Here is a 288,358-nt window from a genome sequence, read left to right on the forward strand (position 1 = left end):
TCCAGCCAGGATGCATGGAGGTTCCTTGACTGAGCTGGCCTGGGAGCCAGGGATGGTGGTTCTTAAGGCTCTGTAAGGCTTCCAGCCGCTAGAGATATTATTGTTGGTCTTCCGCGTTTAGTGAGAGACGTTCCTGAAGACGCAAAGGAATCCAGTCTTGTACACAGCTGCGATTAGACTACCTATATACATTTATTTACAACTATAATACAGACTAGCAAAATGCCCCGCACACAATTCACCATCCAACCTCCAACAAGTAGCAGAGTACTACTGTACATTTATACATGTCCTCTAGGTAAGTGACCAATCAGGTTTAGTGCTGAGTCATGGTCACATCACTCTGGCTGATGCAATCTGGCTGTCTTCCAGATGCCCCTGTCAGCCAGATCATCTAATGTCAATTAGATCCTTTGCTGTCAACTGTGGTCTGTCGCCTGCACATACACTGACGATTATTTACATAAATCCCTGTTCAGCTTCTACATGCAGGCTACATATGTTTTTGTGACTGGCTTTATAAACTTATAAACTTACAGAACTTCATCATGTGCATCTGCCAAGATAGTCTTTTGTACATCCTTTCCATTATTGTTCACAGTGTAAAACAAAAGCCTTCAGTGAGCAATAACATAAGAATGCCACGACCTGGATAGACCAGGCTAGCCTGATCTCATCAAATTTGGAAAGCTAAGTAGAGTTAACTGTACTTGCCTTTTGTAACTTTTAGCTGAATTTTACACTGTCACTTTTAGCAGTACAGATTTCTTGTGAACTCCAGAAAAGTGATTCTGGCTAGCCTCCAGCTTTCCTTCCTCTTCTGAATGGCAGGTTATTGAAACTTGTACGTCAAGCTGGCTTTTGATGATTGTGTGACATGGACTGAATTACTCACCTCCATTGGACCCTTGTCCAATGTTCCCTCTAATTTTGCCCCCTTACTAAATTGAGACATTCTCATCTTGAATGGAATATAGCTGCTGTGATTTTAAAATGGGCACGGGGCAGATCCAGATGGCTGCTGAGCGGCACTTCCTGTGTTAATGAGCAGCCATTCACACACCTAGCTTAGAGAGGGAACACTGGCCCCATCCTTTCCCATCTTAATATGCAGCTTCTGTGGGCTTTCTTTCAGCAGTCTTCACAATTGTGAGAATTTATCAACAGACTTTGCATTTTATCCCAGCCATTCCTGCGATTGTTCACCCCCCCACACACCATTTGTGATTTCTGATTTTCTGAATCTGTGCTCTGTGTAGCTTTAGTATTAAAATATCACTTATGTGGAACTGATTGTATAAAACTGTTCACAGCACAAGTGATGGCTATCAGAATGTTATCAGGGTGGAAATAAAAAAATCTACCATCATTGATGGGCTGGTATAGGAAAATCTGAAATGTGGCATTATTGTGAGGATGAGGACAGGGCTTGGGGAAGTTTGAGACCTACCACATGTTTGTACAGCCCTTGCTCCTACCAGCTGTTTAAATCTGCCAGGGGAGGGCTGGAGGACCAGGTCTGGGAGACAGTAAATGCTTCTATAAGAGATGGTGTGGTTGCTTGTGCCTTGAAATGGGCAGTGGTGTGTCCACTCCTAAAGAAACTTATTCTGGACCCGGGAGAGTTGAATAACTACTGTCTATTCTCAAATATACCATTTTCGAGCAAGGTGATTGAATAAGTGGTAGCTGGTCACCTTCAGAGATTCCTGAATGAAGTGAATTGTTCTGGTTTCAGGACTGGATATAGGACTGGTTATGGCACTCGGCCACACTAGTGCATGACCTCTGCTAGGTGACTGACTAGGGAATGAGATCCTGTTAATTCTTCTGGACCTCTGGGCAGCTTTTGATATCTCCAATATCCTTCTGGATTACCTCTTGGAACTTGGTCTGGGAGACACTGTTCTGTGTGATTCCAGTCCTATGTTGAAGGTAGGTTTCAGAGTGTGCTGCTGAAGAAATGTTGCTCTTTCTCTTGTCTTTTGGCTTATGGCAGGAGTGTCAAACATGGGGCTCACAGGATGGATCTGCCCCCCACAGGGTTCCTATCTGGTCCCTGAGCAAATAGCTTTTGTCTGCTTCCTTCTCCCTCTCTCTTGCTTCCTTTTGCATCACAGCTTGCTTTGCCAGGCTCTCTCAATCATCCAGGAACTACAGAGCAAGGCCTCTCTTCCCTCCATTGGTTGAGGCTGCTCCCTTTGGGGATGAAGAGGGAGGGAAATTGCAAGAGCTTGCTTTGCCAAACTCTCTTAATCACACAGCAAAGCTACTAACCCAAGCCTTCCTTCCCTCTATTGGCTGAGGCTCATCCCCCTCCTCATCCCCTGGGGAGGAAGAGAGGGGGAGGGAGGGAAAGAGCAAGAACATACTTTGCCCAGTTTCCTTAATTGCAAGATACAAAGCACCTTTAAGACCAATAAAGTTTTATTCAAGGTTTGAGCTTTTGTGTGCCTTGCTAGAGAGAGAGAGAGAGAGAGAGAGAGTTTTGTTGGGCTTGTTATGCCAGGTTTTTCCTGGGTGCAGTTGGGTTCCCCTCCTCTTTTTCATTGTATGCATGCTCTTATGATCCAGTCTTTGTCAGTAGGAAAACAATGTGAACTATTTAGATGAGGAATAACAACAAGCCAGTGAGGTGTATTAGGCTGAGAGTGTGTGTTCAGACCAAGTTCACCCAGCACATTTGCTTTGGAGACTGGGGATTTTGAACTTAGACTTCCCAGATAATAGGTTGACACTGACCACTATACATTGCTGTCTCTCTGTTCTTGCACTGTCACACAGGAGCTGTAGTTATTTCTCTGGGGCACACTGTTGTTTTGTAGACAAACACATAGCCCTCTGTCTGTGTTATGCTTCCTTCACATGTTCTTGATCAGTACATGAAGCAACTTATGTACAAAAGCTCATAATGCCCAGCCATTTCATGTTTTCCCTTGGGTCTTAAGTTCAAAGCATTGACCATGAGATTTCTGTAACGATTATCAATAAATCAAAAGTAGGTTTGCATCTTACTGATACACACCTGAGCAACACCTGAACAGCATACTCAAGATTGCTACAGCACAGACATTTTGATGCAATAATTCAGAGACAGTAAGTAAACAAAAAAATGCAAGACTTCTAATCTTTTAATCATGTTTTATTTAAGTTTAACAAAATCTTGAATTGTGTTTGGCTGTAGCCTTTATAAAGTTTATATCTCTGCTATCTGGCATTACATTTTATGACACACATGATGCTGCCCAACAAGATCTCATTTATGTCAGATCTGGCCCTCATAAAAGATGAGTTCAGCAGCACTGGCTTATGGAGTTCCCCAAGGTTCCAACTTGTCCCTCATACTTTTCAACATCTATGTAAAGCTGTTGGAAAAGGTATCATCCAGAGATTTGGGTTGAGCTGCCACTAATATGCACACAAGACTTGGCTCTATCTCACACTACCAGCAGATCCCAGGGATGCTGTCAAAACCATAAACAGGTGCCTGGAAGCAGTTTTGAAATGGATGGGGCTAACCAGCAGAAATTTAATCCTAACAAAATGGAGGTGCTGCTGGTGGGGGGAAGGTTTGACCGGTGAAATGGGTTATCCCCTGATCTGGATGGGAGTGCCCTCCCCTTAAAAGAGCAAGTTCTGAACTTCGAGGTGCTCCTGTATCCCATTCATCTGAGGCTAGATGGGTTGTGACATGAGGAATGGCCTTCTCTGTGTTAGCACCAAAATTTTGAAGCCTCCCCCCAGGAGATTCATCTGCCTTCCTCTGTCTGTGTCTTTTGCCAGCAGGTGAAGACTTTTCTGTTTCATCTGGTATACCCATAACAACATTTTTTGCTGTCCTTCTAGTGTTGCTTGTTTATGTGTTTCAATTTAATTTTCTATTTTAACAGCATTTTTATTGTTTAAATTTTTAAAATGTTTTTATGTTCACTGCTTTGTGGATACTAATTGAGTGGAAAGGTGGCCTACAAATTTTAAATAAATAACATAAATTATTAACTAAAGTGACATTTAAAAAAAAAGAAAATGAAAGGACAATCAGTTTCTAAGAAATCAGATTTTGTTTATTGATCTTTGGAACACAAAGATCCTAAGTTCTCCACCATTGTCTATATTGCTTATGAACATATGAGGCTGCCTTATACAGAATCAGACCTTCGGTACTTCAAAGTCAGTATTGTCTACTCAGACTGGCAGCAGCTCTCCAGGGTCTCAAGATGAGGGGTTTTTTGGGGGTTTTTTTATTGGATAAAAGGCATTATAAAGCCATAAGAGTTTCTACCAGTTCCTGTTTCCCACTGCGACTCCCCCAGGAGCAGTATTTCTTAGATCAGTGGACTGTAGTAGAGGAGGAACAGGAAAATGCCATTCTGCCATTTGGAAATTTAATCTGGATTCTGTGAGCGAGAGCCTCCTGTTTTCGCTTATATACGGACATCGTGATCACCCGTTGGGTTGCCAGGGTGCCTGGAGTTATCACACACATCTGCTCCTAAGATGTGGGTTTTACCTGTCATTTTCTGAGATACTTATGTGGATACTAAAGGTCTCAGCCTCACAGCAGCACTATCTTTGAATGGGTGCAAGCTAGGAGTGAAGAGGAGCTACCTGCTGCTTCGTGCATGCACAATATCGGCCATTGCAGTGAAAGAAGTTGCGCCGCCACAAGCTATCCAGTCAAGCGGTTTCCTGCCTTTTCCATGAAAGCCATGTTTCAAGGCTGACATCACCAGCAACCATTTTCCTGTACAGCCAGACTCCATGACGGAGAAATGAGAGGCTCACGTATCCAACAGCTGCTTCAAACATCTGCATAAGGCAATCATGCTTATCTTAGGCGTGTATCTTGCCAGACTGCCCAAGCTTTTGTCAAACAGAATTCTAGACAAAGGATGGTGCCAGCCAGAAGAGGAAGACCTGTCTTAATCCAGAGCCAGAGCTATTGTGTAAATCGGATGTCACCTTAGATATCAATTTGGCTCTCTATTGTCACTTTTAGATAAGTTTGTACAGCTTGTTTTAATCCTTTCCACCCATGACTCGCCCATGCCTTGCCCAAACTGTCACTTTGGAGCCTCCCCTTTTCTGAGGTAATGCACCATGTGATGCAGTATCATGTCCCATCTGACCCCGTGTCATAATCCTCTGGACCTCCTACCCCCTAAGGGTTCAAGGTAGACTTTATAACCTCTGACCCAACACCCCACAAGTGTGCATCTGACAGTACCTCTACCCTGCTGTTTAGATACGCCCCCAATACTTGATTGGTTGAGGGCCCTCTCCCCCATCTCCCTTTTTCATCACCATTGAAGCCTTCCTCGAAGACTACGATAATTATTGCCCTGTTTGTCCATCCCTGTGTTTACCCCTGTGCATTTTCATGCTGTTTTCTAAGGCCTGTATGTGTGTCATATGATTATACTCTTTTATGTTTGCCTTTATTTCATAATAAAACACCTCGATTATTAGACAATATCGTTATTGGGTGACTTCCAAAGGAGGAATCTTCTGTATACACATATTCTGATCTCGCTAAAGTCTAATTGCCCACCCTCTAGTTCCCCAAACCTAATTTTAGGTGAATTCAGGTAACACCCAACCAGTTATCTGTAACTAATCATTAGATGGTGTGTTTCTTATTGGTTTATTCTCACTGGAGGTTCATCCTTCTAATCTTTAGGCCTTTGTTCTAGGCTATGGATGTACCAGTCTGAACTCTGTGGAGGAGACCTAAAATGCTTACAGGGCACACTGAGCAACCAGGGTCAGTTCATGTGAAGGATTCTTGCAGCAGAGCACATTTCCCCAGTACTTGCTAAAGTGGCCTGTTGAGCTTATCAGCTTGCATTCATGTACTGTTATGCAAGGCAGACAACAGCCCTACATTTAGGGCCTCTAGCAGAAGCCTTTTGACAGCAGGTAACTATTGATTGGTTTGCTATTGTAGCAAGTTGTAGACCAAGTGTCCTTAAAGATTGTCTAATTTATAGGACAAGTGAGCACCGTGGAGATCTATGAAGTGCGTAATGCATGGGCAAACACCACCAACTGCACTCCACAGTGAGGTTAATTAGCAAGAACAGATGTGCACAGAGGTACGTTGACGTTTTCAGATGTTCATCAATAAGAAGAAGCTCATTCAGGTCCATGAGCTCTGCTGCCCTAGGTTCATTCAGATTAACTTTGAACAGTAAAGCCTTGAGCTGTTCTCACTCGTAGCTACTACAGCAGCATGCACACAAATCAAATAACGTTGCTACAAAGATGCCTGGCTATTTCAAGGAAGCTGCAGAACAAAAGCAGCCCTTACTTTCTGTTCAGCGTACCTGATTGCAATATCACTTTTCCGCTTGCGTGCTGATCTGAAGGGAGAGTCGTTTTGCTCATTTGAGAATGTGATGGGTAAAGAATCAAGAACTGGAGAAGAGATGTGGCCGTGGATGGGTAGAAGGCCTCCTGGAGGGCCAATTCAGAACAGTCCCTCTCTGGCTCAGCCTGCACTGCCAAATGGTCAATGTACCATGTATTTCATTCCGCCTCATTCCTTCTTTTGAAATTGGTCAGAGGTAATAGTCGAGTGATAGCCATATTCTAAGTCTACTCACACCTTTTTATGCAAACAGCGGTGCACTGAAGTGAATTCCTTTGAGTGTTTCAAGGTAAAATGTACAGCCGAGCACATAGACTCTTGGAGGCTCATTTTATGGAAGAGTCCCAGGCCTTGGTTTTCACTTGGTCCATCTTAGCTCAATGCTGATATCACTTGCAAGTAAATAGCTGGCAGACATATTTTGAAGAAGCAGACCAATGCCAAGCTTTGCTGTTTTTCTATATTTGCAGAGATTTACCAGATGCATGGCTCTGACCTAGTTCTGCAGTCATCTTGGCTGAGTTCTTGTCATAAGCAGCCAGTCAGCTTTGACCTGGATAACCCAGGCTAGCCTGATCTTATCAGGTCTTGGAAGCTAAGCAGGGTCAACTCTGGCAAGTATTTGCATGGGAGACCTCCTTGGAATACCAGAGCCTAGAGGGCAGGGGCAGGCTTTATTCAGCCACCTCCCTGAATATCCTCCAGGCCCTCAGTAGGGGGTCAGTCACAGAGGTCACCAAGTGCACTAGGGTTGCCAGGTCTTACCTGGCTCCCGGCGGGGGAAGTATCACACATGGCACAATGATGTCACCACACACTCATAAAAAGACAAAAATTATACACACACCCAATTATAAACAGTCTATTCTGTGTCTGCTTCCTATGCTCTTGTTTGTGCCTCAGGATCTTAAGGACAAGCATGGGGAATGGGATTTATAACTCTGAAGGGAACAGCTAAAGGAATTGTACCAGCAAGGTAGGCCAGTGAGGAAAGTTTGCTTATTCTGTGTGTACCCAGTGTTACTGAGAAGCGCTGCCTGATATAAACGGAGTACCCCAGTGCAAATATAGGGAGAGGGTCTCCTATACTTGGTGAACAAAATGGAATCTGACCGAAAGACAGGCCAAGACAACACTCCATCTAGAATAGGTAGAGTGGATCCAGTAGAGTGTCTGGTTTGGTTGGCGCCTGCAGTCGTATCTCAGCACAATCTCACCCATTTCCCCTCCAGCGTCCCCACCCAAACGGGATGCATAATGACATGGGAACTGCGGGTAAGTAGTACTCTCACTCTGATCTTCTGGAAGTGCCAAATGTCTCTTCCTCCAGTCTCTACCTTGCTAAAATCCAATCTAATGCATAACTTGATTGATCCTACCTTCAAGTCTTTGGTCCCTTTCCGAGTGTCAGACAAAGCCCAGTAGCAAACTATGAATTTCCTCTAAACTTATCATCCTAGCAAAATGTGCGAGGCTTCCCAACATAGCGATTTAAGAGACATCAAAAGACCCTTTTGTAACTACTTACCCCCATCCTCATACCCCTATAAAGTGTGGGTCAGAACCCCACCTCAGTGTGCATTCTGTAGGGCGCCATTTGCAGTCTGTACCACCAGTTACTCCTGTAATTGGGTCTATAGGACGCGTTACGCTGGTCGTTCGCACTCCTCTCCGTGTATTTTTCCTTTGGACAGACGTCTCCTCTTCTGGATCAGGTGAATATCACCTGCTTCCCAATCCTTGAATTCCTCTATTGATAACCTCTATTTTTTCTTAGACTCTTGTGTGTATGTGTTTATGCAACGTGTGTGTGTGTGTGTGTGTGTGTGCATATACATCCTTTTGACATCTATTTTAAGTAAACACTATAAAAGATACAAACGTGTGGTCTATTCTTGGCTGAAAACCTTAACCGTATTATTGAAAGCAAAGATCTTCACTCCTAATTCGCTCTACCAAGTCTCTTAGCTAATTTCCCCATTAAAAATAAGAGACTTAAATGCATTGCCGGTAACACCAGGACACCCATCATGGATTTTTCCCTTTAATCCAAATGTGGGAGAATTGTTTCTGGGGACTCTACATTGCTCCATCCATTCTTATCTGCAGTTATCCCTGTTTTGATATATCCCCCAGCAACTCCCCTTGCTCTGCATTCAATACTTTCATGATAAGCTAACTGTGGGTGATGCCTGGTCTATAGCAGCCTCCATCTGCTCGAAGTGTAGGCAAGCAGGTCTTTCTGGGCTGAAAATTACTCCTCTGTGCACCAGGAAGCACATTTGCTGAACACCTGTACTCTTTTCAGGCTGTGATGTTGAAGCACCGACAGCTCTAACCCCATGCAGATTTTACTTAAAAGGACCCAGTCCTTGCAGATAAGCAACATTTTTGTTTGCAGGGGCAAGCCCAGGTGCGGTTGTTGATGTGATTCTCGGCTCCTGCGAAAAAGTCCAGAATGTGGCCTTGGAATCACTGTCTTTGCCTCTAGCTGGGACCAAGCAAGGACTGGCCCTTGCCCCATGACAAGACAGGTACAAATTAAGGTAGCTCCCCCCCCCCCGGCTTGAGAACTCAGGGCTGTGGGCAGTTGCCCCCCTCAGCAATGTAGAGTCCCCAGAAACAATTTACCCACCATTACTCAATAGCTAAGACTACCCAGGGCAAATCAAACTAAAGGTGGAGAGAAGGAGGAGATTCGATTTATACCCCGCCCTTCACTCGGAATCTCAGAGCAGCTTTCAATCTCCTTTCCTTCCTCTCCCCACAACAGACACCCTGTGAGGTAAGTGGGGCGGAGAGAGCTCTTCGAGAACTGCTCTTGAGCAGAACAGCTCTGAGAAAGCTTGTGAGTGACCCAAGGTCACTCCAGCAGTTGCATGTGGAAGAGTGGGGAATCAAACCCAGTTTTCCTAGATAAGAGTCCATGCACTTAAACTGGGAGAACCAGTTTGGTATAGTGGTTAAGTATTCGGACTCTTATCTGAGAGAACTAGGTTTGATTTCCCACTGCTCCACTTGCAGCTGTTGGAATGGCCTTGGGTTAGCCATAGCTATTGCAGGAGTTTTCCTTGAAAGGGCAGCTTTCTGTGAGAGCTCTCACAGCCCCACCCACCTCACAGGGTGTCTGTTGTCGGGGGGGAGAAGATACAGGAGATTGTAAACCGCTCTGAATCTCTGATTCAGAGAGAAGGACTGGGTATAAATCTGCAGTCATCTTCTTCTTAACTGCTACATCAAACTGGCTCTGGCAGTGATTGGTCTGGAGGACAGCTTTGCAAGGACATCAGATTATTGCTCTGCAGCTGTTTGACTTGCCTGTATATATGCAGAACACAAACTAAACTCTGCTGTCATTATTGTCTGCAAGGAACATGAAATCTTCAAACTTTGGGGAGGGGAAACAGCTTTGGTAATGAGCAGAAAGACATCTTCAATACCTTTCCTTTAGAAGGGTGGGAAGAGAAGCTGTTCTGTTGAGAGCAGGTGGTTGATTACTGTGTCATGCTCATGACTTTTGCCATCAGCCGATAAAGCTAATATCACACCGTAATCCACTAAAGCCTCTAATGGGCTTAGGCATAACAGGGGTTTACAGTCTCATTAACGCTCAGTCCTAGGTAGAAATATGAAATATCATCAGGGAAGTTCTTAATAAAAGAAAGTGGTGCTCGGCCCTGTGACTGCAGCTTGCTTGCTAACTTGTTGAAAGTCGGGGTGAACAAGGGAAAGGCTGCATTAGAACTATTAGAAGCACAGAGAAGTGTCAGCTGTACAAAGGAACAAATACAAACTATAGGGAAAAGCAGCAGAATAAACTAGCAGTTTTCTTAAAACACACACACAAAATCCACCACCACAATGGATTTCATAAATCCAGCTATGCATATGAGTTTAAGAGCCTAAAAGTTTGTATCTTGCTTGGTACCACAGAAAACTCCCATTCTTGGGACTTCTGGGCTACGTCGTCATGCTAGCAGGTGGATTCGTGAGCTCTCCTGCTTGTGACTCCCCCCTGATTGGGCAGGGGGAGGGGCGCCACATCGGGGGGGGGGGGTCTCTTAGGCATGGGGCTTTCACAGTGAGATGGGGGCACAACGGCAGTTGCTCTTGTTTCTTCTGTGCACTCTGAAGCTCTTCCCGTCACGATCGCTAATACAGCAGCAAGAAGTGTATGCTCAATTGCTTGCCTTTCTCTTCTTTAACAAGCTTCTGATCTATCACCCCTCTATCTCAAGCATGACATCTGCAATGCAAGTAAGTTCACTTTCAATTGCCAAGGGCTAATGGATCCTTTTTACATTTCAATGACTTAGTAGTTCAAAGGAAGGGAAAGAGATTGATATCTCTAATTTCCCTGTGAATGAGGCCGTGGAAAGTTAAAGAACATCTTTAAGTACTGGAAACATTTGAACTAATTGGAATATGGACATTTAAATCGACCCAGATCATAATTAGATATTTATTAAAGAGACTATTATTTGGCTGTAATATGGTCTGAACAAAATTAGATATCTGTTAGAGGGATTTTTCCTTGTTGTCTGATCTGAAATTCATATGTTAACATCTAAAACTTCAGTTGGAGGAGACTGAGAAGGATGGGCTATCTGGGACTCTGAGCTACTTTTAAATCAGGATTAATGGCCTGAGTTTGCTGACAGAGAAAAATGACTTTGCTAAGCGAAATTTCTTATAAAAAAGACATTTTAAGCAGTTTAAAATCTCTGAGGCAAGATCTTGGTTTATTGGCAGACTTGGTTAAGAAGCAAATGGCAGCTTTTTTCCTGAAAGCTAGTGAAACATCAAATCTACATGAGCAGAGCGCTAAAGAGAACCTGGTGATGTCTGTGGAATTGAAAGGGGAGACTGAGCTGCTGGGAAATCAACAAAAGGAAATTAAAATGGAATCTTGTGGCATATTTAAAAAGACCGGAAATGGAGATCGACTCAAGCTAGGTTGAGAGGAACAAAAGCTGTGGAATTTTTCTCATCTTCGAGAAGGATGACTGCATTAAGAAGTAAGAAGATGCATTTTAACCAGAAAATCATGATGTGGAAATCTTTCAGAAAGAAGAGCCTCCTGAACTAGATTTTTCTCAGTGGACAGCTGGACATGGACTTTGTAAGAAATTCTGATATGTGAAATTAGAAGGCTGAGACTTCTTTTCTTTTTGGGCTACAATAAACTGTCTTGTTTAAAACAATATGGGTTTAAAACTTAAAGGGTTAAAAAGTTTTTGAAAAGAATTTTATGTAAAAATAGTTATTTCAGATTAATTTTTAAGAAGGCAGATAACAAATTCCTGACAAATTGCTGAACTTCTTTTTAATAGATAATGATATTAGTTTCTATGTTTGTTATAAATATGGGTAATTTTACAAGTTAATATATAACTCAGGAGATAGACTTCTTTTCAGTAAGAAGGGTTTCCTGAAATTTTTATATCCTGTTGGATAGTTGGGTAGGTAACTCTCAATAAGAACAGGCATGCGACTTTTATTTTTGGGTCATAAAAAGTTGTTTTTCCTAGCCCAATAGGGACACAAGAGGTGGATTAATTGTTAAAAAGGCAGACAACACAGATGTTATGTAAACGGCTAGATTTGTTTTTTTAAATAATGTCTCCCAGGAGAAACTGTTTATATTGAGATAGACATAATACCAGGTTGTATTTCTTTTTAGTTTTTTTTTTAAGGATAAAGATATGAATTTTTCGTGTTTAGGTTAATGAGGATAGTGATAAATTAACAAATTAGTTTGTGTTTTTTAACAAGGTTAAACCAAAGTAGTTAGTTTCGTGCTGAGACTGCTCTGACTTGTTCATATTTATATGTGTTGAAGAAGAACTGTTTAGACTTTTATTGCAAATAATAGTTTAGTAAAAATGTTTGAGAATGGAAGATAGAGATGGCAAAATATATGGAGAATTTTATACTTGCAGGTAGAACGAATTGGATATTCTATTTGGAAGTAGATTTAAAATTGATATATTTGTATTTTTTTCTTCTTTCCCCCTGCCTTTTCCATTCTGTATATGCCCTCCCTCCGTTTTCTTTTCTTTTTTTGTATCTATGCTTATGCTTTTTCTTTTGTAGTTAAAACCAATAGAAATTATAAAACTTCAGAATGGAGTTACTGGTTAGGCCTTTGCTGGGTCTGCCTGGCCTTGGGGGCAGGCCTTCCCGGCTGTGGGTGTGGGGTGCCCTTCCCCCACAGGTGCCAGCCAGTTGTCAAACTGGGCTTGGCCAGTTGGACAGTGTGGCCCTTATGGTGCTTGGCCGGGTGTGGGGCAACAGGGTTTGGCAGGTTCCTTTATGGGGAGTTGGGTGCACCATCCCCTTATGGGGCAGTTCCGTTCACCGCTTTACCGTTTGGGGATGTGGCTTTGCCTCTGGGGGACCATTTGTTGCCCGCAACCAGGGAAAAAAATTTAAAGGGAGAGTATGTAGATATTTTCTCCCTCCTTTTTCGGGAGTTGGAGAAAAAGGACAAGGAGGATTTGGATGAAAAAGATAAAGAAAAATTGAAGAAGCACAAGGTGGAGCGGACCTGGGCTAATTGGCTACTTGGGGGGTTTATCTATGCAGGGGTTATTGCGCGAGTGCAGCCATGGAGGGCAGCTTCCCTTATAAATAATACATGGATATTATTTATAAGGGGTACTCGGCTTTTAGCGGGCCCGCCTGGCTTCAGTATGACAAAGAGTTCAGAATGAGGGTGGCCTTGTACCCTTCGCTGCAGTGGGACTGCATTCACCAGCAGCTGCGGCTGCAGGTTATGTCTCCAGCTCGACCAAATTTAGGTGACTGCTCTGACAGCGATCATTTAGTGGCTAAGTCTGGTTTAAGCTCTTCAGCTTCAGCAAATGCTTCCCGCAGCTCTGTGGGGCAGGTGGTTCAACCCCACCTGCTTTGTTGGGAGTTTGGTTTACAGGGGGTGTGTAATTGAAAGGCCTGCCAGTTTAAGCACCAATGCCCTATGTGTGGCGGGCCTCACTCATTCAATAACTGCCCGAAAGTTCGGGGGTCCAAGAGTAACAGGAAGCCAGGAAGTGGGGGAGGATCCTATCAGGCTGGTAAAGGGGCCCAGCCCGATAAAGGTGGGTCCTCTTGAACACTGTTAAAAGGTTTTAAGTTTGGGTTTAGGATCCCTTTTCAGGGGACCCGGATTCCATTCATGTCAGGGAATCTTAGTTCAGTTAAGGGGCAAGAGCAGGTTGTTAGAGATAAGATTGCCAAGGAGTTGGCTGAGGGTAGGATTTTGGGCCCCTTTTTCTACACGCCCCGGTGCGTAACCTTAGAGTTTCCCCCTTGGGGGTGGTACCTAAAAAGGCGCCTGGTGAATTTCGTTTGATTCACCATCTTTCCTTCCCCAAAGGGAAGTCGGTTAACAATGGGATTCCTGAGTACTTATGCTCTGTCAAGTATACCAGCTTCGACCTGGCCGTTGCTGTGGTACGACGCTGTGGGGAGGGGGCAGAGTTGGCAAAATGCAATATTAAATCTGCATTTCGTCTTTTACCAGTGCATCCTGCTGACTTTGAGCTCTTGGGCTATGCCTGAGGGCCAATTTTACATGGACAGAGCATTGCCAATGGGCTGCTCTGTATCGTGTTCAGCTTTTGAGTGTTTCAGCGCATTCTTGGAATGGGCTGTGCGCGAGAAAGTGGGTTTGCAGGACGTAGCTCATTATTTAGATGACTACTTTTTGTAGGTCCTGTGGGAACGGGGTGTTGTGCTCGGCTGCTGTCTGGCTTTGTGGAGCTGCAGGACTTGGTGTTCTTTTGGCTGAGGAGAAAACGGAGGGTCTGGCCCAAAAACTGGTCTTTTGGGGGATTGAGCTGGACACCCTGTTGCAGCTTTCTAGGATCCCTTCACAAAAGATACTAGATTTAAATAGCAGGATTCAGTCTTTCCTTAGTAAGCGGAAGGCTATCCTGCACGAGTCGCAGCAACTAGTTGGTCACTTTAACTTTGTTTGCAAAGTGGTTGCTCCTGGGCAGGCCTTCCTTTGTAGCTTATGTGATGCTATGGCAGGCCTCCGCTTGCCTCAGCATAGAACAAGGATTACCAGCAGCATGAAGGATGACTTGCGGGTTTGGTGGGAGTTTTTGAAGTCCTTTAATGGGGTTTCATTTTGGAGAGAAGACATGAGGCTTGAAGCCGAGCTCCAGGTCATGTCTGATGCTGCTGGGTCTTTGGGTTTTGGAGTCTGTTTCCGCAGACATTGGTGTGCTGAGGGTTGGCCAGACTCCTGGATACAGTTAGGTGTAAACTGAGATCTTATGTTTCTCGAGTTCTTCCCTAGACTAGTCGCGGTTTGGCTGTGGGGGACGGATATGACCAATCGCACAGTTCATTTTTGGTGCAATAATATGTCGGTAGTCCATGTTATTAATTTCTTTTCATCCAAATCGCGGCAGGTTATGAGGTTGGTGAGGGCCTTCACTCTGCGTTGCCTAAGGCTTAACATATTGTTTTTAGCCAAGCACGTTCCTGGGGTGAATAACGGGGTGACTGACGCTCTCTCCCAAAAATAGATGGAGAGGTTTCATCAGCTGGCCCCAGATGCTGATCGGGAGGCAGTGCCAATGCCCCAGGAACTATGGCTTATAGGATTGGCGCTGCTTTTACAGCTGCTGCCCTGGGGTATCCTTCCTCCTCCATTCAGTGTTTAGGCTGTTGGCGTCCTTTGGCTTACAAATCTTATATTCGACCTTTGTTCAGTCCCTAGGTTGGTTTGTTGGTTAAAATGGTATTGGCTATATTCTTGTTTGACTGTTTTTTCTTTCTAGATGCTGTTGTTCCTGGCCAGAGAAGCCGAGTTCTCGTCTGTGGCCACAGTCATGTGTTTTTGGCTGCACATCAGGCTCGGAGAACTTCAGTCGGCTCTCAGCTGGGACTCAGCCAACATGTTTGTATTGAGTGGTGGGGGCCTTCAGTGGCCGGGCCTGCTGCCTTTGTTATTTCAGGGGGGTTTAGGCCTACCTCCTCAGGTTTTAATTATTCACCTGGAAGGGAATGATCTCGGACTAATTAAAGGCAAGGCGTTAGTCTGGCAGGCCCGTGATGATTTTTGAGGTATCAAGGAGAGATGGCCGGAGACCACGATTGTTTGGTGCGCCATGATTCCTTGCCTTGTTTGGCGCAGTGCTTGGGACCCTGCTGCCATTGAAAGGGCCCGCTACAAAGCCAACAAGGAAATTAGGAAGGCTTTGGATGGAGGGTTGGGCCACTATTTGCCCCATCTGGATATCTCTACTGAGTTTCCTGATCTCTATAGAGGGGATGGGGTACATCTCTCAGAAAAGGGTAATATGCTTTTCTTGAGAGATTTACTGCAAGGGTTGCGGGTGGCTTTGGGCTTCTCAGTGGGTGCTAAGCCCTAAGTAGAGACTTGGCCTTAGTGGTGGCAGGTTTTACTGGGTTAGGGTACTTTACGGCTAGGAGAGGACCACAAAGCATCCCCCTTTTGGGGAATTTAGGGTCTGGCATAAGCAACCTTGGGGTTTGATGACCTGCATTGGGGGAAATGCAGACTGTCCTGGAGGCTCAACTAAAGGGTGCCTTCCATTGAGATGTGCGTCTGGTGGTTGGGCCCTCTGGGGCAGGCCTCCCTGCCGGGCTGGCCTGGCAGGAGCTGTGTCTCACAGCTCCGGCTGGGGGCTGGGTCTCTCGCCCGTTAATGGCAGAGGAGCGGTCTGTTGAGACCCCTAGCCCTGACCAGGCCGCACCTTTGGGTGCCCTTGCCGTTGTGATTATTATGATTAATAAAGTGGCCCTTAGTTATACCAAAACCTTGTGTCCGACTCTTCATTCTGATCTTGGGGGGCAAAACTCCCATTCCTAAACTCTCCTATGTATCTCAAGCACAGCCTCTTGGCATTTTTGGGAAGCTTAGTAGGTGAGGCTTGCATGACAGCCAAGGTAGATCTGTTTACCTGACTATTGTAGAATAGGTTCCTGTGAAGCATCCTGGTGCATTTGCTTAGTCCTCTTCAAGGATCTGCTGGCCTTTATAATGCCTGGGGAGACTGTGCAAGCAGCAGCCCCAGGAGCAGATATTACTGGTCTACTGTTAGGTAAAATTAGGTATACAAGGGCAAAATTCGGGAAGTGCCAACAATTATTAAGTGGAGTGCAAAATGTGTGACAGATCATGTTTTGCCTTCACATCAACAATCTAAGCAAAGTAAGAAAGAAACATTAAGGAGGGAAGGAAGTGAAATCAAAGGGAAGGATGGTCCATCTGGGGAAGCCAAGATAAACAGATAATAGTTAAGAGTCTGAATACAAAAATAAAGTTACAATAGATGAAAATGGCACAAAGATCAAGAGAAGCAAGCCCGACCTCCAGCAGTGAAGGTTCAAAGGGCATACTCTTTAGCAGGCCTTGAATTTAGCAGGAGCTCACAGGAGTGCAGCTCCTGAACCTTTCTGATGGTCCCCCTCCTCCTACCTACCTTGTCTACTGAATAGTAGGTGCAGCTGCATAACAATCCCTGGATGAGCTCCACCACCTATTTTTCTACAAAACGACCCCTGCTCTTTAGGCTGTAGAGTAGGTCCTCCATGTTGAGCCTGTAGCACGGGAGAAATCCTGGCATGGTACAGTGTGGGTTCATATTGGTGAAGGCCTTTCCTTCTGGAGAAAGTTATGGGTGGGTATCAGCTTAGTTATGGCTGGATACCAGTTCATGACTCTGCTGGTTGCCTCATTAGATGTCAGGTAAAAAATGTGAGATTACTTATTGAAAGTTGCCACTGTTTTCAGTCCTCAAACAATAATCACTGTTAAGTGCTCTGCCCTTGGACTACCATTCTTGAGGCTGTTTAGTTCAACTGACTTTGAAGGAGACAGAGCCCATTAAAGTGTAAGGACTCTGACTTAAAGTGCATTTGGGCTGCCGTTAAAATAATGGGCAACTTGATACAATCAGCCTTTTTTTTAAAAGGATGTTTTGGTTAGAACATCTGGGTTGCTTCCCTAGCGCTTTCATCTGGCTTCGAAGGAGACTGAGCCCATTAAAATATGAGTACTCTGGTTTAAAGTGCATGTGGGCTGCCCTGTTAAAATAATGTCAGCTCAATACAATCAGCCCTTTTTTTTAAAGGATGTTTTGGTCAGAACATCTGGGTTGCTTCCCTAGCTCTTTCAATGAATCAGCACATAACTTAGAAGTAATGGGGTATTTATCTGCAGTTCACTCCTCACCCACCATTTGCAGGGCACATCCAGTGAAGTAACAGCCTGCCTGTTATTAGGAAAAAGCACACTGCTGAATGTAAAAATACGGGAATGGAAAGAGCAATCAGTCCTGTGGCCATTATCCCAGCTGGCAGTTCCCAGTCAATCACCTGTAGAAATAGAGGCAAGAGGCTGTTACTAACCGGGACTTTGCTCCATTTGCAGCCAGCCAGCAGCTCAATTGTTTTACTCTAAGCTGCCTTTGTCTTATCCTTCCACAAAGCCTTAGTGCACACTGTACCATTTGGGGCAACAATAAAAAGCAATGGTGTAGGATTTGGACTGACACAGATTCCTGACTTCATGGGCATCCAAAACCAAGAACTGGAGAAAAATAAGCTTTGTATTTGGTTTCAGGCCATGCTTTACCTCTGCCCATCAGAACTTCACCAAGTTCTTATGTTCTTCTTCCTTTGTGTCATGCTTTGCACAGAGGAAATGCAGTCTACTGTACCTAGGAAGGGTTTAGGCAGAAGTGGGAAAGTCACCATCAGGGGATGGATTTCCTTCACACAATTAAGCCTCTCTGTATAGGGAATCAATTAACACGGCAAATGAGGATTAACAGGAAAGCTAAAAGGGAACCCAACTACAAATCTTCCTGTATCCTAATACTAGGGAGACAAGATACAAATATGCACACTGGATGGATTTAAATCAAGGTAATTTAAATAATCAATTCCATGAAAGTTTCCAATTTGTACTTCATAAACTAAAGTGCATACCATTTGGCTCATCGCTGTTTAAAACATGTTGATTTATTAACGCAAGTTTATGTTATTCAGGCCAACAGTGATGATGAAGAAGAAGAGATTAGATTTATACCCTGCCCTTCACTACTGGCCTTTCCCTTCCCCTCTCCACAATAGACACCCTGTGAGGTAGGTGGAGCTGAGAGAGCTCTAACAGAAACTACTCTTGAGAGGAACAGCTCTGTGAAAACTTGTGACTGACTCAAGATCACATCAGCAGTTGCATGTGAAGGAGTGGGGAATCAAACCCGGTTCTCCCAGATAAGAGTCAGCACACTTAACCACTACACCAAACTGGCTCTCATAGTGACTTATCACATGGTCCTTATACTGCTGTGTTCTATCTCAGGGGTGGCCAACGGTAGCTCTCCAGATGTTTTTTGCCTACAATTCCCATCAGCCCCAGCCATCGGCCAGGCTGACTGGGGCTGATGGGAGTTGTAGGCAAAAAACATCTGGAGAGTCACCGTTGGCCACCCCTTTTCTATCTGTTTAGGGGCAAAGGTAGAGATCATGAAATTAACCAATTTTGTTTCTCCTTCTCTGTATGTGTAGCAAGAACATTCAATAAAGCCACTTACTTAAGGACTCAGGGTTGGATCCAAAGGTGTCCTTGTGAAAGAGGAAGTACCTTCAACTTGCACAAGGATGTCTAGGGCTTCTTCAGATTTCACTTTTAAACTTCAGCCCCCCCAGTGCCAGATACCACATTCTTCCCAAAGATTCCCAAGATCCACATGAGCTTTTGTTTTTTTAATAGCCTGGGGAGGCTGTAGAAGGCAGATGGGAAACATCTGCTACATAAGCAAAGCTCTGCTTGTGGTTTTTTTGGGGGGTTTGAACTCTAAGGTCATTTAATTCCTAATCAAAGGCTGGTAGGTACTGAGGATTTTCCAATGAGACCAAAAATAAAAAGTTCAAATTGTATCCTTGATAGGTAGAGTCCAATATTTATAATTTTGAGAACAAAGCATATTGCAGAGCTCTGACAATCATAGTTTAGTTATGAGACCATGTCTTGTTGACTTAGGCTGTGATCCTAGTGAGATCTATAGAGCAACACCTGGGATGGCTTGCCAGGCCCTGCTCCACTAGTACAAGCTAATAGTAATACCAGCCTGGTGGTGGTGGGAAGTGCTATCATGTCACAGCCAACTTATGGTGACCCCTCATGGGGTTTTCAAGGCAAGAGATATTCAGGGGTGGTTTGCCATTGCTTGCCTCTGTGGCAAGAACCTGAACTTCCTTGGTGGTCTCTCATCTAACCAGGGCCAGCCCTAGATGTAATGAGATCTGGCTAGCCTGGACCATCCAGGCCTGGGCACCAGCCTGGTACATGACCGAATATGCCATTTAAACATTGACCTCAATGGGCAGATCCCTCCCCCCTCCACTGCCAAGTTCTTCTTCTACATACAAAAGCATCGCTGACTTCAAATATGTTCAGTAGAGGTTTGTGGAGTCAGCTGTGGGAAACAAAATTCAGGTTTTGTTGTAAAACATGTACATTAATTCACGTATAAAACCAATTTTTTTAAATTGAAAAATTGTCTTAAATAAAGTCAATTAAAAATCAGCTTATTTGTTCTGTATTTGTGTTGTGTCAAATAATTTCCTTGCTATTTGTCAGCAGAAAACAATAAATACATTTTCACTCATTTAAATGAATCTGGTGAATACTGAAGAGGTCTGTTTAAAATTGTCACTTGATTATGGCTTAAAACTTCTAATACGCTTATATCTAAATTTGTAATAAGTAAAAACTAATGTGGCTTATAGAAATTAGACTTTTTAGGGGAGAAAACCCCCATATACATTTGAAACAGATTCTGGTACTTACACTATAGGTTATACAAAGAAAAATCCAACAGTCTTCTGGTGGAACCAGGACTCAGTGCCTGGAACAATAGTATTTCTGCCTTCCCTCATGTTTTGTTTAAGCAAAGACACCATGCTCAGTCATTAAACTTCAGATCTATCTGCAAATTACTGCAACCGTAGAAAAATTACTGTTTTTCTAAAATACTCTCTCAGTCCAGGTTGGAAAAGTTATTCAATTAATATATACAATATATAATCTCACATATACACCACTTTCACGACATATAGTATTCTTGCAGGCTCAGATATGCACAGAAATTAATTGCTATCCACAAACTATACACCATCCATGTACAGGCACAGAGCTTTGATATTTGCAGAGTAAGAACAAGCCTTATAGCAATGTCAAAACAGAAACCAAACTTCTGAGCATGGATGTTTCACAGTTGTAGAATCAAGGGCACATAAAACACAAAATATGGGCTCAAACACGCAAGATACCTTTGCTTGGGTGCTGCTTGTAGCATTTTGTTCTGCTGTATCCTGTTTTGGGAAAGACATTTTAGGCAGATTTAGGGGTCAAAAATGTCTAATGACTGCTAAGCCTGCTCTTTGCCAATCAACTTCTTTGACAAGATGTCTCCCTTGGCAATGTGTTACATAACTGTGCTTATCACAATATAACCAAGGCTTTGCAAAAGCTATTCATCTTCCGTGTACAATATCCTGGAAAGGCCTTATCAAGCACCTTGGAGATATTACTTCCTTCTCAATTTATTGAAGTCATTTCACCCCTACAGAAGATGAGCAGAGATTGGCGGACAAGCACAGTGGCTGTGCATTGGCAATGTTGAGGTGGGGGGAGGGAGGAGGCAAGTGAGAAAAAGGAAGAGTCAGCAGGAGCTCTGCATACCACATACTACTGTCCATCGATGGATTGATCTGAACTGGCAAGCAAAGTGGCAAAGGTCTGAATGTTCCATACAAACTAAATTCATGGGAGGGAGGGACATCAGCAGCATAATTTCATTGTATTGATAATAGTCAATTACTCCTCAACCCAGGACACTTTGCACAAATGTCAGAGAACAAAGCACTGATTGAAACTCTCCGCTGTTCTAAAATGTTCCTAAAGGACCTGAATTTGAGCCTCTTAAAAGGGATTTTGACTGGGGAGTCAAATGTTAGGCAGCCCATTCATCACAATCCAATCAAAAAATTGATAGCTAATGTGTGTTTAGGCTGTAAGCCAATACACTGCTGTGAGCAGGAATGGGAATTAACAGCAGCATAGGAAGCAAATATCATATGAGAATAAAAATAGTAAAGTGATGGATATGATTACATTTCAGCATTTTGTCTTTCTAAATGTTGCTCTTTGTGGTGTTTGGTAGCAGGAATGCCTTCAAAAGGGTCTTTGGTGGACTCCCCATTCATTATGTTTAAAAGAATGGACGGATATACTTCTTCCGTGAAGATCTTAAATACTGGCACTCCTCAGGGATGTGTCTTGAGTCCACTTCTTTTCACTATTTACACGTCTGATTGTGTTTCTAGTAGTCTGAGTAACAAAATCATTAAGTATGCAGATGATACAACGTTAGTGGGGCTCATCTCTGAGAATGATGAGTCTGCGTATAGGAGGGAAGTTCACCAGCTGTCCCTCTGGAGTAAAGAAAATAATCTTATTTTTAATGTAAATAAGACGAAGGAAATTATAGTGGATTTTAGGAAGAGTGCTATCGCACCGATGGCAGCCTGTTCAACCTGAGGCGACTAAAGGCCCACTCCAAGACAATGGAAAAACTCATCCGAGAGCTACTGTTTGCTGCTGATGCTGCACTCGTCTCCCACTCGGTATCAGTTCTGCAGCATATGACGTCCTGCTTTGCAGAGGCTGCCAAGCTATTCGGCCTAGAAGTTAGTCTGAAGAAGACAGAAGTTCTCCACCAACCTGCACCCCAGGAAGATTATCACCCTCCCTGCATCACTGTGGGTGAATCAGTTCTGAAGACAGTCCAGCAGTTCAGCTACCTGGGGTGCATCATCTCCTCAGATGCTAAGATCGACAAGGAGATCGACAACAGGCTGGCAAAGGCAAACCGTGCCTTTGGCCGACTGCACAAAAGAGTGTGGAGCAACAAGCATCTGAAAAAAGGCTCAAAGATCAATGTTTACAAAGCAGTTGTGATGACAACCCTCATCTACGGCTCCGAATCGTGGGTCTTATACCGTCATCACCTGCGACTCCTTGAGCGCTTTCATCAGCGCTGCCTTCGCACCATCCTCAACATCCACTGGAGTGACTTTGTGACCAACACTGAAGTTCTCAAGCGGGCGGAGGTTACCAGCATCGAGGCACTGCTGTTGAAGACGCAGCTGCACTGGGCAGGGCATATTTCTAGGATGGAAAACCACCGCCTTCCCAAGATTGCCCTGTATGGCGAACTCTCCACCGGCCATCGAAATAGAGGGGCACCAAAGAAGAGGTACAAGGACTCCTTGAAGAAATCCCTTGGCACCTGTCGCATCAACCATCACCAGTGGTCTGACCTAGCCTCAGATCACAAAGCATGGAGGCACACCACCCACCAGGCTGTCTCTTCTTTTGAGAACGCACGCATAGCTGGTCTTGAGGACAAAAGGAGATTGAGGAAGAATCGCACTGCTACAGCACCAACCCTAAATCAGACTTTTCCCTGCAGCCACTGTGGCCGGACCTGCCTGTCCCACATTGGTCTTGTCAGCCACCAGCGAGCCTGCAGCAGACGTGGACTATTGCACCCTTCTTAAATCTTCGTTCGCGAAGCCAAGCCGAGAGTCTGGACATTCAGCCATTGTTTATTGATGGTGTTATGGTAGAACAGGTGACAGAATGGAAGTTTTTGGGAATTACTATGAAACAGGATCTAACATGGGGGGCAAATACTTTAGCTCTAGAGAAAAAGGCCCAGCAACGACTATACTATTTAAGACTCTTAAGATCACAACAACTGTCAGGGAGTCTGCTGGTTGCCTTTTATCGTAGTTCCATTGAGAGCATTTTATCTTATTGCCTCTGCGTGTGGTTTGGGAGCTGCACAGAAGCAGAGAGAAGGGTGCTCCAAAGAGTGATGGTAAGAGCACAGAAGATCTGTGGATGTTCTCTCCCCTCATTGGTGGATCTGTATAATATGGGATGTAAAAGGATGATACAAATGATCTTAAGGGACCCTTCACATCCGGGCCACTTGCTATTTGAGATCTTACCGTCAGGTAGGCGATATAGAGTGTTGAAGGCTAAGACAAATAGATTCAAGGGCAGCTTCTATCCAAGTGCCGTGGTTAGGCTAAATGCAGGGTTATGAATGGTTATTTGTTTTTAGATGCATTTAAATGGTCTATGTATATGTCCTTTTTTTGGGTGTTGATGTGTTGGTATGTTTGTGGAAGAGCACCTCATTTCGTTGCTCTCATTTTCTTTTTTGAGAACAATGACAATAAATTTATCTATCCATCTATCATGGTGAGGGGTCTGGAGACCAAGTCCTATGAAGAAAGGTTGAAGGAGCTGGGCATGTTTAGCCTGGAAAGGAGGCAGCTGAGAGGTGATATGATCACCATCTTCAAGTACTTGAAGGGCTGTCTTATAGAGGATGGTGCAGAATTGTTTTCTGTTGCCCCAGAAGGTAGGACCAGAACCAATGGGTTGAAATTAAATCAAAAGAGTTTCTGGCTCAACATTAGGAAGAACTTCCTGACAGTTAGTGCAGTTCCTCAGTGGAACAGGCTTCCTTGGGAGGTGGTGGGCTCTCCTTCCTTGGAGGTTTTTAAATAAAGACTAGATGGCCATCTGACAGCAATGCTGATTCTGTGAACTTAGGGGGAGGTATTTGTGAATTTCCTGCATTATGCAGGGGGTTAGACTAGATGACCCTAGGACCCTTCCTATTCTATGATTCTATGATTGAGATTTTGGTCCTTCCTGACAGAATTATTGAACAGGATAGGCCATACTCTGACCCAGTGGGCTTCTTGATATCCATTGAGTTTTACATGGTTTATTTTTGGAAAATAGTTTGTTGATTAGGGTGCAAGGAAGACATTGGATTACATTAAAATGTTTATATAACAGCCTTGTTTCCTTAAAATGTAAAAGCTCCTTTTGGACCCCAGAAATATGGCTTGTCAGATAGAACAGGTTAGGCTACTGGGCTGAGAGTGTTCTCACTTTGCTTTCTGCCTGTGTGTGTTTACATGCACATTTCATACATTCTGGCTGTGATCACACATGCTAAACAATGCAGTTTCAATCCACTTTCAGTGCACTTTCCAACTGGATTTTGCCAGTTCACACAGTAAAATCCAGTTGGAAAGTGCACTGAAAGTGGATTGAAACTGCATTATTTAGCATATGTGATTGCAGCCTCTGTATCTATTTCCAAGGTTCACCCAGCTCAATGTAATGGGGACAGCATTGAGGGTCCTCCCTCCCTGGACCTAGTTGGGGTTTTAAAAGAAAAGGTTCTTTGGTCTATGAAGTGGTGTGGTTGACACAATCACCTAACTCTAGAGGCTGCTGGCTGTTCTCTAAATCAAGACCATGCAAAAGCTCATCAGAGAGGGATGGGGTTAATTCCTAAAGCCCCTTAACTTTAGAGTCTTAGAACTGGAAGCCTGCTCAATGCACTTATTACTCATCTCAACAGCAGCTCTCAGAGTGGAAAAGATGCAAGACCTACAAGGGAAGGAACTAAAGGTGGGCTGCCCTCTCGGGGGGGGGGGGGTTCCGCTCTTCCAGAAGCCTCCAGAGAGAGGTTGAACTGTTACCAGGTGGGGATGCTCTATCCTTGGATTTTCTGCATGTGTTAAGCTAGATGGCCTAAGATCTCTCGCAGCTTTGATTTCTTAGTTCATGACACTTGGGAGAATCACAAGGCCCAGATGAATAACTAATCTACAAATGTTACTTCTAGACATAGCTAGGGTTGCTTGGAAAAGCAGTCTTTTAAAATGAAGGGTGGTTGTCTCTCCCCCCTCCCTTTCCATAGGGCCATAACATCACCTGAAATGTATTTACACTGTTCCTCTGATGGGCTGTTATTAGAGTATCTTACAGTTCAGCAGCATCCATATACAGCTAAGCCAATTTATCCAGCATTCTATGCTTCACAGGTGTTTTATTCCATGCCATTTTATTGCTTAGTTTCTTTTCCTCATAGAAATCTCTCAGCTTTTAGGAAATCTTACTCTTGACCAGTGTTCCCTCTAAGATGAGTTAGTGTGAGCTAGCTCACAGATTTTTAGCCTCCAGCTCACACATTTTTGTCTTAGCTCAGGAAAAGCACAATAATTTCAGTAGCTCACAATTTTAATGACAGCAGCTCACAACTTTAATACCAGTAGCTCGTAAAGCAGAATTTTTGTTCACAAGACTCTGCAGTTTAGAGGGAACATTGCTCTTGACCAAGCATTTCTCCATGTTCTAGAGCACTCTTACCTACCACGTCTTTCACGCTTACTGGAGTTCTTCCAGAGAGGATATGGAAGTTAGGACACACCAGTTTAAGTATAAAACTAGGAGACAGATTGTGCATCACCCAAATACTCTAGTCAACCTAAACATTGTACGTAAGTGTGTGACTTGTTTCTTAACAGCTCTCCATATGCTCCCCAGAGAGCACTACGATCTAGCTCACAAAATCTTCTGGAAGTACCTGGGCCAAAGGAGGCCAAACTAAAAATAACTAGAGAACAGGCCTTCTCTATAAAAGCACCCCAATGGTGGAACCAGCTGCCGGAAGAGGTGCAGGCCCTACGGGACCTTAGTCAATTCCGTAGGGTGTGCAAAACCGCCCTCTTCCGGCTAGCCTTTTAAGATGGAGCTTGAAATAAACATCACGCCATCACAAATACTAATAACTGAGATAACAGCGAGTAGAGATTATTCTAGACTGTTTTAGATGGTTTTAGATTATGGAAAATTTAACAGTAAATTGTAATTTTATTGAATTGTATAACTGTTTTATTGTTCAATGGCTTTGCCATACTTGTAAGCCGCCCTGAGCCTGCCTTGGCGAGGAGGGCGGGGTATAAATAAAATTTTATTATTATTATTATTATTAAAGTCTGAAAAGCCACTTCAAGAGAGGGCGATTGAGTGTGGCAGGGTTTGTAATCAGAACCCTAAACAGCTTCTCCACTTGGGTAGTTTCAGATGCAAGGTACATTTACCCATGCTTTTTATGGAGGAAGTGGAAGCCAATGGGGAAGGTTACAGTTCAGAGCTGAAAAAATCACTTGCATAACAGCTTATCACATAAAGGGCCATGAGGCTACCCTACTGTAAGTGCATGGATAAATTTTGACCTTATTTTTATTTGCCTTTTGTGAAATGATAAAATGGTGATAGCACATTATGGATTATGCACCATCTGATGCAATTCAGGCACATGCATGCACACCCTTCCCAAGCAATTAATGTCATGTGCCTGCCTAGACAGTCAATTCCCATTCCTGATACACAAGGGAAACTCTTTGCCTAGTACTTTCTTAGAACAAAATAGGAGTCAAGTTGCACCTTTAAGACCAACTTAGTTTTATTCAGGATGTAAGCTTTCGTATGCTCTCTAAGCACTCTTCATCAGACGAGGAATCCGGTACAGTGAGCAAAGCCACATGTAGCTGGTAGTCAGTGGCTCAGAATGCAAACTGACTACTTGGATCTAGTACTTTCTTAGTCCCTGCAGAGCAGAGGATGTAACAGAATACACTTGAACATTACTGGAGGAGGGAAGAGCTGCTAAATTGTGTTGAATTTATACAGAATGCATATGTTACTTTAAATGGAACCTTACAAATATCAAACGGAAAAGGGATGAAGTTAGAGAGGAAAAAAAAGATTTCCCAAAGTTTATTTGTTCTCATTGTCCAGTTGATGGCATTAGGGAATTGCTAAGAAACCATGAAGCCATCTAATGCCACAGAAGAGCCATAATTGAATCATTTTAGACCATCAAGTGAACACACTGGGCGGATGAAACGACAGGCAGTTTTCCTGGTGCCAACCGCCCACGCCATTCACCACTGGGATGCAATAAAAAAACAACCCTTACTGATATCAAGAGACATAGCTCTAATAATAGCCCATTACCTATAATGAAACCTCTAGCGTGTTATCTGTGCTTGTCGTCTACATTCACCGCACAAGAGAAGAACAGGGATGAACACTTGGATAATGAGTTTACAGAAGGACTGCCAGCCTGATCCTTTCCCTTTTGCAAAGACTCTTTTGCTTTCATTGCAGCAAAACTGATTGTATGATAGGATCCTCGCTCATGTGGAAAACTTGTTAGCTTAAGGAACGGACATAAGCATTGCTCTGATTAAGACAGCCAATAGGGCAGGCTCAGAGAATGCATCAGAAAAAGCTTCCTTCCAGGAGCAATGGCATTGTTCCTGTAGTGACAGGGCAGTAGTGCTTCCTGTCCTACTCTGACATATGGATTAGTGGGATTTTGATAGACTGTTTCTGTCATCCATTCTTCTATCAATGTGGTTGCATCTCTAATCCCAATCTGTGACAACTGTATGCCTCAGCTACAACAGAAGCTCCATCTGGGCCAAAATACGTGCAGTGGTGGGGTGGGGGGGGAGGTAATTCCATTTCCCCAATTTAAATTGCCCGTGTTTGTAGCCTGCTTTTCTCATACTGGTTTTGTGGTGGGAAACATGAAGGAACCAATACAGGAAGCCATATGCTTTTTATCATGCGGCAAATGGCAAGCTTGAGAGGACAACAATTTAAGACTGAGAAAACAGAAAATGACTATAAGCAGCCTCTCCCTGCAATCCTAACCAAAACTGCTACCCTAGATACTACTTGTACAAAGAAGATGGGAAAACATGAGCCTGGACTTGCATCTTATTTAATTTTGCCCCCCTTTGAGACTTGGACAAATTAAATACAGACATAGTCCACTGTTCTGTGGGTGTGGTAGATGCTGCATAAAAAGAAAAGAAAAGAAAGAATCTGGGCTAAGAGACAGAAGATGCTTGGGGAGGGACGGTGGCTCAGTGGTAGAGCATCTGCTTGGTAAGCAGAAGGTCCCAAGTTCAATCCCTGGCATCTCCAACTAAAATGGTCCAGGCAAATAGGTGTGAAAAACCTTAGCTTGAGACCCTGGAGAGCCGCTGCCAGTCTGAGTAGACAATACTGACTTTGATGGACCGAGGGTCTGATTCAGTATAAGGCAGCTTCATATGTTCATTGACATACTCAAATGCTCAAGATTAATCTGTGTCCAGTTCTCACAAGAGCCTAACTCAGAAGTCAGCAGATTGTGCCACAGCATTCAAGAATGGTTCAATGACCCCTCCTTCATGATGCACAGCTTGCCTCAGTCCAGACCCAAGTCCTCATGGTGTCTCTTCAGATCCCAAAATCCTACTCTGGTGAAGGACTAGAACTTGATTTTGTCCATCCTGCCAGACAGAGTGGGGGTGAGTGGAAGAGATCAGGGGTTACTCAAGAGCACAAGCAGCCATATGGCTGGGGTGGTCCTGCAGAACCTGAGATCATGATGTCCTGGAGCCCCTTGCAGTATTACAGAGAACTCTTCAACACACTTGATTCAACCTGGGAACTGGCCAGCACAAGGATTCAGGCTGGGTAACCCATGAATCGTGTCACTCCACGATTTCCCTGTCTACCCACATGGGAGAACTAGACCATTACAGAGATGGGAGAGCATGGGGCAAGCAGTCTTTGAAAACTTGAGGATGTGTGTGTTAACACACCCCACGGTCTCAAAACAAACAAGTAATTTAAAAAAAAAAATCCATACCCTGCCTTTCTTTGAGCCCAAGATGGCTCACATTATTCTCCTCTCTTCCATTTTATCTTCAGAATAACCTGTGAGGTAGGTTAGGCTAAGGGAGTGCGACTAGCCCAAGGTGACCCAAGGGTTTCCATGGCAAGAGCAGAGATTCAGACCTGGGTTTCCCAGATACTAGCCCAACACTCTTAACCACCATACCACACTGCATTTGGCAGGGGACTCCTACTTTCCACTCAAAGAATGCTCCCCACACTCTGTAATAAGCACACACTGAATACAGAAACATTGACAAATAATTCAAAAAGCAACATATTTCTGCATGGACTACATTTATTAGATTCTATGAAAATACAGTTTCCTTTCAAAGTTCACAATGATATTTTTTTAAAGACTGAGTTTTAAAAGGGGGTTGTTCACCAGGCTTGGACAGTGACTCCCAAGTGATGCTGGCATGAAGCGGCAGGGCCAAAGCCAGAGATTTTCTGCTCAGCCCTCAGGGAAACAGATGCCGCAGCCTACACACACTACTTTAAATGTATTTGGTTCATATTGGGTTTAGAGGTTATACAAATATTTCCCAGTTTAAATTGAAGTGACTTCTGCAGTGAAGGTTGCAAGGCTCTTGTTTATGCACTACAAAGAGCTTTTGCAGCGTGCACGTTTATGACGATATTACAGACCCATATTAGCATGAGTCTGTTTGAAAGATCTAAATCGGAAGCAGCCAAATCCATTTTATTGGAGACCTGGAGGAATTAGATAAAGAAAAATGAGTCCTTCCAACCTGTGCATATTAAGGAGAGAACTATCAGGCATCTGGCTGAAAGCAGCCTTCCAGACATGAAAAGGTAAAGCCAGGCAGAGCCAACTGCTATTAAACTCAAGGCAAGAAACACCCCCAGGCTGAAAAAAACCACTGTGTGCTGCCACCTACAGAAAAAGAGTCCCTGTGTGTGCATGCCAGAGGCAACAAGGCCAGCATGAAGCAAGGGACAAGTAACGGCTTTTATAGAGGACATACCTTAGCACTGAGCCTAGGTAGCAGGCATTTTGGAATAACCCCATCACCCAGACAATCATCATGTTGCTGGTACAGAGTGCAAGGAACTGAAATTTAAAAATGCCACTACAGAAAAGCAGGTGTTTAGACTATGCCTTAGTAAAGTGGGTTGACTGTAACCCAGATATGTCAAGCTGTGGGTTAAAGAGGTCTAAAAGGCTCACTGGGAACACAGGGGGTTAAGAGTAGCGAGCCACTCCCCTGCTAGAGCAATAGCATTTTTGTACTAGATGCAGCAGCCTAGAGATGTTACAAAAGCTTCTTCCAAACACTGGCCTACTCCATTTGGCAGCTGAGAGGCAAGAAATGCACACAGAAATGGACATTTATGGCAGAGGCCCCTTGCTTTGGAATCCCTAGATACAGCTCACTGACACCCATCACAAGCTCTGAGTCCTCCTTTCAGTACAACCGAGCCAGAAGAAACACTGTCCTGTTCTTGTCAAAGTGGGCAATCTGCACCTGACTGCCCACCCTCCCCTTTCTCTGCAACAGAATTTTCTTCTCCAGAAGATCACCTTCGGCATTCTTCTGAATCTAAGTGCTGCAAAATTTCTTCTGTAAGGCCTCTGAGCACTCCCACCTAAAACTTAGGCCTCAACTGAAGGGATAACAAGTTAGGAGCAGTACTGGGAAAGGATGGGAAAGATAACATCCACAAGAGGCATTTTTACTCGAAACAGTTCTTTCCCCTGTGGTAATTAGCTGCCCCCAGGGGATATTTCTGGGAACTCTTTATAGATCTCTTGGATGATCATTTTGTCCATCTGGCACTGTGGACTCTCTTCTTCTTCTGTCATTATGCGTTGCAGGACTCCTTGCAGGTCAGTGAACCGGTGCCTGTGTTGCAGGTATGGCGTGGACCGGATGATAGCATGCATCAGAGACAAGTACTCCATTCTTAACTGTGGAAGTAGAACATATTGTGCAAACATGCTTTAGAAATCATTTGTTATTTATTTCATTCAATTTATAACCTACCCTCCGCTGCAAAGCAGGGAACATTTCCAGCAACTGGTCACAAATGGTTTAAAATTTAAAATAATCTTAATAGTGCAGTTTCAGATGGCACAAAAAGACACATAGTTTAATATCCTTTTCCTGATCTGGTGGGGGGGGGGGGAGGAAAGAGCCAGGGCAGCTAAAAAACCGCTGCTATCCTCAACTATAGACCAGAAGAAGGCAGCACTGGATTTATATTCCGCCCTCCACCCTGAATCTCAGAGCGGCTCACACTCTCCTTTATCTTCCTCCCCCACAAAAGACACCCTGTGAGGTAGGTGGGGTGAGAGGGCTCTCATAGCAGCTGCCTTTTCAAGGACAAACTCTGAGAGAGCTATGGCTGACCCAAGGCCATTCCAGCAGGTCCAAGTGGAAGAATGGGGAATCAAACCCGGTTCTCCCAGATGAGAGTCCGTGCACTTAACCACTACACCAAACTGGCTCTCCAGTTTGATAGTAAAAAAATCCTCCTCCAGAAGGAGGAGGATGAGATAAACAGAAGCAGCCACTTGCCAGGAACAGGCACACGAGGGAGGGGGGGGGCGGGAACTCCACCTTAGGTAATTCAAACTACGAGAGATATGTTGGGAGATTGCTAAACAACCCTTGTTTGAAAAAGGTGGCCCAACAAAAAGCCTGTGAACAAATCCCCTCCCTCCTTCCAAGTAATTTTGAAAGCCCTTCAGCAAATCTACTGAACTGGTAGAAGAAACTTCAAATCAGATTCAACAGTATTCTGTCCTCAACCCAACATTAGTGTCATCCACAGGTCCAAATCCCTTCAAACTTTGATTGTTACACCAGCCGTGATCCTCTTATAAGGAGGAGGGTCTTAGCAGTATCCTGGCTAAACACTTCTAATGTGGGGCTGCCTTTCAAAAATCTGGGGAAATCTCAGTTTATAATAAAAGTGGTCAGTTTGGGTTATTAATTGGGACTTGCTACAAAGAGCATATCTCTAGCTTTCAGGTTGTTTCTTTGCATAATTAAGACCTCAGACATTCTGGCACCAGTGTGCTGGAAGGATACATTCCCTCATATGAACCTACCCCTGAGAGTGGTGCCAATAATAGGAAAATCTTCTCCATGTTTTCCCATCTTCTGAATTAGGCAGGTATCTCTCAAAGAGAGGGTCTTTTCTATATTTATGCCCCCATTAAAGAACTCTCTTGCAGATGACGTTTGTCCAGTATCATCTTTGTCATCCCTCCCCCTCCTACTTGTTTGTGCAAAAACAACCACCACCCCACAATCCTCTTTTCTTCTCACTCTGTGTTCATTTCAACACACATCTTGGTTTTAATTATTTTTGCTTGATAATTTAAAAATAATGCATACTTCTCTATTTTACTATAATGGTTTTTACAGTATTAATTACATTTTTACTATAATTGCGTGTTAACTTTAATGCTTGCTGGACAAGAAAGATAGCACACAAATTCTAAAAAACTGAGCTGTGGAAAGGATAGCAGAAACCAAATATTTAAAGTAGTAAATAAAATTGTGTCTGTACAATGATACAAGTTCGGATCTGATGTACTCCCAGGCACCTGTATTATGCAACAGCTACTGCTTCCGGACAGGGCTGTGTTTGAGCAAGGATTCTGAGGGGGCAGCAAAAGTCAAGGAATGCAGTAGAGATTCTCAGGAAGCTGAATTTCTACCCTCTTGTCTCAAAAGGCAACTTTCTAATCCTTATTTTTGTGGGCAACGGCTGGTGAAATCTCAGAAGAATTACCCCCTCCTATAGACACCTGTCAAGAAAACCTTGACACCTAACTCATCTTAAGTTATTTCCTATTTTCCAAATTTCAGATCTGATGACAAGGGTTTTCTCATAGTACCTTTTCTCCAGGGGAGAGATCCGCAATCTGTCGCACAATTATGTCTATCATTACCATCATGTCTGTGTGATAGAAGATATTTGCAGTATCCTTGCTAGCAAAAATGTCCTGGAGGAATTTCAGGACTGAGTGTGGAGGCTGAGGCTGGTGCTTGAAGATGCTCACGGGATCATCTGACCAAAAGGTGAAAGAGAGAGAAGGAAGGATGAGGTGTTTAATGTGCTTGCACACAAAAGCTTATGCCATGAATAAAACTTTGTTGGTCTTAAAAGTACCACTGGATTCAAACTTTGTTCTGCTGCTTCAGACCAACATGGCTGCCCACCTGAACTTGGCAATATACAGTGAGAGTACACTTTGAAAGTAGGAACTTTTGCACAAACACACATTTTTGCAGCACATGAATAGCAGCTTTCAGAGGAGCATTCCTGTGCATGAACATAAATAGTTCATACTGTACAGAGATGCCCAACAGAGGACTGTTCCATCCTGCTGTACAAAGCTGTTCCAGGGAGGAGATATTGGGACCACTGAAACATGCTGCACCTATGGCCAAGACATTAAACCATCTCTGCAGATTCACAGCTGAATCAATATTGAATAGAAGCCCTCTGTCTTTGGTTACTGAAGTCTAGTCACTGATGCAGCTACAAGTATTTCAGCTGGTGCAAGTTTTTTTGCCTTTCAGGTGCTATGATAGGAACAGCTACATCTACCAAAATTCTCATTTTTCATGTAACTGTTCAAGGAATGAGTAATACATCCTGCACAGGGACAGCCAGTCTTGGCTTCACACACATAGATAGGAACCCTCTTTGTATGTAAGTGGCAATACAGGTAACACCACACCACACTATTTCCCAGTCTGGCTAAACTTTAGGCCACAAATCACAGGAATTTCTGAACTAGCGAAAAAAGGAAAATTACTGTCTGTGTAAGACCGCATCGGGCAAAGCCCAATTGTGTGATCTGGCTCAAGGTTTTATATCCTGCTTGCCCCTTCCAGGTACAGAAAGAGGGCAAAGTGGTCTCTGGTCCATGTCATAATTTGCATTTGTTTGAGAACACTTGTACAAAACAAGTTGATATTTCACAGAATGGTAGATAGCTACTGCTCTCCGTTGAATATAAATTCTGTGGTACCTACTATGGAGGTATGTACTATATCTGTGTTTTTGCATTCAGAGAGCAGAAAAGTGGAAGTCCTTAGGCGGCATGGGTAGCACCCCACTCCTTTAAATGCCTCCCCACACCCCCTTACAAGAAATCAGTGCTGGCTTTATTTTGACATGTGGGCCATGCCAGAACAAAGCCAATGCTGATTTCTTGTAAGGGTCATGCCATGCTAACATCTAGTTTGCCCATTGAAGACATCCCCTGTTTAGTACGCCACTTCATTTCTGCTCTCTACAGGAGTAGACAGACAGATGTAATGCATACTCCATGGGGGTTTCCAGAGGAAAATAAACCCTCTTTCAGAGGGAAAGATGAGGAGAGCTGTAGAATGGCTTATGAGGAGAACCTTGCTTATGGCCTGCTATTAGAAAGTGTCATTCAAAGTGGGTATGAAAAACTCATTCTGGCATTGAAAAAGTTAAAGGTGTTGGAAAGAGGCCAAGCAGAGGAATACAAATGCTATAAAAGCAGTTCTTGATTGGCACTATGCTGTGGTCACAATCTTCAGTCCTGAAAAGGCCTTAAACCAGGAGTAAAGATCTGTAAGCATCAAACACAGGAAGGGTTATTTAATAACAGATCAACAAACTACAGCAGAAAGCGCAAGAACGAGCAGAACCCTCATGCTCCAAAAGGCATTAAAGCCAGCCTGGTGCTTTGTCAGGAAAAGCAAAGGCAGAGTGCACTGAAATTAGGCTGTCTGGGAACAGAGCTCTCCAGCTTTTTAATGAAGTGCTTTACGATAGCCTCAACAAATATTACAGACTTAACTCTCTGCTGAAGGCTTGCTGAAGTAATCCTCAGATGGACGACTTGAAGGGGTGCAGTGGAGAAAATAATAGGATTCCACCCTATGAAGGTAGTCTCGGGGCAAAGGGGGGGGGTGGTAATTGTACGCCATCTGCACCACTGGGGAAGGAAATCAGGTGTGGAGGTGTAACTACAAACACCCCTTGGACCCAAGAATACAAAATCCCATTGTAAAATGGACATGACAGGAATCAATATGGATTCAATGCCAGTGACAAGTCCACTCAACCAAGTGCTTACAAAGCTCCTAGAAAGGAGAAAGAGGAAAGCAAAATGTAGAACAGGAGTGGTATCCCCCTGTGAAGCAGACAGCAAAGGCCTGAAGCATGATATTTTTGAGAAAGGGGAAGGAAGGGTTATTAGGCTTTCACATCAGCTGTCGAATCCTTTATTCCCTAGCTGTGCAGATTTCTAAATCCCTTGGAAACAGATAGAGAGTTGTGCACTAATTATTTATTATACTTCATCCTGCTTCTCAATGAAGGATTTCCCACAGCAGCTTCTGAACATCCATTAAAATTGAGTTTACAGAAACACAGTTCTGAAGACTTCATTTCCTTTGCCATATGTTTTGGGAATCACGCTCTGAATGTTTCTGCATCTAATGCTACACCATCCTGCCTACAGTTCCCAGAATCATTCTGAAGGAATGGAAACCATGTGGACTGCCAGCAGCTGCAGTTGGACAGGTCAGTCTCTCTACCCAAAACTAAATGCTAACTTAGTGCTAGTCTGCCAATTATTGCCTCTTCATAGTATTTGCATGGAGTTCGCCTCAGAATTCTTCTGGCGTCAGCTCAGACGTCCCAGAAAAGTAATAAGGCCACAGACAGGTACTCACCTCCCCGGTTCAGAAGCAGCAGCAGCTTTTCTGTGAAGACTTTAACATTGGGGTGCTTGCTCAAAGTAACCATGATCACATTATGTTCAGGAACTAAGAAATAAGAACAAGGCTTTATTAGGAGCAACTGACTGTCTTGTAGCTAGTTTGGGAGAAACACAAAACAATTGCAAGGAAGCAAGAGACAGGGGTGGGTGGGAGAAGAGTCAGGAATGGAATACGGGGTTCTTATGAAGCACAAAATGTTGTACAGCAGCTGTACATAAGCACGACTGTGCTTTTATTATGTATTTTACTCTGGGTTGCTGTCCTTGTTCTTTTGTTTCTTTGTTGCTGTCCTTGTTCTTCATTACTTTACACAATTCAGCTTCCTGACAGTAAAAATCAATAGCACTCCTTTTGTTGATGTTGTTGTAAAAACAGTTTATTTTTCATTATATTGAGACAAGAAACTCCCCAAACTGCAAGCTAAATAATATCAGGTATTAAAGTAAACCCATATTCAATCCTAGGCAAGAATCATATGAAAGAATCATTTCAAACACACACAGTGTGATTTCTACAGTATGTACTGGCATATTATCGCTGGATCCGTGGTTTCACAATTGGAGGCTCATGGCTTGCTACTGGAATATTTGTCAGAATGATGCCTGAAGATTCACGTTGTGCCAAGTAATGTAAAGCTCCCCTCTTCCTAGGATGGCAAACTGCACCAGCACAGCTCAGATTTCAAGATGGTTCTGGGGAGTGTATAGAAAATTCAGCTCAGCTACCTCACAATAGCAAGTGAAGAGGAGCAGGGGGAGCCTCAACCAGTGCCCCACAATCGAAGCCCATTCAGCATTCCTGTCCGTCCTGCAATCAGTGCCATTGTGCTACACAGCACAGGAATGATTCTGATTGAAAGTGCACAAAGTATCAATAGGTGCAGCCCTACCTAGCCCTTTCAACAGTTTCTTCCCTATGGTGGAATACTGCTGTTCAAATCTGATTTCACTGCCTGGCTGTAATTGTATGCTTTGTTTTGAATGGCATCTTGGATAACTTGCAGTAAAGGTGGCTAGTGAATAATGTAAATTAAATAAAGACACCTAAACAAACAAGATATTTGTGGCATCTACCTGAGCAGGACTACAGGCTGGGCTTTTATAGCACCTTTTGTTTGGGCCCAGCTCATCTCTGTTTCACAGAATGCAAGTTTCTCATCACTATTTATGAACAGGGAGGAAGAGTTACATGGGGGGGGGGGCGTGTATCTGAATGCTGTATAATGCAGCTCTATATGGAGAAAGAATAAAATGTGTGGATGAAGGTAGGTAAAGTAACTGAACTTTAATTGCAATTCTTTGTTATTAGTAGAGTATGTAAAGAAGGTATTTTATTTAAGACGCATCAAACATTAAGGTCATATGTTTACTCTGCTTCCAGTATGTCCTCCACCACTACATACCACATGACATGTCTACTGTCAGTAGCTGCTATCTGGACAATTGGTACGAGACAGCAGAAAAACTACCATGTTTTCAAGGAGGACCCATTTGTATGTTGGGAAATTTCTGAAGCATCCTTGGTGTTGGAATGCAAGTTTTTTTTTTTTTTTTGGCATTTCAAATCATCTTACTTTATTTGTGAATTGCATGGTATCAATTTGTTTCCCTGCAACAAAGCAACCAGCAATTTCGGAATACACTTTCTTCAGTTTTATTGGTGTAATATGCCAACGATATAGCTTTAATGATTTGTCTCTCATCGTCTGGCAGACCAATTCCTTCATTTTCCTCCTAATACACCTTATATAAACCTCTCTCAGCAGGCGGTGTTCCTTGAAAAAAATAAGGCAAGCTCTATAGCCATTTTCTATATCTTTCTCCAATTCCTTTTTCTTCATGCCAAGAACTGGTGTCAAGATCTCTACTATCACCTCCTTTATATGGTCATACCTATCCTCTGGGGAATGCAAGTTATTTACATTTCAGTCATGGGATTAACAAAATGTTTTGCTAGTAAACAAGATATGACGTTATGTAGTTTGCATCCAATTATTAACTGTCTATAGTTAGCCTGGGAAGGAAGGAAATGGGTTTACCTTTAACCTTTCTATTGGTCAGTTAACACCTTGTGTCTAAGAATGCTTTGATCTTCTATGCAATCTTAACAGCTGTTCTTCCTGTCTCTGTGCTTTCTGGGAAGAAGAAAGCAACAAGAATCTCCATCTTAGAAATAGCCTTGTAGCTGTTAGGATGTATTTAGCAAAGGCAGAATGCATTCTTTTATTCTCTTTTATCCTAAGTATCTTTCCCTAATGTTTTTTCAGTAAACTTTATTCCTTTTTAAGCATCTGGCTCGTTTCCAATCTGTTTAGACATCACCTCTGACCTTTAAATGTATATCTCAACACCTGGGATGTCCCATGATGAGAAAGAGTGTGCACAAATATTAAATGGTTGTTTAAGCAGCACATTTTTGGAGGTTTTTTGCATGAGATTCAGACAGATATTATGATGACTAAAAAGAAATGGCGGGGGGGGGGGACCCGGGAATCCCGTAAGGAGACAGACAATTATTGAGAGTTCATGAACTGGGAGAAATTCCAGCTTCTCGATATACTTCAGGTGGGCAAAAATAATTCCCAGAGAGGCATTGCACATTGAGTGTAACTGTTTAAATTCTAAAGCCAGCCAGTGAAATGAAAATGAAGAAAGATAATGAAGGAAAGGGCAGAGAAAATTAACATAATCAGTTTATGTGATTAATTTTTGTGTGAAAGTAAAAAAAAAAATCAAATCACTGTTACTGGAATATTAATTATTTTCCTTAATTAACTAGCAAGATATATGTGCATAACTGCTTTACTCCACCTGTTCATGAAGCCAAATGGAATGTATGCCATTGCATATAAAAGTAGCAATCAGTGAAGACATTAACAGCATGGTACTGTCAGATCTTGCCAAGAAATTCAGGATTTACAAAAGCTATCCTGATACCATAAGAGCAGGGTTTCACAAACTTTTTTTCCCCGTGGCCCAGTTATTTTTACAGTTCTCCTTCGTGGCCCACTAAAATTCAGGGGTGGAGCCAGGAGACTTTGGGGGTGGAGCTCGGAGACAGGAATTATGTCATTTCCTGTGGTGTCACTCCAGGTCAAGGGTCAAGTGATGTCACTTCTGGGGCACACTGAACCAAAACTCCACCTCTTCCTGTGATGTCACTTCCAGGGCACTCCCCCAAACCCGCCTCTTCTTCTGAAGTAACTTTGTTTTAAAAAAAATCTCTCTGAAACTCAAGCTGAGCCAAAATGGGGGTAGAAAGTGGACGGTCTGCAACTTTTTCATACATTCCCAGGGTCCTCTCTTTCCACCTCCACACCTGCATGCACCTATCTGTTTGTGTGTTCGTCTCCAGCTTGCAAGCACTCCTAATGCACATGTTCAATTGCTTGCACCACCTACGCACCCCTTTCTCAACAGCACTGGCCAGTGTATGCAGTTGGGAGTGCTGTTGCCATTGCCATCAGGAATGCCAGCACTATGTACCACCCACACTGGGCCCTGGCACCTGCTCTACCTCAAAATATGCTGACACATTTAGTAAGCCCTTCCTTCAGCTGCTACTATTGGAACCCTATCTCAAACTACAACCAAGCTTGCTTGGTTTCAAGAAAATCTTTTGAAATTGCTGTGAAAGGTAGCAGAGAATTGTACTGCAATTAATGAATTAATTTCAAGTTATATGAAGTGCACACTCCCAGGGAAATCTCCTCAAAAGAACATACTGCAAGACACATGGAAGCTCATACCTTGAAGAACACTTCATGGGTCTAAAGTGCCAGTGGATTCCAGCTTTTCTCTCAAACACTGGAAGGGGGGAGAAAGAAGGAGAGGCAGCCCAGCTCCTCTCTGCAGAACACAGAGACGGGGAAGGAAGGAAGTCAAACGGAGCTCAGGCTTTGCAGCCTATGTCAGTCTTCAAGGCTAGCTTTTCTCTGCACAACAGAGAGATGGGGGAAGGAAGGAAGCCAGACGGAGCTCAGGCTTTGCAGCCTGTGTCAGACTTCAAGGCTAGCTTTTCTCTGCACAACAGAGAGATGCGGGAAGGAAGGAAGCAGAGCAGAGGTCATGTTTTGCTGGGGGTGGGGCTAGCTTTGGCTTTTCTTGTGACCCAGTAGTGATGCTTCCGTGGCCCAGTACCGGGTCGCAACCCTTAAATGAGAAACACTGCTATTGAGTGTTTTGACCTGCTTATGACTGCCCAGTTTAAAAAAACAAAACAAAAAACTGTTCACGATCAGTATCAGCAAATATATGTTCAGCTACATCCCAGAAGGCTCAGCCTGGTTGCAGCAAGGAAGGATCAAGTATTGCAAGAGAATGTGCTGCCCAGTTGAATACTTGTATAAATCATGACCCCCAAAGCATCTACAACTAATGAGATTGACAAGGCACAGCAAGGGATAAACCAATCACTGGAATAAGGAAGATGCCTAGTTAGCTGCAGAATTATACTGATAAAGGCCCACTGAAGTGCCCTCTCTCACTGTAAATTAGATGCTCTTGAAGAATTTAACCCACGGAGCCCAGGCACTCTAGCACAATGCCAGCATCCTGAAGTGGCCTATACAGCAGAAACCTTATCAGCTCTAAAGTACTTGCTGGCATCACAAATTAGAATCTTCCCCCACCTTTAAGTCTTTTACATTGGAGTATCGTGAACACACAAGTTCTCATAAACATATATGCAGGAACTTATTTTTAACCTAGTTCTCATATTTGGGCTAAGTTTCTTCACATTATGGAAGGAAAAAAAAAACTCCCTTCCTAAATGTGTCAGTTTCCTCCTATCAGGTGGTACAGGGGACAGAACCTCCCGAGAAATGTTATACCACTGTCTACATTCACTAAGGTGCCCCAGGAATCAAAGGGACAATGGAAGGAGCTTAAGTCTGCCTTAATACCCAGCTTCACTACTTCTTTTTCTCCTTCCAGCTTCAGCACATTTCAATTTCAAAGTATATCCTCTGCCTATCTCATAAGTCTGATGCATGCAGCTGATTCAAAAACTGGTATAAAAACAGCTGGCAATAAATATAGCTCACTTAGCCAGTGGCTGGCCTCAACAAAAGTTTTACAAGTTCTATAGAATGAGGACCAGACGGGCAAGTTTTCAAGAAAGGGAAGGTCAACAGCTGTGCAAAAACTAGGAGAGTTTGTGCAATCAAGTATATTCATGTGCAGAATTAAGAACCTCTTTATGTATATGCAAATTTATATTCCACCTCTCTGTATGCTAAAGACAGCTAACTTCAGTTCATACAACAGTACATAACTTTAAAAGTGACAGAGGGAATGGTCCCCCTCGAAAGAATTGCACTGCTTTCAAAATGGTACCAAGAAAGATGCCCTGTGAACCTCTTTCAAGAGGAGGGCAATAGCTGAGAATGCTTTCAGTCTGACTGAGGCACCTGTTGGGCAAAGATCAACAGCAGAAGCTGTTCTGAGGCTTTACACAAGGATAGGAAGGAAAAGGAAAGGAAAGGTCTCCTGTGTAAGCACCAGTCGTTTCCGACTCTGGGGAGACATTGCTTTCACAACATTTTCGCAGCAGACTCCCCCCCCCCACTCATTTTACTGAACTCAGAAGGATGGAAGGCTGAGTCAACCTTGAGCCGGCTACCTGAAAACCCAGCTTCCGCTGGGGATTGAACTCAGGTTGTGAGCAGAGCTTAGGACTGCAGTACTGCAGCTTTAACACTCTGCGCCACGGGGCATAGGCTGTCCTTCAAATATTTGGGTCCTTCCTCATGAAGGACTTTGGTGGAAAGTAAAAGCACCTTGAACTGAACGCAGAAACAAAAAGAAAGCCAATGAAGATGTTTTAAAATAGACATAACTTTTTCATAGCACCTCACACCAGCTAACAGCCACGGCACAACATTTCCCTTCTCAGTTTACCTTCAAGGCAGCCCCCACAGACCATGTTACAGCAATCCATCTTGGTCTATCTCAGCAGTCACTGAGTTATATATGTTGCAGGAGATGAAAAAGTATTTACTCCTGTAGCTAAAATCCCATGCACACTTACTTAAGTGCTGCTAAACCCAGTAAGATTTGTCATTTAGTAAATATGCACTGGATTAGGCAGTTTGCAACTTTACAGTGTGTCTGGGGTGGTGGTGGTGGAGCTTTTCAGCCCACTGCAAAGTTGTATATCATCTCAGCTGCGATTAGCCACCAGCTCTGACCTGGAATGTGAAGATTAAAAGCCAGAAGAACATTAACGAACAAGTCAGGCAGCTGTTCTGTGGTATCTGATGGCAAACCATCTTCAACAACATCCAACAGGAACTGGACAAACTGAGAATTCAGGTGCTCTGTGTGAAAGAAGGAAATTGTTAGAAATGGTATTCTTAAAAAGTGACTGATATCTGGCATCTGGAGCAAAAATGAGCTTTAAGTTCACAGCCACTAATTTGACAAAGCTGGACAGTATCCCATTTGCAATTCAAGCCAGACAACTAGCAAACCTAGTGAAGACATGAGCAGGCACACATGGCTGTAGCCAGGATTTCACATTTGGTGGGGCCCACAGCAGGGTTTGTTGTTTGGGAGGGCCAGGGGGCACCTGTTGGCAGCCCAGGGTTCTCGGCACTATAAGCTGCCTTGAGTTCCACAAGTTAACCCCCCCACTTCGCCTCAACAGTCACAGCAGCTCTGCTCCCCCCACCCTTTTCTTATGTGCCCATCTCTCAGAGAGACAGAGACTGCTTGATTTTCCTCCCTTCTCCTTTCCTCTGCAAGGTGTGCTAAAGAAGGGGAGAGGAAAAAAAAGCAAAAAGACCTGTAGCAATGCTACTACTTGTTCAAAGTGGCGGTGAGCAAAGGGGAGAGTTAGGGGCCCTCCAATGGAGGGGGCATATAGTTGGAAGGGGGGCTTGAAAGAATGGGCCAGGTCCTTCTCACGGCTAGTGGGATCCCTAAGACACAGACCGCAAGGTTGGTGATGGATCTGGGTCTCTGTGACCTGCACCTTTGCTAAGCAGCTGCAAAGTGCCAGGAAGAAATCACAATCTGCAGTGGAGAGTGAGCTCTGATCCCCCCCACCACCCCAAATCTGGTCCTTTTGCCCTTGCCAGGACCAGCTCTACATGTTTTTTGAGGGGGGGGAAATTAAAAAATGATGCCCCCTTATGAGCCCATTCTATCTTATGGGTCCATAGATAGAATGGACTCCATACCCAATTTGGCATCCCCCTCTGACAGCGCCCGGGGCAAGTACCACCTCTGCCCACCCTTAGATCCAGCTCTGGCCCTTGCCACTCTTCTCTCCCTCCAGCCAGAGTTCCAGGGAAATGTTTGCTGCACTAGGGTAAAAGGCAGCTGGGAGAGAAGCAGGTCGGACGAGCCAAAGCAATCTGTGCTCTTCCTTAGTCCTGATGCTGAGCTTTGGTCTGCCACTAATGCATTTTTGGATGTAAGCCACTAGAACTGTGCAGTTGACTTCCTCCTAGAATCTTATCTGTATGCTTGTAAACAGGTCTGTGAACAAGAGCCTCACAGGCAGGAACAGACCAAAGCTCCCTTCTAATCACTGTTTGTCTAGCTGAAATTAATTCTAATGATCAGCCACTAATTATTGCTTAATCTGTTAGGAAAGCTCTGAAACCCATACAAAATAAGACCACCTAAGAAAATAGCTAGGCTCACACTAAGGAAAAGAAACATGGTTTAAAAGCAAACAAGAAAAATCTTAGGAAGAGTGCCTCTTGGCTGCTCTCCCTTAAATTGTTACAGTATATTTTTTTTGTTTCTGATTTTTGTTGTTGTGGAATTTAAACTAGTCCAGACAATTCTACTGATCGATTGCATTTTTATCCTCCCTTTCTGCAAGGAAGTCAGGTGGCACACATGGTTTTCCATTCATTTATTGGCCCTCACATTTGGGAAGGGGGGCGGGGGAGAGAAGAGACTATTCCAAGGTGGCACCACATGGTTCACAGATGAGGAAGCATTTGAACCTGGGTCTCTCTAGGTGTAAACCCCAGTGCTATAGCAATACAATTTTTTTAAAAAATTACAATGTCTATACACAGTCTCATCTCTTTGCTTGGGACATTTTTGTTGTTAACTTATAAGCTGTTTAAGTTATAAACGCCTAAACATTCTCAATTCTTGGCTAAATAACTGCTGGTATCAAATATACATTAAATAGATTGCATTTTAGTCATATTAACAGAAACAAAATCTTCACCAAATACATAAAGATCATCTGAGACCAGCTACTTCCACAACTTCATTATAAAGTTTTTCTGCACCTTGTGAAAAGGGCCTCAAAACACTCAAATGAGATCTTTGGGTATCAATATAGTACAACAAATACAGCTGTGTACACTGCAAAAGTTCTGACTTGGATGGTCCAAGCTAGCCCAATCTTGTCATATCTTGGAAGCTAAGCAGGGTTAGCCCTGGTTATTATTCAGATAGGAAACCACCAAAGTAGTCCAGGGTTGCTACACAGAGGCAGGCAATGACAAACCACCCCTGTCTGTCTATTGCCTTGAAAACCCTGCAAGGTCTCCATAAGTTAGCTGGGACTTGAGGGCACCTCCTACCACCAACCCATATTGCAAAAATCTTCTCAGTTGCAGCTTGCTGGGTAGAACTTATTCTCACCATAATGATGATATGGCAGGGGCTCTCCCATAGAGAATATCATAGCCAGCACCAATGCAGAGTAGCACATCTTCTGATGATCTGAAAAAGAAATCCAGTGTTTTGGTCATCCTAACAACACTATGCACATTCTCCCCAAGGAAAACAGTTATCATCTGTTCAGTTTCACAGAGCTTACCTTCTTTCTCCTTTAAGTCTTTTTTTTGCTTCATTCAACACTATGATTGAAAGGTCAGGTTAATCTTATATAATACGTGCAAGTTCTGACTTTACTTATTATTGCTACGGTTGACATCCTGCATGCATCAGCTTTTGTTTGACAAAATGAAAAGTATTAACCACAAGGATTCCTCTGAACCACAGCAACTCTACACATAAACATACTTTTAAAAACTAATATGCTGCTAAACTGAATCAAGTGATGTGATGAGAAATCTCAAAGGTGTCATACAAAAGGGACCCATCCATGGTGTCTGTATGTATATGTCTATTACAACAGCATGGATTGCATTGTTGGGCTCCAGTTTCAGCTTCTCTCATATACGGCTTGGAAGCCAAACCCTAAAAAACTAGGCTTTGGTGAGACATGGAAGAAGTGCCATTGCAATTGCAACACCACCTCAGTTTCCCTCCTTTCTTCCTCCAAGTGTCTGAGGAGCTTTCACTCCTACACTACCCAACAGAAGTTTCAAAAAGTAACAAAACACACATGACGAGGCATTTTGCTAGCCTTCCGTAGAAGCATTTGCCTACACATCAGAAGCAACAATGTTTTTTCATCCTGGCAAGTAAACTCCCCAGGGCCAGATGACACTCTGTGAAGGCTGGCAGAATGTGGATCGATCTGTCCACCAGGCTATTTCCCAGTCAATAGGGGAGGTTTCAATAATTGTTCAAGTGCTCTGTTTTATATTTACTTTCTCTGTCCCATTCATATGCAGAGCTGCTTGCCCCAGGCAGTCACTCTACTTGCCTAAGAGTGGGAGGGAGGGAGAGATTGCAGACATTCTCTGCAGGTGCTCAAAAGTTCTGCATCTATTTTTGCCTCAGCCCTCCTTCCCCACATCTGTCTCTGCCCTCAGGCCTCCCCTTTTGACTCCTCCCATAGCCCCACAACAGGTACATGTGTACAAAAGTGTTTCTGTTTTAATCTAGGAAATACTGGAAGGTACAGGATCTCTGCTGTCTCCAGTTCTTACCACTCTCTGATCTCTCTCATCTCCACTCCCTCCTCACCAAATGTGCTTCTGGCCTTCAGAATCTCCTGTTGCTCATGACGGATCACTACTACCACCTTTGTAGCTGTGGGTTTTGTGAACGTTTTGGCTTTGTTTGCTCTTCATTACTATTAGTCTCGCCATTTTTATTGCTAGCCAAAGAATAGAAGTTCTGGGACAGGCTGTCAGATCTTCTGTAAGAGTCAAGTTGCACCTTTAAGACCAACTTAGTTTTATTCTGAACATAAGCTTTCGAGTACTCTCTAAGCACACTTCATCAGACGAGGAATCCGGTACAGTGAGCATAAACAGCCAGTATCCCTATTTTGAGTATGCCAATTGGCTGTTTATCTCATTGCATATACTTAACCCATTTCCATTATATTTTATTGTATTCTTTTTTTTCTATGGCAAACTAGAATGATGTTTACATGTTAAAACATAAGTTAGGTGGACAAGAACATCACTATCCAATGCATTCCTCTTTTAGCTGGATTGACATACTCAAACAGGAATACTGCCTGTTTATCCTATTACATATATGAACATATGAAGCTGCCTTATACTGAATCAGACCCTTGGTCCATCAAAGTCAGTATTGTCTTCTCAGACTGGCAGCGGCTCTCCAGGGCCTCAAGCGGAGGTTTTTCACACCTATTTGCCTGGACCCTTTTTTGAAGATGCCGGGGATTGAACCTGGGACCTTCTGCTTCCCAAGCAGATGCTCTACCACTGAGCCACTGTCCCTCCCCATATACAGAACCCATCTCCCACTAATTTTAATGTATTTTTCTCCTATGGCAAACTATATGTATGTTATCAAAGATTTCAGGTTTTCACGGCTAGTAACATCATTAGGGTTTGTAGAATCTTTCGGGATCAAGTGCCGTGTTCTACTGGAGAAAGTTTCCCTTCCAGACGTTTCATTCTCAGCTGCGGAGAACATCCTCAGTGGCATTGCAGCCGGAGCAGGCGCTCAGACCTTCTTGGCTGCTGTGCATTGAGTGGAGCCAGGGCTGCTGGAGAGCTGCTATTTCTAGGCTGGAGGGGGTGTGATGAAAGGGCAATTGGTTTTTGGATGTGCCCATTGTTTGGTGGGGCTTCCTGGAAGGGTAGTGATAAGGAAACTGGCTGTTGAATGTGACCATTGTTCTGTGTTAATTGCTGGGAGGGTTGGAAGGGGTTTGAAGATAAGGAAGATGGTTGTTGACTGTGCTGATTGTTCTGTGGAATTTGCTGGTTGTTCTGAGACTTTCTGCAATTTATAGTCTGTAGGGTGTTTTGCAGAGCTGGGTACCAAGATTGGTGGATGAAAATGCCTTCTTCCTTTCTGTTAAAATTGTGCTGGTGTTTGTAGATCTCAATAGCTTCTCTGTTCAGGCGGGTATGATAATGTGAGACCGTAGAAAGGACTTCAGTTCTTTCAAAGTGGATGACGTGGTCTCCTTCTTGAAGTGCATGTTCAGCTACAGCTGATTTTTCTGGCTGAAACAAGCGACAGTGTCTCTTGTGTTCGGTGAGACGGGTGTTGATACTGTGTTGGGTAGTGCCAATGTAGACTGCACCACAGGAGCAGGGTATTTTGTAGACTCCAGGGGTTGAAAGTGGATCTCTCATATCTTTGGCCAAGCGCAGCAGGTGGCGGATCTGTTGTGTGGGCTTGAAGACTGTGTCAACATTATGGCGTTTGAGAATTTTGCCAATGCGGTCGGTGACAGATTTTATGTAGGGCAGGAAGGCTGTACCCACATTTGTGTGTGGCTCGGGATTTGGTGTGAATGGTCTCCTGGGATGGAGGGCTCTTCTAATTTCTTGTTGGGAGTATCCATAGGCCAATGGATACTCCCAACTGTAGACAGTCCTTGGTTTCTAAACAAGACACCTGCTGAAGTGCCATGCCATCTCTCCTGGTGTCTGTACTCTCTAATTCTAGTAATATGGACACAAACTAGGAGTGACAGTGATGGTGACAGAAACACACACTTATTCTAAGAACAACTGCCATAGTTCAGTATTTCAATAGATCCTACAAATTATATAAGTTCACATGTTCTATAATTGGGATTTTACGTATGAACTACTTATATGTCTTGGAAGGACATCGCCTAACCTAACTTTATAATGTTCCTTAGGACAACATACTCAAAAGCAAGAACAGATGTTCTTTTACTATCACAATTTCACAGAATTCTTCAGCATGAGCAGAAAAGATCTGTTCCACAAATTATGGCACAAGATGACTTCTATGCATATAAGTAAATGGGGTTGTTCTGTTTCCAGCATGCCGATTTCATAGTTGGGGGGGGGGGGAGCTTTACAATTACTAAAGCAGGACTAAAATAATCTATACTTCCCTTAAACGCTTAAGATCATACATAAGATGCTGATGTTCTTGTGTCGCTGTTTTTGTAGAAAACGTCCCCTCCTCTGATAGATCAGTTTAGTTTCAAGTCACAAGTCACCAGAGATTTGGAAACATTCCAGGTGTGTATTTTTGCTGCCTTTCCAGTGCACATTTCTATCTCATGCATCAATCTGTCCCCACAGCCTGCTGGTATAGCACAATTTTCACTGGCAGTGTCTATACATGAACGCTTCACAGAATCACAGCCACTGCCTTTCCTGAATCTTAATTAGTTGGCATGTTCTAGCAGTGGTTTATATAAGAAATGCTGCATGACAGGGCATATGGTCACAAAGAAACATGCTTTGCACCAGATCGTTAAAGCACAGGCAGACTTACAAAGCTGGGATATTATATGCAGTGATGAATAACGCAATAAAAGTCAAATCATTACTGTACAGATAATGCTCAGGTTATAAATTTATGTGATGATTAACAGACAAGTACTTGGCCTTTGAAAATACAGATTTGTCAATTTCATCCCAACATTTTTTTATATCTCCTTTGGCTCTTACTACCGTCAAAATAGACAAACATTACAATATGTGCTGAGAATAAGGCTGAAGATCCATTATGGGGTGCAGAGGCCCCATGTTTCAGATGTGGCAGTGAGCACAGGGACAGAACAATACAAATGTTTAATAAGGATTTTGGTTCCATGTTGAAATTAATGACAAGAAAGAATGAATGGAACAGCAATGCCTTTTAAGAAAAAAGTTACAAGAGCAGGAATATGTAACTGCATGAAGCTTTCACTGTATGCAAACACCAAGTATCAAGACTGTGCAATCTCTATTCTTAACTCAAGGATGTCCTTGTAATATTCTGAGACCCCCCAGCTTTGCCTGTGGTACAGATGACAGAATCAGAGTGTCTGCTTACAAAAACAGCCTCAGGTAAGAAGCCACAATTACCTGAGAAGAGTTACAGAACAGACGGAGATTGTGATATACTACAGAATGATCTAAGGATGATGTAAACTACTGTTTGGGATTGCCTGGACTTTCTAAACTCTGACATGAACATGACTGCTGGGTGAACTTACCTTGTTTGAATCCCCTTCATTACACATGTGGTGAACTCCTGATCGGTTCACCTCACTGTTCCCTGGCAAAGTTGGTTGAGAGCAAGAAGCAGCACCAGCTGGTCTAAAAGCAGTAAAAGGCAGTGTGCTTCTTGCTTGACTAATGGGCACCCCTCGTCAGCCGAACAGACAAAGATCATTTCCAGATAGAAAGGGCTGCTGGGAAAGAAACGGACTGCCTCATGTTTCTCAGCCTCCAGGATCAGATTGTTACTGGTACTTAGAGGAAATAAGGCCATCATCATTAGGGAACTGCTGTTCCACAGGAGTTTGGCTAGGAACTTACTTATTTTGTTACACTTATCTCTCATCTTTCTTCCAGCACAGAATTCAGTTAAGTGCACACAAAGATTCCCTGGAGGTCTTCCACTGAGGCACTGATCAGACTCAGGCCTGCTCAGCTTCAGCAAAGTGGATGCATCATGTGGCCTCCAGCCATATTCCAGAGCCAGCTTCACAGACTACACTTTCGTTTGTCACTCCTGTACATTGCTATTAATGCAAGCCAAAGTCAAGCAAAAGACACCAAAATAAGCCAAACAGCTTGCAGGATTCAGTATTAAAACAAGTGATCCAACAATCATTGTTACAGATCTCCAGCTGTTTTCCTGGAGTTCTGAGTGTGCATGCATGAGTTTTTACAGGTCCTGTTTTTTTGGATTCCAGAAATGCTATCAGTGGTTTTCCCTGCCACCACATGGAAAATTTGAGGAATTATCAATGAGACTGCTATAGGCCAGTCAATACTTTATCCTTTGAATGTGGGACGCTTTACACAGGTTAGGCAACTGTAGAATTCTTTCCCCCCACCGTATCCCAACCAGGTCTTTCAGAAAGCATGAGCTAATCCAGAAGGTCTCCTGAAACTGAAATACACATGCACAATCAAGAAGATATTAGGAAAATCTACAAGGGAGAATAAAGAATACAGAAAATGAAAAGAAAACCCAGTTTCTTGTTAACTAGACACACAATAGTCAGACATCTCCTTCACTTGAAGATAAATCAGTCTTACTCCCTTCCTGAAGGCATTTAGGCTTCACAAAATACAATGGCTTGCTTCTTTCTGATCTGTATTTCTAGGGCTTTCGGGAGTAAGGAGTTTTCTTTTTGGACTAGTCAGAAAGTGGGGTGTCCATTCAAAACCTGAACCAAAAGGTGGCTTTCAGCTGGATCCTAGGGTGTTCTGCACAATCCTCAAGATGGTGTAATGTGAAAAACTTAACCGAAGGAGGAACTGGTGTCAGACCAGCGGAAGTTCTCCATTCCTTCTACCCCTGCCCCCACCACTTTAAGGCTGGACAGCTGACACTATAACAAATATCAGATGGCAAATCTGGTTGCTGATTCTCCCCATACTCCCCCCAAAACAAATTCTGGGATGCTTATGTGCTGTGCCTACGATCTCTTTGTAATGAATTTTTGTGGTCAGCTAAAAAAGAAAAAGAAAGAAAAGGACAGGCCTTTTTATTCACTACTACACAGGGGTCTTTGTCCATAATACTGGCAAGCTGCTGCAGAGGAAAGGGAAAAAGAAGGGCAAACAAATAATTAAGTCATATGTGGATTTTAGAATTTAAAGTTATGCAGTCTGTGAGCTAGTGTTAACCATTCAGAATGTATTAAATTAATTGATACCAAGCCATAAGATTTGACCTGTACACTTATTTTCTTCTTCTAAGCATTAGGAAGCACCTAGCAAATACCTCTAGGATGCAACCTTAGTGTTGTAAGCTTTGTTTAAAAAAAAAAAGGCTTATCAATAGTTCTAGGGGAAAACACATCAGCCAGATTCATTCAAGATATATTGCTGTAATTCACTAGGGGATTCTGCTGAAGTCTGACAACACACACACACCTGAATCCCATTTATGAAGGGCAGAGGTAACTGTATTTCCCTGTTTTGAGTTAGCTTGCTCTGAGATTAACCACAAACTAATGCTCCTGGCCCAAGAATGCAGTGAAGGAAGATCAGGACTCTCCACAGGCATAAGGCCCAAGAAATAGAGCTGAGAACAGAGCTGTGAGTATTTTTAACAGTAACTTGAGACAATCTTCATAAAAGGCTGGATTACAACAGAACTGTTCCAGTTAATTCCATCTAGCTGTGCCTTATTATAAGGTTCCCTAAAATACCATGTTATGAGATTTATAAGCCAGAAGCTTTTACAGGAAAGTGACTGTCCAGAGGCAATAAAACTGTAGCATCTAGCAGAAATTTGGACAACAGCCAAGGTGACAGCATCTACACAAGGGAAGAGCATTATTTCATCAAAAGCATCCAGAATCCATGCAGAGAATCTTAGCCGCCAGTCTTCCTTTAACATCAAGCATGATTCTTGCTGAACACTTGGCAACTGCTTTGACAAAATTCCCAGTTGCTTGAGAGTTGGCATGGACTGCTCTAGTCTCTGCCATCCACGAAAGGGATTAGATACTTTGCAGTCTATCAGAAGATAGATCAGCCTCGATTCCCAAGTTCCTAGCTACAAAATAAGCTTCAAGACTCAAGGTCATTTTTCATGTGAGATCCTGTTTACAGTTCTGTGACAGCAATGGGGTGGGGTGGGGTGGGGTGGGGGGGAAATGAACCCAAGCACAGAGTTGCAAAATGTCCTGTAGGAACAGAAAGCTAAAAAGGAAAATGGTGGCAATAGTCTCTTGTGAGCTGTTCTTTCAGACAAATTGTCTACTGATGAGAACCACTGTATGTGGCAGGTAGGTATATGTGGCAATTAAGGAAATAGCTGTATTCAAAGACTGGAGCCTAAATGAAGTGCTATCATCCAGAATTTAACAGCAAGGCAAAGATACATACCTGTAACTCCTGAACATTGCCACTAACATACCTGCACGGAAGATGATGGTTCAAACGGAAAAGGAATATGAATCAGAGACTGTAAGGCAGACATTTGTTGACTAAAGCAGATGTATCAAACAAAAAATAACAATTATCCCCACAATTGGATCTCAAGGCCCTACCCCACGGTAGCATTTTTTAAAAACTGTATTTTTATGGCTGTGAGTCTTTTGGAACCAAATTTTGGCTGAAGTGAGTAAACAAATTAGAGCAACTGCATAACAGTTAATGCCAGTTTTGGAAAAAAAAACACAGCTGCCCATCCCAAAGAGCCAAAGGCTGAAATGCTCCAGTTAAAGGGACATGATGGAGAAGCTAGGACCATCAAATCCAGAACCTGTTCTTCATATTATACATGATCTAGACTAGATCTCCAAGTTGCACAAGTACCACACAGTTCCTGTGGGATGGGTAGGGAGGATCAAGTCATCTGATCCTTCTCTGGCTACCTGTGTGACAGAAACTAAACATTTACAAAGCACAATCAAATGAATGCTGAATAGCTCAACAAGTGAAGAAAATAATTCCTCTGAGACAGTGCTGAATACAGCAGGAAAATATCTGCCTGAGTGACATGAATTAGTGATGGATGCAACCGTGTTTAGATAGCAGGACTAACCTTACAATGTAGGTAAGTTTCCTGCAAGGGGGAACAGTCAGAAATCCATCTTCAGTTATTGACATGTTAATGGGCAGAGAGAAATTGCCTAGAGACTTTTCCATGCCAAGAGAAAAATAGCTAGCACTTCAATGTGGGATAAAAGCTTGCAAGTATAGCTCATAAGTATAAGAAGTCTCAAGGTGCTTGTGTAAGACCACATCTGTGACCCACACATTACAGAAAAGAACGCACCACAGAGTGTAGCCAAGGGCTCAGATCCACATGCATCATGAGGAGTACAAACCTCCAAGAAAGGAGCTGATAAAGTCCAAGACTCAAAGGAAAGCCACTGGTGTTAAGCTTATTCAACAGGTCCTTTATGGTAAATAAATTTAGTACATTAGCTATCAATGTGTGTACAAACATACACACATATACACAGATGAACCACACTTCTGAGCATTTTCAAGGTTTCCACTTTCCTTTGCATGTGTGCAACTTCCAGCAGTATCTCCTATAGACATTAAATTCTGCTTCTGACACTGTGCATCATCATCATACTGAGAAATTTTTAGCAGCAGTCATACAGAAAAGTACTCAGAGTCAGACACAACAAAAAGATTGGTTCCCTCCCCAAAGAACCATTCTCTCTCTCTCTTTCACACACACACGCACACACACAAATTAAAGCGTGTTGGTTTATAACAAAGAAAACAGGGATGCGGTTAACATTGAGTGGGCCCCTGTTCAGTCATGCATGGGTACTGCACATATGCAAGACTACTGTGGAGAGGTTTCTGAGGCTCAAACATACCTGAGGGTGCTCTGTCCCCCTCCCCTACACTGTTTTCCACCTTTTCCAGCATGATAAAGAGGGAGCGAAGCTTCCTTCCCTCAGTTCCTCTTTGTGGGCAGCAGAGTAAGGTAAAGTAGTCGGGTTTAAATAAGAGCTCACAACCTAGCAGGAGGGAGGGATGTGTGACTCCAAAGATTACCACTCAAAGAACAACAGTTAATAGACAAGTGCAACTCTGTTTCATCATTGTGGTACCTGTGCAGACTCGGAAGAGTAGCAAGTTGACTTACTAGTCTTAGGAAGGTGGGTGTGAGCTCTCGGTTGAACAACATCTGCAGAACCACCCTTCCCAAACCGCATCTGTCATGGCATCTATGTTAATTGGATAGCATTTTACTAAGGTGCACGAGGATGATCATGTTGCAGCCTTGCAGATGGAGTCAATGGGAAGGCCACAGTGGAAGGCAGTTAAAGTAGGATGGGCTCATGCAGTTATAATAATAATATAATAATAATAATAAAATTTTATTTATATCCCGCCCTCCTCGCTGAGGTGGGCTCAGGGCGGCTAACAACATTTCATAAAATTATACAGAGTTTAAAATCACATTAACTTTAAAACATTCCAGTTAAACAAGTATTATACAGATTTCCAGGTGCTAATTCCATTTATAATGATAATAGCGAAAGTCACCCAAGAGCGGTCTCTCAGCCAGCAAAGGCCATCCTGAAAAGGGTGGTCTTGCAGGCCCTGCGGAACTGGTCAAGGCACCGCAGGGTTCGCACTTCTTCCGGGAGCTGGTTCCATAGGTGTGGAGCTGCGATGGAGAAGGCCCAAATTCCCTGGAACGCAGTCAGGCCGGCCATCCATTAGCAGATAGAGCTGGGTGTCGTTTGCATATTGGTGACACCGAAGCCCATACCTCCGGGCGATCTGGGCAAGGGGGCGCATATAGATATTAAATAGCATCGGGGAGAGAACTGCTCCCTGCAGCACCCCACAATCAAGTGTGTGCCTCTGGGACAGCTCACCCCCAATTGCCACCCTTTGTCCCCGACCCCTGAGGAAGGAGCAAAGCCATTGTAGGGCTAGCCCCCCAACCCCTATGTCGGCGAGTCGGCGAGTCAGTAGCCAATGGTTGACCGTGTCGAATGCGGCCGACAGATCTAATAACATCAGCACTGTCACATTGCTTCGGTCCAGATGCCTCTGGAGGTCATCTACCAAGGCGACCAGCACTGTCTCCGTCCCATGACCTGGACGAAAGCCGGACTGGCAAGGGACTAGGATGGAAGCATCATCCAAAAAACCCTGCAACTGCAACGCCACTGCCCTCTCAATAATTCTACCAAGAAACGGTAAATTAGAGACCGGTCGGTAATTTGCCAATTCAGCCGGGTCTGCTGTACTTTTTTTCAGGAGGGGACGGACCAAAGTCTCTTTCAAGGGTGTTCGAAAATGCCCCTCAGAGAGGGATCTATTTATGATGTCCCGTAAAGGACACCTAAGCTCCCTTTGGCAAGATTTAATCAGCCAAGAGGGGCAAGGGTCCAAATCACAAGTTGTTGGGCGTGAAGAAGAGAGAATTCCGTCGACTTCCTCCAGGCTGAGTGGGCTGAAGCGATCCAGAGTGAAATCGGAAGACAGGCACGGAGCCTCAAGTTCCTGTACTATATGCAACGTGATAGGCAGGTCCTGGCGGAGCGACGTGATTTTATCTGCAAAATATTTCGCAAAAGCCTCGCAGCCTATCTCTAATTCCCTCACGTTTGGTCTGCCTTGAGGCAGTGTAGTAAGACTTCCAATTATTCTAAACAAGTGAGCTGGGCGCGAATTTGCAGACGCAATCCTGGCCGCAAAGTAAGCTTTCTTTGCGGCCTTGACTGCCATCTCGTAAGACCTCATAAACGATCTATAGGATGTTCTCGTCACTTCGTCATGAGTATGCCGCCACTGCCTCTCTAGTTGTCTGAGCCCTTGTTTCAGCTGGCATAACTCTAAGGTGTACCATGGTGCCAGCCTCACACGAGGGTGTAGAGGACGTCGAGGTGCGATCTCATTGATTGCCCTGGACAGCCGGTTTTGCCAGGCCTCCACCAGGTCATCAAGGGAATCGCCAGGGGGCCAGGGATCCCGCAGGGCCATTTGGAACCGTTCCGGGTCCATTAGGCTCCGTGGGCGAGCCAAAATAGGCTCTCCGCCCATACAGGGTTGGGGCGGCATCTCCATACGGGCCTTGAGGGCTAGGTGATCTGACCATAGTACCGCTTCTACCGCAATATCGTTCACCAGAATCCCAGACGCAAAGATCAGGTCTAACGTGTGCCCAGCCTGATGCGTGGGTGTCGTGACAAATTGAGAGAGTCCCAGAGTCGCCATGGACGACACCAGATCCATCGCCTGATTGGAGGCCGCATCATCAGCATGGACGTTGAAGTCACCCAGGACCATAAGCCCTGGGTACTCCAACGGCCAGCCTGCCACCGCCTCCATCAGGGATGGTAAGGCGCTGGCTGATGCGTTAGGCGGACGGTACACCAGCCAGATCGCCAATCCCTCTCCGACATCCCACACTAGGCCAGCACATTCAATACTCTCGATCGTTGGGGCCGGGAGAGCCCGGAAGGAGTAACCCTCCTGTATGAATAACGCCACCCCTCCCCCCCGCCCGCTAGTCCGTGATTGATGAAAGACCAAGTAACCCGGGGGAGTCATCTGGGAGCGCGCCACTGTCTCCCCATCTCGCACCTAGGTCTCGGTCACGCAAGCCAGGTCCACGTCCTGCTGAAGCAGGAACTCCCTAAGGGTTGAGGTCTTGTTATTCACGGAGCTGGCATTGCATAACACCAATGACGGAGACGGGCACTTCCTCTTGGCCCCACTACCTGTCACTGTTGGGATGGGAAGTAGACTGGAAGGGGGCCGAGCACTATTTTGTCTCCGCCTCCTTCCGTTGCTCTTCTGTCTATTCCCACCGTCATATCTTCCCCTCCCCAGGAGCACTGGAATCCCCTGGCCCTGCATCCACACCTATGCCCGGTGTGATTTTTCTAATCCAGGACAGTCTCCCCCCTCCCATCCAGATTCTCAGTCTGCAACTTAGTTCTTGCCTCACCATCCGCTTTACCCCCTTGTTATCTGATTCACTATATAATATGTATTAATTTAAACCCACCCTACTACTCCCTCGAATTGATTAGTCAAATTAATTTATTAATTTCCATTTCTAGCACATTTATAAGTAGCCCCCCTTATAATTTCCTAATCAATCTGCTAAAAATAAATATATAAATATATCTAATTCAATATATAAATATATATCAACAATCCAAATTACTAATCAATCCGTTAAAATCTAATTAATTAATTAAAAATATATTCCAAATAGTGGTCAGATAAGATAAAAGACTAAAATGTTAAAACCAGGAGGTAGATAGCAGGTATGAGTCTTAAGATATTATTTTAAAGTGCAGTGTCTATAAATAATCACGGTTGTTCTCACAGGCTGTGCTCTCAAAGTGCAGTGCAGTTCTCAAAGTGCCATCCTCAAAGTGCTGTGCAGGTCATAAAGTGCAGTGCTGTTCAAGTAAGCATGACTTCCTTGGGGCCTGATAGTAATCACAGCTCAGGCGACCCGGGAGGGGGGGGGTGAGACCTCCCCTGTGTCCTCCCAGCTGTCTGAGTTAGCCTCTATAGCCTCAGCCAGGGAAATCAGTCCCAGTCGGGAAGTTCCCAGTTGCCGGTCCAGCCACGCCCCTACTAGCAGCCACAAGATGAAAGGAAAGGAGGGGGAAGATGGAAGTTGAGGTGCGGGACCAATTCACTCCTCCAGCTGCTCACCGCACTCACAGATCGTCAGCCCCGTCACGGCAGCCTCTGGACCCCTCTGCCCAGCATAATCCTCGTACAGGCACGTTCTCTCCACTCCAACACACCGCGCGGCTCACACTTCTTTCCCCGGCGTCACCCGGCTCTCTCACACGCAAGTCCGCGGCTACGCGGCCTCCCCTTCAGCGTCGGCCCGGCTGCATTCCCGATCACTCTACGGGCCGCGGAGACATCGGCGTGAGTTGATTCCTGGATAGTATTCTGTAGTATTGTTGTAGGTGTTGATGTTCACCCGTTCGCTCGATAGTTGTTCAATTTAGTGTTGTTTTTTAGCAGCTATAACTGTATCAGACGGGAGCCCTAGCACCTAGGCTTCTACCGCCGCCACCATCTTGACTTAATGAACCTGTTCCAAAGGACAGTGAACTCATGCTATTTTGTAGCACAGTCTTATAGAGGTAAGAGCCCCATGGCACAGAGTGATAAAACTGCAGTACTGCAGTCCATGCTCTGCTCACACCTGAGTTCAATCCCAGTGGAAGCTGGGTTCAGGTAGCCAGCTCATGGTTGACTCAGCCTTCCATCCTTCTGAGGTCGGTAAAATGAGTATCCAGCTTGCTGGGGGTAAAGTGTAAATGACTTGGGAAGACAATGGCAAACCACCCCGTAAAAAGTCTGCCATAAAAACGTGAAAACAAAGTGATCTGATAATGAGGCACACATCTTAAAGTTTAGGCTTGATGTCAAATGTAATCTGTCAGTTGTCAAGAAAGGGGAACATTTTGCATCCCAGCTTCTGTAGATATCACACCACCACTGTTACCACTAGATGCCCTGATTGCCATGGCTAACTCAAAGAGAAAGACCATGTAATGAAAACGGCAGAAACCACACTGGAAGCAGAGATCTGGAGGTCTGGGCTTATTCTTAGGTGGATAAGAACATAAGAGAAGCCATGTTGGATCAGGCCAACGGCCCATCCAGTCCAACACTCTGTGTCACACAGTGGCAAAAAATATTATATACACACACACACTGTGGCTAATAGCCACTGATGGACCTTTGCTCCATATTTTTATCTAAACCCCTCTTGAAGGTGGCTATACTTGTGGCCACCACCACCTCCTGTGGCAGTGAATTCCACATGTTAATCACCCTTTGGGTGAAGAAGTACTTCCTTTTATCCATTTTAACCTGTCTGCTCAGCAATTTCATCGAATGCCCACGAGTTCTTGTATTGTGAGAAAGGGAGAAAAGTACTTCTTTCTCTACTTTCTCCATGTACACATTTATCAGATTTAGCACTACAAACCACACACCTGGATGTAACAAAGTAAGGACATTGGAGACTGATAACATTCTAAACATTTTTAAATAGGAGAAATTTGTTCAGGCCTCTTATGTCTAGGATGGGTCTCATTCACTACCCTTTCTTTGACCAGAAAGTATCTGGAAAAGAACCCTGAGCGATGATCTTTTAAAGGCACTGTCCTTATTGTTTGTTGTTGCGGAGGAATATATCTGATAGGAGCTCTGGGGATGGGGCAGGAGGATTGGATGACAAAGGTAATTAGACTGGGTGACAGGTGAACTCTATCACATACCCTTTTGATATAGCACTGAATACCTGTTCATTTTGGGAGGCATTCTGCTAAGTTAGTTGGTGGGAATTTTGTTTCTTTTCTAACTGGCATGTCATTAGTTACCAAAAGCCCTGTCTGGCATATTGATAGGGCTTGGGCAATTAGGATCTGACCTTGCCACTGAGGGTAGGGAATCTCTTTTGAGTAAAGGGGTTGGTTAGTAGGTATACAGGAAGGCCTGTTGGAGTCTGAGAAGCTTGATGACCTTGTCCATTAAAAGCAAGATAGTATGGTCTGTAGATAAGTCTAGGCTTCAGGCTGGAAAGTGTTGAGGGGATCACCCTCAAGGTCTTTAGAGTCTTTCCCATTTTGTTGAGCACTTCATTGGTATTGGCACTGAAGAGATTTGCACCCTCAAAAGGTAGGTCCTAGATTCTGGCACACATTTCCTGGGGTAACATAATAAATCTCAGTTGGGAGTGATGACATAATGCAATAGTTATGGTGAAGCAGCAAGCTGCACAGTCAACTGAGTGCTTTGCTGAGGAAATCTGGTGTTTAGATAGCTTTGACACCTCTAGGGCCAAAAGTTTTGCCAATTTGTATGTATCATCTGCCAGTACAAAAGTTTTGCCAATTTGTATGTATCATCTGCCAGCAATGCCATCCCATAGAAAGAGATGGTAGTATGCCATTATACAGTGACAATTTGTAATCCTGAAGTCAAGGGCAGAGGAGGCAGAAAGACTACCCCATCTAGTTTGGGGTTCTTCTTATCAATCAAAGCAACATGCTATATTCCCTTATTCTTGCCCTGGATGTGGTGTACATCCAAGGAGTTAGTGGTGGGATGGTGGAATAGGAATGGACATCCTTTCTACTTGGTTCTGAACTGATGCTCAACACACCTGGTGGAATGTGACATTGATGCTGGGAGTAACCAAGGTCCAGAAGTGACCTCCAGCAGCCAATCCATTGTGGGAGAGGTGACTGGGCTCATGGTCTCTGGATGCATACCTTTGAATACAGGACCCATTGCCCTAAGAGTGCAGGCCACATCTGTTTCGAGAGATTGAGCCATCCAAACCAGCTATTAATCATAGACGAGCAAACCTTTGCTCATGGAGTATATAGACAGATCTGGCATGGCATCTTCGGGTTGAGGGTTCAGACGTGCAGTTGGGTTCTCTTTTCATAAGTAGGTTGGGTGCTTCCTCAGTGGATCTGGAGCTAATTCTGGATCACTGGGGTAGGCAACCTGCTTCTGCTTGGTCAGAGCTGAGGCGATCATATGGCTCTTAGCCCTAGTTGTAGTAGTCAAATTGGAGCTCTAGACACCCCAACTGAGATGATGCAAGACAAAAATAGAATTTTTTACCCACCCACTCACCATTGCTCTAGACAGGAACAGACTGTCTGGCTAACCCAATGACAACACATTTTATAGATATTTTATTGCTTTAGTTGCCAGTAAGTGAACATTCAGCAGTGGAATGAGAGAACAGACTACAGATAATGCCCACCAGGACAACATCACAGACTTCTGTTCCTGAGATAAGCTTTGCCCAAAGCTGGAGAACGCCAAGAGATTCCAACCAGCACTTGGCAGCAATAAACAAATTGCAGAATTAATTTAGTCAACTTCATGCATATTTTATATACTGAAGAGCAAAACCAATTCATTCTATTAAAGTGTTTCGTATGAGATCAAGTCAAACGCATGAAAATGAAATAGACAATAGCACATAGCATCCATCCACAATTTGAAAAGTATTTATACGGCAAAGCCCCTGTAACTTGATCAAATCACAGTCCAGAAGTACACACTACAAATTTTCAGCCAGAAAGACATGCCAAACTCAAAAGACAACCAGTAGATCACCACCTTACAAATTATGGGTTAAAACCAAAGCCTTGTGAAAGGCATCAACTGGTTCTCTTCAACAATCATTAGGTTAGGGATTGTAGAATCTTTCGGGCTCAAGTGCCGTGTTCTACTGGAGAAAGTTTTTCTTCCAGACGTTTCATTCTCGGCTGCAGAGAACATCCTCAGCCGAGAACGAAACGTCTGGAAGAAAAACTTTCTCCAGTAGAACACAGCACTTGAGCCCGAAAGATTCTACAATCCCTAATGATGTTACCAGCCGTGAAAACCTGAAATCTTTGATAATCATTAGGTTTATTTGCAGTGTCCAGCAGGATTAACTTTGTCTGCTTCACTTAAAACAATCTTGACAATGACTTGCTCCTACTCAGTTCCAAGTGTTCACTCTGCTCATCAACCTCAATTTCTTTTAACCACATCTCATCAGACTCTTGCATCAATGGCTGAGATCACTGTCAAAATACTGACCTCTGTTTTCACTCCTAACTTTGGATGCCAATCTCCAAACTTTTACAATACCTGGACATGAAAACTTTATAAGAGACGCATCTCTGAAGGTATGCCTTACCTTGTGTGTGAGTCTGCATGTCCCGGGCCAGCTCCATTGGCAAGACAGAATTCACCAGGGCAGATATGATAGCAGCATCCAAACTGCACATTGCTCCAAAGCACTTAAGCAGCAGAAGTCGTAATGGGACCCTGTGCTCCTAAAAATACAAAGTTCTTCAGTCATTGAACTACCAGCACAAAATATTTTCAGTAGGCTTTGCAGTATTAAGACCAAACAGTCAGTTTAAGAACTGGTCTTAGCATAGCAGGCGCAGCTGCGCTATTAGTAGTAGTTCCAAGTGAGCAAGCCAAGACTGGCATCAAGTTTCAGGATATCAGAAACAGAGATTGAACAGAGGACCAACTGTAACCTAGGTGCCATGTTTTACTATTGCTTTTTGTCAAAGTATCAACAGACAAAACATAAAAAGCTATTTTCTGTTCTCTGACATATTTTCTGTCATAATTTCCGCTGCCAAGTTGTTGGCCAAGGGCAATACCAGGTAGTTTGCATGATGTCACTACTCAACCTGCTTTCCAGAGCCTTTAATCAGATACTCTTTGAAGTTTTCTTAATTCATGACTATTTACAATTGTAAATGCTGAGAGGAGAACTGTTCTGAGGAAGTCTGATGGCAACTTATCTAGATCAACCTCCGCTTAATTCAGCTTAGATAGCAATGGCCTTCTATAACAGTATTCCATTCTTAGCTCATGCTCATTTGTTACCCAAACAAACAAAAATCTCTCCTCAAAATTCTGTTATTAGGTACCCTAGATCTTATAGCTATGTGATTCTTCACCCCCTTTGTAACACTGCACCTCTACCCTCTAAAATTTTGTTTTGCTGCGATCTGGTCTCCAGCTCAGGATCATTTTGCCTATCCCATGAGGTACCTATAGTCCTGCCTGATTTTTATCAAGCTGCAAGCATCATGTCTTCCCATTCCTCCAACCAAGCCATTAAAAGAAATAGCATGAAAGCAGCTCAGATCCCTTCAGGACAAAGCTGGGTGTTTTTTTCCAGTACTACATTAGCATATCATCACCCTCCCTTTATGTTTATCCACAAATCATGACACCAGAGTGCACAAGGATCAACACAAGGTTTGGGATGAAAGCAGGCTAGGATTTATTTCTTGAAAGAGAACATATTAATCCATGCCAACAAGGAATGAATTGGCTTTCAAGAACATCACTCTGAGGAAGCCTAATTTCTTAAGAGGAAGTATAACCCAGCCACATTAACACTGCCTTCTGGAGAACAGAAAATGCTTCTGCTTCCCATCAACATTCTGTCAGAGTCCAACTCCCACTTTTAGCTTCTCCGCTAATAAATAAGTAATCCTTTTCCTTGGCTAGCCTGATAATTTCTGGCTCACCCGAGTGGGCTCTCAAACACACTAACAGATCTCTTCATTCCATGCTTGGATTTTTAATAAAGAGATTGTTTAAATAGAAGGAGGCAATTAAGGCAGCTGCAGCACCAAACCTAAGGGAGAGAGGGAGACTAAAGGACTGCAGCTTATCTAGGCCAGACTGCTGCAGCTGCATGCCCTCAGAAAGGGATGGGACAGAGAAATATTTCTGTAGGTACCAAAGGCAAACTCCCACATGTTCCTCTGCATACTTTATTTCCTTCCTTTGTCCCATGAAAGTCTCTTTATAACCTAATTTTCAACCCAAAACTGTTTACCAATGCACAGATGTGCCTCAATTAAGAGAAGAGCAGGAACAGCCTGCTTATGTTCCCAAGGCATTCTCGGAAGTCCTTCCTTTAGATGACAGCAAAGCTGCTGTCTCTATTCCTCAGTGAAGCTTTCATTTCTTAAAAAAGGGCAGCTTGCTTTACCCTTCAAACTACTAGCTGGGACCCTGCTATTCCTTATTTCTTCCACTGAAAGCAGGTGTCTGTGACCTAGATAAGCATAATTTTCATGCACTCTCTCTTCCTGAGGCAGCAAATCCACACAACTCTGGAAATAAGCAGAACATTGCTTTGAATATGTTTACACAATAAATACTCTCAATTGTACTGAGCAGAGCCGTATTCCCTATTTATTTCTTTGTTCCTACACTCTTGGTCAACTGATCATATTGTTGAGTGCCGCTGTCTTCCATTGTCTACTGATTAAACTTGGTAGATAGTGTGTTGGAAATACTCCTAAAAAGAAATGGAGGGACTTTCCACTACTATTCTGCCTCTCACATTCATCCAGAAAAAAAAATTCCACAAGCTTGGGCAAGCAAGGATTATGCTACAGTGATTTAGGATGCAAATGTTCCCAATGTTCACTTTAAAAGTATATAGAGTGCAGTTTCATACCATCTGATAATATGTTACAAGGGACAAAACAGATTCAAATTCATTCTTCTTACACATCTTCTTGCAGACTTCAGGATCTGCATCTGTCTGAACATATAGATAAAAAAAAAATCAGCTTCCTGCTGTACGGAGAATTGTAGATTGTTCAAGAGTGCACAAAGTAGATGAAGCTACAGGTACATTCCAAACTCTATTATTCCCATTCTCTAAATATACGTCAAAAGTACTGAGGAAATGTCAACATCAGTACGCTACTCAGTTTTGATGAGCAAGTATATTGGCCAAAACAACAACACACACGTTTATGCAATCTTCAAGAAGTCCATAAAAGGTCAAACAGTTTTCAATGACAGCCTTCCAAAAAACCCCATGCATCTGAGGTACTTACAACCATCTCCCACACATGATAAAACATCAACAATGAGCATGAACCATAAAAAAGCAGATGTGCCACGAAATATTTCAAGTGTAGCATTAATTTCATTTGTTTTATAATTCTTATCCCTTGTTTCTTTTTAGAAGCACCACATGAAAGAAGCTAGGCTAAGAAATAACAATATGTTATGATTTCATTTATTTACAGTGCAAACTAACTGCTGCACAACAAACAGGAGTTTTACCATTTATTTCAATGGAAAACAGGCTATATCCTTATTTATACTAGTAAAGAGGTTTTCAAAATAGTTCTCTCTCTAAAACTTGAACCAAGTTGATAGAATGGTTCAGTTCATATGTGCTACAAAATCATGGTTTATTTTTAACAGTGTTTTGTTTGTGAAACCATGACTCAGCTCACAGAAGATCAATTCAAATTCTGGCTTGCGCTAGCTTCATTTGCTCCAGCTCTTGAACCCCTGCAAACATCCAGCTAATAACCTGGCCTACACTGTAGTGAGGTCAGTGCCAGGGAGCCATCCAGCATGTCCATGCTGATATATCACACAAAACTATAGCTAAAACTCTGACTGACAAACCAGCTTCAAACCACAGCTTCATATTGTGGCTTAAGTTACTTAGCCATGGCTAGTTTAATTAAATCAAGGTTTCATATCACATATACACCAAGCTTTATGTTCAGAATATCCAATTTATTATGGATAAATGTTTATATTGGGCAAAACTGATGCTGCTTTTTTGGGTCTAGTACAACAACTTATTTTTTCTGGGAGTGGCCACTGGGTTTCTGGCTTCTGCTCACAGCAACAGCAACAGGTAATTTTCTTGTCAATGAACATTTTCTCTTTAGCAACATAAATTTGGAAGAGGGCCTCCAAAATTTGGGAGTGTGCTTTAAGAGCATAAATAAATTAGCAGATAAAGTTATTTGATACATTTATGAAATTAAAGAAGATGCCTTCATTTATTCAAACTACATATACTTTAGTTTTTGTCAGCTGGCAAGAAGAATAAAATAAAATTTCAAAACAGAAGCTGCTAACTTTGCAGTATACAAGGGGATGTTTTATTAGCTGGACAGATACAGAGATCCAAAGAACTGGGCATTTAGTCTCTTCTGAAACTGTGGGTAGTTTGTGGTATGGCATAAGGATCTACTGTTCAGAAGAAAAAAGAAAAGAACTTCTTTAGACAGCCTCTTGGGTATGTCTAAAATAGCCATCTGGATCCCAGCCAAGAGTTAGAGCTCAGTGATACAACTCAGGAGCAGCATATTTTTAAAAAGAAAACACTAAGAAAACCTCAACATTAATATAATTAAGATGTGGATATTCAGTTAGAAGTTTAACGTATTAATTTAAACTCTTAATGATCTATCACATGCATTAACCTGCAATCTTTATGCACAATACTTGGAAGTAAGCCTAACTAAATGCAAGAATAAGGGAGGTTGATTGTTTAAGTCCCCCTTTCTGCTGCAATCCCAGATAGGGATGGGCACAGACTGGAAAAATGGAGGTTCGTGGGTTTCATGAACCATGAATCTCCACAGACTTATTAGTTTATGAACCAGTTCATAGATCATGAGGTGCATGATGTGGTGCGACCTGGAAGCCCACTTCTGAGTAGCACCACTGTGGTGGGTTGATGAGAGTGAGCTCAGGAGGTATTTAAATGTCTTTTGAGCCCACTTCTCGTTTGTGCTGCTGTAGTATGCAAGTGAGCTCAGGAGGCATTTAAATGCTCATTTGCATCATGCCACGAGATATGGGCTCGCAGCATGCCACAGCAGTGACAAATCTTTAAAGAGCTCCCTGGGTGCCAGCATGTCTGGTCTGCCCATGGACCACTCCCAAGCACCAAAAGATTGCCTATAATAAATCACAGTCCATGGACGGTCTGTCTAAACCCTGAATGAATGGATTGAGCAAAAGGACCATGAGCTGGCCTCTAGTCTGTGACAAAATGGTCTGTGTCCATCCATAGTTCTAGCCCTTCTTGGGACAAGCTGATCAAAATTGTTTCTGTGAAGTCGCACAGAATCCAAATGAAAGCTAAGAGAGCTAGGGCATCAAATTCTGATTTTTTAGTTTGAGCTTCCAGACTTCAAACTGCCCCCCCCCCTCCGCTCCAAAAGACGTTTACATGAATTAAAAAGAAGCTCCTCAACTCTTTCATGTTCCTTAATAAAGTCTGTGCATACAATTTGAGTGTTCTTCAATTATTCCACTGGGTGCAAAACACAGAGGAATTTCAGGTAAGAAAGAGGGAATCAGAAATTACATTGCATAAAGACCTTTCATCATGCTGTTGAAGCAATATCCTTGGCATATTGTGTAGTATTTTCCATATTGCTGACACATCTGCTGGAATTATGACTTTGCATCCTGGCTTCCCTCTACTCAATATGGCTTTGAATGGCTTTCAAAGTTCATTTGTAAAGCAAGCAACACTATGTAATTTCATATTTTAGCTTATATCCATAGCCCTAATGCTACAAAGTAGGTCTCCTGAGAGGGTCTGTGAACCAAGACTGAGTTATTACACCACATACATGGGGCAGTCTGCCACGATCCCACACCTCTCCTGGGACATATAACATATGGCTTTAGAAGCAGAAGCTCATGCACAGTATTTAATTCCCACCCCAATAAATTATATAAAACAACTTCAATAATAATAAAGCTGAGGAAAAGATCCAATTCTGCCAAAGGTGGACCAGGAATTTACCAGAATGCGAAGCAATTCCTCCAAATAACAGCAAATGACATTTTCATCCTCATAGAGGGCCCAACTACGTTGCTGAGCATCATCTTTATGGCGAGCCAGATCTGCAAATATCACCTTGAGCCTCTGCTCATCATGGCAGATCTGTCCAGATGGCAGCCCAGAACACAGATCCTGCAAGAACAAAGGAATGTATCACTTTAACAATAAGACATTACTTGACAAAGCTTTTGCCTTCAGAAATAATTTACCTATCAAAGCTTTGGAAATGTCTATGCTGTAATGTCATATACAGCTTCTTCAAACAGTTGTCCATTTAGTGCAAGCTTTACATTTCTTTTTACACAGGGAGTTTCCAGATTTTTCATTTGAAAAGACTACAAGACTTACTCACTACTAAGTTTGGTCTTTTTAAGGGGAAAATGGTGAATTTATGGAGACAGATCAAACAAAACTATGATTTTTAGAGGAATGGAGCCTTCAAGTTCAGAGGCACTATATCTTCGATCACCAGATGCTACATACAAACTGGGAGACTGTGCTCACCATGTTGCCTTGCCTATGATTCCCTACCCCTAACTATACTGCCTGTCTGAGCCCTGTCAAGAGACTACTACTCTGCTAGAAAGATCTGTGACATGGTCCAAAATAGTTATTTGTATATCCTTATGCCCTAAGTTAGTAAAACAAAGAGGTAGATTCATTCTTTAAAATAATTGCAGGAACAGTATGTGTCCCCGGAACCAATCTTGGAACATTCTTACAAAGCTCCACTGAATATTCTTTGGGTAAGTCTGCAGTTGCTTGTTTTCATGCTGTCACTGAAATGAGTGCACAATTTATTTTACAGTCTAGAGATTATGCTTTTTCTTCTCATTCTGTTCAGCATTCCCATCTGTAGTTATACAACATAAAAACCAGTATATCACTAAATAATCTGCAATTAATGTGGACAATCATTTGCAGTGATCTCCGCTGCTGACATTGTCCACATGCCCCTCTTCCTATGTTACTTTTCTTTCAAAAATATTTCAAGCCCCATATTTTTTCATATATACCTTGCAAATATCTTATGCCACAGAGGTTTGCTTAAATGGTAGTGTGTGAGTAAGATGATGTCAGATTCCCATATATCATATGGTAGCTCCCCCCCTCCCCTGCCTCTGATTTCCAGAACCAGACTGCATGGCCCTAATGCTATAGCTGACAGAAATGTGCAAATCTAAAAGACTAAAAGTAAATCCATATTTTAAGTTGAGTTCTCAAATGAATTAAAATATGTACCTTTTGGACATTATGTGCAATCAGCCATAGCTGTCAAAAGTGTATTAACGGTTTCATATCATAACACCCCCCTATTCATCAGTTAGTGCTTTGAACAGAAATGCCTTTTCCTACTTAGTGCCCTGGGAAGCTGAAAGCAAATAGTTTTACAAATTAGCTAATTCAAAGCACACACAGAACTATATTCCTCAAAGATGTGCATGTCTTGGGAAGCAACACGACACAGATTGATGGGCACAAACACACCCTTAAAGAGGCAGTTTGGTATTCATATAGCCAATAGGTTTTTGCACTTGCTAGCATACAACCAATAGGTTTTGCACCTGCTAGCAGTGATTGAACAAAATGAATTTTCTTTTGCAGACAACACCAAGCTATTCACAACTGTCTTCTGGACTAAGACCCACAAGAATCCTTTCTCCTAATTCATCTAAATGCTATGCTTTTGCAAGACTTGCCCTGCTTACAAAATGTAGAATGAGACACAGCCCTATGAACCAAGCTCAGAAGAGCAGATCTTGTATTCTTTTTAGAGAATGAAAGATGTCATACATTATGAGCAGTATGCTCACTTAACCCCATTTCAAAATATGACTTCTGAAAAAAATCATTGTCTTCATCCAATTAAGTGGGAGTGACATGACTATGGGCAGAGGACTGGGGACAGTGCAAGTATAATGATAAACAATACCATAGGATTGTTTTCTGATAATAAAACCAGTTTGTAAAGGCAACAGCTTAGATCCAGGCCAAAGTTCCTCGAGCTGCCTAACTGGCATCCTGGACAGAAAAAATCTTTGAACAGCAATTTGTTAGGTAACATCAAAACGGCTGCATTTCAGATAATTTCACTGCAAAACATGCATTAGAAGCATGCACCCTGAAATGTCATCCACCAGTCATTCAGTTCAACCTTAAACAACCTACAGAGAAATAGATTCCAAACTTATTTAAGCAATGACTTTCAGAAACCAACTTGCTCATATTTTGTTTGCATGCAATCTGAGGTGTGATTCAATTAGGACCTTTCAAACTACACAACTGAAGCAATGAATCAAAATCTTCTTGGCAATTACCCAATATATGTGGGCTGAGATAATGAAGCAAGGAATATGCAGGTTTTAACATACAAATTACTGCTTTTTTGTGAGACTATTCCGGAAGCAGAAACAGAAATGTAACCAGCTAGATTATAAAAATCACGGGCATCACATCAATGTGTAGTCCCTACACACAAATTATTCCCTTGATAGTACATACACAAACTGTGTATTTACCACAGAATGATAATCACATTTAACCTAACACTCATATAATTTTGTTTCTTTTAATCTCTTGGCACCTGCCCTGTCCTTCCAAATATCAAACATTCAAATCCCTGGGCTTTGCTAAAATACCTTGTCAAGGATCTTTTAAATGGAGCTTATTTTATGGTTCAGATGTGCTCATGGAATTCCTGTGAATGCAACAGTGGCCAATTTTTTAATTGTTATCATTTTTATAAATTACACTTGATTTTGGTGTGAATTATCTTGAAAGACCAGTACTCGCAAACAAAGTCTGGAAACTTCTCATTCAGAATATAGCTGTCTCCCCCCCATCACTGATTATGGCCTTTCTGGATGCCTTTCCCCACAAACATGGGATCAGGGCACTTCACAATAGACGTAATAGCAACAACAAGAATCATAGCTCCTTGGAATACAAATTTTAAAAAAGCTGTTCAAAATAAAAGACCATTATAAACTCTCCTCAGAACTGGTAGAGAGGGAATGATCCACTGGTTTGCCCCATCTAGAGGTTTAGCACAATCACACACTCTCTGTCTCTCTCTCTCTCTCACACACACACACACAACCTCTGAAGGGCCATCACTTGTGCAAATTTCCTTACGGGAAGGAACAGTGAGGAAAGACTGAGCTGATGAGCAAGGCTGATGCACAGATTCATATCAGCAACTCTTCAGGAAGACTGTGATTGGCTTTAAATGCTAAAAAACAATCACCTTAGTTTGAATTGCCAGCATAGTGGCAGCAGAACCAGGTGGTCTTAAATGGTAGTGACAAGACAAAAATTCTACATTTAGAACCACAGTATTTTCCCAGTAACTGAACTTTCCACATAGCCTCCATTGGTTTAGGACCCAGATGCCCTGGCTTTTTGTATTGTTTTCAGGCAGATGCTTCAGAATGCTGGTTATGGTTTTTTAAAGTCCTATATTGCCTAACCTCAATATACCGGTACTTCAAGGACATCCTCCTCTCCTATCGACCTCTTATGAATTTAGAGGCATATGTTTCTCCAAGCAAGGTGTAAAAGTTGTATTTGTCCAGTGAGGGACTAAAAACTGAAATTGAAGATACTGCAGCAAATGAAGTCTGGAGTCTACATTCTTCAATCATTACTTAGGCCGAAGCTCTTATGTGAGCCCTAACACTCATCTCCAACTCACAGGCTTTTCCAACACAGACAACCAAAGCTACTAATGGACTTGAATGAGATCAAACTATTAGCAAAGCTCTCTAATCTGACTAACTTCTTGACATAGTGTGTGTTGCCTTAATCTAATTTGAGCACTGACTCCCATCTCTTTTACTCTCACTGGCAGGGTCAGATCTGTGCTTGATGAACAACTGGAAGCTATTATAGTTGAATATCCAGCCCATTCCATTTTTTCCAGGAACCCAGACTATGCCTCGTGACAATAACAAGTTAAATGAACAGACGTTACGATATCTGTGAGATTTGCTCATTTGCATTTTTTTGTTCTGCTTTTGGAGAGCAAAATTTTATGCAGGAAACAACCTCCAGAGAAGGTTCATTTTTGCTAGCGAGAACATTATTTTGGGAAGCTTTTTTCCTATCATCTTGTCTCCATCCACCACTAACAGATGGATCACAGATTTGAGTGCAAACTTAGGTTCAATTCTGCAAAAGCTTCTTTTCTTCCTTTCTCTCTAATGTCTTAACTAGCTGCTCTGGAGAGCCAAAGGTTTTCAGAAAACCCAGCCAAAGCACAACACCCTCGGCAGCCCTACAAAATAATAAAAAAAATGGACTATATTTTTTTCTCTGCTGATGAGAATGTGATAAACTCCTGAACTAACCTAATGTAAGAGAAGGGGTCGTCATCAGAAGAGCAGACCCCAGGAGACTGTAGCCCAGATTTAACAGTGTAGAGTTAGACAGACAGTTAATTCAATTTATCGAGCCACTCTCTTGGGTAGTCCCTTTAAAAACTTAGTGTTTCATTTAGGAGCAAGCTCAGCTCCCTGCATGAGCATACAGTAATTAACAGGATTCTTCCCCCACACCCCAACCCCTGGAGTTATAATCCTGTTACAGAGTAGACCTGTTTTAAAGAATAGAAGGAATTAATGCTTTTGGATTTGCAGGAGAGTTCGACAAAAGAGGGTTTTCCAGTCTTTTAAGTACTGCATTAACAGACTTTACATATCAGGTATTCTAGTCAAGGAATCAAGCACACTCCCAACCTAATTAATGGATAGCAAATATCCCTGGACGATTGCACAGATTTAAGGCGCATCCCAGGGTGCAGCCAGACGTACCATTAGTGGCGATACAGCTCCGTCTCGCTGACGGATTAAATGTGTTCGTTCAGACATCCACATCTGGCAATCAAGCGTATTCCAGTGTCAACCCTGCTTGCTACGCATCTATGGCGCATTAATTTGACAGCACATAAAGTCCGGCCCTTTTTCAAAAAAGCTGCACAAGATCGGCTTTTTCCTGTTTGGATAGCTCACGCGCGATACTGCCTCTCACCTTTTTTTTAAAAAAAGCCCCAGCAGACATGCGCATTGCCAGATCATCCGGGAATCTGAGGTGACGCTTCTGCTTCTCCAATCAACACAGGATCGGAGGGGAGGGGAAACGTTATCCCACTATTTAGAACAGGAAAAAGTCTCTTTTTTTCAATGTGGAGGATTTCTGGAAACTCCCCCCCCCCCTGAAGTAATGTTTGATTTCCCACCTCCAAACAGTTGGGCGCATGTTCAATGGACCGCCCCCCCTCCCAGAAATCACCACCTGATCACGCATGCTCCAAGAAAAGAGCGTGATAGTATTGGATGTCTGAACGCTCAACAACAAAATGAGTTGCATTCTTGGATGCTCGTCTGAATGGCCCTGCATCGAATCAATATTCAGCTGTTCAAATTTGAGCGCTACACACACGCTTTTAATGTGAGGTGTGACCGCACCCCCAATGTCCTTGTTCTCTAGGGATACACGTGTTCACAGGTGACCAACACTCTGATTCAATATGTCAGAAAAACACATGAATTTCTACAAATTTTGAAGCCATATTTTAAAAATTGTCTTGGGGGGGGATTAAAACTATCTGGTATATTTATGAAATTTAAAACACACACCTTAATTTTCTACATGCACAGTTAACATTATACCTAATACTAGAAAAAAGTACTACAGCAAGGGTAGCCAAACTGTGGCTCTTTCACACATATTGTGTGGCTCTTGAAGCCCCCTAACACCTGACTTGGAGAAGACATTTCTCTCTTTAAATCACTTCTCTAAGCCAAGTCAGTCAGAGGCTTGGAGAATGCATTTAAAGTTGCTTTCTGTTCACCTCTCCCTCCTTCCCCCATCTATGCCCTTTAGCATATTTACCAGATTGTATGGAACACAAGACTGCATGCTCTGTCATGCACAACCCAAACCTGCCTCCATATATTTAATGGAGCATTAAATGGTAAACTGTATACTCAGGCATCTGACTCCTAAAAATTGATTTTAAAGCGGAAAACACTGGTAGTTTGCCTACTACATTTGATATTTTGTCACAAAAGAGGGAATCTGCAAGGACTTCTGGGGGTATCTAATTTTCCCATGTCACTCTCCCACTATTTTTTCTTTCCCTTCACTAGCAACCCCCATAGCCCCTCTCCCCTTTTCCTGCTTGCTTTACTCTTTCCTACCCATCAGCCAACCATCTCCACTTGCCCCTGTGTCTTCATTGTTCCCTCTTTCCCTAGTACTTGACAACATCTCCATGGGAGAAAAGTCTGGCCTGGCCAAACTGTGCAGGTGAGGGGTTTCTGGTAGTTGCTGCCAGGTCTGCTTCCAGCAAGTCCTCCTCCATCAGGAGAAATGACAGCGGAGGATGGCGGGATCTCTTCCAGGGATATTTTGGCTCAGTCCCTTCCTGTCCCCTCCCCAACTTTGCTTTAAGGAAACCAAGGCCTGAAAGGCTTGGCGGTATTATTGTGGTTGCCCAGCAACCTCCTACAGCCACAGAGTTCTCTGGGCATTCTTTTCTATAGCTTCCATTTCTGTTATTTTGGGGGATTTTAATCCCTGGTGGTAGTTTGTGTTTTTAGATTTCAGATTTTTCTGCAACCTGTGAACTAGCTTCAAGTTTACAGAGAAATCCCCCATTCTGCACCCACTGCGCATATAATTTATATGGTGTATCAAAAGTTAGGAACACGCCTTCGGATGCTCTTCATCATGTAAAATTGTATCTTCTTGTGTCTTCTGATTTGGAGATACTAAAAGATTATTTAGAAAAGCAAAAACAAATCTTCAGGAAAACTAGTTTAGATACACAGAAGTAATCTAAACTGGCTTTCCTGCAGATTTTGGGCCTCAGTTACATACATTAGGGAATAGTTCTGAATTACTTCGGGCTAGTTTTTTCTCACCTCACCCTCACTTAAAAAGTGAGTTATAACAGAGTGGTTCAAGTTTCTTCTTTTTTTTTTGAAAATTATTCCCATTACAAAATGCATACTAAGACACCCAGGCAGAATGATATGTGACAAGAGATGCCACAGAATATTTCTTTTCCCTTGATCCATGAATTGCATGAACAGAGTAGCAAGGCAGACCTAAATGAAAAATACCACAAGCAATTCATCCTTCAAAAGAGCACACTGGGAATAAGTCTGTGGTAATGGATTCTAAAATTGATTTAGTAAAGGAGTGCTTTGACTTTTAATTTGAAGTAGGAGGACAGGAAAAAAAGGATACAACTAATTAAAGAATGTAATATGGAGCTTGAAAAAAAGGTGAGAGATTTAGTACAGAGCAGTGGGAAGCGTTAATCAAAGACGATCTCTTACTCTGCAAGGGGGGAAAACTTTTCTTTCACAGTGCCCTTGGTTTAATTTCCACTTTGCCAGGAGAGCACAAAGAGTTAAGAAAAGAGTACTGTCCCTTAAGATGCTGTCCACACACTGTAGAAAGATCAACACACTCTCAACAGGACGTGTACATCTCAAAACTACACTAAAGCCCATTTTAGCACCAAGTCAAGTTTTATTTAAAACATTTCTAACCCACTCTTCTTCAGTACACATGACTCAAGGCATCTTTCATCTCAACTGTTCCCCCACCCCTACTAAGCCCGCTCTTGACAACTCTCCTACTGTCGTTGCTTAATTATCTAGGTCTTCTTGTCCCATATTTACTGCCCCAGTCCAATGCATTATCTGGAAGTGACACTTGGAAGAACACATCCTGATATTCTATCATCTTCTCATATGGACACTAGTTGGCCTTCCTTCTTAAAGGACATTATGCAGGAGTAAATTTTACTTATCTATGACATTTCTTACCTGCCCTTGTGTCAAGTGAATTACAGTGGTATATGGTTCTCTTCTCCTCTGTTTTGCACTTATAACAGCCCTGTGAGGTAGTTTAGGCTGAACACATAAGACTGACTCACGGTCATCTGGAAAGCATCACAGCAGAGCTGATGTTCTAGTTCAATACCCTAATCACTGTACCACACTATGAATACCTCTCCCCCATCATCTGAGATTGGGACTTTATCACAAGGAAGGGATTGGGCTTGATCCCACAGAGGATCATGACATAACATGTAACTAGCAGACATGCTATCTCCTGTATAACATGACTTGATTAGGGTGGCTGATGCTTACACTCACAAACAGTAATAGTTCACTCATCCAGTACTGCCAGCTCACTGCCAGATAGCAATAAACTGCCAGCCCAGTTCCTCTACATCCCTACTGAGTCAGCAGCACAAGCAGCACTGAAGCAAAGTATGTTAGAGAAGGTAGATGTGACCAGGTACAATGGCTTGGAACCCATGGAGGGCCTTCCCTAGACAAAAGGCATTTCCACTCACAGATTGCAGCTTTCTCACACACTGCGGCTCAAAAGGCCACTTCAAAATGCTGCTTCTGGGGGACAGGGGGAGGGGGGAATCAGGGAAAGGCACCACATCTGCAGAAATTTTCCTACCCCAACTTCCAGCCCACCCCACTTGATACACATTATGGTCTGGGATCTGGTCAGTTAATCTCTTTGTCCCAGACCCTGCCTTAAATGGGAGCCAGCATGCTGGACAACAGCACATTGGTCTTTTCCATATACTTCCAAACAGGAAATGACACAACTCATTTTCCTGTACAGGGCCAGAACCAAAAGAGAAAAAAATGTTTTAAAGATATCCTCACATAAGAAATAAAGCTCTATACAACAGCCAAATGAAAGATTAGTTGGGGTATTCAAGCCTCTTTTTATCAAGATACAGCTGGCTCTAAGTATCTGAGGAACTGCCTTTGAAGCAGCACAAACATAGATCAGAAATTAGGATCAGTTAAAACAAATTGTACATAGATTGGGAAGAAGCAACTACAATATAAAGTGATTTAAGATTTCTGCTGAATCTAGGCTAAGTTAAAAAGCAATTGCATGCTAGGTACTATTATGAGAAGTTTTGCTGTTGCTCAGAGTAATTGTATTAACTATGGATTGCTAACTAGAATATGATTTGATCTGAATTTTGAACAGTTTTCCATATCTGAGCGCCTCTCTGAACACTTCCCTGGATCTTGCTAGCATCAATAAAGCTTTCATATTAGAAACTGACTTCACCACCAGCGTATAATGGAAAGGAGCTCAACTGTTTTCCCACCTAAAGCTAGTTATCTAAATAAAAATCTCTGGTTCTCTCAATGACCACTATACATGTACTCTTTATTTTGCATATATGTAGTGCAGGAGAAATAGGCAGTTCCAGTATTGCTTGAGAATATTTTAAGAGTTTTAAAATAAGGGGCTGGAAACAAACTATGGAATAAATACACAGCAAGCGGCCAAAAAAAGAGCACGTTTCAAAGAAAGCAGCATTCAGAAATGGGAAGCAGCAATAGAAAAATGTAATAGAAAAGCATATACTGTATATCAGGTTGACAAATACCAAATAATTTGATTGGGAGGGCTCCAAAAACTTGCCAACTTTTGTAAAATCAAGATAAAGAGTCATCCAGTACACAAAGAATACAACTCCAGAAGGGTGTACTCTGCAAGGTATTGGTTAATTCCTTCTTCCCAAAGGAGGCACCAGGGTTTAGGTCTGGAGCACTCCATGGACTGCCTATTACAGTTTTCTACCTAGAACTCTTAATTAAGCGGGGAAATAGTTCAGGCTGAACTATTCTGAACAGGTGTTATTTATTATTCTCTTTTTGTACATTCAGAAATAATATTTTTCCTATTATACCAGACAATCGACAGTTTTCACAAAGCACCAACAAAAAGCTGGCTGTGTATCAATGAAGGCTGGAAAAATCCCAGGTACATTAAAGCCCTTGCCCAGTTCTTTCCAGACACAACACAAATTGTTTTTTATTGACAAGGACATCAACAAGGTCTCATTAGCACATTTTCTTTTTGTTACTGTTTACAGCATGTGAAGTTCAGTAATTGAACCATTTTTCCATAATAACAATGCAGAACTGATAACACATGCTGTCATTCCACTTTCATGGTTCCAAAAACCTGCCAACTTTTGTAAAATCAAGATAAAGAGTGAGTCATCCAGTACATGAAGACTACAACACGAGGAGGGTGTACTCTGCAAGGTATTGGTTAATTCCTTCTTCCCAAAGGAGGCACCATGCATTTAAGTAAACAGCATGCTTCCCCAACCAGGTAAGAGCAAATTCCTACTTAAAACCTAGGAATCAGTACTGTGGCCACATCAAGATAAAACTGAATTGCTGCCAGTCTGTAATATGGATAGATTTTGACACTGTAGCTTTCTGGATTGTGCTTTTTGTGCTGCTGCTCTAGAACACAGTTTTATGCACTTTCTATATGGATCATGCACCTTGACTTCATTTCAATTGTGCTTTTTGCACTCTTGTCGAAATCACATTTTAGTCTGTGTTACTGAGTATTTTTTAAAAGGTGGTACAAAATAATTTAAATAAATACAGCAAAACCACATAATGAAATTTGGAACTCTCTTTTTGACTGCTGTGTTTTTGAGCTGACAAATATAAGGAGTCTGTCATACTGGTATCCTATAGCCTCTTATGCCAGGCAATGATCCATGTGCCAGTGTCTTCCAGTGAGATATATGGCAGCATGGGAGTTTGAATGCATATCTCCCTGGTCCAAAGTTCCAACTGCACCATATTTACTCCTGAACTCTGCTATCTTTTCCTTCACCTGAACAGGGCTTTTAAAACCAAGAAGAGACCAATCAACCGGTAAATGATGGAACTTGGCTTTTACTCCATTTTCGCTTGTTACAGAAAGCATTCAACAGAATTTACAATGGAATTCAAATTAAAGTTATTAATGAAAGCCATTTAAGCCTTCCCATTACACTATATTGAGATGAAATGGCATTTGAGAAATTTTGATTTCTTTTCTCTTGAACAGACTTTCCCCATATTCACTACACTCCTCCCTGTCACTTAACAGAATTTTGCTTATTCCCAAATTATTTCCTACAGAATCCAGTTAGATGCAACAGTAACATACATGCACTTTTAGGATAATGTATTTGTGACCTGCTTTTAGCTGTCTGCCCATGGAAGCAGTTCAGGATTTTTCCTACCTTGTTTTCCACCAGTGAGATGAGAATCTGTTCCATGATGCTACTACTGGCAGGAACTGTAGTCTGAATGTGGCCAATTATTATACCTATGGCAACTCGGGAGAGCTCGTAGCTGAGATTTGTGTTTCTGCGGACAAGCTCAATCAATTCAGCACCTATTGTCTTCGGCACAGATACTGCCAGGCCAGATGATTCCAAGGCCACAGCCTCCAAACCAGCTGTCTTCTTATCTTCAAGGCAAAGGGAGTTGAAGGCTTCTAACTCTGCAGAAGCAGCTGGCATGGTCCCCTTGGCCTTCATGCTCTTCTCTTCATTTTCATTAAGAGCCTCTGTTTGCACGGGAGGCTGAGGGGCAGCCCTTTTGGTCTGGGGGGATTTGTTTGCACTCTCTTGCTTTCTTTGAGTGACAGGACTAATATCCAAGCTGTGTGATATCATCGTGTGTGCACTTCTGCTGGGAACAGGGGGAGGGGTGTTGCTGGGGCTGGGAGTAGCAGTTGGGAACGCTGACTCTGTAGAGCCTGTGTACAAGGTATCCAGTGAAGTTGTGCTTACAGAAGAGGCACTGGAAACTGACCCAGAGGTGATTTCAACTGCATCTGAAAGGGAACAATTAAAATGTCTCAGCAACAGCATCAAAGGAAAAGGAAGGGAATACCACAAATTGCAGCAGCCAAGTCCATTAAGGAGCTCATTGTGCATGCTACTAAAGTAGTTTAACTCCTCTTCCTGGCTCACTTATCTCAAAGAAAAATTGTATTAACTCTCTCTTGAGTATTCCTGATTGCTAACCTCCTTACAAAAAAGGGAGAAAAAGCTATTCTACAGACATTAATTCTCTTCAAAGATCTTAGTGTTTTGTAGAAAAAAAATATTAACTTGGAGGTGGAAGAGTCCCGCCCCCCCCCCCCCAAAAAACAGAGTTAGATATTATTTTTCATGTGAATCTGTTATTCATACATCTGTCATTTTTGAATAATTTATCTCTTTTTTTGAAAAAGAAATAAAAGAGAATAGAAAACTGGCCAGGAGTTCGACCATACTTGGATGAAAGCAGGTACTGATCATTCTCTACCCACAGCAATCTAATCAGTGGTCTTCAATCCCTGGGTTGGGATTCTTAGATGATAGGCAGAGCCCTTCTTGTAGTGCTGTGATCCCCTACTGAGCTGCTGTTAGAAACTGTGAGCCGCTATTGCAGAATGCCACTCCTGGCAAGGGCATGGCATCTCTGGCCCTTCTCTGCAAATATGCGCAAAGTAGCAGTAAGGCAAAGCAATAATGGGCAATTCCTTTTTAATAATAATAATATTATTATTTTTAATTAATATCCCGCTCTCTCCGCTGAAGAAGGCTCAGGGCGGCTTACATGGCATAAAATGCAGACATTACAATAATACAATAATAAAAATACACTAGTTACATAGCAATTATATTACTCAATTAAAATGTACTATTACATTAAAACCACCTAATGAAAATTATCAAATTTAAAACCAACAAATTAATTCGGTGCTACAATCTCAATGTTACTCATCTTGACACGATTTTTAGCAGGAAAGAATGCAACAGCGAAAGATTCAAAAGGTCTCTCCAAACATGACTGTCCTAGTCTCTTCCTCACTATGGAACACCTCTTTGTCTCAACTTGTGTTGCCTGTCCCTGGCTCTCCTGGTCTGCTGTCCACTTTCCTGGGCACAAAGATATCAGTAACTTCCATTCCCTCCTTTTTCTGTAACATAGTTGAGACAAGACTTGCCATATGCCTGCTGCTCAGATAATTCCATGCTGCCATGTAGGAGTTAAAGGTGAATTCTGGTTAGGTTGAAATCCCCTGATGGGATGCTGATTAAAATGCTTATCCTAAAACAGATCAGGGATTTTTCTTCAAGAGTATTTTTGGGTGCACTTGTCTTAATTCGAACAGTAAGTATCCTGAATTTCAGAACTAGAAGGGTGAAGGAGATTCAGCAATTAAAATTAACTTCCTCCAGACAGGAATTCTCAAGCTTATTACAAGTGGAGTCTGACCATCAGCAACCACCAGGCCCAGCTTACACCCAGCTTTGTATTACTGTATCCTTCTGGCTTTCCACTCAAACTGATTTAGAAGCAGAGGTGTTTGGGATGTCCACGATGACTGAGGTAATTTTCCAGGAGGCTTAGAGTTCCTGGGTACAATAATTACAATGCCTACCCTCATCAGCACAACAAAGCTTTGGGGGAAAGGACAGAGGGCAGAGAACAGGCAGCTCAAAGGGAAGGGTTGGATAAGGGAACTTGAGCACTGACATGCTCCCAGTGTCTTCCTCAGGAATACAAGGAGGACCAAACTTTGGAACATGCTCAGAAATTTCAGAATTGGTTTTCAGAAATGGAAAAGTCCTTCATTATAACTGAGCCTACTCCGAATCAAAATGAAGGGTGGACATATCCATAAAAAGCTGACCTAAAGCCTGCATGGTGAACAAAGTTATAGAAGCTGTAAAAGGTAAGATTCCTTTAAGTGGTGGAAAGCTAGTCCAAGTGAGAACACAGGCTGTGCCAAATCAAATGCAAGACTGTGATCAGGCAGGCAAAAAGGGACTGTGAGGAGCATATTGCAAAAAACATAAAGACCAACAATAAAAATTTCTTCAAAAATATTAGAAGCAGGAAACCAGACAGGGAGGCAGTGGAGCCCTTGGATGACCAATGGCTGAGAAGCTGAATGCATTTTTTGCCTTCGTCTTCACTGTGGAAGATGAGAAGTGTTTGCTTACTCCAGAACCGCTAATTTTGGAAGGGGTGTTGAAAGACCTGAGTCAGATTGAGGTGACAAAAGAGGAGGTCCTACAACTGATAGACAAATTAAAAACTAATAAGTCACCAGGTTCGGATGGCATACATCCAAGAGTTCTGAAAGAACTCAAAGGTGAACTTGTGGATCTCCTGACAAAAATATGTAATCTTTCATTGAAATCTGCCTCCATTCCTGAGGACTGGAGGTAGCAAATGTCACCCCCCCCCCCTTTAAAAAGGGTTCCAGAGGAGATCCAGGAAATTATAGGCCAGTTTCTACCAGGAAAGTTGGTTGAAACCATTATCAAAGACAGAATGACTAGGCACTTGATGAACATAAGTTATTGAGGAAGACATGGGTTCTGTAAGGGAAGATCTTGCCTTCCTAACCTGTTACAGTTCTTTGAGGAGGTGAACAAACATGTGGACAAAGGGGACCCAATAGATGTTGTTTACCTTAACTTCCAGAAAGCTTTTGATAAAGTTCCTCATCAAAGGTTCCTTAGTAAGCTCGGGAGTCATGGAGTAAAAGGACAAGTCCTCTTGTGAATCAAAAACTGGCTAATTAATAGGAAGCAGAGAGTGAGTATAAATGGGCAATCTTTGCAGTGGAAGAAGCAGTGCGGTGCCGCAGGGCCCAGTACTGGGTCCAATGCTCTTTAACTTATTCATTAATGATTTGGAGTTGGGAGTAAGCAGAGAAGTAGCTAAGTTTGTAGATGACACTAAATTGTTCAGGGTGGTGAGAACCAGAGAGGATTGTGAGGCACTCCAAAGGGATCTGTCGAGGCTGGGCAAGTGGGCATCAACATGGCAAATGAGGTTCAATGTGACCAAGTGCAAAGTAATGCACCTTGGGGCCAAAAATCTTAATTATAAATACAAGTTGATGGGGGTGTGAACTGGCGGAGACTGACCAAGAGAGATCTTGGGATCATGGTAAATAATTCACTGAAAATGTCCAGACAGTGTGCGACTGCAATAAAAAAGGCCAACGTCATGCTGGGAATTATTAGGAAGGGAATTGAAAACAAATCAGCCAGTATCATAATGCCCCTGTATAAATCGATGGTGCGGTCTCATTTGGAATACTGTGTGCAATTCTGGTCACCGCACCTCAAAACAGATATTATAGCACTGGAAAAAGTCCAGAAAAGGGCAACTAGAATGATTAAAGGGTTGGAACACTTTCCCTATGAGGAAAAGTTAAAACGCTTGGGGCTCTTTAGCTTGGAGAAACGTTGACTGAGGGGTGACATGACAGAGGTTTACAAGAGTATGCATGGGATAGAGAAGGTAGAGAAAAAAGTACTTTTCTACCTTTCTCACAATACAAGAACTCATGGGCATTCAATTAAATTGCTAAGCAGTCGGGTTAGAATGGATAAAAGGAAGTACTTCTTCACCCAAAGGGTGATTAACATGTGGAATTCACTGCCACAGGAGGTGGTGGCGGCGGCGGAAGATGGCGGCGAGCAAGGAGCTCCGATGTTGAAGCTCCTGGAGTAACACCAAATTTTTAACTATAATATCGAACTACACCCTCTGTAACTACCTATGCAGTTTAACTAGCAGCTAAAGAAGGCGAGGGCGATTTTAGAGCTTCGCCCGGCTCTTCATTCAAAGAGGAAAGTGACAAGAAAGTGCTTACCAGCGGGGCCAGCACTGCGGTGGTGAAGGACGGCACGGCCTGGGAGTGCGAGCCAGTCGGGGGCCGTGGGCTAGACGCTGAGGCGGTCGGGGCCGGAGTGTGGCAGACGAGACCAGGCGAGCAATGGGAGTTGGGCATGGACTGTGCATTGTGGAGTGAACTGTGAATTGTGGAGTGGCATGAGGCGGGAGCGTTTGAGGCTGGAGCGTGAGCAAAGCCCGGAGGAGCTGAGCGATGGCGTTTGGCGAAGCTGCGGGAGAGGGACGAGGCGAAGTACCAAGGTAGCTGGGCTACCAGTGGGACGATGGCCCCTCCTCTCTTCTTCTCCACTCCTCCCCCCCTCCCCCCCGGACGTTGTAGTTAGGGGTTGTAGATAAAGAACAGGGGGGAGCTGGAACAGGCTGGGGAACATCAACAGTGGTGAGGTGACCAGAGGACGCCGGCGGAGACGGTGATATCAGCAGGCTACTGGGCAATTCTGGGTCCCTGGGGGTGTAACCGCGCAGCTGGAGGGACACAGGGGGGCTAGCACCTCCCTGGGCCCCCGGTGTTGTGTGAGGGCTGCCTCAGGTTGCCAGATAGCACAATAGTACACTGCACCTCTGAGTAAGACCTCGCCCCTCCTTCCCCCCCCCCCATGAGAACACGCGCACTTACACAGACATTGCCCAAGAATGAGAACAAGTTCATCTGTACTCTATGGACACTGACGCACTTTAATAACAACAACAAGAAGAACACTGCACTTTAAGGCTATCGTCACTTTGGAAGCAACAGCACTTTACCTATTTTTTAAGTCTCCTACCTTTTATTCCAACGGATTTTAACTACCAAATTTTTAAATAGAATTGGATAATTATTTATTGGTTATTTAAATGATATTTATTGATTAGCTAATTGGAGATTTATTTATGGCAAACTAATTAGAGATGGGTTATTGGTTGGGGAAGGTTTTTATTTATGGAGCCAACTGAAGTATTAATTTAATTATTGTTAGCTAATGAATTAGAGATTGATTGGGGGAGGGATTAAATTAAATAACTATTAGTTACTGGTAGTTGGCAGTTTATTGGTTGGAGCTGGGAGAGTGAAGAGCGAATAGGTATAAATATTCTGCCAGTTGAGGGGCTGGTGGTGGACACCAGTAGGAAATGACGGGCCTGGGGATTCCTGTACTCCTGGGGAGGGGAAGGTATGACGGGGGGAACAGGCAGAATTATAAGGGAAGGAGGCTGAGACATGACAGTGCTCGGCCACCTTCCAGCCTACGTCCCATCCCGACGGTGACAGGTAGTGGGACCAGGCGAAATTACTTGCCTCCGTCACTGGTGTTATGTAATGCCAGGTCCATCAATAATAAGACCGCTACCCTTCGGGAATTCCTGCTAGAGCAGGACGTGGACCTGGCAAGCGTGACCGAGAACTGGGTGCGTGATAGGGAGACTGTAGCTCTCACCCAGATGGCCCCCCCCGGGATACTCGGTCTTTCACCAGTCGTGGACTAGTGGGCGGGGGGGGGGGAGGAGTGGCACTATTCATATGAGAGGCTTACTCCTTTCGGGCTCTCCCGGTCCCCGAGATCAAGGGCATTGAATGTGCCGGTCTGATGTGGGACGTTGGGGAGGGGTTGGCGATCTGGCTGGTGTACCGTCCGCCTAATGCACCGGCTGGCGCCTTATCATCCCTGATGGAGGCCGCGGCGGGCTGGGCGTTGGAGTGCCCAAGGCTTCTGGTCTTGGGTGACTTCAATGTTCATGCCGATGACGCAGCCTCCAATTGGGCGATGGACCTGGTGTCATCCATGGCGACACTGGGACTCTCCCAAATTGTTACAACGCTCACCCATCAGGCAGGGCACATGTTAGACTTGGTCTTCGCGACGGGAGTTTTAGTGAACAATATTATTGCTAAAGCAGTGCCATGGTCAGATCACTATGCCCTCAAGGCTCGTGTGGATGTGCCACCCCAAACCTGTTTAGGCGGAGAGCGTATTTTAGCTCGCCCACGGAGCCTGATGGACCCGGAACAGTTCCTGACGGCGCTACAGGATCCCTGGCCCCCTGGCGATTCCTTGGATGATCTGGTGGAGTCTTGGAATGATAGGCTCTCCAGAGCCATCGATGAGATCACACCTAGGCGTCCTCTGCGCCCGCGTTTTAAGCCGACACCTTGGTATAATCAAGAGTTGTGGCAATTAAAACAGGGACTCAGACGACTAGAGAGGCAATGGCGGCGTACTCGAGACGAAGCGACTCCAACATCGTATAGATTATGAAGTCCTATGAGATGGCAGTCAAAATCGCAAAGAAAACATACTTTGCGGCTAAGATTGTGTCCACAATTTCGCGGCCGGCACAACTATTCAATATAATTTGGAATCTTACAACGCTGCCACAAGGCAGACCAAATTCTAACAAATTGGAGATTGGCTGGGAGGCTTTTGCGAATTTTTTTACGGATAAGATCGTGTCACTCCGCCGCGACCTCCCTGCCATGTTAGAGACAGTTTGTGAACCCGAGGCACCGTGCCTGTCTTCGGATCATGTTCTGGATGGTTTCAGTGCTCTCAGCCTGGAGGAAGTTGACAGGATCCTCTTATCTGCACGCCCAACAACTTGCAATTTGGACCCATGCCCTTCCTGGCTGATTAAATCCTGCCAGAGGGAGCTTAGATATCCTGTACGGGATATCATAAATAGATCCCTGAGGGAGGGGCACTTTCCAACACCGCTTAAAGAGGTGGTAGTCCGCCCCCTCTTGAAAAAAACAACGTTAGACCCGGCCGAATTGGCACACTACTGGCCGGTTTTGAACTTGCCCTTTTGGGGCAAACTTATTGAAAGGGCAGTGGCGATGCAGCTACAGAGTTTCCTGAAGGATGCTTCCGTCCTTGATCCCCTTCAGTCCGGCTTTTGCCCGGGCCATGGGGTGGAGACAGTGTTGGTTGCCCTGGTAGATGACCTTCAACGGCATCTGGACCGGGGCAGCTCAGCGGTGCTGATGTTGTTGGACCTGTCAGCAGCGTTCGACACGGTCGACCATCAGCTACTGACCTGCCGCCTCGCTGACGTGGGGTTTCAGGGGTTGGCCTTACAATGGCTTTCCTCTTTCCTTGAGGGTCGGCGACAAAGGGTTGCGATTGGGGGTGAGCTGTCCCAGAGACACACGCTTGATTGCGGAGTGCCTCAGGGAGCGGTTCTCTCTCCGATGTTATTTAACATCTATATGTGCCCCCTTGCCCAGATTGCCCAAAGGTATGGGCTGGGTTGTCACCAGTACGCTGATGACACCCAGCTCTATCTGCTTATGGCCAGCCGGCCAGCCTGCATCCCGGAAAACTTGGACCGGGCGTTACAAGCCGTGGCCAGGTAGCTCAGGCTGGGCGGGCTGAGGCTAAATCTGGCGAAACAGAGGTCCTTTGCTTGGGTCGTTGTGGTCCGGGAGGGGAAATCCCCCTGCCAGTTTTTGACGGTGCGCCACTGACAGCGGCGCACAAGGTCAGAAGTTTGGGGGTACTATTAGAGCCTTCCTTAACGATGGAGGCTCAGATAGCAGCCACTGCTAAATCCGCATTTTTTCATCTTAGGCGGGCGAGGCAGCTGGCTCCTTTCCTGGAGCGTGACGACTTAGCAATGGTGATCCATGCAACGGTCACCTCGAGGCTGGACTACTGTAATGCCCTCTACATGGGGCTGCCCTTGTGCCAAACCCGGAAGTTGCAGTTAGTGCAGAATGCCGCGGCCCGGTTGTTATTGGGGCTCCCAAGATGGGAGCACATTCGGCCAGGGCGCTGGACTCTGCACTGGCTGCCAATAATATACCGAGTTCGGTACAAGGTGCTGGTTATTACCTTTAAAGCCCTATATGGTCTAGGACCAGCCTACCTTAGGGACCGTCTCTCCCCACATGTTCCCCAGAGAGTACTGAGATCGGGATCTCAAAATCTGCTTGTTATTCCCGGGCCAAAGGAGGCCTGCCTGCAATCCACCAGGGACAGGGCCTTCTCCATAACGGCTCCTTTCTGGTGGAACCAACTGCCGGAAGAGATGAGGGCCCTGTGGGACCTTGGTCAGTTCCGCAGGGCCTGTAAGACAGCCCTCTTCTGGCTGGATTATAATTAACTGGCATTGGAAGCTGAGTGTAGTACTGATAGACCGCCGTTATATGTTTTATATGTTTTATTATTCTACTGTTTTAACTGTGTAAGATGTTTTAAATTCAAATATGTTAGATTTTTATGTGTTGTGAGCCGCCCTGAGCCACTTCGGTGGGAAGGGCGGGATATAAATAAACTTGAACTTGAACTTGGTGGCAGCTACAAGCATAGCCAGCTTCAAGAGGGGATTGGATAAAAATATGGAGCAGAGGTCCATCAGTGGCGATTAGCCACAGCATATTGTTGGAATTGTCTGGGGCAGTGTTGCTCTGTATTCTTGGTGCTTGGGGGGGGGGTGGCAAAGTGGAAGGGCTTCTAGCCCCACTTGTGAACCTCCTGATGGCACTTGGGGGTTTTTTTGGCCACTGTGTGACACAGGGCGTTTTCGCACAGAGCTTACCCCGGAGCGACGTCCCTCTTCACCGCGCAGCGTCTGTGCGGATCTCGCACCAACTGTTCCGCAGAACCAGGAAAAGCCACGGCTTTTGCGTTGCTAACGTAAACTGGTTTTTAGCGGTTTACATTTGCGACGCAAAAGGCTTGGCACTTGGCGGCTCTTCCTGGTTCTGCGGAGCAGTTGGTGCGAAATCCGCGCAGACGCTGCGCAGTGAAGAGGGACGTCGCTCCGGGGTAAGCTCTGTGCAAAAACGCCCACAGTGTTGGACTGGATGGGCCATTGGCCTGATCCAACATGGCTTCTCTTATGTTCTTAAACAAGCGTACTCCTCCATCTACAAAATAATTCTCTACAACTTAATAGGAACATAGCTAGGAACAGTTCTTTATCACACTTTCAATGTGCTGTGGACTGCAGATTTCAGCCTGGCATTAAGTGTTCTAAGGTATTCCTAAGGACCCAAGATCTGTAAACATAAGTGTCCAGACACCATGGATACAGCAAAGAACCTTTAAAAGTCAGAAAATCTTTCTATGGCCAGGAGAAGTGACTTTAACCACTCATCATAACTCTTTTCTTTCCAATAATACTGGAACCCCATTCTTATATTCCCCTCTATTATTGTACTGCTTTGCAATTAAGGTAAAGAATTTAACCTTGAATGGCTGCCATTGTTAACTTATAATTATCAGTTTTGTAGAAACAGAAAAGGTTTGCTGTCTAGTGTCAAAAACTAATATATTCGAAAACTCAGTTTATTCTCTTCAGTAAAACTTGTGAAACCCGGCTTACCTTGCACATTACCTTCTTCCCCCTTTCAACTGTCAAGAAACCAAGATAACGGCACAAATCTAATACTTAAGGTAAGTTCAGCTTATTGGTATTCTGCTAAGCTCTCTTGCTTAAGATTTTAACTGAGCTTTATCTCTACAGAATTCTATTGCTTCTCTTCCAAAAACGGAGGGTACTACAGATACCCTGGTCCTTTCTGCCAGCTTTTTTGTAGTTAGGAAATAAAGTTTGTACAGTGACATAATGAGCTTTCTGATAATGTTCTTTGTACAAGGAGGAATAGTATAATAAAAAAACAGTACTCATTTACCTTACCAGTCTCTAACTTCACTCATCAGTCTCACAAAGCCCACCAAAGGAGAATAGATCCTGCTAGTCTATCCCCATGCCTTCCTTAAAGAGTTTTTTAACTGCTAGTGAAGTACCTAAACGTTCTTTTGTGTTTTATACTCAAGGCACAAGAGCTAGCAGTATCTCTGAGCTCCAAAAGTGGCTGCGTATTTATGAAGGAAACACTAGAAAACTCTCAACAGCTGGTCTCTTCTATGCACAGTGGACTGAAGTAGGCTATCTGCAACTATGCAAATCTCCTATTTGGTCCTATGAAAACATAACACCTAACCGTGGTTACTATTTCTTAACCAAACTTGTACATTACAACTCATTCTGGTTACTTTGGGAAAACTTAATTTGGTCACAGGAGACCAGGGCTTATCCATAGTCAGTCTCCCCCTTCAGCTAATCTTCAGCAGAAGGCTGGCCCTTCAAGAATGCATTCTGGGTTGGTCCTAATAAAAGGTATTACTCCTTGTTTTTGTGTTTGGTTTCACACATAGCAAAGTGACTTTTTGAATAATCTTTCATGTCCAGGTGAGATTCTGTAATTCTCTTAACATGCCTGTTTAATCTATGCTTAGTAAGGCATGCTTATCATCTTCTATTTGCCTTCCCTTAGATGCCTTCAGGCAGAGCCATTTGGAATTTAGGTTAGTAGTTTTTTCCCTTACATTTGCAATTAACTCTTAATAAGAAAAAAAAATGAAAAATGCTTTTTTGGGTGTAATTTATTCTAAAACTTCCTTTACAAGACATCCTGGCTTTGGTTGGTGAAACTGGTTCAAGGGTTATATTAGGAAAGGGATAAGTGCTAATTTTAACTGCAAAAGTCTGCTATGAACAATATTTGAAATACAATGAAAATTACTTGAAATAAGATGAAAATTGCAGACCAATCCTATGCATGTTGATTTGGAAGTAAGTCTCATCAGTGCAATGGAAATGACATGTAGGAAAAAAAGGAAAGGTCCCCTGTGCAAGCACCAGTCATTTCCAACTCTGGGGTGATGTTGCTTTCACAATGTTTAAGAAACATACAATTAATGCTTGATCATTTAATAGTAAAATGGCTGATTCATATACATTTACTTGTAAGGACTGTTTTGAAATGTTAGTTTTATTTAATCCACACATGTGCAGGCAGGTGAGCTAGCAAAGGTGTTGTGGACATGACTGAAAGGCTGCTATGACACCTCCCTGTCCACTTCCTTTAGAGGCAAGATTTTCCTTCTGGTTTTCTTTCCCTTTTTGACTGAGCTGCCCTAGATATCTTTTTTCTTCTTCCTGAAGAACTCTGGCTGTCCCACCGTGCTACTGTATGATATTTTGGCTGTCAGCTCAGTCCAGGAACCTGAAGGAAGGATCAAGAGTCCCCTTTAACTTAAATGGGACTCAAGGCATTTTGAAATGCAAAATTAACAAATTATTTCATTCAACCTAGCGGGTCTGGTGAAATCAGGGGTAAAATTTCTGAGATAACTCAATATAGATCTGTGAAGTAAAACAGCATATGCATGGACTTTGCTTCATATCTTTCAGGCTGAGAGTTTCATAAGCTTTTAACAGTGACTCAGTACCATTAAGATGAGAGGCATTTGTTCCAGTGTTTCCCAGACACTCTAGTACACTTTGAGCATTCACTGACTCTTTTGGTTTCCAGAAGGCTGGTACACTCATTCCAGTACCCAAACCCTTTCTCTAAACACACCAGTGCTCTTCTTGAGTTTTATCTGACTTAAGGTTTTACAAGGCAGTTTCTCACACCACCAGACCAGGGATCTCTCTTCAGAGCTATTTTCCGGTTTTAACTGGGTAGGGAAATTTCTTCTCTCACTATTAGATCTACTCTATTTTCCTGGCATCAAAGGGAGTCTTTGCACAACTACCCACTCTTCTTTTCCAACCTTCCTCCAGTTCTTCCAGCCATGTTAAACTGTTCTCAGTCAAGGCTGAATTCCAAATGAATTCTCCTCAGCATCCAGAAACCTTTCTTTCCTCAGCTGGTGCTAACCAATCAGATTTCTTGAAGCAGCCTGTAACTCAAGGCTCTCTGGCTCTGTGAGGAATTAACCCTTCACATTCCTTTACCTGTTTATACAGCACTTCTAAGCTTTTAAAAGTGCAGTCTGTCACAGCTGCCTTTAACACAGTGAAGCATTACCATGAAAACCAGAACCATCAATAAGGATTGCAATGGCAATAGAAATTCCTCACCTCTCCAGTCGTTCTGCTTGAAAGATGATAGGCAGGTCTTTCTGACGTCTTCCTGCACCTTCCATTGAAGGGCAAGAGCTCACTTGGGAACCAAGCCTGTGGTTCATTTGGGATATCAACAAATCATGGCCAGGCATTATGGCTGCACTGGGCCTTTGTAAAGAAAGCAGCTCTGACAAAGATTATCCAAAAAGGATTGTTTCCCAGGTCCTATGAAGTGCAGTGAATAGCTCATGCTTTAGCTACTCTATCCCCTTAACCAGCAACCTCCTCTTTCAGGAGTCATAAACGAACCAACTTTTATGCATGTGAAGAGCTGCCTATTCTGCTATGCAGAAGCTGCTCAGTCCCTATCCAGTTTTAGCATGTAGACCTTTAGTATAGAAGCCCCAACCAGCTATTTGTTATTGCTTTGTAACCACACAACTCAGTATATTTATTCATTTCTATTTGCTTCACTAATTCTTTTCCAGTTTGTCAACACATAAACTGCCAACACATGTAGCTGATCTGCCCTCTTGGCACCTTTCCTGAGAATATACCAATTCCATACATCTGAACAAAGAGCAGGATGGGCTGGTGCTCAGAAAACTGAGTCTTAACTGAGACTTCCATCACTGCATTATTAGTGGGCTCCCCCTGGTGATATATGGAGTTATCACATCCTGGTCAGGAGACAGCTAAGCACCCTCTTTACACCTGGCTGTTCTACTCCAGATAGATTTATCCCTAACAGCACGCATTTTTGCAGACTGAAGAATGAGAAACACTGTGTTGAAGACTACACCTACACTTTAAAGGCTGAAGGTAAAAATTGCAAATATTTAGCATTCCACAGGGGTGGCCAACGGTAGCTCTCCAGATGTTTTTTGCCTACAACTCCCATCAGCCCCAGCCATTGGCCATGCTGGCTGGGGCTGATGGGAGTTGTAGGCAAAAAACATCTGGAGAACTACCGTTGGCCACCCCTGCCATAGCCCCATTCCCAGAGGGTAATAAACCAGGAGTTCATTGAACCAGTACATTACTTCCACTATGCCATCTTATTTTCATGTCACACACCTGCAAAACTCTTTTCCTTACTTTTAATAGAGGCAGCTGTCTGGATATTCTTGCGTTTCTCTGGTGGTGGGGGAGTAACAGGAGCTGAACGGCGTGACTGTGGTGGGATCTAGAGGAAAACAGTTTAGAACCATCAAAGGCAGCAAACAAGAAAGACATTTGTCAGGGAAAAAAGGTTATTTTCAATGTAGGCAGCATTTTGTTCCAGTATTGCTTTTATTCCTTAGAATCCTTATTGCTCTCACTCCTTAGAATCCTTGAGAGGCCAGCCATGTTAATAATAATCAGCTTCTTACAAAAACAAGGAAGAAACTCTGAATATGTTGCTTTCCTCCCTCCTGATGACAGGAAAAAGCAGCATGTTTAATTGCTATGTTCAGCTGTGCACTGTACTTGCATTTGCCCAGGCCTGTCAAACATGTACGCTTTATGTTGCTTTTAGCTCCTCCACAGAGGCAGCAAACCATGTGCATATTAAATGCATCTGGAGTGATCCATGCAACAAATTATCATCGCAAAGAGATAACGACAAAGATTAGAGGCATGGAGGTTTTCTTCACATTAATGCATTCAGACCAATTTTTACTTAGACAGGAAAAACCTTAGGTTAGACAAGGCCACTTACAATGCTGCTTATTCCCTGCAGAGACACTTGCCAGGAAAAGCTTCCACAGACCTAAGATCCCTACAGCTAGCATGCATCCAACTTCAATGTGAATAAACAGGTTTGTAATAACGATTGCATAGTGTGATATGTGAAGGGGATGGGCACAGGCTAGTCCAGACAGACCCTTACAACTCTGACATTAGCTTCCCAAACAAAAATCCATAGTTTAGGAGCAGAGAGCCTGCAATACTTGCCAGCAATACAATATTCACACAAACCAAAAGGGAAAGATAACTTAGAATGCCAAAAGTAAAAAAAACAACAACTTTGAAGATTAATTACCTGAAACGGAGAAGCTATTTGTGCATTTATATACACACCGTGAGTTCAAAAATGCCCCAAGATCTTGCAAGACCAGAGTTCGCATTGTAAGGCTGACTAGCAACCCCATGCAACTGTGGTGGGTTTTTTTTAAAGTAAGGAACAGCTGTGAGGAAGGGGAAAAAGCAGTGGCAGAAGGAGTTGGGGAAAGGGCGTGACAGGCAGTAGAAGGAGGGTAGGAATAACATGACAGCAGAAGCGAAACAGGCAGTAGGAAGAAGAGGCAGGACACTGGGCCAGGTAAATTAAAGTATTAATGGTGCAAAAGAAGAGTAGGTGGCAGGTGGCAGAAAGGAATAAGTAGTAGCAGTGAACAAGATTTCAGGAAGTAGGGATCAGGGGAGGGGGTAAATGGGATTTTGCTCTCCCTTGTGAGTTCCTCATGGGAGTGCTACTGGAGCCTTCTCTGTCATTGGAGGCCCAGATAGCAGCCACTGCCAGATCTGCCTTTTTTCATCTTAGGTGAGTAAGACAGTTGGTTCCCTTCCTCGGGTGCAGCGACCTGGCAACAGTGATCCATGCTATGGTTACCTTGAGGCTGGACTACTGTAACGCCCTCTACATGGGGCTGCCCTTGTCACGAATCTGGAGACTACAGCTGGTGCAGAATGAGGCAGCCAGGCTGTTATTGGGGCTCTCCATGTGGAAGCACATACAGCCGGGACTGTGGGAACTGCACTGGCTGCCAATAGTGTACCAAATTCGCTACAAAGTGCTCGTTATTACCTATAAAGCCCTATATGGCTGAAGACCTGCCTACCTTAGGGACCGTCTCTCCCCACATGTTCCCCAGAGAGTACTCAGATCTGGAACACAAAATCTACTATTGATCCCCGGGCCAAGGGAGGCAAGACTAAAAATCACCAGGGAGAGAGCCTTCTCAATCGTTGCCCTCTATTGGTGGAATCAACTACCGGAGGAGGTCAGAGCCTTGCAAGACCTCGCCCAGTTCTGCAAGGCTTGCAAAACAGTATAATTCCCGCTAGCCTTTGACTGAATTCCTGCCATTGTAATACAAAGGACATTTAAGAGCACTGAACACCATTGGAAATTAACAATCTAAGCACCAAATTGTTTTTAACTATTTTATTGAATACTGTATTATTTTTAAATATATAACTAATGTTATTGTGATTCTATTCTCTGTGAGCCACCCTGAGCCTGCTCCGGTGGGGAGGGCGGGATATAAATCTAATAAATCAAATCAAATTGGTCACGTGCTTGTCTCTTAAAACCATGAACAAACCATGGCAAGAATACCAAAAACACTTTTTACTTTGGAGCAATTCATTTGTAAATGTAAGTCCCACACTACAGGTAGCACAAGAGATTCTTGCTTTTAAAAAAAAAGCTACCACCAATTGGGTGGGAAAGAGAACTGATCTGTGCTGTGGGAGGGAGTAAATGGGGAAACATTATATCAAATCCTCCAATTTCTTCCCTTGCAAGACAAATAAAAATGGGGGGGGGGGTTCTTTGGGAAAACAGCATGGGGAAAAGTAAGATTCTTCCTTCCCACATGCTGCAACTGCAATTAGGGTTTATATATATATATATGAAAGCCTGATCAATGACTGCCCATAAGCAAGCCTTTAGGTATAAAGCAAAAGGGCATTAAGTCAACTGAATATTCAAACCCAGCAGTTCTTTATGTTCAATATATAATCACTAACCAACCCTACACCACTCCCTGCAAATAAAAACAAAATTAGGTCAGAATAATATTCCAGCAACGACACTATATTTATGATAAGCACCTATGACAAACATGCTTATATCCAATGAGATCTTGTGCCATATCACCATCAGACATCTTCATTAACACATTTGATTCCTAGTTGCTATGTACCACTCTAAGGACCTGAGGAGAAAAATAGGATTTTGGATTTGTTTGTTCACAGCAGTGTGAGTAATATAAAACAATTCTTTTCAACTGGCTGTCAGAAGCTATTACAAGTGGGGAGAAAGGGCATTCTAAAATCCCAAATGCCTATTTGCCCCCAATATCCCACGAACTGTAGAATGTCCTCCCCTTAAGAGTCACTGCTGAAGTCACTTGCAGATATTTCATTCCATTTACAGATTGCAGCAATGCAAACTCTCAATTACATTAGACATGAAGATGGCCTCAGGCCAGGGGTGGCCAAACTGTGGCTCAGGAGCCAGATGTGGCTCTTTCACACATATTGTGTGGCTCTCAAAGCCCCCACCACCCCGTTAGCTGGCTTGGAGAATGCATTTGTCTCTTTAAATCACTTCTCCAGGCCAAGCTGCTTGGATAATGCATTTTAAAGTTGAAGTTGCTTTCTTTCCACTTCCCTCCCTCCCTGTCTCATGGCTATCAAACACCTGATGTTCATTTCTTGCAGCTCACAAACATCTGATGGTTATTCTATGTGGCTCTTACCTTAAGCAAGTTTGGTCACCCCTGCCTCAGGCAGTAGAATCTATACTAGTAAAGGATGCAGATTTGATGGTGATGATGTTAAATTTGCAGGATTGTTCTTTGCTGATAAGAGAGAAAGTTGTTTTTACAGAATCTGCAGTGATGTTAATTTAAGGAAGATGTTCAAAGGTGATATTCAAAGCTCTCAAGGTGATAAAGTATTTCCTCAGTATTGTGACAAAGGTTGGGAGTCCATCTCAGGATATAATTATATATAATTATATATTATACAACTAGATATATCTAAGTTAAGCCTAGTTGTTAAGTACCAATGAATACATTTGCAAAATTCTTCTTCCTTTCCTCATACTAAGGAAGCTATTTAGCATATTATAGTAGTAAAGTTGCAATATGTTATGAAAAAATATTGCAAACATTCTTTCCATTTATTTAGCTATGTTCTGGCTATATATTACCAGGTATTTTATAGAAAAAATAAATCATATTTGTGGTTACAAGGAATTAGAAATTGCTAAAGGTTTAGCATTTGGCTATCACAATCTGAAACTTTCCCCAGAAATCATGTCACTTTTTTCAATGTAAACTGGAGTCCTTAAGATTCTGTGTCTTGCACACTGCACCGTGGTGCCTTGATGATGGATAGGTTGTGTCCTCTATTTCCTGAACCTTCTCTCTGCCTTCCACTATCATCCTTTTTATCCCTAGCACAGAACTGTCAGATAATTACAGCTAGCACAAACATTTCTACAGAAGTGTCTAATGAAACCAGAGCTGCCTCCTGGGATCCAGTCTTTATTCTGAGAGTATTCCAATGCTACCCCAAAGTGGTGAGATGCTTACCAGGATTCAACAGGATCTAAATAAACACTATACTTGTTCACTTAGAAATGATCATTTTGGACTGATCATATTTGATCAGTCCAAATAAATCTCACAGCTGGGAAGAAGGGCACAAAGGATGCCTTTCAAAACTTCTGGCAAAGTGCTCCTTCCATTCTGCCTGCAAGCCTCCTGACTAAAGCCAGCTTAATATGTCCATGAACTAACTTTGTGGGTTCTAAAAACTGCCTGATCTGCTGCCCTTGATCATTATTAAGCAGTTCTCCTAGACTACTGTATAATTTCATCTGAAATCAGCTCAGGACAGGGCTCTCAATATACCATTTCCCAATATACCATTGTACCATTTTCCACAGAGTGTCTCGATTTGACTCTTATTTATCCTTTAGTTACTGATTAAAATCTGTGTAGCTGTCAAAAAGCACTGCTTAGGCAATCCATTTTTAAGTGAGGCACAAAGTCTTACAGATAAGACAAAGACATTTAGTTTTGCATAAACAAGGGTTATTTTTAACAGCATCACTTCTCGAGGTGATAAAGTATTTCCTCAATATTGTGACGAAGGTTGGGAGTCCATCTCAGGGTATATTTATACATACCAGTAAATGTGTTTCCCAAACACATGTTTGCCAGGTTAACACAAGTGCACAGACAGGAGGGAGAGGGAAGCTTAACCCTTCCCTCCTAGCGTTCTCCCCCTGTAACAGCCTCCTGCCTTTACACTAACATTATGAGGCAAACACAAGGCCAGGAACATCATACTTCCTTCCCCTCATGCTGTTCCATTCTCACTTTTGGAGTTAGCTTGAGTTTCTTTTGCTACTGAATCTTTCAAACACTTTTTCCCTATAGCTATTCTTTGGACACCCACCACAGCCTGGGAAGAGGCGAAGAATCAGGTTAGCTTCATGCTGGGGTTTGCCAAATCCCAAAGAAGAGCCAATGAGATAAGAAGGAGCCTGTAAGATGAAATACAGCAGCAAAATAAATTTATCTCAATGCCACTCTGTTGCCATGGGTTTCATAAAACAAAGACTACACTGTCAGTCATATTCTTGTACTGGTGGAGGGCAATTCTTGATTCTCTCAGAGAACTAAATGCTTCAGGTTAAAAGTTGTAAATAGGAGCATCCAAGCTTTCCCCGATTAGGGATGTGCAGCTGGATACTAATGACCTGATAAGATGCCAAATATTGCAAGCACTGGACTGGCAATACCCAGTACCACTGCTGCTCCTTGACATGATTTCTGATTTCAGTATTACCATTCCAATAATGCTGGACAGACCTCATTTTAGGCAGGAGCAGAGCTCTGGACCTCTAATTTTTATTGTGCTCTTTCTTCCTTAAAATTCCCCTCCCCCCAGAAATACTTGTTTCTGGGCTCCATTGTTCAAACTGTGAGAATTTTGCTGAACTCTTAAGATCTGACAAACTTTCTAATATTTTCCCCTCAAAAAATAGGAAAATAACTAAAACATATAAAGCAGATCGATGGAAGTTTTCATCATGCCATTGTGACCACACAGGATAAAGTAATTTTAAAAGTATGATGGGAGTTAGGTTTTATTATGACAATTAAAATCCAAGAAGCATTTTAAGGTAGATGCTGAGCTGATATAATTTAGTACACCTTCCACTGATGTCAGGGGGTGTATGGCATATGCAAATGAGTTGTGCTAATGAGCTCTGGCACCTCTTTTTCTACAAAATGATCCCTGATCCTGGAACTGGAAATCCTGCCAGGGAGGCAGGAGTGGCTAGGGAGGAGGAAGTGCTCCCCAGATGATTAGCAGTGCACCTGCCCTTTAACCTTCAAACAGCAGTATTTTTAACAGGGAGGTCAGGTTCATCTCACTTGAAGTAATTGCCTTTTAATGTAAATAAAGAGTGGTTCACCAGCTCTACTGCCCACAGGAAAATATCCTTAACCAGCCCCATGCCTAGTCTTATCTGTTGTGCAAGAACCTGCCTTTGCACCATTCCAATCTTTGAGATGGGCCACAGCTGCTTCTGGTAGGGTTTTTCACTTGGTGAAAGAAGGACCCCCCAGGCACAGTTTAGGCCCACCCACCCCCATCATGATCTGATGCCTAATACAGCCTAGAGGGCAGAGAGAAGCCTGCTTACGATTTGCTACAGAGGTCTACATCTCTCAGTATCCCCGCTGTCCCTCTGATCGGGTGAAGAAGTTTCAGAGGGAAAACTAGACCAAGAGGGGTGGGACCTGAGAGGAAAGCATACATAGGCTTGGACTGGAAAGGAGGTTTGGTCTCTCTGGAAAAGGCTGCAGGACAGAAGACTGCAGCTGGAGAGAGTTCCCTCACCCTAAGGAGGTGGTAAGTTTGGTAACAGAGCAGAGAATGTTTAGCAAGTTGCATTAAGGCTTTTCTTTTTGTTTACCTTTACTGTTTATATATTTCACTGTTGGAACTAAAGTTTTTTTATTACCCACTTATTGTTTGAGCACTGTAAATAAACTGTTGTTGTTCAACTGCTTGGGTTCTTGCATCTCCTTGGTCAGTTAAAAAGATAGTGGGGTGGTTGGGTGCTCTGGGCCCTCCCATGCAGTCCCACACCAGAGTGGTGGCAGGGCCCATCCCTCTCCCTGCTGTGTAACACCTCCATTCTTCCACTGTTCTGCAGGGCAGGCTCAGCCTTAAAGGGACTGACACAGACCTTGGGCTGACAGTGGGGGAGGGGGCAGTACAGTCCCGGGACCTGCAATGGGGCCATGACTGGCCAGAAGATAGGCTGGGTGGCATGGGAACAGGCTCTCAACCAAGAGGTAGGTCCAGCCCGTGGATGATTGTGGACATTTTTATGGGCAGTGGACCAGATCACTGGAGGCCACATCTACAACCCACAGAAAATAATGGCCCTTTAGAGAAACATTATTTCCTATGGATGGTAGATCTGGCCTTTGGAGTCAATTCTGCCACCCATTTTTTTCAGCACCACACAACTTATCTGTGGCCAGGTCTACCTCACAAGAAATAGCAGGCCTTTATAACTTGTGCCACAGATCATTCGAGGCCTTTCTTTTATCCCCCCCCCCTTTTAATTCCACATGGAAGAGTCAGAAAGAACATGCTGATCCATACTGTTTAATATCAGTTATCATGCTTATCCTACTGTTAAATACTTTCATCATGGGAAGCGGGGAGACCGCTACCTTATTACTGAAAACACTGAGTGAAAAACTGGCTTGCTAATCTGTCCCACCACCCCATCTCAGAATTTTTTTTCTTTGTAGTCAATGACTGACAGCAACTTTATTCAATAAACAGTGATGATGCTGACCAGAAAAGGTTAAAGTCAGAAAATAATTTTAAATCAGGCTCAAAATCACTTGCATTGTCAGCTTGGATGTTCAACAGATACCAATAGCTTATTTCAGTTATTGTAGTTTATCATCCACTAGCAGAGTATAGAACACATTCTAATAGGAGCATGGTCATAAGTGATTGTCTGCAAACTTTTCACAAACTGGATATGGGAGCTCATCTTCCCATTAGTCAAGGCACTTAAGTTTTGCTGGAGTTTTACTAACACTAGAAAATCATGATGGCAAGTGGCAACACAGACAGGAAGGATATCCATTTGTGGACATTGCTAATCGTTCAATAAGGAGATTTAATTAATTCATTTGCCTGGAGAGCACATGTGAGTAAATCAAATCAAGAAACAAGTTATGGCAGGTGACAAACTCCATTCCTTTAACAGACATTTCTAGTTCCTTCTGAATCCCAAAATCCTGAATCCTTTCTGGAGGAAGATATTTCCTTTTTATCCATGTCTTGCAGAGCTAATAATTCTATTGACTTACTTTCCTCTTCAGAACTTCATTTATCAATGCAAAGAGCTGCTTAGGCACCACAAAAGCCTTAGAATATGTTTAGTGCAGACAAAATTCTGCTTAGAGATCATATTTCCTGAACTTCCTTCCTCAATTTATCAGTAGCAAGAAAAACACACAGTGCAAATTTGGTCTTAAACTGGAGAATAACCAACCAGAATAATTATCCTAGTTCTAGCAAGGAGTAGATATTCTGCTGCATATTTAGCTGAGAAACACAAGCTGGGATCATAGTGTTAAAACACAAAAACAATCACTGAGATGTATGGCTACTATGTTTTATAGCTAATAAAGATACACATGGTTCTTACGTATTACATAGATGACAGAAAAATATCACAACTAATAATGTGATCCTGTATCAGAAATTTAGAAAAGTCCCATCCTTGTGGTATTGTAGAACAGTGTCTTTAATAAGTTGCAGTAATAGACAGGCATCTATGTGTAAGCCCATGTTATAGTTGATCTCCTCAGAAGTTATTCTTAAGTAGGTTTTATTAAGAAGGGTATATTGCCTGTATGTTCATAGAGCATTCTGGCTAGAACAGAAGGCTTTGTACCTGATTAAGGAAAGTCTATTGAACTGGCTTGCTTCCTATGTAAATGTTGAATTGTAAAATAAGAGGTAAGTCTAAATAACAGATGATATGCTCCTTTATAATACAAAAATTCCATTCAGCTATGCGGTGTCCCTCATGTTACAATGACGATGGTTAATTCTAGGAAGGTAACTTCTGAGGAAGATCTACGAAGAATAACTCCTGAGGAAGATCAACTATGAAACAGGCTTACATCTAGATGCTTGTAATTGATTGCAACTTAATACAGAAGCTGTATTAAGATCATATGTATTTTTATTAACTATAAAATGTAGGAGCCATAAGTCACAGTGATTGTTTTTGCATATTTAGCTAAGACAGGAGAAGAGGCAACAAAACAACCAGTCCTTTTACAAATTCATTTTCCCCTATAACTGAACTGAGGCACCACATCTCTTTAAAAAATACTGTCTTGGGATTCTAACATTTCCTATTATCTTTCATAAGCACCAGGCTTCCTTCTGTGAGGAGTTTTATTAATGAAACACTACAGCTAGGTGTGCCTTAGGCTACCTGTTATATACCGATAGCTGGCTTTTGTAACGCAATTGTTAACATAGGAACTGCCATAATGGATTAGAGAAATGGTTAATCTTGTGTACAATTTTTATTTTATTATTGTGTACGGTTTTATTTTTATTATTGAAAGTAGAAACAGTGTACCTCTGACATTTGATTTAAATTGCCTTACTCACATCTCCTCTGTTCTTGGAGCAGAACATTCTAGCAGAGAGCCAGCAGGTAACATTTCTTTCTTTCCTTCTATGCCTCATAAAGAATCCATTGTGTCTGGGAGAATACAAAGTTTCTGAACAATTTTTAAAAAATAGATCAATGTATTTAATTCTGTAAGATCAACATCCACTACATGCAAAGACTGAATGTAGGATGTGGATCTCTGTCCTTAAGACAAGACTTCAGAGTGACCAGCACATGCAGAAGAGAAGAGACCTTGAATGATAAAAGCTTAAATATGCTCAAGATACTACCTGGTAAAGGCCACCTTCTTCCTCTTGGGTCTCTGTGTTCGGCAAACTGTGGTGTCGCTCATATCCCGTCCGACAGAAACCGTTGGGTTGTCTCGCCAGATCTAGATGATGATCACTGGAGGATGGTGTCATCCCTTGAGTGGATGGTGCATGAGTTTTACGGGAAACAATTTCCTTCCGATGATGGATCAGCTTCCTACCAATAAAAATCATATTGAGCAACAGGGCTTAAGTGTGTCTCTGAGCTGCAATCACACACTAACCAACTTCTGCACAGCTAATGAGGATCTATTAATGAGGGAATGAGTCTACATCCATTGAATAAAGGAAGTAGAATTTAATGGCTTGCAATTTTAGCATAACTACAAGAGAAAAACTTCAGTATCCCACACTTTAAAACTGGGACTCTCCTATCTATCTGAAATTCGGCTGGAAGGATCTTTTCAGTGTGAGAAGAAGAGGACAACATTGGATTTATATTCCGCCCTCCACCCAGAGTGGCTCACAATCTCCTTTATCTTCCTCCCCCACAACAAACACCCTGTGAGGCAGGTGTGGCTAAGAGGCTCTCTCAGAAGCTGCCCTTTCAAAGACAAGGCCATTCCAGCAGCTGCAAGTGGAGGAGTGGGGAATCAAACCCGGTTCTCCCAGATAAGAGTCTGTGCACTTAACCACTGCACCAAACTGCGGAGATAAGAGTCTGCGCATTTAACTAGATAAGAGTCTGCACACTTAACCACTGCACCAAACTGGCCACAATTCTGCCTGCAAGAACCTTTCAGGTCAGAAAAAAATGGGGGGGGGGGAGGCTGAAGCCAACTGTCCACATATGATGTGGTTCTGATCCAAATTGGCACCTCGTGAGTGGGAATGGAGAAACCACAACTCACACATCAACATTATATAGGATGGAAACCTAAGATCCAACCTGTACATCCTGAATCATTTAAAATATATGGATGCTGAGTGTTTCTGCTGGCAGTGGTGGGGGCATGGCACCCCCTCCCCATGTACCCCTTCCATTTCAGAATTTAAATTATGAGTTTTTTTGATGCAAGATCTACAGTTGCTATCTCAGGAGTTCTCAAGAATTGTATAGCCTCCTGATTAAGTTCTTTGGTCTTACAAGCACAATGGATCTTTAAAAGCCAAAGGAAACATTACAAGAGACCTGGCGCTGATGCTGTCCATGTATTTTTAATCTCTTGAGTCCAGTGTTTATGACAAACAATGAAAGATTCAACTGTACTGCACTGAAGATCTCTGGATTCCTTCAAGCCCATCATGTAAAGCAAGGGAAAGAAAATGCATGGAACCACAATATCATATACTGTATTAGGCATTCTAAGGGAGAGACAACAGACAGAATTCCAGATCTGTTATAACACCTGCTTAGCCCCTGACCAGCAACTGCATGCCTTAAAACTCATTTGTATTCAGATAATATGTCTTAATTAAGGCTACTATTTTCGTACTGTCTTGAGAATTCTTTCTTGCTGCTAGCTTAACTTACTGGAGGACATCCCTCTGCTCCAAGTTGTATTTTCCCCCATTCTTCATTGCTGCATTATGAATAGCCTCAATAGCTCTGTCAATAGACTGCAGAACCACATCTTGTTCCAGCACCTGAGGAATAAAACATGCTACATGTTAAAACCCCTTTACTTTCACCTTCCCATCAAAGTTTATACTGACAATGTGAAATTGGCAACCACAACCATCTTAATTCTCTTTTACAGACACTCCCTGAAACTCTTGCATTGTTTAGTATTCTCATAACCACAGCACACATTTATAATAGAAATCAATTTCCCCATTCTATTTCGTGTAGTTATTTGATAAAGTTTCTTTTTTTAAAAGAAAACGATTTTCTTCTTTTTAAAAGCAATATACAAAATGGATTCTGTCTGTTCAAGATTTATAGGTGGAATTGAAAAACATTTGTTTGGAAGCAGTTGTGGATACATCACAGCTCCACTTACCTATCCTAGGGCCCTGGAGTCCCAGCAATTCATTACATGAAGATCAATGGCAAAATTCCAGAGGCACATCGCAGTTCTTCAGATCAATTTCACATTCAGATTGCTACAGTGACTTTTCTATGTTCACTGCAAGTTTTGAATATTCTAAGTTTACTTCCATTTGCTGTTTTTGTTTGCCTCTGAAATAGCTTAATGGCTAGATCCCCTGCCTGGCCCCACACATTCTCAAATCTTAGGCACCAGAATCATATATACACACATTCAGGTAACCTGACACCTAAAATTCATACCAGTTGCTTGTTCCTTTCGGGACTTTCCTCTTTTATCATGTTTATTTTGCTGCAAGAGGATCACCCAAATTTCAGCCTCTACCTTTACTATATCAGTTGTCCTCCCCGTAAGCATACACGGCTATCAGACATTTTAGTCAAGATATCAAATTTACTAAAATGCATTTCTATTAGATATGTAATATGTTTACAGTGAGATACATTTAACACCAACAGCTCCTAGCTTCTATTACCAACAATGTAGACTTGCCATCACAGAAGTTCCTCATGTCATCCAGTTGGTATACATTGATCCTTAGATGACTACTGGTCTGACCAAGCTGTTCCCACAGACAGTTGTAAAAGGGGCTAAACAATTATGGAAGCAAGTTCCATAGGCTATTTGCTTTGATGTCCAAATGGCACCTCCAGCAGCAGTATATAGCGGAACCCTAGCTGAGGAGGAGGGGAGCAAAAAGGGAGGTTATGATCGCCATGCCCTTCATGAGGCATGATATTTGCTATAGTAAAAAGGAAGATAAACTACATGAATCATTGGCCTAATCCAGCAGTGCTCTGTTCTATTTGACTGATGACATAAAATTGCCAAGAGACTGTTTCTTTACAGTCTCTTGCTCAATCTAAAACAGTGACTCAGCGGGAGAGATAAGGGAGGATGGATCTGGGAAGCATTCACTTGTGTAGGATATCTCATCAGCCCTAAAACATTCCAAGGCAGCCCTAAGTAGGCCTACAGATTCCATCTTGTTAGCACAAGGATTTATGGGAGCTTGTTAACTGGATCTGATGTAACTGCAGAACACCAGATATTAACCAGCAATCTCACCTGATTGGTCACATCACCTAGCCAGTAACACCAATTGTCAGTTGAATTACATCACTGGGCCTATACCTAATTGGACCGTTTAAATCATGCCAGAGCAGGTTACAGCACATAAAGGAGAGATCTTTCATTCTAGTTTTGCCCTTCGCTTACAACTGGCCTTGGGATACTTTTGACTGGGGTGGGCCACAATGGCCAGCCACCTGCTGATTTTGGACCTTGAAACTATCTTGGAGTTTCCCTGCTAAGTAATCTCTGGATTAAACAATCATTGCTTGTAAATATCTAGGTTAGACACCTAGCCTTGCTATTTTATTCTCACTGTTCTTTACTCTTTGTTGTATATCCCTGTACATTCTTTCAATAAATCACTTACATCCTTTTAATAAATTATATTTTGGCATGTTCTTGAATCCAGGAGGCTTCAATCTGAATCCAGCACTTTGGCTCAAGTTCAGTACAGCTTACTGTCTTCAAATAACTTCAAGCAGCATTTTTCAGTTGTCTTACTCATCCTATAAAAAGGTTTCTTTGTGTCTGGCTACGGCAACATAGAGATATGTCAAAGTAGCTATCGGTGCATAGAGGATGTCCTTCGATCAATGAGGAAGGGATGTCATGCATATTTGGAACTCCTCTTTTTTAACCCTCACCAACCAATCAAGAATTGATCATTTAATTAGAATCTGGTGTAAAGAAAACTAAAGAGGAAAGATAGAAGTTCTCCCTCTGAGGCGGAGGCCATCTCTCTGTGGGTTATTCTTATCCATCCTTCAGGGAGGCAGGAAATACTTTTTTCTACTTCCTGTTGGTGCCTTCGGAATGACCTGCCCTTCAGTTCTGGTCTTTTCCTGCCTCTACAGGGAGAGCAGCTTAGATTAGACCTTGCCATTATCGAACTCTTAAACTCTAGGTTTTTCTTACATATTTTCCTTCATAACTACCTTTATATACTTCCTTTAATTCCTTCACTGTTCTGCCTTATATTCTAACTCATTTTGGTGAAGACTAACAAACAAAATCTGCTGCATTCTCCCTCACAGGAGAATGTTCTTCCATGTTATATGTTTCCTTTCTATATCTTACCACTTTTCTCCTCTGCCTCCCTCCCCCTCTCTCTTCAGAGGCCTACAGAGGATCGATACTTTTTTGCACTTTTGAAGTGCTCCTGCATAATATTTTCTCTCTCACCAAATGGTGGAGGCAGAACACTCACAGGTTTTTCTGACTGACAAGGGGTCAGAGGCGTCTGCAGCTGTGATTGCTGCATACCTTTTAGGCGGTGCAGACATGCCTTCGTGGCTTGTTTGTGCCGTCCGTTTCGACAGAGCCCAGCAGTCAGCGACAGTGGTGGCCAAATGACAGGCCAAGAAATGCCATCTACTTTCAAGCGGGGCCAGCATGCCTTCGTGGCTTGTTTGGGCTATCCATCTCAACAGAGCCCAGCAGTCAGCAGCAGGCAAATGACAGGCCAAGAAGCGCTGCTTGCTGGTAGAGCATGCCAGTACTTCAGGGCTGTCAGTAGCTGGTGGTGGCCATTTTGGAGGCTCGGAGTCTGCATCTACTCCATTCCCTCCACATCAACTGGCCCTGGCAATGGCTGACAGTGACAGAGGTGCCTGTTCAGCATACTAGACAGAGATGAAGATGCTTTTTAGCCACTGAATTTTATAGAAGATCTGAGTTATAGCACCATAATGTTAATTTAATATAAGTCGATTTAAATGATGGTTTTATCTAATTGTAATTGTGTAGTATGGTTTTACTGTGTATTGTATTTATGTGCTGTGAGCCGCCCTGAGCCTGCCTTGGCGGGGAAGGCGGGATATAAATAAAAAGTTGTTGTTGTTATTATTATTATTATTATTATTATTATTATTATTATTATTATTATTATTAGCAGAGTCCTCACAGAGCCTCCTTTATTCCACATTGGGGTGATGTGAACCTTCTGCAGAAACATGCAAGAGGGGATGGTTTCTTTCTGCCCTAAGATGGCACTTATTTCACAGGGCTCTGATCAACCTCCTCAAATGTCTCAGCCCCTCCTGTCCTGGGCCACTAAGGCACTCAGGTAGGCTATTACCCATACAAGGAGATAGAGAAGCCCTGGAGCAGAACCTAGATTCTCTGACTCTTTGCCTGATGATTGGGAGGAGGGGGGATCTCTATCAAAAAGGGAGGAGGAAGAAACCCAAGTGGCATTCTTAACAAATGCTATAGCAGTCCTTGCGTTTCATGCTTACCTTCTGCATGCACAGGAGCTTAAGGCTTCTTGTAGAAAGGTTATGGCCACGAGAACTAATGAGTTTTCCCTTTCATACTGTGGCTGAATATTTGAATGTGACCTCAGGGTGGAATGTGGCAAACCTGACTCAAATGGGCAGTTTCCACAATTGTTTAAATGCTTTATGCTCTGTCTAATTATGCTGATGAGTTATCGCGGGTCTCCCCAGTTGACGGCCTTTGGCAGCATTGCAATCTACTGGTCTACTTTCTGAGGATGGTGAAAGCTTCCACTACAGCCTCCATCGCATCTACAGCAACAATCGTCTGGGTCCACAAGGTTATCCATGTCTTGTCAGAGAACAACCACTGCCTCCTTGAAGGCACTAGCAGGAGGCTGAAGGCTGCCTTCTTTCTTGCTGATGCCACCTTAGACAGCTTAATGTTCATTTCTAAGGCCATGACTTCCACCGCTGTGGCTAGGAGGTTGAGTGCTTGGCCTGCAGGCTTGCTTCCCAAATTTATGGTAACTGTCTGTCCATTCCAGAGTGATAGTCTCCTTGCTGACTGCCTCGGTAGATTTCTGGTAAAGACACATGACCAGAAACACACTGTGTGTCTCAGTTCATCTGTTGTTTTGATAGATGGGGAAATCACTCCTTTCGTGCTTGTCCAGATTTTGGTCTGTGCCCACCCCCCCTGCAAAAGGCAATGTGAGTCCAATCCCATGCAAGCATGCCTGCATGTCCCTTCCAATGGGAGTCAGGTTTTCAACCTTCCTTCTAGTCTGGAGGTATTCTCAAGAAGACTCGTGGACCTTAGATGTCATTGTTCATGGCTACACCTTAAAAACCCACAATCTCCCATTGGAACGACTTATTCAGTCTCTGGTGTCCAAGGTCTGCATCCAAAGAATAATCACTGAACAGGCCATACAACATTTTGTTGTCATGGGTGCTGGGGACCCTGCAGAAGAAGCTGAGCCTGAAGAAGAAACTGTGCCCCTGCCACCTGCACCAGTGCCCCTGCCTCCTGCTGGAGAAGATCCAAGCCCCCCTGCCTCGCCCTCTCGGGTGGCTCGTGTGCGTGACCGCCTTCGTCAGGACCTCAGGGATCGGAGGAGGGCGGCACGCTCACGAGCAAGACGCTCCCTGAGCCCTGAGTTTTGAAAGGATTCTGGCCCTTCTAGGAGTGAGGATGCTTGAGTCTCAGCAGGATCCTGGCTGCCTCTCTGAGCCAGCAATTAGCCCAAATGGGCAACAGACAGCAGAGGGCTATATAGCTGTGGGCTTTGGGAGGAGGCTTTGTGGAAGCAACTAGTCACTTACCTGACGTTCTAGCATCCACTCCGGCTTTTGACTTTGGCTTCTGGACCCCCTGACTTTGGCTTTGACTTCTGGACCCTCTGACTTCGGCTTCTGAACCTCTGACCTGCGATACCTGGACTGTGATTCGGTTTTGGCACCTTGGACCCTCTTTGTTCACCAGCTACAGACCTTGGACTGCCCCTGGACTTTGCCTGACCCGGCCCCAGCCCGTGACATTTGTCACATTTGGGTTATGCAGCCCATTCCCCTTCCAGAGTAGGATTGGATAGTATATTCCATCTAATTCACAGTTTCTTAGAGGAATTCCAATTGGAGGGCCAGCTTGGATCTCAAGTTTCTCAACAAGTTTGTCAAACTTCGGGGCTTGCTCAGGGAATTTTTGAGGTCCATAACAGAGGCCCTTCAATCCCAGGTATTTTTTGACTTCAGTAGTCCTGACTGATGTCTACTTACACATCCCCATTAATCCTGCTCACAGAATATTTCTCAGATTTGCAGTGAATGGCCAATGTTTCCAATGCTGGACACTTCCTTTTGTACTTTCCAAGGCCCCCAGGGCATGTACCAAGGTCATGGTAAACCATGTAGTTCACCTCAGGTACCAGGGGATTTATATCCATCCATAACTGGTGCCTTTCTCATCAGGTCCAGCAGCCTCTCCAAATACATTCAGGACACCTAGGCTGAGGTCAGATGCACATAAACTGACGAGATGGGCATGGATGAAAGACAGATGCATGTCGGATTTTATGCGGTTGTCCAAACATCAGCATCTGGCAATGGTCGTTGGTTTGTTCGTGTCCCGAACTGCCATGATGAGACGTGGGCTTTTTTGATAGTACATTAAATCTGGAATAAGAATGCTTCCGACAACTCCCGTGTGTACTTTCTATGTTTGAACGCTCCACTGGAGCCAACTCATCGCAAGCGCACATCCACTTTCTGCAAGAGCCCACTCCAAATGATATCATTGCGCAAGCAATTGTTGACTCAGCCTTCCAACCTTCCGAGGTCGGTAAAATATGTACCCAGCTTGCTGGGGGGGAAGTATAGATAACTGGGGAAGGCAATGGCAAACCACCCCATAAAAAATCTGCCATGAAAACTTTGTGAAAGCAGCGTCACCCCAGAGTAAAAAACGACTGGTGCTTGCACAGGGGACCTTTCCTAAATGGGGTGGGGGAGGCAGATTGCCGACCTTTGCTGTCTCCCTGCCAGGAGAGGAAGATGACCCACCTTTGCTGTCTCCCCGCCAGGCGGAGAGACAGCAAAGAGAGTTGCCATGCTCCCCCCCCCCCCATTTAAACACCACGACGGGGTGTTTAAATGGGGGGGGAGGAAGATCCCCTACCTTTGCTGTCTCCCCGCCAGGCGGAGAGACAGTAAAGAGAGTGCTCCCCCCCATTTAAACACCACGTTGGGGTGTTTAAATGGGGGGGAAAAAGATCACCCACCTTTGCTGTCTCCCCGCCAGGCGGAGAGACAGCAAAGAGAGTTGCCGTGCTCCCCCCCCCATTTAAACACCACGGTGGGGTGTTTAAATGGGGGGGGGGAGGAAGATCACCCACCTTTACTGTCTCCCCGCCAGGCGGAGAGACAGCAAAGAGAGCTCCTGGCCTTCCCCTTCCCTTCTGGGTGTTTAAATGGGGGAGGGCAGATCTCCCACCTTTTCTAGCACTTAAAAAAAAAAAAGCCAAGCACAATATCCCACGTACTGTGCTTGTGCGAGTGTGGAATGCCATCTCAAAAAATGAGGTCCAGTTGAGACCTCTGATCAACCAGCGACGGGACTAACGCTGCTTAGAACTGAAGGATGGAGGGATGTCTGATCAGGAAATTCGTTGTAAAAAAGCTGTGGGGTATAATAGCGACGGGTTAGGGATGGATTTAATGGTGAGTGTGACCACGGCCCTAGTCCAACATTCTCTGCTTACAGGAACATGGTTTTATTGTCAACCATTCAAAAGAGTTCCCTTCAACTGTCTCAACTGGGAACCATCATTGACACATCCTGAAGTTCCCTTTTGCCCCCCATTGGAAAAGGCGCAAGATTCAGGCTGCTGTAATCCTTGTAATCCAGAACAACTTCTCATCCCTGTTGTTTCTAGACAAAATCATGTGTCTGCTGATCGTCTGCTTATTCACAGTCCGGTGGGCCGGGCTTCATTCCAGACTACTGCAGCATTCCCTTTGTTCCTACCAGTTGTCCATCATGGGAAAGAAGATTTTTCATCTCTGGATTCCTGTATCCATCAGATCCAGTCTTCTCTGGAAAGTGAAGGTCAGCAGTCTTTGACAGGACAAGGTATTCTACACCCAGGTCTATAGGGAGCCCTCAACATTGGGGAGCTATCCTGAACAAGGTTCTGGTACAGGGTCAGTGGACTCTCGAAGAACAGAGTCTTCCTGTCAACTTCTAGAACTCAGGGTCATCCTGCTGGCTCTGAATTACTTCAGGTTAGATCCAGCACGTGTTAGTCCGGATGGACAACATCACTACCAAGGCATATCTGTACTAGCAAAGGGCTCTCAATCATCTCAGCCCCACAGAGCGGATTTGAGGATCTTGGCCTGGGAAGACAGGGATCTCCCATCAGAGTGGAGCACATCAGGGGGGTGGACAGCACGTGGCTGGACTGGTGTTGGGGAATGGTCCTTCTATCCCAAGATCTTCAACCTCATTCGCCAACACCTGGGATGTCCTTTCCTAAACCAGTTTGCGTCAAGCACGAATCATCAGCTTCCTCGCTTCTTTCACGGGGTATTACTGCATGAAGGTGGAGGTGATTGACGTTCTCATGCCTTTCTGCCCCAGGACTCCTCTTTGCTTTCCTCTGCTTTTACTCATTCCTAAAACCATTTGCAGGATTCAAGAGCAGGCAGCTGAGGTCATACTGGTGGCCTGTTATAGGGCTCGACATCCTTGGCTCTTGGCAATTACAGAGATCTGTCTTCTGTCTATTCTAGTCTCTCCAGACATGCTTAAACAGAGCCTGATCTGGTGCCCTCATTAAGACTGGCTTCGCTTTCCCACTAGAGATTGAGTGCAAAACACTCTTCGATCTAGGTTACTCTTCTGGAGTAACAGACACTATCCAAGAGCCAATCACATTCACAACACTATCTGGACAGCTTTTGTGAGGTGATGCAAACAAAACCAGATTGAACTGTTGGCACCTTCACTGTTTTTCTATGTTAGTCATTAGGTCTAAAGTCCTCCACTATCTGCAGTCAGATTGCTGCCCTTACCACAGCGCTTCCTGTTTTTGGAGGATACAAACTGACCAAACATCATGTCCTGTGTTTTCCTACAAATTGCTATGCTCTAGGCACCTCCTCCAGTATATCGCTATGCTATTTGGAGTTTATGGTATCATCTGTCCTTGCAAAGTCTCCCTTTGAGCCTTTCGGGGAAGTTGGTCTGCAGTGGGTACGCATGATGACTCTCTTTTTAATTGTTGTAACCTCAACTCACAGAGATTAGTGCTTTATCTATAAAATCAAACCTTTCATCCATCACACAGATAAGGTAGTGCTCAGGGCTGATCCAACATTTTTTTGCCTAAAGTTTCTTTGAATTTTTACAGACCACAAGAGATCTACCCACATTTTGCCCACAGTCCAAGCATCCCGAGGAATTTGTGTGGCATACCCTGGATGTCCACAGAGTGCTTAATAGCTACATTTCAGGGACAGAGTCCATCAGGAAAACAGACAGCTGCTTCAGCAACGTATCACCCTCCAGGTCTGGAGGTCTAATGCCTAAGACTGCCATTAGCTTAGTTCTCTAGGCTTGTGATATGCAGCCAACAAGGCTTTTAGCTGGGAGACACCTACCAGAAAGACAGATTGCTTACATGTAACTGTAGATCTTTGAGTGGTCATCTGTGCATTCACACTCATGGGATAGTGTGCCTGTGCCGATCCCCAAATCGGTACCTAAAAAGCCCGGGATTTTTCCGTGCTCGGCACCAATGGGCATGCGCAGGCGTCCCATTGCGCATGCTCACCGGCACCAGCGCGGGGATCCTGCCAGTTCCTTCCTGACCACTGGAAGCCCCTACTGGAGGGAGACCGTCAGCAGTGGGGAAGGAGGGCGGGTAGTGTGAATGCACAGATGACCACTCGAAGATCTACAGTTACAGGTAAGCAACCTGTCTATCTTCTTCGTGGTCTCTGTGCTTCACACTCATGGGAGATTAGCAAGCAAGACATACCTGGATGCGGGAAGACGGTCAAACGGAAGAAACAGCTTGCAAAACTGCAGTTCCCAAACGAGTCCTCTGTTGAGCATGCACGTCCAGTGCGTAGTGCTTCATAAAGGCATGCAGAGAGGACCAGGTGGCAGCCTTGCAAATATCCGTCAGGGACACGCCATTCAGGAACGCCACCGACGTCGCCATCGCCCTTGTAGAGTGGCTGCGAATAGGCCCAGGTAATGGCTTCTTAGCCAACAAATAACACAATTTAATAGTCTCAGTGAGCCACTTTGACAGTCTCTGAGACGAAATCCTGGAACCTAACTTAGGGGCAGCATATGAAACAAAAAGCTGCTTGTCCTTGCGAAAGCTGTTGGAACGACTTAAATAAAACAATAAAGCATGCTTACATCTAAAGCATGCAACCTATGTTCTTCATCCGAGGAAGGCGTAGGGTGAAAAGTGGGCAACCAAACTTCTAAGTTGAGGTGGAACTGAGAAACCACCTCTGGGAGAAAAGAAATATCAGGAGCTAACGAAACTCCAGCTTCCTAAAAAAAAAGATACGGGTAGTCACAGCACATCGCCATGAGCTCTCCTGCACGACGTGCTGATGTGATGGCTACCAAAAACGCAGTCTTCCATGAAAGGAGCTGTAACGAACATGTGGCCATCGGCTCAAAGGGACGAGTCAGTCTGTCCAGCACCAGAGTCAAATCCCACAACTGCGGGGGTGATCTAAATGAGGGATGAAGCCTAAGCAGACCCTTCAAAAACCTCTTAGAATGAAGGTGTGCAAAAACAGAATGTCCCTCCACTGGTTCATGGAACGCAGATATTGCTGCCAGATAAACCTTAATGGAGGAAAAAACAAGGCCAGCATCCACCATGATAGCAAAAACTCAAAAATTACTGACAATCCCACCCTCTGGGGAGGAACTGAAGGATCAACCAGGAACTGAAGGAACTTCCGCCACTTCCTATCGTAGGAAGCGTGGGTGGAAAGTTTCCTGCTATTCAGGAAGAAGTGCTGGACTCTACTAGAGAACCCACAGGGTCGATGAGCCACGCTGTCAGCTTCAGGTGGGGCACGTTGTGATGGAGGACATGACCTTCCTGAGTTGACAGAAGGTCCGGTTCTGCCGGAAACTGGTAGAAGACCCCCTTTGCCAACTGGAGCAGGATTGGGAACCAGTTCTGGCGAGGCCACCAGGGAGTCACCAGGATGCAGCACGGTCTCTCTCTTGCGATTTTGTTGACCACCTTCGTCAACAACGGCAGAGGCGGAAACAGATAGAGGAACCAACCTTCCCACGGAAACAGCAGACCGTCTCCCAACGACTCTGGATCCTCACCCCCTCTGGAACAAAACAGAGGACATTTCCTGTTCTTGGCTGTGGCAAAGACATCCACCTGAGAATACCCCCAAAGCTGGAAAACAGGTTGGAGGAAGTGCCACTGCAGTTCCCACTCATGCAGGGAAGCCGCACCCCTGCTGAGGGAGTCTGCCTGCAAGTTGAGGACCCCAGGGAGATGTGCAGCCTTCACGAAGGTGTCGTAGTCCAGGCACTCCGACCACAGATCCAGAGCCAGGGCACAGAGCTGTCGAGAAACTGTCCCCCCCGCCTGTTGATGTAGCACAGGGCAGTGGCATTGTCCGTTAGCAACACAACAACCTTCCCCATCACCAGGGGATGGAAGGAGCGGAGAGCAAAATGAACTGCCAGCAGTTCTAAATAATTTATGTGGCAGTGAGTCAATTTCAGAGGCCAAGGGCCCCCACACACAGACCGTCCATGTGGGCCCCCCAACCCCACAAAGATGCATCTGTTGTGATAGTCACAGAGGGTGCAGGGAGATGAAATGGAGCTCCCTGGCAAATGTTTCTCTTTGACTTCCACCATTGCAGAGATTGAAGAATCGCCGGTGGAATGGTAAACCTCTTCCGAGGTGAGTCTCTCAATGACCGAAACTGATGGAGAAACCAGAGTTGTAGGCCTCTCATCCTCAGCTTCGCAAAAAGTAGCACACTTGTCATCGCCACCATCAGCCCCAGCATCCGCTGCAGCTACTGCGCCGTGCCCCACTCTCAACTTTGCAGAAGTTGCACAAGGTTGATAATGTCCACCGCTCTCTGCTGAGGTGGACGATGCAGGTTCGTATCCAGCAAAGCCCCTATGAAATGAGCTGTCTTTGATGGAGTAAGGTGTGATTTCTCCAAATTGACCTGTAGACCCAAGGTGTCAAGAAGACGAAGAGTGACAGCAATGTGGGATGGTAAAGCCTCTTTCGACTCTGCCACAAGGAGCCAGTCGTCGATGTATGGAAAAATGACTATCCCTTGAAGCCGGAGATCAGCAGCCACAATGCTCATCATCTTCATGAACACCTGAGGTGCAGTGGACAGGCCGAATGGAAGGGCTTTGAACTGGAAGTGTTGAGAACCTACTGCAAACCGGAGGAAACGTCTGAATGCAGGATGGATGCCGATGTGGAAGTATGCATCCTTGAGGTCCAGCGTTGCCATCCAGTCCCCTTGGTTGATGAGGGGCAGGATTGTTTGCAGAATGGATATTCTGAACTTCTGGTACAGGATAAACTTGTTAAGATTCTGAAGGTCCATGATGGGTCTCAAACCCCCATTCCATTTGGGAACCAGGAAGTAACGAGAGTAGAAGCCTCCCGTCCTGGCCTCCATCGGGACCCGTTCTATGGCTTGTTTCTGTAGGAGGTTGCTCACCTCTGCCAGCAGAGGTGGGGAAGGGGGTGTGGTGATTACCATGGATTGGGTCGGAATCTGAACGAAGTCTATTCTGTAGCCTTCTGCTACGATGGAAAGCACCCACCTGTCCGTTGAGATAGACTCCCAGGCCAGTAGGAAAGGGCGGAGGTGGATGGAAGAAGAAAGGATGGGGACGGTGACGCGTGCTACTGAAAAGTCAAAAGCCCTGCTTTTGAGGGCGAGTGCCCTTGGGCTTGCCAGTGGTCTGAGAGGTGTATCGGTTTCTATTGTTTCCCCTGTATGGAGACCTGCTTTCTGGTTGAGTAGAGCAAGGTCGCCACTGCTGTTCCGGGGAGAACTTCTGGTAGGGTTTCTTGACCCAGGGTTTGTGCCATTGTTTGGATTTGGGAGCTCTGGAAGGTGCCGGAACTCCCAGGTTTCTAGAGGTTTTTATGCTCTTGTCAATCTCTTGCAGAGCAGTATCGGTTGTGGTACTGAAGAGGCCTTCTCCCTCGAACGGCAAATCCTCCACGAAGGCCCTGGTGTCTTGTTGGAGAGCTGTTGACCTCAACCAGGAGTGGCGTCGAAGGCAGACGGCCGACATAATGGTTTTTGCGGAAACGTCCACCATGTTTTGCTGCAGCCAATTGCTGTTTGGCTACAGTAAAACCCTCCTTCTGCAGCTTCTTTGCCGCCGCTCTTTTCTCCTCTCTCAGGGAGGACAGGAGAGGGGTGAGCTGATCCCATACAGAGTATTGGTATCTAGCCAAGCACGCAGCATAGTTAGATACCTTTACTCCCAGAGCCCCTGCAGAGTAAAATTTCCTCCCCACATTGTCCAGCTTCTTCCCTTCCTTATCTGGTGGAGAAGAATGAATCTTGCGAGCCTTTGAGGAATATGACACAACCACAGAATTTGGCTTCGGATGTGAGAAGAGGAATTTTGCTCCAGCCTCTTGGACCCGGTACATGTGGTCCAATCTCCTTGATGACACCGGAGTGGAGGCAGGCTTTGCCCAGGGCTCCTTCACTGCCTGAAGGATCACCTTCGTCACAGGCAATGCAATGGCTGTAGATGTGTCACGCTGCATTATGTCGAAGATTGTATCATCCATGACAGGCTGCGGCTGTGATATTGGAAGGGAAAGAGAGGTTGCCATCCTCTTAACCAGGTCTCCATACGACTTCAGATCCTCCGATGGCGAAATAGGAAGATCCTCAGCCGCATGCAACACTGGTGAAGGTACTGGGGCTCTGTCCGGATTGTCGGTACCGATTTCTGATTCCGACGAGGAGGACTCTCTTCGCAGCGAATGCTCCGAAAGCATCAGTGTCGACTCTCTGATTGGTGATCGAATCGCTACTGACGAACACGAGCGGGACTCCTCCACCACTACAACGCGCCTCTCAGGTGGGACGGACATCGCTGCCGAAGGACGAGGTCTGGAGTGATGGGAGAGTCTCGACATCTGGGATGCCTCAGATTGTCGGTCCCACTTTGCATAGTCCCGTGGGGGGTACCATTGGTATGGTGGATAGGAGTACGAATATGGCGAAGGCCAATGACGCTGATCCCAAGGTGGTGGTGGTGGGAAGCGACGAAGTGCTGACGATGGCTCCACTTCTCTTTGACCTTTCGCCTGGTCCATCGGCTCCGCCAATTGTATCGGTGCCGAAATCTCGACTTCTGAGACCGAGTCACTCTCACTACACCGCCTCGATCTGGAGGAATGGGATCGCTGGGTGAGATCGATCTCTTGCTCCGATGCCGAGAGACGAAGTTGCTGTGAAGTGCTGCCTCTCGACACCGAAGGGCTGAGACAAGAGGACGCCAGGATTGTTCTTGGTGGAGCCATCAATGCCGAAGCATCTCAAGAGGGCGAGGGAGTGCGGGACGACCTCTTCTTCCGCTTCTCCTTAGACTTCGTCTTCTTCGGCGTGGATGATCTGGTCCCCGACTCATCCTGATGCCTCTTCGCTGGGGTATCCACCGACCCTTCAGAGGGACGCTTTGTGGATCACCCATGCTCGATGGGCATCTCGGTCCTGATCGGCGATGTATCGGCCAATACGACCATAGGGGCTGTGGACTCTCCCATCGGTACCGACGGGCCCGATGCCATCTTCTGCGGCCGAAGTGCCGATTCAACCAATGCAGCTGAAAGTCTCACTGCTCGATTTTTGCGCATCTGCTTGGAGAAGCTTAGGCAATGCGCACAAGAGTTCACACGGTGCCCTTCGCCCAGGCAAAGGAGACAGAGGGAGTGGCCGTCGGGGGGGGGGGGCAATCTTCTTCGCACAAGATCAGCACCTCTTGAAAAAACCCCAGTGCCTTTCCATAGACGCAAGGAAAAAACCCACCCAGGAAAGTTTCTGAGGGGAAAAACGGGGGGAAAGTGAAGCCCCGAAGGGCAAGTCCAACAGCAACACTTTTTTTTTAACTAACTAACTACTAACTACATTAAGAAAAATAACAAACGGGCTATATACAACAAAAGATAAAGGCAATCCAACGACTACCTTACCGACTGGGGACAAATGAAAGGGAACCCTCTCAGCGCGGCGGTCAGAAAGGAACTGGCGGGATCCCCGTGCTGGCGCCGGTGAGCATGCGCAATGGGACGCCTTTGCATGCCCATTGGCGCCGAGCGCGGAAAAATCCCAGGCTTTTTAGGTACCGATTTGGGGATCGGCGCAGGCACACTATCCCATGAGTGTGATGCACAGAGACCATGAAGAAGATTTATGGCAATTCCTTGTGTAGTTCATCCACCAACACAGTCCTACTTAATAGATCATTTGCAGAAGAAGCTTGTAAAGCTACTGAATGTTTTTTTCATTTCCACTTTTGTTTGTTATTACAAGCTGAATTATTTTGAAGAAGAGTTCTGCAGCACATCGCAATAACAGCCGATGATAATGACCCACCCATCTAAGCGACACTGCTCTGGGAGGTCCCAAAGAAATGGCCTCCACCTCAGAGGGAGAATGCCCATTGATACTTACCATGAAGGGTCCTTCTCCTCTGAGGTCAGGAGGCCATCTTGGCCCTCCCTTCATCATCGACATTCCTGTTTCTATGTGCTGTTCTCTTCTTTTTGCCTTTCTACCCTGTATCTCACTGGGTACTGTTATGTGGCCATTAATGTTCTTGTTTAGTACATTTTCTTTAACAGAATTAGAATATTACTTGAATTACGGTTACTGCTTTTGGAGTCCCAGAACTGAAGGGCAGGCCATTCCGAAGGTGCCAACAGGAAGCAGAAAAAAGTATTTCCTGCCTCCCTGAAGGATGGATGTGAATAACCCACAGAGAGATGGCCTCCTGACCTCAGTGGAGAAGGGCCCTTCATGGTAAGTACCAATGGTCATTCTGTAGAGCAAATCTCCCAAGGTCAGGTGTTTCAGGGAACAAGAATTACTCATTGTTGCTAAATAGCTCAGCAAGGACTCTAAATGGGCCAGAATCCTGGCAATATTTAGAGCAGGGTGACCAAACTGTGGCTTGGGAGCAACATGTGGCTTTTTCACACATATTGTGTGGCTCTCAACGCCCCCATCACCTCATTGGCTGCCTTGGAGAAGGTATTTGTCTCTTGAAATCACTTCTCCAAGCCAAGCCAGCTAGAGGCTTGGAGAATGTATTTAAAGGTGCTTTCTTTCTACCCCATCTATTTGCCTTCCTTTTCTCAGACTTCTGATGTTCATGTCCTATGGCTCTCATACATCTGATGTTTATTCTATGTGGCTCTTACATTAAGCAAGTTTGGCCATTGCTGACTTAAAGTCTTACAAAAAGATCCAGTCCTCTTGGAAGTAAACTGGAAGCCAGTGTACAAGGAACAAGACTGGAATGATATGATCCCAAGTCCCACACCAATCAACAATTCTATGCAGAAGAACATAGAATCAGCTACTTAACAAAATGGAATATTTGACCGATATTACCCTAAAAGCCTCAAACAGAATTGAGTATGGGGAATCCAAACTGCAGCAGAAAATTCAGACTCAAAACCTAAAAATAGAGGTCTTTATTCTTTCATAATGCAATTCCCCTGTCAAGCTAAGGAGCATTAGGAAACCTATAAAGACATACTCTAAGTGGTCTTCGATATGATTCCTGTAAAACAGCAGCAGCAGCAGAAGGCTTCTATATCTTGAGGGGTTAGCCAACAGAATATGACTTTCAGCAAAGCACTGTGGATGATACATACACTAATTATTATGCCAAATGAATATTTAAAGCTTCCTGTGAATTCTGTGGATAAAGAATTTTCAGCATGAGACAAGGAAATGAAACTCCCTGCTGGGATAGGTGATGGCTCAGTGGCAGAAGATTTCAGGTCCAATATGTAACACCCTCCAACTAAAAGGATCTGGTAACAGGTGATAAGAAGATCTCTATATGAAACCCTAGCAAGCCACTGCTATTTAAAGTAGACAATACTCGCGTCAAAATACCAATGGTTTGACTCAGTTAATGGCAGCTTCGTTTGTTCAAATGTCAACATTTTCAAGTCATATAGCAGTTTCAAAGATAAGATTGGGAGAAACTGGTGGGGGGGGGGGATTCTGAGATGTTACAGCACTGTGGAATCAAGCCACTAAGCCACTCAGCATTCCTTGTAGACAAATATTAAAAACTTAATTTGGGCAAACTGGAACTCTTTTAAAGGGAACCATTTAAAATCAGAGCTGGAAAAACCAGGCGGCCACTTGGTTCAATTGCCTGCCCAAAATGTAAGAACTAGCACTTCTCCTTCTAAGCTGCCCAGTAAATTCAGATTATCAGAATGGCGCTACCTATAAGAACCAAGAATGTTCAAATCACCAAACATATGATGCCTGGATTCTATGGTAATTGGGAAATGTCAAATATTACTTAGAGTTACTTCAATTTTGGGCTTTTTAATTTTACCAAGATTTGAAAGCTGCTGTCCCAAAATGGATCTTTTAATAAAGCACCATCCTTCCCCATAGACCAGGTTATAATGAAACACTATTCTTGCCCACAGGAAACAGGGTTGCGGTTATTATAGAGTAATCTGTACAGCAAGACATTAGACACCATAGTCACAGACCAGTCAGGAAGATTAGGATTCTAAAGTTTTCTAGAAGATTAAAAACACTAGGACAGGGCTGTCAAACTCATTTGTTACAAGGGACAGATCTGACATAAATGGGACTTTGTGGGGCTGGGCTATGCATGTCATCAAATGTAATGCCAGGTAGCGGAGATATAAACTTTACAAAGGACACAGACAAACACAATATTTTATTTATTTATATATATATATATATATATATATATATATATATATATATATATATATATATAAACATGCTTAAAACTCTTGCAATACTTTGTTTAAAACTGAATGGTAGGGGAACAGTGGGGTTTAGCGATGCATTTTTAAAAATAAAAACCAAGAAAAAGCACAAGAATCTCAGCAGAAACTAAAAACATAAAATGCTCTGAACCTAGGAAAACATGAAATGACTGGGCATTGAAAGCTTCTCTCCCCCCCACCCCCAGTCCTACTCAGATTGGCAATGGCTCTCCAGTGTAATATCCCCTTCTGGCTGTGGTTCCCAGGTTAGAGTACTCACTAGGCACTAGTTCTCAGGTCCATTCAGCAGAGACAAGCTGGCTCAAAGCACCAACCCTTTATTTGCAAGGATACAACTTCAGGAAGCAAAAGCTTCAGCTGGCCACAGGAATGCTGGAAAGTAAAACAGCTCTACTCCAATGAAACACGCAGCACAGAAGAAGTTGCAAGGAAAACATGGAATGGATTTTCCGTTATGGTCTCTGGGCCCAGATAAACTATCTATCTTGGTGCAGTGACCTTAATGGAAAAGCCATTCCACATTTTCTTTGCAGCTTTGCAAACCAGAACAACCATTAGAGGTTAAGTCCTATCCTGTTTTCATCTTCATGTCTTCTAAACAGTCTCACATGGCAGAGTAGCAAGCTCACTTATTGAGGAGGTGGGTGTGGGCTGGTCAATGAAAAAGTGATCATAGCACTGGTCTCCCCATAGTTGCCTCATTTCTGGCAAGCACATTGAAGGAATAGTGCTTCATGAACATGGAGGGAGAAGACCAGGTAGCAACTATGCAGACGTCATTTAGAGACCCTGCCAAGAAAGGTGGCCAAAGAGGCCTGAGCTCTGGTGGAGTGAGCAGTAACTGGAAAAGGCAAGGCAGGTCAGCCACTGAGTATGTCTATTTCACAACCAAACCACGCAGAGAGATCACAATCAAGAAAATGCACAAATCTCAGCAGAAACTAAAAACATAAAATGCTCTGAACCTAGGAAAACATGAAATGGTTGGGCATTGCAAGCTTCTCTCCTCTGCCCCGCCCCCCAGTTCTACTCAGACTGGCAATGGCTCTCCAGTGTGATATCCCCTTCTGGCTGTGGGTTTGATAGGGTTTGAGATGATTCCACTTTCCCTTTACTAGGGCCAGCAAAGCATACAAACAAGTACTGGTCCTTCTTAAAATTTCTGTATGCTGCAAATAAAACAAGAATGGCGCTCTGGCATCCAGTGTATCTAGAAACAAGTTCTGGGGAAAATATTTGTACTACTATGTCTATGAAACATGAAAATGGGAGACCATTTTCAGTAGGATCTTAATGCTTGGACAAAAGGACCACTTTGCCTTTACAAAACTTAGTGAATAGATGGTCACAATGCAGAGCACACTGCTCTCTCACTCTGTGCACTGAGGTGATCATTACCAAGACTGCAGTCTTATATGATAAAACAGACAAGAAACCCTGACCTGGCTAGCTGAGGCTAGCCCAATCTCATCAGATCTCGGAAGCTAAGCTTCAGATCTTCATCTTTGGAGCTGCCCTGCACAATCCTATGTGGGACTACACAGAAACCATAAAGATGACCACCATCAAACTGAATGCAGCCTTTGACATAATTTCACTGCTGTCAGTTAAAAATAGTCAATTAAAACATTGATAGCATCTGTGTCAACTACTGCCATTTCTCATTTTCCCAGTTCCCCTCTGATTTTTGCCAGGTACTATATAATTTCCATTTTAATTCATATTGGAAAAAGTCTCTGAGCATAAAACTATGTCTTTTTATAGCACAAAACTACATAACACGCACAAAAGTACTTTCAGCAAACTATTACTACCATAAGTTAAATTTGCACATTTTAAAACGATTAAGTCGTCTCCCCTTTAACTACTCAAAACAACTTATACAGCATTTTAAAAACATGTATCTAAATTACCTCACACAAGATTTAAAAACACAAATGCTACAACATTTGCAGCCATAAGTTAGCTTTCCAACCTCCCACTCGAAGAGGGATGTTGTGCCTATAGTTCAGTGATAAGAATCTGCAGTCACCAAGCTACCCTAACAGAGACTCCATGTTAGATGCTATTGATCATAATATTCTTATGGGCCAGTTAGGATTATATTCCTGGTGCTATGATTATGGGGCCCTACAGAGTTTCAATGTTCTATATTATGTCTAAATGAAACTACAGATTACTTAGAGTAAGGTGTGATTACATCAACTTTATTTACCATTTTTAGCTACAGCACGTCACTGTGTGCTGTATCACAGTGATATGGTGCGTCACTGATACCAGTGCGTAGGGTCAAGAGCCTGGGAGTGCTACTGGAGCCTTCCTTGACAATGGAGGCCCAGATAGCAGCCACTGCTAAATCCGCCTTTTTCCATCTTAGGAGGGTGAGGCAGTTGGCCCCCTTCTGGGAGCGTGGCGACCTGGCAACAGTGATCTATGCAACAGTCACCTCAAGGTTGGACTACTGTAATGCCCTCTACATGGGGCTGCCCCTGTACCAAACTCAGAAACTGCAGCTAGTGCAGAATGCAGCAGCCAGACTGTTAGTGGGACTACCTCAGTGGGAACATGTACGGCCTAGGCTGCGGGAACTGCACTGGCTGCCAATTGTGTACCAAGTTTGTTACAAGGTGCTGGTTATTACCTTTAAAGCCCTATATGGCCGAGGACCTGCCTACCTAAGGGACCATCTCTCTCCATATGTTCCCCAGAGAGCACTGAGATCTAGTTTGCAAAATCTTTTGAAAATCCCTGGGCCAAGGGAGGCCAAGCTAAAAACAACAAGGGAGCAGGCCTTTTCGATAATGGCTCCCCAATGGTGGAACCAGCTGCCAGAGGAGTGCGGGCCCTGCGGGATCTTAACCAGTTCCGTAGGGCTTGTAAAACCGCCCTCTTCCAACCTGCCTTCTAAGATGGAATCTTGGCAATGATATCCAGCCATCTTTATATATGTACTGAAACTGTAGCACCATTAATTTATATCGGTTTTAAATTATTTATTTAACTTAAACTTACGAATTTGTATTTTAACTGTATTTTATTGTATTAACTGTATTTTATTGTGATATCATGGTATATGTATCATGTCTTGTGAGCTGCCCTGAGCCTGCCTTGGTGGGGAGGGCGGGATATAAATAAAAATTTATTATTATTATTACAGCAGATAAGATGAAAATGGGTAGGGTAAAGGCCAGTAACTTGAATCCAGGCAGTATTTAAATGTTACTGATTGGTAATACTGCTAATTTGGGATTAAGGAGCAGGTCAATAGCTCACAGATAAGAAAATAAGAGAAACCATGCTGGATCAGGCATACAGTGGTCAAAAGACAGGAGGTGGTCTACTAGCATGGGCCAGACCTCCAAAAGCCCTCCCACTGTTGTCCCCCAAGCACCAAGAATAGAGAGCATCACTGCTGCAGGCACAGTATTCCATCTGTAACTTGTGGCTAATAGTCACTGATGGTTGGCACGCCAATCATAACTTTTCCTTCACAAATACTACCTGGCCATGAATATGGATGCTGGGATCACATTCAGATTGGACTGTTGTAATATACACTATGTAAAGTTACCTCTGAAGACCAGTCGGAAGTTTCAATTAGTGAAAAACATACCAGCATGCCTGCTGCCTAACAAGTTATTGGGAACCTATCTTGCCAGTAATAAGAGCACCATGCTGACTATTTTCTTCAGAGCATAATTTATAGCACTGGTTATCACCTTTAAATCCCTATATCTCAAGTGAAGATACTTAAAATAATGGCTTGCTCCCACAAATGGTCCATATACCCAGGCCTCAGATTCAGTGGGAACTCACAGGAGCACAGCTCCTGAACCTTTCTGAGAGTTCTACCTCCTTGTCCATTGAATAGTATGTGCAGCTGCATAACAATCCCTGGATGAGCTCCACCACCTATTTTTCTATAAAATGACCCCTGCATATACCTCTAAAGATCTTCAGCAGAGGCTGTTCTTGGTGTTGCCCCACTTTCTCAAGAGGCATGATAGACAACAACTAGGGACAAAGCCTCTTCTGTGATAGAAAGGGAGACTGTCTGCAGATGTCTCGTGAAAGCTTTTCTGTTCAGTCAGAGAGGTGTGTGTGTGTGTGTGAGGGAGGGAGGGAGGGAGAGAGAGAGAACACACAAGCACAATACTAATTTTTATCAGGAATATTGATTTTGCTGTTGTCTATAGAAATTTAAGTTACTGTACATTATGGGCATTTATTGCAGCGCTTGCTGTTGTTCTTTTCTTTACACTGCTTCAGAAGGAAGAATAATTGCACAATATAACTTTTTAAATAAGAGCTCAGATCCACATATAAGCTTCTGCAGAGAAGGATGAAGCACTACTTTCTTACCTTCCTGCTGCAGTCCAAGATGCCCTTTGTGTCCCCTAAAGCAGCATTTCAGAGGACACTGCGAGCTACAAAGAAACTGTTCTGCCCCAAAAAATCCTCTGATGGATTCATGCCAAGTCATGATCCAACCAGAGTTGCTGGGAGGCAAACAATGGGGAAGACTGTGATGCTTGTGAGCTTTCCAAAACATCTAGCTGGCCATTGCTCTGAACAGACTGCTGGACTAGACAGCACTTTCACCTGGTTCAACCAGGATTGTTTTATGTTCTCAGGCATGTACTCAGGCAGGTGACTGCACAACAGACAATTAGTTCACAGTCTTCTTTCCTTATAATAGAAAAAAGATATTCCAACTCTGTATGTTTGCAGTTTTGTTCTATTTCACCTTCAGAATTGCCTCCAGTGCCTGGTTTTATTCAAGTAACCCTCAAACTGCTCTAGCATTAAACTAGACAAGACCAGGATCAATGTTCATCTGCCAGATTTGTGCAACGAGAGCCTCAATTACATCCTTGAGAATACAGACATGGTGATCGCAGTTCCTTAGCTACAGAAGCACAGTTCGGCACCTTTAAATGAGAATTAAATAGCGAGTACACTCCCCCCTATGATCACAGAAGAAAAAGGGAAACTCTGTGAGGTGTGTTTGATAATACAGTGGGGGCTTCATGGCTGAGTTTCCCTGTTGCTGCTGTGGTTCCAATACAGTGCGATGGCAATGGGAATTCCACATGGCAGGAGATATGCCTCTCTACCTGAGATGCCACACAGCCACTGCCAGCAACAGTAGATAATATCAAGATCAAGGGGTCTAGGATAGAATCATGCATACATCTGCTTGAACACCTATGGCTCAGAGACCAACACAGAAGAAACTGCTTTTTCCAACAGCAACCGTTCAAAAATATTTCATTCAAATTAAGATACAGAATATATTCCCTATATATGTTCAAGTTACTCACAGCATACTCCAAAGAATGTATCTATGCCCCTTTCCCCTCCAAATCTTACTCTCTCTACAATCATGGCTACAGAACATTAAGTGGATTCAGAGCTGTGTACTGTTCAGAAAAATAAATGTGATGGCAATGTGATCCTTCAAACCCCATCCCCCAATCACATTTTTTTTCTCCCTCTGATACACTTATAAAAAAAATTACTCCTGCAGAGTACTTTTTGAAATGTCATTCCACAAAATGCTATGGCTGTTTAAATGCCAGTCACATAGGAGAACTTGTTCAGCAGTCTAGAATAATCATACCTTTCAGAAAAGCATTCTTCTAGACAAATGGGATCTTATAGGGTATAGTGACAGAACCAAAGATGAACTGCAGGCATGCGCTGTAAGTGCATATATGTGCAATTTACATATTTATGGCAATGGGACTATTACAGATATCACAAGCCACTGTAAAATGTGCCTTTCAAACCAAGCTTTCCCCTTTCCTTTAGGAAAGTTAGATTAAGCACAATAATATTCCACTCCTTCCACCTGTCTCTCCCAATTCAAGAGAAAGCAATACAAAACCTAAACAGTTTCATTCCAAAGGTCACATGCTAAATTAGAAGCAAGATGTTTTTGACATTCAGTATAGGCATTTGATGCACTGCTGTAACTAATGTACCACATTCCAACAAGTGTCAAGAACAGTTTGAGAGCCTTTCTACGCAGAGAATTAAGAAACAGCACACAATAAGTGGTTCAGCTGCATTCTACTACTCAGCCCCCATGCTTCCATAGCACTTAACTAGTTAGCACTAACCAAGGATTAGCATCTCAGCCTTAGAGAAAGAGCCAAGTCTTTTTTTTCCTGATCTGAAGGACACAAAAAGGCATAACATGCAGGAGGAATCTGTCAGTTCACTGTTGAGAACCATGCTTATCCTCCATTTTCATTTGTTTCAACAGGCAATCAAACCACAAGGACATGTGTAAACCTAGCTGCCACAACAATGGGCCAACACATCTCCTTTTATTTACAGTAAGGCCTTCATTTGTTCTGGGTGACATCAGCCTATATCTAAATCTGACTGACTGCTAAACCAATCAGATCTGATTATGCACTTTCATGGTACCACATTCACTAAGCAATTCCCTGACTGGCTAGGATCAAGTAGTGAAGGAGAAGTCCCCTAACTATGGTGCCACTGCCACAGCAGATTTGGGGAACCGGGTTGTGATCAAGAGCAAAATAATCTTCTCAAAGGTAGGAGGAATCTCCAGAGACAGAAACCATTTTTGCCCTCTTAAAACACAAAGGTCTTGCACAACAGGCATCAGATGGTGAAAATGCAGCACATTACTAAATATTCTAGATGTTCAGTGGAACCATGGTTTAGCTTGCTACAGCAAGCCCTCCCACTGGACAACATGTCTAGAGGGAGACAAAAGAAACTTGAAAACAGAAGTTGGGGTGACAGAGGACACTGTTTTACTCATGATTTCTTCAGTATAGATATTATTCTTAGCCATGGTCAATACAAATGGTTTGCCAACCATTACTACGCAACCATTTGGAATACTGTGTAAATTTCTGGCTGCCATGTATTAAAATAAAAACAATGCGGGGTCTGTACGCATGCATTAACCAAGCCGGCTGTTTGCTCGTCCTCCCCTTCGGATTGGAATTTTAATTAGCTCAAAAGAATGTAAATAGCCCTTTGGCAAGACTATTTGAAGAAGGAGCTTACTTACGAAGGTCTGAAGAACATAAGAATTCCTTTCTGGGGTCCCAGAGGGTAAGAAAACAACTTTTACTATCAAATTAACGAGGCAACGCCCAGGTTAATTACTCAGTGGTCGCGCATAACTCCTGAAATAAATCATCATGGCTAAGAAAATTAAAGAGTTATCTGAGCAGATTACAGCTTTCCAGGCTTTAATAATGTCGTCCCAGGACCAGATAAGATCTGAAATTAAATCAGTCAGAGATGCTGTTACAGAGTTGACTGCAGAGCTCAAGGACACACGGAACATTGCAATTTCTGCTAATGAGCTTGCCTTATCTAACAAACAGAAAATACTCCAGCTGAATTCGCAGCTTACAGAGCTCTCTGATCGTAACAGAAGAGCGAATTTGATCCTGGGTGGAATTTCAGAGGAAATAAATAATAAACTCCTGGAAGGAACTCTTATAGACTGGATGGGTGAGCAAGGAGTTACTCTGCAATCTCAGGATATTGAGAGAGCTCATAGACTGCAAAGGAGACAAGATGGGGGTGCCCCAAGGGAAGTCATAATTAAATTTTCAAGGGAAAAGACTCAGCAGATAGTTTTCAAGACTTTGAAAAAAAGGAAAGACCTTTCTTTTAGAGGAAGGAAAGTTTGGGTGAGAGAAGACTTCTGCCAGGAAACCATCAGAAAGAGAAGGCTAATGAGACCCTTTGGGCAAAAATTATATGACAATAAGATTAAATTCTCTTGGGGGTACCCCTCCTCAATAATTATTTTTAAAGACGAAAAAAGGCTGGTGGCTCGCAACCCTAAGGAAGCAAGAGATCTCCTCACTCGCCTGGGCATCGCCACAGACGACCTGAGAGACCCGAGAGAGGAAGAAGAAGAAGAAGAAGAAGAAGAAGAAGAAGAAGAAGAAGAAGAAGAAGAAGAAGAAGAAGAAACAGTGGAGCTCGGTGTGGACCCGGGAGAAGGAAGCTCAAGTAGACAAGAGAAAAGGCCAAGAACGGACTACTAAAGGGAAGTATAAAATATTTTGAGCTAAATTTAGCTATAAGCTAGAAGGGGAGGGCGGGATGCGTGTCCCCTGGAAGGTGGAAGACAGGATGATGGTCTCATCCAGAAAGTTGTCTGTGCCACAGGGGAAGGGAATAGGGGTGGGGTTTTCAGTAAGAAGTATAGAAAAATACCCTCAGCCATTAGGGCCCAAGTTTGTTACATATAAAGAGAATGGATAGATCTTTAAGAGTCCTTTCACTGAATGTGAATGGTCTAACATCAAATCTTAAGAGATTCAGAGTAATTAAAATGGCTAAAGAACAAAGAATAGATCTGTTGTGCCTACAGGAAACTCACAAAAAAATAAATGATAGAAAACCATTGATAAAAGATCTGAGGTGGCAGGTATTAGCAGAAGCAAGAGGGTCTTCCAAAGCTAGAGGCATGGCTACATTGATTCGTAAGGATATTAAGGTCGAGAACATGGAAAAATTAGTAGATAAGGAAGGTAGATACCTCTTAGTTAAGTTTAAGCTGGAAGCCATAAAAATCACTATAGTAAATGTTTATGCACCAAATAAAAGACAAAGGAAATTCTTAAACTTGGTTTTTAAGAAGATACAACAGTTTTCAGAGGATGAACTAATTGTAGTGGGCGATTTAAATACGGACATAACCAAGAACAATAGTATTAAGCTAAGAGATTGGGGCTTGAAGGACGCTCATGAGTTTATTAATACGAGACCCAGCCCGACACTTATTTCTTGTAGACATAAAACAGCATCCCGCTTAGATTATATAATTATGGAAAAAAATAATAATATGGTGGTTAAAGAGATCAAGACCCATCCAATTTTGATTTCTGACCATGCCCCTCTAAGTATTGAATTAGAATTAAATCTTCCCTCGAAAAATAGACCTTGGAGGTATAACAACCTGGTAATGGCAAAAGAAGAGGATAGGGAATACTTAATGACACAGTTAAAATTATATTTTAAGGAAAATAGAGGAACTGTGTCAACTAATATATTATGGGACGCTGCTAAAGCGGTAATAAGGGGCCATTTGATTAGGAAGGAAAAAGACATAAAAAGTGAATGGTATAAAAAAAGGCAAACAAAACTTAATGAATTGGAGGAGTTACAAAAAGAAATAATGGGAAAGTGTAATTCTAGTTTACAGATTAGAATTAAAGAGATTCAAAAACAGTTGGAGGCCCTAGATATGGCAACAATGTGGAAAAAGGAAATAATGGTTAGGAACGACTTCCAGAGGAATAGCATTAATACAGCAAAAAGGTTAGCTAATTATTTGAAAGTTAAAAAGGCAAAACAATCAATTAGAACTATTAAAATTAATAATAATACAACTCATAACTCTAAGGAAATCACTAAGGCATTTGAAGACTTCTATAAAAAATTATATATGAAAAAGAATATAACGGAGGTGTGGGACGCACCTAAGCTAATCATAGAGGAGGAAGCAAAAGCCTCACTGGGTGCTGAGATTACACTCCAAGAGATAAAGGAAGTAATAAAAGCGCTCAAAAAGGGTAAATCACCAGGGCTGGATGGCTTTACTTCCGACTTTTATAAAGAAATGGTAGAAATTATAGCACCTGAATTGCAGGTAGTTTTTAACGAAGTCTTGGAAGGAAAGAAAGCCCTGGACTCATGGAAGGAAACAGAAATGATTTTGATATTAAAGCCCCAGAAAGATCCGGAAGAAGTAGGTTCGTATAGGCCCATTAGTTTACTAAATCAAGATTATAAGATTTTTGCTAAGGTTTTAGCAAGTAGACTTAAGAGAGTTATTCCGTCAATCATAAAAGGGGACCAATACGGTTTTATTGAGGGTAGATCTATTGCCCATCCTATTAGAAATATCTTAAATGTATTGCACCATGGCCAAAAGAAAAAAATAGCTCTGTTAAAGTTGGATGTTTATAAAGCCTTTGATACTCTCTCACATGAATTCTTGTGGCAAATATTAAAGAAGATAGGTTTAGAGGAACGGTTCTTACACGCTATACAAGAAATATACAACGGAGGTAAGGCCAAAGTTAGAGTCAACACTGACCACTCACAAGCGTTCCCAATTCAAGGGGGGGTAAGACAAGGCTGTCCACTATCCCCGCTCATATTTATAATAGCTATAGAGCAACTAGCAGAGCGAATTAGGAATGCGGGGAGAATAGAGGGGTATAAGTCAGGTAATGAAGAAATGAAAATTAATTTATTTGCGGATGATATCATAGTAATTATGTCTAACCCAAAAGACGGAGTTAAAGAGATTAAGATAATTTTAGATGATTTTGAAAAGTGTTCAGGGCTCGGAGTGAATATGGCAAAATCAGAAATTCTATACCTTAATGTTAATAGAGAGGAAAAACAGGAAATAAATAGGATTACGAATATAGGAATGGGAGCCAAGAGACTTAAATATCTAGGGATAGTCCTGCAAAAAAATATGGACAAAATGATAAAGGAGAACTATGGTAAAATATGGAAGAAAATAGAGAGAGATATGAATAAATGGAATCATAAAATACTAGGGATATCATCTAGAATAAGATCTCTTAAAATGTTCATGATACCAAAGTTAATGTATTTATTCCAAACGTTGCCCTTAGGTTTGAGGAAAAATCAAATTGAACAATGGAATAAAGCAATCAAAGTGTGGATTTTTAATAATAAAAACTGTAGGTTTCATAAGAGAATTCTATACAACCTTAAATCAGAATTAGGTTGGGGAATCCCAGATTTAAGTAAATATTATGAGGCCTTCCAACTAAGAGCGTTACTAGATTTGAGTGAGGATAAGGTACAGAAGTGGATTAATTTAGAGAATGCAGTCAACAGTGGTATTGGAAGATTTGGAATTTTTTCCACAGTGTCGACAAAAGATCTAAAATTAGCTATAGGGCCCAAAAGAGCAGCATTAGAAACCTGGATGAAATGGTATCCACAGTGGCTAGGAAAGGTTTCAAGGTGGAGCCCCCTAGAAGCTATTGTTAAGGAGGTGCATGCTATAAAATGGTGGGAAAGGCTTAAAAACAAAGGCTATTTTAGAGTGGATATGTTTAGGGGTGGTAAACTAAAACCCTTACAGGAAATTATAGAAGATTTAGGTAATCAATACTGGTTAAACATAGCAGGCTTGCATAAGAGAGTTAAGAAGATCAGTGAAAAGGGAGAGCTTTGGTTAGACGCTCCAATGGAAGAGATATATAAAGTAATGTCCAAACAAAGGGAGGGTCTAGTGGGGTTACTATACAGGAAAATGATTTCAAATAAAGATAAAATAATAGTACATTTACAAAAGATTTGGAGTCATGAAGGTCAGTTAACAGAGGGGTTGGCTGCGAAAATCTTGGAAGGTCTAGAAAGGATTAAACTAATCAAATTTAAAGAACTGAAATATAATTTTTTCACAAAATGGTACAAAACTCCCGCACAAATAGCCAATATATTCCCAGGAATGAGTTCCAAGTGCTGGCATTGCAAACAATTTAAGGGTTGGTTTGCACATATGTGGTGGGAGTGTGAAGAGGTTAAACCCTTTTGGGGGGAAATTATTCAATTTATTAGAAAAGTCTGCAATGTACCATTAACCATTGGCTTTAATATGATGTTGTTAAGCACAATAGGAAGTCCGGCACTAAGTACACCCACTCAAAACCTTGTCAAGGCAATGATACTAGCGGGGAAGGAGGTCATCGCTTTGGGGTGGAAAGATAAAAGTAAATGGTCAATAGAAATCTGGCACAGCTATTTGTTTGATTACATACAGTCTGACATCGTGGCAACAATCAACAAGGATTCCACGTGGGAAGATAAAGTCAAGGAAATCGAGACCAGATGGAACCCCTATTTAGAGTGGATCTCAGGAGAAACAAGGAAGGACATTCAGTGGAAGATCAGGACTTTGTGCCCTTGGCTGAGGGGAAAAGACTAAGAGAAGATGGGGAGGGTTGGGGGGGGGGAGGGTTATTTGTAATTCCAACATTCAAATGCTGTAATGGCCAATTGTACAAGAGTCAATAAAACATAAAAATATTTATTAAAAAAAAATAAAAATGCAAAGCTAGAGTGAGTGTAAGCCCCGGACCCCCTTTCCCACCATTTATGGACTGAGTTTACTCTGGCCTAGTGTCAGAAATACAGGACTGTTATTGTTATGCACGTACAGTATGAATTTATATTGTGTAAGCGCAAGCAAAACCTGCCTCAATGGACTTTTAGCTAATAACAGAAAGTATTTGGGACTGAGAACTAACCCAACATGGACAGTTTACCCAGTAAGATCCTAAACAGCAAGCTCTACAACCAGGCTACAAGGACTCTGTGCCTGGATCTAACCTGCAGTGCTCCCCTTACCAGAAAGGATTCCAGATTGTTCTTCTCTCCTGAGCTGCTCAGCTCTGAAGATCCTAACTGAGTTCCTGTCTATGGAATTCCCTGCCATGAAGCAGTCTCTCTATAGGAGCCATGTTCCTGTGATGTACTAAAACAACAACTTCAGGTCTTGCTGGATGCCATGAGAGCAAGGCATGAGCCCCACATACTCAGGGAATGCCATGGAGATGCAAATATAAGAGCCAAGGTGGACAACAGGCTTGCTAATTTTGTCTTCCCACCTGAACAAAAGACTTCTCCTGCCAGACAGTTAAGGAAGTTGCTTATACAATACAACTCAAGTCCAAAGGGTTGTTTTACAAAGACCAGTTCCAGCCACATAGATGTCCCCACTGTGTTTAGCTCTGGTGTCACAATAAATAGCAGTTTAGCCACATATTATCCCATCATGTTTCTTTGTTTAGGTAAGGTTTACAATAGGTAAACTCATCAACACCCGTAATCCTTTTTCCAAACTTTCCTGGGAGCCTCCCCCTTCCGTGATGTCAGGGGTCACATGCAGCTATGTCACAGATCATCTGACAGCTATGTTATGGGTCACCTGGTATCATTGCCTGGGGCTATGAATTTGGTAATATAAAGCCATATGGTTGGCCAGTTCAGTGTGTCTTATCCTGCCAGAGACTTGTACCCCTTCCTTAAATTTAAGGAAGGTGTAACGATAATTGGGACGGATTTGAATTCTGTCCTTGATGAAATGAAAGATAAATTCCAGATTCCAACAAAATTGGCCAAAAGGAAGTCAGTGAGTACTGAGATAATTAAAACAAACATCAATGTGGTTCCAATTTTTACAATTAAGAGAGGTGACGGTATCATATTCCAAAGAGCCTACGGTTCGTAGAAATCTCACAGAATTTGAAAACCTATTATTGAAGCCCTCACAAACATCTAACGGTCTTCTTTCAAAGATTTATAAAATGATACTGAACTCTCAATTTTCTAAACCTCCATCATATATACAAATGTGGGCTAAAGAGATTCTGGATTCTTCATCCGAGGACGATTGGAATACTATTTGGAATTCCCCCTCATACAAATCTATACATTTCATTCGAATGCAATACTATAAACTTATAGCGAACTGGTATCTGTGCCCCTTAAAGCTTTCTAAAATCAAATCGGGGTTAAGTCCCATAAGTTGAAAACACTGTGGACAGATTGGTTCTCCTTTACATCTTTGGTGGACATGTCCCAAAATAAAGTATTTTTGGGGCATAAGTGTTAGAAGCTGTGTATTTAATAACTAAAGTTAAGCCTCCACAATCAATTTTGTTTATTTGATATATGGAAAGGTATTAACATATCTAGCAGCCCTGTGGTGCAGAGTGGTAAAGCTGCAGTCCTAAGCTCTGCTCATGACCTGAGTTCAATCCCAGCAGAAGCTGGGTTCAGGTAGCCAGCTCAAGGCTGACTCAGAGTAGATGGCTGAGGGAGGCAATGGCAAACCACCCCATAAAAAGTCTGCCGTGAAAAAGTTGTGAAAGCAACATCACCCCAGAATTGGAAATGACTGGTGCTTGCACAGAGAACTACCTTTACCTTTATTAACATATCTAAGCAAACTAAGTTGCTTATTTCTAAAATGGTAGCGGCAGCCTCTTTAGTTATTGCATCATGCTGGAAAGATTCTAGAGGTCTAATAATAGAAAAGTAGCAAGGCAAAATATGGGAAATTTGTTTAATGGATAAAATAGCCCCAAATCCATTTTTCATAGAGTCAGTCCCCCCTTTAGATAAGAAGTCATTTGAGAAAATGTGGAACCCTGTTGTAGATTATCTGAGTGAATATAATTATTGCATAGAAACAATCAATATAGATTGTGGCTTATGTTGTAACGGTATGTTTTTCCTTCTCAGTGGATTTATTTATACTGTTGATACTTTATATGTTGTGCAAATTTAGAGTTATGAAGTACCCTGATAAACAAGGTTATATAGTTTATATAGTTATATAGATTTTAGTGTTTGTAGATTTTCTTTTTAGTCTTTGGATTATGTTTCTCCTCTCTTTTGTATCTGTAATGGAAACATTTAAAAATTAAAAAAAAACACAGACATTTGCATCCCAAAACTCTGCATGGGTCACTTCCTCTGCTTCATGGATCTTTGGACCATGCCTAGGAAGGTAGATATCACCTCTACAATAATTCCTAAAAATCTCTGTTCCTCACCCCTAATTTCCTAGCCTCTTGATTGTGTGTATTTTGACTGCTTATGTGTGATTGTATTTTTACATATTTTTCTTAGAAAGCATTTTAAACTATTTTAACTTTGGAGTTTTCATTCTGATACTGGACCTCCGTATTATAGGAAAAAGTTCAGATCCTAGCTCTACCGGGATTACCTTCCTGCTAATTTCCCCCATAAAAAGAGGAGACCCCCAGCAATTTTGCTAACATGAGTTCAGAGGAGGGCAACCAACAGGGTTCCTCTTATGAATCCACCCAACAGCACAAACACAAAACAGATCATAAGAACATAAGAGAAGCCATGTTGGATCAGGCCAACGGCCCATCCAGTCCAACACTCTGTGTCACACAGTGGCAAAAAATTTTATATATACACACACACTGTGGCTAATAGCCACTGATGGACCTGTGCTCCATATTTTTATCTAAACCCCTCTTGAAGGTGGCTATACTTGTGGTCGCCACCACCTCCTGTGGCAGTGAATTCCACATGTTAATCACCCTTTGGGTGAAGAAGTACTTCCTTTTATCCGTTTTAACCTGTCTGCTCAGCAATTTCATCGAATGCCCACGAGTTCTTGTATTGTGAGAAAGGGAGAAAAGTACTTCTTTCTCTACTTTCTCCATTCCATGCATTATCTTGTAAACCTCTATCATGTCACCCCGCAGTCGACGTTTCTCCAAGCTAAAGAGCCCCAAGCGTTTCAACCTTTCTTCATAGGGAAAGTGCTCCAGCCCTTTAATCATTCTAGTTGCCCTTTTCTGGACTTTCTCGAATGCTATAATATCCTTTTTGAGGTGCGGTGACCAGAACTGCACACAGTACTCCAAATGAGACCGTACCATCGATTTATACAGGGGCATTATGATACTGGCTGATTTGTTTTCAATTCCCTTCCTAATAATTCCCAGCATGGCGTTGGCCTTTTTTATTGCAAACGCACACTGTCTTGACATTTTCAGCGAGTTATCTACCACGACCCCAAGATCTCTCTCTTGGTCAGTCTCTGCCAGTTCACACCCCATCAACTTGTATTTGTAGCTGGGATTCTTGGCCCCAATGTGCATTACTTTGCACTTGGCCACATTGAACCGCATCTGCCACGTTGACGCCCACTCACCCAGCCTCAACAGATCCCTTTGGAGTTCCTCACAATCCTCTCTGGTTCTCACCACCCTGAACAATTTAGTGTCATCCGCAAACTTGGCCACTTCACTGCTCACTCCCAACTGTAAATCATTTATGAATAAGTTAAAGAGCATGGGACCCAGTACCGAGCCCTGCGGCACCCCACTGCTTACCGTCCTCCACTGCGACGACTGCCCATTTATACTCACTCTCTGCTTCCTATTACTCAGCCAGTTTTTGATCCACAAGAGGACCTGTCCTTTTACTCCATGACTCTCAAGCTTTCTAAGGAGCCTTTGATGAGGAACTTTATCAAAAGCTTTCTGGAAGTCAAGGTAAACAATATCTATCGGGTCTCCTTTGTCCACATGTTTGTTCACCCCCTCAAAGAAATGTAACATGTTAGTGAGGCAAGATCTTCCCTTGCAGAACCCATGCTGAGTCTTCCTCAATAACCCGTGTTCATCAATGTGCCTACTCATTCTGTCTTTGATAATAGTTTCTACCAACTTTCCCGGTATTGAAGTCAGACTGACTGGCCTGTAATTTCCCGTTTCTCCTCTGGAACCCTTTTTAAAGATGGGGGTGACATTTGCTACCTTCCAGTCCTCAGGAACGGAGGCAGATTTCAATGAAAGATTACAGATTTTTGTTAGAAGATCCACAAGTTCAACTTTGAGTTCTTTCAGAACTCTCGGATGTATGCCATCCGGACCTGGTGACTTATTAGTTTTTAATTTGTCTATCAGTTGTAGGACCTCCTCTTTTGTCACCTCAATCTGACTCAGGTCTTTCAACACCCCTTCCAAAATTAGTGGTTCTGGGGCGGGCAAAAGGTTCTCGTCTTCCACAGTGAAGACGGAGGCAAAAAATTCATTCAGCTTCTCAGCCATTTCCCTATCCTCCTTCAGTAATCCTTTTACCCCATGGTCATCCAAGGGCCCCACTGCCTCCCTGGCTGGTATCCTACTTCTAATATATTTGAAGAAAGTTTTATTGTTGGTCTTTATGTTTTTTGCAATATGCTCCTCATAGTCCCTTTTTGCCTGCCTGATCACAGTCTTGCATTTGATTTGCCACAGCCTGTGTTCCCTTTTACTAATCTCACTTGGACTGGTTTTCCACCGCTTAAAGGAGTCCTTTTTACCTTTTACAGCTTCCATTACTTTGTTTGTTAACCACGCAGGCCTTTTCTTATGCCTGTTTGTGCCTTTCCTAATTGGTCACACCACCCTACTCCCGTATATACTTCCAGATTGCTCCAGATGACAAAATTCTTCCTATTTTCAAGGGGGGGGGGTTGTTACAACAACTCCTTCGCATATTAAGCCACACACCCTTGATGTAGCCAATCCTCCAAGAGTTTACAGGGCACTTCTTACAGGGCCCCAGCTACAAAAGAAGTGGGAAGGCAATGCAGAATCTGTAGCCCTAAACCATGCAAAAATCCTGCCTGTAAAATGAAGAAAAACAAAATGCAGCTTTCAGGTATAAGCTAGATGAGCAAGCTATGTATATTTTAATTTAGCAACTAATGAAGAACAGGCATTTCCTTTTATGTTCAAGGGACAAACTTGGAAGGAAGTGACACTAGTTACATTTTTCTTCATAGGCAGATGCAAAAAAAAATGTACAAAAAGAAAAGTAAACGAGAGACATAAATCCCAAGGATCCTTTTAACAGCAACCAGAAGAGAACCCAAGGGCATGACGGAGCAGCTTACTTTTTTCTTTCAAAGCTGTCATTGCAAAATGCAAACGCTTCAGTACAAACATTAAAGAGACCTTGAGATGTTCTCTGAATGAATTTTATTCTGATCTAAAGGATTCTGCCTGCTATAGGACATGGCTATGTTTTTAAAAGACCATTCATCTGGCTATATCCCTGCAATGAGGTTACTTCTGGGCCATCACTAAGTATTTTTTTTTTTAAAGAAACATAAAATTTGTCTTCTGAGGAATGACTTCTAGATGATCTCTAGTACCTCTCATCATCTTATAATCTTAGCCACAGGTGTCGAACTCATTTGTTATGAGGGCTGGATCTGACGTAAATGAGACCTTGTTGGGTCGAACCATGTTGGGCCAGGCCGCATGTGTACCCATTTAATATTAGATAGCTGAGATACAAACTTTATAAAGAATACAAACAAGCACAATTAAAGATTTTTTTTTAAAAAAACCTTAAAATAAAATATACTTAGAACATGATCACTCATTGGTCTTGAAGGTGCTTTCTTTTCATCTCTCCCATGGGATCCAGAGAACTGGGCAAAGGAAGTTCTGGCTCTTTCCTTCTTTCCCCAGAGGACCAGGAGGGGGAGCAGCCTCAGTCAATAGACGGAAGAGAGGCTTGGCTCAGTAGCTCTGCTGTGTGATTGAGAGAGTCTGACAAAGCAAGCTCTCCCTCCCCCTCTTCCTCCCCATGGGAGGAGTCTCAGCCAATGGAGAAAATGGAGGTTAAGCCCTGTAGATTGAGCAAGCCTGAAAAGCAAGCAGTTATGCAGAAGGAAGCAAGAGAGAGAGAGAGAAGGAAGCAGATGACAGCCAATTGCTCGGGGGCGTGACAGGAATCCTCTGAGGGCCTGATTCGGCCCCCAGGCTGCATATTTGACACCCCTAATCTTAGCCATATGAAAGTCACTTCATTAAGGGGAAAATGAAGTTGCGTGTTGTAGATGACTTCTGGCACAGTACTTGGAAAGGCCACTACCCTTCACAAGTGGAAGTATCTCTTCTTCCCCTTACACAGAATTACATTAGCATGGAAAGGGAATAACCTCACATTACATTTAACATAAAATTTGCTAAGGAATACACATGCAAACATTTGGCCTAAGCAGACAGTCTCCCACACACATCCATTAGACACATCCTACAGAGCAATTCTGTAGGGGACTACTGAGAATTCTAAAAAATTACCCATTTTAAAAACGTAATGTAAGTAATGCAACCACAGCTATAATTTGAGCATCATGCCAGTGGTGGACAATATAATGCAAGTAGTAATACAGCAAAGTACTTATTATGCAAGTTTATATGTCAAGTTTTCCATGCCAGGCACACCAGTTGCTCACAGATGATAAAAAGTGATGAAATCAAAGCAGCAAACATCAGTTAAACAAGCCTTAAAAACAGATATTTGAAGACCAACCTCAGCAGACCCCAAAAGGGCTGCAAAGTGGGCCAGATGGGGCAGCCAGCCAAGAAAGACTTTTGCCTAGATCTTCACTAAGGTCCCAGTGAAAATGTAGTTTTCTGAAGCGCTTCCCTTGATTGATCTTAAGACTTTGGGAAGTCTGCCCCTCCTTAGAAAAACCTTCCAGAAAGACAAAAGCACAACACAGTAACACAGCTCGGTACAAGGTTTTACAAGGCAACGTACTTGTGAATATCACTGTGTACATACTATCCCATAATCTTGAAACCACCCCCCATCAAACTTACTCTTAGCCCTCAGGAGGTGAAGGGCTATCTTCTTCTCCTCTTTCCTCCCTTTAATTGATCATCAGCTGCACAACATTCCATTCTTTCTAGAGCTTCTTTAATCACCATCAGGATGGATATCTGTTTTTCCTCCCTTGGGGAGCTCCCTGACCATGTAGAGATCCATCCCTTGTTTCCAAGTGTTTCGGTTGAGCAGCTATTATTACCCACAAGGGCCTACCAGTTTATTATTATATGCAGTGATAATACCAAAATCCTTAGAATCAGTAAAAGTAGTTATCCCTTTTACCATTGATTTGGAGGGATCTTGTGGGCTGAAAGACAGGTGGGGAGAGTGGCGGAGGAAACCATATTTGCTGCAAGTAATATAGCATAAATATTAGAGCTAAGCATGGCTTTAATGATGTGATATAATCCATAACTCCTTGATTTTGAAAAAAACACAAACTCCCTCAGACCTAAAAGCAGGAGCAAAACAAGTAAGGCAGATCTTTTACAATATGATCAGAGACAGAGCCTATTCAAGTAATTCAGTTTATAACAAAAGTAGTTCTGTAACTCTTATTAGCTGGCTCATCTTTTTTTTTACAACTTGAAGAGTGGTTTTCTTTCCATCCATTTTCCTTATTACAATATTGATTTATATAATCTGAGACTCTTGTTTCTTGAATGCTGCAGATCCTCCCTCTGCAGTTAGCCGTTCTTCAAATACTAGAGGCACCAAGTCTGATGTGCGCCTGCATCATCCCCTTTCAGCACAAACTAGAAAACAATTATATCCAAATTGCAAAAGAAGGTCTCTATGCAGGGAAAAATGCTTCAAGGCAGACTTCTTCCTCTTCCCAAATTGTGGCAAATGTGCTTCCCATGAATGTTGCACAGAAGGCAGTGACCCTGGGAAAACGTGAGTCAGTGGACTTTGGTGTTAGAGCAATGGTTACCTTGGAAAGGAATGCTTGTAGTAGAAAGGAATGCTATCTCTAGGTCAGTATGGCAAGCATTTGTAATGAGGGAGATAAATGGTGCTTTTCCAACAGCTTGTGTCTCAAAGTCATCTGATTCTATGTGGTCCGAACTTGAAGGTATTTGGTCAAAAGAGGGCTGTAAGATGGCATCCACAGTGCCTTGTATTAATTATGAACACCACTCTACAATCTTACAAGCACATTCCTGCAGAATTACCTAATTACATTTTTTCTTTTATTTGGGTGCCTTAATGAGTTTCAGCAGTGTTATTACAGCTGAACTATATATCCACTTGGCAAGAGAATCCATTGCTGAACACTGGTTTCACACTTATCACAAACGACCAGCCATCGCTTGCCATGGGGGATGAAGTTGGCAGGCGATAGCTACCTGAGCAATACCTATATACAAATGTTTCCCCACACAAAACAGCCTCCACGCTGTTTGGACTGCAGGTAGCTATCTCGTAACTGCTAGTTCACATGGATTAGGACTTACCTTGTCTCAATGGAAGTGATTTCCCTCCAGGCTGCCACTTCATAGTCACACACTGCCACTCTGCTATTTATTCTAAGGCTGCTATCTCTTGTCATAATAGCAGTGAGATGATGGAAATAAAATCTGACACTAAACTAAGTAGGGTCTAATTTAAAAAAATCAATATAGGTGAATCTGGGGCAAGGAGAGACTTTAATGTTTCAAACAGCACAGCTTTTATCAGCAACCTCTCTTTCGCAGGGAAAAGCTGTCCTCTTCAATAGCTCTGATTTTGCACAGCTACGGAAAACTCCCTGGCTTATCCATTAAATTGTTATTGTTCGGTTGTACAGTCGAGTCCAACTCTTTGCAAACCCATGGACAAAGTCACACCAGGCCCTCCTGTCTTCCACCATCCTCCAAAATCTGCTCAAATTCATGTTTGTTATATCAATAATGCTGTCCAGCCATCTCATCTTTTGCCGTCCCCTTCTTCTTTTGCCTTCTGTCTTTCCTAGCATCAGGATCTTCTCCAGGGAGTGCACCCTTCTCATTTGGTGGCCAAAATATTTGAGCTTCAGCTTCAGCATCTGACCTTCCAGGGAACAGTCAGAGTTGATTTCCCTTAGGACTGACTGATTTGATTTTCTTGCAGTCCAAGGGACTCTCAAGATTCTTCTCCAGCACCACAGCTCAAAAACATCTATTCTTCTGTGCTCGGCCTTCCTTATGGTCCAGCTCTCACAGCCATACATTACTACAGGGAATACCATCACTTTGACTATATGGACTTTTGTGGCAGGGTGATGTCTCTACTTTTTATTATACTGCCCAGGTTCACGATAGCTGTCCTCCCAAGGAGCAAATGTCTTTTAATTTCATGGCTACAGTCACCATCTGCAGTGATCTTGGATCCCAGAAATGTGAAGTCTGTCACTACTTCCATGTCTTCCCCTTCTATTTGCCAAGGTGTGATGGGGCCGGATGCCATGATCTTAGTTTTTTTGATGTTGAGTTTCAAGCCTACTTTTGTGCTCTCCTCTTTCACCCTCAACAACAGGTTCTTTAGGTCCTCCTCATTTTCTGCCATTAGAGTGGTATCATCTGCATATCTAAGGTTGTTGATGTTTTTCCTGGCAATCTTAATTTCGGCTTCTGCTTCATTCAGGCCAGCATTCCACATGATGTACTCTGCATATAAATTAAATAAGCAGGGTGACAATATACATCCTTGTCGAACTCCTTTTCCTATTCTAAACCAATCAGTTGTTCCATATCCCATTCCGACAGTTGTTTCTTGACCCTTATACAGGTTTCTCAGAAGACATGTGAGGTGGTCTGGTACTCCCATCTCTTTAAGGACATTAAAGAGCTTACAAGTATTTAAGTTCACCAAGCCAAACCTCTGTTTTAATATAATATTTTATTACATGTTTTTGCACCATACAGCACCCTAAGTCAGGAGGATGAGGAGGGGAACCCAGGAGCAGCCCTAAGAGAAGAAGCAGCTCAATCATACAGTGAAAGGAGAGTCAAAGCAGGTCCCCAGGGCAGGAAGGGGAAATGACTGTAAGCACTAGCCCACCTACTCTGGAACAAAGACCTGTTACACCAGAGGTGTCAAACGTCCGGCTCCTGGGCCTCATTTGGCCCCATGGTGGCTATCATCTGCTTCCTGCTCCCTTGCCTGCTTCCTTTGGTCACCATTTTTTATTTCTCCCCTGTGATGAGGCAGCTGAGCAAAGCAGCCTTTCACTGTTCCCCTCTTCCCCCTTCCCAAAGGGAAGATGCACACCTGAATAGCATATTCAAGATTGCTACAGCTCAGACATTGTCTCTAGTTTTTGATGCGATAAATTCAGAGCAAGAGGTGTCAGTTAAACAAATATTGCAAGCATGCTAATTTTTTAAGCATGTTTTATTTCAAGTAAAAAAAATTAAATTGTGTTTGTCTGTGCCCTTAATAAAATTTTATCTGTGCTACTTGGCATTACATTTTATGTCACACATGGCCCAGTCTGACAAGGTCTCGTTAATGTCAAATCCAACCCTCATAACAAATGAGTTTGACACTCCTGTACTAGACAGCAGAATAAGAGCAAGGAAGTGACCATGGCAGAGAAGAACCAGTTAAAAGGCAGAAACAGAAAGGGTGTGTGTCGGTTTTTCAGCTGCTCTAAGCTCTGCCCTTTTAAGTTTCATTTAGACTTAGGTCTGCTTTCTTCCTTCTGTACTATATTGTTTCTCAAAGCAGACTAACAATCAAGCTACATTCCAACTAATAAATTAGCCCAAGATGCCAAGGGACTAAGCAGCATGTTAACATTACGCAGAAATCTGGATGGTGAACACTTGCAGTGAGCAAGAAGCTAATTAAGGAACTAGTATTTCTGTATCATTTTAGGGAGATTATCCCACCTATCACTTATAATTGCTGTCTTCCAATACACACCCAAAGATTACAAAGCATCTTACTTTAAATCCAGCATTACATTTTATAAGGGAAGCAACAACTCAGACATTGGGATTTCACACTGTTATCATTTGAAGGTTACCATATTTCAAACACAAGTTAAAAAGGTTGGGGCCCAAAGCAATTGCATGTATTTTTAGTGTTCTTGGATCTTTTGCTAACAAGAGTTGGAGAAGAACAGGAGTACCTAGGCATGGATAACATACCAGATGAATAATGTCTTCAGTACCACTACCTGTTGCATGGCAGGTTTCCAAATATGTTTGCACTATATAATACTCCATCCATTTGGAATTTGGCAAACCAAATGTATCCATAGAGAAGTTACTAGACAGCCAAACACCATGGTGTACCAAAAAACACCCCCTTACCAAAAAACTACAGGATGTTTCACCGATAGACTGAAACCTCTGTAGTCTTATTCATTATCTCCCTGTGGCATTTATCCATTTGAATTTTTCTTGCATTGAAAGCCCAGTTCCAACAAGGACCAAAACATTAGTTTTCCCTCTGTGTCTCCATTGCTCAGGACCAAAAAAGACAAAGAACTCATTAGTTATGAGGGCCGAATCTGACATAAATGAAACCTTGTTGGGCAGGCCATGTTGGGTTGGGCCATATGTACTTTAAGATTAGGTAGATTTAAGATACATAGCAGAGATATTAACTGTAGAGATATTAACTTTATAAAGGACACAGACAAATGCAAAGTTTTAAAAAACCCAACCTTAAAACTTACTTTAAGCATTAGTATTCATTGATCTTAAAGTTGCTTTCTTTGTATTTATCCCATGAGATCCAGGGAACTGGACAAATGAAGCTCTGGCTCTTTCCTTCCTTCCCCAGGGGACCAGGAGAGGGAGGAGCCTCAACCAATAGAAGAAAGAGAGGCTTGGCTCAGTAGCTCTGCTGTGTGATTAAGAGAGCCTGGCAAAGCAAGGTCTCCCTCTCCCCCTTACTCCCCAAGGCAGGTACCTCAGCCAATGGAGAAAATAGAGGTTTTGCTCTGCAGCTCCTGTGAGATTAAGCAAGCTGTTATGCAGAAGCAAACAAGAGAGAGGGAAAAGGAAGCAGATGACAACCAGTTGCTCGGGGGCCTGATAGGAGCCCTCCAGGGGCCTAATTATCACCCCAGGCCACATGTTTGACACCCCTGCACTATTAGTTATATACATGGGGCTCCCAGAAGTTTTCTTTTAAACAGATAAGAATTGGACCCCCACTTGGATGAGGACCAAGCCTTTTTTTTTAACAAGGGGTTCTAAGCTTCCCCCACCTGAAATGATACACAAAGCTGCAACTTGCCCTCCTGGACAAGCATGTACACGTTGTATTCTTCCCAATGGAATAAACAGCAGGCTCAATGTAGACATTTTGTGTCAGGAAAGTGGTACAGAGGAAAGGCTTATCACTCCCACTGCCCTTCATATTTCCAACCTAAAAAGGGTGCTCAATAGCCAGCTTTAAAAAAAAAATGGAGGGGGGGAAGCCTTGAAAGTTCCACATACATAAGTAGGATTTGCTTGCCTTTTAAAAGAAATCCCTCAGAGTCTAGAACAGTGTAACATTTGTAAGTATGCACAGATACCAATCAACACAATCTTATAGGGTGAATGTTATACATACTGCCATTTTATGTGCATATATTTTTAACTTTTCCCTAAAATCTGCTTACATTTTTTTCTTTTTTGGTATTTTTGTATTTTGTATGTGTGCATGCACATGCGCACCTGGAAGTCATGGTGACCTCTGGTGACTGACCTCTACTGGGGGTCTGGCAGATATTCAGAGAAGTGGCTGAATAAAGTCTGCCCCTGTCCTCCCAACTTGGTATTTCAAGGAAGTTTCCCATCCAAGCATTTGCCAGAGACAGCCCTGCTTAGCTCCAAAATTGGGTTTGCCTGGGCTATTCAGGTCAGGGCTGTTCCAATGCTTCAACATTTCCAAAAGTCTTACATCCATAGCAACAACGCTAATTCCTGGCAGACTCTTCTGTTAAAATGGATGTTGGAAGTTGGATAAGAACTGAAGGAACCAGGCAAGTACAGGGCCCAGCACAGACATAGAAGTAAAGTTTTCTCCACTGCTGGACACTTAAGGAAATTAATAGGACAGCAATATTAATTTCCTCCAAAGGCAGAACAAGAGAACTGCATCCTGACACATAAAGAAAGGGTAAGAGAAACAGTCTATACAGAGCAAATAAGTTACAGTCAACTGTACAGTATAACAGAATAAAGCTATATGACTTGAGATAGTGAAAGCTGAAGCCCATATCAACAATGTGTTGCTGTTCCTGGTATGTACAGTCAATCCTGGTGTTATGTCTAGTAAACAGGTTTTGTAGTGCTTCAGAGGTCTGCAATGCTTTGTGATCAAAGATGAATGGGGCAAGGAAGAGAATCAATACATTTTTATCCTGCCCTCCCTCCAAGACACTCAAGGCAAATGCAAGTGCTTTCCACCACCATGTCACCTTCACAACAAGCCTGTGAAGTAGGCTAAGAGGAAAGTGACTGGGCCAAGGATCATCTAGTGCGCTTCATGAATGAGGCAAAGAAAATCTGAATCCAGGACTTTCATCTCTAAATGCAGTACTTTTAACTATTACACTATACAGAGCACATGCAATTATGCCCACATCACATCGACTTCAAAATTCCTAAAATATATTAATTATCTCCATATTCAAGTTGGCTCACTGCTGGGGCAGGAGGGGAGAAACAGGCAGGTGACACTATCACTTACACAGAAGGCAAAAGTGTTTACCTGGTAGTCCTTAAGTCTGCCTGCAGGTCTTCAATAAACTAGCAACACAATGAATTAAAGTATTATGCTATACTGACTATCAGTGTAAACTGAGGGCCTGTCACTTTGCAGACATAATCCTTTATTCCTTATAGCATCAAGACATTTTGCTACATTTGTCTTTAAGTCATTGCTTCTGGAAAGCAACTCAAAGACTAGTCAAAAGCTCTTGATGTACAAGAATCGGAGCTTCTCAAAGAAACTTAAATAAGCTACCTCTGAAGGCATCAGAAAACTGACATCACGTTTCTACAGAAATACACACAATCTGTTGAAATGCAAGGGTGAAAGACCAACAGATTGGCTAAAAGATTGCTACTGTCAGTGTGGCTACAAATGGGGCTGCAGCTACAACATGGGTTACACTGCTGACCATACAAGATATGAACTCTTTAAAGTATAAGGAATCAAGGTGCCACGGACAGACTGTGTGATGCTCTGGTTCTGTATTAATGCTGGTCTTTATTTCATTTTCAAACCCTTCAGGAATTCATCCTTTTACTGGTGCCTAGACTGACAGCTCAGTTGCTGAAATACATAAATCTTGGCAAGAGACAGAATGAAGCTTAAACTCTTAACTGGGAACGGAGCCAAAACTTTATTAAAAATTCTGTTTATTTTTATTTACACTGAAACTGTACCAGTCAGAGAGGAGAAAAGAAGGTCAGTTTCTGTAACAGACACAAGAATAGCAATTATATTAAACAGAAATTTGGATGTTTCTCCAGATTTCAAACACTGGCAGATCTTACAAGGAAGAATGCATCTCAGTGCTGGGAGGGGGGGAGGAATCCAGCCTTCCGACCAAACCTTTGTTGTTATTCTCATCATTATTCACATCATTCCCATTTAGATACCAAGTTCACCAGTTAATACTTACAGAGGCTCTTTTCCCTTGAAGGACAAAACAGTTTCTTAATTAGGTTACAGACTAATCTCATTGACTGCATAGTTGTAAACACTTAGAAGCCATGTATAATGATGCAATAAAGTACACCTGAAATACCCTAAAATCAGTTTTCACAACATCCATCTTTAAACATATAATATCGTTTAGAACTTTTTCTGGATAAGACCTCTCCCACATTTGGAAACCATCTTTACCCTAAGAAGGATGAAGCTACCTTAGATCCAGTCAAAACATAAGCCCACCTAGGCAAGTCTTCTCTACTTTGATTGATGGCAGCTATCACGACCTTCAGGCAGAAATCTCCCACAGTCCTGCTATCTAAGATGCTTTAACTAGAGATGCCAGGAACTAAATCATATGCTGTACTACTGAGTTACGGAGCACACATAACTAAGGTGCTAAGCTGAGTCATTCCTTACCACATGAAAATGGCAGCTACAAAAGCCCTGAAAGGGCCAGATCCAATTCTCAAAACCCTATTTTGAGTCTCAAGCCTCAAGAAAGGATTCAGAAGACTGGTTTGTTAATATACTGCTTAAAATACAGTTAAGGCACCACTACATTATACAATGACTGGATTTGATGTCCAATGGTACAAACAGGCTAGGTCAGGGTTAACAAGCCAAAATTCAGTCCCAGTGTAATAAGTAGAGTGGGGAACTCTCTAGACCAGTGATAGCTTATGACCTGTCCTGGATGCTGCCGTACTCTTCATAAAAGGACCAGTTTCACAGTTTTGGGAAGCTTTTAGGTAGTTTTTTCTCTGGTTGTTCAGCTGGTATCCATTGTTCAAAGCACCTTGTATAAATTTAGCTGGTACACCAGCAAGTCCCCTTCTTGGAAAAGAAAGACCATACCAGAGTTATCCATGTTCTCATTATGTGATTATTGTCATCCACTCTGCTTTGGGCTGCCTTTGAAGACTTCTCAGAAACTTCACTTGGTTCAAAATGTTGCGGCAAGATTGATGATAGGGAGGGCTGTAGCCAGAATTTTAAAAGTCAGGGGGCTTTTTGAAAAGTCAGGGGACACTCTTTCCCATCCACTGCAGGGCTTGCTGCTTCTCAGAAGCTTCCTGAGGTAGGGGCCAAACCTGGGGGCTCTGAATGTGGCCAAGTCAAGGCACTTTGGAGTGCCTAAAACTTTGGAGTCAAGAAGGGACTGGACACTGCATGCAAGCAGGGGGGGTTTCTCTCCACCTCCCTCTCCCCCACTCTGGCACTTTGCAGTCAGCAGCTCCATCTGTCCCCCCCCCCCCCAACCAGCCCATTCCACATGGCTTCCTTTGCCTCCTGCTCCTCTGCCTCCCTCCTCTTTGCCTGCTACTTTTGCTGCTGCAGTGCGATGTGCCCTGCTCAGCTCTCCTGGCTCCAGCTGCCACTGATGACGCTTCACTGGCTCAACCATGGCAAAAAAACAAAAGCAAAAAGCAGGCTGTATCCCAGCAGGCCTCCTGGGAGTCAGTGGGCCCTGCCTGAAAGTCAGGGGGCAGTGCCCCCCCAGGCCCCCTGTGGCTACAGGCCTGATGATAGGGGAACAAACTGCCAGGAAAAACTGCCAAGAACATTTTACTCCTATTTCATTTCCAGGTGCAATTCAAAGTGATGATCTTGAGTTTTAAAGTCAAATAATGTGAACCCTGGGTCACCATATGAATCCACCCATTCACCAATATATGACCAAGTACAGGGCCTCCCCTAAAGAAATACAAAGACCTTGTAATGCTTTCCTGATCCACTGGCACCTTCATTATCAGGCACAGACCAATCAGGCTTCCTTGGGAGGTGGTGGGTTCTCCTTCAGTGGAGGTTTTTTTTTAAACTTAAAATTTTTATTTTATAAAAAGCAGTAAACAACAAATTTTGACAAATATATAACATTACAGTACAGAAAACAATACACTCACACATATTCAAGGGGAGAAGGGAAAATAATAATAAGAATAAAATAAAATAAAATTAAAAAAATACCTCCGTAAGCGGTTGCACATTTCTTATAAAATGAATCGTCTTGTTACATTCAAGTATTATTCAATATATAATAAAATTTAGGTACTTCTTTGGCATCATACATTTCTTTGATGAACTATTATTTACAAAGTCCAAAAAAGGAGGTTTTAAAGCAGAGGCTAGATGGCCATCTGACAGCAATGTTGATCCTGTGAATTTAGGGAGAGGTATTTGTGAATTTCCTGCATTGTTCAGGGGGTTGGACTAAGTGACCCTGGAAGTCCCTTCTAACTCTATGATTCTAATTACACTGCTCCCCACCCCCTTTTGTTGTTGATGTTGTGTGATTTGTACTAGGACCAGAAAGGCCAATGTACAAATCTCCACTTTGATGCAAAATTCACTGGATTACCCTAAGCAGGTCACATTCTCTCAGCACAACGTACAACAAAGGAATGTTATAAAGATAAATGAGGGAAAACCTGAGCTTCTTGAAGAGGAGAAATATAAAAATTGAACAAACAAATCATTTTGCTCCACTGAGACTTAGTAGATGCTTTTACTGTGATGTGTTTTGCTTCTCTAGGACTTAGATAGTTTACCGCAATGTGTTTTTGTTGTAATTTTAGTTTTCATTGTCTGTTGCTTTACTGAGATGTCCTTTGATTTCTGTTAAATAATCTGAACAAAGGGGAAGTATGAGAATAAATAATTCAGTAAAGAAATACTTTTCAAAAAATCCAGAGAGAATTTGAGAACTGTGACTGAGTAATTCAGCAGCCAACCACTACTCCAAAACTTTGATACTTGGGAGGGTTACATAAATCAAGATGGAAAGTGTCACAACCAGTGATGTGAGCTCTCTAGTAAAATTCAAATACGAAAATGTTTCAATTCAAATTTAAATATTTAAATTATGTTAGCAAAAGATGGCAAATACATCATGTACCAGTCTGGAGCTCATCCATGCTTCACATCCCATCCCACATTTAGCTCATCTAACACAACCAACCAGCAGCACAAAAACCTTGACAACTATAGACAGACTATGGATGCGATCAGATGGGCAGGTTGCCGCAGCAGTATCTTGGCTTTAAATAAGCAGCGTGAGTTTGGGGCAGTTTATGTCTATTGGACAGCACCTGCTAACAGGTATCATAGCGTAGCAGGCCCGTGGTTAGTTGTGCACATCATAAATGTGCTACAGCCACAGACCTGCAGCTGGGTTGGGTGTCCCCCCCGCCTCCAAGTCTTGCTATGTGGTGCACAGAAGGAGATAAGTGCACACACACTCCTGAATGGTTCTAGGGGGGGGGGAGAAGGATGTGTCAGAAACTGAGTGGGATGATCACACCCCTGATGCATTTCCACGGTGCACTGGGGTGATCAGTTGACTGGAAACCCACCATGGAAGTGCTTCACCAGGGAAGCCACCAGAATTTGCTGGTGGGCTATTTAATCTGTATGGGAGTCATTTTAGCACAAAGTAGAGGCGACTGGGGCATGGGAGCCAGATGTGCGGGTGTGATCTCACCCATTTAATCCAGAGGGGAGGGATGGCTATGGTGGACCAAACTGCTCATCTGATTGCACCCTATTATCTTACATATGTGGGGATAGTTTTTTCCTCAGAAAAAGATAACATTGGAAGGCAGCTATGCTAACCAGTACACCAAAAAAGTATTGGCAGATGATTCAACAAGAAATTTCTAGGATCTTGGGATATAAATTTAAGAAAGTTGCAGAGACTTTTCTGTTGGGATTACAAATGGAAAAATTTCGAAAGAAGATAGAACTATAATTTGGTACTTGCTTTCAGCTGCTAGGACATTATATGCGCAGTTGTGGAAGCAAGAAAAAATACCAGAGAAATGGGACTGGATTGTAAAAGTTATGACATGGAGTGAAATGGACAAATTAACAAGAATTTTTAGATACTATGATTTAGAAGTTTTTAAGATAGAGTGGAAAAAGTTCAGAAGATATGTAGAAAAAGAGTGGAAAATAAAAGGACATTCGACAATTTTTGATAATGATTAAGTCTTAGAAAAAAGAAGAATATTAATTTTTGTTTTTATTAGTTAAGGGTACCTTTAAACATTAGTACTTTAAGTAAATAACACTGGCGGGGGTCAAGTAATGGGGTGAGGGGTGAGTAGAAAGTAATATAAGGGATAGATAAAAGAAGTTATTAATGATGCAAGAAATATAATTTGTTACCATATGTTACCAAATAAAATTGTTTTAACAGGGAAAAAAAAGAAAAGAAAAAGATAACATTGGAAAATGTTCCACTGTGTTTCCTGTGTCCACATCACTGGAAGTGTCGATCTTGAGTATCTTCTCATGCTAAAAGGAGTGGACATGTTCTATGGACACTTTTTTTTTGGGGGGGGGGGCTGCAGGCCTTCTTGAAAATTGTAGAAAACATCATGGATGCTGGGTCCTCCTGTCTCTAGATCAGGTGAGTTTCTATGGGGGCAGAACAGCTGTGCCTCCAAATGAGCACTGCTCTCTCTATCAAAGAAACCACATTGCAGCCCTTCCTTAGGGTACCCCTACTTTTCATATTACAAGAAAATCTCTTCTACTACAGCTCAATTATCTATGCTGTTACACATGCCAATAAACACTAATTGTTTCAATTACCACCAACATCAGCTGCATTTCTGTTCAGTGCATTTCATTTCAGCTAAGGGTATTATGGTTCTGCAGACATTCATTCCTGATTTCATAAGGATTACTGGATCTTTTTGAAAAATAAAATATACGCAACAAAAATGTATATGCATTAAGTGACTTGCTATTATGTCGCTTACAAATCATCAGTAAAAAGGTCTGCAGGAGAGTGAAAATCTAAACTGAATTCACACCTACTTTTTAAACACCAGCAATTTATATTAAAAATTTAATAGAAAAAGCACAACATTTCATGGGGGGCATGTTCAAGAGAGGGGGCATTGCTCAGGAGAAAAGCCCCTGCTTTGTATGCAGAAGGTCTCAGATCCAATCCTGGCATCTCCAGTTAAGATGTGAAAGACCTTTACTTGAGGCAGCCTGGAGAACTGCTGCCAGTTTAAATAGACAACACTAACCTTCATGGACCAAGGTCATATGATTCAGTGTAAGGCAACTTCATGTGTGTTCTTTATAATTTGCACTACCTCCACAATGTGACTGAAATTACACTGTTCTTCCCTTCATCTCCAACAATACACATTCTGCTCAACTATTTCTGCCCCAGAAAGTATTTCTCTTCACTGGGGACCTTTTGATTGTCTCCATGCACATTTCACGTACAGCAAAATTTACCATTTGCATCTTCTTGCAATAACTGGATGTCAAGGGGGGGGGGAGCCAATGCACTGCTGAAATGAAAATGTGGAGGGGGCGCATCCAGCAACAGTTCTAGCAATAAACTTATTGTAAACTGCTAGTATGAATGCATCTTGCTGAAGAACTACAGACACCTTGGAAAGACCTTGACCACCTTGCCCCCAAAGCCAACATGCGCATAAAGCTAATATCTGTAGCCTTTACTGCACTGTTTTGGCAAGAGCAGACATAAAATGAGAAATAATATCATAGCTAAAGTGTACATTTGGCTTCCTCCCTCCTTTGCAATTTGAATATGTACACAGCAGACCAAGTTGTGAGCTGTGTTTCTCCCGAGTCCCCACATGTTTCAGTCAAACTACTCACTTCATTTTTTATGATGTCATATGCTTGGCTAAGCCATTTCCTTGGACATTCAATGCCCCTCCCCAGTTAAACTGTTTTAAAAGTGCTGACACTGCTCCAAGTATGGCGGGTGGGTGGGAAGGATCTCCTTTCCCTTCCCCTCCCCACAACAGACATCCTGTGAGGTAGGTGGAGCTTGAGCAGAACAGCTCTGAAAGAATTATGACTGACCCAAGGTCACTCTAGCAGTTGCATGTGGAGGAGTGGAGAATCAAACCCAGTTCTCCCACACACTTAACCACTACACCAAACTGATAAGTTGAATCAGTGTAAAGTGTTCATTTTACGTCAGTAATTGCTTAAGCAAGTGCTCATATGAAGAAACCAACAGTGGATAACAACATCCACAGATGTTGCAGCAATTTACACATAAGCACTGTTTATGCATCCATAGCATATTCCACTACTACACTGGTGATGGAAGTTAGGTCCCTGGAAATGAATCAGGTGGACAGAATGTGTGGACTGGCTCATAATTTATGTCCCCAGCCACCAATCTAGCAGCCTTGCATTTGGAAATCCACAGCATGTTGTCCACATTTAATACCAGGAATCCTAAATACTTTTATTGATAGTGCTGTGTGAGAAAAATTTATATGTATTTAAAATGAAGAGGCTAAAATCATTAACATTTACAAACTTTATTCTGGCTTTCAAAACACTCATACTATTTGGAACAACTGCTCTGTGGCTGTAATTATTGTTGTTGTTGTTGTTCCGTCGCACAGTCGAATCTGACTCTTTGCGACCCCATGGACAAAGTCACGCCAGGCCCTCCTGTCTTCCACCATCCTCTGAAGTCTGCTCAGGTGTGTTACATCAGTAACGCTGTCCAGCCATCTCATCTTTTGCCATCCCCTTCTTCTTTTGCCTTCTGACTTTCCCAGCATCAGGGTCTTCTCCAGTGAGTGCTCTCTTCTCATTTGGTGGCCAAAGTATTTGAGCTTCAGCATATGGCCTTCCAGAGAGCAGTCTGTAATTATTATCCTTCCCCAATCACAGCAGCTAAATACAATCTTTTAACCAGAATCTTAGCCAGGCCTTGAATTCAGCAGGAGCTCACAGGGACGCAACTCCTGAACCTTTCTGATAACTCCCCCCATCCTCCTCCCCACCTACCTACCTTGTCCATTGAATAGTAGGTGCAGCTGCATAACCATTCCTGGATTAGCAGATTGGGCAGCCAGCCAGCCAGCCAGCCACCAGGAGTTTTGCCACATCCTCAGCAGCCCTTGTTAACCCCTGGAGAAGCCTGTGCCACCCTTTCTCCACTTCTTATGTGATTTTGGGCAGTGGGTGGCTTGCTGGCCTTTTGACTGGGGGGGGGGGGGGGCGGCCAAGGAGAGCCCCAGGTGAGCAAGGCCTGCTTGGCCTGGCTGGATCTCTAGCCAACCCAAGCAGGCCTTGTTTGTCCGGGGCTCTCCTTTCTTGTGTCAGGTTGCTTTTGGCTGGGGTGGGGGATGGCATATGCTAATGAGCTCCACCACCTATTTTTCTACAAAACGACCCCTGATCTTAGCAATTCACAGTACAGAGTGATTAAAGTGTGTAAATGTTAATGATTTTAATATTTAATTTAATTTAATTTTTGGATTTATATCCCACCCTATCCTGCAAGCAGGCTCAGGGCAGCTTTCATTCATCAAGTTTGTGTGTGTGTGTTTGTTTTTAAAGTCTGAGCTCCTTGTGCAAACATAACTAACTCAGGGGATTCACTGTCACAAGACATTCTGGCTTAGCTTTAAAAGGCAAGCTGGTAAAATTCACAGAAGACAGATAACAGTGGTCAAGGCTGTTGTGCTGCAGATCAGGATAAATAAACAGAAACTTCTGGTTTACAGGCTGTATATCTTCAGATACCAGCTGCGGTATACAAGGAGAGCTGATGCCTTCATGTCCTGTTCCTAGGCATCCTATAAGCATCTGGTTGGCAATGGCCACTGTTAGGAGGACTACACTGGCTCTTACTTGGATCCAGGGGGATTTCTCATGCCAAGTCAAACAACAACCAATCCTGCAATTCAGGGCAGCAGTGTACAGGGAATTTAGAGGATTCTAAAAATTTAGTGCTTGGGAAACATCTCAGCAGGCACTCTGAAGCTCAAAAAAACCCCAATAACTATTACTGTAATCTTGTTAGAGTGACAGTATTATTCCTATATATATCCACAACAGCATGCTGTGGGTGTGAATTTCACAGATTGCTTGTTGGCAGAGTATTTACTCTCAATTCATCGCATGCCAGGTTATTCCTGTATAAACAGACAGGGTAGAAAGGGGGCCTCAGACTATTCTGGCCTAGAATATTTTAGCTCCTCTGTTCATATCTCCTTTCCAAACTATGCCACCCCAACTGTTAGAATTTCCATCAGCATTTTTTCTACGTTTGTTACTACTGCCTAGACATTTAATGCTACTACTCTTAATCATAAAAATCTCAAGCACTATTGATAAGCCATGCCTTTACATTTTTATATTCATTCTCAAATGGTTTAATCTTTACAAGTCAGCTATCTATTTACTGTAGGAACAATATGAAATATGATAATGGCTATCACTATCAGAAGAATATTCAACTTCTTGCTTTTATCCTTCTAGTAACAGGAGACCAATGCCTTGGCTAGCCATCTTTTAGCTATATATAATGGAGTGTTAATTTTAGTTATTTCCAAGGGTGTAGCAGGGTCTGAGACAGCTGTGCAGAACTACCAGTACAGAAAAGCAAAACTGTATTTTAAATGTCAAATCAGAAACAAAAAAAAAAGTCATTGTAAAGCTATCACTGGAGTGAGCATTCCATCTATAAAAACCCAGTAAGATAAGGTAGCAAGCTGAAAATTTAGCTATTTTTCAAAGATGACAAACTGTTTTAGAACGACGAATGAGTATGCCACCCACCACAAAAGAGAGAACTATGTCCCAGTCAGCTTTTAATATTAAAATAGAAAAAAAATCAATAAACCAAAAGCACAAAATAAAACCAAACCAGGTATGACACTGCACAGAAGCCAATGGAGTAATGGATATTAGGCTGATGCCAGAATGTTTATATAAAGGGGGCTATATGAAGTTCCTGGAGAAGAGAACTCCATTATCCAGGGGGGTGGGGGTTACCATGATAGCCTTTGGCACAGAATTTCACCAGACACACATGTACAAGTAGGGGTCCCCATAACGGAGGTTCATTGTTTGTCTTCCCAACCCTTGTATATGACTACTGAGAACATTTTTATTTTTTCCCTGCTTAGCACTAAAAAGCAACCAAGGTTTTAACAGCAAGTATAATAGAGCTGTCAGAGCAGAGGTGGATCCTCAGAGGCTTTGATTAAGGCAGCGAGACCATAGCAAGACAGAAGCTACAAACACTGCTATAATCCCGGGCCATGATTTCATTTTCTCTGAAGAGAAGATTTAAAATTAGACTAATAAACTAAAGGCTAGCCCCTCTTAAAATGGGCATCGCAGTGGCATGTCCTTTGTCACAAAAATCTTCAAATCCACTGAGGGAGGGAATATTAACTCCATTGTACATGGCTTAAAATACCCTATTAATCACACAATAGTGAGCCTAGACAATTAAAAAGCCTCCCCCAGTCTTAAAAAAACTATACTTGTTGACCAGACAAAACCAAAGTGAAACTTCTATTCTTCATCATTTCACTTTAGTCCGACATGGACACAGTTCTCTTGATCTTTAATCATGATCAAAAGGTTAGGAGTGCCTAGCCTAGGTGGTTGCAAGCTAAACAACAGTCCTGAAGAAGAATCAGTTTTTATACCCCATTTTTCTCTACCCTAAGGCATCCCAGAGCAGCTTATAATCGCCTTCCCTTCCTACCCCCACAGACATTTTGTGAGGTAGGAGGGACTGAGAGAGCCCTAAAAGAACCACTGTCAAGCCCCTATATATTTCTCCCTCTGGAATCTATGCGCCAGGCCAAAAACCCCTGCTTCATTTAGGTATTTACTGACCAAATAACCTGCCCATCTAGCAAGGGTATGTTTATGATCTAAGGGGAGTCTGTTTAGTCTCTTGATGTGTGAGAGGCGGTGTCCCTGCGTTCTCAAGGTCCCTTATCTTATTCACATGCCTTTGCTAATTCTCTTTGTAGTTGGAACTTAGTTTTGTTATGGTAACCGTTAACCTTTAGGTTTGAAAAGAACTGCCAATTTTATAACGGTTGGTGACATTTTATATAGCTTTGTATGTACTTGGTTCCTCAGTTCTTTCATGGACCTGTTCCATGGAGCACCTCTGAATCTGAATAAATGAATCTATTTGCCAATAACAAGGGATATCATTATTTGGACTATCGGGGCTTGACAGCCACAGCTGGCCAAAGGTCACCCAGCAGGCTTCATGTGGAGGAGGAGTGGGGAATCAAATCTGGCTCTCCACATTACAGTCTGCCACTCTTACTACTAGACCATGCTGGCTCCTTAAAGACTATGTAAAGAACAGACATGCATTAATAAAATCAAGTAAAAAGGAACCAGAAGAACTATGGGCTGAAACCAGATATATTATCAAAGAAGAATGCACAAAGACTGTTCCTGCAGCTAAAAGAAAAGAAAAGTCTCAATGGGTAACTGAGGAAACTCTTAAAATTGCTAAAGACCAGGGCTTTTTGTCAGCAGGAATGCACAGGAACACGGTTCCTGCTGGCTTGGCATCAGAGGGTGTGGCCTGATATGCAAGAGTTCCTTATAGGCTTTTTCTTTAAAAAAAAAAAAAACCCTGTGTGAAACAATGGTAATATCAGGGAGTGTGGCCTAATATGCAAATGAGTCCCTGTTGGGCTTTTTCTATTAAAAAGACCTGCTAAAGACAGACAATAAGCAAAAGCAAAAGGTGACAGAGACAGAACCAGAATTCTGAATGCAGCATTCTAGCAACTTGCACACAGAGACAAAGAGAATTATTATAATAACCGGTGAAAAGAAATAGAAAAGAACAACAAAAAAAGAAGAACGAATATCTGTTCCACAACATCCAAGAAATCAAAGGGAAATTTAAAGTGTAGTTAGGCATCCTTAAAGAGAATTACAGTAATATATTAATTGAAGAGGACAAAATAAAGATGGGAATAATACACCAAAGAACTATATGAAAGAGATGAAAGATGACAGATTTCTTCAAAGAAGAACCTTTTGAAATAGAAACTGCAGTTTGAAAAAGTGAAGTAAAAGCTGCACTCAAAGCAATTGGGAGAAACAAATCACCAGGAATAGGTGGGATATCAATAGCTATTCCGAGCCACAGAAACAGAGTCCATCAAAATCTTAACAGGAATATGACAACAAATATAGATAACAAAACAATACCTCACAGACTGAAAATGCTCAGCCTACATTCCAATTTGAAAAAGGGAGACATCAAAGACTGCAGCATCTATCAGACCATCACATTAATTTCTCACACATGAAAAATGATGCTCAAAATCTTACAACAAAATCTGCTACCATACACAGAACAATAAATGCCAGAGGTTCAAGCTGAATTCAGAAAAGGAATAACAATAAAAAGAAGATATTGGATATGTATCCTGCCCTATAGTCTGAATCTCAGAGTTTCATAAGAACATAAGAGAAGCCATGTTGGATCAGGCCAATGGTCCATCCAGTCCAACACTCTGTGTCACACAGTGGCCAAAAAAAAAGGAAGTTCACAAGTGGGGCTAGAAGTCCTTCCACTTTGCCCCCCCCCACCAAGCACCAAGAATACAGAGCATCACTGCCCCAGAGAGTTCCAATAATATGCTGTGGCTAATAGCCACTGATGGCCCTCTGCTCAATATTTTTATCCAAACCCCTCTTGAAGCTGGCTATGCTTGTAGTCACCACCACCTCCTGTGGCAGGGAATTCCACATGTTAATCACCCTTTGGGAGAAGAAGTACTTCCTTTTACCCCTTCTAACTTGACTGCTCAGCAATTTCATTGAATGCCCACGAGCTCTTGTATTCTGAGAAATGGAGAAAAGTACTTCTTTCTCTACTTTCTCCATCCCATGCATAATCTTGTAAACCTCTAACATGTCACCCCGCAGTCGACGTTTCTCCAAGCTAAAGTGCCCCAAGCGTTTTAACCTTTCTTCATAGGGAAAGTGTTCCAAACCTTTAATCATTCTAGTTGCCCTTTTCTGCACTTTTTCCAATGCTATATGGTGTGGTGCTTTTGAGGTGTGGTGACCAGAATTGTACACAGTATTCCAAACGAGACCGCACCATCGATTTATACAGGAGCATTATGATACTGGCTGATTTGTTTTCAATTCCCTTCCTAATAATTCCCAGCATGGCTTTGGCCTTTTTTATTGCAATCACACACTGTCTTGACATTTTCAGTGAGTTATCTACCATGACCCCAAGATTTCTCTCTTGGTCAGTCTCTGCCAGTTCACACCCCATCAATTTGTATTTGTAGCTGGGATTTTTGGCCCCAGTGTGCATTACTTTGCACTTGTCCTCAATGAACCTCATCTGCCACGTTGACGCCCACTCACCCAGCCTCAATAGATCCCTTTGGAGTGCCTCACAATCCCCTCTCTGGTTCTCACCACCTTGAACAATTTAGTGTCATCTGCAAACTTGGCCACTTCACTGCTTACTCCCAACTCCAAATCATTAACGAACAAGTTAAAGAGCATGGGACCCAGTACTGAGCCCTGCAGCACCCCACTGCTTACTGTCTTCCACTGCAAAGATTGGCCATTTATACTCACTCTCTGTTTCCTACTAATTAGCCAGTTTTTGATCTACAACAGGACTTGTCCTTTTACTCCATAACTCTCAAGCTTACTAAGGAGCCTTTGATAAGGAACTTTATCAAAAGCTTTCTGGAAGTCAAGGTAAACAACATCTATTGGGTCCTCTTTGTCCACATGTTTGTTCACCCCCTCAAAGAACTGTAACAGGTTAGTGAGGCAAGATCTTCCCTTACAGAACCCATGCTGAGTCTTTCTCAATAACTTGTGTTCATCAATGTGCCTACTCATTCTGTCCTTGATAATGGTTTCTACCAACTTTCCCAGTATTGAAGTCAGATTGACTGGTCTGTAATTTCCCGGATCTTCTCTGGAACCCTTTTTAAAGATGGGGGTGACATTTGCTACCTTCCAGTCCTCAGGAACGGAGGCAGATTTCAATGAAAGATTACATATTTTTGTCAGGAGATCCACAAGTTCACCTTTGAGTTCTTTCAGAACTCTTTGATATATGCCATCCGGACCTGGTGACTTATTAGTTTTTAATTCATCTATCAGTTGTAGGACCTCCTCTCTCATCACCTCAATCTGACTCAGGTCTTTCAATACCTCTTCCAAAATCAGCGGTTCTGGAGTAGGCAAACACTTCTCGTCTTCCACAGTGAAGACAGAGGCAAAAAATGCATTCAGCTTCTCAGCCATTTCCCTATCTTTCTTCAGTAATCCTTTTACCCCTTGGTCATCCAAGGGCCCCACTGCCTCCCTGTCTCAGAGTGCTCACAATTTCCTTTACCTTCCCCCCCACCACCACCACAACAGATACCCTGTGAGGTAAGTGGGGCTGAGAGAGCTCTTACAGCAGCTGCCCTTTCCAGGACCACTCCTATGAGAGCTATGGCTGACCCAAGGCCACTCTAGAAGCTGCAAGTGGAGGAGTGGGGAATCAAACCCGGTTCTCCCAGATAAGAGTCCGCACGCTTAACCATTACACCAAACTGCCTCTCATAAGATTATATTGCAAGTCATATTGCAAATTCATGTTTGCTATTGGAGCATACAAGAAAAATACAGAATAAAAGGAACTTGTATTTCATAGATTACAGCAAAGCTTCTGTGTGGATTATTGGATGGTTTTAAAAGAAACGATGTGCCACAACATCTTGACTATTTTGATGCACAATCTGTACTCTGGACAAGTGGCTACTGTTATGATAGAAAATAGAGAAACAGAAAGGTTTCTAGTTGGCCAAATGTCAGGCAAGGATATATTTTATCTCCCTGTTTGTTCAATATGTATGCAGTACATACCATAAAGAAAGATGGACAAAAATGGAGTAAAAATTGGTAGAAGGAACATTAACAATTTGGAAAAGAAAGGTTCCCTTGTGCAAGAACCAGTCGTTTCTGACTCTGGGGTGACGTTGCTTTCACGTTTTCATGGCAGACTTTTTTACAGGGTGATTTGCCATTGCCTTCCCCAGTCTTTTACACTCCCCCCCCCCACCCCAGCAAGCTGGGTACTCATTTTACTGACCTAGGAAGGATGGAAGGTTGAATCAGCCTTGGCCAAGCTACCTGAATCCAGCTTCTGCCGGAACTGAACTCAGGTCATGAGCAGACAGTTCAGACCACAGTACTGCTGCTTTACCACTCTGCACCACGGGGTCGCTATTATGATTTTTCTATATATATATACATAAATTGTTATATATCAAATATATATATCATGTGTGTGTGTGTGTATATATATATATATATATATATACACACACACACACACACGATATATAACAATTTGAGGTATATGCAAATGACACCACATTACTGATAGAAAATAATGAAGACTTGAAATAGCTACTGATGAAGATTAAAGCAGAAAGTGCCAAAGAAGGACTGCAGATGAACATCAAAAAGACAAAAGCTATTACTAACTGAGAAATTGCACAACTTTAAGGTAGATAATGAAAAAAAACTAAAATTGTTCAAAATTTTCTATTCCATGGCTCCATCATCAACTATAATGGAGACTGCAACCAAGAAACCAGGAGACTGAGACTGGGAAGGGCAGCCATGAAGGAGCTAGAAAAGGTTGTGAAGGATGTGTTGCTGGCAATCAAGATCATAATAATTCATACCACAGTATTACTCATTACTATACACCGGTGTGAAAGGTGAACAATGAAGAAAGCAGGCAAGAAGAAAGTTGATTAATCTGAAATGTGGTGCTGAAGGAGAGTTTTACAGATACCATAGACCACCAAAGAGATAAAGAAGTAGACTCTAGTTCAAATTAAGCCTGAACTTTCCCAAGAAGCTGAAATTACTAAACTAAGGCTATCAGACTTTAAGTCACATGATGACTCATTGAAAAAGACAATAATTCTAGGAAAAGTTGAAGGTAGAAAGAAAAGTAGAAGACCCAGCATGAGATGGATTGACTCAAACAAGAAAGCTGCAGCCCTCCGTTTGCAAGACCTCAGCAAGGCTGTTATTGATAGGAAGTTTTGGAGGTCACTGATTCACAGGGTCACCGAAAGTCTGAAGCCACTTGACTGCACATGACACACATGGGTTTGGGGTTTGTTTTGCAAAGTTCCTCCCCCTCTTCTCTGCACATCAATGCCACCACTATCCATTGAAAATACCAGACACCTGCTTGAAGCATAAATTTCTAAAGTCATCATTGCACAGAATGCACCCAAAGACATGACAAAGGACTGCAGCTAATATGGCCATTCACATCCATTATGGTTGATAAGAATTTATGACAGCTGCATCTAGCAGCCAAGATCAAATGGGGCCACGACTATAAATGGGTAAAGGCAATCATTTTACCACACATCTGCACTTGTGTAGTAAACTCCTCCTCAACACTTGGCAGAAAGACACATCTATTGCTGCAAACAGCTGCTCTCAATAGTTTACCGCTTCTGATCTGCTGTAGCCCATCCTTAACCTCTGCTCTAACCACTTCTTGTTTTAAGTATCAGGTTTGTATCAGTATTATCTCAGTGCTTTCCCACACTCTTATAAAGTCTGGCAGGAGAACTCTTCCATGGTGCCTTCTCCTGCTGTTCATCACATGTGCCCTCCTTCCCAAACTTTCAGTTCTGTCTACTGTAGTTCCATTACTATCATCCCTTCCCCCACCTGCGCACTGCTCTCTTGGAGATGCCATTAATATCACTCCCACGTACTAAATTTACTACTGGTTTATCTTATTCTTGTCTCTCATGGCTCTACATTTAGAGTATAACTCTCCCCTTTTCACCTTGCATCATTCTCAAATGTAGGTCCCCCACCCCTACTTTTCAAATTCCTCTGAAAACAATACTGTGTCATTCTAAACAGTTACACTCCTCTAAGCCCACTGACTCCAATGCTTGGGAGGGCATAACTCTGCTTAGGATGGCACTGCAATTTTATGCAGGCAGGTGATCAAAAGTGCAAACCAAGTCACAGCCAATTTATGCTAATCCCATAGGGTTTTCGAGACAACAGATGATCAGAGGTGGTTTGCCATTGCCTGCCTCTGTGTAGCAACCCTGGACTTACTTGGTGGTCTCCCAGCCAAATATGAATCAGGGCTAACCCTGTTTAGTTTATCTACAACCAACTGTGTGAAATGAAATGCCTTATGAATTTGTTATGAGAGAAAAGTTTAATTGACCTTCCAGAAAGAAATTCTACTCCATTGACCAGCCACTCCTAAAGCAATTGCATAAATATTGCTGCAATTAGTGAGCTGTTTATGAGAGCAGCTCTTCATAGATTTCACATTAACTATGCAAACACAAACTGATGTTCTGGTGGCATTGCAATGGCATGGTTAAAATCCATCTGAACTGCACAAGGAGTATAACTGGCCTTTTATATGGAGCTCTGCCCATGCAGATGGGGTTGCAGCTGCCTGCTTATGGGGATGCTGCATGTATAAAAACAAATCTCAGCATTTCAAAACAGATGAAGATCGCACTAGCCTTTCCCCCTGACTGAATAAAAAGGCTACTACAACAGCTGAACTAGCCTTTTCTTTACCCCAGTTTCTGAAGGCTGGGGAGAAAATATCACAAACAGAAGCAGCAGATGAGAATGTCCTTTCTCAGCTTGCTCGCAGTAGCCAAGAAACTAACCAACCCTCGACCCATGGTCATCTTTGTAAGGATGCAAAGTAGGATCCTGTACAGCAGGGGTGGTCAACGGTAGCTCTCCAGATGCTTTTGCCTACAACTCCCGTCAGCCCCAACCAGCATGGCCAATGGCTGAGGCTGATGGGAGTTGTAGGCAAAAAACATCTGGAGAGCTACCGTTGGCCACCCCTGTTGTGCAGCTATGGTACAACTCAAACCTTCCAAGGTCTAAAAGCTGGAACCTGGAACACTGCCAGATGCCCATTAAGTGATTACATGTTTCACTGTTAAGGTAACATATGGACTGTTTAACCCAGCCATCATTTGTTACACTGGGCTTTCTTTACTATTCAGCAACAATTCACTTCCTTGACATAAAGAATAAATCCCTTTCTCTTGAGGAAGCTTTTAAATTGAATTTTTTACCACTTCATATAAAAACTTCGATCTTCTGCTATAAATTATCTGCTCCCTCAGATGAAACCCTCTATTGCAGTCACCATACTTTTCTGCTGTTCACAACCTACTGAAGTATCACTCCCGCACACTGTAATCTTTCAACAACTGGCACTCACCCATTTACTCAGCTGTGTTCTTGGGCTGATTCTGCTGCCACAACATCTGCCTTGCATTATGCTATTAGCAGCATTTATTTATGCTCTCAATAACTCCAGGCAATTAATTAAATGGTGCTGTCACGTACACACTTCTCTTGCTTCTCAGCTGCTGCACCTGTTAGCTCCATTGTTCCTCCCAAGGGGGTTATCCTAAAATCCTATGTCCAAATTTTTTGGCAAAACAGTCTAGACACAAAAGGTTTGTTTACATTATGTTGTGCCAGTATTACTAAAGCTAAACAACTGATAGTTTACCAGACTGTTATTGTGTTTGTATAACCACTACATATATGTGGCAAATATCAGCACTAGAACACTTACTAGGACAGGTGAGGTTGATGGTGGTGGAAAGCAAAGTCAAACCACAGCTGATGAAAAATGACACCATAGGGCAGGGGTGGCCAACGGTAGCTCTCCAGATGTTTTTGTCTACAACTCCCATCATCCCCAGCCAGCATGGAAGTTGTAGGCAAAAAACATCTGGAGAGCTACCGTTGGCCACCCCTGCCATAGGGTTTTCAAGGCAAGAAGAGATGAACAGAGGTGGTCTGCCATTCACTGCCTCTGTGTAGCAGCCCTAGACTTCTTGGTGGTCTCCCATACTAGTACACATGAGAGCCAACCCCTGCTTAGCTTCTGAGATCTGATGAGGCTGGGGTAGCCTGGCCCATCCAGGTCTAAGCTTGTTTATATATGACAAAGCTTTCTGTACTGGAATGTCTTCTCAATCAGTACACCAGATTATCACTACTACAGCCCTGCATTTTGTTATTTACACAGGAAAGGGGTAATTAGGAGGAATGGGAAACGGACAATTAGGTACACAAGGCATGGAATCTCACTTTATTCAATTATTCATTGGTTCACAGTCCCAATGAAAAAAAACTTAAGTATAAGATAGCATACTTGCTAACTAGAGCATGGGTTTTGGTGTTTTTTTGCAAAATACAGCTTTGTAAGAGAAGAATTTTTAATAAAGAATGCTGTTTGTTTTTCCTCAGAAAACACCTGAAGGTTATTTTTTAAAAAAAAAAATGCTCAGGTGACATGCACTGGCAGGTGTACCACCTGAATTTAAGTCCGGGATCTCACTTTAAATAATGTTATCTCAATAATATTATCTCAGCTGTCCTGCTGGGAACTTGCTTCATCACTCCCACTAGGAAACTGTGTATCAGTAAAGGATGGTTTGGCTGTAGTTCTTGGAGAATGTGGAGTTTACCTGGAACCAAACTGCATTGCTAATGAAGCTGAGCTATTTTTTGCAACAGTGACTCTCACTGGCAAGATGTTCATACTTGCACTCTCTCTCTTTCTTTCTCCTGGCTCATACACTGTCATTTATCATTAGGCACAATGTTCTTTCGGTAAGAATGGCAACATAAATTACCTCTTTGCATTTTGTCACTGATTATTAGTATTATCCATATTAAATAAAGAGGTGGTAAGCACTGAAGGTTCCTAATGCTTTGAAGCAAGTATCTGGTCAAAAATATTTGGTCCATTTCTAGATGTTTTACTGATACGTCTAATCTATTAACACTAAATTAAACGCAAGCATTAATCTCCAAATTGGAAAATCTCCAAATTGTCAAACAGACTACCCTGCAGACTACTTAATTCCTGAGACACATTGCTCCCCAAAGCCTCTCACACACACTTAATGCTCACTCAGTTACTCCAAGCCACTTGTACAGAACATTTTCACATGGAAAAGACCCATTTATTTCCTTGAGTTCTTAATGGTCAAGCCAAAAACGAAATCCCACCCATTTAAACAACAACCCTGGACCCAATTATCTACAGAACTATCTCTGGAAAAGCAGTAAGATTTCCTATTCATGTAAGTGGGCATTGACTTTCACTTCCCACTATTATTTTATCAGTCTCTTTAATTCTATGGAGCAGTTGCGGAAACTTACTAGATGGCATGATTTCAGAAGTATAAAGGTTTTCTTTCTTATTTTAAAGAATTCATCACTTATATAAATAAAAACCCAACCCTGGTGGCAATTCTGAGGGTTTTCATTCGTTAGATGTGGCTTGCACAGGGTTGGCTCACACTGCCTCTGCCGTACCATTGGCTGATTCTGCTCTCCCCGCCCACAGCCAGCCCCATTAGGCAATAACTCCAGCAATAAGCCCACTGACCTTCGAGGGGGACAGTTCTCTGCTGACAGGGGGCTTACTGATCAGCATGGCCTCTCCTCAGGGCCTGTTGTAGGAAGTCCAGGACAGTCTGTCTGAGAGCAGGCAAGGAGGTGTGAGGGTGTAAAACAGCGAAAAAATTGTGGTGCCTGGCCCCCCAGACCACCTGCCAGCTACAGGCCTGTGCTCATGAGAAAACAGTTGAGTTCCTTCTCTTCAACTGAGGCAAAAGGAATGTTCATTCACAGCAGGGAAGGGTCCTTTCTGCCTGCCAATATTCTTCACTCTTTCTATTTCAATTAGGTTACAGCGGGCTCATATGACAGAATGGACTCTGAGGGAGAGGCCTTTCCTCCTGTTGCCAATCTCCAGGCGAGGGCTGAAGATCACTCAGAGTTACAACTGCTCTCCAGATGGCCGAGATCAGCTCCCGGGGGGGGGGGGGAGTGAATGCCTTCACATGGATGGGATGACACAAGGCTGGGGGGGGGGAGCACTCGCACAGAGGCCTTTAGCGGTACCTTTCCATGTTAGTGAGAAATTCCTAAGCCCTCTGAGGGAGGCCTTTCCTCCTGAGGGACCACTGTTGCCAATCTCCAGGTGAGGGCCATAGAACTAACTGGGTGATTTTGAACCAGCCTAATCTGCCTCATGGGATTGTTGTTGTTCAGATTAAAGGGGGGAGAGGAGAATGCTGTAAACTGATGTAATGGCTGACATCTCCTCCCTATTAAACAATCTGTCAGAGATAGACTGTTGGTCTGAAAGGTCTCACTACAGGCCTCTGAGGCAGAACTCATTGGGCCCAGTGCTGACTACATCTGCCAGTTCCAGGTTGGTGACAAATTCCTGGAGATTCTGTGATGGAGTTTGAGGGCATAGCAGTTAGAGCTTCAGTGAGGTCTGCCGGACCCAAGTCCTCGCTGTGGAAACTAATTGACTGATTTCAGACCAGTCACAGACTTCCAGCCTAACTATTTATTTCCTTGAGTTCTTAATGGTCAAGCCAAAAACGAGGGTTGTTGTTCAGATCATATGGGGGAAGAGAATGATGTAAACTGCTTTCCCTCCTCCCACTTTGAGGAATGACTAATTTTCCTATATAGGGGCTGAAGGGAGGGCAAAGGTGATGGAAAGCGGAAATCAGAGCGGCAGATAAAGGGAAGGCGATAGGGTTGCCAACTCCAGTTTAGGAAATTACTGGAGATTTAAGGAGCTGGGCCTGGAGAGGGCAGGGTTTGAGGAGGGGTGGGACTTCAGAGGGGTACAATGCCATAGATTCCAACAATTTCCTCCTGGGAACACTGTTGTCAATCTCCAGGTGAGGGCTGGAGATCACTCAGAATTACAACTGCTCTCCAGATGCCAGAGATCAGCTCACCTTGAGGTGGGGGAGGGAGTGAATGCCTTCACTTGGGTGGGTTAGAAGACAGCAAGGGTGGCAGACACTTGCCCAGAGGCCTTCAGTGGTACCTTTCCATGCTGATGGGAAATTCCTGGAGAGTCTGTGGTAGACTTTGAGGAGGGCATAGGAGTTAGGGGTTCAGAGTGGGGTCTGCTGGACCCAGGCCCTTGCTGTGGAAGCTGACTGACTGATTTCAACTTTTGAACAATATATTGTAATAACATATCTTCATTTGTCATTAAATGTTGGTACACATATATAACATTTTCTCCACCCCACCCCTTTTGTGATTCCCCCAGCAGTGCATGCCCCCTTATCAAACATCCCCATATTATTATTTAATCTAGTTTGTTATAAGGTAATAAACTTTGTCTATTAGAAAATCTTTCTCCGAAAAACTCAAAAGTTATAATCTTCATGGTATTACTTCTTAGTCATTGGGAAAAAGAAAAAAAGTTATAATCCAATAATCATGTCTTTTAAACTGTAATCCATGCATCGTTTCTTTAAAGATTAACCTTTGCCAAAGATCACCAAATGTCCTTTAACATTCCATTGTTTTTCAATGTATTTTTGAAACTTTCCCCAGTCGTTTTTAAATTTCTCTAAATCTTGTTCTTTTAAGATTCTCGTAAGTTTGTCCATTTCACTCCAATGCATAACTTTCAGAGACCATTCCCATACTTCTGGTATTTTGTCTTGTTTCCACATTTGTGCATATAATGTCCGTGCAGCTGAAAGCATGTACCAAATTCTTGTTCTATCTTGCTTTTGAAATTTTTCCATTTGTAATCCCAGCAGGAAAATATCTGGTGCTTTCTTAATATTATATCCCAAAACTTCCGAGATCTCCTGCTGAATCATTTGCCAGAATTGCTTCACCTTTTCAAAAGTCCACCACATATGGTAAAAAGATCCTTCATGGCATTTACATTTCCAGCATCTAACCGACAACTGATCGTTCATTTTTGCCAGTTTCTTAGGTGTCATGTACCATCTGTATAGCATTCTGAAGCAATTCTCTTTAATGTTATAACATGTAGAAATTTTCATAGCATTCTTCCATAGGTATTCCCACGACTCCATCTATATTTCCTTATTTATATTTATCGCCCATTTTATCATTTGTGATTTAACTACTTCACCTTCCGTAGACCATTTCAATAATAGTTTATATGTCCTTGAAATCAGCTTTTCACTTTCTCCAAACTTTCTCCAGTTCTGTTTGTTCTTGTCTTATTCCATAGTTCTTAATATCCTGTTCAAGAAAGCTCTTAATTTGTTGCAGTTGAAACCAATTATATTTATATTGTATTTCTTCAGCTGTTTTTAATTCTACCTTTTTTCCTTGGATCTTTAAAAGTTGTTTATATGTTAACCACTTCTCTTCTTTAATATCTGAATACAATTTTATTACTTCTGTTGGTACGATCCAAAGCGGTTTCCTCTCGTCACCATATCTTTTATATTTTGACTAGGTATTTAACAGATTGTTTCTGATATAGTGATGTGAGAAGAAACCATCCATCTTATTTTTCCCATAGTACATATAAGCATGCCATCCAAAGACATTTCCATGTCCATCTAATGTCAATAACTTTCTATTTGATAATGTCATCCATTCCTTAATTCACACCAGGCAAACTGCATCATGATACAGCTTTAAGTTAGGCAGTTGGAATCCACCTCTTTCTTTCGCATCAATCAGAATTTTCATTTTAATTCTTGGTTTTTTTCCAGCCCATACAAATTCTGAAAGTTTCCTTTGCCATCTATCAAATTGTTTATTGTCTTTCACTATTGGGATTGTTTGAAACAGGAACATAATTCTCGGTAAAAAATCCATCTTAATTGCAGAGATTCTACCCAGCATAGACAGGTTCAATTTGTTCCATTTACTCATATCTCCATCGATCTTGCACCAAAGTTTTTCATAATTGTTTTTATACAAATCAATATTTTTGTTGTTATTTCCACACCTAAATATTTTACCTTTGAGGTAATTTCACACTCTGTTAATCGCTGTAGTTCTTCCTGTTTGCTCTTTATCATATTTTTACATAAAATTTTTGATTTTTCTTTTATATAAAAGCTTGCCAATTCTCCATATTCTTGTATCTTATGATATCTTATGATATTCTTGTATCTTATGATATCTTAAATCCCAGATAAATCCCAGATAAATAAATAAATAAATGAAGCAGCAATGGTATTACATGAGTGGGATTTTCATTTATAAACATCACGTCATCTGCAAATGCTTTGTATTTGTAAGAAAAACCTTTCATTTGTAGCCCCTCTATCTCTTTATCATCTTGGATTTGAATTAACAAAACCTCTAGTCATTATAAATATCAGTGGAAATAGAGGGCAACCTTGTCTTGTTCCTTTATTTATTATCATTTTTTCTGTTAAGTCTGCATTAATGCAGAGCCTTGCTGATTGTTCAGAATATATCGCCTTTACCATTCTAATGAAATTTTATCCCAATCTCAATTTCTCCATCACTGCAAACATAAAGTCCCAATGCACATTATCAAATGCTTTCTCTGCGTCTGCAAAAAATAATGCCACTTCTTTTTCAGGGTGTTTCTCATAATATTCAATAATATCTATAACTGTCCTTATGTTGTCTCTGATTTATCTCTTGGGAAGAAATCCTGCTTGTTCTTCTTTAATAGAACTGTTCAAATGCTGTTTAAGGCATTCTGCTAAGATTCTTGTGTATATTTTATAGTCATCTTCTTTTTCCCAGGTCGTTTTTTAAGCTCTTTCTCTTTTTTGCCAATTTCTTTCTGAATGTCCATCATTTGTTTATTTTTGGCTCTTTTATCCTTGCTCAATGTAATCAAAATGCCCCTCATTACTGCTTTATATGCATCCCACACAATTTGAAACTGGGTATCTTCTTTTTCATTTATTTGGAAGAAGCATTTACCGTATTTTTCGGACCATAAGATGCACTTCCCCCCCAAAAAAAAAGTGTGGGGGGGGGAAGTGTGTGCGTCTTATGGTCCGAAGGTACGTACCTTCTGGGGGGGGCGATCCACTGCCTCTGCCTCTGATCCAGCACTTCCCCCGCACCTGCCTGCCTGGCTCCATCTTCTTCAGGCAAGCGCTGGGATCGCTCCACGTGGCCCCACCGCAAACCCAGTGCTTCGAAAGCACCGGCTGCGGAGGGGGCAGCGTGCTTCCTCCTTGTCTCAATAACTTGTGTTCATCAATGTGCCTACTCATTCTGTCCTTGATAATGTTCAGATCTTTTTCATTTTTATTCAATGCAAATATAATGAAAATGGTCTACCAATGACATCTCACACAAGAGAGATCAGCTAAATATCTAAGACTTATGTTGGTTTATGTAGATATTATAAATCCCTTCATGCAATTTTTATAAACATAGTGGTTACATAAGCAACCCCAAAAAAGACTGTAGACTTGTTAAAACCAAGTTTAGATTATGAGGCTCCACTTGAACTGGAGATATTATTGCTAAATTGATTTCCAAAAGATTACCTGATGTCTTAAATTTAATTACAGCAGCTGAAAAGATTTTTGCCAGACTCTGGAAACAGGGTACATTCCCTAAGATATGAAATTGGTTGAATAAAACAAAAGATGTACATCCTAATTAGACTCACTGCTTTACAAAAGAATTTAGATGTGCAGTATGTCCACGCAATATGGCATCCACTCATACAATGGATGGAAGGAATGTTTATAAAGTACTAATTCAAAACTATCTGCTAGCAGCTCAAAGCAAAGTTCAGACCAAAAACTCTGAAGAAAAAGCAAGAATAAAAAAGGATAAATTGTATGTGACAATAACATCAGGGCAAAAGAGATAAAATGAAACTAGTATCAATAAATATCAATGGACTGAATTCTCCTTCAAAACACAACCAACTGAAAAAACAAAATGTTTATATATTATGCCTACAAGAAACTCATATAAAGAAGAAATATGAACATGTTTTAAAGAACAAAAAAATCAAGCAAAGCATATCTTGTATTAGCACAAAATAAAAGCTGTGGAGTATCTATTTACATAAACAATCCACAGTTAGAAGTATTAGAATTAAGAGACTCAGATGGAAGATACCGAATTTTAAAAATGAGACTCCTGGAAGATAAAATATGCATTATAACAACGATATATGTACCAAATGAAGCTAGGGTTAACTTTTTCCAGAATTTTTTCCAAACTATGTTAGATTTCCAAGATGATGAAATAATTATTTTGGAGATATGAACAAAGTACTAGAATCAAACAAAGACAGATGAAGGAATATTAAAGGTGTAAAATCATCTTAAAATGTACTTCAAAACATGGAAATGCTATAATTAGAGGACTCCTGGAGGACCAAACATCCAAAGGGCAGAGACCTTATCTTCTTCTCAGAAATATTCAAGAAAAGGCATGTGTTGGATATCAAAAATTTGACAATGAATTGAGAAAAAGTAGAGATTCAACAGAAGATATTTGCAGACCATATCCAAAATAATTAGTCTTGCAATGGAATAAAGAATCAAGAAATTAAGATTAAATGATACTTATTAACTACATCTTCTCATAGTAAAAGAGTAAAAAAGATTTGGAAGAAGTATTTTTTTTAAAAAAAAAATAGAAGGAATGTCTCCAGCTAAAATTGGGAAGCAAATTTATTTGGGAAGCAAATAAAGGTTATATCAGAGGAATTCTACAACAGCAGCTGCCAAAATTTAAGATTAGAACAAACTAAGATAACAACAGAAAAAAAATCAGAGATTGGAACAGAATAAAAACAGAAACACTAGTGAATATTAAACAATTAAAAAAATTAGAAGTAGTACGGGTACAGAAAAAATTAAAATGTCTAAAACAAAGATACTTTGAACATTCATATAAATCTGGCAGATATCTGGCATATTGTCTCAGGAAGGAAAGAGAAAAAAAAATTAATAGCAGGTATAAAGAAAGGAGACCAAATTATAATATGCAGAAAAAGAAACAGAGGGACAATTTATCAGTGTTACCTCAGGATTATACAAAAAAGTTTGTTTCAGAAGAAAGAATAAGAGAACATTTAGTAGCTCTGCAAAGTTTACATCAGAACACAGTAAAATATTAAATCGAACAATAACAATTCAAGAAATCTTTCAAGCAATAAGGAACATAAAGAATAAAGCACCAGGACCAGATGGGTTGGTTGGCAACAACATATTATAAACATCTTGAAGATGTATTAATAATACATTACAAAATGTTAAGAATGAGATAAAGGTGGGAGGGAGACAACACCCTCAATACGGCAAGAGACATATATAATGCTAATACATAAAGAGAATAGTCTTATAGACCTATTTCTCTGTTGAATGTAGACTACAAAAATTTTGCCACAATAATAGCAGAAAGATTAATAAAATGTGTATTGAATTTAATACACTATGACCAAACAGGTTTTGTACCAAAGAGGTTTATGAAAAATAATACATGATTTATAATTGATGCAATCAAATTTGTGAATAAGATGAGAAAGAAAGCAGTGTTTCTATTTCTAGATGCAGAGAAAGTGTTTGATGAATATGACCTTTCTTATTGACTATTTTACATAATAGGGGCTGTGGTCCTGCATTCTGGAGATGCACGGAATATACTCAAACCAACAAACACAAATTTTAATCAATAGGAAATTAACAGAAGCAATTTCAATTGAAATGAGGCTGTACCATTGGTTTATACAGGGGCATGATGATAATGGCTGATTTGTTTACAATTTCCTTCCTAATCATTCCCCGCATAGTATTTGCCTTATTTTTTTTACTGCTATCACACATTGGGTCAACATTTTCAGTGAGTTATCTACTACAACTCCAAGATCTCTCTCCTGGTCAGTGTCTGCCAGTTCATACCCTATCCACATGTATTTATAGTTAAGATTTTTGGCTCCAATGTACATTACTTTGCAGTTGCCCACACTAAACCTCATTTGCTACAATGACATCCACTTACCCAGCCTTGACAGATCCTTCTGAAGAGCCTAACAGTCCTCCCTGATTCTCATCAACCTAACAACAACTTAGCATCAAATTTAGCCACTTCACTACTTATTCCCAAATCATTAACGAACAAGTGAAAAAGCACTGGACCCAGTACTGAGCCCTGTAGTACCTCAGTGCTTTTCCATTGTGAAACCTGCCCTTTTATACTCGGCCTCTGTTTCCTGCTAATTAACCAGTTTTTAATCCACAAGAGGACTTGTCCCCTTATCCCATGACTACTGACTACTTAAGAGCCTTTGATGAAGATCTTTATCAAAAGCTTTCTGGAAGTCTAGGTAAACAACTATTAGGTCACTCTTGTCACAGAAAGGTTTGTTCACCTCCTCAAAGAACTCTAACCGGTTAGTGAGACAAGATCTTTCCTTACAGAATCCATGCTAAATCTTCACCAGAGGAAAGTTTTGCCTCCATGCTCTGCTGCTGGCTTTCCAGAACATCTGGTCAGCTACTGCGTAAAACACAATGCTATGCTATATGGACTATTGGTCTAATACCATTCAGCTGTTCTGATCTTAAATGAGGATGTACTAGTTCAAAAATGCTATCTGAAGCAAGGTTACACAGTTTCAGTGTAGGGGGAACTATAATGCAGAATGCTGGTGACAGGAGCTAGAACACACTATGAGAGAGCACAAAGCTGGTACCAAAGAGCCAATAAAAGCAGCATTCTGGGGAAAACCCTTTAAAGCAATCTCTATGTGGAAAGCTGTCCTCATGGACAGGTGCCTCACAATTTGTGCTTAGAAAAAGCAGTAAATTGAGTGACAGGAAAGACACAAGCCCACCAGGTGATAAGCAGAACTGGGCCAAGCTCAGAAAGAAGAACTTGGAGACCTCAAGTGAAAGGGACAGTACAAGTTCCAGCATCTCAAAGGGGTTTGTGTGTGTAGTGTTCCACCTCACTGATGACTGGACCTCTAACCCAGAAACTGCCCAGTGATGCTCCACTCACAAAGCTTGAAAGGACTTCCTTTTTAAAATATATATTTAGAGCAACTGGTTGCTTTTGAAGGCACAGGACCCTCTTTTTTTCAAAAATGGCTTGATTCAAGCCGAATGTTTCCTCAGTAGGAAAAAATTTTGCCTACAGAGTGTGACTTTCTTGCCTTCTACCACCCCACTAAAGGCCAAAATGGTGCCCCAAAGAAGCAGCATTTCAGGGACCACTTTTGGCTGCAGCAGAAGGAAGGAGGCAAGGAATTAATACTCTGTGGGAGGGAAACATTCCACACAAGGAAATGTTCAGCTGGATCTCAAGGCAGCCACCATCACTCCACCTGTCACATTTTTTCTGTGGAAGAACAAACAGGAAAAACCCTGAAGCCAATGCCTGACAGACCCACATTCAGCAAAAAGTGCAATACAAACCCGTTATTTACAACAATGTATCAGAAATGTGCCAGCTAGTTCTTTTGCCATCAAAACATGCGAGGTAAGGAAAGAGGGAGGAATGCAGCTTTCAATTTTTGTACCATGAAAAGAACAGAAATACCACTTCTTTCAGACCATTTTGAGCCATTATTTCACCTGGTCTTTAAAATAAGGCAGCAGCTGATAAACAGAAAAACAGGGAAAACACAGTGTGGGAGAAACAGATTGCTCTATTTTATCGTTAAAATGACTCAATACACCATTTTCATTTGTGCTTTAATTTTCTAAATAAATGGACCACATTTGGGCCTATTAACCAAAGAAGAAAAGCATTTATTAGAGGAGTCTGACCATGAAAGGCTGTCAATACACAGAGATAATAGTGGTTCATGCACACACATGCTCTCTAAAGCAGGGGTGGCCAATGGTAGCTCTCCAGATGTTTTTTGCCTACAACTCCCATTAGCCCCAGCCAGCATGGCCAATGGCTGGGGCTGATGGGAGTTGTAGGCAAAAAAACATCTGGAGAGCTACCATTGGCCACCCCTGCTCTAAAGCACGATGCAAGCCTTTGAGCTTTTCAGTGTATAAATTATCACCATTATACACAGAGAGAGTTTCTTTACACAACTATTTCATGCACAGCTTCAAGCTTCCAACATAAGAAAACACTTTGACCCAAACTGTGCGAGTTCCAAAGCAAATTCTCAATTTAGTGTTTGGCTTGTATTCCTCTAAATACAACCTCAAACTGGAGACGAGGGTGTTCTTGCTCGTCATTCCAACTCCTATTTGGGCTGAAGCAATCTGTTCTTTCACTTTCCATAATTGCTAGCATGTCTGACTTAAGCTATAATTACTGCCACTATTGTTACAACATTTCTGCAGGCTTAGCCGGTCTGGCCCCCTCATCAGTAGTTGGACAGGCCTGTTATTAGCCTGGCTCTTTTCTATTCCACATTAGCAGAAGGCCTGTACCAAGGCCATTTCCCTGTGCACTATGAGTTGCAGAAAGCCAGCTTCAGAGAGACTTTTGAAATAGCTATCTAGCGGAAAGGGGGAAAAATGTATCTGGTGAGTATAGCAACATAATCAAGTAATAAGCCCGGCACACTTTGTAATGGCTATCATCCAACATAAAAGTCCTCTCCAAAAATTTCCTGTGGCTTCTTTTTTGCCTCCAGTTTCACAGGTGCATCCACATTACTTGACTTTAATATACTATTTATTCCGCACATGAAGAACAAGTGCCACAAAGACTGGGGAAGGCGGGGGGGGGGGGGGGAAGGCACAAGGTTTTTCTCATTATTTGTATCTGAGCATACCATAAATGAGGAGCCCTGTAGCAGAGTGGTAAAGCTGCAGTACTGCAGTCGAAACTCTCTGCTCACGATCTGAGTTTAATCCCAGTGGAAGCTGGGTTCAGGTAGCCAGCTCAAGGTTGACTCAGCCTTCCATCCTTCTGAGGTCAGTAAAATGAGTACCCAGCTTGCTGGGGGGAAAGTGTAGATGACTGGGGAAGGCAATGGCAAACCACCCCGTAAAAAGTCTGCCATGAAAACGTTGTGATGCGACGTCACCCCAGAGACGGACATGACTGGTGCTTGCACAGAGGACTACCTTTACCTTTATAATAATTTCAGCAGTCCACGCCTCCCACTATTAGAGCACCACTCATTACCTCATTAAACAAGTGATCAATCATTTTCACAAAGTTCCTTGGTCATTATATCCCTGTGCACCAACAGTTTGTTTCCCCTCATCTGGGATACTATTATCTTCCCCATACATCTTTCCCAGCATGCATTTTCTTTGAAAGAACACTGGAATACACATTTCTTACCTATCTCCACCAACACACCTAATGTTACTCATAGAGCATTCTAAGAGCAGTAACTAGTCACTTATGCACAACCACAACAAATTTCAACAAAAGAAGTCTGAAGAAAAGCCAAAAAAGAATTGCTAGTTTCTTTACAGGGTCATTAGAACAAAGTTTGAGTCCAGTGCAAATAGAAAACTGTTCTATTGCTTCAGACCAACATGGCTACCCATCTAAATCTACAGGGTCATTAGTAACTCTATCTCTTGGTCTGTCTCCTGAAGTTCCCCTACACTCCCAGTCACCTTTCAACCTTGCCTTTGATGCTACTTTGTCACAATCTCCATGAAGAAAGGTTGCCCATTTTTCCTAATACTGAGCCACTTGGTACACATTGTTGAGGCCAGACATTTTAGCATCCGTAAGACAGCAGGATATCTAATTGCCATGCATATTGCCAATGAACTTTAAGAATGCCAGAAGGCACACAAACCATCCCTGGCGTGCACCCAGACTCTCTAAAATAGAAGACTGGGGGCCACATCACACTTTAGACTTTCTCTTCCCCAAAAGAACTGTGTCAATTACCACGTGCCACAATCACAGACACGTGTTCAGCTACACTTCTATATAGGGTACACTTTTTATAGGGCATCTTCCTAACACATATGCCTAACTAAATACATGTAAACACCACAGGTGAGAACCTACGCACAGGTATCACTCTGTTTCTCAACGTCAAAAGGGAGCAGGAGGCGTGAGTCTGACCTATGCTTGCCTCTCTTCCCTTCCTTCGTCATGACACCACACCTCCCCGGGAGTGTTTAAGGTACCTTCACCGTCTCGCCCAGCGAGAGAAGTGCTTGATGCTACTCCCCCCGACCCTCGCAAGAGGAAGAGGAGGAGGGCGAGAGCCTGCAAGGGCCCTTCCCAACCATTACTGCTGCTGTCTCGAGTCAGCCCTCGCCCGCCTTTTGCCCCCAGCCTGACCTGTAGGCGCTGCAGGTACGAGGCCGGCACGTAGCCCGTCTCCCCGGAGCCCGCACGGGTCACCAGCCACCAGTGCTGGTTACTGCGCTCCAGCAGCAGGAAGGTTTCGCCAGCGGCAAAGGCCAGAGAGCTGGGCTCGGCCGAGCGGAAGCCATACAGGGCCCGGTACATGGTGGCGGGGACAAGCGAAGGAGGCAGCCGAGCAGTCCACGCACCAGCCCGGACAAGCCCTCTGGTCAAACAGTGCAGCTGCCGCCGCCGGCTCCGGGTGTAAACACCGCTCTGCGCGCTCCTCCTCCGCTTCGGGCCTGCGTTGGCGTCAGCGCGTACCCACGCCCCTTCCTGATTCTCGAAGGGTCCGCGGGACTGAGGCGACTCCTGCTGGACGGCTCTGGGAACTAAGGAAAAGGAAAGGTCCCTTGTGCAAGCAGCGGTCGTTTCCGATTCGGGTGACGTTCCTTTCACAGCGTTTTCACGGCAGACTTTTTTTTACGGGGTGGTTTGCCATTGCCTTCCCCAGCAAGCTGGGTACTCCTTTTACCGACCTCGGAAGGATGGAAGGCTGAGTCAACCTCGAGTCGGCTACTTGAAAACCCAGCTTCCACCGGGGATCGAACTCAGGTCGTGAGCACAGTTTAGGACTACAGCTTTAACACTCTGCGCCAGGGGGCTCTTCTGGGAATTATAGCCGCCCCTAAAATTAGTGATAAGTGGGGCCTTCTTTTTCTCTTTGCATGTCCAGACTACCCCCCCCCCCTTGAGTGTTTCTGTCTGAAGAGGAAAGCGGAATATAAATGTTCTGGGAAATAGATACATACATGCATACTCGCTTCGGCTCAGGGCAAGACGCAAGGATGGCTTCGAGGGGGTGTGGTCGCAACCCTTTGCCCAAAAATTTTATGCTCCCCAAATTTTCAGTCGCAGTATACTCATGCATTTTTTTCTTAAAAATACAGTGGGACTAGGGCTGCCAGTTTTGGGTTGGGAAATACCTGGAAGTTGTGTGGAACTTGGGGAGGTCAGGGTTTGGGGAAGAATGGGATTTCAGCAGGGTATAATGTTATAGAGTGCACCTTCCAAAGCAGCCATTTATCCAGCTAAACTGGTCTTGGACATTTGCAGATCAGTTATAATCAATGCTCCCTCTAAGCTGTGGAGTCTTGTGAGCAAAAATTCCACTTCCTGAGCTACTGGCATCAAAATTGTGAGCTACTACATAAATTACCATAGTTTGCTCTGGGGCCATTTTTCCTGAGCTAAGACAAAAATGTGTGTGCCAGAGGCTAAAAAACTGCAAAGTACTTCACACTAACTCAGTTTAAAGGGAACACTGGCTGTAATAGCAGGAGATCTCAAGGTGCCACCTGGGGGCTGGCAACTCTCAGTCAAGCATATTTCCAAGTTAGTGTCCATAGGCTTGCAGCACACCTGATGCTCCTCTACCGACCACTCTAGTTCTTTTTCCTTTTACCTGCCTTTCTTGTGCATCTCTAGCATCTTCAGTCGCTCCTCCCAACCAACCATGATGCAAGTGGTTTCCCATTCCACCCTGTTGTCTTTTTATTTGATTGTACACAGTTTTTTTAGGGGGAAAGTGCAGGGCATTGGATGTAGAGGACAATCATGCAGACAAAGAGAGCATATAATTAAAAGTAAGCAATAATTTATACAATATGTATTTAAATTATTTTTAATAAAATTCCTATTACAGCCCCAGCCCACAAAATCAAATACTATCCAGCAAGGGGGGGGTGAATATTACTACTACTAACAGCAATTGCAATATCAGAATATTGAGAGAAGGAGACTTAAAAAAAACAGCAGTTGGAAAAGTACAGTTAAAGGGTTAGCAGTGGAGAGAAGCTGACAGGCTAAGGGAAGAGGTGAAAAGGGATTTTCTGACAAAAGGAAAAAGTATAGAAGAGCTGTTTGGAACAGGCTGAAATAAATTTGTAACTAAAGGATCCCAGTTGTAGAAATAGGTGTTGTGGCATTTGTTCTCAAGAAGATAGCCACCTAAAGAGTGAGCTCCATCAAAACCACCATTATTATTAATGCTGACAAAATTTTCTTGTTTGTATTATGGGCAAAGAACAGTCTAACAAAAACCCAGTGATTTCTAGACCAGTGAAGCTTATACAAGACTTTTATCCTCCTCTGTTACTGAGCAAAAAAAAGCCCAATGACACAGACATAATGGCTTCTCAGGACTCAATGGTAAGCCTGCAACCTTCCCTACTAGGGTTGCCAAGTCCAACTCAAGAAATATCTGGGGACTTTGGGAGTGGAGTCAAGAGACTTTGGGGGTGGAGCCAGGATCAAGGGTGTCACAAGCACATTTAAAGGAACTGCACACCTTTTAAATGCATTCCCTCCATTTTTAAATAATGAAGGATAGGGACACCTTATGGGGCTCATAGAATTGGACCCCTGGTCCAATCTTTTTTTAAACTTGGAGGGTGTGTTGTGGAGAGGCACTGGATGTAATGCTAAAAGTTTAGTGCCTCTAACTCAGAAAATAGCCCCTCTAGATCCCCAGATACCCATGAATCAATTCTCCATTATACCGTATGGGAATTGGTCTCCATAGGGAATAATTGAGTACCCAGCAAACATTTCCCTCTCCTCCACTCCCGCTTTCTAATAACCCTGCCCCCAACTGGGGATTGGCAACCCTAGCCTTCTCCTACATTGGGGAGGGACGGTGGCTCAGTGGTAGAGCATCTGCTTGGGAAGCAGAAGGTCCCAGGTTCAATCCCTGGCATCTCCAAAAAAGGGTCCAGGCAAATAGGCGTGAAAAACCTCAGCTTGAGACCCTGGAGAGCCACTGCCAGTCTGAGAAGACAATACTGACTTTGATGGACCAAGGGTCTGATTCATATAAGGCAGCTTCATATGTTCAGAAGGGGTCCTTGCCATGCTTTTTCAAAGATCAGAACAAAAAATATTGAGTGATATGGCAGCCCTCAAAATCTCTCTCAGATCAATTTGCAGAGTTCAAAATCACACTTAATACTAGTCAGAAAGCTAACTGTACACTAAATCTAGGGATGACTTTGAAGGAAGAATATCCTATGATGCAAACTGGAAATGGCTGCATGAAGACTAGAGTACTAAATCTAGAAATGTCAGCCGTACTTGAAATTAGCTTTTGTCTTATATTATTCTATCATATATACTGTGTGCTGTGATTAATTAAATTTATTGTTTTTATTGCAAATATGTTTTTACAGCATTCTATTAGGTGGTTCATAATTATTTTTTACAATTAACTACATGTTTTAATTCATATCAACTATTTGTAGTGATAATTACACCTAATTCTTATTCAATGCTGAGCATCAATTTATTATTTCCTGATTTGCTACATAATTTTAAATTACATTCAATATTTATTTTTACTACATTTGAAAGACTAAAAACATAAAAAGATAAATTTTAATACCTTGTTACTTTAAAGTTCCTTAAGATCTTTGTTAGTTCTCTTGTCTAGTTGTATTGTTACTACAATTCTTCTGCAGTATGTATATTTTATTGTGTATTTAATATAGATTTGTTCAAGTTGTAATCTTTTTTGTCTTGTCTGTAATAGAGTTCTAGGGGTCAGGAAATGGTGAACCTGCAATCTGGTAAGTCACAGATCTGCTTCCCACACATCCACAAGTGTATTTTTCTGTTTTGACTTCTAATCTCACACATTTCTTTATCACCTTTGCCACACAATACCAACCACATTATAACTTTTCCTAAGTGTAAATCTACTTTTCCTCCTGCAATAATGCCCGCTAATATTCTGAATATTCTTTCTCAAAATTGTCAGAGGAATCACAATCTTATTAAAGGAAACACATCGTATCATATCTGTCCAAAGAGTGTGCTGACATCATCATGCTTCAAGAAACTCATCTCAAACCATCTTCTCAATCTTTGTTAAAAGCCAGTTGGATACAACAGCAACATCATCCTTTTTTTTTTTTTTTTTTTTTTTTTTATGTCCAAAAACTTTTTTTATTGAATTTAGTAAACATACAAATAAAGCAATCAATGACTGTATCTGCAATCATTCTTTGTGTATAAGCATAGCATACCAGCAGAAAACAGAATATATATATATACACAAAATACAAACAAAACAACACATACATACATTCACACATACATACATACTTGGCAGCTGAATTAAAAAATAAGTACTCTGTCCATATGTTAATTACATCAAATTAATAATGTCATAATATCTACCAGGAATACATGTACGCATCTGATCTACAGGACTAAAAGAAAATTTAAGAAATGGAAGCCACTTGTACATCAGAGAATCGTTACCTTCTGAATTATTTATGTTGCATAAACTATCTGCTATCTTGTCCATAGCATAGACCTCCCAGATTTTAGCATACCAGGCTTTAACTGGAGGAATATTGGGAGATTTCCAAAATTGGGCTAACACCATTTTAGCAGCAGCTAGTAAAAGGGATATCAGGGATTTATTGAGAGAAGTAATAGAAATACCTTTCCAACAGTCAAGCAAAATGAGTTCCAATCTTAAGGGTAAACTATAGCCCGTGATATCCTTGATTTTTGCCACAATTACTGCCCAAAACGACTGCACCCTCGGGCAAGACCACCAGCAGTGTATAAATGTGCCCACCTCTCCACAATTTTTCCAACATTTGGAGGATTGATTTATCGCCATATGGCTTAATCTCTGAGGTGTTAAATACCACCGGAACAAAATTTTTTGAGTTTGTAATTGTATATTCAATGATTTTGAAACAAACGAAGGAGATGACCAGATTTGTTGCCAAACATCCTCCTGAAAATTAATTGAACTATTCCTTTGCCAAATTTCTTGATAGGATAACAAATCAACAGCATCAATGTCTAGCAAACCCTTATAGATAAATGAAATCAGTCCCTTCCGCTTTAAAAAAGGAGATTGTAGCAAGGATTCAAAGAAAGTAAGAGGTCGATTGAAATTGTATTTCTTTGAGAGTGATGTCACCAAGTTGTTAATTTGCAAGTATTCAAACCATGGGATTTTTGTCCCACCAGTTTTCTCTTCTAAAGATTTTTTGTCGAGCACTTTTCCATTGGACAAAATATCCACAAACCTATAAAGATTATATTTTTTCCAAATTGGAAAAGACTTGTAAAAAAACCCCGGTTGAAACCAAGAAACATCCATAAAATGAGATAGTGGAGACATAGGAGGGGCTAAAAAGAGGCGACGTTTGTCCCAAATCTGAAAAATGGCTTTAAGGAAAAGGTTGGAGGAGATATTAGGAGGTCTCTTCTTTGGAAATTCCCATAATGTAGATTGAAACGATTTGTTATTTAGATAGGTATCTTCTAGGACCTTCCAGCCTGAATTTAAATCAGCATCATGGTATCTGACAAGGCCTCCTAAAATGGCAGCTTCATAAAATTTATGCAGATCCGGAAGAGCCAGACCACCTGAGGATTTAGAACGAATAAGAGTTGCATACCCTATTCTAGATAAGCCCTTGTTCCAAATGTATCTTAAGAACGAACGACGCCAACCCACAAATAAGTCCTCAGGAATAAGAATAGGAATGGCTCGAAATAAAAACAGAAATTTGGGGAAAATAAAAGATTTAATAATCTGAATTTTTTCATTCCAGGGAATGAGTGAAGAATTTTTATTCTTTTGCATAGTAAGAATGTCCTTAATCAATAAATGATGATTGACTTTAAAAATATCTCCCAATTTTAAAGGTATATTGATCCCCAAATATGTCCAATATCTATCCATTTTTTTGAAGTGATAATTTGAGTAGATGGAATCTTGGAGAGCATCTGAAATTGTGATGGGATAAAGAATGGTTTTAGATGGGTTTACTCGAAGACCCGATATAGAAGAAAATACAGATAATAAATCAAAGACAGCTGGTAAAGAAGTCTTAGGTTTTGTAACAAAAAGCACTAGGTCATCTGCAAACAAAGACACCTTAATTTGTTTCTTTCTAATAGGGATACCAGCAATAATATTGGTATTACGGATAGCATTAGCAAGAGGTTCAATTGCGATTGCAAAAAGCAGAGGAGACAAGGGGCAACCTTGCCTCGTCCCTCTGAAAAGATTAAATTCTTCAGAATCCAAATTATTAATAGAAAGAATAGCAGAAGGCGACTTATATAAAGAATGGATTATCTTCAGAAAATTCGGGCCAAAATTCATTTTCTGCAGTAAGGTTGTAAGATAAGGAACTTCAACGGAATCAAAGGCTTTTTCAAAATCAATAGACAAGATAAAGGAAGACTCAATATTAAATTTCCGGCAGTATTGAATAACATCAAGGACCATTCTAGTATTGTCCGTTAACTCACGGTGTGGGATAAAGCCCGATTGGTCAGGATGAATGTAGTTCCCTATAAAAGTATTAAGCCTAGCCACCAGGGCTGCTGTAAAAATCTTGTAATCGCAATTAAGGAGCGATATCGGCCTGTATGAACTAGGGTCTAGCAAGTCTTTGTCTTTCTTTGGAAGAAGAATGATTTTTGCCTGTGACCAAGTAACTGGAAAAGAACCAGACTGTACAAACTGATTACAGGCGTCCGCCAAGATGGGAGCCAACAAAGTATTAAAAAATTTATAAAATTCTGGTATAAAGCCATCTCGGCCTGGAGATTTATTGGATTTCATAGACTTGATAGTCTCCTGTATTTCAAGTGCAGTAAAAGGTTTGTCCAAAAGGGATTTAACCTCAGGAGAAACAGGCTTAATAACTGAGTGAGTGTCTAAAAAAGATGAAATAAGGTCTGATGCTGGATGCTGGGAGGAATATAGAGATGAATAGTATTTTTTAAAAACTCCTACAATATCCTTAGTGGAATGTTTCAAGGTACCGGATTTAGAACGAATGGAAGAAATAGCCATTGAGGATATTCTCTTTTTAACCTTCCATGATAGGAGTTTAAGGGATTGAGGAGTTCGAAACCAATATTTTTGTTTTATATAAGCCATTTGTTTTTGAATCTTGGAGACGTCAAAAGATTCTAATTTTTTCCTTTCTATAAGAAGTTTTGAATAAGTTTTTTTGCTACCAAATTTTTTAAATTTCTCTTCCAATTTGGTAATGTTGGCAACCAAATCTGATCTAATTTTGTCTTTTTCTTTTTTATACGAAGAGGCAATAGCCAAAAATCTGCCACGAATTACAGCTTTAAACGAGTCCCAAACTATATGCTGAGGTACTCCACACTCAGTATTGAATTGAAAAAATTCTTTAATGTCTTTTTCAATGGAATCTGTAACCGATTTCATAGACAGAAGTTTACTATCCAATCTCCAATTAAAAGAAAAAGATCTTTCAGTGATTCCTGACATATAACCTTCCAACCATGCATGATCAGACCAAATCATTGGGCCAATGTCTACTTTAAAAAAAAGGTTAGAAATAGAATCCGAAACTAAAAGAAAATCTATTCTGGAATAAGTTTGATGACGAGAAGAAAAGAAGGTATAGTCTCTTTCTTTTGGATGCCTGCTTCTCCAAATGTCTGACAGATTATAGGATTGAAAGATTTGAGCTAAATCATTTTGGCCATTCGAATCTTTTGATTGAGACCATTTATTGGCAGATAGAGGTAACAGGCTTTTTTGAGATCTATCTAAAGAAGGATTGACAACATAGTTGAGATCTCCTCCCAAAATAATGGGCCCTTTATGAAAAGTTTGAAGTTGTGACAACGTATCTTTAATAAATGCAATTTGTCCATCATTTGGAGCATACACCGATGCCAGAGTATAAGGGCTACCATTAAAGACCCCATTGATAAAAATATACCGACCCCTAGGGTCAATTGAGGAATTTTCAAAAGTGAATTGGACTGATTTACCTATTAAGATGGCCACACCTCTTGCTTTGGAGGACCCGTAAGCTTGAAATTGATGAGCAAAAAATTTTGACTGGAAGACCTTGGGCTGGTTACCCTTAAGGTGAGTTTCTTGCAAAAAAACTATATCTGGTTTCTGATGAGAGATGGCAGAGGCAACCCGTTTTTTCTTAATTAAATTATTTAGCCCATTACAGTTTAGAGATAGAAATTTCAAGTGGCTCTCTGCCATAATTGAAAGAGGAAATAACCAAGGTTATCAAAATTATTGCAATTCATAGCTTTGAACCCAGGTGCCACCAGGATAGCTAGAGGCGAATCCTGTAGATCAAATTTCAAAGGTATGAGGACAGATTTCAGATCAAAGGCTTTAAAAAACTTCCAACTAAATCCATAATAATTCAATACAGTTACGCTGCCCGTAACACAAACAAAAAACCATAACCAACACCAGTGGTCTAGCATTAACAGACACTAGCCACTAACTCACCCTCCAACTCTGTTAACCCAAACTTGGGAAAACAACAACTATTTACTTAAAAGGATAAATTTGAAGCGGAAGTCTTCGTTACTGAAGACACCACACAACTAGCAACAACTACCAAATGGAGCTAATTAAAAAAAACTGAAGTTCTCCATTCTCCCTCTCTGCCAAAAATGCTTATATTTAACACTATCAACCCAGCAAAAATAAAATTTATAAACAGAATAACAGAGCCGAATGTATAGAAAGTTTATAATGAAAGGCCAAACAAAGCTGATCGAGTCAAGGCTAAAATGCCTAGAAAGCCACATATAATAAAACCTGTGCCTTTTACCAACTCAGGTTAGTGAATTAAAGATAATTACAGGCAAACTAATATACCATGTGTAACAGCATCAGATCTCGATCACAAAGTTATTGTAAGACTTAAGACACTATGATAAAAATACAATGAAACTTTAAACAGAACTATGAACGCTATTAAATACTGGTCTCCCCAAACACTCCCCACCAACTATCCTTCAGCCACTTATAAGCCTATGTAGGGAGATATGATGGTGAGGGAAACAAGTTTCCAAACCTTCATAGTAGCATAAGGCACAAACTGACACACACATACATTCCCTACCCACCCTCTGTCTCACAGATTCATTTCCATTCAACAATTCACACAGGAAGGGAAAAGGTCCTGACAATTCATTAACTCATAGTAGAAAGAAATATATTGATATAAAACCCTAGTCATACTATTCAAGTTTCTCACTCTGATCTACCCCCCCTCACTCACTCTCTCTCCCTCCCTCTCTCCCACTCCCTCACTCAACACCCAGCCTCCCCATTCCAGCTCCTACTCAAACCATATATTCCAAGTCACCCCATTCTTCCAATCATGCATACCCAATCAACCAAGAAGATTTCCTTTAATGAGTTGATTTGAATTAATAACTCCCTCACATTCATAACATTGTGTTCAAAAGATATAAATAACCAAAAAAAAAAGGGGGGGGACCCCCCAATTTCGTATATAAACATTGCTTCATAGGCACAAAACAATCAGCATATTTCTAAGCCGTGACAGAGTTACACGTAGGCAAAGCTTATAAGTCAGCAGTTCAGTAGGCAAAGCTTATATGTCAGGAAAAAAAAAGGGGGGGGGGGGGACGTCAAGAATCCACACAAAAAAGGGAAGATTTCTGCATAGCAACAGTTCCAGCGTTTAGCTTCTAGGAGAAACAGGCCGATCAGGACGGTTCATAGGCACACGACGCCATCTAGTGTCTGAAGTTATTGAGTGAACATGTGAGCTTGCTTCTATAAGGCCGGTGGGAACAGGAAGATTCAAATCTCTCAGCATGCTTAGGCCTGAGTCAAGGCCTCCAGCGACAAACGACCGATCCTGTACAGTAACTTGCAGCTTGTACGAAGCAACCCATCGATATCTAATGTTTTCCCTGTTCAGGATTTCAATAATTGGCTTCAAAATTTTCCGCCTTTGCAAGGTTTCAGAAGACAAATCCTGTAGAATTTGGATGTTGTAATCTCCTAGCAGAAGTGGATTTATAGCCCGGGCTTTTTGCAGCAGCTTGGATTTAACTGAGGCAGAAGAGAAACGGACTAAAATGTCCCTAGGCAACGAAGTTTTCTGTGTGCGCAAAGGGCCAATTCTATATGCAGCCTCCAGGGCACAAAGATCAGATTCAGAAAAACCCAATGCCTTTGATAGCCAGGAGGCTATAAGAGATTTTAGGTCAGAGGGAGAGGCAGAGTTCTCGGGGAGCCCGCGAATTTTAACATTCCCCATTTTCAGTTGGTTCTCAAGTGCAATAATTTTATCAGTGGCCCATTCATCTCTTTTATAAAAATACTGAGTGTCCTCCTGCACAGCACATGCCATGTTAAAAGCAGAATCTGCAGTCTCTGCCACCTTCTCTAAGGACGTTTTGAAACCCTCCAACTGAGCAGAAAGGGGCTGGATCATGGCAGATATTTTGTCAGTCATATTTTTTTCCAGTTTTTGAAAAGCCTCCATTACCTCAGAACGAAATGAAGCTAGGTCTGCTGCTGTGTTTTCCCCTTCTCCCGACGCCATCTTGCTTGCAGGGCTGCTTGCTTTTCCTGAGGCCTTAGCCTTAGGCTTTTTGGGAAAATAGTCTTTAACAGAGTTCCTTGAGTTTCTTTTTGATCTGGATTTTTGACCATCTACTGTTCCCATACTAATTAAAGAAAAAAAAGAAAACAAACAACAACGCTGGGCGCTTGCTTAAGTGGATTTGGCAGGGGTAAGTAAGGAGCTCTGTTTTCAGGCGTCCATTCCCTATGCGTGCGACGCCACGCCCCCAGCAACATCATCCTTATGGTTCTTCTAAATCCCATGGGGTTACAATAATCATTTCCAAAAATGTGCGCTTCCAATTTACAGCTTCTAAAGCAGACCCCGAGGTGGTGGTGGTGGTACATTTTTATAAAGGTCTTATGGAGGATCAAATGATCACAATAGCATTTGTATATGTTCCCAACAATAGCCATTACTTCTTTCTAGAAGAAATCTTGTCAGCTCTATATACCTTCCAAAAAGGGAGATATTACTGGGGGCCGGGGGGGGGGGGGGGCTTCAAATCAATCATATTGCTAATCTACATTTGGATCATGCCCATTCTGCAAACAGTAGAACTAAAAAGGAACTCTGATACCAAATTATCTTCCATTTCAGAAAAATACCCATCTATGATGTCTGCCATTAAATGCACTTTAGGATATAATGTAAAGACAGGGACTTTAAGTATTACTCAGCAAGACACAAAATTTGCACAAAAATTGATTTTATTCTCTCATCATTGGACAAAATTATACATTCTGAAATTGGTAATTTCCTCTGGTCAGATCATGTTTTGGTGTTGTGTTCTGTCTTCAGATTCCACATCTCCAAACCAAAGTCACTGATCTCTAAATCTCTTTTGTTCACCACAGATCTCTCTATGAATCTGGAACTCAGAATAAACCAGTTTCTAAGAGCCAGTGGGTGAGATCACACAAGAGATTTGGCATGGCAGTATCGCAGCTCTGAAAAAAGCCAGTTCTCCTTTATCTGTGCCACAGCATTCACACAGACCCCACCCTGCTGCCAGGAGAGGCACAGGCCACATATGCACAAGAGGAGCATTCAGGCTGCTCTTATGCATGCTAGGTGGGTGCAGTGTTCAGACAGCCAGGAAATGTGCCCTACATATGTTTTAGAGGTTTACTACTGGGAAGTTCCCACTAGCTATTTAATCCGGTCCCAGCCCATCCTCAGATGAGATAGCTACAGGTGGGACTCGGGGGTGGGGGCGGATGTGCACATGTGATCATGCACATTAAATCTGGAGGGGAGGCATAACTAGGTCTGGCCAAATCTCTTGTGTGATCGCTCCCATGACTCCAAGGACACAGCATCAGTGTTGTTATGGGATGTTCTCAAAGCTGTTATGAGAGGCCACTTGATCTTGATGTTATTACACCTAAAGAAAAGAAAGACTGCTATCAAATTGGAATTATTAGACAAGATTACACAATTAGAAAAACTTCATAAAGAAATGGAAAATAAGAAAATATATCAAAAACTGCTAACTAATTGTAGACTTCTAGAGTTTCTGGATTGTTCACAAATTCAGAAGAACCTCTTATGCTTAAAACAGAAACACTTGTGCAGTTCTAAATCTTTACAGATGCTATCCTGGAAAGTGAAGAACAAAATAACTTCATGATTGGTCAACACTCTGAGAGACAATAAGGGCAAATTGCATACCAAGTCAACAACAATAGCAGAACTCTTTGGCAGTTACTACAGCATCTTATACTCCTCCAGACCTGCTGAAAGTGCCACCTCTGACTACCTCCTCTCCAACAACAAAATTGGAAAACTAGAAGTACTAGTTTATTCACAGCCTAAGCCAGCATTTAAAACAGTAAAATCATACAAAATTAAAACTGAATGACCATAAAATCGCACACAAAAAGGCATACAATACTGTTGTAAGACTACAAATAGAACATGGCAGTTACAGCAAACAGATTGGCAAAAGGTGTTTAGCCATTTCCTGACTGAATTATTGGAGTTTTTCTTATTCTTGTGGCAAGCCAGCCAAATTTTGCTAATTTGTATGTAACCTCAGGGTTCTTATCGTTAAGAAGATTCTTAAGGAGTTGCAGTTTTTGACTACTGGTAAAAGATATGGTCGTGGAAAATGAAAGTACTTTGCAATTATCATTATAAGCCTCACATTCAAATATGACATGGACTAAAGATTCGATACCATCATTGCAACAGGGACATAATTGTTCTTGGAATTGCACTTTTTTGTATCTCCCCTCCATCACCACCGAAGGGAGAATGTTCCACCTCATAAGAGTAAACATTCTCCTATATTCATTATTTGTTAAGCAGTATAGGTAGGGCATCGGGGTCACCCTGTTGATTGGTTCTGTCAGAGCTCACCATTTGGTTGTGCTATTAAGGACAGTTTGTCTGACAACGTCTAATATTCTCTGTTTCACTATCTTTCTAGCATCATAAGTAAGAGAACTGAGATATTGTTTTGAAAGGCTGTAATAATGAATTAATCGAACCATCAGAAGTCCTGACTGTCCGTCATCAAATCCCCAAAGAACAACAAGTCCAATTGTAGAAATAAGACCTCAGTTCAAAAGTTCAGTGGAAATGGAAATGTTTCTTACGCTTTGCTTTCTTTGGTGTTCTGTTGATATCATAAATAGAAGTTTTCTTATTTGATTAACCCTGTGGGCTGCATGTCTGAGGGAAAGAACCACCCCCACACACACTATTTAATACCTCAGTTTATATTTATATTACAGAATAAGAATGAATGGTGCCAGTGAGTGATTGAAACAGCGTTTGAGCCCTAACCCCAATTGCTGGGCTACCCTGTCTGGATGTCATGAGTCATGATACCGTAGATTTTAAAAGAGACAAGAAGGGTGGTGAGTATGGCGTCTTGACCTTTAAAGGGTTCTCAGTCCATTTAAATGCCTTTGGAGTGAACTCTCAAGCATTTAAGTGGGCTGCAGTCCCTTTAAATGCCTTTGGAGTGCTGTCACCACAAGCTTGGAGAAAGCATTTAAAGGGACCATGTTCTTTAGAGGCACCTTCTTCCTGGGCCCATAGAACTAGACCCCATGGTCCAATCTTTTTGAAACTTAGCTGGGAGGGAGGTGAGGAGAGGTACCAGCAGCTATGCTGCAAATTTAATACCTCTATTTAAAAAACAGCCCCCCCCCGATACCCCCAAATTGATTCTCTTTTATAGTGTATGGGGACCATTGACTATAATGGTCCTCATAGCATATAATGGAGCCAAAAAAATTTAGCAGCCCCAAATATTTCCTTTATTCTAAGACCATACCGATACTGGGATTTGAGAATATCGAGAAATACCGATATTTTTTGGGTTCAGTATATCTGAACCAGGAAAATGCTGGGGGGGTTTTATGTGTGTGCACATCCCTAATAGGCACTCTGTATGAGTGGAGAAGGATGTCACAATTGATAGGTGCTTGGGACAGCACCACCATGTACATGGTACCAGCTGTATAGAAGTATGATCTTTCTTCCACAAAGTAAATGAAAACAGAGAAATTATGTTCATGCGTGAAAATTGCTTGTTATTTCTGTTTCCGCCCCATAATCATTAATCTCTCTAGGTTTCAGTTTTGAAACTTCCCCTTTTCATTCCATAGTATCACAATATAACAACTCATCATTAACTTTGGCAGCTGCCTGGAAGAAAAATCAAATTTAATTAAGTTCCTATTTTACCTATATTGTGTCTGTGCTTTTCAGAAGTGTCTGATTTAAAAGTACTAAAATAACAATTGCCCCCTGTAGATCCATAAATCTCAATATAACTCAACATCTCGCTTTTGAAAGAAAAGTATAATTCACTTATAACCAAATCATAGCAATGCATACCTCAGCAATTTTATGTTTTTAGTTGTTTCATTATAAACAAAAGCATAGTTGATGTAGTCTCTGAACTTAAGGTGTCTAATTTTATCCTAGTTTGTTAAGAATGGTGTACTACTGCATTGTGATTATTGGATTCTTCATTCATAATACCACAAGAAAGCAAATGCCTGTTGCTGTCAACAAAGCCAATAAAAGACTCAGTCTGGATCCATAAACTTTTGTGCCATCGCCAGTGTCTAAAAGACCAGGAACTCTCTTCCCACCATACACTATTTTGATAGGTTTCATGCTATATTGGTTTCCTGCCACTGTTAAAGAATATCTGAAATCCAGCAGTATTACTGACTTGGTCCATGGGGTCACAAAGAGTCGGAATCGACTGTGTGACTGAACAACAAAAACAAAATTATCATCTGTCTCTTTCATTCTCTTATTTTTAGTACATCTATTTATATTTAATACTGTTGTAGAAGCAAGGGAATTTGGAGTGGGAGGGATCAGCCAATAAGTTCCTTTCTTGAGCAACAGACTTCTCTGACCCTCTCACCTCCATCTTCCTCATTTCTACCTGCCCCAATTAACCACTGGTGTGGGCAGGATTTGCTAAACCACCACCACTAACCTGATCCTTGGGAGTCACCTTTAACTTGAGGGGAGCCCAGGTTACTGCTCCCCCCGGCAGTGCTGCTATTATTGCAAAGAGGAGTGGTTGACATTAGCCACTGAGCCTAAGATGTGCAAAAACTCTTAGGAGACTAGATTATAAAATTCTATTCAGAATAGAGAAGCCAAAAGATATAAAAAGGTGTTAATAAATTTAATGAAATGGAAAGGAAGTTTGAATAAACATCATGGCAGGTCGAAACAATGGGGTTTGCACAGACACCATGGCAATGCAATAGGTAAGTACACACTGCTGCTTATTAGACCAGTTCTGGGAAGCTGACATGCTGTGGCTATTAGGCTGTATCAAAAGATTTTCTCAGGGCAGGGGGAAGGAACCCTCTCACAGCAGCTGCTGTTATTGTTACTAAAATGCCCAGCTGCTAACATAATAAACTCAATAAAATACTACGTAGGTTCTTTAGGTCAGGGTGTTACCAGGTCCCCGGTCTATCAAGTAAAAGACAAACTTATAGAAAAATATATAAATTTTATTCGTAAGATAAGAGGAAAAGGGAAACACAAAATGGGATGATAAAAACCAATAAAACAAACATACTGTGCACAAAGGAACACTTAAAACTTTAAGGCAATTTGCTTATCTCCCTATACTGGACTGTGAAGTAGTTGGCTAATTCCCTAGACTAATACTCACTGATGCTTTTCTTCTGTCAGGCCCACGACACCAGAGAGACATCTTCCAAAGTCCAGTCCTCATTCACCTGGTTGTGTTTTTACCTTTTCCTGGAGACTTCTAGTTTGGAAAAGCTTGGGGGAGAGATGGTGGCTCAGTGGTAGAGCATCTGCTTGGTAAGCAGAAGGTTCCAGGTTCAATCCCCAGCATCTCCAAAAAAAGGTCCTGGCAAAAAGGTGTGAAAAGCCTCAGCTTCAGACCCTGGAGAGCTGCTGCCAGTCTGAGTAGACAATACTGACTGATGGACCGAGGGTCTGATTCAGTATAAGGCAGCTTCATATGTTCAAGCTCCTTCTTTTATGGGCACCTAGCCTGATTTTATCCAGGCTGGCTGACTGGTCAGCCAATCACTGACAAGATCTAATTTAAAAGCTGTAATCTAGCTTTGACTCTAGATGCTAACCTGTCAAGGCTAGATCTAAACCATCTATGTCATTTGTGGACTGACTTCACAGGTGTATCCAGTTAGCCTCCACCTGGAACGACTTAAGTGCCTATTAGCTTTGACATACTGCTGGTGCAAATCCTGAAACACTTATAACACATATAGACATTGAGTACACAAACACTTAGGTGTGTCTCAGTTTCTTGACAGACTGAAATTTGGGCTGAAGTTTCAGCCAAAAAAAAAAAAAGGAGGGGTTGGAGTGTTGAGCAAACCAACAAATAAATACTGATATGGATTCAAGGTCACCAGGCAAAGGAAAATAATATACAATACCATGTCTAAACCTGAAGAGGCGCCATGGTCATTTACTGCTTTCATGATCCATCCATTGGATTCAGCCAACACTGTGTGACTTCCACAGCCAGCAACCTTCCACTGCTGAGCCATCCTGAAAAAGCACTACTGATTTCCTGTGGAAAGGGACATATAGATTTCCCAGTCTCTTCCTCTTAAGCAAAACTGGAACATTCCTTGTCACCTCATTGAGAGGCTGAGGGCAGGAAGAGAAGGATCGACACCTGTTTCCAAATATCTCTATTAAGCACATCCTCAAAAAGTCTTTCAGTTCTTTAATCAAAGCATATTTATTACAACATTGACTGATGTCTTAGGTGAAGAGCTAAGGGACTGGACAACCCACACAGATGATGTCATCAACCAGTTTCCACACTTGAACCAAAGGAAAATATGAAAAATCTTCTCAGGCTGAAGAATCTGCTGCTTGGCATGAATAAAAGTAGGAAAACAGGTGCACACTGCTCCCATCACCACCAGTGGACATTCCTTCCCTTGGAAGGTTGCAGGAATTTTGAGGATAATAGCATAGCAGCTAAGAAGTGCCTTTCACCAACATCACTTACTACATCCCCTCCTATATAGGGGGGATGTTGAAATGTTGATCTATGTGTCTGCAATCTCCAGATTAGATTATGCTTGAGAGTTGGTGTGGTGTACTGGTTAGAATTTCAGACTTGTATTGGAGAGGCCTGGATTCAAATCCCCACTCATCTTTGGAGCCTACTGGCTTACCTTTGGCTGGCTGCTCTATCTAATCTACTTCAGAACATTGTAAAGATAAAAATGGTGCACTGCTTGCAGAAAGGGTTGGGTGAAAATATGACAGGCTACTATAACATTCTTTATGTTTAAGATGATTTAGGATTTTCAACTAGTGAAGAAGGCATCAATGTATCTGGCAAATATTGGGAGATGTGAACATATTCAGCCTGTGTTCCATCATTGTCTTTTTAGTATTAACATATAAACCCCTTTGCAGCCTGTGCATTACATATGTTGAGGACTGCCTCTCCTTGTATTAACCTTGCTTTATGTTCCAGCCTTGCATAATATATGACCTGTTGTAGTCAAAAGCAGAGATTTTTCAGTAATTGCCCCATGACAATGGAATTTGCTGCCCAAAGAAATTATGACTCTTCTTCCTTTCTTGCTTTTAGGAGAGGATAAACCATCTCTTTCAACTGGACTCTAGCCTGGCTGGCTGTGTGTGTTATTTTACCACTGGATACCGTATAACATCACCATTGCTGTCTGATAGTTTTATTGCCATGGTGCTGGGTGTGGTTTTTTTTTTTACTAGTTTAGTATTGTTTGTGAACTTTTGGAAAGGCAGCATATACATTTGTGCAAGAAATACATTTATTTATACACCACCTTTATCCTCACAACCCTATGAGATAGGTTAGGCTGAGAGTATGTGACTGGCCCAAGGTCTTTAAGTGAGCTTCCATGGCACAAGTGGGGATTCAAACTTGGGTCTCCATATACTAGTCCAGCAGTCTTAACCACTCTACACTATACTGGCTCTCATTGTATTACTAAATGTACAAGAAAAATAGTATTGAAAGGTTGCAAATTAAAAACTGAACATAAAAACAGAGTCCCTCAAAGAGGACTGGCATTCTTTTTGTAAGTTATTGTTTAGACCAGACAGTAGAATTGTTACACCTCAACTAACCTTTTATTGGGGAATATTAATATTTCTTAGCTCAAAATGGTGAGTCTACGAGAGGTGAGGTGATCCAGGATCTCTGTCTATGTTTACGGAAATAGACCACTGAAAATCCTTTGGTTAATAATGGATTTTATCATAGGTATAGGTTTTCAAATAGTTGCATCCCAATCAAACAATTTCAAACACACAAGAGGAATACAGAGATTAGCTGAAGTATGGATGGGGGAAGGTGATACAATACCTAGATCTTGCAGGGTAGGCTCAGTCAGAGGAAATGCAAGGCCTCTGGAGGGAGATTTCTCTTGAGAAGAAGGGTGAGGGTAGGAAGGGATGGTGGGAGGAGAGGATGGAGGATTTCCCTTTTCTTTCCTTCTCTTTTTTTTTCTTTCCTTCTCTTTTCTAACCTGACAGGTGGGGTTGCCTGTTTTCTAGGGTAAACTACGTCACATCAAGCGATTCAGTTACCCAATGAGGAAGCAGAGTGTCAAACCAATGGAAAATCGGGGTGTCATATGTGCAATATCCAATCAGAGATCATTGTGTCATAGATCCATACCCCAATAGAGAAATTTTAATTACACTGGCCAAATGACTTTTTATGGCTCTGTTTTTCCAAACTGATTCCTTTGAAGCTCCCCAAAAGTGATAGATTTCTTCCTTAGTGTCAAACATGGATAGGCATCCATCAAGTGTTCAGGAGATTGATTGACTTTGATAGCCTTAGCAATAATTAAAGAAAAATAGAAACTTTGTTAAAAGTCATTCCCTGGCAGAAAATATGAGACCAGTTTACAGGTATACCACACATTCACAACAAGATGACCACTTAACCTTTAGCCTTTGTGTTTTTGCTGTCTTGCCCTGAAGAATAACATATATATATATATATATATATATATATATATATATATATATATATATATATATATATATATATATATAGACACACACACACAAACAAACACAAGCCATTTATTTGTGTTGCAGGGTTCCTGGTTACCCTTATTTCTTTATGTTTTGGTAACAGGACTTAAAAGGTTTCCAAAAGAGTGAAGGAACTTTTACAGCTCTGCCCACCATATGTCCCTCTCTGGGCCTGGAATTCTTCATTTTCAGGAGCAGAAAGATTTATGTTTCTTAAGCTTTCAGCATTGGCCACTATGTCTGTCCAGCCTGTGAATCAGACTTGACATCATTCTAGCCTGCCTGAGGCCTAGAAGGAATTGGATTTTTCTCCCTTATGTGCAAGAAAGACCATTCCAATTCAAATGGGCATTGCTGTGTCATATTAATATTCTAGGGTTACATTGCAATATCACATTCCAGGGGTGAATGGCTTGGGAATCAGTACAGGGGTTTCTTTCTGGATATCAGAATGACTCAGCAAAGGCTGGCAAATACCAAGACCCAGTGTTGGATTTGAACACATGGACATTTGAGCTCATATTGCTGCTCAACCGTGGAGCTCACTAAGGGATCCTGTGCCAGTATTTCTTAATCTGACCCTCTTCACAGTGTTGCTGTATCGAATGGGATAGCTCCATCCTGAGCATCTTATAGAAAGTGTTGGACACAAATACAATGAGAAATGGGGGTTTAAAAAATGCAAGCAAAATCTGTTTTTTAAAAAGATTTGCATCACAAGGCAGCTCCACTGTTAGTTATTTTTAGTGTATTTTTATCTTGTCCTTCCTCCACAGAGGTCAACATACATGGTTCTCTCTTCCACTTTATTATCACAACAACCTGGTGAGATAGATGAGACTAAGAGAATGTCTAGACCGAGGACATCCAGTTAGTGCCATGGCAAATGAAGTCCCAGCCCAACACACTTCCCTACACTGGCCCTTGTTTCAAAGAGTATTACAGCAGTATAGGGCAAGAACTTACGCTTTTGATGAGAGGATGATAGCTAGACTGCTGTTTGATTCATGTTTACTGATATTAAAATATTTTGAAATCATTTTTAGAGTTCAAAATAGTACAGCAAAATGCAATAGCTAACGGTGGCAAAGTTAATAAAATTTCAGCTTTTTAGTGAATGCTCAGCAGAGGGCGATAAAAACTCATGAAAGAGATGCCTTCTCCCAAATTACTATCATGTCCCTTAATAGTAGTTCTCAACCTATGGGTCAGGACTCAGAAGTAGATTGTGAGTGTCTCACAGGTGAGCCACAAGTCCAGGAGCGAAGAGGAGGAGAATGAGCTGAGGAGCCTGTGGAAAATCTGATGGCAAATTTCAGTTTATCTCTTAATAATGTGTGGAAATGGCCAGGAAATATAGTCTGTCAATCAATAACAAATCATGAAACAAAAATATAAACAGTTGACTGATGCAAAAATCCAAAGTTTTGTATTGGGGAGCAGGAAAATAGCATGGAGTTACTTTGTAAGGGTGCATGAAAAAGCTCACTAGGGCTGATTCCGCATTTGGCGTTTGCCTCCCTTTCGTTCCTGGGTTGTTCCATGCGGGTGTGATTTCCCGATTCCGCACTAGAGGATTTCTCCTGGATTCAATTCCCAATCTGTTCTGTGTGTTCTGATTTTGCATTACTGCTGCTCCCGGAGTTTCCCCCGCAATCGTAGCAATTTCCCCCGCCCTCATACATTTCCCTTTTTTTTTAACATGCATGCATGTTCGCGTTACAACACAATCGTCTTTGTTTACGTTACAACGTAATGCCAGAGGCATAATACTGGCAAAGGCACGTGTTTTCCTTTCACCCTGCCATTGGCAGGTTATCTAAGCCCTGGGAAATCTGAGTCAGCGATCAACCATTTTTATCCACACACGCTGAATGTTAAGCACACAGTTTTCCATTAAAAGCTATAACAAATTACAAACAGATGCATGAAGGTGTGATGTGGGGGGGGGGAGATTTATGCAGAGGGGTTAAGGGAGAAAGTTTCCCCAACCTATCAAAAATATAAACCTATAAACATAATCAAATTCCTGTTCCCGTTTGAGGCCATATGGGGAGGGGGATCGATAAAAGTGGCAATCGCGCATCTTTAAAGTAGTTCGTGTAACCGCTATTTATTTAGTTGCGTTGTAACGATCTTATTTGGGGGAAAAAAATTATAATAAGAGTGATTTTAATCGGAGGGGGGAAGAAAGTAATCACAATGCAATGACACATTATCAAAATCACGTTGAATACCATAAAGAATGGGGGCAGGTGGAAGCAAGGAATGTATTCAGTAAAAGAAAATCATGTTACATCGTTATATATTTTTTGCGTTGTAATGCGAAATGTGATTTGTTTTAAAAACAATTACTTTATTTCAGGAAAATATTGGATAATTTTCAAAGGGAGTAAAATTAAGGAAGTATGACAAAATAACTGGGCGGAATCATGGGCGTGGAGTTATATGGGTGTGTTCTACTGATGCGAGAAGTTTGACAGTGCATTGGCGTGAGTTCCGCACATAAATTTCAAGCCCTGAAACAGCATCAAAAATAAACTTCTCACAAAATGATGATCACCTAGATGTGGGGTGACACTGCTTTAGAAGTGGGTCAAACTGCCGCTCTGGGTCAAGAGATGTAGAAACCAACATCTGCCCCGGGGGAAACAAAGCACCGAGGCCAGAACAAAGGCTAATGCAGAATCACCCTTAGTTTAGAAGCAGATCAAAACGTTTGAGAAAGTGCCTAGTATAGGAAGTTCAGTTTTAACTTTGTCTCCTGCTTGCCTTAAAGCAGAGGAGAGGTGACTTTTTTGTTATGTGTAACCTAACAGCAAATAGACAAACTAACATTTGAAAAATATATAAATCTAGGGGGGTGGGAATCTGATATTATGGGGCATGAGGATTTGTAGAAGATGGCCTAATTTATGAGCTTTGTAGTGAATATCCACAAAAACTTGGAGAGCCACTAGTTCTACTAAATGAAAAAGAAAAGCAATCACTGAGAGCCTAGTGGGCAGAGTTGGAGGAGAACCTGGTAGCAGAACCATACTGCCTCTAGACAGTACCAGATTTGTCAGTCACTGAGCTCTGTGGTTTAAGACACAGTCACAGGTATAGGGTGAGCACATTTGTTTGAGCCAGAAAAAGCTCTAACAATCTCCATCCCAAGCAGACATACCCTTTTAGGCTCATTGACTTAAAAGCCAATGCAAAGCATTTCTTTTACCACTGAACTCCAGCTCTTCTGCCATTGCCCTCTTCTTTTTGCTTCCACCAACATTCACAGAAATTCTCCCTAACAGACATTGCTAAATTTGCCCTGAAATTTCTCATTGAATTAAATGTAATGGAAACTCAATCTCTAACCTGAAATTGTATCAAGTTTACCCAGTGTTTGTATAATTTCTAACAACCTCAGAATGGGAGGTCATGGTGAGAGGCACACATCATTAATGTTCCTGTAAGTCCTTCCTTGGCAAGGATGCATTTCCCCCACCCCAAGAAATTTTTGCAGAATAATAATAATAATAATAATAATAATAATAATAATAATAATAATAATAATAATAATACCTCTAAAAATAATGGTTAGTTGTTCAAAGTTACTAATGTATAGAATAATCATGTTTTTCAACCTAATACAGAAATTGGTTAACAAAATACAAAATAATCAAAAATGGGGGGGGGGGGGTGTTGAGCTGGACCGCACCAGAGCACAGCTCTGGCTGGGATGGCTAGGGTTTGGGCAGAAGACAGCCACATGCTCCCAGGAAGTTGTGGTGGCAGCTTCCTGGAGCCCGGCTCATCAGCCAGGCTCGTGGGGCCAAACTGTGTTGCACCAGCAGCTTCCTGGAGCCTGGCTCACCAGCTGGGCTTGTGGAACTAAGCTATACTGCCACAGCAGTTTCCTGAAACCTAGCTCACCGGCTTGGCTCGCAAGGCCAAGTTGCACTGCTGCAACAGTTTCCTGGAGCCTGGCTCACTGGCTGGGCTTATAGGGCTGAGCTACACTACCACAGTAGCTTCCTGGAGCCCAGCTTCTGGTGGTCAGAGGGTGTGACCTCACCCCCTGATATGAGCTCCTGCTGGGCTTTTCCCTCAAAAAAAAGTCCTGGTCAATAATATAACAGATCTCTGTAGTATGGGTTCTTCGGAAGAATCTCCTTTTCAGTTAGATATTCCAGTACAGGAAACCAGATTGCTTGATTATTATTTTTTTTGTAATTTTCTAAATTAGGCATTATAGAGTGACTTTTAATTCAACTTAAAATAAAATGCTCCCATAATTTATTTTGCCCCATTGGTAGGGTAGGCCCCATTTTCTCTCTCCATTTTATTGCAATTGTGATTCTAGCTCTGCCTAAGAGAGTTGATATTAATGTTGCTTTTACCTTATTGTGTGTAGATTCCAACAAGTTACATAGAAGAACTGTCTGTGGCAAGGCAGGTAAGTTATATCCAGTAATTATACAGATTTGTGTCAGTATTTGCTGCCAGCATTCTTATGTGTTTAGCTATATTTGATTATTGTTTTTGCCCTAACCTCTTTGGTTACTTTTCCTGTATTGGGTTGGTTGGTTCCCCCTCCCTTTTTTTGGTCTTTTCAAAAACATTAACCATGCCATACAGGTAGACTGTTTGAACTCTACCTTACCAAGAAGGGACATGGATACCATTGGGAAGAATGGCATTCCCCAGTTTTCAAAACATAGTCTTAATAATGACTTCAGTGGACAGCAACTCAGACACTGACAGATGAAGAGTCACAAGGTTGGCAAATCTACCAAGCGAGATTTGTTTTACGAATTCAACAATGAATCAGAGGATCAAATAGATGAAAAGAGAATCAACCATTCCCGGCAAGATTAGGGACTCATCAGGGACCCTTTGATTTCAGCCCAATTTTTGTTGTTGTTCAGTCACACAGTTGAGTCCAACTCTTTGTGACCCCATGGACAAAGTCACACCAGGCCCTCCTGTTTCCACCATCCTCCGAAATCTGCTCAAATTCATGTTAGTTACATCAGTAACGCTGTCCAGCCATCTCATCTTTTGCCATCCCCTTCTTTTGCTTTCTGTCTTTCCCAGCATCAGGATCTACTCCAGGGAGTGCTCCCTTCTCATTTGGTGGCCAAAGTATTTGAGCTTCAGCTTCAGCATCTGACCTTCCAGGGAACAGTCAGAGTTGATTTCCCTTAGGACTGACTGATTTGATTTTCTTGCAGTCCAAGGGACTCTCAAGATTCTTCTCCAGCACCACAGCTCAAAAGCATCTATTCTTCTGTGCTCGGCCTTCCTTATGGTCCAGCTCTCACAGCCATACATTACTACTGGGAATCCCATCACTTTGACTATATGGACTTTTGTTGGTAGGGTGACGTCTCTACTTTTTATTATACTGCTTAGGTTTGCCATAGCTGTCCTCCCAAGGAGCAAACATCTGTTAATTTCATGGCTACAGTCACCATCTGCAGTAATCATGGATCCCAGAAATGTGAAGTCTGTCACTACTTCCATGTCTTCCCCTTCTATTTGCCAAGGTGGGATGGGGCCGGATGCTATGATCTTAGTTTTTTTGATGTTGAGTTTCAAGCCTACTTTTGTGCTCTCTGCTTTCACCCTCAACAAGAGGTTCTTTAGGTTCTCCTCACTTTCTGCCATTAGAGTGAGATTCTGCCCAATAAAAAGGAGTAAAAACAATAACAGACTTATTAAATAATACAAGAGCTAATTCAATCAAATAACATATGGGTAAGCATGTTAATCTCCAGATGTACAGTTACTGGATCACAACCTGAACCTTTATATTTCCCGGTCAAGAGGCAGATGAGGCAGCTGTTGCTTCTCCACCATTTCACTGCAATCCTGCCCCCACCTTTCTCCACCTCCTGGGTTGCCCAGCTGGAATGCTGCCTGTTAGCTTACAGTAGGTAGGGTGGATAACAGGGCCAGCGGGTGAAAGGTAAAAGAAGACTGTGGCTGCACTGGGGAATTTCACCTTGGAAACTATAAATGAGACTAAATAAAAACCATCTACATTCCATTCATCTTTCATTTTATAAGAGAAATTAAAATCCTTTTTGAAAGAGCCAGCGTTGTGCCTAAGCAATGTCTGTAGTGCTGCATCATGTTTTCTGATGTCACACACTGGCATGGCTGGCCAAAGGCATTTTGCTGCCCAAAGTGTCAGCTGTGTGCAATCTGAGGCCAGATCCCTTGCAATGCCGGAGAGGATTTTAGGGTGCATCTCCCAGTTGGTGGCATGCTATGAGAGCATAGGCCAGAGGTCCTGCAGAGTGCCTTTCAGATCTCATGTTGTTTCACTGAAATCATTAAAAATCTTTTTGTGCCCTTGTAGGAGCACTTTCAAAGCACTTATTGTCTTGCTTAGGCTGGAAATAGCTTTTCCAGAGAGATTACTGTAGTGGAGATTGTTGCTCAGAATGTGCCCAGTTTTTAATATTTATAATTTTATTCAATTTTTTTGGAATATAATTTTAGCTTTTTTGCAGTTTACAGTAATAATTCCATATATAAGGTTTTTTCTTTCCTCTCAGTCTTTTTGGCCCATGGTGTGCAACTCATCTACTTTCCCTTGTATTAAGCGGGTTTTGCAGGTTGCTGTGTTGTTCACCAACAGAGGTAACGGGAGAAGAAAAGGAAGTGATGCTTCTGTCAAACCACTTTCTACTCTCTTTAAAACAATTGTCAGTTTCTAAGCTTAGCTTCTCTTGGGATCAAGCTGTAATGGAAAATCTTGCACAGATACATAAGTGTTACACTCCCACTAGTCTTTAATCCAATGTTTGTCAGCACAGTGTAGTACTTGTTAGTTTATTGCTATCCTAAATTTGCAAAAAACAAAGCCCACATTTCTAAAACATTAGTGTTTTATTAATAAAATAAGTAAGCACTGGATACTTAACACTGTAGAAAACTTCAGTGAATTTATGCTGGCATTCTCTTACCATACTTGTCTTAAAATAGATGCAAATTAATTTTTAAAATATCCGGCTTGCCAGGAAGTGCTGACAAAAGTATTTGTTTTCAGTGCTACATATAATACTGACAAGCAAGGAAAATACTAGAAGGTCATGTTTTCCCAAAAACACTATCTCCAGAGCTGCACACGTTTTGGCTGGCCATGATACCTGTCTTAAGTGCCATCAGATTGCTTCTAACCTATGACAATCTATGAATGAATGACCTCCAACATGTCCTCTTTTGCTCAGGTCTTGCAAATTGAGGGCCCTGGCTTCCTTAATTGAGTCAATCCATCTCATGTTGGGTCTTCATCTTTTCCTGCTGCTTTCAGCTTTTCGAAGACGGAGGTCCTATATCTGAGCCACAGCAGTCCAGGGTTGGAAATCCCACTCCTGATTCTTGATGGGGCATGGCTGGTGCCAGCACAGAAGGTTAAGAGTTTGGTTGTGCTCCTGGACTCCTCATTAACTATGGAGGCCCAGATAGCAGCCACTGCCAAATTGACCTTTTATTATCTTTGGCTAATTAGGCAGTTGGTCCCCTTCCTCGAACGCAGTGACTTAGTGACAGTGATCCATGCTATGGTCACCTCAATATTGGACTACTGTAATGCCCTCTACATGGGGCTGTCCTTGTCTCAAGTCCAGAAACTTCAACTTGTGCAGAATGCTGCAGCCAGGCTGTTATTGGGTCTCTTCTTGCAAGAACACATTCAGCCTGCACTAAAAGCAATGCACTGGTTACCTATCACATACCGGATTCGTTTTAAGGTGCTGGTTCTTACTTTTAAAGCCCCATATGGCCAGGGACCTGCATACCTACAGGACTGCCTTTCCCCACATATTCCCTGGAGAGTACTATGGTCAGGGTCTCAACAGCTCCGTTTAAGCCCTGGCCCTATGGAGGCCAGGCTGGTTACAATGAGAGCAAGGGCCTTTTTGGTTGCAGCCCTGTGCTGGTGGAATGAGCTCCCTGAGGACATGAGAGCCCTGTGGAACTTTTTACAATTCTGCAGGGCTTGTAAGATGAAGTTCTTTCACCAAGCCTTCGACTGTTAAATCAGGGATCATTGTCTTGAGTAGACTGAATGGAGTCACTGTGAAGCTTAGACCTTCTACTTTTATCTGTAGGACTATTTAAATGATATAAAGAAAGCTCGCTGCACCTTGCCATCTTGGACTTAGCACTTTTAATGTTGATGTAGCAATTATTTTATTGGCTTTATTGTTTTTATTATCTCAGATGATCTGTAAGCCACTCTGAGCTTACTTTAGTGGGGAGAGCCGGATATAAATTGAATGAATGAATGAATGAGCATTATTGTCTTTTCCAGTGATCTTGTCTTCTCATAATGTGACCAAAGCATGATAACCTCAGACATTTTAGCTTCTAGGGAGAGTTCAGGATTGAGTTGATGTAGAACCTGTTTATTTGTCTTTTTGGTAAACCACAAAACTCTCTTCCAACATCACATTTCAAATGAACCAACTTTCTCTCAGTCAGCTTTCTTCATTGTCCAATTTTTACACACATACATAAGTGTAAAGGATACTATGATATCAGTTGTTTTGGTCATGGTCACCAGCAACACATACTTACACACTTAAAAATCTTTTCTAGCTTCTTCATGGTCACTGTCCCCAGTCTCTGTCTCATGATTTCTTGCTTGCAGTCTCTCTTTGGGCTGATGATGGAGCAAAGGAATGGAAAATCTTTAACAATTTCAATTTCTTCATCATTCAGTTTCTTCATCATTCTCCAGCAGTCATTACTTTTGTCTTTTTGATGTTCACGTGTAATCCCGCTTTTGGCATTTTCTGCTTTAACCTTCATCATTAGTTGTTTCAAGTTTCACTATTTTCTGCTAGTAATGTGATATCTGCACATTGTTAATTGTTCTTTCCACCAATTTTTGCTTCACCTTCATCTAAGTCTAATTCAGCTTTCATGCATATAGACTGAAGAGAACGGGAGACAAAATACATCCTTGTCTGACACCTTTGCCAATTGGAAACCATTCTGTTTCTCCATATTCTGTCCTAACAGTAGCCTCTTGTTTGGAGTACAGTTCTTTTTGTTTCTATGTGCATGTCACTGGAATGCAGCATTTAGACCTTTGATTCTATTTCTGTTACCTTTTACTTTTGTACATTCTACCTTGATAATACTTTTGGCTTCAACCCACAGTTCTAGCTGATCTGTCTGTTGCATTGTCTTTAAACATCCCATCCCATCACAAAACCTTTATTGGCCTAACAAGACAACATCATACGGATAACAATAGAATCCATGGTCAAAAATAACATCCTCCTGGAAGCATGGTAATTTTGCTGTAGATTCAATGGTTTCACTCTTGTTTGATGCTAATAGTGAAAAGATCTTACAGACCTCAGAGTGACCCTCCAAGGGTTGCAAAAAGGGCTTTAAAAATATAGCACAAAGATCATCATGGAATTTACAATAAAAGAAAAATGTGGTGATTATCCTCATTCTCATTCATTCCACGTGGGCACAGCCTATCAAAATATGGAATTTTCTTAAATCTCTCATATAACACCATAGATGAGAGAATGTTAAATTGAGCTAATGTAAACACCCTTCAGAGGTGAGGATCGCTAAAGTAAGGTAAGTATACAGGAAGGGTAGAGCCAAAGGAAAGCTCCCAATGTGCTGGAGAACAACGGCCAGAGGCAAGGCTTTTCAATTCTTGAATCTATCAGAATAAAAGCTTTTGCCCCTCTGAAAGCAGGACCAAGTCATTAATATTAAAACCAATTAGTAACCTTTTCTCATAAATATGTCAGCCAATCAGATATATGAGATTCAGAAAGTGTATGCATAATGAGACTGTTAGGATCACATCTAAAATGAAGGGTCCTTAAACTGTTCAGGAATGTTGTTTAGACTATATTTTGGCACTATGAATGTTTTGGTTTTTTCCCCAGCTTTTTTCTAATCTTTGATATTGAAAATTCATTGTCTGTACCACAAACAGTTCCTGGTCTTGTTGTAGCAGAGAGAATAGAGCTTCTCCATCTTCTGCTCCCAATTATATAATCATTTGATTACAGTATTTGCCATCTGCTGTTGTCTGCATATACAGATCTGTTTGGTAGCCTGAAATATGTATTTGCAATTAACAACTTGCTGTTTTCACAGAATTCTGTCTCTCTCTTACTTTATTTCATGCTCCTAACTCAATATTTGATTCTACTTTGTTTCCTACTTTTATGCTCCAGTCACCTATGATTATTAGTATGTCTTCTTTAGGTGTGTTATCAGTTTCTTCCTGGATATTTTCGTAAAAGTTTTCAATTTCTTCCTCTTCAGCACCTGTAGTTGGAGTGTAAACTTGAGGGATGGTTATGTTGATAGGCTTTCCAAGGCCTCGGATTCAGCAGGAGCTCACAGGAGCGCTTCTGAACCTTTCTGAGGGTTCCCCCTCCTCCTCCCTACCTTGTCCATTGAATAGTAGGTGCAGCTGCATAACAATTTCTGGATGAGCTCCACCACCCATTTTTCTACAAAACGACCCCTGGGCTTCCCATGAAGTTTGATTGCTGTTATTCAGTCAGACTTTGCATTATAGCGCTGGATTGCTTGTGCTACCTCTCGCCTCACTATTAGAGCAATGCAGTTTCTTTTATGTTTTTGATTCCCTGAATAAAACGCTTTGTAATTTTCTGATTGAAAATGTCCTAATCCGGTCCACTTTAGCTCACTGTTCCCAAGATTGAAATCTTTACTCATTGCATTTCTCATTTTACGATTTCAAGTGTACCTTAATTCATACTTTTCCCATTCTGTTTCTGTTATATATAGCAAGCATAGCTTACTTTAGCAACTTATAAATAGCAAACAATATTTAAACCACAAACTTTAATTTAGAAAAAACCTCTTAAATAAACCTAAAGAGAATTGTCTTGTGTTTCTCTCCATTGAGCAAAGTCTCTGTCTTTTTCAACAGTTTGTTCCATGAGGGAAGGTTAAAAAGTGGTGTCCTGCCTATAGGCTGCAATTTCATCATTAGCCTCCCAGTAGCTCTTTGAAAAAGGCTAGAAATTCTGGCCATGGAACAAAATCAACATTAGGAACAAAATCAAAATTTTAAAATCATGGGTAGAAGCACCAAATGTTTTGTGAGTCTATGAAAAGATATATGGAGTGATGGACATGTACGCTAATGATTTGCTAAGAGGCAGCATGGTGTAGCGGTTAGAGTATTGGATCAGGACTGAGATCCCCACTGTGTCAAGGAAGATCACTGGGTGACATTGAACCATTCATAGTCTCCTAGGCCAAACTAAAATGGAGGAGAGTGACGCATTGTCAAAAGCTTTGCATCTCCATTGGGGAAAAAAGCAGGATATGATTTTTTTTTAATGTCAGTTCCAAGGCAGATAGCATGAGAAGAAGTGAAGAAGTAGTGAGCGCTAGGTTTCTAGAGTGCCACAGGACAACCAGTGTGAAATAGTGGTTACAGTGTAGGATGGAGAACAGAGTTCAAATCTTCACCTTGCCATGAATCTCACTGGCTGAACTTGGGCCAGTTACTGTTAGTCTAATAGACTTTTTTTTCTACATCGAGGCCCCTCAAAATGACATGGTGGTGGAAGCAGAGGGATGCCAGCCTCCAGGTTGGGTGTGGAATTCTCCCAGAATTACAGCTGATACTCAGGACATAGAGATATGTTCTCCTGGAGAAAATGGGAGCTTTATGGCATTACATCCACACACTGAGCTCACTCCCCTCCCCAAACCCTGCTCTCCCCAAGCACTGTCCCTAAATCTCTAAGAATTTCCCCAGAACTAACAACCTTAGAGAAGGTAGTGATGCATCTGAGAGCATATAGTGAATCCCATCCCATCTTGTGTCTTTTCAGGAGCAAGATACCGGCAATGATTGCGTCTCCTAGTCTGAGAACCACTATAATTCAACAACTTCAATTTGAGTGCCAGGAAATGAGCAGCAACAATGCCAGGCAGCGTGAGGGATCAGTAACAGCTGCCTCCAGAAAAAATCTTTTTTTTTTCTCTATGTATATTTTTATTGTTATTATACATTATCCGTTTCTTTTCATGGTTTCTGATATCCATAATACATTTTCCCCCAACCCACCCCCCTTAGTCTATACATCCTTTTCTTCTTCCAGCTAGGGGCAAAGGGCTTTAAGCTTCCACTGAATGTCCACTCTCCTTTCTTCCTTCGCCCATTTCAGATAGGTCTGCCACTTTTCTTTAATTTTTGATCTCCTTTCTTCCCATGATTTTTCTTGCGACATTGTAGCAGCTATATCTGACTGGACAAAATCAAAGAGGTAGTTATGCCAAGTTCTTTCCTTCCATTTACTTTTAACCTTCCATCCTGCCGCTATTACTGCTTTACCCGCTGATATCATTGCTTTTAGTAAATCTTGATTGTTCTTCCCTATTTTTTCATTCCCTAATAAACTCATCTGCATTAGTTCAAAGTTAATTCTCGGCTCTACCTGAAAGAATTTCTTTATCATTTCCACTACCATATCCCATAGTTTCTTGGCCTCAGGACACTCCCACCACATGTGGGAATACCATCCTTTCTCTTTCTTACAGTGCCAACACTTAGGGCTCAACCCAGGAAACATATTGGCTAAAGTGGCCGGAGTTCTATACCATTTGGTGAAAAATTTCAATTCCATTTCTCTAACCTTATATATCTTAACTTTTTTTAAACCTTCCATTATCTTCTCCCCTGTTTGTTTCGTTATTTGGCCTTCTAGACTCCATGAGCGTTGAAGGTAGCTTATTGCTCCTTCGTTGCCTGAATTCATACTCCTGTATAGGATGCCTACTAATCCTTTTTTTGTTTTACCCATTAGTTTACAAAACTTTTCCATAGGTTCTTCTTCATTTAAATTACTCTTCTCCACTTCCTTCTTAACTTTAGTATACAGTCCTGTAGCCTTAAGCCAGTATTGTATTCCTACTACTTCTTGAAACTCATGTAATGGTTTTAGCTTATCTAGTATTAACAAATCTTCTACCCTTCTAAATCCTTTAGCCTTAAGTAGTTCACTCCACCTATGCTCTTTATCTCCTTCCATCAACATTTCTAATGGCGTCCATCTAGATACCCGATTCAGCCATTTCGGTTGCCATTTCTTCCAGACATTTAGCCCATTTTTCCTTGGTCCCACGTTTAAATTAAGTTCCTTCGCCCCCATGTTCGTAAAGATGCCATGTTTTCCTACCCCATTATTAGCTTCATTCTCAAACCTTATCCATTTCTGATTCCCTTCCTTCTCTATTTCTAATAATGCCTTAAGCTGAAATGCTTCATAATAATTGACTATATCTGGGATTCCCCATCCAAGTTCCGATTTATGATTATATGCCAATTTTTTGGGGAATCTAAGTTTCTTACTACCAAATATCCATTCCCTTATTTTAGTGTTCCAGTTATTTTTTGCTTATCTAACTCCAATGGTATCGTTTGAAAAAGATACGACAACCTTGGCATCCAAAACATCGACACAGTCTTTATTCTAGTGGTCAGGGTCATCACCCTTTTCCCCCACTGCTTCATATCTCTCTCTATCTTCTCCCAGATTTTATTATAATTTCCCTCCACTATCCTGTTAATATTTTTATAAATTTCTATCCCTAGGTATTTAAATTTCTTAACTCCCATCCCCATATTAGTTATCCTCCAGAAAAAATCTAATTTCTGAAAAGGCCCTTTTTCTTCTAGGAAAAAAAATAATCATTCAGGCATTTCCATTTGCATTGTTCTATTAAATATTAAATCCCAGAAAGAAATTGTACATCCTAAAAAAAGTGTTATTATTCACATATCTGAAGATTTTCTTGTTGTAGCAAGCCTCCCTGGCCAGCTGTAGCTGTGACCTTTTACCTCTCTGATAGCTGACCTTCAGTGCCTAGCAACCCACACTCTTCTTCAGAGGTATGTCCTTGCCTCCATTTCTCGAACATTTCCTTTTTCTCCCTTAGCCCATCACAGAGTTTTCTGTTCATCCACATTGGCTTCTTGGATCCCCTACCATGTTTCCTTGTTGGAATAGTGATGGCATGAGCTTGCAAGAGCTTTTGTTTTAGGACAGCCCACCCTTCACTTGCCCCTTTCCCATTCAGCAGTCTTGCCCAAGGAATGATTCTCATCATACCTTTGAGTTTATTAAAGTCTGCCCTACTGAAATCTAACATACACATGTGGCCATCATCTCTCTTGATCCCCCACAACAAAAGGAATTCTAGCAGGACATGATCACTTCCCCCTAATGTCTCCACCACCCTCACTCCATCTACCATCTCTTGCCTGTTGGTCAATATTAAGTCAAGAAGGCTGAGCCTCTCATAGCTTCCTCCACCATTTGATGAAGGAAGCTGTCAGCCAGACAGGTCAGGAACATGCATGACTGTGGACATTTTGCAGAGTTTGTCTCCCAGCACCGGGGGTCATTTTGTAGAAAAATAGGTGGCAGAGCTCATTAGCATAACTCATTAGCATATGACCCCCAGACAAAAGGAACCTGATGCAAGAAGGGAGAGCCCTGGCAAGTGAGGCCTGCTTGGGCTGTCTAGCGATCCAAGCAGGCCTCACTTGCCTGGGGCTCTCCTGGGCTGCCTAGTCAAAAGGCCAGCAAGCCACCCATCATCCAAAATCACATAAGAAGTGGAGAAAGGGTGGCATAGGTTTCTCCAGGGGTTAATGAGGGCTGCTGGGGGTGTGGCAAAGGCCCTGGTGGCTGGCTGGCTGCCCGCTTTCCTAATCCACTGCGGCAACATGAAACCGGCTGTAGTCGTGTTTCATTCCAATTTCCACTTGGCCGCAAATGGAAGTTGGAATGAAACACGACTATAGCCGGTTTCGTGTCGCTGCACCGGTTGGACCAGAGGATTTCTGCCTGGAAAGAGAATTTATTTCCTTACGGTATCTCCTGTGTCCGAGAGAATACACAGATACAGCAGGGATTGGTACCTTATTGTTTATTTTCAAGCATCCAGAGTGGATAATTATTTTCATGAACTTTGGACTTTGAATGATACAAGAAAATTGGAAATGTGATGTGTGTATTATGATAAACGTGCAGTGAATCATAAAGCATGAGTGTTTGCAATGCTTTAACACAGTGGTTTCTGTATTAATAATTATCTATACGCTGTGGTTTCCTGTGTGTATTGAAATCCCCAGGTGGGGGCAGGGTCATCAGAAAGCAGGAGTGGGGAATGTCTGTAGGCACTCAGTTATACCTTATGAAGATCAATTCCTTTAGGGTATAATGGATAATTGATCTGCGGGTATCTGGGGCTCTGAGGGGCTGTGTTTTGAGATAGAGGCACCAAATTTGTAGCATAGCATCCAATGCCTCTCCCCAAAATACTCGCCAAGTTTCAAAAAGATTGGACCAGGGGGTCCAATTCTACGAGCCCCGAAAGAAAATGCCCCTATCCATTATTTCCAATGGAGGGAAGGCATTTAAATGGTGTGCGGTCCATTGAAATGTGATGACCAGAACTCCCTTTGGAGTTCAATCATGCTTGTCACAACCTTACTCCTGGCTCCACCCCCAAAGTCTCCAGATATTTCTTGAATTGGACTTGGCAACCCTAATTTTACCAACTTCAACTGATTAGCCAGTTGTGGCTTTTCTGGGCAGAAAAGATCTAGTCAGATCTAGATCTATTTACATCACGATCAGACTACTGTATTGCTTTGCATGGGGCTGGCCTTGAAAAGTATTCAGAAGCTTCAACCAGTACAGAATCCTTCAGCCAGGAAGTTGACTGGAATGGATCATAGGGACCATATAATTCCAGTTTTGGCCCATCTATAATGGCTTACAATCTATCTGTGGGCATAATTCAAGGTGCTGATGTTCACCTTTAAAGTCCTACATGGCTTAGGACCAGCATACTTGAAGGAACACCTAGCAAACATACCTAACCTCTATGTTCATCTTCGGAGGCCTAGTTTCAGGTGCCCACATTTGCAGTTTATCTACAAAAGATAGCCACGGACAGTGGAGTTAGTATGGCTTGGAGCCATAATACAGAAGAAAGTGTATTTAACTTTCCCCACTTAACTTTCTTATAGAAAGAGGGAGCATCTACCCTCTGAGGCAGTGCCATGGTGTATCATTCATGGGAAGAGAAATGTCTGGATGACTATGAAGAATGAATGATAATGGGATGGAGTCATTGTGGAATGAGCTCTTCGTTACAAGCTATGTTTTTGAAATATGATTTTTAATAGTGCCCTACCCGTGGCTGTTCTAGTAAGATGAGGGTATCCTGTCACTGTGCTGCTGCTAAAGTTCCCTCTTTAATACTTGGAAAGCTAGTGCTGTAGTTAGAATACTGGAATGGAGAGTCTTGGAAACAATCCCCACTCAGCAATAAAGCTCACTGGATAATTTTGATTCAGATGGGTAGCAATGCTGGTCTGAAGCAACAGAACAAAGTTTGAGGCCAGTGGCACCTTTAAGACCAAAAGAGTTTAATTCTGGGTATAAATTTTAAGATGCATGCATACTTCTTCAGATTCAGACTGGGGGGAATCACAGTTGCCTAGGCCAATACAATCTTGCAGGGTTGTTCTGAGGATAAATTGAAAGAGAGAGAAATGTAAGCTCCTTGGAGGAAGGCTGAGACAAAAATGCTAGACTGAAGGTGTCTAGACAATTCACTTTTCTGTCTTTCTTTCTAAAAGGTCACACACCCTTTTGAACCAGAACCAAAAGACCATGGGGTAGTAGTTTTCCATGTAGCACACAAACACTGCAGAACTTAATAGTGGCCTGATATCACAGTGATAAGAGGCTCAGGTTACCTGGCTGTCCCTCAGCAAAGGTAAACTAACACCAAGAATTGTGTTCCATCTGTGAAGGGAAAGGAACTACAGCCTTACCTCAGCACAAAGGGCTGATTGCCACAAGAGCACTTACATTTCAAAGGCCAGGAAAAAAAGGCCAGATGTTAATGAGCTGAGGCCAAGAGGTCCCACTCAGGATAAAACCTTAAATCTTTTAGCAGACAGATGATAAATAAAAGTTGTGATATCTATAAATGGAGAAAAGATTCAAACAGGCCTTCTGCCAGTACTGCAGCATATTCTGCATATTCTATAGCAGGGGTTCCCCGCTGATTCAGTGGACAGAATTTTCTTGGCAGGTAGTAGATGAATGATTAAGGACATACTTTAGCAGAGCTCATGGACTGTGCTCTGCATCTCTGTATAACATACAGGGAATAACATACATTTCACAGACACATAGACCACAAAGAAAGAGAGTCAAGGACCTGCACTTAGAGTACAGTCACCCCACATATCCCAGTATTTTTTTGTCTATGCCTCTCCTAGGGTTGCCAAGTCTAATTCAAGAAATATCTGGGGACTTTGGGGGTGGAGCCAGGGGACATTGGGGTGGAGCCAGCAGTAAGGGCGTGATAAGCATATTTGAACTCCAAAGGAAGTTCTTGCCATCATATTTAAAGGAACTGCACACCTTTTAAATGCCTTCCCTCCTCTGGAAATAATGAAAGATAGGGGCACCTTCTTTTGGGGTCGTAGAATTGGACCCCCTGGTCCAATTATTTTGAAACTTGGAAGGTATTTTGGGAAGAGGCACTGGATGCTATGATACAAATTTGGTGCCTCTATCTCAAAAAACAGCCCCCCAGAGCCCTGATACCCACAGATCAATTATCCATTATTCTATGGGAATCGATCTTCATAGGGAATAATAGAGTGGCCAGCAGACATTTCCCCTCCCCTTTCTGCTTTCTGTTGACCCTGAAGTGGGGGAAGGGCCTCCAAATCAGGGGATCCCCTGTCCCTACCTGGGGATTGGCAACCCTAAGCTCAGAAGGCAAGTTCACCCAGTAACACTGCTTAGAACAGGAGCCTTAATTCAGCATGCCTACTTCAAAGAGCGCTCCCAAATCAGCATGCACAAGGTTGGGGCAGCTCTCTTCAGCAGGAAACAGAGGCACTGCGATCTTTCCTGCACCTAGTAGGGAGTAAGCTCAGCTGAAACACGGATTTGCTTCCAAGTAAATGTGCAAAAAGAAGAAGATTGTGAAGAAGTGGGATGACGGAAGCCTGTGGAATGCAAAGTGGCTGCAAATTGATCCCAGCAGGTTCTCTGTGTAAACACCGGGATTGGGAAGTGAAAGAGAGGAGCCAGAAATCACGGGGAGGGGGGGCGGCAATCCTACAAGGGCTAGGCAGTATGCAGTTAACTTACTACTCCCCCCCTGCTCCACTCCAGGAGGCCCTCCTACCTTTGTGTGCGTGACTGCAACCAAAGTTCCCTTCAGAAGATCAGAAGAAGGGGGCTTTGAATCTTGAAAGCTGTTTATAACCCTAAAAATCTTGGTGGTCTCTTAAGGTGTTCCTGGACTCGGCTTGGCTCTTCTCGTGCAGAGGAACTGAGCTCTCCACCTTAAGCAACTGCTCACAACGGAATCGCTCCCAGATGCCATACCCCCCACCCCGCTTCCAGATTTTTGGAAAGCGGGAGAGAAGGGGGCTAATCCTGGGGTCCCCCACCAGGGCGGGAGGTTTGGGAAGCCTAGCCTGTCCTCTTAGGCTTTCATGGTCTCGTCTGTTAGATATAAAGGAATACTAGATTATCAAAGTGCTCAAGGCACATACCTTAGCAGAGATTATCTAGTTTGTGTGCGCTGCTAAGAAAGTTACATTCAGAGCCTCTTTATCTGTGCAAACTAGTATGAATCCTTTATTGTAAGGAACTCCATTCTAGACAAAATAGAGACAGGATTCTAATCCAATCTAACTAGCTAGGATGGATGCAGATACAGGAAGCATGTTCTGTTGTCATGGTAGCAAGGTGGGGAGGGAGAGAGAGAGAGAGAACTCTCCACATCAAAAGTATAGCATCAGAACAGTAAAAAGGAGGGATGTTTAGGGTCCTGGCCTATCTATCTCTCTGATGCTCTGTACTCCCACTCTGAAGTCTGAGGCTAAGAGACAGTGCAAAGTCCTTCACTTCCAACAATATGCAGGTAATTGGCCTGTGCCCCTCTTGAGAGTCAGCATGGTGTAGTGATTAAGAGTGGCAAACTGTAATCTGCAGAACCAGGTCTGATTCACCACTCTCTATATCAGAGGTGGCCAACGGTAGCTCTCCAGATGTTTTTTGCCTACAACTCCCATCAGCCCCAGCCAGCATGGCCAATGGCTGGGGCTGATGGGAGTTGTAGGCAAAAAAACATCTGGAGAGTTACCGTTGGCCACCCCTGCTCTATATGAAGCCTGCTGGATGACTTTGGGCTAGACACAGTTCTCTCAGAACTCTTTCAGACTCACTTACCCCACAAGGTGCCTGTTGTGGGGAAAGGAAGGGAGGGAGATTTTAAGACATTTTGAAACTCTTTAAGGTACAGAAAGGTGGGTGTAAAAACTTACTCTTGTTCTTCTGTACCTGTGTTCCCTTTCCCAGTTGCAGTGTCTCTTTCTCCATCTCTCCCGTTCTGAACATACAAAGCTACCTCATAGAAAGTCAGACCATTGGCTTCACTAGCCCAGTATTGTCTTCTGTGGTTCTGACTCCTGCTAAAATTGTATCATTTCTCATTCTGCTAGCTCTCTGGACTGCTGAGCAATAAAGTAGCTCCACGGGCAATCTTGTAGCAGGACACAAAGACTCCTTTCTGTCCCTTTTTTCATAGTGCCACAATCAGACATTTCAATTTGTTCAGCTTTTTGACACTGGTTTGGTTTCCATTCAAAGCACAATGGCAGCAACAGGTACCTGCTGGTGCCAGGTGTGCAGGCAACTCCTTTTGTTCCCTGGAAAGTGCTCAGCTGCTGTTTACACTCCAGACAATTAAGTCCTGTTTTCATGAAGTCAGCAGTGCAGCAAGTGCCTTAAGGTGAGCACAGCACACTCCTCTTCTTCTGCCCTGCCAAAGATACAGCCAAGAGTTTGCATTCAACATAGGGCCCTGCCAACTTGACACTAGGAACAACCTAAAGTCCTACAATTTTTTTTGTGGGCTGAAGAGCCATCAGAGGAAGGACATTGCAAGGACTGTAATGAGAGAACCATTAGAAAATGGTCTATGCAATCCAGTGACTGTATAAACAATAAGTATGATTACTTGATGAGGACAGCAGAGCAAATAGAAGCAAGCAGAGAGAGTTGTCCTGCGGTTACCTCTGTAAAGGACAAATTAGCGAGTCAGATAAGTAACAAGACATCCCTTCTTTTCTTTGGAAAGAAAATCCTAGGACCCTGAGCATGAGATGTACATGCTTTGCATGTAATGTCCCAGGTGCCATTAAAGGATCACAGGGAGCAGTGCTGGAGCCTGAGGCCATGGAAGGCCATGACCGTGAGCACAGACAATACTGACCTAGATGGACCAATGACCTGATACAATAAAACAGCTTCATAAGACCATATGCCTACTTTACTCCTCCTATCAGGCTAAAAGCTTTACCACTCAAGGGCAATGTTCCCTCTAAGCTGCAGAGTCTTGTGAGCAAAAATTCTACTTCATGAGCTACTGGCATTAAAGTTGTGAGCTACTGCATAAATTAGTGTGTTCTGAGATCATCCTTCCTGAGCTAAGACAAAAATCTGTGAGCTGAAGGGTAAAAATCTGTGCGCTAGCTCACGCTAACTCAGCTTAGAGAGAACACTGCTCAGGGGAAAACTACAAGTATGGTGGAAGACCTCAGTCTGAGAACCTTATCTTCATCAAATATCTGCATTTGGAAATAGACATCATACCAGCCAATAACTTACCTCAAACACATGTTTACTGGTTAAGAGGGAACATTTGTACGAGGAGAGGGTGTACTTAATCCTCCCCCATAAATTGACTGTTATTTGCTTTTTATTACTTAAAACATCTCTATGCCACCTTTCCACCCAAATAGGGTCCCCATGGCAGTGAACATTAAAACAGTAAATCATTGATATATATGTTTGAACAATTCATATTATGTGTGACAAACACACATAATAATACAATAAGGGAGGAGGACCAAAAAGAGTTACTGGAGTTACACCAAAGAAGTCTTCACCCACTGGCAGAAGGCAATGATAGAGAGAGGCAGACAAATCTTCCTGGGGAGGGAATGTCAAAATTTCAGCACTATAACTGAGAAGGCCCTTTCTTGGATTGCTACCTGTATAGCCTCAGACAGTAGGGGCACCTGAAGCAGGGCCTCCAATGATGACCAGAGTAGCCAGGTAGAATAAGTGTGGGAGAAGGCGATCCTTCAGTTATGCTGCCACATCAGTCCAGCACCTCTACAGAGTCTTGGTATCCCCTTAAGTGTAGATCTCAGTAAGCAGTGGTCTGTCCATGACAAGAAGACTTACATCCCCCCCACCTTCAGATCATCTTCCTGATCAGAGCACGTGACCTACACACTGTGTATAGCCTGTTATTACCTGAGGCAAGCTCATGGTTGTCATGGAGACCATGAAATTAACCAACAAGATAGCCTTGGCATGGATGTTGTAGTCCTCCAAAACAACCAGCCTAGGAGTCTTCAACACTACCTCTGAGTTCACCTCCACCAATTCAAGCAAGGAAATTATTGGACAGTGGGGTGGGTAATACAACAACAGAATCCCAGTCCTGTCTCACACTCTCAACACTAGATACACACCCTTAAAAATGGCCGAATACTGGACAGAGCATCAAACCAGGGTGCAATGTTCCCTCTGTTCCCCCACCCCCCTAGTGAGCACCTTGAGCAGAATATAATTTCTGTAATCTTAAAATGGGCAATGGGCAGTGCAAGCCTTGTGTGGCTCCAGGCTGCTGTTGCATGTGGCTTCCTGTGATAATGAGCATCCATTCACACGCACAGCTTAGAGGGAACACTGGAGGGATAGACTCCCCATAGACTACAGTGACACCATCTACCCACCTGCCAGACTTATCCTGATGCATCACTTAGTACCCCAGGGGACATAGTTGGGAGACATTAACTCTTTCTCCCTCCATCAGGAAGATCTCAATGATACATGTCAGGTCAGTCATCTTATCCAGAAGTAAATCACGGGTTGCTGCTGTTTTGCCTGTAACTGAACTGACCTAGCTTTTAAAAGTAAGATAATGCAGCCCAATATGATATTGATATGGTCACCAGCATCACTTGCACTGGAAGAACTAGAAGGGGCAACAGTCTGCAAATATCTGCTGTCCGTTTTTATGACCTGGTCAGCAATGGCCAGGAGATGAGAGCCTAGGGTTGCCAACTCCATCTTGGGAAATTTCTATAGATTTGAGGGCAGACTTTGAAGAGGTAACTCAGCAGAGATGAGATACCACCAGGTCCACCCTCTGAAACTGCCATTTCTTCCAAAGGAACTGATCTATGAGGTCAGGAATCAGTTATAGCTACAGAAAAACCACTAGACCTGCCTGGAGGCTGGCAATCCTAGCACTGCCTTCTGATCCTACCACATGTCAGTCAGGTTTTCCAGATGCACATTTGCCATGGGGGAGGGAACACCTCAGAGAAGCAGACTAAGCACTTTTTCCTACTCTTTGCTTTTCTCCAAACTCACCCTTCCCTGCCACTGAAATTATTAGATACTTGATATGGATTCCAAGTACTAGATTTAACTCCCTGTCAAATGTGCAGTTTGTTCCTAAGTCTCAAGGCTCTTTGGAGTTGCACTATCATCTTTTTTTGCAGTCAACCTTGCTTCTAGTCAGGACTTGACAGTTAATTTTGTATCTGTCTTCCTCCCCTGAATTTTCACATCTTGACTTCCTATGTGTATTGCAGTGGATTGTCTCAAATACTAAGAACGCTTTCTACAACAGTAGTTTTCAAAAGTCAGTGTGGAGCAGCCATTTTATGGTTATACATTGTACAGGCTGCTAGTACCTGTCTTCAATGATACGTTTCAAGGCCTTGTGGTAGGGTTATTAGCTCTGGATTTGGAAATTCCTGGAGATATGGGAAGGCAGGGTCTGGGCAGGGCTTCAATCAGGTATAATGGAGCCCACCCTCCAGTGCAGTCATTTTCTGCAGGGGGACTGCTCATTGTTGTCTGGAGTTCAGTTGCAATTCTTGGGAGATCACAAGACCTCACCTGGAGGTTGGCACCTGTACCTTGTGGTGGGAAGGTGTTCCAAGCCAACCCTGGAAGTAAGTTCTGTGTGGTCCACCTATCAGTCCTCCTGTACTTTGGTGGGGGGTGCTCCATCTGTGCACTGATTCATCTACAGAAAGAGGGGATGGGTCTGATAGCAGCAGAACTGGAGCTGGTGTGATGGCTGATCTGCAGCTTTCAAACATGCACATTATTCAGAGAGTTGGGATTGGATGCATCACCCTTTCAAATGTATGCTTGGTGGTGAAGCCTCCATATGCTATGTAAAATAATCTTTAGTGTAAACAAAAAAACATGCACTAGACATCCATTCTGGGCACCAAGCTTCCCTGAAAGAATGCCAGCAGGGGGTTGGGGGCTTTCCAATGTTTTGCACTGAGTGTCACATGTATGATTATCTGCCCAAAGGACAGAAGTCTTGGGTGTGTGCTCGATGCAAGGAGCTCCTGGTCCTCAGGGAACGAGTTCGTACCCTTGAGGCCGAGGTGACTGCCCTGGAGAAGCAGAGACGGTCAGTTAGGCACTTGGGGAAGACTCTCGGGGGCGTATTAGATGAGCCCCGCTCTGAACGGAGCAGCCCCGTTGCTGCCAGAGAGCGTGAGGGTCGAGAGGGAACAGGGCACCGTGCTGAGGATAAGGGGAATGTGCCCTCAGAAGGGACCTCTTCTTCGGTTGGTGAGTGGAAATCCTTTCGCGCCAAGGAACCATCCCTGAGCAGGGGGAGAGGGGGGGGGTTGGTAGTTGGAGATTCGATCCTTAGGCAAGTAGACAGCTGGGTGGCGAAACCGCGTACTGACCGTATGGTGACTTGCCTGCCTGGTGTGACGGTAGCGGACATTACGCGTGTAGTAGATAGGCTGATAGACAGTGCTGGGGAGGAGCCTGTGGTTGTGGTGCATGTTGGCACCAACGATGTGGGGAAATGCAGTCGTGAGGTCTTGGAGGAAAAATTTAGGCTGCTAGGTGGGAGACTTAAGGCCAGGACCTCCAAGATAGCCTTCTCAGAAGTGCTACCTGTTCCATGTGCAGGGCAGGAGAGACAGGCACAAATTAGAAGTCTCAATGTGTGGATGAGACGATAGTGTAAGGAGGAAGGGTTTAAGTTTGTTAGGCACTGGGATGCTTTCTGGAACAAGCGGGAGCTGTACAAAAGAGATGGTCTCCACTTGTTCCCGGATGGAACCAGGCTGCTGGCGCTTAAAATCAAAAAGGTGGCAGAGCAGTTTTTAAACTAAATCTTGGGGGAAAGCCGACAGGAGATGAAATGTCTCTGGTTTGGGAGGACTCGTCTCAAAGAGATGAAGGGTTAGCTGCTATTTTTCTACCGGGTAACGGAACAGAGTTGTCCACTGTGAAGGTGACAAACAGTATGGACTGTCTGCCAGAGTCTCGAGGCGGCAGGAGGAAGGTGGCGGGCCTAGCTTGCCTGGGAAATTATAGATGTTTGTATGCAAATGCTAGAAGTGTTCGAAGTAAAATTGGTGAATTGGAATGTTTAGTGTTGGGAGAAAACATAGACATTGTGGGAATTTCAGAAACTTGGTGGAATGAGGAGAATCAGTGGGACACGGTGATTCCTGGATATAAGCTATATCAGAAGGATAGGGAGGGAAGGGTTGGAGGTGGGGTGGCTCTGTATGTCAGAGAGGATATATGGTCCAGTAAGACTGAGGTCAGAGAATTAGATTCACTTTTAGAAATGCTTTGGGTTGAAATAGAGGGCCCAAAAGGAAATTTAACTATGGAAGTTTGTTATCACCCACCAAATCAAAAGAGAGAGGACGATTATAATATGATGGAAGGCTTAAAGATAGCGGCTAAACGTAAAAACTGTGTCGTAATAGGTGATTTTAACTACCCGCAGATTGATTGGGTCAATATGTGTTCTGGTCGAGAGAAAGAGATTGAGTTTCTTGATGCTCTCAATGACTGTGCTATGGAGCAGATGGTCTCAGAACCTACCAGGGGTGGGGCGATCCTGGATTTGGTCCTAAGTAATGCCCAAGACTTGGTGAGAGATGTAAAAGTGATCGCGCCACTTGGGAGCAGTGACCATAATGTTATTGATTTCACCGTTTGTATAAACAGGGAGTTGTCCAAAAAGACCACCACAACCACATTTAACTTTAAAAGGGGTAAATACACTGAGATGAGGAGGCATATGAGGAGGAAACTGAAAGGAAAGGTAAATACGGTCAAAACCCTTGGGGAAGCTTGGACGCTATTTAAAACTATAATCCTAGACGCTCAGAGAAAATACATACCACAAGTTAGGAAAGGCACAAACAGGCATAAGAAAAGGCCTGCATGGTTAACAAACAAAGTAATGGAAGCTGTAAAAGGTAAGAAGGACTCCTTTAAGCGGTGGAAAACCAGTCCAAGTGAGATTAGTAAAAGGGAACACAGGCTGTGGCAAATCAAATGCAAGACTGTGATCAGGCAGGCAAAAAGGGACTATGAGGAGCATATTGCAAAAAACATAAAGACCAACAATAAAAATTTCTTCAACTATATTAGAAGTAGGAAACCAGCCAGGGAGGCAGTTGGGCCCTTGGATGACCATGGGGTAAAAGGATTACTGAAGGAGGATAGGGAAATGGCTGAGAAGCTAAATGAATTTTTTGCCTCCGTCTTCACTGTGGAAGACGAGAACTTTTTGCCCGCCCCAGAACCACTAATTTTGGAAGGGGTGTTGAAAGACCTGAGTCAGATTGAGGTGACTAAAGAGGAGGTCCTACAACTGATAGACAAATTAAAAACTAATAAGTCACCAGGTCCGGATTGCATACATCCGAGAGTTCTGAAAGAACTCAAAGTTCAACTTGTGGATCTTCTAACAAAAATTTGTAATCTTTCATTGAAATCTGCCTCCGTTCCTGAGGACTGGAAGGTAGCAAATGTCACCCCCATCTTTAAAAAGGGTTCCAGAGGAGATCCGGGAAATTACAGGCCAGTCAGTCTTACTTCAATACCAGGAAAGTTGGTAGAAACCATTATCAAGGACAGAATGAGTAGGCACATTTATGAACACGGGTTATTGAGGAAGACTCAGCATGGGTTCTGCAAGGGAAGATCTTGCCTCACTAACCTGTTACATTTCTTTGAGGGGGTGAACAAACATGTGGACAAAGGCGACCCGATAGATGTTGTTTACCTTGACTTCCAGAAAGCTTTTGATAAAGTTCCTCATCAAAGGCTCCTTAGAAAACTTGAGAGTCATGGAGTAAAAGGACAGGTCCTCTTGTGGATCAAAAACTGGCTGAGTAATAGGAAGCAGAGAGTCAGTATAAATGGGCAGTCTTCGCAGTGGAGGACGGTAAGCAATGGGGTGCCGCAGGGCTCGGTACTGGGTCCCATGCTCTTTAACTTGTTCATAAATGATTTAGAGTTGGGAGTGAGCAGTGAAGTGACCAAGTTTGTGGATGACACTAAATTGTTCAGGGTGGTGAGAACCAGAGAGGATTGTGAGGAACTCCAAAGGGATCTGTTGAGGCTGGATGAGTGGGTGTCAACGTGGCAGATGCGGTTCAATATGGCCAAGTTCAAAGTAATGCACATTGGGGCCAAGAATCCCAGCTACAAATACAAGTTGATGGGGTGTGAACTGGCAGAGACTGACCAAGAGAGAGATCTTGGGGTCGTGGTAGATAACTCAATAAAAAAGGCCAACGCCATGCTGGGAATTATTAGGAAGGGAATTGAAAACAAATCAGCCAGTATCATAATGCCCCTGTATAAATCGATGGTGCGGTCTCATTTGGAGTACTGTGTGCAGTTCTGGTCGCCGCACCTCAAAAAGGATATTATAGCATTGGAGAAAGTCCAGAGAAGGGCAACTAGAATGATTAAAGGGCTGGAGCACTTTCCCTATGAAGAAAGGTTGAAATGCTTGGGACTCTTTAGCTTGAAGAAATGTCGACTGCGGGGTGACATGATAGAGGTTTACAAGATAATGCATGGGATGGAGAAAGTAGAGAAAGAAGTACTTTTCTCCCTTTCTCACAATACAAGAACTCATGGGCATTTGATGAAATTGCTGAGCAGACAGGTTAAAACCGATAAAAGGAAGTATTTCTTCACCCAAAGGGTGATTAACATGTGGGATTCACTGCCACAGGAGGTGGTGGCGGCCACAAGTATAGCCACCTTCAAGAGGGGTTTAGATAAAAATATGGAGCACAGGTCCATCAGTGGCTATTAGCCACAGTGTGACACAGATTGTTGGACTGGATGGGCCGTTGGCCTGTTCCAACATGGCTTCTCTTATGTTCTTATGAACGGCTCCACATATTTCAGCGTGGTAAACATGAACTTCCAAGTTCCGTATACTTTTATATAAGCCTCAGAGTGCCTGGACAACACCACTCAAACAGATCAATTATTCTTCAATAATAATCTTTTAGAAATCAATCTACCTCCATGAGGCACTGTGCAAAAGTACACTGTTCTCTGATAGGATTTAACGGCCTTAGGGCTGCAACAAAAGCATGAAACACCAACTCTCTGTTTTCTGTGCTGGAATGAAACAATGAAACAAAGTAGGAGGAATTGCATTAAACTAAATAAAAGTGCTGGATGATGGTGGTTGTAATGAGACAAGGTGAGGAGTCCTCTCCAGACAGCAAACTGAGGGTCAGATTAAGGACAACAGGGTGGGATGGGAACAGACAAGCAGGCAGAACTAGTCTATGGGGCACAACCTACCATGTAATTCTCCTCTGCAAGCCCCACTGAAATTAATAGGAACTATGCAAGAGCATAGGCCACAATAATTAGTGTCTGATTAGTTACGTTTTCCACCATAGGTACCAAAATAGGTCAATGCATTTCAGGATTATATAACAAACTAGCTGCCTCCTCTTCCTTTCCAGCCTACAGATGTTTATTCTTTTCCTCTAGTAAAGATATTGACTTGATTTCTTCAGATCATTTGCTGACTGCTGTAGGAGTTTATAAAGTCTTGATTTTCTTCTGCGCAATGTTCAGCAAAAGAGAAAGCTGATACCAACAGGGTTATGTTTTCCCAGAGTTTACCTTGGTAATGGAAAAAGAACAGAAATACAGAACCACTTGAGCAAAAGAAATATTTAACTGCCCCCTGTTGTCCACTTTAGAGCTTGCGGGTTCACTGCCTTCCTCACACCAAGAAGATATGTATGTCATCTTCCAACAATAGTGTGGAATCCTGGCATCAGATTCTATGGAAAGGAAACTGTACAGTCGGGGCACATCTTGCCAGCAAGCAAGCACACTTGACAGGCAGATGTGCTGGGTCAGTCTACACCAATAACAGAGTACCATGACCTTCTTTTTCAGGGAACTCTCATAGTATTGTGAAATTATATTCTACATTTGTGCTATGGTGGGGAAACTGAGCCTGTAAGGACAAGAAACTTTTTGGCTACTAAACAATGCCTTTGTTTCAGTTGCAGAACTAGAAGGGAACCAAGTCTTCCAGTTCAGCAACTCACATTCCAGCTCACATGGAATATACAGGATAGATCCTTTTGTGATGACTTTTCACAGAACAACAAAGAGAAGCAAGTGGAAGTGGAAGAGTGAGTGTAAGTGAATAATAATAATAATATATTTTATTTATATCCAGCCCTCCCCACCGAAGCAAGCTCAGGGCGGCTCACAACATATCAATTACAACTTGCAATATAAAACATCAGTACAATTAATACATAGTTCATTTAAATAAAACCATCATAATTAAAACCATCATTTACAATTAAAATTAACATTTGCGGTGCTACGTATCAGATATTTTCCTCAGTGAGTTTAGTGGCTGGATATAATAGATTATGTCTACAGGTCTATATTTAAGTGAAGGCTGTTTTAAAAAGAGTAGTCTTGCAGGCCCTATGGAATTGATCAAGACTCCGCAGGGCCCGCACTTCATCCGGTAGTTGATTCCACCAGTGTGGAGCTACGATCGAAAAGGCCCGTTCTCATGTGCTCTTCAGTTTGGCCTCCTTCTGCCCAGGGATTGTCAACCAGTTCTTTCCCCCTGATCTCAGTACTCTCTGGGTCACATATGGAGAGAGACGGTCCCTCAGGTAGGCAGGCCCTCGACCATATAGGGCTTTAAAGGTAATAACCAGCACTTTGTAATGAACCCGGTATACAACTGGCAGCCAGTGCAGCTCGTGCAGCCCCGGCTGTACGTGCTCCCACTTCAGGAGCCCTAATAGCAGCCTAGCTGCCGCATTCTGCACCAGCTGCAGCTTCCGGGTTCGGCACAAAGGCAGCCCCATGTAGAGGGCATTACAGTAATCCAGTCTCGAGGTGACCGTTGCATGGATCACTGTTGCTAAGTCATGAGTTCTAGGAAGGAGGCCAACTGCCTCGCCCGTCTAAGATGGAAAAACGCGGATTTAGCAGTGGCTGCTATCTGGGCCTCCATTGACAATGAAGGCTCCAGTAGAACCCCCAAGCTTTTGACCCTGTGTGCCGCTTTCAGTGGTACGCCATCAAAAACTGGGAGGGGGATTTCTCTTCCTAGAGCGCCACGACCCAAGCAAAGGACGTTCTTCTTCATTGGATTCAGCTTCAACTTACTCTGCCTAAGCCAACCTTCCACGGCTTGCAACACTAGGTCCAGATTTTTTGGGATGCAGGCTGACCTTCCATTAGTAGATAGAGCTGGGTGTCATCTGCATATTGGTGACACCCAAGCCTATACCTCCGAGCAATCTGGGCAAGGGGGCACATGTAGATGTTAAATAACATCGGAGAGAGAACTGCCCCTTGCGGCACCCCACAATGTAGTGAGTGCCTCTGGGACAGTTCTCCCCCAATTGCCACCCTTTGTCCCCGTCCATCAAGGAAGGAGGAAAGCCACTGTAAGGCTGACTCCCTAATCCGTTAGACCCGGCCGAATTGGCACATTATCGGCCGGTCTCGAATTTGCCCTTTTTGGGCAAACTTATTGAGAAGGCAGTGGCGTTGCAGCTACAGAGTTTCCTGGAGGACGCTTCTGTCCTTGACTCCTGCCAGTCTGGTTTTCGCCCGGGCCATGGGGCGGAGACAGTGCTGGTCGCCCTGGTGGATGACCTTCAACGGAATCTGGATCAAGGCGGTTCGGCGGTGCTGATGTTGTTAGACCTATCGGCAGCGTTCGATACGGTCGACCATCGGTTGCTGGCTTGCCGCCTTGCCGATGCGGGGATTCAGGGGCTGGCCTTACAATGGCTTTCCTCCTTCCTTGATGGTCGGGGACAAAGGGTGGCGATTGGGGACGAACTGTCCCGGAGACACACGCTTGATTGCAGAGTGCCTCAAGGGGCGGTACTTTCCCCAATGTTGTTTAACATCTATATGCGCCCCCTTGCCCAGATTGCCAGAAGGTATGGGTTGGGTTGTCATCAGTATGCTGATGACACCCAGCTCTATCTACTTATGGACGGACGGCCTGCCTGCACCCCAGAAAATTTGGACCGGGCGCTACAGGCGGTGGCTGGGTGGCTTAGGCTGAGTGGGCTGAAGCTGAATCCGGTGAAGACAGAGGTCCTTTGCTTGGGTCGTTGTGGCCCGGGAAGGGAAATCCCCCTACCAGTCTTTGACGGGGCGCCATTGACAGCGGCGCACAGGGTCAAAAATCTGGGGGTACTATTGGAGCCTTCATTAACAATGGAGGCTCAGATAGCAGATATCTTAGGCGGGCGAGGCAGCTGGCTCCTTTCTTGGAGCACGACCTAGCAACGGTGATTCATGCTACGGTCACCTCGAGGTTGGACTACTGTAATGCCCTCTACATGGGTCTGCCCTTGTGCCAAACTCGGAAACTGCAGTTAGTGCAGAATGCCGCCGCCCGGCTGCTACTAGGGCTCCCTAGATGGGAGCACGTTCGGCCGGGGCTTCGGGATCTGCACTGGCTGCCAATAATATTCCGAGTCCGGTACAAGGTGCTGGTCATTACCTTTAAAGCCCTATATGGCCTAGGACCTGCCTACCTTAGGGACCGTCTCTCCCCACACGTTCCCCAGAGAGTACTAAGATCGGGCTCGCAAAATCTGCTAGTAATCCCCGGGCCAAAGGAGGCCCATCTGAAATCCACCAGGGATCGGGCCTTCTCGGTAACGGCGCCTTACTGGTGGAACCAGCTGCCGGAAGAGGTAAGGGCCCTGCGGGACCTAGGGCAGTTCCGCAGGGCCTGCAAGACAGTCCTCTTCCGGCTGGCCTACAACAACTAACTGACACTGAGAATTTTTGGATGGAGCTAGAATGCATTTTGATAGACCGCTGCTTTTTATGTTTTACGTTTTACTAAATTATTGTTTTAACTGTTGTTATTTAACTGTTTTAAGCCAAACCTATGTAAGTTTTATATGTTGTAAGCCGCCCTGAGCCACCTCGGTGGGAAGGGCGGGATATAAATCGAAATATAAATAAATAAAAATAAAAAAATAATCCCTGCGTTGGCGAGCCAACAAGTCAGTAACTGATGGTCTACCGTGTCAAACGCAGCTGACAGATCTAACAACATCAGCACCGCCATGCCTCCTCGATCCAGATGCCGCTGGAGATCATCCACCAAAGCGACCAGCACTGTCTCCCTCCCATGACCCAGGCGGAAGCCGGACTGGTGAGGATCTAAGATGGAAGCGTCATCCAGAAAACTCTGCAACTGTAACACTACTGCCCTCTCAATAATTTCCCCCCAAAATGGTAAATTTGAGACCGGTCGATAATTTGCCAATTCGGCCGGATCTGCTGTAATCTTTTTCAAGAGAGGGTGGACCATAGCCTCTTTGAGAGGTGTTGGAAAATGCCCCTCTGAGAGGGATCTATTTACGATGTCCCGTATGGGACATCTAAGTTCCCTCTGGCAAGATTTAATTAGCCAAGAGGGAAATGGGTCCAAATCACAAGTTGCTGGGCGTACAGTAGAGAGGATTCCATCAACTTCCCCCAAGCTAAGTACGTCAAAGTGATCCAGAACTGAACCAGAAGACAGGCACAGAGCCTCGAGTTCTTGCACTGTATCCAATGTGGTGGGAAGGTCATGGCGGAGCGATGTGATTTTATCTGAAAAAAAATTCACAAAAGCCTCACAGCCAATCTCTAATTCTCTAACATTTGGTCTGCCTTGAGGCAGTGTTGTGAGGTTCCAAATTATCCTAAATAATTGTGCCAGGCACGAATTTGCAGACACAATCTTAGCCGCAAAGGAATCCTTCTTTGTAGCTTTGACTGCCATCTCATAGGACCTCATAAACATTCTATAAGATGTTCTCGTCACTTCGTCATGAGTATGCCGCCACTGCCTCTCTTGCCGTCTGAGCCCTTGCTTCAGCTGTCGTAGCTCCAGGGTGTACCAGGGAGCCAGCTTAACACGAGGGCACAGAGGATGTCGGGGGTGCGATCTCATTGATGGCCCTGGATAATCGGCCATGCCAAGCCTCAACCAGGACATCAAGGGAATCGGCAGGGGGCCAGGAATCCCGCAAAGCCACTTGGAACCGCTCAGGGTTCATCAGACTCCACGGGCAAGCCACTCTCCGCCCATACAGGGTTGGGATGGAGCATTCACATGAGCCTTGAGGGCAAAATGGTCTGACCCTGGCACCGCCTCAGCGGTAATACTGTCCACCAAAACCCCGGCCGCAAAGACCAAATCTAACATGTGCCCCGCCAGGTGAGTGGGAGTTGTAACAAATTGGGAGAGTCCCAGTGTCGCCATGGAAGACACTAGGCCCATCACCTGACTGGAGGCCGTGTCATTGGCATGGACATTGAAATCACCCAGGATTTGATCAATAGTTAATTTAATTTAAAAATCCCAACCCTAAAAACTCCCCTCTAATTGATTAGTTAAAAAAATATTTAATTTCATCAATAGCACATTAATAGATAAAAAAACCCCAATCTCTATCTACCCATCAATTAATTTGCTAAGAGGTATATAAATATATAAATTTCTTCAACGCTAAACAATTAAATAATATTCCAATTAAATAACTAATACAATTATTCCAATCAATTTAGTGGCCAGCAATATAAAACAATATTCATCTCGGTGAAGAATGGAGGATAAAAGTTATAGTTAGAGTGCTAAATATTAAGAGTGCCAGATGTTAGTGCAAATTGGTTTTTTAAAGTGCAGCTTTAAAGTGAGATATGTGTCCCCTTGTCATGCTTTCTGTATAACATGCAAAGAGTTTACTTGAGCATCAAGCAAGAGCATGAGTAAACAGGGAATCAAGTTTATGGATGGAAGCAAATTGCCCAGGATTAGGCTTGCCAATCTCCAGGTGGTAAGCAATTTAAGTAAGGAACATGGAACAGATGAAACTGAAGAAGCCAAAGCCTCCATGTATAAATTGGCACAATAAAAATATTCCAAAAAATTCTTATAAAGTTTGTGTAGTTGTATTTTTAATCCAATATAAAATATAATTAGTCCAAATAAGTAACACACTTCTATACAATGAACTCTATAAATATATATATATATTCAGTTTCATCTGTTCCATGTATATATATATATATATATAAGACCAGAACAGAGAATCCAGTAGTAACTCAGTTCATTTCAGCAAGTACTCCTAAGGGTTTTCCAAACATTCAAGTCTCTGTTCCAGAGCAAGGATAAATTTAAGTCCTAAAAAATTCAGTTTTAGTCCAACAACCTGGTTCCAGGTTCAAGCAACAGGTAGATCAGCGATATTCCAGACCACATTTCACTGATGTTTTTTCCGGCCCAATCCAAGTTGAAATTCTGTCATTAATAATCATGAATAAACATACAGTATACAAACAACCCAGAGCTGGCAACTCTACTCAGGATGGTCATCAGGAACTCCAAAGAACCTCTCCCAAGTTGGATAAATGGGCAACAAAATGGGACATGTAGTTCAATGTAAGTGTAAAGCAATTCATATTAAGACCAACAAAAAATCCTTACTATATATATGCTGTTTAATTTTGTTTGCCTTTAGTTGCCCAGTTTGAAAAAAATATATATATTACAGAGCTAGAAAAGGAGCTGAGCAAGGTGGCCCAAATAATCAAAGAGTACTTTTCTTTTGAGGAAAGACAAAAGCATTTGGGACCTTTTAAAATTAAAAACATACACAAGGGATCCGGGGTTGGGTGGGTGGACAGGATGCTAGATTTATATAAAGTATACCTGGAGTGAAAACAGTGGATAGGATCTATGGTCACAGATTTAAATAATTTGACAGTGGATTCAGGGCAGATAATGGAAAGTCCTTTTCATATAATGTAGTAGACATAATAATGGCCACTGGCTTAACTGACTTTTTAAAGAACTTTGGATGAATTTGCTTGGGGTTGATTTGTCAATGGCTTAACCATGATACTTAAATAGAATACTCCAATTCAGGCGCAAAATGACTCTGAGTACCAACTACTTGGGCCAAAGAGCTGGGGAGAACTATTGCCTTCTTGCTCTGCTTACATATTTTCTTCAAGTATCTGGGCTAGATGGATCTTTATTCTTATCCAACATAACCCTTCTTCAGTTCTTATTTCCCTGTGATAAGACCTCTTAAGAACATAAGAGAAGCCATGTTGGATCAGGCCAACGGCCCATCAAGTCCAACACTCTGTGTCACACAGTGGCAAAAAATTTTATATACACACATACACTGTGGCTAATAGCCACTGATGGACCTGTGCTCCATATTTTTATCTAAACCCCTCTTGAAGGTGGCTATACTTGCGGCCGCCACCACCTCCTGTGGCAGTGAATTCCACATGTTAATCACCCTTTGGGTGAAGAAGTACTTCCTTTTATCCGTTTTAACCTTTCTGCTCAGCAATTTCATCGAATGCCCATGAGTTCTTGTATTGTGAGAAAGGGAGAAAAGTACTTCTTTCTCTACTTTCTCCATCCCATGCATTATCTTGTAAACCTCTATCATGTCACCCCGCAGTCGACGTTTCTCCAAGCTAAAGAGTCCCAAGCGTTTCAACCTTTCTTCATAGGGAAAGTGCTCCAGCCCTTTAATCATTCTAGTTGCCCTTCTCTGGACTTTCTCCAATGCTATAATATCCTTTTTGAGGTGCGGCGACCAGAACTGCACACAGTACTCCAAATGAGACCGCACCATCGATTTATACAGGGGCATTATGATACTGGCTGATTTGTTTTCAATTCCCTTCCTAATAATTCCCAGCATGGCATTGGCCTTTTTTATTGCAGACGCACACTGTCTTGACATTTTCAGTGAGTTATCTACCACGACCCCAAGATCTCTCTCTTGGTCAGTCTCTGCCAGTTCACACCCCATCAACTTGTATTTGTAGCTGGGATTCTTGGCCCCAATGTGCATTACTTTGCACTTGGCCACATTGAACCGCATCTGCCACGTTGACGCCCACTCACCCAGCCTCAACAGATCCCTTTGGAGTTCCTCACAATCCTTTCTGGTTCTCACCACCCTGAACAATTTAGTGTCATCCGCAAACTTGGCCACTTCACTGCTCACTCCCAACTCTAAATCATTTATGAACAAGTTAAAGAGCATGGGACCCAGTACCGAGCCCTGCGGCACCCCACTGCTTACCATCCTCCACTGCGAAGACTGCCCATTTATACTGACTCTCTGCTTCCTATTACTAAGCCAGTTTTTGATCCACAAGAGAACCTGTCCTTTTACTCCATGACTCTCAAGTTTTCTAAGGAGCCTTTGATGAGGAACTTTATCAAAAGCTCTCTGGAAGTCAAGGTAAACAACATCTATCGGTTCTCCTTTGTCCACATGTTTGTTCACTCTTGAATTGATTGGAGCATAGAATCCTTCCTGAGCCTAGGTAGAAATCAGGTAATGGGATAATTAGGTTCTGTAATTCAAAAATCTATAACACATGAAGCTGCCTTATCCTGTGTCTAACCATCTCAAGGTCAATATTGTCTACTCTGATTGGCAATGGCTCTCCAAGGTTACAGGTAGATAGATGTCCTTGCCAGTACCTATCACCTAATCCTTTTAAATGGAGATACCAGGGATTGAGCTTGGGACCTTCTACATGCAAAGCCACCCCTGCAAAAAAAAAACAGTTAACAGTCTGGAACCAGCATATCTTAGAGACTGCCTCTCCCCATATACCCCCCAGAGACCTCTGCACTCTGCTGAGAAACATCTTCTAGTTGTCCCTGGCCCAAAGGATGTCTGCTTAGCCTCAAATAGGGCTAGGACCTTTTCCATCCTGGCCCCTACCTGGTGTAACCAGCTCCCATTGGAGATCGAGGCCCTGCGAAGCTTGCTGCAATTCCGCAGGGCCTGTAAAAGAGAGCTGTTCCACCAGGCCTTTAGTTAAGGCAGTAGACATTAAACATCAACATGGCCTCCCTGCCATATGCAGGCCCTATTGTGAGTCTAAGTTGAGCAGGTATTGTCTTTGATCACTGCTCTTTGTGCCAGACAAGATTTAGGTTTTTGACCTGGCTGTCATCGGAATTTTGCTTTTGGCTGTTTTAGTTAGTTGTTTTATATTTACGTAAATTTTATTGATGTGATCTGCCCTGAGCCCATTTTCGAGAAGGGTGGGATAGATATAACAATAATAAACAGCTGTTGGTTCTTCTTCTGTCCTATCCTGCTGGAGTTGCAAGGAGAAAGGGAAGGTTGCACCCCAGTGTTGATACCGCCAGCAATAACGCTTTTTCAATTATACCAAACATGCATTTAGCTAGCTGGATGTGTTTATGCTTTTATTTTGTTTTGTCTTTGATTATGCCTAAGTCCCTTGACTCTCCAGTTAGACCTGTACTTATTCTAAATTCAACCTGTTGTTGCTATGTTTATATAAGCATCCATCCATACTGACAAACAGCTTAGCAGCCACTACTTTTAGGAAGGAAATAAAGGTTTGACTTTCCTTAATGGTTTGTTTCTTTGCCCATTTTACCTCAGTCTGTCAAACTCCCAGCTGAGAGTGAAAAAAGTGGGCAGCAGCTACATTTCAAATCAATGTGTTGCTGGTGCCAGCCTGGGGGTTTCTCAACCTTTTTTCCAATACTGGACCAAGGGCATTCCCCCATAGGTCACCACAAGGCCCAAGTTCAAATCCTCACCTATTCATGGAATTTACTGGATCCTTTTGGACCAGTCACACTATCTCTCAACCTAACCTCATGGAGTTGTAAGGATAAAATGAAGGAGGCAAGAACCATGTATACTGCCTTGAGCTCCATGGCAGGGTAATGGTGAGATAAAAAAATGTGATTGACTGAAACAGCTGTCTTGTATGAGCACCTATTTCAAATCAGCCAGACCACAGGCTGGGTGGGGTGCATTGTTAGCCTCTAGAACTTGCCTAGGGTCAATAACCCTATGTCAATAAGAGGGATAGATTGCACATCATTTACTTTCCCTTCTCTTTTCTTCTGTTACAGTTCAAACAGTGCTCCTGTTTCTCAGGCCAGTTCCTGTTCAGCTTCCTTTTTCTCTCAGAATTCTGCTGGCTAGATCCAATTCATTTATCCACACTGAAGGACATACACAAAAACAAACGTCTCCTGCCAGCAGCGGGGGAAAGACAATCCCAGCACAGCGAGAATAAATCATCTCTGCTGCCTTTGACTGAGGACACCAGGCTCCATTACCAGGGCAGTGTAAACACGAGGTCAGCCCACTGCCAAGGAGTGAACGAAAGAGAGCGGCCAAGGAGCTCTAATTGAAAACACCCATGCATTTATATGAAGCCTTCCTTGGAGCAAGAGAGAAGTAAACAGAGACCCAAGGCAGAGGGCTGTCTGCCTCTGGGTGGCTTGTTGGCATCATTTGTCTTTGCAGATACAGTGAGGTTTTGTTGTTGCTTTTCCCTTCCCTTTCAAAGAGTGCAGTTACATAACCTGTTGTGCTGAGAATCTATAGACTACTGGCAGGGCCCCAGGGCCCCTCCCTTGAGGCTGCAAAGACGGGAACATTCAGCTACTGTCAACAGCTGGAATTCCTAGAAGTGGGGAGGAAAGACACAAAGGGTCCTATGAGGTCCAGGGAACAAGGTAGGCAAAAATGGGAGGGGGGATTGTCCTAAGAATGGTGGGTGAGAAGCATGAAGGAATTTATTTATTTATTTCATGAGATTTATATCCTGCCTTTCCCCACAAGCAGGCTCATGGTGGGTCACAACAGAATGATACCAGGGCTTTTCCTGTAGCAGGAACTTCTCTGTATGTTAGGCCACACACCCCTGATGTAGCCAATCCTCCAAGAGCTTACAGGGCCTACTGTAAGCTCCATGAGGATTGACTACATAGGGGTGTGTGGCCTAATTTGCAAAGGAGTTCCTGCTACAAAAAAAGCCCTGGATAAAACAATTCCAAGGAGTAGAAACAGACACATATTTAATGGCAGTGGACACCTTGGGCTGCAGAATCTTTCAGTGGAGTCTAGATGTCAATACTTCCTACCAAGTCATCATGTGGCCACCGAAGTGAAGCTCCCAATTGGAGTTAGGTGCTAGTGGCTGTATTTCTGGTGGTTCACAAAAGCTGTTTAATAAATAAAAAATCATACTCTGGCTGCTGAATTCTTTGGGCCAATGCCTCATTGTTACATCGAATGGCTATCCCTGCCCCCCAGCTGGCAAAACATATGAAACCTGGCAAGTGTCCCCTTTCTGTGCTCTGAAGGGTTTCAAGTAGGACTGCCAGGTCTGACCTCATCTCCAGTGTGGGACTTTGGGGCGCAATACTGGAGGGGGAGAGGATGTCCCCAATGTGATGACATCATGTTGGGGGTGTCCCATCCCCAACAATGCCCACTTGTGGCCACCCCTCTCCTTCCCCTCCAGCAAGATTTAAAAGGGCCCCCCAGCTAATCCACTGGAGGGCCCTTTAAATCTTGCAGGAGGGGAGGGAGAGGGGTGGCCACGGGCTGCATGCCTGAACTCCAACCAGCAATGCTGCTTAGAATGCAGATGTGTGAGGTCCAGCCCCCATTCACCAAAAGCATTTAAAGGGACCACGGACCTTTTAAATGCTTTTGGCGAGTGGGGTTTTTGCATGCCTGAATTCCAAGCAATGAATCACCACTTGGAGTTCAGGCATGTGGCCAGCAGCCACCCCTCTCCCTCCCCTCCTGCAAGGTTTAAAAGGCCTTCCAGCTGATCAGCAGGCCACATGCTCCCCTGGATCAGCTGGAGGATCCCTTAAATCTCACAGGAGAGGAGGGAGAGGGGGGGCATGGGTGGCCATTGATAGGGGCTGGGCTTGGAGTGGGGCCTTCCCCACTGGTCAGAAATGGAAAGAAGCCCACAAAAGCAGGGGACCCCTACCCAGACCGGGAGTCTGGCAAAACTAATTTCAAGGCTCATTGTTGCAACTATTAAATTGGTCAGCCAGAAAAACAGCTTCTATGACTAGTATTCCACTGTGGCTGGTGAAGCGGTCCTTTTAATCTTTTGCTGCAGGAGGAACCCCAATGGTTGTAGCATGTCAGTTTCCTTTGCCTTGACAAGTTTCAAGCAGGCAGTGCATTTTTTCAGTACCAAGTCTATGGATTTTGGAATTCGAGCAGGTACATCCTACTTACAAAGGCCATCAAACAAAAAAAGGGAGGGTTCAACTCCAGCCCTGAGGATTTCCTCTACCATTACTCAGTAGTTGGTATAGAGACTTCCAAATCAACTGAGGCTGGAGTGCATTATAAAAAGTTTATTAGTGGCTTGATGGATTGCAACAAACATTGGAGCAGTGGGTTACACAACTGCTGTTTTCTACTCTCTACACATGTACCCCATTTGCCAGAGAGAATTGTTTATGTGCTATGAGAGTTGATAATTGTCTTTTAAACATTGTCTAGAAGCTATTTGGTTAATGTTCCTTTTTCCTTCTATTCTGTTGTTGTTGGTTCTTGCCTGACCTTTATTAGCCCTGGATGTATACTGAGTATGTAATGGCCTTTGGCTAATAAATGACTATCATTCGTGCTATGACAGAGGATTACTGCTGCATATAGGGTTGCCAGCTCTGGGTTGGGAAATTCCTGGAGATTTGGGGGTGGAGCATGGGGAGGGGGGGCTCAGTACAGTATAATGCCATAGAGTCTGCCTTCCAAAGCAACCATTTTCTCCAGGGGAGATCTTCAGCCCCCCCCCCCCTTTCAAGGATTAGCAACCCTAACTGCCTACGTAGCCTGTGAAGCCTTGCCTTCCATGGTGATCACCGTGCACATTGCATGCAATAAACTTCAGTGGCTACAAAATTTACAACAAACTCTGCCTGACCTGTCTCCAATACAGAGAGATTGCAATGCCTTCCCATGCTCTGCAGTCCTGCTCATTTGACACAAGGGGTAACCAACTAAGTTCAAAGCAGGAAATATGGCTTATTATCAGCATGTTAGTGTTATGTTCATAGCCAAGTTTGGAGAAGAACTGGGAAATCTAGAGAACAAGTAGGGATTTAAACAGCTTTAAAGAGAAGGTGTGTATGTGCATGGGAGGGGGGGCGGTAAGATCTAGATAGCATACAGCCTGACATGTAAGCTTATGCAAGCTTACATTGAAGAAGGTACAGTTCTTTCTTTCATTAACAGTATGGCCTGAACAATCTGCTTTCTACCCTTCTGTCTTTTTAAAATTTTGTAACATCCAGCCTCATAAAGTGTTCTGGTGAGTTTAAAAGCTTGCACAATGTACTGTGTCAATTTGGTTGTCCTAATAGAAGTTATTATGTGGATTTCTTTCTCTAGAGCAGTAGTTTCCAACCTTTTCAGTATGGTGATGCACAAGTTCACATCTTCTTGGTATGGTGACTCCTCCAGGGCTAGCCCAAGGTTTTTTGGTGCCCAAGTAAAACTGTGATTTTGGCACCCTCTTAGTTCAGTATTCCATTTAACCAGATGCTTTTGAGAAACCAACAAACAATGCACAAGGGGCACAGCTTCCTCAACTATGAACTTCAAACAAGTGGCATTCCAACATACAGATCTTTTGCATATGGAAGTTACATTCCAGCCTTCAGCCACCATCTCCTTTCCACTGCTCCCTTTAATCTCCCCTAAGATTCTCACTCTAGGGATCATCAGGACACATTTTACTTGATCAACATGTATATGCAGGGAAGAAAAAAAATACCAACTAATATACGGTGTCCAGGAAGCTACTGTTTCCAGGGTCAGATTTTGGTTTGCAAGATACAAAAAAGAGTATTTCCAAGATACAAGGGAGGCCATTAGGGAGAGCTAGTCGGCAACCCACTTTCAGAGACTTCATGACTCACTTTTGGGTCCCAACCCAAAGTCTGGGAAACACAGGGGTGTTGAACTCCTTTGTAACAAGGGCCAATTCTGACATAAATGTCACTTTGTTGTGCCAGGCAATGTGTGTAATAAAATGTAACATGAGGTACCAGAGATGTAAACTTTATAAAGGTGATTTCAGATTCCATATGACAATAGCAGATAAATGACAATAACAGGCTTGATTGGATTAGGTGTGATACGTAGAAGAAGTAGGAGTGGAGATACCAGCACTGCTAATGAGACAGGAAGCCTAAGTCTCAGTTTTGTCCAGGAGGATTCAATACAGGTGGATGCAAAGAATAAATGGGCATAAGCCTAACCTTAGAAAACAAAACATTAAAAAACCAGTGGGGGAACATTTAACCTTCCAGGACATTCAGTTGCTGACCTAAGAGTAGCCATTCTCTTACAAAGGAATTTCAAAGGGAGATTAGAAATAGAGAGACTGCTGAATTGCAATTGATAATGCTCAGTGCATCCTCCAGGACTAAATTGAGACCTAGGTTTCCTGTCTCATTACCAATGCCTGCTATTGTCATTTGATATCTGAAATCATTCCACTCTCCAAGATATAAGGACCAATGGACGCATTCTAGCTTTATATGAAGAAGTAAACAGTGACTCATGAAAGTTCATGCCCTGCTGCAAATTTTGTTAGGTGGTACTGGACTCTTGCTCCTTTCCATTAATAAAGATTGCAATCTGTGCTGTTAGGTTTCTTTCTTTTTTCACCATCTGTTTAAACTGGAGAAGGGGATCTGTCCAAGCGAAATAATGTGTTGATTTCAGACTGGGCAAAATCAGTGCTAGAAAGACAGACAGGGTCCTAGGAAGACGTTGAACTGGAACATATGGAACCATAAATGTATTTTTTTACATAGTTAGCCATCTACTTCTAGCCATTAAACAATGAAATCCAATCCAAGTGTTCTAATTCCTAACCAGGGTCTTTTTGAAAGAAAATTAAATTCCAGATAGACACTGAGAAATCTAATGTTTAAAAAGCCCTTTTCAGAATAAACCAAAATAATTTTATTTTAATTCTTCTTTCCCTTTATCCCAAAATGCCCCTTCCTTTAAATACACCTGCACATATCTGTGTGTGTGAGGGAAGGAGGGGGGGGGGGGGAAGACCAAGTCTCAAAACAACAGAGCACAGCAATCTCAGGTTAAATTGTGCTTGGCAGAAGAATCCATCCACCCACTCTCCCTCCCTCTGAAGAAGAACAAAAGCTTTTACCTGAAATGAAACATTGCTGTTTGTAAGATTTTGTTCTGAGTATCATTCAAGTGGATTTCTCAGGTGAATGCAGAAGAAGTGTTTATTGAGATAAAGCAGTTGCCAGAACTAAAGGAAAATGAAACTTAACTATTATAGACAGTTGATGTAACGGCGCCAGACTTATGTGCCAGAATCCTGGGCATGCAAATTCAGCACCAAAATATATTTAAAGGAGTTCTCAGGTCTATATTTTGGATAAGTCAAGGCTGCACGTTCCAGTCTATAGCTATCCTCCCATGTGTTTGTCTTCTGTTTCCTAGGAAACAGCGATAACTGGCAATTCTCTCATGATCACACTTCCGTCTTTGGGGGCCTTATTTAAAACAGTCTATAAGTTAGTTACTCAGAAGGATTAGATATACAACATAATGGTTGGTTGAATATAGGACTTATAGATATTTCAGTTGTTCATTATAAACATCAAATTATTCTATTATATAAACAGGCCCGGTACATGGGGTCCTGCCGCCTAAGGCAGAACCTCACTGTGTGCCCCCTCCTCAGAAAAAGTTATTGCATGTGCAAAGAACATGCTCGCCAGTGACATCATCACACCAGGCAGTTTGGGGGCTCTGGCGGGCACCAGGCCACTCTATTTCCCGCCCCCCGCCCTCCAAGCCGAGCCACCACCAACCTGACCGCCTTGGTGTCTTCTTCATTGAAAGAGAAATGCATCTCTGATACTGGGGCAGGAGGAGGCACAGTGCTGTGAAGCCCTTTGCCAATATCAGAGAGGCCAGCAGCAGCAGGGCAGACATGGGCCCAGCGATGAAGAGGAGGAATGGAGCAGGCAGCTGCCCAGCCTGCTCACCCAGGTGCCCAGAAAGCACTAGCTTTCTCTTTCCTTCCATCTCCCTTCCTCCCAAAGGAGGTGAGCTCAGCCAATGGAGTCTAGAGAGGCGTGGCTTGGTTCTCTCCTGCACAAAGCAGGAACCAGTAAGAAGGAACTGGACAAAAGCTAGCTGTGATGCGATTTCAGCAGCAGCAGCCCCAGAGAAGTAAGTAAGAGGGAGCCAGTTGCCCCTGGGGCCAGATACTGCCTGGAGACTGCATGTTTTACACCCCTGGTCTAGAGGTCTGGCAACATCTGCAGAAAAGTATTTTTTTTAATTCCTAAAGTTCTTATTTTAGTTACATCCCTTTCCCTTTTTTAAAATGGTAGCCATCTATTTTAACTTTGGGTGGACTATGGAACAACCTCCTCAGCAGGACCGGACTTACATGTTTTTTGAGGGGGGGCAAAATAAAAAAAATGATGCCCCTTTATGGGCCCATTCTATCTGATAGGCCCATAGAATAGAATGGACTTTATACCCAATTTGGTGCCCCCCCTCTGGTAGTGCCTGGGGCAAGTGCTCTGCTCCCCCCTAGATCTGGCCCTGCTTCCCATGGAGGTTTTATTTAGAATTGCACTTGAATAATTTAGTTTTTAGGTATTGGCAGTCCTGATTGAAGATTTTAAATTGTGACATTTTGTGTACTTTCAACAATTGTTGTTTTATTTATATTGTAAGCTATCTTAAAGTAGAAAGATGACTAATAGATATTTTAAATAAATTAATAATTTTATTATTGTGAGTTACTCTGAGTATTGATTTTTAAACAGGCTGGAAATAATAAAGTTCTGTAGTTCAATAGGCAATCCTTAAACAATCCCTAAATGCAGTTCCTAAACAGGTGTGCCAAGGATTTCAGCATTATTCCCAATAAAAAGGACTGGACAACAAAGGCAGTTCAGAAACTGAGGCGGTACATCTATACTCATTTGCTTGGGAGTAAATCAGCAGAACTCAACAATTTATGTTTAGTATTGCATGATAAGTAGAGATGGGAAAGCTCGCCTTGAAATGCATTTAGTTTTTTCACACTTTCCCTGAAAATTTGCAGAAAAAGTTCAAGACTTTCTTAGCTTTTTACTGAGAAGCATGCCCCTAGTCTTCTCTGCCAGTCCCCTTTCCAAGCAAACTTAAGCAGTTTTCCTATAAAATGTTTTCACTGGAATATGGTGACTTTAAAGTTTGCTGCCAGAATGTATTATGAGATCAAAGTGTTCTTCACTGGCTTGATTTTTAAATGTCTTTTATGTCCATTTACTATAGAACAGGGATTGACATCCTTAAATTTAAATCTGACCATGTATGAATACATCTGTAAGCTCGGTTTCATTTTGATTTTAGCTCCAATGTTTAAATTTTTATATTGTGTATTTTTATTTGCAACTGTTATGCCATCAAAGGTTTGGTATGGTATAGAGCAGGGATCCCCAGTGTGGTGCCCATGGGCACCATGGCACCAGCTAACACCTTCTGGAGCCTTCCAAGTGTTTTTAAGGAAGTGAGTGGGGCCAGATAGGTAGGTCCTACCTTCTCGCTGGCAGGGGGTGAGAGGGAACTTTCCAGGAGTGGGGGGCAGGGCAACATCGTTATGCACAACACCCCCAGCATGATGGCATAAAGTCAAAGTGACATCATGCCAGAGATGCCGCTCTGGTGTTTGAGGCAAAAGCTCAAAATACCATAGAGTGTTGCCCAAAATACCAGAGTGTCAAAGTGTGACGTCTCCAGCATGATGACATCACTTCCACTTGATGTCATCAGGCTGGGGATGTTGCAGTGGGTGGTGGCTGTTGGGGTGGGGCTTCTGATGGTGGGCAGGAACCCTCAAAATGGAGAATCCCCCACTCCCACTTGGAGGATCCCCCACTCCCACTTGGCAACTTAAAACACAATCATAAATTAAATATATTAAGCACAAGCTACAGCTTCTCCCAGACGACAGTGGTCTCACGACAGCTGTATATTTGGAATTCCCCCCAATTGAACTGACTTTTCACTCTTTGCAACACTGAGATAGAGATACGTGTGTAGCAACTTGTTTGCGTATTAGGCCACACACCCCTGATATCAAGCCAGCCAGAATTGAGTTCCTGTGCTTTCTTGCACAAAAAAAAGCCCTGTGTGTGTCTATTACACACTGAGTTAAATGAGTTTTTGCTTCCCCTTGCATTGTGATGAGGATGGGACCTCATATTATTAACTGCTCTACTGGCCCCTTCTCAAGTTGCATCTCTACAGCTATAGATGTAATTCAGCACTTAGAATTGTCATGAGGCTGGTCATCTTGATTATTATGAACAGGCCTGCTGTTACTATGATTTGCCTGCCTAGCTAGTACTAATGGGTGACAGGTACCTTAACAAAAAGATGTCTGATATAATGGTCTAGAATCTCTCTGCAGACTTAAAAATATTCTACCCAGCAGATTGCTTAGTAGACATGTTGGGGAAATTGTGTTAAAATAAACTGGATAAGCCAAGATTTTGCAGTCTATTTGGCAGGTTCTGTAATGATATTCCCAGGGGCCAAAGGGGGTAATTTTAAGACTCTCTGCTCACAGCTCAGAAGACCTGAGTCTTCCACATCAAGACATTTTGCTCCAGGGGTATAAATTAAATTGCAGCATAAGAGAGGTAATTGGAGGGCACTGGAGAAGGGCTGTGTAAACACAGAGTAACAGACTATATTTTTACCCTTCAAATAATACATGAAATTTATTTTTAAAGTGTCTGAGTAAAGAGATTTAAGGAGTCTTAAAAGGAACCTGACTCACAGTTTTCTAACTTTTTGCGATAAATATACACGCACCCCCAAATCAAAACCTCTAGCAGTCAGTTTTGTGTCTGGATCAAGCAGCTTTTACCTTTCTTTCTCATTCCTTCTCTTCCCCTGAATATGCCAGTATTAAAAAAACACTTGGGTAATGCAAGGAACACTATTTTTGCAGTGCATTTAGAAGAAGAAGATAGAAGAAGATATTGGATTTCTATCCCGCCCTCCACTCCTAAGAGTCTCAGAGTGGCTCACAATCTCCTTTACCTTCCTCCCCCACAACAGACACCCTGTGAGGTGGGTGGGGCTGGAGAGGGCTCTCACAGCAGCTGCCCTTTCAAGGACAACCTCTGCCAGAGCTATGGCGGACCCAAGGCCATGCTAGCAGGTGCAAGTGGAGGAGTGGGGAATCAAACCCGGTTCTCCCAGATAAGAGTCCGCACACTTAACCACTACACCAAACTGGCTCTCCTCAGGCCTCACTCTTGCAATCCCTGCTACTCGCCTTGCAACATTTATGCCCCATCTCTTGAGCATCAAAATAAATAAATAGAAAAAATAAAATCAATTAAAAATAGCCATTGGGAGACATAGTAGAATCAACAGTGGCAGCAACATTAGGGTTGCCAAGTCCAATTCAAGAAATATCTGGGGACTTTGGGGGTGGAGCCATAAACAAAGTTGTGACAAGCACAATTGAACTCCAAAGGGAGTTCTGGCCATCACATTTAAAGGAACCATGCACCTTTTAAATGCCTTCCCTACATTAGAAATAATGAAGGATAGGGGCACCTTCATTTGGGGCTCATAGAATTGGACCTCTTGGTCCAATCTTTTTGAAACTTGGAGAGCATTTTGAGGAGAGTCATCAGATGCTATGCTGAAAATTTGGTGCTTCTACCTCAAAGAACAGCCACTCCAGAGCCCCAGGTACCCACAGATCAATTCTCCATTATACCCTATAGGAATCGATCTCCATAGGGAATAATGAAGTGCCCAGCAGACATTTCCCTCCCCCCCATTTCTGATAACTCTGAGGGGTAGGGCCTGCTTCCTCCTGGGGATTAGCATCTCTACTCACAAGTCGCTGAACTTCCAACTTCTTCAAATTAACACAGAGCAACCAAAGGTTCAAGTTTACCTTTCCTATGCAAACAACCTCTGAAAAGATTGTGCAACCAACAGAGGGTCTGGGCGGCTTTCACAGCCACTGGGAGCAGCCATGTTGTTCTGTTTGCTCCCTCCCCCTGCCCCCATACAGCCTTAAAGACACAGACACACCATTCCAAGAGGAAGCCTTTCCAAGTGGTGTCTGAAGGCTCCAGAGGTAAAAAGGCACATGGTGGCTGTGGGGGCGGGGCTTCTCCCCCCCCCCCCAGCCAGCTGACTGGAAGCGGGAAGGAGCCTGGGAAAGCGGGAGAACCCCTGCTGGGACCTGGGGATTGGCAAGCCTAAGCAACATAGAGCTCTGATGCTTTATGTTGCAGGCTTTACATTGTTTCTGAAAAGCCCCATAAATCAAGAGAAACTTTGAACCTCATCCAGAAGATCTCTTGGCTACAGTTTCACTGCTTCAGCCAGGAAACCTCTAAGCTCTGCTCAATTGGCTTATTTTACCAAGATGGGAACAGATACCTTAAGTCCAACCATGCTGTACATATATTTGGGGAAATTGAGGCTGAAAATATTCAAGCAGTTTTATTACAATTTGTATAATCAGCTACTGAGAAGCTAGAGGCTAATGGACAAATGACATGAAAGAAGAAAGGTCCTCCTTATGTTTGGATGAACCAGATTGTCAGGGCTGAACCTTGAAGGGCAGTCTTCAGTTTCTCCCTCACCTCTGCAATCTCTTGGAAGCCTTGGATGACATCACTCTCTCTCTCTCAATTCCCTATCTGTAAAAATGGGAGTGGAAATGACTGACAGCTGTTGTACCAGAAACAGCAATGAAATGACATAATGGCATCCGCTTCTACTAAGCCAAAAAGGATTTAACAAGCTCCAGATAATGACAGGCAAATAAAATATCCTGCCAAGATTAGGCCAATGATGTCTCAGAATCAGGAACAGGCATCCTGAGTAAGAGAGAGAATATAACCTTCAAAGTAGAAGAGGTTCTTCAGGCCATCATTAAGATGCATCAAAACATGTACTGCTGCCTGAAACATCTATGTACAAAAAAAAAAAAAATCCAAGCCAATTTTTGTGGCAATCCCTCCACGTATTCTCCTGCTAGGAATTACAGCGGGGAAAGTGATCCTGTATTTCTTTTTACCACAGAATTAGAGGAATTTATTATTTGCTCAATTATTTCTATTGATTTTTTTCTGCATTTGATGCCTATAAGGGTAAAATGTACCTTTTGTACCCCCCATGCTTAGTTTTTGTACTCTAAAAATACTACATCATAACATTCCAAATTCTGTGCTAAGAAGAACACTGCAGATTTATACCCTGCCCTTCTCTCTGAATCAGAGACTCAGAGCAGTTTACAATCTCCTACATCTTCTCCCCCCACAACAGACACCCTATGAAGTGGGTGGGGCTGAGAGGGCTCTTACAGCAGCTGCCCTTTCAAGGACAACTTCTACAAGAGCTATGGCTTACCCAAGGCCATTCCAGCAGGTGCATGTGGAAGAGTGGGGAATCAAACCCGGTTCTTCCAGATAAGAGTCCTCACACTTAACCACTACACCAAACCAGGGGTGGGGTGTGGGGAGCAGATTCTGCAGCCTCCATGAGAAACTCCACGTATTTGAAATTATACATGCTTTCACACACATGAATATTTAGCATGATTTATTTTGCTTTTGCAAGTTACGTAGAAGGCCAGAGAGCTTTCTTTGAAGCTCTACCCTCTGATGTATAAAACAACTTCTGTGCTATTTTGTTTTTAGCGATTTTGAGGCACTGTGCACTTTCACAGCCTTAAGAGCAAGAAACATGACCATTTACAAGTGAAGTTCTAGTCTGCACATGAAACCAGCTTTTTGTTTGTGCAGAACTACAGAGTGCTACAGAACTGCAGGGTACTGCAGAGTACAGAGTTTTAGCTCCTAGCGCTTAATTAGGAAGCTCCAAACTCTTTTCACATTGCAAGACAGTAAAAGCTCCGTGCTTCGCTCCACGTCAGGACATTGTCACAGTGACATTCCAAGATGACTCACTGATGTTGCAATGTTCAGAAAGGTCTTGGGCTGCCTGAAGTCAGTGCAATTGAAACCTGCAACCTGTTTACCTTAGGGTTTACACATTTCCGCTTGTTCACACCTCACTAGCAAAGCAGCCCTTTGTGGCAATAAAAGTTGTTTAATTGCTCAGCTTAGGCATGACTCCCGCACAATATAACAAGCCTTTGGGGATAACAGGAGAGCCATAAAGGATACAGGTGAGCAAGACAAGCTTTACTTGTATCAGTAAAAGGTGTTTTTCTTTCCAAAGCTTTGAATTCATGCACTGTTAGCAGGGATCCTTGACCAAAGGTAACAAATTAATAGGCTTCATTCTGAGTCTGCAAAGATAGCTGCAGGAACGTTCTTGCAGAGTTGCTTCAGAGGTTGGCAGGAGCTGCCACAGCTGCTGCCATGAGCCTGCAGCCACCACTTTGCTTGAGGAAAGCACAGGCTGGCAGACTTCACCCCATATAAAATGGGTGGGAGCCACTATGAGGCTTCACTCCCTCTTTCTCTCCCCCTTCCATCTGGGGCAAGTGGGCCATGAGGGCAGGGCTCTTTTTCAGGACCTTTTTTTTTTGCAGCTAAATTAATATTTTATCAAGTATACATATATCAACATGTTTATACATCTCATATAAATACATTTCGGTTTTTGCTTAAGAACCTAAGAGAAGCCATGTTAGATCAGGCCAATGGCCCATCCAGTCCAACACTCTGTGTCACACAGTGGCAAAAAAAATTTATATATATATATATATATATATATATATATATATATATATATATATATATATATATATATATATATATATATACACACACACACACACACACTGTGGCTAATAGCCACTGATGGACCTGTGCTCCATATTTTTATCTAAACCACTCTTGAAGGTGGCTATGCTTGTGGCCACCACCACCTCCTATGGCAGTGAATTCCACATGTTAATCACCCTTTGGGCGAAGAAGTACTTCCTTTTATCCATTTTAACCTGTCTGCTCAGCAATTTCATCGAATGCCCACAAGTTCTTGTATTGTGAGAAAGGGAGAAAAGTACCTCTTTCTCTATTTTCTCCATCCCATGCATTATCTTGTAAACCTCTATCATGTCATTCCGCAGTCGACGTTTCTCCAAGTTAAAGAGTCCCAAACTTTCTTCATAGGGAAAGTGTTCCAGCCCTTTAATCATTCTAGTTGCCCTTTTCTGGACTTTCTCGAATGCTATAATATCCTTTTGGAGGTGCGGCGACCAGAACTGCACACAGTACTCCAAATGAGACTGCACCATCGATTTATACAGGGGCATTATGATACTGGCTGATTTGTTATCAATTCCCTTCCTAATAATTCCCAGCATGGCATTGGCCTTTTTTATTGCAAACGCACACTGTCTTGACATTTTCAGTGAGTTATCTACCACGACCCCAAGATTTCTCTCTTGGTCAGTCTCTGCCAGTTCACACCCCCATCAACTTGTATTTGTAGCTGGGATTCTTGGCCCCAATGTGCATTACTTTGCACTTGGCCACATTGAACCACATCTGCCACGTTGACGCCCACACACCCAACCTCAACAGATCCCTTTGGAGTTCCTCACCACCCTGAAAATTTAGTGTCATCCTCAAACTTGGCCACTTCACTGCTCACTCCCAACTCTAAATCATTTATGAACAAGTTAAAGAGCATGGGACCCATTACTGAGTCCTGCGACACCCCACTGCTTACCGTCCTCCACTGCGAAGACTGCCCATTTATATTCACTCTTTGCTTCCTATTACTCAGCCAGTTTTTGATCCGCAAGAGGACCTGTCCTTTTACTCCATGACTCTCAAGCTTTCTAAGGAGTCTTTGATGAGGAACTTGTCTATGTTTTCTCTCAACGCTAAACATTCCAATTCACCAATTTTACTTTGAACACTTCTAGCATTTGCATACAAACATCTATAATTTCCCAGGCAAGCTAGGCCCACCACCTTCCTCCTGCCGCCTCGAGACTCCGGCAGACAGTCCATACTGTTTGTCACCATCACAGTGGACAACTCTGGTCCGTTACCCGGTGGAAAAATAGCAGCCAACCCTTCATCTCTTTGAGACGAGTCCTCCTGAACCAGAGACATTTCATCCCCTGTCGGCTTTCCCCCAAGATTTAGTTTAAAAACTGCTCTGCCACCTTTTTGATTTTAAGCACCAGCAGCCTGGTTCCATCCGGGGAGAAGTGGAGACCGTCTCTTTTGTACAGCTCCTGCTTGTTCCAGAAAGCATCCCAGTGCCTAACAAACTTAAACCCTTCCTCCTTACACCATCATCTCATCCACACATTGAGACTTCTAATTTGTGCCTGCCTCTCCTGCCCTGCACGTGGAACAGGTAGCAATTCTGAGAAGGCTACCTTGGAGGTCCTGGCCTTAAGTCTCCCACCTAGCAGCCTAAATTTTTCCTCCAAGACCTCACGACTGCATTTCCCCACATCGTTGGTGCCAACATGCACCACGACCACAGGCTCCTCCCCAGCACTGTCTATCAGCCTATCTACTACACGCGTAATGTCCGCTACCTTCGCACCAGGCAGGCAAGTCACCATACGGTCAGTATGCGGTTTCGCCACCCAGCTGTCTACTTGCCTAAGGATTGAATCACCAACTACCAACCCCCCCCTCTCCCCCTGCCCAGGGATGGTTCCTTGGCGCAAAAGGATTTCCGCTCACCAACCGAAGAAGAGGTCCCTTCTGAGGGCGCATTCCCCTTATCCTCAGCACGGTGCCCTGTTCCCTCTCGACCCTCATGCTCTCTGGCAGCAACGGGGCTGCTACGTTCAGAGCAGGGCTCATCTAATATGCCCCTGAGAGTCTTCCCCAAGTGCCTAACTGACCGTCTCTGCTTCTCCAGGGCAGTCACCTCAGCCTCAAGGATTCGAACTCGTTCCCTGAGGACCAGGAGCTCCTTGCATCGAGCACACACCCAAGACTTCTGTCCTTTGGGCAGATAGTCGTACATGTGACACTCAGTGCAAAACACTGGAAAGCCCCCAACCCCCTGCTGGCATTCTATCTTTATTATATATATATAATAAATATACAGTCCTCTTTAAATGCTGTTTGTTTAAGTGGCTCCCCTTCTGGAGGGTCAACTTACCTTATTGGGAGAACAAGGAAATCAGGGATCTGGGTTCCTGGTCCTTAGGGAGCCCCCAGGCCAAGAGCCACAGGCCAAGGCGCAGCTTAAAATGCAAAGAGGGTGGAGCAGAGGCACTCCTTGGCAATCAGCAGCAATCACTCTCAATCTCTTTCTCCTTTAGCCCACTCAACCAAACAAAGAGCAAACAAAGACCAAACAAACAGTAGTTCCCCAGCTATCACACCTCAGAATTTTAGGCAGCCCCACAAACCTCAGAATGAAGTCTTTCAAAACTCAGAAATTCTCAGCAACTTCTCCAGCTGCCTCAGCTATGAGAGCTGCTCTGCTCTGTTCTGCTCCTCTCAGACCTCTGTGAGATGTGCTCAGCCTTTGGCAAGGCGCAGCTTAAAATGCAAAGAGGGTGGAGCAGAGGCACTCCTCAGCAATCAGCAGCAATCACTCTCCAATCACTGGAGTTGCTTATTATCTTCTACAAATCAAACTGAATACTAACAACAAATAAATAAACTCCTTCCTCTTTATCTTATTTCCTTTCTTTACCCAATTTCACCCGATCCCCGTACCACTTTTCCTTGTTCTTGTTCTAATCCTAATTATATCCTTTTTGTTTCCAAAACTACTTATTTCACATACTTACATCTTTACACACCTAACTTTTAAAACTTTAACTATTTTCTCTCGTGCCTGCAAAAGAGAGCTGGACAGGGTTACCTCCAAAGCTGGGTGCTGCAGAAAAATCTCTACAGTCAGAGGTCTGGGGGGGGGGGGGGCACACCCACCACCTCCTTGCTAATCCATTGGCTTTAACAATTCAATCTCCATTTTCATTCCCATTTATCATATCTTTAGCTAACAGAATATATAAAATTCTCTTTTTAATACTCTCAACTTCTCCTTAAGAAAACATAATTTCCCAATTCAAACTCTTCCAGACTTTTGTTTAATCACACTGTCAATTAGTTCCTTGCCAGATGCCTCATTATATACAGTAAAAGTTTGATTTTCCATATTGACCACTAGATGGCCTAGCGGTAACCACCTATACTGAATTCCTTTATCACGCAGAATCTTTGTTGTTTCTCTCAGTCTCCTTCTTGCATTCATTACTTCAGCTGGGATGTCAAGAAATAAAAAAACTATCGTGTCTTCAAGGCACAGTCCCTGCTTTTCCCTGGCGATTTTAAAAAGTTTGTTCTTCATCTGTAGTTTAAATTCAACAACAATGTCCAGGGAAATGTCAGGCGCCTTTTTGGAAATGTTTAATAGGAAGACAAAGATAACAATCTCTTGGAAAGATTTGTCCTTCTCCTTCTGTGAGAAGAATCTGACTCAGCCATCTATTTAAAGCTGTTGTAAGGTTTTCTGTCTTACCAAAATTTACAGATATTCCATGAAAGTTGGTCTTTCTTTCTCTCAGTTTTAACTCCTGAAGTATGATCTTATTTTTGGCCCAGGACTCAAAATCCTTAAAGTCTTTCAAATCCTCTGCTGTCTTTTTTGCCGTCTGATATGCTGCGTCAGCTTTCTTATCAGTTGTTTTCAACACTGCAGTGAGTTCATCCAATTTCTTGTTAATTGGTTCGACTGACTGTTTGATAAGTCCAAGTTCTTTTTTTAATTGTCCAACTTCTCCACTAAGAGACCTTATATCTTTCTTAATTTCATTCTTTATCTCTGTTAGGGCATGCAGTATCTCAGTCTGAATACTAATAGGGGTCGCCATTTCCTCTAACAGAGAAGCCTCCAAGTCAGAATCTTCAGATTCTTCTAAGTCAGTTTTACCCTTTCTAGGAGGTCTATAGGGAGGATTTTTCATATCTTTCTTTGCTCTGGTCCTTCCTATACTTAACTTTGATGGTCTTTCCAAACGTGGCTCTGTTATCTCGGAGTAGTCATTAATCTTCCGCAGGAATAGCAGGAGCGTAGGAGGGATGCAGCCGGCCAGAAGCTCAGTCACCATGCCCCCCCCTCTTTTAGGACCTTTTTGACCTCCCAGTCTGCCCCTTTTCCTCTGGGAGCCTGATGTTATTTCACTTGTTCAGGTTCATGGACTCTGAACACATGTAGAAATAGGAATAGCTTTTCACAGACATTTCATGGGCCTCTTCCATGCAGCAGCCAAAGGATCATATATTTGAGTTTCCCCATCTATGCAACTTCCTACCAAGGGGAATCTAGCTTGTTAGAAATGAGGTTGCACCTACTTTTCTCCCTGAGGTGCTAATTTTCCATATATTGTTTTCTTAACATGGCACAACATTCAAACAGATTCAGTTCCCAGTTATAGCACTAGAATATTGTTGTATCAATATACTATTGTAGTGATAGGTATAGCAGTTTTTCTGAATTCCCAGTTTTCATTTTAAAAATAAAGTAAGCCTCTAGCTTCTTCCCTTGCCTTTTTCATTATATCTCAGCAAGAGAAGAAACTAAATACTTACTTTAAAAAAAAAAATGAAAGCTGAGATTCAGAGAATTTGCCACACCTAAGCAGTATCATAATATTCTACTGCCAATTTTTTATGAAACAAAAATTGCCCCAGTGGTGGAAGAACAAAATGGCTGTTTGGGGGACTCAATCAGGGAAAATGGCTGCTGTTTTTCCCTCTCACTCTGTAGTCATCCACATTTGACTGTGATTTTCCCCAGAACTTCGAGCACAGCAGGCTTGAGGAAAACTGGAGAAAAGCTGGGAAACCCATGGAAGTGCAGTAGGCAATACAGGAGCAATTTGTTTAACTGCCCACATTCTGTGTGTCTAGAGATGCCAGCTCAAGATTGGGAGCCCACTCTTCACTTGGAGTCTCAGAGTGGTTTACAATCTCTTTTTCCTTCCTCTCCCACAACAGACACCCTGTGAGGTAGGTGGGGCTGAGAGAGCTCTGAGAGAACTGCTCTTGAGGGAACAGGTCTAAGAGAACTTGTGACTGACCCAAGGCCACCCAGCAGCTGCGTGTGGAAGGTGGGGGATCAAACTTGGTTCTCCCAGATTGGAGTCTTCCACTCTTAACCACTACACCAAACTAGCGCTCTCAATATGTTACAATATGTTATGCAACCATACATTACATATGGAACAATATGTTGAAAGACAAAAATTACATGGGTTACACGTGGATGAAGATATGTTTGAGTATGAGTTATTCCTATTGGGTTGTTGTTGTTATTGTGAGCAGAAACAACTGCTGTGACACAGAAAGACAAGGGTATTTTCACACAGTGCAATGGCATATGGCAAACAGTGGCTGCTAGATGATTTATTGATTGGCTTAAAATACACAAAGCCTGCTTCTTCAGCCTCATTTTCAAGGCAACCACCAACAAGGAAAGGTTACATTATTACATATATAATTAATCAGTATGGAACAAGCATATAAACAAGACAATGATAAAACCAACAATCCTAAAATATTTAAAATGGTAAAAGATTTTAAATTAAATAAAAGATTTTTCTTAAAACAACTTACAAAATTCTTTTACACAAACAACACATTGATAAAATAATATTGATTGGGACATCAAAAGAGTAAGTGGAATGACAGTGAGAAAAAAAACCTCTGTCCCAAACAAATTGATAAGATGTTTGGGAGGATAAAAGTGGTTTCACCTGACATCTACAGCTCTGCTCTCTGGGTGTCACAGCCAAAAAGGCCCTAGCTCTGGCCAAGTTATCTCAAAAGATAAGGGCTAAAAGAGTAGGGCCTCTGATACAGATCTGGATTGAGATTAGGGAGCTGGTGCATTTTTAGCCATTTGCAATTAGGCTTCCCAACCCTCCTGCCCTGGCGGGGGACCCCAGGATTTCCAGCCTCTTCCCTCGCTCCCCCAAAAAAACGGAAGCAGGGGGAGGGGGGAACGGCGCCAAGGAGCGTGGCGAGCCACCCCATCTCGGAGCGAGCGATGCCTCTGCGCGGCTGCCGCCTCTTCTCCGCTTCACTGTAGCTGCTCCTCCGAAATGGGCTTAGGCTGAGCCCATCTAGGAGAAGCAGCTAAGATGAAGCGAAAAAGAGGTGGCAGCAGCGCAGTGGCATCACCCGCTCCGCCTCTGAGGTAAAATCAGAGAAGGGGAGGGTGGAGGCAGGCCAGGAGCGTGGCGAGCCACGAGTCTGGGTCCAAGGACCCAGATTCGCAGCTCGCCACGCTCCTGGCCTGCCTCCACCCTCCCCTTCTCTGATTTCACCTCAGAGGCGAAGCGGACCATTGTGATGCCACTGCGCTGCCGCCTCTTCTCCGCTTCACCGTAGCTGCTCCTCCGAGATGGGCTCAGGCTGAACCCATCTTGGAGGAGCAGCTACGGTGAAGCAGAGAAGAGGTGGCGGCAGCACAGCGGCGTCGCCCGCTCCGCCTCTGAGGTGAAATCAGAGAAGGGGAGGGTGGAGGGAAGGAAGGCATTTAAAAAGTTGTGAGGTCCCTTTAATTGTGATGGACAGAACTCCCTTTGGAGTTCAATTGTGCTTGTCACACCCTTGCTCCTAGCTCCACCCCAGTGTCTCCTGGCTCCACCCCCAAAGTCCCCAGATATTTCTGGAATTGGACTTGGCAACCCTATTTGCAATGCTGTCATAACCTGAAATCTTACTAAGTATGTTTGTTTGAAATTTGTTCTTATGACTTGTGTGATTCCAAGTAAGTGAATTGTACTTAAATGTCTTAATGTTTGTTTTCTTATTTCACTTAGACAGCCTGCTTAATTAATGCATACAGGCAGGGCTTTTTTTTTTTTTTTTGAGCAGGAATACACAGGAATGCAGGTCCGGCTGGTTTGGCATCGGTGGGTGTGGCACAATATGTAAATGAGTTCCTGCTGGGCTTTTTTTTTTTTTACAAAAAAGCCCTGCTTAGAGGTATACATTTTATTGACTGCCTTGTGCTTTAACAGAACAGCCTCTCTTCCAGTTTAGGAACAGCTTTGAAAATAAAAGATATTTAGGGATACTGTGAATTTTGCATCACACATGTTGAACAGACAAACGTACCATGTTCAATGTGACAGTCAGGTGTGAGGCAATCTCATTGCCTGTTCAGTTCACATTAAACAGCTTGAAGACCTGCCAAAAAGAAAATTTAAAAAGACAGAAAGCTAGGAATTTAGAGATCATGGCAATCAAACATTAGAATGTTAGTATGCTCTTTCACAATAGCAATGATTGGTGGTTGCTGTTGTTTTAGCAATGTCCTCAAAAGCCCTCTGGCGGTACAGCAAGGAAAAGGGCAGCCACAGCTGCAGGAAAAATGGACTGTACTGTACTGATCTTTTAGGAAGGAAAACATTTAAGCAACCTTCCAAACAGCCCCAACAGGTCAATGAACAGTCAAACCAATAATTGAAAGATCAGCTTCCTGTTCATGACCACAGCAAAGGACTGAAAGGTGTTTGAGCATCCCTAAAGATATAATAGCTCAGGCTAGCCTGATCCCATCAGATCTTACAATCCCTGGGCCAAAGGAGGCCCGTCTGAAAGTGACCAGAGACAGGGCCTTCTCGATTGCAGCTCCCTGTTGGTGGAATCAGCTCCCGGAAGAGGTGAGGGCCCTGCGGAGCCTTGAACAGTTCCGCAGGGCCTGCAAAACAGTCCTCTTCCGGCTGGCATATAATTAATAGCTATCAGAATGCCTGAACACTCCAATTTATAACACCAGATTATTTAATACTGGAATATTGAAGAATTGATTTAAGGAAGGTTAGCATAGTACATATTGTAGTAAGTTTTATGTGTTTTTATGTATTTTATATATTTTATTGTATAATTATAATTATTAATCTATCATGAATGTATTTAAATGGATTCTGTTGGTTTTTATGTTGTAAGCCGCCCTGAGCCCACCTCGGTGGGGCAGGGCGGGATATAAATCGAATAAATAAATAAATAGATAAATAAATAAATAAATAAATAAATAAATAAATAAATAAATAAATAAAATCTTGGAAGCTAAGCAGGGTTGGACCTGGCTAGTATTTGATATGGGAGACCTCCAAGGAATCTCAGGGTCACTCTGAAGAGGCAGGCAATGAGAAACCACCTCTGAACATCTCTTGCCTTGAAAACTGTATTGGGTCACCATCAGTTGGCTGCAGTTTGACAGCACTTCCCACCAACAAAAATAATGACCTCAGTTCCATAAGTCAGTGGGTTCCAAACTGAAAACATCACATTACATAAGTTTTCCATTGTTTCTATTAAGAAGGTCCAGAAGTCTCTCCTACCTGGTTTCTATACAACTGACATGAGCCATCAGCCTAGAGATCTGTAGTGGTCATTATTTCCCAAAAGACGGAAAAGCTTTAATGACCAACCAAAAACCAAAGGTCCTGAAAGAAAGAGCTACACTTAACCATAAGCAGTACATCAGCATGTTCACATATATAACAGGAAAGAAATCTAATTGAAATTATATCATACCTAAATAAAAGCTATGATATTTCAAGAGCTTGTTGTAGCTGGACAGATTTGGCTGAAGGATTTTGGTTGGACCCTAGCAGGGCCAGATTAACAATTAGGCCAAGTAGGCACTGGCCTATGGGCCTCCACGCCTTTAGGGGCCCCAGTTTTCCCCCTGCTTGCAGCCCTCCCAACCTGCAGGCGCAATCAGAAACTGAGCCTCTCTTTGCCTGACTTGCCTGGTGTGGCAGCAGCTGCTGGTGTCATCACCAAGTTTGCCTCTCTCTGACTCTCCCCTGCAGTTTTGTCAAAGGGCTTTTGAGAAGGTGCCTACAGGCTGCAGCAGGGGGCTGCAGGCAGTGGGTGGGCACTCTGTCTCTGAGATAATTTGCAAGGGACCCCGCAAGATTTTGACTGTCTAGGGGCCTCCACAGGGTTTAACCTGGCACTGCACCCTAGTCAGTAACCCAAACCACGTGGTTGTGGATTCAGGCATTTGGAGAACATTCACATCACCATGGAGCCCACTGACATTTAGCAATTTTCTCTCCCTCTAGATAAGAGCATGCCCTGCCAGGCAAAATATCTGCCATTGTTTTATTTTATAGTTCAGTTCTCAGTCTTTGCTCAGAAGACATTTCAACAGGACAATTTCTAGTAAGTGTACATAGGATTGCTGCCTTAATTACATTTAGCAAAACCCCATTTTCCCTTTTCAGACTATTCAGTCTGAGACCATTTGAAAATCTAAATGTTAATTTTTATATGTTCTGAATTGTACAAAATATATATTTAAAAGGCCATTATAAAGTGCTATATTTGGTAGCAAAAAAAGGTGGAAGCATCATTTACTGTTTTATGAAAGACACCTGTGGATTGGAGTGAACCAGCTTTTCTACTGGTGAAAAGGAAAGGAGGGGGTCTCTTTTGACCAAAAAGGTTATGCTTGGGATCTAAGTCATGTGGGATTGACCAAAGACTACTGGTACAATATATTTCAGTAAAGGAGGAAGGAGCTAATTAATAGACCAAAGTCATGTGGGACTGGGGATGTAGTAAGGAGGGGAATTAGGTGCAAGTGAGTCAAAAAGCTGTATGGATCCAGCCCTATATATGTATGGACAGGGCTTTTTTTCCAGAAAAAGAGGTGCTGAAACTCTCAAGGGGGAAAAGAAGGAGAAACACATGGGCGCCCCTCATTAACTTTTACATATTTTTCTTGAGAATTTGTTTTCATAAAGAAGTTCCAGAACTCTGTCCCACTGCATTCCCGCCCCCCCCCCCCAAAAAAAGCCTTATGTATGGAGGGAAACAATGTTGAGTGGATCTAACTATGCTCCAAGTAACCTTCCTCCAGCCTCCTCCAACTTGTGGACCTTCTATCAGAAGAACTTGAGCCAAAAGAAAAGGCAGGGTATAAATAAATAAACTTTGCTCAATAAAGTGGGAGAATGGGGATGTAGAATCTTCTACTCCAGTGTTTTTGTTTGGTGGTTTATGGTATATTTATACATAAAGGAGGAATTTTGTAACGTATTTTTGTCCAGAGAGAGGAGTACACAGTGTATTTTTTGCATAGAAAGGAAGTTTCAGCATATGTGCTTTTGTATATATCTATATGTCTATCTATATACAAAGTGTCATAATGTATCAGAGTACAAATGTGTGTGTGTATCTATGTAAATAGCCAAAGAAGGTTTAAGCCGATCCTGGAGAGGAAAGGGTACAATATTCATAGTAGTATGCAACGTATGTGCAGAGTGAGTGATGAAAGACTAAAAGGTAAAGGTAGTCCCCTGTGCAAGCACCAGTCGTTTCCGACTGTGGGGTGACGTCGCATCACGACGTTTTCGCGGCAGGCTTTTTACGGGTGGTTTTTCATTGCCTTCCCCAGTCATCTACACTTCCCCCACCCCCAGCAAACTGGGTACTAATTTTACCGACTTTGGAAGGATGGAAGGCTGAGTCAACCTCAAGCCAGCTACCTGAACCCAGCTTCCTCTGGGATCGAACTCAGGTCATGAGTAGAGCGTTTGACTGCAGTACTGCAGCTTTACCACTCTGCACCACTACTGCTGCAATATGTTTGAGTAAAAGAGGAAGGAGCTAATTAATTTACATTCTATGGGGAGGGAAATTGCAGAGGTTTAAAAAGGGGGAGTTTTATACATGGAAGGAGAGATGTTGCTACATGTATAGAGAAGGGTGAGAAAGAAAGGTATGGTCAACTTGTGTCAGCATGTGGACAGGCATTCATAGTTATCTCACTGGGCAGTTTGTCTTGCTTCAGTGGTGGCGATGCAGATAATTCTTGGGTGAGCCATTCCCTATAATAAATTTGATGATCTTTCATTCTCTTTCCCTCTTGTACCTTAAAGAAAAAGGAAATCCAGGGCATATTAACACTGTATGTGACAAAGGGAAACAGGACTGTGCATTTCTGCTGCTGCCTTGGGCAGATTCTTCTGCCTCTGAGAAAGGGGGTAGGGGAGACAGAGTTCCTGTAACTGTCAGCAGCTGGAGCAGTTCTTGCCTCACATGCCACTGTTAGCGTAGACCCTGTCACGTTCTCAGGGTGCAGGCAGGCAGGAGTCCAAAGCCAGTCCAAGGTCAAAGTCCAGGAAGTCAAGCAGGAGCCAAGTCACCAATGTAGAATCACAAACCAGAATCAGAAGTCAGTGTCCAAAAGCCAAAAGGTCAGGGTGCCAATAGACTTGTTGCTTCCACAAGGTTACCAGGTCCTGGGTGGGAGCTATATGGGAGTCTCAATCAGCCTGCTCCTTGGGTGGCAGTGACTCTGCTAGAACTCAGGGCTGAGAGATCTGAAGCATCAGCGTGCCTCATGTCTTCACGCTGAAAGTTCTTTCTGGAGCCTGCTTCGAACTCTTGAGACGGGAGGAGGAGAGTTTGGAGGAGATTGATCGTCAACAACTGACACTGGTGCCTGGAGAGTGATTGATGGGCCAGCTGCTGTTTGTTCAGCTGAGGAACTGGCTGGCAACTCTTCCAGGTCTATTAACCCTTCCAGCTCCTCCTCATCAGGGCTCATGACAGATCCAAGAGAGTGGAGCTCTGTCCCTTGTTTCCCCCTCCCATTTCATCCTGTTCAGCCCATTTATTCACTCATAACTAGGCTTCCCAATCCCCAGGTCCCAGCGGGGGATCCCTGGGTTTTACAGGCTCCACCCCATCCCCAGCCAGCTGGCCAGTGGGGGGGGGGGTAGGGAAAGGGAAGGGGAAGTGCGGAGCTGTGGGATTGGCCAGTCCCATGGCTGCACCCACCGCCAGAGACTCGTGCCAATGGCAAGCAGGCAAGAGAAGTCATGAGCCCCCCCCGCCCCCGCCATATACAGACAGAGAGAACATAGGGCAGGAGTCTGCAATCAGGGAAACCAGGCAAAATGTGTGTCCAGGAAAGAGGAAACAGAGCCACAGCATGTCCAAGTCCCACAGGATAGCGCTGCCCCGCACGGACACACCACCACCCCTTTGGCGGAAACCCCGCTCTCGTTGGCAGCAGGACACAGAATACAAGGTGGCAGCCAGGTGCCCAGCACTCCCCTCTGCTCTGTGCCATGGGGTGAGGGGGGGGGGGGAAGAACCTCCAGGCTCCCCTGTCCAACTCTTGCAGAGGTGGCTTATAGACTCGCCCCCTCCCCATGAAGCATGCGGCCCTGCCCCAAAGACATTCCCTCAGGGAACCCACTGACAGAGGGAACATTTCACACAGCACACTTGGAAAGCGGTGGGGCAGAGGGAATGTGCAGCAGACACCATACACTCGAGACAAAGAGCGGCACATCTCAAGACTTTATTGGTCAGGAACTGGGTGCAACAGTTTCCTAGGAACACCTCAGATAGTCTTGCCAGGCATGAGGCTTCACTCCGAGAGAAGGGTGGGAACAGTTGACAGAGAAGGGGGGGGGAGAAAATGCCTCACACAGAAGCCTCTCTGTTGCATTCCCACATGCAAAACAGAAACAGAGATCAAGAGCACCCGAAGGGGTGGCAGCTGCAGCATGCACAAGTGTTGTGCTGAGGGAATCTCTTAAAGGGACAGTCCCTGACCCACCTCCCCACAGGCATCGGTGGAGTTGCCAGACTCGCCCCCTCTCCCTGTGCCCTGCCAGGGGTGGGAATGAGGCAGAGGCAAAGCACAGCCTGAGGGGGGCCTCCAGCAACATGCGAGGGTCATGGCAAGTGCACCTGCCTGGGCTTGCAGCCTGGGTCCAGTGCCAAAGATGCTGTCACTGTGAAGGGGGGGGGGGGGAAAGCGAGTTTAGAGCATGCACTCACACTTATCCATCGGTGCGTGCCTGGCTCTGCACGCCAAGCTTCAGGTACCTGTTTGGACTAGGAAATAAGAGGTTAGCCACAGAGGAGAGACCTCGCTCTCCTCCTCACAAGCCAAAGTCCCCACCCTATACTGTCCAAGCAGATTCGCTGTGCAGTTTCTGTCACCAGAGTGCCCCCCCTCTAAGTCCACGTGGCAGAGAGCTCCCCAGCACAGCCCCCCTGCTGCATGGCTGGCCCTACCTAAAGGATGTATGGGGCAGGACCGGTAGCCTTTGTAGGAGAGGGGGGACTGTGATTGGGTGCTGGTCAGGGGGCTCGCCCCATCCAGAGCATGTGGGGATTGGTGCGCCATTTAGTTGGATCCCTGAGAGGTTCTGAGGCTGCACCAGGACTGTCGGGAAGCTTTGTTTTCGGGACGCATGGGTTTCTATGGGATCTGTCACGATTTACCTTGCCGTACCTTTACGCCTCTTGGAGGGGGCGTGCCCGGGCTGAGAGGTCTTAGGAAGCTACCTAATGCCAGCCACGCCCCTAGGCCTGCCCCCTCATGTGGGGGCGTACCTTCCTACACTGGCTAGGCAGGGCAGCGCTCTGCCTGCAGCCTGGGACGGACGGACACTGTGGCGGGCACAGACTGGAGTAAGTCCTATTTGCACTGGCAGGGAAGTGGTTAGAGTGGCGTACCTCCCATTCCTGCTAGCATAGCGGTAAATCTTCCTCCAAAGCACTTTCAGCCCCCCCTTAGGATTGCTCTCTTAGTCACTCTTTACACTCGTGTACTTCTATATGTTTCAGAGGCATCTCACCAGTGGGAAGAGTTGTGGGATTAAGTGAATGAGGAACACTCTTTGCGAGATATAATGATCATGGCCTCAGATTAGGGGTCATTTTGTAGAAAAAGAAGTGCCAGAGCTCATTAGCACAACTCTTTTGCACATGCCACACACCCCTGACATCACCGGAAGGTATACTACCTTAAAATGCTTCTTGAATTATAATTGTCATAATAAAACCTTTCTCCCATCATACTTTTTAAATTATTTTCTCCTTTGTGGCCACAATAGCATGATGAAGATTTCCATGTCTGCTTTACATGTTTTGGTTATTTTCCTATTTTTTGTGGGGGAAAATATTAGAAAGTTTGTCAAATCTTAGAGTTCAGCAAAATTCTCACAGAGCGTTTGAACAATGGAGCCCAGAAGCAATTGTTGGGGTTTAAGAAAGAGAGAGCACAATAAAATTTAGAGGTTCTGGAACTTTGCTCCTGCCCCAGATCATTACATATTGTTTCTGCCACTGTCACTTTCATGGCACCGTGGCAGTCATATGTATAGTATGTTTTAAGTGGCTGTAATCCAGATCTGTATGGACCCTGGCAGGTAAGTCTGTGATCTTCCTGCAGTGAACTAAGAATGCCTGATCTAGTTGAGTGATAAGGGCTGTTGTGATCACAATCAAATGCAGCTTAAAGGAAAGACACTAGCCATGTGGCAAGTCATGGATGGATTCCCTCAGGGGATTATTCTTGTGCGTGTGTTGCAGAGAGGCCTCTAGCACGTGGCTGGGCCTCTAGGCTCTGTTTATATGTCATGCTTCAGGTTAGACACTTATAGAGCTCAGGGGTTGTCCTTCCTGCTTCCCAAACTGTTCAGGACACAAAATTGACAAAGAGGCAGATTACAGCAAGGCAGTTACATAAGACTGATTACTATCTCCTTCAGGGAAGTTGGCTTCAGACAGATACTTATTATTAGCTCTGATCCCTGATTTGTTACACTTGTTTGTCCTTTTGGTGTCATTCTTAAGAACCAGCAGGAACATCATCAGGGTCACAAGGTGTTTATGTGGACAGAATTGTACTTCCCCCCTGCCCCTCCCCCAAGAATCTCAGCTTTACCCATTATGGCATCAGTTTAGTGTCACTCACCTGGATGCTCACTTCTCATTCAGGATAATTTAGAATATGGAGAAAGACAGTAGGAAAACAGTAAAGTTATGGTGAGGAGTCGTAAAAGCCAGACTGTTTACATGCAATGTGATATGGTAATTGTGTGATGGGATCAGCATAAAATAGTCCAAGACATTCCTATGTTTAGTTAGGGACTATTTATTTATAAAAGCCATCTAGAAAAATCAGGGTAAAAGTTTGGTGTAATCACCTGGCCTCCTTCCCCAAAACATTCCTCATTCGTTTCCTTTGTAGGAGAGAGCACTGGGGCTTATGGTGCCCTTGTACTATTTGTTTTCATATATCTGTAGGGCACAGAGGTGCTCCCAGAAGGCATAGGGTGCCAACTTTGGGCTAGGAAATTCCTGGAGATTTGGGGTGGAGCCTGGGGAGGGCAGGGTATAATGCCAAAGAGTCCACCCTCCAAACAGCTATTTTCTCCAGGGGAACTGATCTCTGTAGTTTGGAGATCTACTGTAATTCTGGGGGATCTCTAGAAGCTATCTTCTGACAACCCTACTGGGGCAACAGGTCTGCTACTCTACATCAGATCATCAGACAGAGGGAGAACAGTCCTACAGCCCTCAATGCTTCTGCCAACTAGCCAAGTCTTTCTACTTCTCTCTCTGCCCCTCCCAGCATGAAAACACTGCACTTTCTTTACACATCTGATCCACCACCACAATCCAATTTAGGCAGGGAGCTCACCCCTTCCCTTCTAGGCACGTGTCCAAAGACATCTTCTGAAACCTGTGGATGATATCTATGGTCACTAAGAAGGTTTTTAGGCTGATCTCATGGGAAGCTGAGGCCATGCATTTAAGGATTTGCAAACAGTTCTGACCAAGCTCATTACAGTAAATTACGGAATCACGCCACTGCAGAACTGCTGTAAAGCTGCCATAAAGTTCACAATTGAAACTATAGCGGTGTGGGTAGAAAAGAGCAAGAGTTCAGTAACACCTTAAAGAGTAACAAAATTTGTGTCAGGGATTAGGCTTGCGAGTCCCCAGATCCTGACAGAGGAAGCTCTGCCCCAACAGTCAACATGTGCCTTTAAATCTCAGCAGGCTTAGAAGAAGCTTGGAAATTGTGCTTTGGAAGGTGTGTGTACTTTTAAATTCCAGTAGCAGGAAAGCTGGATGGGGGTGGGGTGAGCAGGCAGAACCACATGGCTCTTCCTGGTGAATGTGTGAAACTGTCAGAATGTAAGAGAGCTCAGTCTCTCCATTTGTTTTGCATTCATTTCAGAAGTTGTTTGCATAGTAAAATAGATAGTAAAGAATAAACATTAACCTAATTATGGGATGGAGGAAAACTCCACCCCCTCGACTGCTTTGTTCCTGACTTTCATTTTTTCTGTGTTAGTCTGAAGAAGTTGGTTGAAATACAGCAGACTGTTACATTCAACAACTCCTGTGAGTAAATTTCCCCAGTGAGATCACAAAAGTGTAGGCTTGCAAACTGTGTTTATTTGGGCTGTTTTGTGAGTGTATGTGTGTCACTTAATAAAGCTATGGCAAGCGACTTGTAGAAATGACAAATTTCATTTTCATTTAGTGGAAGTACAGCTGCTGGGGAAGTCTTTGAGGGTTAAAAAGAGAATGAAGAAATGAAGTTTGTATTCAGCGAAACTGCACTGCTGTGTTTTTATTTATTTATTTTAGGAAATGGGAAGTCTCCTGACCCCATCCCCAAAATCTCCAGCCTCTACCCCCAAAGTCCCAGGTATTTCCTGAGTTGGACCTGTCAACCCTAATAGGGTATGAGCTTTTGTGGGTGACTACTCACTTCTTGCTGTATCTAAAGAAGTGAGCAGTTCATACCCTGCCACAAATTTTTGTTAGTCTTTAAGATGCTACTGGACTCTTTTCTAGTGTTACAGACAGACTAACACAACTATCCATCTTGACCTATGGTGGTGGTGGGGTATTGTGGAGAACTCTGTAGGTTGTAGGGGAAATCGTTTTTTAAAAAAAAAACAGGGCAGTGTAGTCGGAGAGTTTCAGGATGTAGCCTGTGAGGGTATCTCCAGATTGGCAAGTTTTAAAACATTTGACTCTTGTGCTTAATTATGGAATTTCTTTGAAACATACAATTTGCACCCACTATAGCAGTGAGACTGGGGGTAGGGAGGGAGAGAGACAGGGTCTTTAGAAGCAACATTCATTCCCTCTCTGTACAATGCACACTCTAAGCCTGACAAGGCAGCTTTCGTTTACTGTGACCCTTGTGGGCAGTGAAATACGACTTTCTTCCCCAGACTTTATCTTTACATCACGTTCAACTGAGCACAGAGCCAGTGTAGGCGTTCAAGCAAGTACAAGAGAGCTAAATACATTGTTTGTGAAGTCAACCTTCAAACTCTTGGGGTAAAGTGTAGTGGTAAATATCTTGAGCTTGATTGGAGGGAGGTGAATATGCAGTGCAGGCATGTCCTCTCTTTCTCTTTTCTACAGCCTCCACAGGGAGTCATGCTAGTCCAGCATCCTTCCCCGAGTACCATACAGGATGCAGCTGCCTTTGTGTGGGTGTGGTGCATATTAACAGGTAGCCCCTTTTCATCTTGTTTGTGGCTATTGGTAGACAGAGCAAAGGTGTGCACGGTTAATGCATTAGGCAAAACATGACCCCATTAGGGAAGAGAGAGGGCCAAGAAAGGACTGAAGAACATGAGACAATCACAGATGGAAAAACAGCACTTATTTCTTCTTTCTTGCATTAGTAGTTCCTCCTCCTCCCATGTCAATACTTAATTAGGCCTTCTCTAAACTGCTCTAAATTCTAAAACTCCCTCTCCACCTGGAAACTAGCCCCATAGTTATGGACCTTCCAGTACTATTTGAAGATTAATAAAAAAATGGTGATTGGTACTAGGGTTGCCAATTCCCAGGTGGGAGCAGGAGATCCTCTGGTTTGGAGGCCCTCCCCCCACTTCAGAGTCATCAGAAAGCAGGGGGGAGGGGAAATGTCTGCTGTGCACTCATTATTCCCTATGGAGACAGATTCCCATAGGGTATAATGGAGAATTGATCTGTGGGTATGTGGGGCTCGGGGAGGGGGGAGTGTTTTGAGGTAGAAACACCAGATTTTCAGCATAGCATCCAGTTCTTCTCTTCAAAACACCCTCCAAGTTTCAAAAAGATTGGATCAAGGGATCTAATTCTATGAGCCCCAAAAGAAGGTGCCCCTATCCATTATTTCCAGTGGAGGAAAGGCATTTAAAAGGAGCATGGTCCCTTTAAATGTGATGGCCAGAACTTCCTTTGGAGTTCAATTGTGCCTGTCACAACTTTGCTCCTGGCTCCACCCCCAAAGTCCCCAGATATTTCTTGAATTGGACCTGGCACCCCTAAGGACCTTGTCACTTAAAATAGATGGAGAACATGGCATGCTTCTCTGGGTGTAAAATATTGTAAAACATACGTATCTTAAGCTGCCTTATGCTGAGCAAGTCTGTGGGTCACCCCTGCTTGTTTATTCTGATTGGCAGCGGCTCATCTGGATTTCAGGAACAGAAAGCTCTTTCCCAACTCCAGCTACATAACTGGAGATTCCAGGGATTGAAACTTGGGAACTTCTAGTGCTTTTTGTATTTTTGTTTTTTAAAACAGGCATCTGCTTCACATAATCACACATCTTTCTCACATAATAACAGTACTCTTTGTAGCACCCCATTTGTCTCCATGCTGTTTTACAAAACACATAGTTAAATGGTGGCAGTGGGGGGGGGGAGTTGAACTGGGCAGTCATTACAATTGTAAATCTGCTTCTCTCTCTGCTTACTCTGACATCAGCAGAAGGTTTTTTCAGGTGGTGGCCATGTTGGTCTGCAATTGAAGAGCAAGATGTGAGCCCAGCAGCACCATGAAGACCAACAGTTCCAGGGCAGAAGCTTTCAAGAGTTCCCTTTACCAGATGCCCCTGCTATCTGACAAAGGGAGCTTTGTCTCTCGAAAGCTGATACCCTGCCCTGGCCTGGATAGCCCAGGCAAGCCTGATCTAGTCAGCTCTTGGAAGCTAAGCAGGGTCGACTGTAGTTAGTACTTGGATGGGAAACTTCCTTGGAATACCAGCAGCCGAGAAGACAAGGGCAGGCTCTATTCAGCCACCCATCTGAATATCCTCCAGGGCCCCAGTATAGGGGGTCAGTTACCAAAGGTCAACATGACTTCCATTTGCAAACACCCCTGTGCGAGCACACACACACACACACACACAATATATATATACAAAATACCAAAAAGAAAGAAAGCTGGAACTCATGTTGGTCTTCAAGATGCTGCCAGACTCACATCTTGATGTCAGCAGAATTTTTCTTTCCAGTTTAGCCCTATTTGTGCTACTACCATGTGACGCTAGGAATATCCCCTAATGGTAGAAACAGTGTAATGATGTAATGGCACTGATTTATTTCCCATTAAAAAAGAAAAGAAAAGAAATAAATGGCAACTCCTGCACATACTTGAGAACCTAAATGTCAACAACTGAGAATGCACCAGCCCAGCCAAAGCTGTGGCTACTGTACAGGTGCAGCTGCTGACGCAAACTGCAGCAACACCCTTTGAGGTTATCAGATTATGAGGTCACCTTGCAATTGTGTTTGCATCAAAACTCACCGTATGCCTTGTGACAAGTTGGCTAGAGGAATTCACTCTCTGAATAAAGAGAGGCCAAGGAGGATTTAGCCTTCAGGAAGAAGAAATGGTCCACCCAGGCTTTCAGTTACCCCTTAGCCCCTTCAACAAGTTCCTGTTCCTTAAATGGAAACTGTCCAGTCACAAATTAAAAGTTTATGTGTTTTTAAATAGCAGGGGAAAACCATGCTGTCCACCCATTTCCCTGCCCAGCCTCACTTGGATAGGCCACTTCGCCGGCTGCCTTGGCCTGCGCTTACACAGGAACAGCAGTGCAGACAGACAAATATATTTATGCAATCAGGCACAGATATTGAAATTCACAGGCATAACCTGGAAAAAGACTGCTAAGTGATGGTTGAGGAAACATTGCATTAAATAGGCTGGCGGAGGACAAGTAAAAAAAAAAGGAGCCAGCAGTATTGGGGGGGGGGAATCTTCTCTTTGAGTGGCTCAGTCCCAGTTCTCTTTGGGACACAGAGGCCTTCTTGCCTTTGGCTAGGTCCCCTTCACCATTATGTGCCTCACAAATCGCTGCTTTGTAGTGCAGCCCTACTTGCGTCATTCATGTGGGCATCAAGTGTGCAAAGACTGGTAGGACTTGTGCCATCTTGGCTGATGGGTGAGCACAGCCTTTCCCTCCTACTCAGAGGCACAGTGCCACTCTTTTTGTCCCTGTGTGAAGAGTAAGTAGCCTACTAGGCTATTCTGCTGACCAAGCAAAGGGCAACATAGTAGCCAGAGAGAGTGGCATCTGGCCAAGATGAGGAATGAGAAGAAAAGAATCTGAACAAGCAAAGCTCTTTTCCAAAGCCTATTGTGTCTGAAAGAAGCCAAGAAAAGAACCTGCCAAAATTACTTCCTGCCCCAGGACTACCTCCAGGACAGTGTGGATTAGAAGTTCAAACAAACAAATGACAATGGAGGCATAAGTGGTGAACTCATTTCAGCCTATCAAACTGTTGCTGCCCACAGCAGAGTAGTATAGATTGCAAATGTATACTTTGGAAGGTGTGGTGCTTGGATATATTGACATACCCACCTGAAATGAGAATCAAAGGTGACCACCAGCTGCTCTCTCTAATATCTTTCTGAGCATCTTCAGCAGGGCTTTCTTTGTAGCAGGATCTCCTTTACATATTAGGCCACATACCCCTGATGTAGCCAATCCTCCAAGAGTTTACAGGGTTCTTATTCCAGGGCCTACTGTAAGATTTTGGAGGATTGGCTACATCGGGGTATGTGGCCTAATATACAAAGGAGTTCCTGCTACAAAAAAGCCCGGATCTTCAAAAATGTAATTGCTCTTGTTCTAACTTTGAAGAATCCAAAGATTGCCTAAGAATACCAACCATGAATGGCCATCTGAATCCCTGGCTCTGGAATTGTGAGACTTAAACTGCCCCACTGGGAGCAATCCAGTTTGCTCTAGATGAGCAAGTGCCTTCTGGTGGATACATCTACCAAAGTCTTCCTGCTACTTTTAGTCCTCCTATTGCTCCCTTCACTTTTCTTGCTTCATCTGCCCATTTTTCAGTTCTAGGCAGTTGCTTCTACTAATGTGCACTGAAATGTTTTTGTGAATACTGCAGAAATCAGGCTTGGGTGGTGGCCATGTTCCAGGTGGAACCCCATCAGACCCTACTGCACTGCAGCTCTGTGGAGGCACCTCTAGCAAAATTGCATGCCTCCCTCTTTGCCAAAACAAATAAATGCCTGAAAGTGGGCTGCAATTCCAGATCACTCTTATCTCTGTTCACTTTACTGGTATCCCTTTTTTAGTCCTCTGAACTAGAGTACAAATATGAAGGGGATGGAAACTTAGTTCTGGGCACATGTACAGATTTGAGGATTAGTTCATTGAGGGAAAGTGCACATACAGGTCCATACACTACGCATCCATGCAAATTGAAAGGTGGGTCTCATCTGTGAGCCTGCTAGGAAGTCCATGGTTCAAATCACACCTCACAAAAGAACTTGATGGCCTTGATTTCAGCATCAGGTCCCATAGGCAATGTGGGAATAAACAATATAGAGATCAGGTAAGTTAAGTGCTTTGAACACTCAGCAAATGTTGTTATTATTATAATATGATACACCTCAGTTTTCCATGCAGTGGAAGTTCCAGGGTCTAGAGCTTATATGGGTGATTCCCTTTGGAGAAGAAAGTACTGGAGGTTTAAGGTTGGCTGGTTGGTTTTTTGTATGCTTTGTTTACAGATATGTAAGTGGAATTCAGGTGGGGGCAAAGAAGTACAGTCAGCTTCTGGGCAGCAGACCTGCTACCCTGCATGAGAGAAAAAGGGAGATCTCCTGTACCTGCAAGGTGCTTCAGCTAACTTCAGTGGTGCTGCTTCTCTCTCAGACTCGTCACTGAAACCCACTTCCTTTTTTGTGCACAGTTGTAAACTGCTCCTTCCTTTTAAGGCGGGAGGATATTCCCTCCCCAGTCCTGATGGACACATGAATAGAACTATTTCCTGACTCTCAAAGCCTACTGACATTCAAAACCAAATCCTTCAGACATGTTGCCATTTGCTTTGTCATGTATGATAGCCTCAGCTGACAGTGCTTTCATCAACAATCAGAACATTACCAGGAGCCTCTACACTTATTTAACTCAAGCAGTAATACAGCTTTAAAAATAAGACAGAAATGGGAGTACACTTTTGTAAGTGACCATACATGGTGTCCTTGCATCTATAATACTTACTGGCAATAGGATGTTCTTTTAAAGCCCAAGGCTGTAGTGTTTGCCGTGTGTCACAAATCAATCCTGGCGATCAATGGGGTGACAGATGTCGCAGCCAGATCACCCTCACATCCTGGCTATCAGTGTGTACAAAACAGCACATAACTCTCCTGTCCAAACCAAATCAAATTGCAGTGGACTTTATGCTCTTACGCAGCTCTTATTTCATTTCAGTTAGGCTTGTGCAGAAGTTCCTAGGAAAGCTGTACCCAATTTTAACAGGTTGTTACTAATTCCAAGATGTCAAACTGGAGTTCTCCATCACTGATAAGAAAGCAACCAGGAAGCTATGAGAGCAGGTACGATAAAAAAACCCCTGTATTTCCAGTACTGTTATAAGGTAGATTCAACATCTTAACAGAAAAACGATGCTTCACATGCATAGTTCCATTGGAAGTCTTTTAAAAATGTTTTTTTAAGGAAAAACACAGTTAAAAGCTTTTCTGTGTCACTAAGATAATTTTGATTTTTAAAAATTATATTGTTCTCAAAAGAAGCATGCTGCTGAAAACACTTTGGCAGCTTAATCCTACACATGTTTATTCAAAAGTAAGCTTCAATGAGTTGAATAGGATTTACTCCCCAGTGTGTGCCCTGACTTGGATAGCCCAAGCTGGCTCAGTCTCATCGGATCTTGGAAGCTAAGCAGGGTCAGTCTTTGCTAGTATTTGGATTGGAGACCTCCAAGGAATGCCAGGGTCATGACACAAAGGCAGGCAATTGCAAACCACCTTTGAACGTCTCTTGCCTTGAAAACCCTATGGAGTCACCATAAGTCAGCTGTGACGTGATGGCACTTTCCACCACCATGTTAAGCACAGAAGTTTGTGTGTAGTTAAAACTGGCGAGATTTTGTATTAAATTTTAGGTTTTGTGCTGGATGTTAAAAACCATGTTTTATGTACCTGATGCATACTAAGTAACAGGCTGTTTTTAATTTGCATGTGCCTGAATTAACAGGCCTAACCACATGAGACAAATATGGCAGAGGAAGGAGAAACCTTATTTAATGAGATGAGGTCTTGTCCCACATGAATGCACATGTGGTATACTGAACCAGACCATCGGTCCATCAAGATCAGTATTGTCTACTCGGACTGGCAGTGGCTGTCCAAGTCTCAGGTAGAGGTCTTTCGTATCAGCTACTGCCTGGTCTTTTTTAACTGGAGATGCCAGAAATTAAACCTGGGACCTTTTGCATGCAAAGCAGAGGCTCTGCCACTGTGCCATGCCCCTTCCCACAACTTCTTCAAGATTCCCCTTCATCTGTAGACCCGAGCCAGGGGGTGCATGTGTTCTTGGTGGAGAGCAGGAGTTCATTTCGGGACAACAGAGCGCAAAACAGACACCCCACCCAGAGACTGAAATGTTACTGACTACTTTGCCTGTTATTCAACAGCTCTGGTGAAAGGTTGCAAACATCACACACCCTTCCCTGAGGGACAGAGACTGTGGCAGCAGGCCAGAGACCTTATCGCTGATATGGATGGAAAATAGGAGGGCGGGGAAACAAGGCCAGAGAATGTTAGGACCTGCCAACTCTGCTCTCTTCATCTAATGTGGCTTGTGTTGTCCTTCAATAGATTTACGTCTCTATACAGCCATATGTCTCCAAAGAACCCAAAGCTGCTAGTGAACAGGGAAAGCCATACCCATTTCCTGCCATGATGCTCCTATTCAAATGGAAGAGGAAATGTTTTGCTCCTGGCCTTTAAAACTCTTGATGTAATTGTCTTTCTGTTCTCTCAGCCTGTGAAACTAGATGCTTTAAATTATCCAAGCAGCCATGTGCATGGCATGACAGGAGACCGAGAGCTCTTAGTGGATGGAAGAGAACTCTTGTTGAACCTTCTGCTTGCTGGTCCTGCAGAAGGAAACAGAGGCTGGAACAACACAGCAGTGGCAGAGGCTGCTCACTTTGCAATCCCTTTGTCTTGCTCTTTCATACTATACCAAACGACTCTGTGGCCTGGATGTCTTACTTGGTGATCTCAGCTGGCAAGCAAGTAGAAGGCAAGATGCTGTGCTGTGAAAAGGGAGGTGGTGTCAGGAGCATCTTCACTATTTTAACATGACCACATGCAATGGCCAACCCTGTAATAAGCCACTCCAGTGGTGCTTAATGATAAAATATTGTTATCCTATTTTTCTTGCCATTCGTGGCAGTTTACAAATCTCAATATCTGGACAAGGCCAAGTTGAGAGCTTATCCCCATCTCTGCTATTTGGGCACCTGTTCATTAGCACTACCAGGGACTGAACCTGGGGCTTCATGTCTGTGCTCTGCCACCAAATAAATGAGACCTAAATGAATATTTTTCTAGAGAAAGAAGAGTGTTTGTTTTTTGCACTCAAGATCAAAGCTAAATGGCAAATGTGGCAGAAGTAGGAGGCCCAGCCTGTGGTAATGTGCAAAGGGCTTTTCATTAGGGCTGCCAGTTCCCAACTATTCCCCAGCAGCAGAGTTTGGGGGGCGTTCCAGGAGGGGCAAGGCCATCCTCAGTGTGGTGATGTCATGCAGAATGATGTCATCACACTGGGGACACAGTGCTGTGCACGCATGCCTTCCCCAGCTTTCCACATTCATTTAAAGGGATCTTCCCTTTAAATGGTTGGGGTGGGGGGAAGCAAGCACTGCATACTGCCACCCTTCCAAGCCCCAATTGAGGCTTGAAAGGCCAGAGCAGGTGGCTCCCTGCTCTGAGAGAGCAGGTGCTGGGCATGCTTGCCTCGCAAGCTACAAATTTACAGCTGGGGGCAGGGTAGGCATTCACTAAACCATTTAACCAGACCCTATTGTGTTGGATACAAAATTTGGCAAAGCAAATGCCTGCCAAATTTGAGTAGCTATCTTTAGATTGCCTCCTATAGGAAAAAAATGGTGGTAAGGTATCATCTAGATTGAGGTTAAGGGCCTTAGAAAAGATTTTATCATCATTGCCCACTCTTGCATTAAAATCTCCTGCTATTATTATTTCAAAAGAGGGAAATTTGGTTTCCAATTCACTCACAATTACATTCAAACGTTCCCAATGATGTAAAAGGGCCGATTTATCTAGGGCAGGAGGAATATATATGTTTACCAAAATCAAAGAAAGATTCCCATAAACAAGCTTGATAGCTTGTTCCATAACACTTCCAGCCTGTAGGGGGATGTCTACAGAATTGTGAAGAAGAGACACAAATATAGACAAACCCATTTGAAAACGGCCTCTTGAGTTGGTTCTAAAGGCTGGGAGCAAATAGGACTTATAACCTTCAAGATGAATCGGACTTTGGGACCAAGTCTCTTGTAGTAAGATGACATCAACGTTCTTAAGGTAGCTAATAAATTCAGCATCTTTGGATTTATTCCACCAACCAGCCACATTCCACGAGATGATCTTAATGTCCGATAATGGAGAAGTATTTGGAGTTGAAGACAATGAGGAGGATCTCAGTCAGTCATCTTGGGAAAATTGGTATGGCAAGCAGGAAGAAACAAAAGTCATACCTTCATTTTCGAAGCCCCTAGAAATATTTTTGCTAAATTCACAAAGGCTTGGCCAGATGAAATTATCCTTAGGATTGATGGGATTATCCATAGACGTGGTGGGCGCTGGATGGATTTCAGCAATGACCAGCCTTTCCGAAGGCCGCCTGATTTCAGGTTGGGGGTAAGTGGTTAGTGAAATCTCAGATGGGAAAGTAGATATCATATTGTCCACATTCGAGTTTGTTAAAGGAGGGCAAATGGAAATTGAAGAGTGAGGAGGATCTTGATGATCTAGGTCAATCAAAGGCACATCTTGAAGCTCTCTCAACTCGATAGAAGACGACCCAAGAGAGCTCTTTTGCTGCTCACTCTGCTTCAATAAGAGGCTTTCTTTCAACAATTCTAGTCTTTTTAAAATGTCTTGTTGATCATGAAGGGATTGGAACTGATCTCTAATATTGTCTTCCAAGATGTTGGTTGCAGAAAGAACCTCCATAGATTCATTAAGAGGGTAAGATTGAGGTGACAAATTTGCTGTGGCGGATGAAGTGTTTGCATTCAAGATGTCACCTGATCTATCTGCAACTATTGAAGAGTTATCCTGTAGATCTAGATATTTCTTTCGATGAATGAGGGGTAGAATGATTTCATTCTTGAAGACGCGCATAGGGAAGATTCCTTTGGATGAGAGATATTTTTTTGATCGCAACAAAAGCTGAGGAATCTGCGCTGACCTGAAAGATAAAAGCACCCTCTGTGACTGTCCATGGGGCTACCAAGGACTGCTGGGGGTGTGGCTTCCCCCACTGGGCAGCTGGCCTGGGGTGGGAAGGAGCCCCCCAAGTTGGGGGAAACCCTGCCCATTTTCATGTACTCAATTCCTGCCTCTTTTCATGTACTCATTCCACAGTTGCAGGGCAGAGGATCCCCTGGTTTGGAGGCTCTCCCCCACCTCACAGTTATCAGAAAGTTTTGGGGGAGGGAATGTCTGCTGGGTACTCCATTATACCCTGTGGAGATTGGTCCCTGTAGGGTATAATGAAGAATCAATCTGAGGGTATCTGGGGCTTGGGGGGGCTGGTTTTTTAGGTCAAGGTACCAGATAATCATCATAGCATCTAGTGGCTCTCCTCAACCCTCCCAAGTTTCAAAAAGATTGAATCAGGGTTATAAATGGCTGAGTTATAATATCTACTTATAATATGTAATAATATGTATTGTTTTAATTTTAAGAAGAAGATATTGGATTTATATCCCGCCCTCCACGCCGAAGAGTCTCAGAGCAGCTCACAATCTCCTTTACCTTCCTCCCCCACAACAGACACCCTGTGAGGTGGGTGGGGCTGGAGATGGCTCCACAGCAGCTGCCCTTTCAAGGACAACCTCTGCCAGAGCTATGGCTGACCCAAGGCCATTCCAGCAGGTGCAAGTGGAGGAGTGGGGAATCAAACCCGGTTCTCCCAGATAAGAGTCCGCACACTTAACCACTACACCAAACTGGCTCTAATTGTTGAAGTACCTGTGTTGTGAACCACGCTGAGCCTGTTTCGGCGGGGAGGGCGGGATATAAATTAAATATTATTATTATTATATGAGAACCCCCCCTCCAAAAAAGGTGCTCCCATCCTCCACTATTTCCAATGGAAGGAAAGCATTTAAAAGTAATGTGGTCCCTTTAAATGTGATGGCCAGAACTGCCTTTGGAGTTCAATTGTGCTTGTCTCAACCTTGCTCTTGGCTCCAACCCAATGTCTCCTTGCTCCACACCCAAAGTCTCCAGATATTTCCTGAGTTGGACCTGGAATCCTATATCCTAACATAACATGAGTAGCCATTTTGGATCAGAACAATGAGCCATCTGCCCCAGTATCCTGTTTCCAATGGTAGCCAGTCAGATACCACAGGGAAACCCACAAGGGGGGCCTTCAGACAACAGTTCTCATACACTGGCTACTTCCCAGCAACTGACAATCTGAATGTAAATGTCTCATTTGGCCATTATGGCTAAAAGCCAATGATAGACCTATCCCCATAAATGTGTTCCCTTTTGAATAAGTCTAAGTCAGTGAACATCACCCCAACTTGTGGCAGAGAGCTCTAGTCAACTACCCGCTGTGTTAAGCTGAACTAGAGTTGCCAGCCTCCAGGTGGTGACTGGAGATCTCCTGCTATTACAATTGATCTCCAGACAACCAAGATCAATTCCCCCAGAGAAAATGGCTATTTTGGAGGGTGGACTCTATGGGATTAGACCCTGCTGAGGTCCCTTCCCTCCCCAAACCCCACCATCTGCAGGCTCTGCCCCACAAATCTCCAGATATTTCCCCACCCAGAGCTGGCAACCCTAAGTTAAACACACAAAGCTGCCTTATACAAAATCAGACTATCAGTATTATCGATTCTAACCAGAATTGACTCTCCTGGGTTTTAGGCAGAAGTTTTTTGCATAAACTACACTTTACTGATATGCAAGACTAGGTTATTTTTCAAGGTATGGCAACAACAACAAAAAAGAGGGGGTTGCCTTATATTTGCATACAAGTATAGCATTTTGGAGAGCCATCTTACATTCAGGGTCATCTTCCTTCCAAGTAAATACAGTAGTCCTAACACTTTTAACTGGAGATGCTGTGGGTCGAATCAGTGGCTTTCTGTTTGCCAAACAGATGCTCTACCACTGAGCCCTGCCCCTTTCCCCTCATTTGCTGTACTTCTGTTCTCTGTCCACTTTCTCTACATCAGGAGTGGTCAAACTTGCTTAATGTAAGCACCACATAGAATAATGTCCAATGTTTGACAGCTGCAAGACACGAATGTCAGATGTGGAAGGAAGGAAAATAGAGGGGAGGGGGAAAGAAAGCAACTTTAACCTTAAATGCATTCTCCAAGACACCAGCTGGCTTAGCTTGGAGAAGTGATTTCAAGAGACAAATGCCTTCTCCGAAGTGGCTGATGGGGCAGTGGGGGCTTCGAGAGCCACACAATAAGTGTGAAAGAGTCACATGTGGCTCCCAAGCCACAGTTTGGCTGCCCCTGATCAATGCCATACTTCTTCCATACATCTTTGTGTCTTTACTTCTACCCTCAAGAGATTGGCTCTTCTCATGCCTTCAGTTTCCTTTTAATTAATCCCATCTTCTTTAAGAAGTTGCCTGTTTTGAAGGTAAACATGGCTGCATTGGATTGTTCTGGCAAACTTATGGCTTACATGTCTGTTGAACTCAGGAGTCTTGTGGTTGCTGTTCTCCAGTTGTTCAGCCACTTTCTCCTCACAGAGCAGATCCAGGGTACCACTCAGAATCAAATCCTGGGCCTCCTCCCCTCTAGTTGGCTCCATGACTAACAATGTTCTAAGTCAGGGTTTCCCAAACTCCTCCCCGCCCTGTCACGTGGCCTAGTTATTTTTACACTTCTCCTTCGTGGCCCACTAAAATTTGGGGGTGGAGCCAGGAGACAGGAAATGATGTACAAACATGCTTAAAACTCTTGCAATATTTTGTTTAGGAAAGGTAGGGAAATAGTGGGATTTTGCAATGCAGTTTTAAAGATAAAACAAAGAAAAAGCACGAGGAGCACACAGCAGAAAACTAAAAAATATAAAATGCTCTCAGCCTGGGAAAACACGAAATGGCAGCCTAGGAAAACATGGAATGGCAGACAGGCAGGCAGGAAGGAAGGAGAGAAACGGGGGGGGGGGGGAATGACAGAGAGAGAGAGAGAGAGAGAAAGAAAGAAAGAAAGAAAGAAAGAAAGAAAGAAAGAAAGAAAGAAAGAAAGAAAGAAAGAAAGAAAGAAAGAAAAAGAAAGAGAAAGAAAGAAAGAAAGAAAGAAAGAAAGAAAAATGACTGACGGAAAGAGTGAAAAATAAAGCAAACTAGGTGTTTGCCTCCCCCCCCCCCCCCGCCATGTCACACCATGTCCCTGTCACACACCCTTAGATCACTCTGACAGCTTTGGTCCGGGAGTGGGGGGAGATAGTTCACTCCAAGCACTATGGTACTTTCTATGCCTGATATTTCTATCCACACTGATTCCATGGAGAGGTTCATTTGTCCTATAAATTCTAATTTGTTGTACTCTATCCCATTAAACCTCACAGGAACGTTTTCACCATTAGTTGCTGCCAGGTAATCCTTTTTATGCAACTAGCACACCATATCCTAATCCTCCTATATTAGGAGCCAGAGAAACCCCCAGGTTACTAGGGAACAAACTCTGATAGCATGACTAGGTCAATCAGCTTATGAATAGGTGGGGTGATAACCCACAAGTCCAAGTTTGTATTCAGAACAGAAGGATCTTTATAATAAACAGGTCAGAAATTCACATGGTATTTTTAAAACAACAGAAAACTAATAAAAATATAAAAAGTAACAAAAGCAGTTCAAAACATTTATTCATTGATTGGTGCCAGGCACAATTCTAGCCAGGGTTAAAAAGCTTAATTTGCAAATTTAGTTCCTATGTCTCAAGACCATTTCAGAGGTAGTTTAGAGCCACTCAGCCTCCAAAAAATAAAGCAGATGGTACCAGTGTTCTGATTCAATCTGCAACAATGCCCTCAGTTTAATACACCCCACTGTCCTACAGATCTCTCTAGGTAACAAGAAGACACCCCAATGTATGTGTTTCGCATAAATTAAAGTCTTATCTTTTGGACAAAAAGACAGCTAACCATAAGGAGTGCTGCCAAGGAAGATGTCTAAGCCAAGCATCCATGAATTACAAATTCATTACTTTGATGTAGGTAAATTAATGTGCACTTGTAGCTATCAAGTGAGGAATACAGGAACATTTTATCAACTAGCAAAGTGCTTAAGTAAGAATGGGCTTCTAGGTTTGCAGATAAGGTCAGACATTAAGAGAAATCCCAAATTTTGCATATCAGTAAACAGGTTCCTTTGTGGGGGGACTGTGGGGGTAATAAAAGCCTCTAAGCAAAATGGAGCCAGCTCAGCTTCACCAACTTAAGATGGCAGCCGGTCAAGGCTACATCTTCTTGCCCCACAAGAAGTAGATACAGATGTTAAGATTTGAGAGGAAGCAGGAATGTTTCTGCAGAATCAAGGGGGCTGATTTCAAAGTCAGTTAATCATCATTTATACAGAACCACGGATTCAATAGTCAGCTCCCCAATAAGAGAAATTACACTCATTTCTGGAAAATGTCCCTTTTACTGTCATGAAATTTCCTCCTTAAATTACTCACCCAAGTCAACAGCACCTTATCAGCTGGTGCCTTCTCAAGTGTTTTAATCTCTTCTCCCAATTGTGTGTGACATAAGAACATAAGAACATAAGAGAAGCCATGTTAGATCAGGCCAATGGCCCATCCAGTCCAACATTCTGTGTCACACAGCGGCCAAATATATATATATATACACACACACACACACACACTGTGGCTAATAGCCACTGATGGACCTCTGCTCCATATTTTTATCTAACCCCTTCTTGAAGGTGGCTATGCTTGTGGACACCACCACCTCCTGTGGCAGTGAATTCCACATGTTAATCACCCTTTGGGTGAAAAAGTACTTCCTTTTATCCGTTTTAACCTGTCTGCTCAGCAATTTCATCGAATGCCCACGAGTTCTTGTATTGTGAGAAAGGGAGAAAAGTACTTCTTTCTCTACTTTCTCCATCCCATGCATTATCTTGTAAACTTCTATCATGTCACCCCTCAGTCGACGTTTCTCCAAGCTAAAGAGCCCTAAGCGTTTCAACCTTTCTTCATAGGGAAGGTGTTCCAGCCCTTTAATCATTTTAGTTGCCCTTTTCTGAACTTTCAGAACTGAATAGATGAAAGGATGTGTGGACAGTTCACAGGCTCAGGGAAACTCTACTACCATTCATATGACTTTATCAAGTCTCCAGCATCATCTGGGCATAATGAAGAGCTTTAATAGTTGCTGTGTAATCCCCCACTCTTGGGGAACTTTCAAAATACATTCTGCTCTCCCCAAGGACATTTTGTCAGGCTGCTGAGGCAAAAGAGGAAAAACCTCCTTTGCTCTGCCTTAACATGATGCAGTGACTACAGGAATTCCTCCAAGTGATGGCTCTGTCCAGAGCCAATCTAGGCTAGGCCGGGGAGGGGGGTGGGGAGGGCAGTGCTTGTGTGGTGGTTAAGTTCTGCCTTCAAAATGGCATCACTAAATCCTGGCATCTACCCCCTCCCAGTCCTTTAATTGACTTTTTAAGAATTATTTTTGGTTCACAGCTGAACCACAGAGTCCCTTTAGCTATACTCAAGGGGCAGGCTGTTGGAGGGAGAATTTGCAACTTCAGGAATTCTGTGCCAAAGCAAAGTGGCAATGTGAGTGTTCTGGAGGCAGGACCAGAAGCAAGTGGTGTGAGGACAGGGCAATACAGAAGCTGTCCCTGCTTGCCTCCACCCCACTTGCTGCTGTTTCCACAGTGGAGGTGCTGTTTTGTGTTCTCCTCATGTGGAATGCACCATAATGTGATATCAGGAAATCTGTGGATACATATCCAGCAGTTTTCTCTATCCTTAATCACAGTTCAGGGGTAGATCTAGGTCAGGGCCACTGTAGAGAGAGGAGGGTAACCCTTTCCTCCAATGAGATTTCCCTTACCTCCTATTTGCTGTTGGGAGAAACATACGGGCACCCTACGTGTAACTGCATTTTCTTCCCACAGGGCAAACAGCAGCTCTGGGGGCAGGGATGGTGGAGGCTTCTCCTCTATGAGCCAGCCCCAATCCAGAGCCTCATTCCTGCCATTGCTGTTCAGGAGCCCAGGAGATCCTCAAGGGATCCATCTGCTTTGGACCTGAGGCTCTGTCCAACTTGTTGCTGTAAAGACCGTTCACAAAACAGGTTCTCATTATAACTCCTGATAATGTTGGCACAGAGTGGTAAAGCTGCAGTACTGCAGTCCTAAGCTCTGCTCACAACCTGAGTTCGATCCCGGCAAAAGCTGGGTTCAGGTAGCCGGCTCAAGGTTGACTCAGCCTTCCATCCTTCTGAGGTCGGTAAAATGAGTACCCAGCTTGCTGGGGAAGGTAATGGCAAACCACCCCGTAAAAAGTCTGCCATGAAAACTTTGTGATGTGACATCACCCTAGAGTCGGAAACTACTGTGTTTGCACAGGGGACTACCTTTACCTTTTTAATGGTGAAGGAAGAGTAGGGAAGAAAGAGCTGTGATCCAATTGTCCAAATAATTTTGTTAGTGCCATGGAAGTAGTGCTGCTGTGTATTTTGAGGTAGCAGTTTTCACATAAGGAATCCTAGAGATCAAGCACAAGCTCCAGTGTGATATAATGTTAGTATATTAGGTTACACAAGCTACTAGTGGCACAAGATGAAAACTGATTATTACAGTTGTCACACCCTGAGAATGAGAGCCATTGATTTTACAGTTCATGCAGCTGCCACGTGATTTGCTACATGGTTGAATGTAAAGACTTGTGGGCAACCAGCCTGCAATTTATGATCAAAGCTGAGCTCAGCTCATGAGAAAGAGCATAGCAACCCCACAGGAATGTGTCTCATGTCTGGCCAGTTCCTGCAGGGCAATCTGTGGCTACTTAGAGGGGGCCTCCCTTCATGTTTCAGTTTCACTGAGAATTGGCAAATGTACATGCTAAAGAGAGTGAGGGAGAGCACCACAGCACGTATCTTGTGTAGAGTGTAGCTAGAGCACAGGAAGAAGTAGCCGAGAGTGTTGGTTCCACATGCCAAGAGAAGAAAGGAGCTGAGAGGAAAACAACCATGGAGAGAAAGGAAGTGCCCAAATTTGAGAACGAAGATGGAAACCTGTGAGCTTGTTTAGCCTAAGCTGAGCAGACCAGTGGATACCACATTCTTTAGAAGTGTTGCTTCATAAAGGCGAGGTTCACTCATTCTTACCTAATTCTTTATCAAGGTCAAGGTGGGTAGCATTATACTCTTATGACACACACGTAAGCAATACATGTATATACTTCTTTCAGTGAAGGATAGAAAATATTTGACTATTAAATTAATGTCAATTTCAGATGCACTTTGTGAATATCCAAATATGTGGGGGAAAGGACTAATAATAATAATAATAATAATAATAATAATAATAATAATAATAATAATAGATTTTATTTGTATCCCGCCCTCCCCGCCTAGGCGGCTCAGGGCAGCTAACAACATTTCATACATTTACATAGATAGGTAAAACTTTAAATTTAACAATTAAAAAATTATACATAAAAACCCGTTAATAGAATTAAAATACATAATTTAAGAGGGCATTACAGTAGTCCAATCTTGAGGTGACTGTTGCATGGATCACTGTTGCGAGGTCGCGACGCTCCAGGAAGGGGGCCAACTGCCTTGCCCGCTTCAGGTGGAAGAATGCTGACTTGGCAGTGGCTGCTATCTGGGCCTCCATTGATAATGAAGGCTCCAGTAAAACACCCAAACTCTTTACCTGGCGCGCTGATTTCAATGGTGCGCCTTCGAAGGTTGGGAGAGCTATTTCCTTTCCTAGGGCGCCGCGACTCACACAAAGGACCTCTGTCTTCGCTGGGTTCAGCTTCAGCCCACTCAATCTGAGCCACGTCGCTACAGCCTGCAAGGCCCGATCTAGGTTCCCCGGGGCGGAGCCGGGCTGGCCGTCCATTAGTAGATAGAGCTGGGTGTCATCTGCACATTGATGGCAGCCCAGCCCGAACCTCCGGACAATCTGGGCAAGGGGGCGCATATAAATGTTAAACAGCATTGGGGAGAGGACTGCTCCCTGAGGCACTCCACAATCAAGGGTGTGCCTCTGGGATTGCTCACCCCCAATAGCCACCCTTTGTCCCCGACCGGAGAGGAAGGAGGAAAGCCATTGCAAGGCCAACCCCCCAACCCCTATGTCGGCGAGGCGGCGCTTTAGCAGCTGATGGTCGACTGTGTCAAATGCCACCGACAGGTCTAGTAGCATCAGTACCGCGGCGCCGCCCCGATCCAGTTGCCGCTGAAGGTCATCCACCAAGGCAACCAGCACCGTCTCCGTCCCATGGCCCGGTTGGAAACCAGACTGGCACGGGTCAAGAACGGAAGCGTCATCTAGGAACCTCTGTAGCTGCAACGCCACTGCCCTCTCAATAATTTTACCTAAGAATGGTAAATGAGACACCGGACGATAATTCGCCAATTCAGCCGGGTCTGCTGTGCATTTTTTTAAGAGAGGGCGAACCAACGCCTCTTTCAGGGGCGTTGGGAAATGCCCCTCTGTGAGGGATCTATTTATGATGTCCCGTAAAGGACATCTGAGCTCCCTCTGGCAAGATTTAATTAGCCAAGAGGGGCAAGGATCCAAATCGCATGTTGTTGGGCGAGCAGCGGAGAGGATCCCATCGACTTCCTCCAGATTGAGCGGGTCGAAGTGATCCAGCACCAAACCCGAAGACAGGCCCGGAGCCTCAATTTCGCTCACTGTTTCCAAGGTGGTAGGCAGGTCTTGGCGGAGCAATGAGATTTTATCTGCAAAATATTTCGCAAATGCCTCACAGCCAATCTCCAATTCTCTAATGTTTGGTTTGCCTTGTGGCAATGTTATAAGATCCCCAATTATTCTAAACAATTGTGCTGGGCGCGAATTTGCAGATGCAATCTTGGTTGCAAAGTAGTTTTTCTTTGCAGCCTTGACTGCCATCTCATAAGACTTCATAAACATTCTGTAGGATGTTCTCATTGCTTCGTCCCGAGTATGTCTCCACTGCCTCTCTAGTCATCTGAGCCCTTGTTTCAGCTGGCGCAATTCCAAGGTGTACCATGGAGCCAGCCTCATACGAGGGCGCAGAGGGCGCCGGGGTGCTATTTCGTCAATGGCCCTGGTTAGCCAGTTTTGCCAGGTCTCCACAAGGCCATCGAGGGAATTGCTAGTGGGCCAAGGGTCCCTCAGGGCTGTTTGGAACCGTTCCAGGTCCATCAGGCCCCGGGGGCAAGCCAAAATAGGCTCTCCGCCCATACAGGGTTGGGGTGGCGTCCCCACACGGGCCTTAAGGGCTAGGTGATCCGACCATGCTACCGCTTCTACAGCGATATCGTTCACCAAAATCCCGGACGCAAAGATCAGGTCTAGTGTGTGCCCGGCCTGATGCGTGGGAGTCGTAACAAATTGAGAGAGCCCCAGTGTCGCCATGGAAGACACTAGGTCCATCGCCTGAGTGGAGGCCGTGTCGTCAGCATGGACGTTGAAGTCACCCAGGACCATAAGCCCCGGGAACCTCAACGCCCAGCCCGCCACTGCCTCCAATAGTGATGGTAAGGCGCTGGCTGGTGCGTTAGGCGGACGGTACACCAACCAAACTGCCAACCCCTCTTCGACATCCCATGCCAGACCGGCACATTCAATACCATCAATCTTTGGGTCCGGGAGGGCCCGAAAGCAGTAACCCTCCCGTATGAGTAACGCCACCCCTCCCCCCCGCCCGCTGATCCGTGATTGGTGGAAGACCAAGTATCCCGGGGGGGCCATTTGGGAGAGAGCTACTGTCTCTCCGTCCCTCACCCAGGTCTCGGTCACACAAGCCAGGTCCACATCCTGCTGAAGTAAAAATTCCCTCAGGGTCGCGGTCTTGTTGTTTATGGACCTGGCGTTGCATAACACCAATGACAGAGGTGAGCAATTCCTCTTGGTCCCACTACCTGCCACCGTTGGGATGGGAAGTAGACTGGAAGGTGGCCGAGCCCCTTTTTGTCTCTGTCTCCTTCCTTTATATAGCTGTCTACTCCCACCGTCATACCTTCCCCTCCCCAGGAGCATCCCCTGGCCGGACATTGCGGCTGCACTGGGTAGAATTCTCTGATCTTACTCACCGATTTTCTCCCAGTCTGTCGTTTTAGCTTACCCTCTCACCAACCCCTCCGACTCCAACCGCTAGTCCTACTTCCTATGACTTAAATTAATTAATTTAGTTGCCCATCCCAATCTGTTTCAGTCAATTGTTACCAAATCTCTATAAATTTATTCTTCCCAGCATTATTAAAAAAATATACTCCCTCCCACCCCGTCCTTATTAATAAGCTAAGAATCAGATATAAATACTTTCTAATATATATAAATATAAATATTATAAAATCTAATTAACAATTGATTGATTAAATTTTTCTAATAAATTAATTAAGAATGAATTGTTATAACTTCTATTAGTAGTCAAGCTGTTGGTCAGTCATTGGAGTGTGGGTCCAGACTGGGAGACTAGTAAAATAGCTGCAGTTGTCATAAGGACTAGTAAAATGAATTGTTATAACTTCTATTAGTGGTCAAGCTGTTGGTCAGTCATTGGAGTGTGGGTCCAGACTGGGAGACTAGTAAAATAGCTGTGGTTGTCATAAGGAAGGAATATATTTCATTTCAGGATGTCATCAATTCATGGGCCTGAGACCAGATGCTCTCAGCTATTTACACATATCTGGCCATCTTCCCTCTCACTGGAAACAGATTCTGCAATAATTTCTTCCATGTATATTTCCACACTTTGTTCAAAGAGCTCAGTACTTTGTGCCAGAGTTGATCCCATGTCATTCTCACTACAACCTTCAGAGAGTTCAGTCTAAGAGAAGATGACTTCTCAAGGCCAGCCCATGAGCTTCACAGTTAATCAGGGATTCAAACCCAGGCCTCCCTTCTCCAAGTCCTCTTCTACTGTGTTGTTAGACAGAAAACATGATTAAATCCTAGATTTAATGTACAGTTAAAATTGTATGTATGAAACTAATGCATTCCATGCAGGTGGAACCAATGTATTTGTTGTGTCCTAGGCTCAAATGGGAGAACTGTTACTTTTGGAGGGAACTGTTACTTTTGGAGGGAAGCTGAACAAGCCAAAGCTTGTACTCTACACCAGGGTTCCAGAGAAGGCCTAAGCGTGCCCAATCAGGGGAAGGATTGAAACATCAGTAGCCAATTAGCATCTAGGCTCATACTGTACCCTGATAGGCCCTTAGGCCCCTGTAAATAGCCAATCCATGTACATAGTTAAGGACCAATCAGAAGGGGGCAAGAATTGTATAAAGGAGCGGGAGGTTTGAATAGAGCTCAGTCTGTGTTGTGTTCCTGAAGTAAAGCTTGCTGAAATCATTCTCCGACTCTGGTCTCTTACTGCGTCGACCCCAGTACTTTACAGTATTATTCAAATCAGCCATGAAGTACCAGGACAATTTTTGTCGGGAGGACATTCCACAGCCACCACAAAGAAGGCCTTGCTCTGTACTTGTGCTGAATGAAAGTGGAGCAGATAATGGGGTGGGGTGTATGTCCATTTTCTTATGAGTTCATCATTTCCTGGTTAGGTTATCACTTACTTTGAGGGTTTTTTTTAAAAAAAGAAAACAGTTTTGCTGTCTACACACTAACTGAGCCAAGTACTTCAAAAGCATGCATATTTCTGGGCAACAGAAATCAATCCAGTTAGAAATACTGGATTTTTACTTCTGCACCAGATATTTAGCTACATCACAGTTGTAAGTCAGTGGGCAAGGCAACCAGGCTGTGGCCAGTGGAGAAGAGAGTTTAGCAAAGTGAAAAGGAATTTTCCATGCCTCCTTTCTCAGGTGGCTGCTGCATAATCCACAGCACGCTATGTGCTTTCATGTCGCCAGCATGTGCTTTCATGTCACCAGAGGAGGCTAATTAAGTCTTTTTCACTGGAAAAATCTTGATCCTTTTTTATTAGTTAAATGCCTTAATGCTCTGGAACAGACTGGAGTCAGATGGCTTGTAGCCCAGGAGAATGTGCAAATTCGATTGCAGGGCTGTTGCAGAAACAAAAGCAGGCAAGCTTGAGGGCAGCACCCTATCTCACAATCCACAAGTGCCGTGGCTAATCTTAAAGGATAACGAGAAGCATGCACCCCTGTATGTTCCCAGCAAAGCACAAGCCCCTGTCTTGGCATTGGCTTTGCCTGTGGAGCAGTCAACAAAGTCCCAGTGGCGAAAAGAAAAGCAGAACCAAAATAAGAAGAAGGGAGGGCATGGGTTAAACTCAGAATCCTGAAGCCCATAAAAAGAGCTGCCTGCAACTGCTTACACTCTGCAGGTGATACTGTATAATTCTAATTGCCTGAACAAGTCAGACAGAAACACACAGGCTCAGGACTGCAAATAGATTTTGAATAAATTTACAAAAGATTTCCCATGCACCATATCCGCAGTTGATCATCCTTCCTTGCCGCTTGTGCTAGCCATCTTCAGTTTGAGATTTCTCCTTGCTCTTCTAAGGCACATTGTTGTTCAGGTTCAAATTTCATATTATCTAGAGTTTAATGATTCTTTCCTTTTTTTAAAAAAAAAGTGACTATGTGTGAGCAGAGGAAGGGCACACAGGAGGGTTGCACAGATCCTCCAGCCTGTCATTTTTCAGTTCAAATTTGCCTTCCCCAAGCTGCTGTAGGGCTAGAAAAACTCCAGTGAATGAAGATGCAAATCTTATACTTCTCCCCCCTCCCATAGGTGAAAAAGCAGCATGGAGAGAGAGATTTGGAGAGCAAGCCTAAACAAGTCTACTCAGAAGTCAGTCCCATGCTATTCTATAGGACTTGCTCCTAGGAAATGTCCTTGGGATTGCAGCCTTTTTTCTGAATTGGGGGTGGGCCGGGGCAGGAGGATAGAGGGAGGAATGTTATACAATTTATCTCCGCAAGGCCTGCTACTCAATCACATCCTGCCTTATGCTGCTTTGGAATCATGAAGGGGGAGAAAAATGAGAAAACTCTGTGTAATCTCTCTTTGAGGTCTCTGCCCAGTTATTTCTGCCATTGTGGTGCAATGGTTAGACTAGCATCTAAGAGGCCACAGTCTGAAACCCTTGGGCCGATACTATGCTTTCAGCATAACTCAGCATAAACATAAAATGGAGGGGAAGAGAATGGTGTATGCCACTTTGTGTCCTCATTGGGGAGAGAAGCAGGATGGAAATTGACCAAGAAAATTTAAGGAAACCCTCAGGCTTCCAGTCATGCTGAGCATCATACTATCTAACCTATCTCTCTCAGGGCTTTTTTTGTAGACAAAGCTCAATATGAACTAATTTGCATATTAGGCCACACCCCCTGATGTCACCATTGTTTCATGCAGGGGTTTTTTGTAGAAAAAAACTAGCAGGAACTTATTTGCATATTAGGCCACACACCCTGATGCTAAGCCAACCAGAACTGCATTCCTATGCATTCCTGCTCAGAAAAAGCCCTGATCTTTCTCAACAGTAGATCTACATAAAAAGGCTTATTGCTCACTGATCAAAAAGAATACTGACTACAGTTTTAAGCTAAGTGGTTTCCATTTCTAGAAAAAATAGACACTGATCCTTTTTATATTAATTCGTAACAGGAATATAGTATATAAAGAGATTTTGGCATTGTAATTGATTAAACTGTAAGAACCTTTTCTTTGGATATTGTATCCTTAATTTTAATTATTATTAGTTATTATTTATAGTATGTATATTTGATTATTTCCTTTTATTGTTTTCTGAACTGTGTTTTACATTTCTAATGTACAGTTGACATGATTGATTTCTCGTAATGTATTGTTATTTATATTGTAATGTCATTTTCAATTATTTAATAAAGTTTTTTTTATTCTAAAGAGAAGAAGAAGAATACTGACAGCATATCAGAAAAGGGTGTGCTGCAGTCCGCAAAAGTCTAGTATCTGGTCTCCTAGATACTGACTAGAAGCTTAGATAAAAGATCACACAAGGGGGAAATCATGGTGATTTGTGAATGGTTTGTCAATTGCAGGACTGGCTGGAGAACACTCATAAGTTTCCCCCCCCCCAAGAGTTCTAGATTGTTTCCCTCCCCACACACGTTGTTGTTGCAAACATGGGCTGCGATCAGATGAATTGTTTGATCTGGTGGCATTGCTGTTACCCCTTGAATTTAAATTGCAAATTCAAACAGCACCGTTAGTATCCCATTCCCCAGTCATCGCCCCCCCATCAACCCACTTTGATTGTGAGTTTTTCAACACCAGAGAGAGTCCATTCTTTACAGATGTAGCTGGTTTTACCTTGCATTTCCAGATGTCTGAACTTTCCATTGCGATCTCAAGCCATTTTTGAAGTCTGAACCTTCCCTTCCATTTTCACTCAGTTAACAATGTGTGCATCATAGGATCTTTGTTGCAGGGTTGTGAATCACCACTTGCACATTCAGCACCCAAGTATTCCATCAGTATTGGGAGCCCTAGGGGGAGGGTTGTCTTAGAGCAACAAATTAAATAAAAATGACCTTTTCTGCCATTTCTTGGGGTGGGATGATGCTGGAAACAGTCCCTATTTAGGCCCCCGTGTTGGTGGCCAGGATTCTGTCCCTGGAATGTTATCCAAGCCACTTCATAATATTGCTTTGGTGGAAAAATTCTAAGGGGAGAGAAAAAGGGAAAATTTCCCTATGAGATGATGGGACAGGGAGTGAGATCAGATGGAAAAGTGGGTGATTTCTGGCAGAACAATACAGTTGTATAGGAACCAGGATCACAGTACTTGCCGAAGGGATTGTGGAGCTGTCGAAAAGGAGTCAGTGCTTCAGCTGCGAGCTTATGCATATGTGTGAAAAACAAACGGATGCTTCCCAACCAGCCGCTCTGTGGCTACTGCACAGTAACGATCTGAATGATCAACCATGGGGTGAGCACACAAAGCAGCAGGTTAAAGGTGGAAGTCTAACAAAATTCTCCAACTAAAAAAAAAAAAGGATCAAATTAGAGGCACATCCAAAACACACTAAGTCTGTCGTCTGACTGGAGCTATTCAGTTCCTTTCTGGGAAGGAC

The 288,358-nt window shown here is 43.0% G+C and overlaps 1 protein-coding gene across 1 annotated transcript; it reads right to left on the bottom strand.

Annotated features, from left to right (window-relative positions):
- Positions 1–29,322: 29,322 nt before the first annotated feature.
- Positions 29,323–177,868, bottom strand: NCKIPSD (NCK interacting protein with SH3 domain). The gene is made up of 13 exons (XM_060239717.1): positions 177,579–177,868; positions 102,397–102,509; positions 100,884–101,079; positions 91,224–91,311; positions 77,813–78,411; positions 66,670–66,840; positions 63,544–63,630; positions 61,237–61,375; positions 44,410–44,490; positions 41,982–42,110; positions 35,744–35,836; positions 32,917–33,089; positions 29,323–30,975 (listed from the first exon to the last, which is right to left on the bottom strand). Exons 1-13 carry the CDS (start codon positions 177,747–177,749, stop codon positions 30,772–30,774), a joined length of 2,244 nt encoding a protein of 747 aa, XP_060095700.1. The 5' UTR covers positions 177,750–177,868; the 3' UTR covers positions 29,323–30,771.
- Positions 177,869–288,358: the final 110,490 nt, after the last annotated feature.

This window comes from Heteronotia binoei, chromosome 5 (genome assembly GCF_032191835.1).
Source record: "Heteronotia binoei isolate CCM8104 ecotype False Entrance Well chromosome 5, APGP_CSIRO_Hbin_v1, whole genome shotgun sequence".
Lineage (NCBI taxonomy): Eukaryota > Metazoa > Chordata > Lepidosauria > Squamata > Gekkonidae > Heteronotia > Heteronotia binoei.

Coding starts and splice junctions, on each gene's coding strand:
- NCKIPSD (XM_060239717.1), bottom strand. CDS start 177,749: ATGTACCGGGCCCTGTATGGCTTCCGCTCGGCCGAGCCCAGCTCTCTG. Junction 102,510..177,578: donor CGTACCTGCAGCGCCTACAG/GTCAGGCTGGGG, acceptor TTTATTCCTCAG/GTGCTGGAACAAGATGTGGT. Junction 42,111..44,409: donor CCTGCCATATCATCATTATG/GTGAGAATAAGT, acceptor TCTTTCACACAG/AGCACCTGAATTCTCAGTTT.